Raw genomic sequence first — 226,527 nt, forward strand, 5'->3', positions numbered from 1 at the left:
CCAATAGACTCGCGGCAACCTCGAGTCATCTTATAGCTACTACTAAACAATGTAGAACTGGGGAACAATAAAAATATTGTCGTAAGGAACAAAGAATTAAAGCAGGGATTTTCTTTATGGAGTGAAGGGGTATGTTCTCAATTCCCGAGACATGGTAGATCGCGTCTCACTGGCAATTGAGCAAATACCTAGTATAATCCTAACTAAATTCTCATCTAAGATAGATGTTAGAATTCTAGAGGAAGCGCTTAAAATACTAGAGGCCTCTAGTATGTATTAGGTGGGTTAGGTTAAGGGGTAGTCACAGGTCTCACAACTTAGGGTTAAATTCTTTGCGGAACAATGAGTTGCTTTCACGCATCCTAGGTCCTCATCGTGACAATAACCTATTCTTTTCAGGTACGAATAACCTGTAAGTCGTTATGATTTCAACCACCACCAGGTAAGCTATTTTTCAAGCTTAATTACCACACATAGATTACCCTCTAAAATTCCGGTCATTATCTAAGGTACATGGACTTCCACCAAACACCTATTCAATAGACGCCTCTGGATCACTCGTTTGATGATTGCGATTCGAATTTGAATCGCACAAGTTCGTTAAGCCGAGCACCCCATTTACCCTAAGCAATGCCCGCTCGCCACGATTTAGATTAGTTACTGGGTCACTTTCTTGACTCTCTAGCTCATATCTTGAGTTACTCCTGTAACTTGGTAACATTGACTGACTTGTAACCTCCCTGGTAGATGATGCAATTCCGGAGAACCCGATAATTTCAGATAAGTTCCTGATAAATGCTTTTGCCACTGGCAGGCACGCTGCAGCAAAACCAGCTACCAACTCAAGTAAGGTCCAAATGCCCGTAACCCATGTATAGTAAGTATCATCGGATTGACGTTGGAGTATAACAGCGTAAATTATGCAGACGATTGAAGATACACATGCACTAAGATCATCAGTAAGTAAGCATGATTAAAAATTAAATATTGTGAGACTCACAAAATAGCTATCAAGAAAATAATCGAAATTCCAGCTTTATCTTTCCAGGATCGGTTCAACCGCCAAATTATGACCTGCGGTAGGATCAAAATAATTATATCTGATGCCGTGTTTATGCTGGTTGACACGGTAATAAGAGCCTTTATATCAATACAACTGCCATTCGTAATTAACGGATCCCATGCTTTAGCAATTGGTTGGCAAGAAAAGATTTCTATGAATCTGCCGACGAAATAGTGGATGAAGTTGACCGTGATTATGAATATTGTAGTCCAATACAATGCCTTTGGCTTTTTCATAGGCATGAATATTTGTATGTATTGAATCAATATCGAAAACTTGACGAAAAACATACATATACCGTATAGCACAGATGCAACATGGAAATACTAGACATTTAAATGTTAGTTTTCGTGTGTTTAAAGTATCCCCTAACTAACATAAAGAAATGGCCCTAAATCTCTAAGTTGAACATTCCACTGGTGTACACCAGGTACATGTTTCACAGCGAGAAATGCACACACGACTTCCCCGATGAAGATAGTCTGATAGGGTCAGCAAAGAAATATATAGGTATATAAGAGTACAAGATAGTAATACCCATCCAAGAAAGAGAGAATCTATTCAAATAGTTAGTCACCGATTAACATTCTAAAGGAGATTACTGACAATCCGCAATATCCACCTGGCGAATGATCTTAGTTTTTGTATATAGACGTATAGCTACCAAAGTCGTAGACACTATCAGACAGACAGTGGGTATAACTATTGACGTGATCCTATGACCGGGTGGGTTGTATAACTGTGGGATGATCCCGGGGGGAGGGGCTAGTGCTGGCCCATTGAGCAGAGCTTCAAGTTGTTCGGGACTAAGATCGTTCATAGCTATTCAATAACGTGTTCAAACCGAAGTCTATAATCACGTCGATAGAGAAAGTCGAGATCGACGGGTAGTTTTATTCCGCTACTTTAACCCTTGGCTTCATTATAGTACCTATACATCATCATATACACATTGATACTGGTGCAGGCTGGCCGACCCCAAAACGTTATTTAATTTGCTGGTTGGTGTTACAAGGTATGCAGGCTACGGCTACTGGCTCAGCCCGCTTTGAATATAAAATAGACCTTATCTTCTACATGCTGACTATCGTGTTTTAATTTTTAATTTAGGCAAGTAGAAAATTGCGCATATCATGTTGTAGCCGATGAAGGGGGCTTGTTATTTTCTCCGGCCAGTGTAAGCCAGTCTAATTCAGTAATTAGATCACTACAGCTAGTTTTAAATTTAGGTATTTCAGGTAATAGAAAAAGCTAGAATAACTTATTGATAGGGGAATCATATAAGTCTAATTAGTGTGCTAGTTAGAGTAAAAAAGATGTTTATAATACCATATCTTCTAACCGCTAATAGGCAATATCATGTATACCTATCCATTACACAATAATCCACGAATACTACTTGATGCAAAGTAACATCTATGCACAAGCCTTAAATATCAGCCAATTGAGTTAATGGGGCTTGATGACTGCATATATTTACAGATTTTCGGCAAGTAAAATTCAATAATTCCATTTTATATGCAGCCAGCCCCTCGAAGTAATTGTAGATTGATATCGTTTCTACCATTGCAATTGAAATCAGATCTAACATGACAGCCTCTTTCAATCAGGTAGGTACCTAGGATTTATACATGTACTAACTCCCGAGGTGTCATTGCATTAGGTAGATAATATATATCATTAAATAACTTACCTTGGGGGATCTTACTGCTTTATCGGCTACTATAGTTGGAAATCTATAAAAAGCATATATTGGACCTTGGTCGAAACCGCAATTGACTAATCCGGACTGATACACTATCCGAAGCCACTCGGCTTTGGGCCATTTATTACATGTAGTGTACTATTCGTACTAGCATATGCCGGGGAAAGGAGTTTCGAAGATACCGGATCTAGTGTCATATATCCGTGTTTGGCCTGTTCGTTTCTCTTGCATTTCTGCGGCGTTGAAGATGGCTGCAGCTTTCGTGCAAACGTACGCTAACTGGAAACTACTCTGCTCCTAATCATCGTAACCCTTCGGGATGATAGTAGAGATCTTATGCTAAAACAGATAAATGGTAGTATTGCTGTTTTCTTATATTTGCTTTGGATCGATGGACCACCCGTAATATCCACACTAAGACATTCAATGCATGGCACAAGATAATGGATCTCGGGGACGAACGCCATGGATACCACAGAGCTATGGACGCAGCAGACGTATACTATTTGTATTACTAGTACTGGAGACAGTCCGTGACTTGTGAATAGTAGCACTTCTTATCTTCTCACTAACATCGTTTCTTTTTTCAGCTGATTTATGCGCTCTCGCAAAGGCGCACTTTAATCATGGGAGCTATAGAAGAAATCGTAGACAACTATTCCCAAGGCCAGATGATTGGCATCGGGGTAGCTTTCACGATGTTACCCATTATTGCCGTCGCCCTGCGATTGTGGGCCAAGTTCCTTGGCCAAAAAGGCATCAAATTAGATGATTATTTGGTTATCGCTGCAATGGTATGCTATGTCGAAACTGCACTTCTGTCGAGATATCTGATTATCTGATATAGACTGTTGCTATTGGTTGTGCCTCGGTGCAGCTTGTTGCCGCTGTTGATGGTCAGCTCGGCCAACATCAATCAACTACTCCCGACGGGCAGCCGATTCTTGATGACCCTCGATTTGTTATTTATGAGAAAGTATGTTAAGAGTCAGCTTCATAAATGATGGTTAAGGGCTGGTGCCAACGTTTTGTGTATCATAGTGCAAACTTGCAGTGAACATCCTCTCCACCGTCGGCCTTGGATTGGTAAAATCGTCCATCCTGGTCTTCTACATGAACATCTTCTTTGGCAGGCCGTTCGAAATCGCCTCAAAAGTAGTGCTGTGCTTAGTTATTGGCTGGACGGTCTCATTCTTTTTCGCCAATCTCTTCACTTGCTATCCGATAACCCCGTTCATCGAGTTCTTTTACCACAACGACTGCGTGGACGGACTCGCGCTGTGGTATGCTATGGCTATTTCAGATATTATCATAGATGTGATTATTCTCATCATGCCGATACCGATGGTTCTCAAATTACATTTGCCATGGACTCAGAAGTTGGGAGTGTTGGCTATGTTTTTGTTAGGTACCATGTGCGTTTTCCCTCCTACATCCCTCATTTATATGATAATATGGCACTAATTATGCCGTAGAGTATGTGCATTCAGCCTCACCCGTGCGCTTATCTACGTCCATGTGGGTGAGAGTCTGGAACATCATTATAATGATGAGACTTGTAAGATACCTTGTCTATGCAGCTCTAGATGCTTAATGGCTCTGGCGGCTAATTTCATGCAGACTACACCTCACCGGTCTTCTTTTGGGCTGTCATTGAGTTATCTACCGCGATCCTTAGCGCCTGTCTTCCAACTTACCGGCCAATCTGGCTTCTGCTTCGCGGCCGTCCGATTAGGCCGAGGAACCGGAGCTCATACTATGCACGTAATCATGGTAGCAGCGGTCTAGGCAGTAGTAAGCGGGAGTACCCTTTGGGGCCTGGCATGGACTTCAAGGATGACATTAGGCTCACCGATGGTTTACGCATGATGGACGTAGAAATAAATGCTCAGAGCAACCGTTCAGATGAGCAACTTCCTTCAAATCATGGAATTACCGTCGAGCGTAGTGTTCATATGGGCAGTCAACCCGTGGAGACGATATGAAAATAGTAATGTATAATGATATCAAATAATGTTTTGAAGAGTGTCTTATGGACAGAAAGAAATGAGAAGCTTGGTATTAAGGTTGACGTTCATCGCCGAGACTTGATCTATGTAACTGTAACATGAGGATGTAAGCTGGTGTTAGTCTAATCCTACGGTGCGGTTACGTTACTGCAGTAAATAAATTTAATTATTTTTGAAAATAATTGAAAGGTATGCAGGAAAGAGTTTATAGCTATGGATCACCTTGGCCCTGTTACGTACCATGAGCGGCTGCGCCTCGACGCGCAGCTTAGGGTTTACAAATGTTGGACGCCCGTAGAACCAGAAAGCCAGGAAACAATATGAGCGAAGCGCGAAACTAGCTCGGCCGAGACTTGACCCGAGTCGCAGCCGACGTCGTGCGCGGTTTCCCACTAAGATGAGTGGACGGCATATTGATTATAGATCTCGTTGTAGAACGCGGCGCTATACTGTGGCCGTAACAGTCGGCCGAGACACGCCAGAAGTTCTCCGAGTCTTCCTCCCGATGCCTAAGCGTGGTAGTTCTACTAGAGTATCTTACCCTAGAGGTAGTCAGCCCACCCCGCAGCTAATAGACTTGGGTCACATACCGCTGGAACCTAGCCGTGGCGTTTCTAGATCTTACTACCTCCTGGGTACCTATCTTCAAGCCGTAGTGATATAAACAGGAGCACGGTCGCATCGCCTGTAGTGGGGAGAAGAGAGAATAACACTTCAAATGTCCTATGCTTTTCTAGAGATCAAATACCTATATCAGATCCATTCTAGCGTAGAAAACAAAACATTTATGTATATCAGCCATGTATTCCGTATCTATTATGACATGATCGACGATCGGATCGTAGCCCGAATCCTTCGAAAGTGGGACATTTAAGATCATCCCGGATGAGAAATGGGTATACAGGGGTTTATCTACACAGGGCGGGTAGGATCGTGCCGGCACGAGAGTTTAGGGACCCTTGCAAGTAGTATCACGACGGGAACTGAGTACCTTTAGGTATGTAGTTGGAAGTGTACCTACCTATATGTTCAATTTCTTTTTTATAAAAGCCAATTTTAATTAGAAAATTAAACGACTCTCTGAGGATACAGATTGCAAATGAGTCGTAGTTTACATTGGTATCTCTGGCATTGCTTTAATGACTGGCTCACGCTTATATGGTTTGTGTTCTGGCATATGTTCTCCCCCGAATTGGCACTGTCGGCTTAAGCTTCTATCACACCAACTCTCATACCAACTCTCACACTAAATCCAATTGTGATAGTTATTAAAATACCGATGGCTATTTTCATATAATATGCATTTCAATATTATAGTCGATCGAACATATCGAAATGTGGTCAACGACATACCGAAAGCCATACTGGTGTCATAAATATTGATGCTCTCTTAGAAAACAATTTTATAGGCACACAAACGCGGAATTGACAGCGTACCTACCTATGTTTCTTTGAAACATTGATCTCTAACCCCTAAAAGAGCCGAGTTAACCGGACCATTAGAGGCAGTATTTTCTAATATTGTTATCTGCCCCCTAATATAAGTGAATCTCGACCCTCGCGCCCCTATGTCTATCGCTATTTTCCGGGTAGCATACATCTTTATCAACTACCCCCCGGGGTTTCCACCAGGGGCAGGCAATAAAGACGCAGATCCCTTCCTCGCAGTACTGAACGTGCAGCTTGTGAGTTAAGAAATGCGGCGCCCGCCATGTTAGAGCCCCAGCACCATAAGTCCCCATGGGGAGCTGAATACCAGCTGCATCAGGTACCTAGCTACGAAAACTGGGGTATTTCGCAATTACGCTTGAAGCGGTAGCGTAGCTTATGCGAGGCCTAATGACAAGACCGAGGTGAGCCATGGTCTTCTCTTTCATTGACGTCGGAACCAATTCACTTACTATGTCACTTGAAAGGTTCCCAAATAATGCTGATTCTGAATCATTAGTTTTGTGCCTTGGTAACTTTATAAATATTCCATTAGTTTTCGTTAAGGGAACGAGGTTATGATGGAGGGTAGTAGCATCAGGGATACAACGTCAGGCTATTCCAACAGACCCGATGGCGACTCAGTAATAGGAAACGAAGCAGCGATATATTGTACTACATACTTCGTACATAGTATACCGGAGAGGCCAAGGTGTTTTGCGCATCTGCAACAGTATATGGTTCTAGCCAGATCAAAATGCGATCTTATACACGAGTTCTTGGCCTCCTAGCCAGTATCAGCATCTGCAACGCCAGCATAAGTGCTGTTAGGTCAATCGATGATGACTTGAAGAAGCTACTCTCATCAGGCGCAACTATCTCCTACGATGCCTCCACAGTGCCACGCTGGAGCGAGTTTCATGCTCCGCAGCCTGGTACTATCGTATCGGTCGCAACCGAAGCTGACGTGGAGGTGACTGTTTGTTACGCTCTGTGTTATCTCTCCAAAGAGTGACGCTGATGTCTTACAGGCTCAACACTGCCTCGAGAATAATATCCCTTTCTTCGCTCAGAATGGAGGCCACGGCTGGAGTAGCTCGTGGCACCTAGGCGAAAACGGTCTTATGATCAACCTCCGTGGCCTCAACACCGTTGTCTTTAACGACAATAAAACACAAGCGCGTATTGGAGGAGGAGCGAGCATACAAGAAGTTATCGACGCAGCATATAATAATGATGCCCAAGTTTTTACGGGCAACTGTAACTGCGTTGGGTATCTCGGCGCGGGTCTTGGAGGGGGGTACGGTAACTTGATGGGCCTCTATGGCTTCAGTGTCGATAATTACCTCTCCATAAACGTCGTGTTAGCAAACGGGAGCCTCGTTACGGTGAACCCCGAGAATGAAGACCTTTGGTGGGCTCTCCGCGGTGCGGCCCCCAACTTCGGTGTTGTCACTTCTATCGTAAGTAAGACGACGCCCCTACCGCGGGAACAGAACATAGCTTGGCTAGGTGGATTATACTTCACTGAAGATAAAGTCGAGCAGATCGCGCAGTGTATCGAAGATCTGAAGCTGGAGGCATATATGAACATCTTCCTGTACTTCGTAACGACAGGGGCTCCGGACTATACGCCGACGGTGCTCGTAACGGTCTTCTACTATGGCACGGAGGCGGACGGCCGTGCAGCATTTAAACCAATTTTGGACATTGGGCCCTACAAGGATACGACGGCAGTGCTGCCGCAGAACCAGTGGAATGAGGGGGCAGATGGCTTCTGTGTCAAGGGAGCGCGAAAGCCTACGTACGCCGCCGGCTTTAGCCACATGGTCCCATCGACCTGGCGTCAGGTCTGGACCGCATTCACAGACTTTCTCAAAAATCCTGACACGGGCTCTACTTCCGTCGTCGTTGAGTGCTACTCGCTTGATAAGGCGCGGTCGATCGCTTCGGACTCGGCATCGTTTCCGAATCGCGACGTCCGCTTTAACGGCTTTGTCATCGCTTGGTACCCGGACCCGGCCCTCGATAATACGGCTGAGGCGTTCGGCTCTAGGCTACGTGACTTATGGCGGGCGGATAGTGAGCTACCGACCAACCGCACGTAAGCATTCCTCTTCAATCCTATATAACATCGATGTTCGCCATTGACACTTAGCCCTAGATACGTCAATTTCGCTTACGGAGATGAAACCAACGATATCGTTTACCATGATAGCACAACTAGACTTCGGCAGCTCAAAAAGCAATATGACCCCAACAACATATTTAATCAGTGGTTCGACCTGCAGTAATGGGCTCGTATCTTTGCGTGTCGAGGGCTTCGAGAAAGTATTCATCCGTACTGGGATTCGGTATATTTTGTAAATAACTTAATTAAGTATAGATTGATAATTGTGAATATGTATAAGTGGAGGGAGGGTGTATAACAACCCCATTATATTCGATGTCTTCCCAATAGTTCCGCAAGTCATGATCTTATTTTAGGTAGTCGTTCAGCAGATCGATTTCACATGGTTTTAATCAGAGATTTATCGTTCCGCGATCAAGCACAGGCAGCGATAATATCAGCGGCTCGTTCCACAACGCCGACAGCCCTAATTATGTTCTCAATTTCGCTGTCAGGGGACTCTAGCGTAAGTGGAGCGAACTTTGCGGTGGTAACTCGGACTCGATATAACTGTTAGTCTAGAGCACCACCTCATAGAGCAAGGCCTCCGAAAGTTGAGACGACATTGTGTTCCGGTTCTAGGCCAGCCTCAAGAACCAGGATGGAATTATTCGGCAGGAAACGTCTTAGACGCGAAGCTAGAGTATAGCCGCTGAGACCCCCGCCAATGATTATATTAGGTAGTGTATGGTTTGATTTTGTCATTATTTGTTTAGGAAACCTTACATACTTATTGTATAGAAAATGGGAGAAAAATAGTGACTGCAAGGATTTATTACTTGAAAGGAAGATGTACCTACCAGGTACCTAGGTAACCTAAGAGTGAGGTACCTGACAACGCTCCACCTAGTGCTGATAAGATGGATAACGATAACGATAACTTTAATTTTTGCTAGCCAGGTACATTATTTTTTAAATCTACAATTCGCATCCATCACCTTTCTATCCAACCCCTCGTCGCCCATATTTTATAATTTGCTTCAAGATGGGCAAGAGAAAGGTCGCAGCCCTCGAGAAGATAGAGGCAGACCTTGCCGGTCTTCAATATAAAATTCGCAAGGATCCAGAGTATGCATCCCAATATTTTCCGCTTCGATAATGTCATGTCTAACTCGTTCGTTTATAGAGCATATGAGAAGGAGTTCATTGAGAATTGGCAACAGTTCGATGCTGCGCATGAAAAATTTCTGGCTGCTCCCGTGGGCGCTGACTCTAACTCACTCATAACTTTTCGCGAGCAGATAGATCTAAGTATGTGGATCTCTACCTACCTATTTCGTATCCTTAAGCTCATAGTGTTGATAGTTGCCCATTGCGCCGAGCTATATCCTCAGATAGCTGCGACATTCCCTGACGACCTCAAAGATGTACTTACGAAGCATCACGCTGTATTGGAGCCTACCCTACGAGAGAAGATAGTATCTAGCCTTACACTACTGCGACGGAAAGATGTTATCGACAGCAACTATCTCCTCACTGCCCTATTTCCTATTCTCATCAGTACTCCGTCCAAATCCTTAAGAATGATCCTCTACCAGAAGATATTGAGCGATATACGGAACACAAATACCAAGACAAAAAATCACCGAGTAAATCGGACTATGCAAACCGTCCTCTATAACCTCGTTACTTCAGATCGCTCTTCTCCGAAAGCTTTATGGGCCGTCAAGTTGGTACGGGAATTATGGCGGCGTCAAATCTGGAATGACGCCAAAACCGTGGATATTATGCGCCAAGCTTGCCTGGCAGAGAATGAGAAGGTGATTTCGGGAGGTGTGAGATTTTTCCTTGGGGGAGATAAGGAACGTGAAGAGTATGAGGACGAAAGTAGCGACGAGGAGACGATTGATATTAAAAAGGTTAAACACTCAATCGAGATCAACAAGAAAACAAAGAAATCGAAAAAGGCTCTCGACAGGGCTGTCGAAAAAGTCAAGAGGCAGGACCGCAAGAAGAATTCACCACATCCACTCAACTTTTCAGCACTACATCTACTACAGGATCCTCAAGGCTTCAGTGAGAATTTATTCGAGAAGCACCTCCAGAATTCTAAGTCTAGGCTTTCTCTCGAGAGTAAGCTTCTTGTCTTGCAGCTCGTCACCCGTCTAGTTGGACTGCACAAGTTGACTGTTATCTCTCTTTACTCCTGGTTCATCAAGTATCTATCTCCTAGACAGCAGTCAGCATCGTCTTTCCTAGCGTCGCTCGCGCAAGGAACTCACAATCTAGTGCCCCCAGATGCAATTGAGCCGTTGATACAAAAGATCGCAAACGAATTTGTATCTGAAGCATCAGCATCGGAAGTCTGCTCTGCAGGTCTCAACGCAATCCGCGAGATATGTGCTCGACAGCCGCTAGCAATGAATGAAACATTGTTACAGGACTTAGTCGAATACAGGAAGAGCAAGGACAAGGGAGTCATGATGGCTGCGAAGGGTCTGCTTTCATTGTACCGCGAAAAGGGCGCGGATATGCTGAGGAAGAAAGATCGTGGCAAGGATGCAACCATGGGTCTCAGGAGCGGGGGGTTGAAGCAGCCGAAGTTCGGTGAAGAGCAAGTTGGAGAAATTGAAGGCCTCGAACTTCTAGCGAAGTGGAAAGAAGAGCAGAAGAAACAGAAACGAGCCGAAGGAGCTGAAAAGGGCGAAGACGAAGAGAACGGTTGGGATTCGGACGATTGGGAAGTTGCATCGACAGATAGCAGCGACTCTGGGGAATGGATTAGAGTAAGCGATTCAGAAGATGAAGCAGAACCCGAACCAGATGCCAAGAGGCAAAAGGTCAATCCAGATGACCCCGAAGAGGATGATAAAGAGAACGCAGAGAGCGAGGCTATTGATTTTATAAAATTAGCTACGACTCAGATTCTTACACCCGCCGACTTGGCTAAACTTCGCGAATTACGATTGCAAGCCAATATCGATAAAGCCATGGGCAGTAGCAAGCGCAAGAAGGAGCTGGAAGGCCGACATGTCGACGAAGGATTAACGGCAGAGCAGATTGAAGCGCCTTCAAGGCTACGCAAGAGTACCAAGGAAGAACGAATAGCATTAGCGAAAGAAGGCAAGCCAGATCGTGAGGAGCACAAGTCTACACAAGCTATACGAAAATCTAAGAAGGAAGCGGAGGGTAAATCTTCAACTAATAAGGAGAAGGCACGCAAGAAGAACTTCATGATGACGCTAGGAAAGGCGAAATCAAAGCAGAAACGAAGTCTTGTTACCACGAGGAATATCTTAAAGAATCATATCGATAGAAGCAAATCCGGTGGCAGGAGAAGGAATGGTGTATCACGATAATCAGTCAAATAGATTAATACTTGGGCTAAGCGAGACTCGTTCACTTTTCCTGTTGTTGATGGAAGTAATTCATTCAATTAATTTTCTGAGCATAAAATATTCAGTAGAGGGTATACCTTTAATTACCTTGCTTATGTCGAATGACAGGAGATGGCGCAATCCGGCCCTCATGCAAATTACACCGCTTTTAGTCTTGGATATCACAAATGCACATCTATAAGAGGGACCTATTTAACACCACGCCATGTCATATATAATATTTGACCTATATGCTTGTGACAAACCATTTGCATAAGAGTTAGAGTTGGCGGGTTTGGCACCCCCCCTAAACGAGATACTTGGTACAAACTGCTACCCCTTTTCACATCGTTATGTCTAGGTAGGTAGGTAGGTAGGTACTAATGTAGACCTTATATTCGAAGCTATTTTTTCGAGATTCATCTTGTAATGTTCCCCAGTAATACTTCATGAACACAGAATAGCGATAAAAGAAGAAAGCGACTGTTCCCATAATTTGGGTCTGATTTTCATGGTTTCTTTTTCATTAGGAGGCATGTACCAGGATAATCATCATAAGAATCATCTATAAGACATCGGCTAATATATCCGCGAAGAGTTCTATATATACTGATTTAACCTACCCAGTTTTCCTTATGCCAATCACCCTTTTAACATAACGCTATCAAATCCAAAAACGCAAGGCACCCACACACCGATTACTTCTAGCAGATCGAGTGTGTCTTGCCGTGCTTGCCCTGGATCGAATGTTTTTCTTTCTATTACCTCAGGGGTTAATATAGAATCGCGAGAAGATAAAGTGTTATAGGAATGAAAAAGGGAGGAAAGGAGGGAAAAAATGCTTACGCGGAATCGAGGATGGTTGTGTTTGGCTTGCCCGCTGTTCATGGAGTGCTTGCGGATGAATTCTTCTTGCTTGGCGATGGACTCCTTATCTAGCTGTTCAAGTAGTTGCTGGCAGTATCTAATATCTGAGATAAGGGAGTCGCATCGGTTCTTGGTGAAGTCCTCGCGGACGACCACCCGAAGCATCTTAAGGTCGTCGGTGTGTGGCGCCATGGTATACGCTGGCACTACCCAGCCCCTGGCGCGTAACCTATGCGCCAGCGCGAACTCATCGTAGTTACGCTCTGTTGTAGTATCCGGCAACCGGAAGGCAACTAGCGGCAGACCTTCGCCTGACTTCTTGCTCATAATTACGAAGCCTAGCGCTGCAAGGGATTCGGATAGATAATCGGCCGTGCGTGTTAGGTTCGACATGATGGCCCGGTATCCCTTCTTTCCTAGCCGGATGAGCTGGTAGTACTGCCCGATGACCTGGCTAGCACCCTTGGAGAAGTTAAGCGTGAACGACGATTGGTCGGCGCCAAGGTAGTTTATGTTAAAGACGAGTTCCTGGGGCAAGTACTTCGCATCCCGCCACACGACCCAGCCAACACCGGGGTAAACTAAACCATACTTGTGGCCTGAGACATTTATAGAGACGACCTTTTCAAGCCTAAAGTCCCATTCTAAATCCGGAACCACGAAAGGGGCAACGAACCCACCGCTGGCGGCATCGACGTGAATGGGGATATCGAGGTCCCTTTCTACCAGTAGGTCGTTGACGCTCTTAACGTCCTCGTACTCACCGGTATAGGTGGTACCCAAGATAGTACAGATGCCGATGGTGTTCTCGTCGACGAGGTCGACTGTCTCCTTAGGGTCAATAACGTAACGGTCTGGCGTGCAGTAGACCAGCTTCTCTTCGACCTCGAAGTAACGCGTCGCCTTCTCCCAGCACACTTGTACGGCTGAAGACATGACAAGGTTGGGCCTGTCGGTAGATTTGCCCTCGGCTATGCGCTTGTTCTTCCATCGCTTCTTCATAGCTAGAACAGCTAGCATGATAGCCTCGGACGAACCTACGCATGAGGTACCAACAGCACCACCGCCCTCTTCATGTTCCGTAGGCGCATTGAAGAGCCGGCCGATCATGGACACACATCTGTTTTGGATATCGGCCGACTGTGGATATTCCTCGTAATCGATGAAGTTCTTAGAAAAGCTCTCGGCCATGAGCTTTTCAGCCTCTTCCTCCTAGTCCATAGGGTCAGCAGATTTCCATGCGATGTAACGTCGCCATAAGTGCCGAGAGCCAGGTTGGGCTTCAACAGGGCACGTACCATGTAAGTAGTAACGAATGAGGCAAGACTATTGGAGAAAACGAATTGTCAGCTCGTCTGCCCACGTTCGCCTCGTTTTCCAGAAAATTCCGAGGCGCCACATCAGATCACGATCAGGAGATATATATATATATATACGCCTCAACTTACTTCAGCATTGGGTTGCCGTCTAAGCTCAGCTCGTCTTTGATCATGCGGTAGGCAATCTCCTTGGGCATCTCACCCTCAGGCATCTCATGCTTAGGGAGGTCTTCCGCGGCAAACCTAGAGCCATAGACGCTTGTTGTGTAGCTATCATCGTCGTTACTTAGCTGCAGGTTGATCTTCTTGACGGCCTCCGGCAGGTTAGATATTTCCCCGTTGGCGGGTATCTTAGCAAGATGTACCATTTTGCGTAAGGACGAGTTTCGAAACGAAATGATAAAGTGCTGGGTCTTGTGTTAGGCGAGTAGAGGAGAAGAGACTCAGAACGAAGTTAAAAGAACGAGGAAGCGGTAAGCCGGTCGTATATCTTTATATACCTCCTTGATATACAGGCGCGGGAGCTCTCCAATTGCACGACCCCACGTTCCAGCGCAGCGTTTCTCTACAGGTTACATAGGTAGTACCAGCTGCTGCAGTCTACGCGGCAGGGAAGCAAGGAAGAGATGAAATAGGATGTATCATGCGGGGTAGCCTATAGCAAGGCATTTCATAACAGCGCAGGTCAGGTTAGTTGAGATTAGGTACTGACTGTAGGTAGGTAGCCAACACATATGTATATACGATACGTAGTACGTCGTAAAGCTAGTGGAGTTCTACCCTTGACTTAAACATAAGTCTACTCTTTAACAGCCATAAATGACGTGCCTGTACAGTAGTTACCTATCTAGGTAGTTAATGAGGCGTAGCGGTGAATACGATCGATCCAATGGGTCTTTCGGCGTCATCCATTTTGTATCTTTACGCTACCTAACGTAATAAGCAGGCGGTGAACATGAGCAGATTGATGGTGGATGAGTAACAGAAGCGTAAGATTTAAGATTAAACAAGTTTTCTAACAGGTCGTAACTTATATGCTTACAATATCAGTATAATTTTGTGCTATCATTTCAGGGGAATACTTAGGAAACTAAATGAACAAACAAAGAGGAAATAGGATGATGATGGGATCTTCGGGTTCCGTTATGTACCTTAGCGTCTTGCTATGGGTTGACATAACTGTATATATTCGGCTCAATTATCCTAATCTGTACATATACTGTTTATTACAATATACCGCTCAGATTTATTACCTATCCATATTTTTACCATTCATTAGTTGAATAGTTTTGGTACGGCTCCCCCGCCGCACGTGCCAATATTTTGAAACGTATATGGGATAGAGCCATATTTTTACCGTTCAATTGAATAAGCGGTATAAATATCGTTCAATCAGAATGAGCCGTTCAATTTTTTGAACCGTTCAGGGATTTGAACCATTCAGGGATTTGAACTATCCAATCAAATAAGCCGTATACGTACAGCTCAATATATACACATACATGCCCAGGATATAATAGATTCAATTAATTGAATAGACTCAATCAAATAGATTTAATTGATTTAGTATGTGGCCTTGTATGTGGCCTTGTATGTGGCCTTATATGTGGTATGTGGTATGTGGTGTGTGCGCACCTGCCCTGTTAAATACATATATACCATACTAAGAATACCATGTACGTGCGCGCGTAACGTGACTACTGATATTGATTGGTCTATTTGAATGATGTCCGTAACTTGACCAATTGAAAAATTAGATCCTGTGACTTTGTGACTGTAATATTTACCTACCTAAGTAAAAAAAATAAATATGTGACATGTAAATAATAAAAAGTACAGCCTCATATAATTAGTATGGCAGCACCATACAATTAGTATGAGGCTGTACCTCCCTTTTGTTACATATGCCTATACACCATATGAACCGCTCGAAATTTTGAACCGTTCAGATTTTGAGCGGTTCACCTATAATGAGCCGTACTTATACCGTATAAACACGGCTCATTATATAAGCGGCTCATTTTGGTTTAGCGTTCCTTTTTTAAAACGTTTATAATTTTTTGAACTACTCAATTAGGTTTAACGGTTCGAAATTCCAACTGCAACTTTTCCATATAAGTATTAGTGCGGTTCAATTTTTTGAATAGTATATATACAGTATATATACCGTTTGGTAGACCATCCTATAGACGCTAAGGTATGTAATAAGGTACGTACATAGTATGTACATTAGCTGATTAGTTTAAAACAAGCCCCAACTTCAGGTCGCCAAGGGTTGGCAAAAAAGCTTGGTAAAAATTAGACAGGTCAACTCGTTTCGGTTAGTAAGGACCAAACAGGGATCAACAGGGATCAACAGGGATCAACAGGTACGTAGAATCCGCTCGTAATAATATTCTCCTAACTCTTACATGCATCATATACATAGTTACATCATATACATACATAATAGGCCTCCAACTCCAAGTGATTTACAACTTGGTTCAGACAACGACATAACCAATTCGTCTTCCATAGATTACCCAACACGATATAATGTCCTGTTAAAAAATGTAGTGCTAGAGTGTACAGCAAACAATCTTCTCTTATGCAGACCCGGTGTACCCAATGAGTAACACCGAGATCTCCAGATCTTGGGATCGACACGAGCCATAGGTATCCATGCTGTTCAAACCCGCCACGATACAGGTCTTTTTCGTACCCAGGTGATGATCCTAACTGCGATACAAGATACTAAAAAGCTTGAATTATCAGCTGTTATATTTGGTAGTGTCCTACCCAGACTTGACAGTCCGCGTCATCCAGAGTCCTTGGAGGTTTCCTACTCGAGACATTCTTCAGCTTTCCACAACATTTCCAACGCATCATCTTACCCAAATAACATATTTGGAATTATTTAGTACTGGTGATTCCAATTACCTAATATCAATTAACATTGTCGCCAGACAGACTCCTTGGGCAGAATGTGTCTACGTTACCCGAACTCGGCTTACGATGCGTGGCGATTCGATCCCGGTATGTGTTCCATTCTCTTTGACTCGTACATATGGCCGTGCCTCCCTGATTTAGGCTTCGTTTAAAAACCACATGCAAGGCCAGCAAACCAAAGTGAAACTCTAGTTGTTAAGGCTTCAGCCCCCTAAGTTAACGTCTAGGTACTCCTTTATATAATCGAGAGGCCAAGCATGCTAGGTATCATTATCATCCTGGTAACTAATAACATTTGAGATGAATTGAATTAGTAGCTACAATCTTAATAGCATTATCTCGCATACCAGTCACTATAAAGATCGAACATAAAACATAAGAGTAGAAGGTAGACATATATACGTAGGTACATATCTAAAATAGCAAACACCCTTAACCTTTTACGATTAACTTCACCATCTGAATAGTTAAACCTTATCTTTCCCTCATAAGCCACCATGAGGTAACTTAGAGAGGCTCTTGCATCTTATATATTCCGCTACTTTCCTTAGGTACTATTAAGACTATCTCTCATTTCCTCTTACCTCCCCAAAGTTACTCTTCTTCGTCTCTGTGACTGTATCACAATCGTCATATATTATTCTCCTACCATCTTATAACTTATCAGCTAACTATACCCATCCTCCCTCTTACTTATAGATAACAGTTTATTATACACCCCCGACTCAAGCGGAATGCATGGGGCGCATATTAATTTATATACCACTAGTCCTCGTCGCCCATAGCAAACCGTTCCTCTTAGTAGCATGAACTACAATCGCTACTATCTTCACTTTCAAAATCCAAACCGTATCGAGAGCTCTACCCTTTCTAGTTCAGAATGAAGTCTTCACAATTAACCTCAAATGGCAACTGCCAATCTCACTCTCCCAACCGCAAATCGACAAGCGCCGAGGGGAAACATGGGAACACCCAAAGAGCATCGTTAGCGACGACTGCACAGCTTGACTATGATGGCAGAATGTTCTATGATGCATTATTAACACCGCGAATAACGTTTCTAAAGAGCGATGAATCACGAAAAGGGGGATTGGCAAATGGTGTTAGCCATGGTTCTCATACTAACGGCCAGCAACCCCAAATGCCCACGGGATTAAATGAATCACAGTTTGATATGAAAAAAGAAAGGCAGGGTCAAAAGATGATGGCGTCGAATATAAATGAATATACCGAATCTAATTTGGACTCAAGTCTGAACGAGCGAAATGCAGCAAGGAGCTCTAGCTCAAACAGCTTGACAGATATACAAGTAGCCTCTCTCAAAGAATCACCCGAGTTGCGAACAACTCAGCTTAGCGAGACTAATGATATGCCGGAATTCACATCATTGAAACAGCCTAGCTGCGAGGCGATGGCTGCCAACAAGCCTGGGGAGCTTGGGGAGCGAAATGGCAATGAAGAGGTAGACGAACCCTCAAATAAGAGTTGCTTAAGTACATCGGATCAAGATACGCCACAAAATGGATCTCTCGACAATGGCTGCTCGTTACCAAATATACAAGTGGCAAATCGCAATGACGAAAGTTTAAGTATCCCAACCGAAGTAGCAGACAACTTGGAAGCGATGAAAGTATCAGAAGAAAAGAAAGAAGATTTGCTTCTTGATGGTACCAAAACTAATATTCAGAGCTTGCCGGGAGCTATGGATATGATATCACCTTCAAGTACAGAAGGTACGAAGACGACCACAAAGACAATTTCCGAACAACATCCCAAAGCTACACAAGACAGCGCACCAAGGGGGCCAAATAAAGATGAGACACAACCAACTAGCTCTACACGAGAGAACGTCGAATCCGTTGTCTCAAAATATATGTCTAGCACTATGAATGGTTTATCCCAAGCGAATAGCCTCTACGAGCTAACATCAACGCGTGAGACTAGTCCATTCAGTAACAGTACTCAGGACCATTCAGGAGCCGATCGGTCCAAGAAGGGCATGCTGCGAGGGCCAGAACAAGATGTAAAGATAGATGAGTCCGTCGGGGGGGAGGGTGCACCTCTGAACAAACGTAGTAAGAAAAACAAAAATCTAAAGGACAAGACCAGGGAAGAGGAAGAAGCGATTGCAGCTCAAGAGAGTAAAAAGAAAGAGAGGAACTCCAAGAAAAAAGAAAAAGAAAAGAAAAGGGCTAGGGAACAATGGGAGAATAAGAAAAAGATGGAACAAGCTAAGCAAGAGCTTAAGGAAGCGAGGAGGAAAGAGCAAGAGAATTTAGAGCGGAAGAAGTTAGAGGAGACGAAAAAGGTGCAAATCCGCGAACCAAAGTAGAGCGAGGTGGACGCGGAAGTTGAACAACCAGGTACTGTTCAGAAACTGGAAGACGAGGTACACATGGCCGAGCAACCGGGGGAAAATAAGACTCAAGAGAGCGAAGATGTTCAGGAACATGATTACCATGTGACCCAAAGAGAACAAGAGAAGGTTAGCTGTGATGGGGCTGGCCATAGTGAGATTTACGTTCGAAGGAAAGATGAGAAATCCGAAGGCATTAGGCAATGGCGACAAAATGCCAGAGATGAGCAAGAGATTGAGCAAGAGATTGAGCCTTTAGAGAGCTACCAAAATGACAACGAAACAAACTCATCTCCAGTCCAAAATGTCGACCAAGGGACCAAACCACCGGACGAGGAAGACGAGGCTAGACCTGCCTCAACTACCTACGTTACGGACGAGAGCAAGCCAGGAGATCCAGAAGATGTAGTAGAGGCTATTATACTAGAAATTCCAAAATCTACAAAGGATGTGGACGATGCTAAGAACTCATCCCGCGACGCACACAACCAACTAGAGTATCAGCAAATATCCGACTCTCAATCCCTGTCATCACCGATACACTTTGAACTTAGAAAGCAGTCACCGTCTCCTGGATCTCTACGGAAACTTGATAAGCGACCTGAATCAACTCCACCTCTTACCGTGCTTCAGTACAATGACCAACCTCAGCAGCAAATACTTACAATAAGCTCTTCCCAAATCAAGCCTTCTCAGCCATCGCTTATCTCCCAACAGCCAACCCAGTATCAAACATCTGAAACACCTCTAGGATCTCACTTTCAAATATCTCGACCACCGGGAACGTCTCAAACGTCTACAGCTTTACTGAGCCTCCTTAGAGGATCAATTTCCAAAGGAGAAGTGGAGCAAGCGTCGTTGACAACCACAACTGATCGACCGTTCGAGGCTGATACTCAGTGGCAATCTTTCAAAGTACAGTATCATCAACCTTCACAGCCCCAGCACTATAATGGACCCATGCAGATGACTGGAAATGGCGGGAACGCCTAGTTTGGCCCGCCAGTTGATTCATTTGCGCCCACACCTCCATTGTTATCAAATCCGCTGGGTTATAATATAGATAGAACGGACATATATCATAGACAATATGTCCCGTTAGAATCATTATCGAGAGAAGCGAGACAATTGAGCTCACAGCTGCTACAAAGTCCTTACTACAACCAGCAGAACATGACTAACGGGTATAACCAGCGCTACCCAGCCGGGCAGACACGGCAGCCGTTAGCACGATCTTCGTATTACCCCACATCGGGAGATAAGGATCAAGAAACGTCTCAATCCCCGGGTTCAACAAGTTGCCAACTTTGGAGTAGTGAAGCGGAACCATCTACCAGTACTAGATCGGATCTGGAATCGATGCTAAGATATCGTCACAAAATCACGAGAGGACAGGGACAAGCGAACGGACGGGCTGATAGGCAACCGAATGAAAGGCCGAATGGGAGGCCAAATGGGAGGCCAAATGGAGAGGGGAACGGAGAAGCGTGCAATAGGCAGGCCAGTGGGCACGAGAGTCGGCACAATAACGGGCAAGTGAATGGATGGACACAGGCACACCAGTCTGGGCACAGTAGCCTACAGAGGGATTATGCTGACCAAGATTCCTCGATTGATAACCAAGGAAGTAGAGACATGGCTAGATGTGGATGTACTCGCAGATGTACTGCCAGATGCCCTCGCGGTCGAACCAGCCTTCCAACCTCTCGAAATACAACCCGTGAGTATGATAGGCGGGGCAGGCAGGGCAGACAAGACAGGCAAGATGAATCTAATACTGAGTTAACACAACCTGAGATTGAAGACATGGCTTGGGAGTTGAGTGTTATCAGTCGACGAGTGCAAAGAATCGGAACTCAGTTGCCTCGGTTGCGACCTAGTCCGACAAGAGGGACTTATAATTCGGGGTATGAGTAAGTTATGAGGGTTGCTAGAAAGTTGAATTATAGCGGTTGTTAGTATTACTAAGGTTCTACAAGTATATCAGCGTAGGAATGATAAAAACCTTTTTTCAAGACACAAGATATTTGGGAACAAGTGCATTAGTAGTGTTTGTTGAAAGGAAAAGGGGGAATACTTCCCCCCTTTTTTTTAGTTAGTTATACTTCTAAAGGAGGATTGAGTACCTAAGTACCTAAAATTGTCACAGACGGAGCAGTCCCGGCTAATCATCGGGATTAAGGGAAGAGAAACGCGATGCAAGTACCTAATAATAAGGAAATATGGAGACGAGTAAATGGAATGACAGAAGGTACCTTAGTAACCAACTGTACCAACACCAACATGTTAGGTAACAAAAGCAAAGACGACAAGATGGAATTCACAATAATACGTACCTCCGAACGCACCTACCTACATGCAATATAATAATATTAAATGCCAGACATACAAACATACCACCTGCATTGTCTCCATACATAAGTCTCCATATCACCTGCCTAGATACTTTAGGTAGATATACATATATCCTTACCTGGTGACATTCCCGACTTGGACCAATGTTGCATAAATCATAACCCATACTTGAACTCATAACCCATAAAAACATATTTCGTATCATCACGGATACATCATCACCTTCGCTTTTTTTTTGAAATTTGAATTTCTACCTAACCTTACCAACTTACGACTCCATGTCTGAGCGTTAACAAGAAACATAAAATAAGGTGCAGTGCATAAGCTAAGAAAGACAAGGTCGACAGACAAATCATCGAGCTCGACCATGATTCCTAGGAAGTCAACATGGATCCCGAGTCAAATGCGCCCCTGGAGCGATCGACGTCACAACTCTCTGCAGCCTCAACCTCGGCAAAGATGTCCCGAAGCCACTCGACACGCGCAAAGTCGAAGCCAAGGAAGTTGATCTCACAACCTTCTAGTTCAGCATCATCCATCGCTGCCTCTGACAAGTCTCTTACCTCCTTCCCCTCATTTTCTCCTCAATCCCCGCGCGACGAACCATCATTCACCACCTTCGAGTCGAATACTTCTACCGTAAATGTCGACAGGAAGCCCCTCGTGGCTCCTATTAGGACATCCATGGTTGAAAGTTTGACTTCAGCCGAAGCCCAGAAGACGGCGCGCGATGCGCTATTCGATGATGCTCCTATAACAGCATATAAGATACCCGGTGCTCTTCATCATGCTAGTGATGATCATATACAATATCTTATCGCGAAACACGGGGCTATTAACCTTGTGCGCCAGGTTGCCGAAGACCTTGCACATCGCGATATGGAAATTTCCCGACTAAGAAGGAGAGCTGATGAAAGAGAAAGAGCACTTAGGAAAATAATACGTGGATGTGGATTATCAAGCTTAGATCTCGAGACAAAGCTCCGGTCGGTAGAGACAGAGCTTCAGGCCCAGGAAAAGATTAAATATGCTACAAATGGAGATGTTTCTGGCATGATGAACGATGCGATACACGATTCAATGTCCTACAAAGCTCTAGGGATAACGGATATAGACGACAGTACAGTTAGAGCCAACGCTTTATCTGCTCCGAGGGACAGCAACACGGTTAGTAAAGGCACGATGAAAGCATGGAAGGAATATCTATGGGGCGGCGGAAGTAGAAAGGCTAGCAGAGCAGCTAGTATTAACGAAGAGGGCGTAAAGACCGCCATTCGTGCATCAACACCAGGAGACCGCCGCCCTCCTATCCAGGAAGACCTCTTCACCCCGCCGGATGTCGAGTCTGCGCAAAGCTCAAGCCGTGCTTCAAGCATCTACTCTGCGTATACGAATAGAAAGCCTTCATCATCTTTTGCTAGCATGGCTTTACAATTAGTGGTTGGGAAAGGCTCTTCGATCCGCGATTCTGAATCTACTAGAGGAAGATCAAATTCGGCGGGCCAGGGCGGCTCTATGAGATCATCATCAAACGCTAGTACCAGGACAGGTGCCTCTAACAGAGCTGCGTCTACGCAAGGGGGCCCCAAAGCACTCATGTCGATGCGACGAGCAACTCCTAAACCTGGAAATCTGCAGTTTTCCAGGCCACGTGAAAGGTGGGAAAGCATAGGCGCAAACCCGGAAAGTCCGTCTGCAACGAGGTCAGATAACAATGGTCCGGTTGAGATGGATACTATATTTTCCCCTGAAGGCCAACCGCCGGCTTTATCGCAACTCTATAATAACTACAATAGCGGCGAGTACTTGATTGATCGCTTCGGCTTTATTTATGATCAACGTCGAAAGAAAAGACAGCGCGAAGCCGCCAAGGTCGCTTCACGCATGAAGAATGGACATGAGATGCTTTCTAGCGGAAGGTCTAACCTCTCACCTAACCTCCTTGATGATGACGCAAGTTCTAGCGGAGATGCTAAGAGTGATGATCGTCCAGAGAGTCCGACTTCTATTGAGGGCCTTATTGACCAAAGCAAGGCGAAACGATGGCAGGATTATCTTAAGATTGCTACCTTCCCTACGGAACTTTTATCGCATACTCCATCTATAACAGCTCCGAACATAGAAGTGCTTGAAGGAAGTGGATCCAAATCTCCAGGACTAATCAACACAGATGACCGCGGATTTGTCCCAACCGCGACCACCACCACTGCGGCTCTTGATAGGGAAACAAGCCCAGCAAAATCAGACGAAGAATCAGCTACGGCTACGCTAGTTCATGAGGATGTTGAGCCAGTGAAACTTCTACTAAAGCAGTTGAGTGACGTTCACGATACCTTGCAGAGAGAAAAGTCTGTGCGTTGGAATGAATTTTTAAGAAAAGTACGCGCTGAGCGCCGACGTGAGGGCGAGGCTGCGGCTGCTACTGCGGCTGCCGCAGCTGAAGCTCGTTTTCAGACAGCTCCCGTCATGATTCCAGAAGCTAAGCTTACTGATGGTGAGACTATTGGTATCGCGGATCTTGGGGTAAAGGGAAAAGTTGGGCGCGCTAAATGGAATGAGTTCAGGAACCTGGTGCTTGGCGGTATCCCCGTGGCAAACCGCCCCAAGATCTGGGCAGAATGCTCTGGTGCCATCTCTAAACGAACCCCTGGCTACTACAGGGATCTTATCTCGCGACCTAGTTCGCTTGATGATGATGTTGTCATCTCGCAAATCGAAATGGACATCAACCGTACGCTTACCGACAACATATTCTTCCGTAAGGGGCCCGGTGTCACCAAGCTCAACGAAGTTCTCCGGGCATATGCTAGGCACAACCCCGAAGTAGGATATTGCCAAGGCATGAACCTAATCGCTGCGAACTTGTTGTTAATCATGCCATCTACCGAAGATGCCTTCTGGGTATTCGTATCGATTATTGAACGTATCTTACCCCAGGGATATTATGACCATAGCTTAATGGCTTCGCGTGCGGACCAGCACGTACTACGCCAGTATGTAAGCCAAGTTCTGCCAAAGCTGTCTCAGCACCTCGATGCGCTAAGCATCGAGCTGGAGGCTTTGACGTTCCAATGGTTCCTAAGTGTCTTCACGGACTGCCTATCAGCCGAAGCGCTGTTCCGCGTATGGGATGTAGTACTATGTATCAACGATGGTAGCACGTTTCTGTTCCAAGTCGCGTTGGCATTACTAAAACTCAATGAGCGCCAGTTACTACAGTGTGATGCGCCTGCTGCAGTCTACACGTATATCAACCACCAGATGACCAACCACGCCATCAGCATTGACGGCCTAATCCAGGCCTCTGAGGGCTTGCGCCGCGTCGTTCGCCGCGAGGATGTCGAGGAACGTCGGAATAAGGCTATCGAGGCCGATAAGCAGATGGTACGGGAACGTGAGGAGCGTAACGCGAAACGTCGTGCTGAGCAGAATTCACAAAAGAGCACGTCAGTACCTACGCTCATGGCCGAGTCTAGTGCCTCTGCAGTCCCGAGTCTCACCTTGCAGGCTGAGAGCGAGAGCAGCAGTGTGACTGGGTTAAATATCTTGGACGCAGTCGGGGAAGAGGCGGAAGAAGAAGGCACCGGGCCGGCGCGGACACCGGCAGAGGAGGAAACTTCATTCGGGCTAGGATAAAGAGCACCGGGGATTGTAATACTGGAATATGATTGAGAAAGTACAAGTACAAGCCCGTAAAAGAATAAGGCCAAAGAAGTGTCTTTTTCGGTGCAGAATAAGTGGTAGGTAACTGGTTGGCTGGTGGACATACGAGCATTATTACCCTAAACGGTTGGCGGCTTCTTGCGTTTGCTTCTTTTTTTTCTTCTTATTTCTTTTGTTGTTCTCCCCGTTTTAGAGATTGGACCATGCTTGCATGCCATGATACCCCCTCTCGGTCGCACAAAGTTTTATTTTTTGTTTCTTCCCTTTTCCTGTTATGAGCAGTTTAGTCAGGAGGATGGGACAGCCGGGCGATATCACTCAGCCGGATGTGGAAAGGGGGATGAATGAGAGGCCTGGCTACACGAAGGTAGGCAGATACCTAGTGGACGGGATATGATACCTTACATACTATCCCTGCTGTCATGCGACAAGGTTATATGAAGCGGAAGAAGGCGATGATGCGCGTGTAGGTGAAGAGGACTATATCCGAGTGCGATTGAATGCCGGAGCTATCGGTACCGAACCGGAATTCAAGGACAATTCATACTTACCGGTAGTCATTTTTCTCTCGGGGTGCTCGCGTTTTCCTTGATTCCGTGAGACCGTGTACATGTAAGACGTAAAAATTAATTTATATCTAATAACTAAAGAGTCCTGCCCCTGATGCCACCAAAATCAGAGGTGCCTATCAGAAGAAAATGATTCGGAGAAAAAAAAAAGTCTATGAATATCCGAGGAACAAATGGAATATTTGCAAAAGTAAACTCCGAATCGGGGAATCGAACCCCGGGCTTGACGGTACTTCAGGGTCAGAAACCTTGAGAGCGTCAAATGTTAGCCACTACACCAATTCGGATTTATTGGATGACAGTTTTGTCTGCTAATTTACCCTATGTATATACTATGCATAGGTGCATGCTTAGCGCCTCTTGTATATGCTACGTAAAAGTTGGACGCATTACTAAACACATGTAACGCAGTTTTTGTATGCCTATGAATGACGGATGTTTTTACCTTCAATTTATTTGAGGGAAAAAATATGTTCTTTTCAACATTATCTAATTACAGAAATTGCATTGGTGTAAATCATAGCCCTTCGTAGTGTTAAGCTAAAAAGTCATCAACTTCTTCACATAAGATATAAGTACGAAGCAGAAATAAGGGTGAATTCTCATGCATCATTATGTCTCTTCAGCTAGAATGCAACTCGATTCTCTTAGTCTTTTTTTTTTCTTTTTTACAAAGTGCTGGCGCTCCGCAAATAGTCGTGGCAATAGCAAGCGATGCTCATATCTACACGTTAAGAATTCATTAAGAACTTCGCGGCCTCCTTCTCCCACCGCTCCTTATGTCAATCCTAGGCTCTGCTCCGTTCAACTCATCAATCACATCTCAACCAGACTACTTACTATCTATCCTAGGCATAGTGCTAAGAGGAATAGGTCTGGAGCAATCCTATGCTTACTGGGCACAAACGCCGCGCCCCCCGATTATTCTGAAGTTTTGTAAACTTGTTTTATACACGAGTCTTCCTAATCAGACTCAGATGTAACCCCTTGCCATGCATGCATTAACCAGCTTCTCCAATGTTGTAGATGCGTCTTGTGTAATAGTCAAGAGCATCGCGATGAATTCGTCCGTCTAGAGTGAGATGTTCGTTCTGCCGAAGAGTAGCTCCACCAACTCCTTAACCGAGTGGCATGTTATTACCAAAATTTCCCCTTGCATATTCCCTGTGAACACCTTTAAGTAGTACGCGTTACCGCGCAAAAACTTTGACGACTCCATCTCCCCCGCCACTTACAACCCATCGACCGTCTTGGCTCCATACGACGGCGCATACGCCCTCTCCTCTCATAATTCGGTGGCTGGTAATCTCTTGGGTACAGGTTCGTTTTTCTAGAGACCAGAATCGAAGGCTTGCATCGTGGCCAGCAGATACGAGCTCGCGGCCATCAGGGCTGAGAGATAGGGACGATATTGACGCCGGGTGGGCGAGCATGTTATATGTACATTGACCTTCAAAGAATTAGCGATATGCATACTTATAGTATCTCCTCTAGAAACTCACCGCTATTGGCATCAAAGAACCTTATAAAGCGGTCTTCATGCCCTGATATAATAACGCCCTCGACTCCGCTACCAGCTGTGCCTGTACCACCAGTTGGACCACTGGCATCATCGTCGCCCAGGCCTGATCCAGAACTTTGATCAAGGCCTGCTGTGGTCGCGACGACGGCATTGACACTCGTACCAATCGTGTTGTCGTACGTTTCAAGGCTAGCCATGGAGCCAATTTCCTCACCAGTTCTTGTATCGAACACGATAATAGCAGCGTCCGAATAACTAACTACAAATGCCTCCCCGCTAGCTGATAACGGAGTAATGCACGTCGGTGACGCACGGGATCCGTTAGAGCGGCGGATGTCGTGTATTAGTGTATAGTGGAACGGTGAACTCGAAGCCATGTTTGGTTGAGGTGAGCTTGGGAACTGAGATCCGGAGCTCATAGAGTTACCTCTAACTCGACCGCTTCCGGTGCTCCGTCTTGGCGGTCCCGGTTGAGGTGAAGTGAGTTGTGGCGGTGCACTAACGGCCCAGATCTTCACAGCGCCATCGGCTGCTCCAGAGGCGACCAGGATGCGATCCGGGGTACCGTAAGGGTTTGATTGGCCAAAGACAGCGCCGAGTGTCGCAGGAAGTACGCATATGGCCCAGACAGCGTCGCTGTGCCCGTCGAGCGTTGCCTTCGGATCTACCCTACCCCGTTCCCATACTCTGATGGTTGCATCTTGCCCACCAGAGAAAATCCATCCATCACCTTGTGCACGGCCGCCAGTCGAAAAATTAGGAGAAGGAGACCAAGACGTCAATGATAACACGGCGCCAGTATGTCCACGATGAGTGAAATCAGCTGGCACATCGAGATCAGATGACATAGTCCCGATATGGCTTGGATTCTCACGCGGAATGTGGAATCGCTTGATCAGTCCGTCGTCGCCTGCTGTGCAGATTTCTGGCTCTCCAGGACTTCCACCACCGGAAAATATTACGGTTCGGACGGTATTAAGATGGCCACGCAATCCATATCGCAACTTAAAACTGCCACTCTCTGATTTCTGCGCAACGCCATTCAGAGAGAGCTCCTGCTCCGCGCTTTTCCTGCGAGACATGGACGTCTTCCGCCTATGAGAATTAGGGCCACGATTAGGAGACTGGGGTACATTTTCAGCGTTGGGAAATGCGTCCGTGTCTGGACGGTGCGTAAGAGGTTGTAATTGCTGCGCCGCAGCTGGATCGGGAAATGTCCCTTCGCCAAAATCCCAACCATCCCCATCAACTGGCGCTCGCTTCTCCAATGGACTTTCACCAAAATCAGAGCGCGGAGGCTCATTAAGATGATTTGGTTTTGCGTTTGGGTCTTCTTGCATACGAGCACCCGGTTGGTTGGAGGCCGGCCACTCACCGGGCTGCGAGTACATCGGGGCGGCACCCTCTCCTGACCGAATCATAGGGGCAGATTGTAAATTCGGGTTCTCTGAGGTTGGCAAATTGACGTTATGCGGCATTCTCTGACCATGATGATTATTCGTATTTACAGCACCCTGACGGGGCGCCGAGTCCCTCGCATGGTTCTGACTAAGTCTCAACGCCTGGAAAGCTGTCTCGAGCGGTTGTTGAGAGAGAGGTAGCCCAAAGTCTCCTTCTCTCAAGTCATCCATCATAGGCAAGGGCGGAGATTCTCGAGGAGGCATAGGATTCGCGGGTGAGACCATTAGGTAGGTGAATTCGGCTTGGCATTGGTCTAAGAAGACCCTAAGGTTGTCGCGCTCCTCGTCCTCCTGTACACGCTCGCCAACAAGACCCTCCAAGCCGGGCACCGACTCTTTCGGTCTCTCGTCCGATGCTAAAAATGAAGTCAATACTACACACTCATGTAGCTTTTCGTCTTGATACGTACATTTGAGCTTCTCCTGTACCAAGGCAGCCCTATCAATCTTCTGGGGTTGCTTCACGGAGTGATCCGTGGCAGAAACGGCAGAAGAAACCTTCAGCTTCGCAGCCTGGTCTTTAACCTTCTTCTCCAGGATAGTGACATATCTTTTTAATGCCTTTTGTGTAGCGTCTGCTCTCCTAGCGGAACCTTCGAGGGCGGCTATTCTACCCTTCATCTCCTGACGTTCTATCTCCCAGGCGTTTCTATCTCGCTCGTGTCGATGCCACTCGGTTTGAAGGAAGCGCATAACACCTATTCGTCGAGCGCATGTGAGTTAGCCAAGAAACATCTAAAATACAGATCGGATAGGTCAGATATACCTTGTAATGTGTACTCGGTAGCATGCGGTTGATTTGACGGATTGCCGGGCAATCCTCCGCCAGATAACTCCTGGCCGCCGCCGAGACCACCGGCGCCCGACATACCGGATCCATTCCCACCGTTTCCCATAGCGGAGACCTGTTGCCAACTCATCGAGAGTTAAGTTTCCGGCTTCCTAGATTGACGGTGTTCAGCCCTTACAACCGTCTTCACCGTTTAGTTTGAGGTCGACTTCTCAACATGCGCATCTGCGTTGCAAGTGCCCTCTACGAAATACGACTTTATGTCGGAGAGGGAGAAGATGCGACGGTGGGGAAATCAATTGGCCCAACGTCTCATGAGTAGAATGGGGCAGATCGTTGGCGTGATATGTTCGGTACGTTTCTCGTTCTCGAAATATTGAATATTCGAATAATGTCGCGGTTGCAGGTAAGAAAGGAGCTCTCGTTCGTGGAGGATTAGAAGAGAAGAAAAAAAAAGAATTAAACAGGGCCAGTAATGAGCGAAGAGAATCGAGATAATACAAATTGTTTGACCCGAAATAAATGCGTCGCAGTGTATTATAACGAACTACTCGGCAATGCGATTTCGTTTCGTGTCGTAACGCGTGATGGGAATATCCCGACGTTATGTTATCGTCAGTCTAAATTGCAGAAGTTGAGAATTCCGAGACGTGATGGATTTGGAAAGCTGTCAAGGTCGATTTGCTGGCCTGCGAAGAGGACAGTACGTACTTCTGGCATAAACTCTTGGTACGTATTCCCCCCAAACTTGTGCTAGATTAGGTCATTGCCGCCCCGAACCACTTCTAACCCGGCCAATCAAGTAACTGCCACACAAGGCGAAGTCAAAACTTCCCCTGAAAGCTGTGTTAGCAACTGTGTTTATCTGTGATATGTAAGCTCGGACCACCATGGCACCTAACCCCCCTGTTGTGGAATGGGATATTATGTAAGCCGCCACAACTAAATGCGAACAAGCTCAGATGTTACAGCTAGCTGTATCATCCCGCATAGCTGCATCATCCCGCATATCACCTCAGTTACCTAAACGCCTCAATACCTTATCCATATCCACAATTTTTGTATCCAGCAGTCCTTCGACGAACTCGAGGTTCGCCTCAGTAAATCGTACCTTTAAGTTACTTAAGCAATATGCAACACTAAGAAGATTAACCTCAATTCACCAGTCCATCCTCCAGGTAGGGGGGGACTACTAGCTAACTCACTCATTTTCTCTATTTTCCTCTATGGTTCCCCCACATTGTTAACGGTTTAATATCGTTCCCAATTACAACCCTAATGTCAGTATCGCCTTAGTATTACATCCCCTAGCTCGTATGACCGTACGGCGAGCGTAGCCTTGTCTACGTTATAGGCGCTCTGGCGTTTTAGTTGTGTAGTAGCTCGGGCAAGACTGACTCTATCGGATTCCTAGCAGGTATAGTATGAGCCCAATACCATATACCGCTTCCTTTCTTGCCACTCGAAACGCACCTTTTGAGGTCTCTCGTTTTCTGGTGACTTTAGATTTTCGCATATGCAATCTGACCTACATTTAGCTCATGACTATTATTTCCCGCCACGCTTGCTATGCAGGGCGATATATCCTGAGAAAGCAGGCATACTTAGCCGATTGCCACTCGGGTAGTAAGAACAGCAAAAAGCGCACCGAAATTATTTTGAAAATACGGGTGAGTCAAAAAGTGATCTGTTATTGCATCCTTTAAACATTAATGCTGTCCGGATACATAAGCAGGGTAACGAGAAATATCCTGGCAATGCTTCGTTCCGTTCTAACAGACGACAGCATAGATATATTTAGATATTATAACAATTGATATATCATGAGCTTACCTAAAAATTCAAGCAAATTCCGTGTTGACGTTTCATTGACTACTAAGATCCTGTAAGCGAGCCAAATAATAAACCTATGTCAGCGGAGAATCTAGTTAGTATAAGTGATAGTAACATCTTACAACTACAATTTTAATAGAATGACTAACTAAATAGTTAACTAGTATTAAAAATAAGTTTGCAGCAAGTTATTATCACATATGTTTTATACACTTAGTTTGCTCCTCAATTGCGACGTAGTTTAATCACACCTTCAAGATGTTTCGGTTAGACTTCTAACCGTGGATCATCTATTTATTTTAACTAGTGCCAATCTTTTATTTACCTCCGAGCCGATAAACCTTTAGCTTATCAACACATATTTGGATGCGATCCTTTAGCGAACAACTCATCGCAAAGTTCACCTCACTTTCCATTTTGAATAATGTCTAGGTCTCCAAGTGGTAAAGATGCGCTGATGGGGTTGACCATCTTAGAGTACTTAAAGCCGCTTGTCGGTATCGAGAAGGTTGAGGCGTATTTGAAATTGGCCTCAGAATCCCAAGACCCGAATAATCATGTAAGCTCATCCCCGCAATCCTCATCCTCGGTGTCGATGCGTATTTATGAAATTTCTCGCATCTCCTATGCCGTGCTCTATGGTATTATTATCTAGGTAGTTATAATATTCTTATTTGACATAGAGTGTGTATTCGTGAGATAAGGTAGACGAATGAAAGTTCAAGGAGTTAACAACTTATGTTGGACATCCAAGTCTACTTACATTCATGTACTAACTGTACCTACTTTAGGAATGGATGACAACTATAGCGCCTTATTTATCTATTATTTCGTACTCATCCTCTCCGCCGCATCCCAGCATCACTTTCCGATTTACTGTGCAGCCTATTCATAGCAACGGTCTCGGTAATCTACACGGTGGATGCGCGTCAACCATTTTCGACGCATGTACTACGCTACCTCTTCACCTTATTTCGAAGCCCGGTTTTTGGCAGTATACGGGTGTCAGCCGCACGCTCAACGTTACGTACCTACGTCCAGTTCCAGTTGGTACTACCGTCGATATTAAGTGTGATATTTTACACGCCGGTCGCAAGTTATGTGCTCTGAGAGGAGAGATGAAAGCTGTAATAGACGATAGCAGAGAAGGGCCTCTATTAGTTGTCTGTGAACACGGAAAAGCTAGCACAGATCCACCTGTCGGGAAGCTATAGCTTGGTATCTACCTACGTATAACTACCTTCTATGTATCCAGATCTATGTACGGCCAATCTAGTGGAGTAGCTACAAGGCCTGGACAAGTGTTGAGTACATAATATTACAGCCATACAACGACCTACCACCTGTAGAAAGACACTGTGGATTACTCTTGAATTCCGAAGGGGGGGGGTAGGGTAGGGTTGGAGTACAAATTGCCTCTATCCTGGGTAATTCACCGTATATTTCTACTAGTAAAGCTAGGCCTGCCACTTGCTAGATGTTGGACACACCTGCTACCTAATAACAACCTTAACCGCGTGCGCAGACGAACTTCCTTCGTAGAGGCCATTGGGGAGAAATGGGTTGTATTTAAAGCTAATATTCAATCTTGACATCCTTATAGACTATTCCTATTTCTTAGCGATCAAAGTTTAGGCAGCGGATTTTCTTGGTAATTTTATATACGTAGTAAAGACTCCTAATGTACATTTCAGGGTAATGAATATTGTTCATGAAGCTTTGTGACATAGATACCTGTGTATGATAAGATCACGGCTGAACTCGGTATATCCCTTTGGTGGTCTCACTCCATTAACCCTTTAACATTCCGGGACAGTGCCGACGGTCCTACTTCATACATATAAGCGCCGCATAGAAGATTAGAAGAAACGGGACGGAGCGGGGCGGGGCGTTTCTTAGTGCTATAGCCAGACAAGCCATAGTAGGTGGCACCTATGTAGAATAACGCTGGGTGAATATGGGTGAGAGATCGAGGAGAGCGAATGATCTGAATCTTGGTGTCCGCGTGGCATGTAGCCTAGTTCCCGGATGCTACCACATGCGTAGGTGTAGAGTAGACTATTGAAACCGATAGGTACCTTATATGTACTTATATTACAGCTAATTTTAGAATATAGTAAAAAGTATCCCTAGGTACCCGATAAGTATGTCCAGTTTGGAGATATGAAAAGGATATCCTAAACGCGGTACACTGCAATCGCCACCTTCACTTGGTTCATGCGCGGTAATCTCGAAACGCTGTTAGTGTACCTAATACAGTATACTGAATAGTATACCGAGCATACCGTTGCCTACCTAGGTGCTCACAAATTGGTTATCACGTTGGTTCTCACGTTGGTTCGCACGTTGGTTCGCTAACAGATCGGAGCGGGAAGACGTCTAAAAAAGGGTATCATGTTTTGAGGTCTTATTTTATCGAATTATTCAAATACACTTGCCTTATTTAAATATAGTTGCCTTGTGAATTTAGTCCGCCATGGTCCGCCGTAGTTCTCCAAAAAAAAGAGGGTCTGTTGCGAGGATTCGATTGTGCATTTTACACCCAAAGATCCTACAAATATTCCCTTATATAAGGATCTTGTCTTCCCCCTAGCATTTGTTCTCACTAGAAATATGACAAACGAATCACTTATAAACGGAAAGCTTTTAGCCTTCTTCTCATATTATATTTTCATATTGTTCTACGCCCTCGTCTTGTCTCCAATTCTAAACGACTATGGATAAGTCATCCCAAGCAGCCTTCAACGGGTAAGTCCTGAGCATGCCGCTTTGCCCTTACCCATCATCATTCATAGCCCACGCTTCCCTCTTAGTTAAAGATCCTACTGTTCGGTCGGTGATTATGATTCGTCGTCATACTATCTTCCGTACGGCTCGGCGCCACTCTGCTGTAGAAAGCTTTCAAAGGCTTCTGACATCTCCTATGTTACTCTCAATCCATTCTCACCCTCGAACCTAAATTGGCCCGAACTAATGTCTCTCCTTGACCTAGCTCTGCCAAACCCGGGGAAGCCAATGTCCACTCTCATCTTGGTCAAGTCCAACACCCTACACAGAGCATCCTCGCATACATGACTGCTGTATCAAACGGAGATGCCCCAATCAATACTCTCCTCCAGCTACACAGTCCGGAAGCGGAAATAGCTGCTCGAAGGGCCAAAGTCAACCGCGAAGTCGAAGACGCCTTGGCAAAACTCAACAAGGGGTCGAACCAGTACGTTTTATTTTATTACTGTCCTATACCTCCACGCACAACATGTGTCACAAGTCGTGTCGCACGCCGTCGGGGTCCAATTTGCTGATGAACTATATGGTTGCGTACTGTTCCCTTATTGGTATAGCCCTTTGTCTGTTCCTCGAGGTAACAAGAGGTCTTGATATAAACTGCTCGAACCGAATTGGTCGGATGATAAAGTATTCCATAATAGATATATACTAACGTAGCAAATTTTTCGATCGGTCCAGTTCGAGCAATTTCTACCGAGAACTTCCGTCGCCTCTGAAGATAGACTAACTCAGGGAGGACTCAGCAAGTACGGTTGAGCCCGAGTTCGATTTCATTCTGATCAGAAATATATATACTTTCTCTTCCTTCGATAAGTAGGAAGCATGCTAATGCAATCATAGGTAATGTTATTGAGTTTGCTAAGTGGTAGGGTGAGATGCCATATAGCTCGGTACATGTTTATGATAATGGAAGCGAGGCGTCTGGCGTAGGATACCAAGAGTTGGAATTATGGTGAGCCACTTCTCATCGGGGGGAATGTACGTATGCATCGCAACGTTAGCCTGATGGAATATCACCTGAGAATGAAAACATTAAATTAGATATCAAAAAGTTCGTATACAAACCGTAATCCTAGCGTAACGCCGGTACTATGCAACTATCCATTTTCAATGCTTTCCCCCATATAATAGTACAGGCGCTAGGGTTTAGAATGACTCCCCGATTCTTAGTACATATGGTAGGTCACCGCGGTCCTCCCTTGTCGCAAGCCGGATAATAGAAGACTGGGAAGCCGACCTAAAACTTGCGCTTGATGTTCGACTGGCAGGATATGGTCGCCTTGTTTGCGCGAAACTTCCCCCGTTACTTGAGCTTGTAGACTGCGATGTCCTCCTACCGCCGAATTTACTCCTCGGCGTCGTCGGCGCGGTACGATATTGGTGCCAGGTATGGGTTGAAGAGTTGCGGTCCGGCAAGGTCGGCCTACGGGCACGCGAGCGCGTGCTGCTCCCGCTAAGGCTAAGGGAACTTGACCCGCTCCGCGCAGGTGTAGTCGGGTTGGTGTCCCGAGGGGCGTCATCGTCGATATGCCCATCGCTTTCAGAGTAAGCGTCGTTAGGACTGCGAGATTCGTATAAAGAGGCTGCATCCAGGGGTTGCATTGCACGTAGAAGCTCAGCGAAAAGATGCATCAGCTGCCGAAAGTGCGCATTAGACATGGGGCGAGTAGAGAAGCGGGCACGCTCATAACTATCAAGGAACTCAAATGCCTCTGGGGAGCTCAACAGCACGCCAACGCCAATGAGATGCGTGACGTAGTCCCTCATCGTCATATTAGAACGGCGCTGGAGGAGAGAAACAGAGTCCGCATCAAACATTGGGGGGTTCATAGCAGAGGTCGGATCCATTGGGGCCTGGGAGACTGCCTTAGCTTCAATCAGATTCGGTAACTCGGAGAGGACTGTGCTATATTGAACATTAGGTAAATCTGGTGAGCTTGGTGAACCCCAGCCGTCGTGCTCAATCTCGCCCCAAACAGGGCGCAGGGGAGGGAATGAGATACCCAGCTGTTCTTCTACTGTTGTAGGCGATTTCGGCTTAAATAACTGAAAAGATCTTCTAGGCTTCTTTATATTCCCCTCGGTTGGAACCCCTTCCTCTGCTACATCTTCCAGTGATGTCGCTCGGATTACCGGCGCTATGACCTTTGGATGCGCGCCTAATGCGATGGCAGCACTGCGGCCAATATCGGTAGCGATTACTTTGCGGACCTCCTTAGGGACATCTCCCTTCTCAATGGGTATCCAGGTTTTGGGTATCGAAGCCAGTACTGTCCGAGTAACATAAAGTCGCAAGATGTAAATGAACAGAACAATTAATACAGTAAGGACAAAGACGATGGCGAGGACGATTAAGTTGATGTATTGACCGGAGGAAAATAAATCCTGGCGGATAAAATCGCCGGGAACGACAAGAAATAAAGCGGCAAGAAGAAGACATAATAGAAGATAGATGGAATTGTAGACTATGCGAGTGACAAGGTTGGTGGCGCTCTTCATTATGACGCGCCAGGTATTAGGATCGAGTATTATAACATTCTTATGTCGCGCGGCACAGGGCGGCTGAGGCTCCGGCTATTAGGCGACGAGCGACCAAGTTGAAGGAGTGTAATCGAAGTTCATATTAAGAGACGAGTATTCATGACGATTCCTTAGGCCGTGCGATAGGATTAAGACTTGTCGATTATAAGATCCATAAAGGGCTGCGCAAAGACATCCTAGATGGATAAAGAAGGAAAGGAATAAGTAAGGGTGAAGTTGAGATAACCGTGTTTGTAACAGGAGATTAAATTGTATGTATGATGCTATTTGCAGGGGTTAATGCCGCTCGGGATTTTAGTTTCCCCACTTCCCTTCAAGTGATGTTTGATTGGGCGCCTTGTGTACCTTCCGTTTCAGCTCTAGGTACGTATATATTTAGTTGCATTAACCTTATATTATTCAAAATATTATTCAAAAAGGCACTGACTTAGCAAGCGTTTGTCTTGATTTTAAGCTTAAACAATATTAGATCCCGGGCTTAACTAGACGTGATTACGAGATTATTAAAGTGAATATATCTATGAGCTGCACAAAATAAGAGAATATAATTTCATTGTACTCACTAAACAAGTCTTTATGACAACTATGCCAATCATATTATACTTTTGGCAAGATTCCTAACCCTTTCCCAATATCCTACAAATAACCCCTTCTTTCCCTTCCCCTTGGCCTGCAGAGCCCAAGACCGCACGACAACAATAATTTCCTTATCCCCCGACTTCTCCGCATCTTCAACAATTTCCTCCGGCTTAACCCCCGGACCAAACCGTCTATGATTTAAAAACAGTTCAACGACATCCACCCGACCCCGCCATATAGCCTCACTAACATTCCGCCTACTAACCGCACCAGTCCTCTCCAATATCCTCTTCACAATCTCAAGCGACTGCCCACCAATCACCACCGCATACAACGCGCCTCCACCGGCGCCCCACCCATCATGCACGTCGGCGCCGTAGTCTAGTAACACGTGCAGCACCGGTCCGATCTCCTCCGCCGGCCGGGCACACGCATCCGTCAGAAAGCACCGCATGCCGTAGTCGACAGAGAAGTTAACAAAGTTACGTTCGTGATCGCAGAGAACTTGTAATATTTCTGGATTGGGGTGCTCGAGGACCGTGCGGACGATCCCGTGCTCCTGCATGAGTGAGAACGAGGGGTACATCTGAAGAATAAACTTTACGATGGCAACTTGTTTCGCTGCTACAGCTCGCTCGAGCAATTTGCTGGTAGGGGGAATTTGGAGCCCCATAGTTGTAGTTAATACTTCTTGGGGGCTACCTGGGTCAATCAATTTTGGATAGACTGGTTTACTACCGGGTTGAATGCCGTGATCAGTGAAAAGCTGTTGTAAAGTCGAAGTATCTCCGGAAGAACAGGCATTGAGCATGTATGACTCTGGGCCGCCTTGGTATGCCATGATGTAAAAATCAGGGTTTGCTGGACGATAGAGAGAAAATGTAGTAGCTGAGACGATCACTGTCTAGATTCTAGATCACCTTATGAGGTACCTATGTAGGATTTTTGTAGCACTGCCACACTGTAAATACAACCTACTCATAAGATTCTTACTAAAACCTTGATGAAAAAGAGATGTCTTTAAGACGAACACCAATTTCATAGCCAAATAAATGTAACAAACACAATACTTCTTTTTTCATCTTCATTGACCAATTTTATCATAAAGTTGCACCCATAGCTACTATTACACTTAATGTAACCCGGTCAATTTGCCCTGGAGACTCGATGCGAGCAGCTGCTGCCACTAGCGTATTTGCTGCATCTGCGGTTGAGCCTCTACCGTACGGGCTGCTACGGCCCGTTTCGGTGCCCCCACTACCTCCACTACCACCGCTTCCACCTGCTTCTTCTCCGCGGCTTCCCTCGCTAACCTCATGTCTACTCGGGTGAGCCTCAAATCGCTGCTGTACTGCCCAAATGCTGTGATGAGCTCGTTTAGTCCGTCCTTCAACGCTTCCAGGAGTTCGTCTACCTCGGGACACACCCGATTCCTTCTAAGATCTGTCCAGTGCATCGGAAATCCGTCCCTGAATCTCTCCAACTTTCTGATCACTGCCGTGAACGTCCGTATGATAGCCGGTACATCTCTTTGGACGTTACCATACTGGTCCTCTGTTAAACTGGACACTGCTAGCTTTGATAGAGCATAGGCAGCGTTTACGTATATGCTAAGTTCGCCATACGGCCGGCCAAGCACGGCAGTTGCTAACCGGCGACTAAACAGTTGCTGAAATAATATGCCGAATGTGGGTAGACCCAAAATTCGTAACGCTATAGTTTGGGCAAGGGAGTTAATACCTTCGGGCGAGAGTGCTTCCTTTTGCTCTTTCGTGAGTAAGTGGTCAGTAGCCTCCAACGCTTTCTTCTTCGCCTCTGGTAAGTATACATCGGCGGGTGTCTTTCCGGGCGACGTGGCAACGCTAGTAACGAACTTGCCTAACGAGTCGCGCAAACCTCTCGAACTCGGTGCTGGTGCCCAAACATCGTCTGTCTTCGGGGGTTGGACAACTCGGGCCTGTGCTTGAGGAGGTGCGGCGGCATTGGGTTGTGCGGGAGGTGGAGCCGGTGGTTTTCCATACTCATCAATTCTTTGCTCTAGCGACTTAATCGTACTTAGACATGTAGCGTAGATCTGCGACCACATTGGGCCATCCTTACGATCGATATCCTCGAATATGCTTCTCCTTCTGATATCGAAGTCCCTTGTGATTAAGGCCAATTCCCATATGGCAAATGCCTACATCGTTAGCGCCATGTTTTAATAGAAAGGCAAAAGAAACAACATACCGAGATACGTGGTTTCTTGCACTGTAACCCATTCAATAAGCTCCCATTGGGGTCCTTCGACTCAGCACTAAGTGGCTGGCCGTTTTTCAGAGGCGCTCTTCCAAGCTGTAACCTAAAGACCATGTCGCCAAAATACCACAAAAGGCACAACAAAAATCCTGCCCACATCGATCGTGCCAGCATCCAGATACTCCATGGCGCCTGGGAAGGTGGAATATTAGATTTTGGAAGACTATAGAATAGCCGGAAAAAGGACAAGGCCCAGCCCCAGGCGGAGCGTCGGAGAAAATGGTAGAGTATAATGTAGTTGGCTAAAGACACGGTTATCGAGAGCATCCCAGCGCGAACGACGATTACGGGTACCCATTCGGTTAATCGTACCCAACTGCTTGTCGTTTGAGTATTCGCCTCTCCTTCGCGTTTCGGCTTCACGGTCCCTAGAAGCATTCGGTCGTAATCCGCGGACACATGTAGAATACCCTGGGCAATCCCTAAAATGATAATATTCACGGTATAGAATAGTGCCCTCTCGTTTAGCCGCGCGCGATCCCCGCTATAGTAGGTGATCCAACCGATGTTTGCACTAGTTGGAGTTGATAGCATGTATGTTTGGCTGAATAGCCATGCGGAGATAGCGAATGTGATTATTGTTTCTATCGTCGCGAAAGACAGGGCATAGCGGCTGAAAGTATCAAAGGGTGAATGAGATGTTCGAATGCCGATGTGAGAATGGGCAATTCGCAATATTATAATGGGGAGGATACAGCCGAATATAGCTAGGGTGCGAATACTCGCAGGCCCAACTGGAAACCATGGCCACAGCACTGGTGATATGTTAGGTATATACGTGATATAATTAGAAGATGATAATGTACGTCACTTACGATTGCTCCAGTTAGCTAAGAAGAGGTTCTCAATATAGGCTAGACCTAATAGAACTCCGGTGGTTGAGGCGAATCGTCTCTGGAGGGCGGGTTGGAGGAAGTCCTTGTAAGGCGCTCGGCGCGCAATTGCGGGAGGCATCTTCGCAACTGTAACGAAAAGAAATATTTAGATTAGTGCATGGTTCGGGTTTGGGAAGTAGAAAATGTAATCTGTATGAGGTAGATATTCTTGTGTGAATCTAAGCTTGGAAGAAAGGAATGTTGGCTCTGAGCACCGTTGGTTGCTCTGGGGAAGGTTCGTTACCTATCAGACAGGTGAATGTAAATAAAAAAAACTTACAGAGCTTCTTGAAATCCACTGAGAACGTTGTTACTTTAGGAGCTAAGCGTCATCCGCCTTATTGCATTAGCTTAATGCACCAGCCACAGTACATAGGTATGTACAAATGTATTTATGGGATACATGTAGGTACAGTCCATGAACCGGGTACCTGCCGCGATTTGTATGTACAAGTACATCATATCCATGGATGACTTACCAGCGCTAGTGTAGTGTAGCAGTACTTGTGTTGACTGACGTAAGCAGACGCATGTGTAACTCCAATCTTGAATCCCCAATTCGGTTGCCTTGCTGTGACCTGCACTTGTACCTGCGCAATCCGTCGCAGGTGATCCTGACTGACATCAACCTTTTTCATCTTATCCGTGCCCATAGTAGGTACCATCAAATACTCGATCCTTTCAGGACCAATCTCTCTTTAATTCATCAAGATTTCCTTTATTAAATCTCGTCGTTCTCTCCAATCCAGAATCGTCCAGCCATGTCTTTTGATCAGTTATCGTCAATAGAATCCGGCAGCGGGGCTGGTCGTCGCCAAAATAATGGCGCCTATGCGGATGACCCGGAGTTCACTCGATTATCGCAAGGCCTTATGAACAAACTCTTTCACCTGCAGGGTAATATTTCAAAGCTTAAGTCGGATATCGGTCTCCTCGGTACTCGACGGGACAATCCTAGATTGCGCGAGCGGGTCCACGTTGTAATTGAGGAGTCTACGGAGCAATTCAAGGAGGTTGGTGAAGGTATCAAGAAGATTCAGACATGGGAAGAGCCTACTGTAAGTAAATCGAATTATGCGGTTGACCATGTCTATCTAATGTGACATATGTCTAACTTTTGTTTGCCTCATAGCCCACCCAGAAATATTCGCAACAGAAGCTGTCGCGCGAATTCAAGGCCGCCCTTAGCGAATTCCAAAACCTTCAGCGCACCGCCCTCGAGAAACAACGAGCCTCGGTTAGCGCGGCCAAGGCAGCACTCGACCATGATCCGTCTGGTGAGGGCGCCCCATCTGACGCCACCGGCGAGCAACTACAGCTCCAGCAGCAGGAACAAGTCCACCTGGCTCCCCAGGATGAAGTTGACTTCCAAGAGGCCTTAATTACCGAACGAGAGGAGGAAATCCGCCAGATTGAGGAAGGTGTTGGTGATCTCAATGTGCTTTTCCAACAAGTGGCACAGATCGTCAGCGAGCAGGGTGAGGTGCTAGAGACGATTGAGAGCAATGCCGTTAATATTCGCGACGATACCCGCGGTGCCGACTACGAGTTGAGAAGTGCTGCAAGATATCAAAAAAATGCCCGGAGCAAGGCATGTTGCTTGCTATTAATCCTAGCCGTGATTATGGCCATCGTCCTCTTGGCTGTATTCTTGGGATGAATCAAATCTCCTAGCAATTTGATGGTGTATGAGCGACATCTCGGGCGTTTTGGAGTTAGCGTGAGCAAGTTCGAACTTCTCATTAAATGTATCAGGGTTGTGTTAGCGATGGTCAATAAGAATTGGCCGTCCCTTGGGGTAACTTAGAGATATATGTTCCCTCCTTTGCGGTTTATGGGTAGCAGGTAACTATACCTCTATGAAGATGGCTTTGGTATTTATAGCCAGTTATATTTGGAGTTTAATCAATATTTGTACTGCCAACCCGCGAGGCTATTCACATAGGTGTAAGTACGTAGGTAATTATAAATGCATTGCCAAAAAGGCAAATTTTATGAATTAGTGACTTTTCCAATAAATTGCCGTGCACGTTGTTACGAGTCCTATTCCAAACTGATGGCTTCAAAATCCATGTTTGCCTAATTTATAGCTTTTACTACTTCCTCAATTCGTTTTGGTCGTATAACATCGGCTTCATAACCTACACACCTTTGAACAATATTCGTGTCAATTGGCATGAATTTGGATAATGCCTTGCTCGTAACTGTGTGTGTAGCGCTCGTCGACAGCCAGTAAAGATGAAGCGCTGCCGGAAGGTCTGCAGTCATAGGTCCTATGAGAGCACTTAAGACGATGAGCACTCGACGGAGTCTACGTTGCCTTGTCATTCCCGGGGTCTCGACTACAACTTTATCCCCTAGGTTGACTCCAACTAACTGTCGCAACCCGGCCTCGGATTTGGGGAGCATATTCCAGACTAGCAAAGCAGACAGTGCGAAGGGGAGAATGTGGTATGGGTCGGGAGCAGACAGGTCGGGAAACCATAGGCAGCCCTCTAATGTGATGCTTGGATCTGGTAGATTTTTGATATGCTCGGCCGTGGTAGCAGCCACGCTTGGATCTACTGCAGTTTCTACGTTGCCTTGGGTATTTGAAGCCGCAAAATCTTCAGTTCTACCCAGGAACAGCTGTCCGATAATTCCTCTCGGACCACCACAAATCCATCTGACGCTCTCGATGCCGATGAGCCAGAAGGGTAGGCCTAGGACGCTGGAATATAGTTTCCAGTCTTGTAAGCCGACGGTGCGGTATATCCTCGATGCTAGCTTCTTATGCCTCGCCAACAACTCCTTCGACACCCGCGACGATGGAATTCCTTCCCGCGTAATATCCCGTGAGATACGCGCAGTCCATCCCATAAGTACCGGGGTAAATCTAGCCCGGCGTTGGTTGATCCTATGTATATAGACGTTGAAGGGTAGCCGAAAAGCGAGACTGACTCCAACTGCCGCAAGAGGAATCGTCAGGAACCATGGTGTGTAAGTAAGATTATGGATAGCTAGTAAGGTATCCTGGGCTGTTTGTATAATAGTGGTGGCAGTTGGTGCAAAATGGAATGACCTGACACTGGGTTGATATCTAAAGTGATAGGATGAAACTCGATTAAGATGTAGTTGAGTCCTAGTTCTTGACACTAGGTTAAAGGGCCTAGTTGCCTGTATAGTATGAGTCCAGTGAGTCAAGCTCATCGTCGATTACCATAAGCCCTTGTTGGTTCATGAATGTAATAGTAAGAAGAGAGTTTATGAGTAAGTGAACATCATATGCAAAATGATTTTAAAGCCATTGAGTCTTTCATAAATGCATGGAATATAATACCATACTCCAAATAGCTTCAGAAATTCGGAAATAATCAACGTGTTGTCTGCAATGCTCTTTAGGTTACTTATGAGGTAGGTAGGTATATTATTGAATAAGGAATTTAGGTATGGTTATAGAATGTACTTTGTACTAGTTAAGGGGTACTTGATAAAATGTACCTAAATGATTATCGATAAAGAATATGCAGCAGCCCGCACTAGATTATGTGTGGAAGGAAGGAAGGTGGGATGGGATGCGCCAGTGCGTAATACCCACCTTCCAGTCCTAAGCTTAAGTGCTAGGTTAGGCTAGGTACCTGTCACTCGTATCAAATTGTAGGTAGTGTACCTAAGGTAGGTACTTCTTACAGCCGGCCGATTTGATCACACGCCAAATTAGAATTACCACAAACCAAGTCACATTTGATGTAACTAATAAATTCACGAGCGCGCAACTTGCAACAACTACAATACTTTACTTGGTCATATCAATGGGTCAACTGGACTGCTTCTGGCCCAGTCTGAAAAGGCCAGACCGGTATTGTCTTCCTGACACGTGTGCCTAGGCTCATAAACCACATACCTTTAACAATATTTCTTTACTTGTCTTTAGGCAAATGTCTGATTTCACCTCCAGCTCAAGCTGTTTCGTTCCCTCCAAAGACGTACCATATTCCTTCGGCATGGAGCCCAAGACTCTAGCCTTTACAGCGATTGCTATCGCCTGTACTCCCTTCGCCGCTTTAATAGTCTGGAACTTTATTCTTCCACTCTCATTCCGTATATTCGCCCTAACGTTCGGGTCATCCTTCGGTTGGTGTTTGAGGAAGGGTTCCGAAGGTCGCCGCTCCTTACTTGTCCGCACCACAGCCGAAAGCGAAGCCAGATTTAGAGAGGCCAAAGCTCAAAAAACTGATGGCAGCGCTAACAGCGACGATGACGAGAGCTGGGAGAATATTGATGGGTCTACAGCTGGAACGTCTGGCAACGGGGAGAAAGGTGACCGAGACTGGGATGGTATAGTCGGTTTCTTCCATCCCTTCTGCAATGCTGGAGGAGGTGGCGAACGAGTCCTATGGGCTGCGGTTCGAGCTACTCAGAAGAGATGGCCTAACGCCAAGATCGTTATATATACGGGCGACCACGATGTTTCAAAGGAGAGCATGCTCTCTCGTGTCAAGGTTTGGGGCTCCTATTATATAATGAACTTACAATCAAGATTGCTAATTGCACTATAGAACACTTTCAGTATCGACATGCACCCACCTACGATCCATTTCATCTACCTAACAACTCGACACTGGGTTTTGTCTTCTACGTGGCCGCATATGACTTTGCTAGGACAGTCAGTTGGTTCTATACTTATGGGAATGGATGCTTTCTCTCTCCTAGTACCTGACATCTTCGTGGACACTATGGGTTACGCTTTCGTACTTGGTCTAAGCAAGATCCTCTTCCCCGATATGCCAACTGCTGCATACGTACACTATCCTACCATTTCCACAGACATGCTCGACTCCCTCGACCCTAAGACACCAGTTGGAGGTCAGGGTGTCAATGCCGGGAAGGGCGTTGGTGTAAAAGGTATACTGAAAAAACACTACTGGAAGATCTTCGCCGCTATTTATTCGTGGATGGGCGCTTCCGTCGACGTTGTCATGACAAATTCCTCCTGGACGCAAGACCATATTAAGTCTATATGGGGGCCGCGCCGAAAGCAGAGAGGCAGGGAAAACTCTATTGCTGTTGTATACCCTCCGTGCGCCGTCAATGAGATTGAGCGAGCTGTCGAAATCTCTGAAGAGAGCGAGAAGAGACGCCAGAAGTACTTAGTATACATCGCCCAGTTTCGACCAGAGAAGAATCACCAACTCATCCTGCAATCCTTTGCGGAATTCGTCAAGACTGGTACTCCCTCAGCAAAAGAAGCCAAATTGATCCTCCTAGGTAGCGTTAGGGGCGACGACGACTCGAGGCGCGTGTACAAGCTTCGTCTATTAGTCAACGAATTACAAATCAAGGATCAGGTTATATTCCAGCTCGACGCCCCGTGGTCCGAGATCCTCCAATGGCTTGGCAAGGCCTTCGTAGGCGTTAATGGCATGTGGAACGAGCACTTCGGCATCGGCGTAGTCGAGTACCTCGCAGCAGGTCTGATATCAGTCGTACATAACAGCGGTGGCCCGAAGCTAGACATTGTCATTGATGTTGACGGTCAACCTACGGGTATGTTAACTACATTATTTCTTGCATTGTAGGTTTTTTTTTTTTTTTTTTTGCTAATAAATTCACTTAGGTTTCCACGCCTCGACCACGTCAGAGTTCGCTGAGGGTTTCGAGAAGGCGCTCTCGCATCCTGACCCCCTTTCCGTCAGACGCAGAGCGCGCTTATCATCTAAGCGCTTCACTGAGGAAGAGTTTGCCAGGAAATGGTTGGCCGAGTTGGAGAAGCTCGTCACCATGAAGCTATAAACGGTATTCGTTTCATTCATTACCACCACCCTAACCAATTCTCCTCTCAAAAAAATGGTACTATTATCACTACCAACATTCCTACTACCCAGATAGATATAGACTTACATCCGATACCCCCAGGATTACCACGGTGGGAGGCGGGCTCGGAGTTTGTATTGCCTTGTTTTTATATTGCGATGCGTTGTATTATCCCGTTTCATCGCGTTGAGTTGAGGGTGGATGCGGAAACAGAGGATACCATAAGTTAGGTTAAATAAAGCCGAGGCCGTATAACTATGGAATACATCCTTATTCACGTAATTCGAACCTTGACTTCATGAGTTTTATACCGACAATTTCGAAGACTTGAGTCCAGATTTGTCTAACAATGTAAGTTATAAATAGGTAGGTATATACATAACGTAACTCTATCAAAAACACACGGTAACATATATAGGGGTACCTAACCCGATGTCTGTAATAGGTACCTAAGGCAGTAGACAAGTATCTACAAAGTCAACCCAGCACTATTTCTCTGTCTCGTCTCGCCCGCAGCCTCAAACACGCCCTCTTCGTCGACACTAATGGCTTGGACGGCGCTATACCCTTCGCGCACCCACGTCACATTATGCCCCTTCTCCAACATGCTAGCCACAGTCGCATTGTCGAAGGTATACTCGAAGGCGACTTGGTTCGGCATCAACTGGTCGTGGAACCGCGGTGCGGCTACGGCGTGGTTTACAGAGACCCCGCGCTCTAACATGTGCCATAAGACTTGCGTCGTCGAGCTGATAATACGGGATCCGCCGGCAGCACCAACGACGGCGGCAAGGAGCGGAATGGCGGTTGATGCGGAAGCGTCGAGCCACTCGGCGATAACGGGGGTGATGGAGGAGAGTGGACGTTTCCCAGGACGGATATAGTTGGCTGGACTGGGTGCGTAGCCAAACTCGTTACGTACGCCAGGGATAGAGAAATCGTTCATCTCGTCATTGAGCACAACGCCTGTCTCGGGGACCATGAGCAAACTACCAAAAAGTAGGTTAACAGTAGTGGTAGACGAGACGGCGGTACCCGAGGAATCCGCCGTCGAGATGTGCGAGGTGCCATGGCTTTCGGGAACGTAGATGCGCGGCGGGTCGTAGTTTTCAATAGGTTGTGTTTTATCGTCGCGGATGCGTCGGCGTATCGACTCGGCATGCGCATCGTCCAGCATAGCTTCTTCGAGCTGCGGCATACCGGTTACAAAGGCCGGGTCGCCAAGGGCTTGGTGCGCGCCGTACGCGAAACGCATCGATTCGTCAAAGCGATGAAGCGTGAGATTAGGGTCTGAAGCTACGTCTGAAGCGTCGTACCCCTCCATCGTCTTTAGTGTACTGAGACAGACGGCGCCGCTGCTAGGTACGCCCGACGAGAAAAGCTTGAAGCCGCGGTACGAGATGCTGATGGGCTCACGGATGATGGCCTCGTAGTTGGACATGTCTTCTAGGGTCATGGTTCCATTATACTTCTGGATATGCTTGATCGTCGCCTCGGCTTGGAAAAGATTAGAATACTTTGTATCGAGGGAGGGGGAACTTTTACGAACCCATTGAACCAGTATAGAATACATCAGCACCATGTTCAGCTATTTTCTCTAGGGTCCTAAATTAGAAGTTAGTAAATGTCGAGTGTTCAGTTATCTTCATAGTTAATCATCTTACTTTGCATAACGTTTTCTAGTCATGGTATCACCTAACTTTACCAAAGTCCCTATCAAAATAGTTAGTTAGCCATAATTGTTACGCAATGTCTTAGCTACTGAAAAACATATAAGCCGGTAGCTCTCACCATTCGGGGCGAAGTCTTGAGCCCACGAGGGATCTTCGACCAAGAAATTCCAGCCGGTCGTTTCGAGGCCGAACTCCATGTACCGTACCAAATCCTCGGAAACCGAGAATCCGCGGCGCGCAACGGAGGCGGCTGGTTGCACAACAGACTTCCAAGACAGTAAGCCGAACTTTTTATGCGCGTATTCGAGACCTCGCAGCTCGCCCGGTACACCCACGGAAAGCCCACCATGCACACTACCTTGTATATTACCTTGATACATATCCTCGGAAGCCGTACTAGGAGCGGATTCGCGATAATCGATGACAGTATAGTTGCCATTGCTGTCCCGGACGAGAGCAAATCCACCGCCACCGATTCCCGAATGATACATGCCAATAACACCGACACATAGCTGGGTTCCGATAAAAGCATCAATGGCATTTCCCTATTACAAGCATGAGCAATCTAATAATGGAAATTCTAGTTATCGGTACTACTCACACCTTGATTGAGGAGGTCAATGCCAATTTGACTACATATTTTACTCTCAGAAGCGACAGCACCTCGCTTCCCTGAAACGGATTGCTGGTGTAATACCGCTTGTCCAGCTGGCTGCCATTGGGGAGGGACTGCAGTTGAAGGGGCGACAGCTAGAAGTAATAGCAGAAGACTCTGCAGGAGTGTTGTAGGGGTTACTTGGGATCTATGTTAGTTACTGGATGGTAAGAAATTAAGTAAATGTAACTCAAATGTCTACTCACTCATCTCGCAAAGTCTTTACAAATGTTGTGATCGGAACTCGGAATGTTGCAATCGTCCTAATCCGTCGTCTGTGCTCTCTATCTAACACTAGGTACTCTCAGGGAACAGCATATCATACGACGGGCTTGCGTACTCTTAGATAGAGACACCGATACCCAGATTATAACCACCTCTATCAACGATAGCGTATTAGTATATGATAGAATGATAATGATAACGCAAAGAATGAGAACGAAAGAAATATAGATGATAATGATTAGAGAATGACACACCGACGACGTTAGGGTACCCGTCGGGTATCTTGAGGTAATCGCGGGTTAGTAGTTATCTTTTGTACCAAGGTTGCAAAGCTGGATTATAAAGCGAGATAAGGAGCCCGACAAGCTTCCATAATATTAATAGTAGTCTAATACTTTAAAGCCCCACCACACTACCGGTACGTAGCAAGCTTGTAGCTCAGACTTACATAAATGTCGTAATCTATTATACCCGGACGGGTTGAATACTAAACTTTTTTATCCATAGCTAGTTAATTTATATTCAACTAACTACATTATATAAGTTAAATGGGAATGTTGTCTCTTTGCTATATTTCTAAACCGCGATACATCAATGAAATACGCGGTCGAGTACAGCTTATGGTCAATAAGCCAATAAGAGCTAGGAATTCTAACTATGAATTTTTAGGGGCTCATCCCCTATCTATCGCGCCCCGGATTTGTAATTCTTACACAGGAAACCATCCGAAGTCACCGAGACACGCACTTTCAATTACTTTCTTAGTCTCAATATCGGGAAGCCAAATGAGTTTATCTAATACCCCCTAAACAGAAATGGATTCATGCAAGATTTAGTACTCAGGTCGTAAAGTTTTTATAAGATTACGATATTGTATTAGTGCGAGTAGCTCATACTTAAGAGCGACAACAGCTATCGCATATGATTTTTATAGCTACCTATTATAAGGTAACTAAGAATAAAACTATCAAATGACTTTCAGGTTAAACATAAAAAATTATATCACCTCGTATTCTCTTCATTATAAATCGCCAAGCTAGTTAAGCCTAGACATTCAGCGTTATAAATAACTATAATTATATATATATTTGAGTTAACTAACTATGGTATTCACTAACCTACTTTGTTTAAACATCTATGAGGACTGTACTTGATAGTGCTATTTCCTGGCAGAGGAGTCTATAGTTTATTCAAAACTGTAATTGCCGAGATGCTAGGTACTTCACCATATATACGCCAGAGCTCTTCTCACTACTGGCCAACAATTGAGTCGTATCTCGAATGTCAGGTTGTTATAGGAAGGAATAACGTATGATAGGGGGCAAGTATAGTTCTATCTCGAGGTTACTTTATCCAGACTCATAGAGATATTAAGCCGAGTAACTTGCAAGTATCTTCTGAGGAGGTTATAACGAGAAAGGCAAGGTGTGAAATAACGGCCAATGCCAGTTTTATAAGTACCTTATCCGCCTGATTGAAGTTTTAAAATGTAACCCGTTACGATAATACTGAAGCTGTCCTATCTCTTTGTCTGATGAGGGGTAATCATATCACTTGGCGACGTCCAGTGGCCGCTGTGAGATGAACTCCATGGTTATTCACGGCCGTTTAGGTTATGATTTAGACGTAGGAGGCGTATGTATAACCCTTGTAACGCCTCAACAATGGAACTGAGACATACATAGGTATCACAAGGTTGCGTGTCGACTAGGTACGTCATTGCTGTGGCGAGATGTCGAGACGAATAGAAGATTTTGTTATGACATAGCCAGCGTAAAGATCGATATAAACTTGTCGTCTCTCCCGAATGGTAATCGGGTTTAACTCTGCCATATAAAAAGGTTTATCTGTAAGAAAAGCAAATTATTGAACATCATGTGTTTCGGAGTGAGTAGATATGTATTCCTAGCATCACGAACATAATACATATACCCAACACACTCATAGCTATCATACAAACTATTTTTAAAGGAGAAGTCATGACTAACAAGGTTTCTATTGAGCAGTCGAGCAAAAGCCATCCAAGAGAAGAACCCGCAAGGCCTGTGAGACATGATCAAGCCCACCCACCGCACGGAACTGCTCATGGAAGAGCTGGGGATACCCACGGTGGAAGCCATGGCGGACACCACAAGACGCATGCCGGACATGACGAAGGGAATCACGACGCGATGCTAGTAGGGCAACAGGCACAAATGAATCCGGTGGTCCCAGGCATGATATAAATTAATTTCATATTGAGGCTTGGATTGATGAGTAATATTGAAGCAGAGCTGTATAAAATCTATAGTAATATTTATCAAGTTGTTATACAACTTAGATTAGGAGGTAGTTTTTTAGACTTGAAGAAATGTTACCAATGTGACTTATAAGTCCTTAAAAAGACATGGTGGGGTTGTATGTAAAATATTTAATCGCGATAAGCTTATGTACTGTAGTGCATAACGCTAACATAGCGCTACTTAGTACATGGTACAATATTCCATCCATCTTTCATCCAGTAAAAAATTGTCAATTTACAATTTCAAGTATTTTTTTTCTCAAGCCTTTCTATAGACGATAAATTGGGAAGGTTTGACTGAAGAAACTATTGAATCAATGATCAATGCGGCCCTGTATAACAATAACGCCGCGGTTATTTTTAAGACCTAAACTCGCAACCCATCCCATCTTTGGCTCGTCACAATTCCCAATTCAGTCCCTTGCCTTCACCAATTGTCACACTCACTTATCTGAAGTTGGAAGAAGGTATATACGTCTTTATCATCAATTTGCTAAGAAAGCTAAGTCTCAACGGGATACTACCAATACTCTAAGCGCTGCCGAGGTGATACATATGATTAAATCGCCAAACTCTCAAAGAATGGCTTCATCAGACGGACAGGTGAAAATGGGTGACCAGCATCAAGAGTCAAAACCCAATCGTGGGAAAAGACCGTTCCATCATGAAAAATCTAAGCTAGGAATGAAGAGGGAAAACAAGAAGAAGCAGAAAAAGGCGAAGAAAAGCGATACAGATATGATGACTGGCTCAGCGGAGGAGGTTTTAGCTTTTGATGTGCGGAATCTAATCGAGTCTCTCAAACAAGATAATGACAGAGCGGTAGAAGAAGGGAATAACGCGTCAGAGCCAGAAACTGAGAGCTTGCCGGAGGAAGGCTCCGAGATCGAAGTTGAAGTTGTCGAACTTGCCTCAACAGGAGAAGGCCTAGCTTTACATAAAGACTCTAAGCGCGTATACGTCGTGCCATTCTCAGTACCAGGCGACACTGTCAAGGTGAAGGTGTACCGCCACCTAAAGGAAGAGGGCTATACCGTGGCGGATTATCTCTCTGTTGTGACGCCGTCAGCCTCCCGCGACGACAGCCGGATCCAGTGCAAATACTTCGCCACTTGCTCAGGGTGCCAATTTCAGATGCTAGATTATGCCGAGCAGTTAAAGCACAAGAAGAACATCGTCGAGAAGGCCTTCCGCCACTTCTCCCAGCTACCCCCAGAGCTTATCCCCGCTATTCAAGACACCATTGGCAGCCCGCTTCAATATGGCTACCGAACTAAGCTGACACCACACTTTGATGGCCCCCAGGGCTGGCGCAAAACTAAGGAGCCCTTTAAGAGCTGCCCCCCTATTGGCTTTATGCCTAAGGGCAAGCGAAATACTTTAGATATTGAGGACTGCCCTATTGGAACCGACGCTGTACGACTTGGTATGAAAAACGAACGTGCACGCATGACCGTTGAGTACGGAAAATACGTACGGGGCGCTACGATTCTTTTGCGCGAAAGCACCAAGCGTATCCCGAAAAAACAGAGCGAAGCCGAGGGAGCATCTTCATCGAAAGAAGTGATGGCAAAATCACCATCGCCCCCGCATCCCGAGGACTCTGTTGTTAGAGTCGAGACAGACTCATACACAGACCTAAAGACCTGCGTGACAGACAACAACGGCACATCAACCGAGTACGTCGGGCCCTACGTCTTCCACAACCCAGCCGGCTCTTTTTTCCAGAACAACAACTCCATCCTCCCCGTCTTCACAGACTACATCCGGGAGCACATCCTTCCCCCTTCCTCCCCTCTTTCCTCCGAAATCAAATTCCTCATCGACGCCTACTCTGGCTCCGGGCTCTTCACCATAACCCTATCCTCCTTATTCAGCGGCGGCAGCGTCGGCATCGACATTAGCGAAGCCTCGATCAAATATGCATCCCGCAACGCCGCGGCAAATAACCTCCCCCCTTCGCGTGCGAAATTCATCGCTGCTGATGCCAAGGACTTGTTTACGTCCGCCGTACGCAAGGCATACCCCGGCGACCAGACCGTCGTCGTGCTTGACCCCCCGCGGAAGGGCTGCGATCAGGATTTCCTAAACCAGTTGTTGCGCTTCGCGCCCCGGCGCGTCGTCTACGTGAGTTGCAATGTGCACACGCAAGCGCGCGATATCGGTATACTGGTTCGTGGGCTTGAGGGTGCGGGTGGCGCAGAGACGGGGACAGAGATGGAGACTGATGCTGGAGAGAGCAAGGGACGAGGGACGAGATATGCAATTGAAAGTTTGCGCGGCTTCGACTTCTTCCCGCAGACGGGACATGTTGAGGGCGTTGCTATTTTGAACCGGGTGGACGGCTAGGTGTTCTGATATCAGGTAGCCATCTACCTATTTACTGAGGACGTTTTAGATGGAAAATGCGAGGTCAAACTAGGTACCTAAGGTATTCATGCTGGGGAACTACTATATCATAGAATAACTTCATTTATAGAGGACGTTTACGCGGCGTAACGTTTAATAGGGTAATACTTATTCGATAACTAACATTAGACAAGGTGCCAAAACCAGGACGTTCCAAGTATTAGATACCTGGCGACCCAATCAAAAAGTCCAAACTGAATACTTTGTTCCTCAAAAATTATATTCAATATTTCTTTCAACGCACACACATCTTGCAGCGCATAACAATTTGCGAGACTCCCCCTTTCTGCTACCCTTAATCCTGTTGCTCAAGTAAAACTTTTAGAGCCTGAACCGTGACCTCGACAACTTCGGCTCTCCGACTACTCTTCGTACACTCCTTCAAAACCTCAATTCCGTTCTTCCCCCTGATCTTCTTCCGTGCCGCCTTACCTGCTTCTCCTTCGCACGCAACCATGTTATACACAACAAACGCCCCTCGATGCCGCAGATCTTCGCTCTTCTCACTGCATAAGCCCAGGACTACTTCGACCCCACGTGTCCTTTTGAGAATACCGGTTACAACGGCGTCGTATGCCGTGAGAGAGGCCAAAGCACCACCGGCGGCGCTCCTCGTTCCTTCATCTTCTGCGTCTGCAAGTGCGAGTAGAATGTGTAACCGATTAGCGGCTTGCGGGCTATCGTCCGCATACTGAGCAATACCCTCAACGGACTGCACTAGGTTGCATATTAATTCCATAGCAGCTTTAGAAACTCGATTGTTGGATGATAACATCAACTCCTCGATCTCTGGCCATGCGTTACGGATAATTGTCACTCGTGTATCGTCGTCCGTAGATGCTAAATTGGTAAGCGCCATCAATGCCTCGAACGTCGGTAATAGATCTCGAGTTTCGGTTGTAGGATCAGGAGTGAGTATATAAATGAGTGGCCGGATTGCCGAGTTTTGTGGACGAGCGCGCGTGCCGCCGAATACGAGAGCAGGGTTTGTGCTGATTAGTATACGAGCGAGTGCTTGGGCTGCTGTTCGTTTGGCTTGCGATTCAGAATCTGGTAGAGCCGAGGCGGCGGCAATAAGAAGGTTAACAGCTCCTTGTTGTGATAATTGGCCCCGTAAAGTGGTTGTAACTGACAATGCAGAGATAATCGACACGATGAGGTTAAGCGAGGCAACCGAACCGTGCCTACTATGTGTTACTAGAACGGGCACAATGCCGGCTTCGAAAACCTGTATACACCGCTTTGTGACGTGGTTGTCGTCGTTCAGTGGGTTTGGTGCTCCCAACTTTCCAGCAGCATTGGCGTAGGCCTTCAGCTGAGTCATTTTCTTCTCCTCCTCAGATTGTACTGGTTGATAACGAGTTAAATTCACAAATATGCTCAAAGCTCCGTAAGTAAGTGGTGATTTTGCAGGAGCATCACCCAAAATTTTGACTAAAGCCTTCAAAAGCTCCGTGTTATGTGCGACCTCTTCCTTGATTCCAGGTTGAATTGTTGCGTAAGCTAAGCCCTCCACCGAGTGCCTCTTGTCACTCTCCGGGTCCTTCAGTATCATCGTACTGAACATCTTAGATAGGTCCTCAATACTGGTGTTCGCTTGCTGTATTCTACTATCGGATCCTTCTGCCGTTTGTTGCGCCGACGATGGCACTGCCTGAAGCCCCCAGGTCAGCCCAACTCCAATTCCTCACCGGGTTGATCACCGCCACTGAAGATGCTCATATGCAGGCGGTGACGCGAGCGGAAGCTTTAGGGTGCCTACCCTTAATTTCGCCAAGATAACCGCGGCCAAGTTTTGAACTGCTACGGAGTGTCTCCTCATGGCAATCGAACCTTCTGAGACTTGAATCTGAGGATCTGTCGTATAGATGCCCCTAGCTACTTGATTCGGATCTTGGTCAACAACCTCTTCCAGCCAGTCAGTGCAGTACTTAGTAATGGCTTCACGACACGACGAATTCATAGAAGCAGCGTTAAGCATTTCCAGGCATGCCGTCTCGACCTTTCTACTTTTCCATTTTCGTCGCATCAAGGGGTCCAAGGTGGGTAAAAAGCCTTCGCTGAGGAATATGTCAGCCGTTACGTCTGAGGCGATGGGGAATATAGCGGCGGCGACACAAAAGGCGACGATATAGTCGTCGTAAGTCCCTCTTTGGACTCGATCGAAAAAGAACTTGCGAAGAGCCTCGTTTCCCTTTTCCCCGGCCGCTTTGAGATACGCTGAAGCGCTCAAGACGGCGTGGCCACGGACCGAATCAGCTTGTCTCATGTCTAGATAACCAAGTATGGTATCGACACATACATCATCGATGACATCGCAGATAGATTGATTTTTGTTTTTAGCTTTAGTATCGTCGTTCAGCATCTTGGTAAGGCGATCAAGTTCGCGACAAGTATCGTCATCTTCCTGACCACCTTCCATTAATCGGGCTAAGACAAGTTGTGTCTGCTCTATGTTGCTCAGCTTATCCATCTCCTCACGGTTAGAAGTGAGGTCGATAGGTAATTCGTCCATTGTATTTCACGAGTTGATGATGGGCGTCGCTAAAACTTTTTTGATGGAGAGTGTTAGGAGTAGATGTTATAGGTCAAATGATAAGTCTTGATGATTAGAGGACTTGAAAACTTGAGAAGGCTTGAGAGGACTTTTATACAGGTGTGTCTTTGACGGAATAACGGAGTTAAAATGAAATATGGTGGCTTGTTGAGGGGCTTATACCTCTTCAACAGTAGAATGCTTAGTTTCTGGGGTGGTATTCTTGGGTAGTAGCTAACGTTGAAAGGCTGACTGAACTTTGGTGCCTGCGCTTTGGTACAAGATTGAGAGAAGTGTAAATGGGTAAGGTCATAGTGTTGTGGTGTTGTGATGTTGCGGTCTAAGTTTTAAATAAGAATAGTTTCTCGTCGGCTATGGACGCTTTATCATAGGCTTGGTGATAAATGCGAGTGATGGGTCTGATGTTGGACTCGTGACGAATATGAAAGCAGCTAACCTAGGATACAAAGAAAACACAGATTACACACACACCTTTTCTCACCTATGTAAGCTTGTGATCAGACTGGTCAAGTCTTGGCCCCAATTTGCTGCAAGTATAGCCGCGAAATTTTCTTGGCTTAGCTTGAAATTCCAGCCTAGAAGAACTTGAAGCTTGAAGCTACTAGGAGCTGTTTCAAGGTTTTTGAAGCAAACGGTTCGTTGGTGAAATTTACTCACATAAACTAAATTGATGGGGTGTCAGTCGCTGCAACCTAATATAAATATAGGTAGCATATGTATATAAGGCAAAGCGTAGAACCGATGGGGAGGAAGCGAAGTTGGCTGGACTGGTCTGTTTGGGGTATGCAACATGCCGCAAGGAGCATATCTATAGATTTCTTAGAAAAGACATGGTGCAATAAACAACTTACATGTGTTTATCTGGTATTGTCACTACTTTTGAAGGACCTGAGGTTGTTCAGCATATGCGAATCGAGTACCAGATAGATGAGATGTCTCAGAGTTAACACATAAAGGATACAACTTCGCCGTAAAAGGTTAGGTTGGAGTATTTGGAGGTTGATGATATTCCAGTGAGAAAAAAAAAAGTATGGATATGGGATGGGACGGAATGGGAAGTTTTGGCTTCAATATGGCTCGTCGACTCGTTCAAGGGAATATTCACTGAAATACCCCGCTAAGGTTTGTAGACGCCAATAAGGTTATCAAGGACCCTCTTGCGCCTGATAAAGTGGCTGCAAGGGTTTCCGTAAGATCTGCTCAACAATGACGTCTGCCTATTACATGTACCTAGGTAGGTACCTAAAGAGGTAGCTATTAATGTATCTATGTATTATTAGTCATGTGAGCTAGCGTCTTTATTCTCTTCCCCGGCTTGGCACGGCATTGAAACGCAGGCGCGTCCACCGTCCACTGCTGTGATACAGCTTTTGGGTGGGTCTTTCCGGTGAGCTCGGTGAAGATAGGTACCCTGTACTTTAGGTATGTACCAATTCCGCAGTCAGCTCTTATCAATTCGTTATCAATCTCTTCATACCAGTCCGGAAATCCAATATCCAATGCTTATCCTATTGTTAATAATTACATCTTTTCCATAGCATTGCCAATTAGAGTATGTATTGAGCAACAGCATCACCTGTGAACTCCCCTTCTACTTATACTACTGAAATTGGGACTGCAAAATCTTAAGCAAGAAGAAAAACTAATTCTACAAAGGAGGTGGCCTCTGAGCCCTTTCTCTGTTTCTCATGTCATAAACACTCCCCTGACGAGTTGAAACAAATAAAAATACGGCACGATGAACCGCATCGACGCCTCAGATCATTACACAGAACCCGTCTCTAGCATTAGCCAAATACCCTCGCTCCTTACTATCGTGGTCGATACCAACCCGCGCGCTTGGGCCGCCCTCACCGACCTCCTCCCCATTTCCAAGGCCCTAGCCAACCTGCTCGTCTTCGTTAACGCCCATCTCTCTTTCGGCAATGACAATCATGTCGCTATACTCGCCGCACACCCCAACCGCGCCGTCTGGCTTTACCCCAAGTCCCCCAACCCCGATTTCCGGGCCGCGTCTTCGCGATCTAACGGTGATATCGAAATGACCGACGTTGACGGGCGACAGGACGGTGCCTCAGCAGCAACAGAACTAGGTGGCTCTGCCAACAAATTCCCCTTGTTCGCCCAAATCGAGTCCTCTATCTTGACCTCCTTGCGCTCCCTCATCGACAGTACCACACCCTCAGACCTCAACCCCACGACCCTAGTATCAGGAGCTCTCACGCTAGCACTATCTTACATCCACAAGATGTCGCATGCCCTAGAGCCAGCCAAGACGTCCTCGGACCCTGCGAACCCGTCTACGGCGACTAGCTCCTCGCCTACTGAGTCTACTGTCGCGACGCTACACTCGCGCATTCTAGTCTTATCTGTTTCGGACTCGGAGCCTGCGCAGTATATTCCTACCATGAACGCTGTCTTCGCAGCCTCTCACGCACGCATCCCAGTAGACACCTTATCTCTATACGGAACGCCAACATTCCTACAACAAGCAGCCTTTATAACAGGAGGTACTTTTCTTTCCGCAGCCTCGAACCCACGCGGCCTGCTCTCATATTTAATGTTCGGTTTCCTCGCGGACGCCGAAGCACGGCGATCTCTCGTGACTCCTACCCAAGACTCAGTAGACTTCCGTGCGGCTTGTTTCTGCCACCGCAATGTCATTGACACAGGCTTTGTTTGCAGTATTTGCCTTAGCATCTTTTGCTCTGTGCCCGACAACGCCGAATGTCTGACCTGCGGTACTAAATTAGCCCTCGGCAGTTACGGCGCCAAACCTGCCGTTGCCCCTCGTAAAAAGAAGAAGAAGAAAATACGCGCCAACGGCGTTGGGGCCAGGGAGGACACGGGTAGTGCTACGGGGACGCCTGCGCCTACGTAGTTGAGGGGCAAGCGTATGAGTCTTCTTTATTGTACTAATACTCAAATCATATTACATGGAAGCGGTCTGGTTGTATCGCAACGGGTTGGAGTTTGCATACGCGGAGTTGCGTCTGGCATGGGACAAAATATTACGAATTAAAAGCATAGGCGTAGTGATAAGACAGTCAATTTAGGCGTGCTTTAAATTTTCATAACTAGGTACCTTGTATAGACTATCTATACTGTCCGAGTGATCCTACTGCCACTATTACCCACGTAATTCTTTTGATCCAAGGGTTCACGCTTAGTTTTTTCAGTCTTGGTTCCGCTACAATTTGAGGATTACTGCCTTTAGAATACAAGAATCCCTCCGAGACCAAGACCACAGTAATTGCGGTTGATATGAACGTAGCCATTCAGGGGTATTTCGAAAGCGCCGATTTTAATGCACCACAATCCATCTAGAGCTTAGGTGTGAGCGAGTGATAAGGATAGTGTGAAGGTTGAGGTATATGAAGATCGAGGATAGGTGAGCGGGTGGGTATGAAGTGAAGAGAAACCGGTAAGCTTTGCAAAAAGTCCCGGTTTGATATAACGAGTCCTATAGATCGAATATCAATGTGTGATACAACCAGCTCATATGTGGATTTTACGACCTCCTTGGGCAATGCGAGCGAGACCAGAACTTCCTTCCCTGATGCGCGACATGACACAAGCTGGCTGAACGTCGTTAGAACCCATCGAGGCTACGGCAAAAGAGTCGGTGTTATGCGCGAAGTATAAATAATATCCTAATGGCCCCTTCTTTACCGCCATGACGCCAATGGCTCCAGCTGAGGAAGAATATTTGACGCCTGGATGTTCCTGGAAGTCATTAGCAATGAAGCCTTGGAGAATCGCGTTCTCATCATCCTCGGCTACATCTTTTCCGCCCGGTCCACGGCGCGTCCCTTGATATATCCGCTCGGCACATTTTTGCGACGCCATCGTAGTAGCCATATGTTCGCCGGTGCCACTTGTTACAGCGGCAACGGCGATGCCGTCTTGGTCATTTTCGTCGTTTGGAACGACAGCTGTCCCGATTCCGACTAAGGCGGCCGGACCAATTCGTCCTCGATGCTTCATGCCAATACCACCAGAAGATGACCCAGCGGCAATTTTTCCTGACATGTCGATTGCAATTGCACCTACTGTATCAGTAATTTTATCGGCATCTTTATTGTCCTCCTTATGATGGTCGACAGTCCTAAATGGTGGCGACTTGTCAAGATATGCAGTAGCCATAGTGGTGGGAGCCTGTCCGACTTTGGATATGGGAGGGTCTACAGGGACGTTTGAACTAGCCCCATCATGAAGAGTTGTCCTAGCTACACCCTTAGATATCGACGTACTAGAATTCGACTTCAGTGATTCATTACTTGGGCCTAGGCTGAATCGTGGACGCTTCGAAGTAGAAGACGGTATCTCTCCAGCCGCAGTTTTTGAACCTGTAAGTGATCCTAAGAAGCTAAGCGGGCTGCGCTCAACGTGGGTCTTGGGTGAAACTTGAGTAGAACTAAGTTTTAGTAGCATGGAAGACCCATTATCCCATGGCGAAGAAGGCAAAGCTGGAGAGTCTGGCTGACCTTCATTCCATGTTCCAGTCAGTATAGCAGTTGTGTGGTCCGGGTGTGCGTTCTGGCGGATTGCACTGCCATGATCGTCAAGAGCTCGGTCGTATGTGCTGGGCGCTAGAGATAGAGATGTTTTGCCCTCCGCCCGCCTCATATCTTCCTGCCATCTAACATAACGGTCTCTAGCATTTCTCGACACGAGAAATTGATTGGGAACCAATAGCATTCCTGATTCTCGTGCAAATTCCTTGGCGCCTTCTCCAATAAGCAGATTCGGAGGAACACGTCGTAAAGAAAGGGGCTTGCTACTAGACAGGAGAATAATCTTAGCCAAAGAGATTGGATTCTTGACATCTATAAACCAGACTTGTAAGCAAATACAACTCATGTTTGAAGGTACTGCTAACCAACTTACTAGGAACTGCACCACAGGCTCCACTGCGACCAAAATGATCGACTAAGGTAGCGTCACACTCTACCGTCCCATCAATTGCCAAGTTACTTCCGTAGCCAGCATTGGTGATCTCCTTGTCCTCGAGGGATTTGATGGCAGCCTCGACAGCATCCACAGCCGAATGGCCTGACCGCAGGAGTTTTATGCTCAGACGTGCAGCTCTACTTGATGTCAGAATGGGTTGCCAAAAACACTAGAATTATAATGAAAATGTCAAAGTGCTTACTCGTTGCAGGCTTCCAGGTGCAGGCTCTCATTTGCAACGCTGTGGTATCCGGCCCCAGCATGAATAAATATGGCTGCTACCGGGAATTTCTTACGTTTTCCCCAGCGATCTATAGCTCCATCCATAGAAACGATGTTACCATCTTCCAATGGTGAGGGAGGTCTTAGGTGCTCGGTGGTCCAGGGCAGACCGTCAATGACATCGTCCTGTTCGATATAATCACCATGCCAGGTAGAGATAGCGTTGTCTTGAGAATCTCCCGAATCCATACTCAGTATAAGGTATGGAAATAGGGGAATATACCGGATTCGGTTGTGAAATTGAACTTCTGTCTTCTGACTCTCTTATACAAAAATGGGCAAATTCGTATTATTATTTTTCGAATTTGAACTAAGAATCCTAGCGGATATGTTCTGTCTGTTGATTCGACTAAGACGAGTACGGGATCGAATAGATTCCTGTCAATTTAGGGGCAGCGCTTCTGGAGCTAGAATTCCACCAAAATTATTCGGTATTAGGGAGGTATTGGAAGCTGCCGGAACTTCCTAGCTCGTGATACGAAGTAAAACGGCGAGGTATTTAAATACTCAGGATACCGATAAAGCAATGTAGCTATTTAGGACGATTCCTTTTGTGTGAGGCAATGTTGGCGAGAGCGAAGCTATAAGCTGAGCTACAAGTAATAGAGGCAAGGGATCAAGAACTTGGGTGGTAAGATACCATGCTAATCGTTAAGGTGGGCGAAGCTGAAGAACCAGCACCGGGTAATTAATGCCGACAAGCTCTGGACGAGCCACATACGTGGTATGAAGGCGATACAGCGTTGATGGAGCGATAAAAGTAAGATAGGTAGGGAGATTTAAAGGAAATGGAGTGAGGACTGGATGAAAGATGGCGAGACTTAGGAGCAGATTCCTCTATAATAATTTACTACTTAAGTAGCGAAGGAGATGTTTGGCAATATCGAAATAGTTATTTGATGTTGGAAGCTAGAACCTTCAATGATATGTAGTAAAGCCGAGCCAGAGAAATAAGAGCAACCCCTTGAACTATGTTAGGTAGAATAGTGAGAAATAAGCACATGAGAAAATGTATGTAGGTAGGTACGTATGTCTAAAGAGCTCTTACCTCTAAAGTTGAAAATATGAGTGACTGTGTAAGGGTCGTACCTACTTCAACTTATACCATTGCCTTCCTTAACTCTTAACTTTGATATATCTTTCTAAATTCCCAATTGAATTTGGGGCTTTAAGAAAAGAAAAAAACAATTTTAAAAAAAGATGTTATGTAAAGAATAGTGCTGCATAGCATGTCATTCACATTGAAAACGAAAAGAAGTTGACGTGGATAGAATATTGTCTTAGAAGTTATATGGTCCAAGTCAATTCAATATACCTTCAACAATGTACTGTGAGCCCCGGAGATTTATAGAGTTTGACTTAGTGCAAGTAGCAGACAGCTAAGGTTCTCAGCTACCTTGAGTTAGGTACATGTACTCAGCCGCATTCATAGCTGGGTACGTACATTTAGGTCCCCACCCCTCCAGCTGGGTCGGCGCACAGCCACACTATACCTAGCAACCTAACCTCACGATAGGCACGTAATTTCAACTTTCCAGCCTACATCATCACCAACCAATTTCAACAGCTGCCCCGTGGGTTGTTTCACCACCATAACGACGCTTCTTTCCCTTACTCGGCGCTGAGCTTTGATTTGGATCTCTCCCTAGCTTGCGTAGCTCCTATCCTTTCAAAATGGCGAACCAAACCCCTGCCGTTGTCATGGACAAGTATGTATTCATGACCCCGCAATCAATAGCTCATTTGATGCCTCCTAAACATCTCAGAATACGGAAGAAAGTAATTCTAACTTGATTTTCGAACATAGCGGCACGGGATTCTCAAAGCTTGGTAAGCTGGCTTCTTACGTTGGCTCAATACACCGCCATATAACCCTATCAACTACAATCCTCTAACCCACCGCTTCTTTACGATAATAGGTTTTGCCGGTAACGATTCTCCCTCGTTCGTTTTCCCAACCGCGATAGCTACGAAAGGAGGAGCAGGCGGTAGCGGCGGAACCGGGTCTGGCCGGCCGGCCGTGGCAAACAAGCCATCTTTCCTTACAGGGGGTGCTGGTCCCGGAGGCCATTTATCGACAAAACGGGGTACCGAAGACTTGGATTTCTTCATCGGCGATGAGGCAATCGCTGCTGCGAACGGGCCAGGTCAGTCTGATCGGTAGTCATTTTATGTGACTCAGGTATTGATATTGGGATAGGTTACGGGCTACACTACCCGATCCGACACGGTCAAATAGAGAACTGGGTATAAGTCCCGGACCTACCATCATCGAGTCCAATACTGACATATCATATTAGGATCACATGGAAAGATTCTGGTCTAACTCCATCTTCAAATATCTTCGTGTCGAACCTGAAGATCACTATTTTCTCTTAACCGAACCCGTACGAAGCCACCGTTGATTCTACCACCGCGAATGCCCGCTAACGTACTGTAGCCTTTGAACCCTCCCGAAAACCGAGAGAACACGGCCGAAATCTTCTTCGAATCCTTCAATTGTGCCGGCCTCTATATTGCTGTCCAAGCTGTCCTTGCCCTTGCCGCATCTTGGACATCAGCAAAAGTATCAGACCGTTCTCTTACGGGTACTGTTATCGACTCGGGTGACGGTGTTACGCACGTCATTCCTGTTGCTGAAGGTTATGTAATTGGGTCATCGATTAAGTCCATTCCGATTGCCGGCCGAGACATCACCTACTTTGTTCAATCCCTTCTGCGTGATCGAGGAGAGCCTGACAGCTCGCTGAAGACGGCCCAGGAGATTAAGGAAGAGTACTGTTACGTATGTCCCGATATTGTCAAAGAGTTTTCGAAGTTCGATCGAGATCGTAGTCGGTTTGCCAAACACGTGGTCTCTCAACCAGGTGGTCGCCAGGTCACCGTCGACGTAGGATACGAGCGGTTTCTTGCCCCTGAAATATTCTTTAATCCAGAAATCTATTCTTCCGACTTCTTAACGCCACTACCTGTTGTGGTTGATGGTGTCATTCAATCTAGTCCGATCGACGTTCGACGAGGATTGTACAAGAACATCGTGTTATCAGGAGGTAGCACGCTATATAAGGACTTTGGGCGAAGATTACAACGTGACATCAAACATTTAGTTGATGCCCGAATTCGAGCTAGCGAGGTTCGCAGCGGAGGAGCGAAGAGCGGTGGCTTGGAGGTGCAGGTCATCACACATAAGCGACAGCGACACGGTCCATGGTTTGGTGGTAGCTTGTTAGGACAGACCCCTGAGTTCCGATCGTACTGCCACACTAAAGCCGAGGTAAGTCTTCCCTAGTTTAAACTAACAGGTTACTGATAATTAACTTGGTACAGTATCAAGAATACGGGCCGGGAATCGTACGAAGATTTGCTCTACTTGGTGGACCTGGTGGTTCGTAGAGTGAAGCTGACATTTAATTGCGATACCAGATAGAGGACAAGAAGGTGTAAAGGGTGGATGTGTATTCAAAAGAGTAGCAAACTGATTATTAAAATTATGAATGACCACCAAAATTTATTTGATACTTGCCTTTTTGATGTCTCGGTCGAAAGAAATCCAAAGTTGCTTCCCGTGTCAGGTCTAGATATTAGACATTATTACTATCCTATCTCTGCCTTGTTTCGTTTCAATACATAATACCTAGGATCTTAATACCCAAATAAAAAACTAAAGGTAGAAATTTTACTTTCTATACCCTACATTCCTTATAGTTCTACTTAGAGCAACCAACTACCTAATATAAGACTAGTAAAAGCTACTATTCAAGAAATATTTAACAAGTATTATAAATCATCTACAAAATATACTTAGTAGCACTAAATACTATCACCCCAAGAAGCGAGATTAACCTACTTATGTGCTACAGTATAAAGCTACCACAGAAGATCATAAGTTTATTATGGAAAGAGCCAAACGGCGACTAACCGCAGCTTCAAATTGACTCCTCGCGCTCATAATTGTCAGTATGATCGAGGTCTGTTCTAGGTCTCCCGCCTAGTTGTTATCATTTATAATAGCGGCGCACCCAGGCTTCCGAAACTTATATCGTCTGTGCCAATCCTATGATTTGTATAGATGATCATTCATGATAACAATGGAAATGCCGATTTCTAATGAATAAGAGACGACATGACATGTATGTATAACCTACTATCGCCATTGGTCCAAGTGGCACTAAATCGGTAGGTCTGCTGAGGGCAAAACACCCGCAACTATAGGCGGAAGTGTATCATCGGAGGTCATCCCTCAATTCTTATTGATTGTTGATGAAGCGTTTAAAATTTTGGTTCCTCCAATGTTCGCGCCGCTCATCGTGGGGCACGGGAGTCATTGGCTGGAAGATTGGGATACCAATAACTACCTACCTAACCCAACCTACTTGACACGTCTCCATTATTTCTATTAAGCGCCCCGTTCTTGGAACAGCGAATAGATCAGTGTTCCGATGGAACTAGAATTGTGAAAAGAAAGGATTTAGATGCATGAATGGATTCGTGGAGGAAAAAGGGGGGCGGTGTGGAAGACTGCACGCTTGGACCCAAGAATAAATAAACCTGGGGAATCAAAAACATTATATTAACGTCTACTCTTATGCCCTCGCCCTTTATCTTTCCCATAACTTTCTTCTATTATAGCTTCTCTTTTTATTCCTTTTTATTTTGTTCCGGGGTATATTTTCAACGATATCCGCTTGCCTATGTCGACTTAGAAACGTCCCCCTTCGCCCGCCTTACTAACACATCTAGTTGGGATTCCTTTTTCTTAAGATTGTCTATGAGATCTCCGTCTGACATGATATTGCCTTGAACAAGCCTATCCGTTGTTGTACTGGGGCGACTGGCGAGATAGTATTTCATCATCTCGGAAGATGCTCGCCGGCTTCTATCGCGTCGCTATGTTAGAGATGGGATTTTGCTATCAAGGCAGTCTGCTACTTACTGGTCGCTGGATAGTTGGCTTGACGAGATTGTGGCTTGAGACATAGTGAACCCTGGACTTATCCACTGTCTTGGGGAAAAGCTTGGCAGGATGCGAAAGGGGTTTGCTGTGAGAAGGTAACAGTGTAACTTCGATCCTCAGTATGATCGGCTAAGGCAAAAATATCTACGAAGAGGTTCTTCAGGTCTTAATTGCTCTAATGATTCTAGTTTGGATTTGTCTACGGAGACTCATTATACTGGCCTGGCTTCCGCTTTCATTTTATGGACGGCCACTATACCGCGCGCTGAAGCGCGATAACGATGTTAAGATTCTGCTCAAAACTACCTACATCGCTTCGGAGCTATAAATTGTCTCAAGGAGGGATATCGGCCTAGCTACGTTCCGCGCGACTTTGTCGTCCTCTGGGTAATGCACGGGTCAGGACTTCGCGATATTGGGGCCTTAGGTGTCAGGTACGCGAAGGCGTATTGCACACAATGCCGGCAAGTCCTATCGTGTTGCGCTCCCGAGGGTATTCTACGCAATCAGCATCGAGCACGTCAGCATGCGTGATTGGTAGATTGTCAGCTTGCGCATATCTCCACCTCGTTTTGCGCCGTTGCGCAAAACCGGTAGAGTATAAGTATTGGGTATTTTGGTCGGGGAGATGAACGAAATATAGCGATTTTACTTCGTATATATTAACTCTCCCTATTTGAACAGAAATTGATATTTCAAAATACCAGGGACACGATTAAAGTCATTATACTACTATCATTACTACTTCTTTTAACTTGGCCCTTTAATTGTCAATAAATGCTGCCTATAAGCGACTGTTCTATCGTCACCTGCGTGATGACTCCACATTATATTTAGGAGAGATGCTTCAAAGACCTCGTGATATACTGACTGCTCACAACCTTCACCCAGAGAGCTCTGTTACTCACTGTCACCTTTATCAATATCGCCACCGTCAGTTGCACGAATCTCTTCATACTTACAACTTGGCTATTGGGCGGGTAAAATCGAACCGCCACCTCCAAACCAACTGTTTTAATTCCTTTGAGCACACTTGGGACGCGACTAGGACGAAGCTCGTGGCCCAGTGGGAGCGGATCACCTCCCGTCGTGAACATCGCCTCAAGCGAAGCATGGTCAAGAAGTTGGCCTTATCCAGGAGTGACTTTACTAAGCCGCAGATACCAGAACCGACAAGCGCCGGTGACTCGGTAAGGCTCCCATAAGAGTCGAAATGAAACTATTCTTACCGTCACTTTAGCAGAGTAGGATAGCTTGTCCCGACTATACTCTAGCTGGGGACTCGCTCATCGTTAACAATACTAGATTTGTCAATCTAGACCCCGAGAAATGTCTGGGCGAGCTTAGTGTATACAGGAAAGAATTCAGTATACAGCACGAAGGATATAATCCTGGGGAATCATCACAGAAGCGACATAGAGTAGCCGGTCTTATGGAGGGCGAAAAGCAGACACGCGCTGCTCGAGAACTCAGCCATTGCCAACTCAACCACGGAAGTGAGAGAGGACTGACACCTGATCAGTACGTGGCCATCAAGAGACAAGAGGGTGTCGAGCTTGTAATGGCTAAGTTCAATCGGTGGCTTGATAAGAGACTCGCAATTATCTCCTGGTTAGTATGAAAGTTTTCCTCCGTGGCAACTTGGTTTCCTCTCTGAGCTATATTAGATAGGGGCTGACTATCGTGTATAGTATGTCACAACGCATTTTCTTTGCTCGTTAACCCCTCACTTTCCTATGAAGGTAACGCTCTGAATTTGAACGAGTAATTAACATCAATAAGATGCATGTGAGGCATCTGAAGCGTCGGGTAGCTCCGCTGGTAGCTCTAAAGGTACAGAGTCTGGAAGTGGCAGTTCTGAGCAAGGCCAATCAGGTCGTTCAACTAGAACAAAACGTCGATTAGGTGGAGACGACCAGGATAATTCTTCAGCCGGGGGTGATGAAGGTGATCCGGATAGAGGTGGCAGTAAGCGTGCGAAGAAAGATACGGAATCGGAGCGAAAGTTCGCTTGCCCTTTCTACAAAAATGACCCAAAAGCGCATAACAAACACCGAAGTTGTGCTGGCCCAGGCTGGACTTCCCTGCATCGCTTGAAGTAAGTCTTCCAAAGAAATGATGTGCCTATTACCATACTAAAAATTCGTGTAAGGGAGCATCTTTATCGCGCTCACCGATTGCCGAAACACGTTTGTCCTAGATGCACTGATCCCTTCGATGATGCTAAGGATCTAGCTGAACATATTCGGGCTGACGTGCCTTGTGAGAAGTTAGATGTGGTTCCAGTGCTGCAAGGCATCGATGAGGCCACCGAAGCAAAGTTAAAAGTGCGAAGGAAGAACTGTCCCGGCATGACTGATGAGCAGAGATGGGGAGAGATTTACAAGATCCTGTTCCCAAGTGCTAACTTTAATGCTATGCCAACACCATGTAAGCCAATCCAAGATTTAGCAGCGTAAAAAGTGTTAACCATCCGATAGATTATGACGGCAACGATTCCCTGGGATTCTCTAAACGTGCTGAATGGAAAAAGGTAGAGAAGCGGCTCAGAAAAGAGTTGCCTAAGTTTGTTCAGAAGAAGGTCGAGAGGTCATTCGAGAAAGTTCAGGCAGATATGCTGGTCGGCCTCCCTGACATCATTCGCGATGGTCTATTCGAGTTCTTCAAGGATCTCCCACATAATGATTTGTCGGCATCGGCAACTCCTGCTGCAACTCCAAGGGCTCGTACGCCTAGTTCTCCTGTCGCAAGGGAACAGCCTGCTCCGACGAGTGAGGAAGACAAGGACGCTTTGCTGGACGTGTCGTATTTTCTGGACCCTACGATCGATGAGTTTGACATGAGCCCGTTTGACTTTGGCAATCCTAACGACTGCCACTTTTTCGACAAGTACTCGGACTCTGGTTATGCTTCTACTAGCACGGGGAGGGACGGTACCGTCGAGACGGATATTTGAGGATTTTGGGAAACAGATATCCGGCTACTCATGTGTGATTTGACATAGCACACTTTTACACTCTTTAATAACTATTTCTTATGTATTCAATGGTATGCTCGTAAGTGTTGGGATGCGATATACTCAAAATACAAGGTCGGGAGTGTGTTCATTACCTACCTGTTCCCGTACGAGCTGGCCTCGTCTTAACATGATTCATCTGACGTTGTAATTTTGCAAACTAATCGGCTAAAAATAATACAACTAGCAAAAAGTAAATCTTTAAATAAGAATTGAGAGTTATAAGGTTGAGTTAAACTCCAGGATTCGTAAAATAGACTGCGTTTTTAGTATGAGATTGCTACCCAGGTATTATATACACCAAGGGTAATTCATCGTCTTAAATGGTAGAGTATCTTGTTGACGATTAGATGCATAGTAAGTAGGGTAGGATGGCTACCTTTCTACTAAAAGAACCAAAATCATAAAGCGACGAGTTTTTGTAATTGGTACACTGATGTAAGATAACATGGGACTATATGCAATGAGCCTTACGTATAGCATATCTCCTGTGTACCTGTCGGTACCTATGCATAAATCCTGGTAAAGCTTATCGGTCACATCCAAAAGTTAATTGCTCTTGGATAGGTATTTTATTTATATTCCTGAAAGGGGTGTTGTGGGGAACTAGAGGCAATTTGATTCTCCTAACCCTGCTGCCCGAGGTGTAACTGGCATAGCAGCATCAAGCTTCTAGGCATATCCTGTATAACATATGATGATATGGTGCTAAAGAATAATATTTCCCTCGAGGCAAAGGAGATATAATGATGCCAAGGCCATAGTATTTCTCACCTGTGGTACTGGGAATTATGTTGACGTGATAGAACACGGGGGCTAAAGCTTGTATTTAGGTAATACTATGTACAAAGGCCGCGCCGCCCTGGGAGACAGCTCGAATCGAGTTGTGCGATGGAGTGTTGACCATAGCTGAGGGTTGACTATGATTTATGACATGGCAAGAATTGAGGTAATACGCATAAAGGGGATTCGGCCCTTCAGCTCTTGGGCAACTCTAGTATAACAACACAGAGTAAGGAGAATAATTAATACAGATGTGATTGTACTATAATGGGAAGAGTGAAATATATGAATCATGTTCAACTCTTTTTTACCGGACTGAAATGCTTTAAGACATTCCGAACCAAATAAAACCTTGAGTTAAGATATCTCGGGATGATATGGCCGAGATGAAATCTATAAATGGGGTCTGTTTGGGTGTGCTGGTGCACGGCGAAATGTTCTGTGGAAGGTGTCCGACCCAAAGTTAAAAGATTGTTAAGTGGACATAAAGCCGGCTTTGCTTCACATGTTTAACATGTCTGACCTGGAAATGTTATGCTCCGGCGGTGTTGTCATTATTATGCAAAAGTTAGACGTGTCAGAAAGGGGGCGAAATAGTGAAAAATAATGTAAATAATGTAAATAATGTGAGATGTAGTATTAGATGAAAATATGGTAGGATATATGATAGGATGACAAGACTCGGGTAGGAAATTTGAATGCGCCGTTGTTAATTCTCCATGTGGTTGCCAAGTCTGAAAATATGTAGCTCTAAATGAAGTTCGCGTGTAGGAGTGGTACCGCAGGTGTCCGGTACATATCGAGGTGACCTTGTGATTTTCAGTTGTTAATAACTTCCAAGGTTAATAACAATTTGTTATTAGTTGGGGGGAGGGGGGGGAAGTTGATAGACGACGATCCCCCTCCCGTGGCGCCGTCAGTTTAATGTGCTATGTGGGCATTGACCCGCTCTAAATTGTTGTGCCTTAGGTACCTATGTAAAAGTAAATTTAAAAGGGGAGACAGGGCAGAATAAGGGTAGAACAGGCAATACCTATCGTAATAAGTGTAGTCGCGTATCTAGTGTAATGTAAATTCAATTGCGACAAGCTTTATGTCGCTAGTTCCATACAACGGCGTAACGTCGAACTTCTAAGCTAATCTACTAAGGTACAAGTAGTTTGAGTAGTAGCATTTTGCCCAACTATCCAGGTTATTTCGGCAGGATCTAGTTGCTCCATTGCCCAATTGGATGGTCTCCCAAATCTCAGAGCTGCTTCCCCAGTGGCTCGATTCTTCTGCATTGTGCCTGCAAGCCATGTCTTTTCTGTTTGTCTGTACCTATCTGTACTTAACGTAGGTACGTGCAGAGTTAGGCCCAGGGGTTGAACGGACTACACTAATTATTTTTTTATTTTCTCTTTAATAACCCCTGTCTTTCCCAATCGCAACCTCTCGTTGGCCCGTCCTATCGCAATTTTGCAGGTACCATCAAATGTATACTATGTTAACGAGATGGTGAAGCTTGTAAGCTTGCAACTCGAATTGAAGGCTTCCCCCCCCTTGTCAAAACTTTGTTCTTTTATTCAGTATCAAAGTTCTTCACTGCCTATACGAGAGGTAAACCCCGGTACCCTATTGTGTGAATACCCTCTTTTTTTTAACCTTCTAACCTTCTGCTGGCCTTCGTCTTAACTGCAAGCTTCGACTATCCGAACAATTACTCTCTTTCGTCAACGGCAATTTCATTTGTTTGATTTTTGATACCCCCCATCCTCTTCTATCATCTTTTTGATCTGTTACAATCTTCTAATGTTTCCCTAACTTGAACTTCTCTCGGGCCCTTAGTACCAAGCCCATACAACCAGCCACATCACGATTTGCGACGACCGATCTAAATTCAAAATCAAAAATAACAGTAGACCAACCGTCTCATGAAACGAACTATCCAACCATCGTCGTCACTTCTCCATTCCTAAGTCTATTTGCGATAAACTACCATTTGGCTACCATTTGGTCACCTGGTCATCTGTCGCCCGCTGTTTCGCAAGTGAATGAATTTCCCTTGTTCCACTCGCTACCGACCGTACGTACCCGCGTAAGAAGCTAAGATCGGATCCTACATCCTTCGCTGCCGCCTCATGCGGTTGACCGATCCGCAGCTACGGTGCGACCAACCGCCTCAATGCCCTGGCAACCTTTGCCTCGTATTGCCTTCGCCGTTGCGACCTATCCTTTTGAAACCAAGAACGAGAACGAACTTCCTCTAGAGATTGGCGATGATCTATATATTATCGAAGAGACCGCAGACGGCCAATGGCTACGGGGGTATCTGTTGGCGCCTCCATCGCTTCTGGCTGGCCTAACTTCCGTCAGGGGTCAACCTCTTGAAGCTCGTGTCTTTTCCGGCATTTTCCCACGCACATGCGTTGAGATACGCGAGGTGTTAGATAACGGAGACGAGAATTCGGAAAATAGTAGTAACTACCAGGGAGATGATGATGCGCCGCCTATCGGGAGCGACTCTGGCAAGAGTGGAGTGGCCTCGAGCACGAGGAAGTCCTATTTCAGAGACCTAGAGAACGGGAGTAGACTGCATAGACCGAATGGTACTATGTTAGGTGGTGCAATCGCCCGTGCTTCTGAGTTGAGAATACGCGAACCTGGCGCACCTAGGCCAGCCGCGCCGGTACCAATGCTCAGATTGGGGGACGAAACGCCTACCTCTACTATGGAACCTCTGGTAGACGAGATCGCGTCATGTCTACGTGAATGGCACTCGACTAATTTTCACGAACTCTTGCTTACAAGGCAATATACTAAACTTGACAAAGTATCCCAGCTAATACAAGCCCTGGACCTATCGAGGAGACAATTTCTACATAACCTTCTTACAACTCGTGAATATGATGCATTGCGAGAGAGGACTGTCTGGGATCTGGTTAGGGGAAATAAACTGTGTGGTGGAGAGGTCATCGTGCGAGATCCCAATGAAAGAGGAAGAGTTTTAACTGGTGACGATTCGGTTGTGGAAATCACCAAGTTGCAGTCGGTTATGAGCTTATTAGACGAACCACCGCAGCCGCAAGCCGAATTGTCCGCATTGCATCATCTGATGGTTGATATCAGGAGCTTTGCTGGTTCCTCCAACGAGCCCACAACGTTGGTACTGTACCTCGTTAGTAAATCAATCGGAGGAACCCTGACGAGGCTTTCGGAAAGCTACATAATTGAGGTACCATCGGGTGGTACGATGGGTTATTTGACCAGAAATCCGCAGATGCGTACCTTATTTACTGATTTGACTTCCGCTGATATCGGCGATGGACCATCTGCCGACTCAGAACTATACCTGATTGTCAAGGTACGCTCCCCACAGCAGGTAATATCAAATAAACCCGTCTCGAGGTCAGGTTCGTTTGGTCAGCCTAATACGCCATTTTCGAACAACAAACCGTCCTCCTCCGGTGGTAAGCCTTCTAGGAGGAGCTTTATGTGGGGAACTACGAGATCTGCGTTTTCTAGAGGTGGAACAAAGCTCGATGCCTTATCTGAACAGCCGGAGGACAGGCCTCGAACGGATAATCTTGAGAGTAGAGATGGTACGATGCCTCCGAGTACTGCCGGCTCAAGAGTAGGACGCCCATCCTTTGACGGACCACAGCCAACGCAGATGCTAGCGGAGAGAATGGTGGGCATGGGTGTACTGAGTCTGAACTCGATCATGAAACAGGATGAAGAGTCAGAGCATGTGGTTACCGTTTGGTCACCATCCGCGAGGTTTACTACTGAAAAGTATGACAGCGCTGACGGATGGGACGGGCTGGTTCGTGACCTTCTAGAAAGCAAATCAGGCCACTACGAAAAGTCTAGAAGGGCAGAGCGATTACAAATCCACCTGAAGTCTTTCAACAGCCCCGATGCAGATGCTCTTATCAAAGCGACCCCTACTTTGCTTGCTGGCATTAGTAAAACTAGCAAGATGGGATTCTCTGGCGCCCCGACGAAACCTCGGTCTGACATCTACGTGACAGTCACGGAAGCTCTTCTAGCTCGTCAGAACCTAATCTCGCGTTTTGGAGCCGGTGCGACGAATATATCTAGCAACGTACACGGCAATAATCTTATTGTTTCCTTAGAAGTTCGGCGGCAATCAGGAGAGCGAATTGAGGATTGTATATACGCGTCTTCAAATTCGGAGCCAATGACTACATGGCGCTCATTTGCTGTAGAACGTGGCGAACACTGGGATCAAACTCTTCGACTCTCACTCTTGCCCGCTGATGTTAGTACATCAAATGTCGTGTTCACAGTTTCCGATCTGCCTAATACGCCTTTTGCAATTGCGTACATGCCCCTATGGGATCAACAGGCGTTCCTAGGTGACGGCCCGCACTCTCTACTCCTCTATAAGTTGGATGAGTACACGCAAACTGCACAGGCTGGGCCGACAGGTAGGGGTGGGTATCTATCTCTCCCCTGGAGCGCTCGTACCGACCAGAGTGATGTTACCGGCCCACTTGCAACTCTTCGAATTGGGACGTATCTCTGTAGCACTAGATTCTCGCAGGATCGAATAGTCCTTGGGTTATTGAAATGGAAAGAGGGTCCCAGAGACGAAATTCCAACGCTGTTGAAACAACTCGTGTTTGTGCCTGAGATTGAGGTTGTAAAGTTGTTAAGCGATGTCCTGGATGCTCTCTTCGGTATTCTGGTCGAGTATCAAGGCAACGATGAGTACGAAGACCTCGTCTTTACTGCCCTCGTTCGAGTTTTGGGTATAGTCCACGACCGTCGGTTTAATTTGGGGCCTTTGGTGGATCACTATGCTGAGACCAAGTTCAACTATCCCTTCGCCACGCCCTGCCTTGTTAGGTCTTTCACACGGCTCCTTACAAAACCAACCGAGTCGGAGACTGCCCGGAAGCTGAGGGCTACCCTTAAGGTTGTACGCCATATCCTTAAATTCATTACGCATGCGAGAGGCCAGCAGAAGGTTAAAGAAGCTGGTATTGGCATTACCGGCAGCACGGCCGGCTTTACTCGACACTTGCAAAGTATATTCAAGGCTCTTGATTCAATGATGCGAAGCACCGCGCCAGTTCTGGTCGGAAGTCAGACATTGGCCGTACAACACTTTCACACCTGGTTACCTGAACTTACCGGATTATTAACTACTGAAGAGATTCTTCACATAGCCATTGACTTTATGGATTCATGTGCCCTGGTTAAGGGCAAGCTGGTGCTATATAAACTAGTTCTGATCATCAACTACTCTAAATTAGACCTATTTGCTGGTCCGGAGCAACGATCAGCTCTCTGTGCAAACACAGTAAGATGGATTGCACCACATTGGGGTCGGACGGACGACGTCACAGAGCAATGGAAGGAACAAGTTCGCCTTTGTTGCTCAGTCCTGGCTAGCCAGGTCGATCATCTTAATTCTGAGATCCCTGACTACATACCGAAGATCGTCGGCTCTTACCTATCTATCCAAGCTACGGAGCTGAAACCCAAAACCCGGTTTTCAATTTTGTTTCCAATAACATACCCCTTCCCGAGCAAACAAATACCTGGCGATGCTGTTCAGTTTGACGAGGCTTTAATCGAATTGTCAGCAATTTTGTCCGCTCTTTCTAACTCACCCAATGGAATGCAACTTGAATTGGCCGCAGAAGACCTCACTAGCCTCTTGAAGGATACACTCCACGTGCATACAAGTATATTGCAGGGGGAGGCTTTCCCATCAAGTTGGCTAAGTGTTTACATCTATCACCACAAGTCAACTATGAGAACACTACAATATCTTGCAAGCATTCTCCTGGAATCCTTTTTGCCTCACCCTGACGATGCCGAAGACTTCGATACGGAATTGTGGCGGATGTTCTTCTCTACATTGCTAAAACTAGTCGGTAGCGGACACTTGGCACTCGAGACCTTCTCGGAACAAAAGCGAAGAGCAGTTTGGAAGATCGCCGGTGACGTTAGGGAACACGGTGCCGAGTTGTTAAGGCGTACCTGGGAAGCTATTGGCTGGGAGACAAGCCTTGATGAGAGATCTCGATATGGGCTGACTAAGATGGGCGGCTATCAAGTCCAATATGTCCCTACATTGGTTGGTCCTATAGTTGAACTTTGTCTAAGCGTTCACGAAGGACTGAGGAGAATGGCCGTCGAAGTTCTCCAAACTATGATCGTCAGCGAATGGACGCTGAGTGAAGACTTGTCAGTTATCCAGACAGAGATGATCGATTGCCTGGATGGATTCTTCAAAGATAAGACCATGACTGAGAGTATCTTGCAAAAGCTCTTTATCAGTGAGCTTCTTGACCGATTTGAGCCATTGTCGCTAGTTGGAGGCGATCCACTATACTCTGCTTTAAGAGGCTTGATCGATACAATTGCCGAGTTTCTGGACCTTCTTGTCGCCGTTCATAGCGGAGATATCACGAGCGAAGCTTCTCATTTAATCAACCGCCTTCAGCTCATGGAGTTTCTCAGAGACATGCAGAAGGAGGAGATATTTATCCGATACGTCCACCAACTAGCGACTTTGCAATTCGATGCCAAGAATCATACGGAAGCCGGACTAGCCCTTCGCCTTCATGCTGAATTATACGATTGGGACCCTTCAAGGCTAACGCCTGCCTTACAAGACCCAGATCTTCCAGAACAGTCTCATTTTGAACGAAAGGAGCGAATTTACTTCGATATGATTAAGCACTTCGAAGAAGGAGAAGCTTGGAGTAGTGCGCTCGCAGCCTACAAGGAACTTCAGGCCCAATACGAGAATAATGTCTTTGACTTCGCTAAACTTGCTAGAACAGAGAGAGCTATTGCGACTATTTATGAAAAGCTAGCAAAGAGTGATAAGTTGGTACCAAAATACTTCAAGGTTATATATAAGGGTCTCGGATTTCCTTCAAATCTGCGCGACAAGGCGTTTGTGTACGAGGGCTCGCCCACTGAGCGGACGTCAGCCTTTACAGACCGTATGCAAGAGCAGTACCCGGCTGCCCAGATCCTTACGTCCAGTGATGTCGACAGTGAAGTTGAAGGGCAATACTTAGTCATTTCAGCCCTCAGCCCTCATCGCGATCTAAGTCACCAAGTATTTCAGCGCGCTAGAGTCCCACAGCCTATTCGCGATTATCTCCTTTCGGCTCATGCACAGATGTTCTCAGTATCGTCTAAGCGCAGCACCAACGGACCCGTTGACACTCACTATGCTGAAAAGACAGTCTATACTACGGCCGAGCCCTTTCCTACTATCCTACGGCGTAGCGAGGTTGTGGACATCCACACTATACGGTTGGGTGCTAAGGAGACAGCCCTTGAACGGATTGTGCGGAAGACGCAAGAAATGACAGCCGTCGAGAAGAAACTGGCCGAAGAAGAAGACGAAGAAGTTGCTCAACTAATGGTAGATGCCATTAGCATCTCGGTAAATCCTGAATCGGATAGTAGTGTTGCCTGCTATCGTCAGCTTCTTCCTATCCCACAGTCCGATGATGATGATGAGCCAGAGCTAGACCAACAAGAGAACGCAATCAAGATGGCGCTTGTAGATCACGCAATCATGATTAAGAGATGTCTGGCCAGTTTTGCTCGTAGCACAAACCCTGTCCTCCTGAAGGGGTATGAGGACTCGTACAAGCGTAAGTGATTGATGCAGGTTTCGTTTGATTTGACTAACACGCTCTAGATTTCTTGTCTACATTCGCACCGGAGATTGCGATTTTCGCACCTGCTCAACCGCCTCGCGACAACGCCTCAGCTGCATCGTCACCAGCTTGGCAACGGTCATCTCCTACTACAGAGAACCTGTCTCCGGAAGCCAAAGCTGGCGTATTGGCAGTAAACGCTGCCGGTGTAGTGGAGGAAGCATCAGCCGCTCAACCAATTTCTATGAAGCAACGTGGGACAAGACTTAGCTTCTTAGGTGGAAAAAAGAAGGAATCCCAGCAACCTCAACAGTCTAACGGCGACACATTGAGTTTGAAGCAAACCAAAGGTGACAGCAGCGATTCTAACAGTCAAGTAAGCAGAGGAAAGGATAATTCAAATCGAAGGAGTATATTCCGCACCCAGTCGAGCGACACTAATCTCAGCTCAAATCCGTATGCTCAACCCTACTCCAATGGTATCGTCGTTGACGCAACCACACCCGATTGGACAGTCGACCGGTCACGCAAAAGCAAGGAGATAGTAGATGTCTTTGAGAGGGACTTTGATAGACCCAATGATGGTGGGATAGGGTTTAATTCAGTCAAGAAAAGGCTGAGCTTGTTGAAGTTGGGAAAGAAACCAAGCAAACCCAATGGTTTTTTCATGGGTGGGGTGAGTGAGGAATAATACTAGACATATCCAAAGATGCTGGTTTGTGATGCTGGAAATACACAATGGCAGTGGGTACTGTACATGAAGGAATACCAAATTTGATGGAGCAGGATAATGAAAAAGCTTGAGGAACAAACCCGGCGTTCTGGACTATTATCTTGACGGGGCGAAGTGGCACCGGAACTCAACTACTGTATCGAATGACATTTACCCGCTACTGGCGGACTGTTTACTTAGGTGTCGTTTCCCTTGAAACTTTTCTTTGTCCTTTTTTTTTTTCGATAACAGTTATCGATGAAGATTCTGTCTCTTCTCTCAGCCCATGGAAAATTAGTAGAGTTACACATTTCTGGCAATGAGACCTTGATTCTGTAGTCAAGGAGTATTCGCCGATAGATAATCAATGTTACAATCGATCACAGGCGACTGATTTACTTAGGTATCTGCCTCCTAATCATAAAAACTTAGAATATTCAGCACTTTATTCCGCACTTCTTTCTATCGCGGTACGTTGGTTCCTTGAGCTTACTTACCTACCTTAGGAGGTAGGTATTTAGCTTAATGGCCTAAATATACCAAATTCCGACTTTGATCTACGAGACCTAAAATGTAGTCAACCGATTAAGAGAGAATCGCGGGTGATCTACACCTATCTTTATACCTTTATAGGAGCGGAGTCGAAATTGCCCATGCGCACCGGATAAATAGGAGGAATATTAACTCGCGAGATGTATAGACCGAGGATTCCATAGTGATTTCGGAGCTGTTTGCGTGATAAGTAATTCAATCGTATTGCTAACACTCCGCAAAGTGAGGATCGGTCGGGCTGTGTCGAAAATCGATGCCAGAGAATCGACAGTTACCCTTGCCCCTCCACCGGAGTGCGCATCAGCTTAAATATACACGTGTTGAATATCCCTTCGAGGCCCCTTATTTCAAGTAAGCTTCTTGTTCCTGCAGATAATAACTCGATTCCTTGGCAATTATTAGTCTTGTTTTTACGTGGGCTAAGATTCATGGCTGAGAAGAAACGAAATTCTTACAAAACAGGATATGGGTTCGATATCAACGTCCTAATTCAGCCTTTTTGGTGGGGTTACTTCAGTAGAAAATGCGATTGGCGCGTTACAGCTGGGGTGGGATACGTGATTAGACGGTCTCGGACGAGCAGCGAGGCAGTTGATCCTGGCTCACTCTAGCGAATAATGGTTTCGAATTGAACATCTCCCGGCTTGGCAAGGTTTGGGGACGATGATCCCTCATTGAACAACTCTATGTACCGAAGATAGGATGAATATTTTGAAGAGGATGGGTGTGGTACACATGGCCGTAGCTGTCCTTTCTAGCTACCAGATATTGTTGGCCTTTTCTACTTCTGCACTCTCTTCTTCTTCTTGTTTATTCATGTGGTATTCCCTTCCCCCCTGATTGCTTTATCCTGTGTTTCTTTAATTGAAACAAACCTGCTCATCTACCGGTCGGACTTCCAGGTTCTTATATTGCTTGCGTCTCACTTTTCATATTAGCATCGAGACACGCGGCCACGAGCCACGATTCAGCGAGCTCCGGTAGAAGAGCTCCTGAGTATATCCAGACCAATATGCGTAACGGAGTCTTTATGGTGCGGAGATAGTAACGCTGACGATGATGCGAACGGTATCGAACAGGGCCTTGCCGCTTGCTGCCCGCTATGGCTCTGTTCTGTTAGCCGCCTTCCTCGTCTACTATGTCATTCGCGAGCCTTTAACTATAGCTGTCAGTAATATATCATTTCCAAGAAAGGGTGGTCTTTATGCTTCTGCGCCAGGGGGCGATCAGGATGGCCTTCCCGTTATCGGTGGCAAAGAAGGCACCAATGGGGAGGAAGCCAACAAGGGCCCTGCTAATGTAGCTCAAGCGATCCATGAAAAGAACGTGGAGAAGCCAATGAGCGGAGGAGAGGATGTTATAAAATACGTCAAAAAGTACAAGCCAGAATCAATTCCGTTCACCCCTATTGGAGACCATTTCCCTTGGCTCACACATTCCAACTCTCCACCACCGGTACTCGAAAACAACCTACCTCCCCATCCGCACGTCGAGGAAGCGACGCCACTATTTATCGGCTTCACACGAAATTGGCCGTTGTTGTTACAATGTGTGAGTAGCTATATTGCGGCAGGATGGCCGGCGGAAGATATCTATGTGGTTGAGAATACAGGCACATTCCACGCGAATCGGCAACATGAGCTGGAACTACAAAACCCCTTCTTCCTCAACTATACGGCACTGGATATCCTTGGTGTGAAAATCCTGGAGACGCCAACTCTACTTAGCTTTGCCCAGCTACAGAACTTTTTCCTACACACGGCGCTGGAGCGTGAATGGCCTTTTTTCTGGTGGAGTCATATGGACGTGCTGGTATTCAGCGACGAGGATGTCAAGAAGAACGATCGCGATCACGACTGGGACCATGACCCGTACGCGACTATTTACGAGCGCTGTATTGGATTACTGCGATACCTAAACGGCCCGGATATGCCGCCGTGGGCTACTCATTTCTTCGAGTACGACCACCTCGCCCTGGTGAATCGCGATGCCTACCTCGAGGTCGGCGCTTGGGATACTCATATCCCTTACTACGCCTCCGATTGCGACATGTACCTGCGCTTGCACTGGGAGGGGTACTGGCAGCCGCAAAGCGAAGCAGGTCTTGTGTTTGATGTCTCCACAGTGCTCGACGATATCATGGCTCTATTTCGTGTTCCAGGCGCACATGCTACATTCAAGGGAGACCCTGTGTACGCGACAGGTGGAGAAGATACCTCCGAATCCGAGAAAGCTCACCGGGAAGCGGAGCTGAAGCGCGAGCAGGATATGTGGCCGTGGGTAGACAAGGAGGGAGAGACCTTTGCCCACCTAGTCGAGGTGGCGAATCGCATGCAGGATCTCAAGTGGGTAGACGAAGGAGTGCAGCGCAACTCATGGCAGACACGGCAGGCAGGCGGGCAGGCGGATCCCTTCTATCGCGACCCGGAAGGATTCGCGGCGGGGCTTGAGACACTCGTTGATGCCGGACGTCGGGTCTTTGCTGATAAATGGGGACATCGCGGGTGCGACTTGCTAGCCATGGATATTGAGGGTAAAGATGAGTGGCGCCTCGAGCGCGACTGGGATATCAAGGAGAGCCCTGGAAGCGAGGGAGGGAACTGGGGGAAGAATTGGATGCCGGGAAGTGAGGATTTGAATAAGTTATAAGCAGTTGAGAAAGAACATCGAAAAGGGGTGGTGTGTGAATGGGGGCTACGTATATAGAGTAGAGGGAGTCTTGCGTCTTGGGTGATAAACGGTGACGATTTTGGATTTTATGGATATATTGTTAAGGCGTTTCTGGATGGATAGGATGGAGTAGAATATAATCTAGGCGTTATTAAGGTCATCGTGAATAAAAAATACTTGCACATATACATATAAGATTCTATAGCAATTATACAATAATAGTTGCGAAACATGCTCTACTGTATGTTACTAGTTATGTTAATTAATTAAAGTCATTATTTTATACATAGGGGCGTGCATCATGAAGAGCATATGAGAAACTACCTTGATATGAGCCATCCAGTCATAAAGTCCTATTAAACTCATAGGCTGACTTCAAGACTCCAATAGTTAACACATTAAAAGACTCATTTAATCAATTATGTGTACCTAATTTTTCGAATATTCTAATTGATTGATTTATATATGAATAGGTAGTAAAGTATGAAAAATAGGTAGGCCGAAGCTGTGACATTGATAGAGATATCTAGGTAACTGAGATATCCAAAACGATGCCTTCTCTAATTACGCATATATGGTAACCGAAATAATCCAGCTTCCGGAGCCTGCGCCTATTGATTATAACAAAATCTAGGTCTATGTCTAGGTACGTATAAATTAAATAGTTAAGCATAATATGTGATGCCTATTTGCCGTGACGGATGTCGTCAGCAATCTTCTCGGCGAGGGCATCTGTTTATCAGCAGTTAGCAATAGTACAATAATAATATTAGGTATGTCGAGATTCTAGGGATACGTACAGATGGTAGACATGGGGTGACCTGGAGGTAAGATTGGTAAACTTGAAGCATCTACCACGCGGAGGCCGGTGACACCACGGACCTTGGCATTGGCGTCAAGCACGGACATCTTATCGCTTGCTGGTCCCATCTTACAGGTACAGGCAGGGTGGAATATTGTGGAAAAGTTCTCCTGGATGTAATGCCAGATTTCCTCGTCGGTCGAGACGTTCTTGCCAGGGTAGTATTCTTCGCCTACTAGTACGGGACGCATAGCCGGCGCCGTCCATATCTCACGCGTACGTTTAAAGCCGGCGATGGCTACTTCTTTATCGGCCGGGTGGCTGAGCCAGTTGGGATTGATAATGGGTAAGTCAGCTGTGTCGTTGGACCGAATGGTTACGTTACCCCTCGACAACGTGGCCACTAAGCCGGCAATTACTGTTGCGTACTGGAATCCATCATTGGGTGCGATTATGTGAGGTCTACTCCAATTGCCGAAGAAGGCTCCGTCGGGGAGATACTCGAGCTCCGGCCAGTCAGATGAAAAAGAGGAGTCGAGTGCCGAAGCGGTGGCGTTGCTGAGGAGGTGACGGGGGAGATGTTCCCAACCTACTCCAGTGGTCAGTAACAAGTTATCAGTCTGGGTTAAATATAGGTTCGAATATCTGCATGGGGGCTTACGTACCAAGAAGGTCGACGCCGTTGCTTGTCATGGGGCCATTGCCCTGTGAATATTGCTTCTCGAATAGGGCAGCCTGCTCTGGGTCCCCAAAGGCAGCGGCAGTGCGGACATTTACCCTGTATGAAGTACCAAGAAGAACGTGGTCTCTCATGTTTTGTCCAACTCCAGGGCTGTCCTGAAGGACCTCGATTCCATGCTTCTCTAAGGTGTCCTTGGGACCGATACCAGACACCATTAGTATCTGTGGGCTCTGGAAGGCTCCGGCTGAGACGATAACTTCCTTACGAGCACGGATGGTGTATTGGAGACCTAGTGTATCAACTAACACACCAGTAGCACGCTTCTGTCCGTCGAACACCACTCGCTTAGCTAGTGTCGATATGAACGTGATAAGGTTGGGGTTATGTCCGCTAAGATGGGGTCGTAAGTAGGCTGTCTCTGAAGACTCACGCGTGTTCTCCTCACGCTGGATTGCGGCGAGCGCGTAGGAGTAACCTCCTGAAAGTTTACCGCTCTCGAAGCCGCGCTGTGACTTGAGGCCGATGGCTTCTAGTCCCTTGCGTGCCCAGGTACTAAACGGCTGTGCGTACTTAGGGTAGAGGACTGACACGGGACCCTTAGTACCGAGCTTGGATGGATCATACTCAGGCGTCGAGTTGGCGAAGCGGTCATAGGTGTCACCTACAGGAGGCGTGAATCGTTGAGTTTTAGTAAAGTACGGGAAAAACTTGTCAAATGAATAATCCTCCGAGCCGGCCTCTTTGGCTAATTGGTCATAGGATCCTTTCGTGGCGAGGTGATAGGCCATAAAGTTGCGGGCAGAGCATCCACCTAGTGTTCGACCCCTAGGATAGTGAGCGATGGCGTTATTGAGGGCTTGTTGTGGTTCCGTGATGAATCCCCAGTCAATAGCAGGTTGCCAATCATCAGTGGCTTTGCCTGCAAACCAGCCTGCATCTGAGGGGATTTCACTGAGGTTACCATTGGTAAGCTCATAGAAGCCGCCGGCTTCAATCACGCCTATGGTTAGGGAGCTATCTTCGGCGAGACGAGCTGCTACTGCGAGACCAGCCTGGCCACCGCCCACCACGACATAATCAAACTCATAGTCTTGGCCAGGAATACCAAAACTAGTACCCAGGAGGCCGGTGATTGAGGAATCCCCCGGTTTGGGTGTAGGGGCAGCTCTCGCCGAAAGAACGGATAGTGAGGCGGCTGCTAGAGCCGAGAGTCGTAGAGTATGCATTATAGTCATAAGAGAAGGGGGAAGGATGTGTGATAGTAGATCTAACACTTGTTGGCTCTGAAGGGTTGGGATGGTCGGCTGAATGAGATGGATCCTATTTCTCTGAGTTACGCCTACTTCTTCTTATATATACGAGATGGAGGGAGTCGCCATCGCATCATCTTGCTGCTTATACTCCCTTTCCATTTTCCGGGAACTGTGCCTCTCAGCAACGAAGAACATATGGCTGACATTGCCCTACACCACTCCTGTAGCGACTTATGAAAACGCCCGAGTCAGTACCTTGCACTATCAGCTGACACTATTCCGACTATGTTTTGCTTTTCCTGTATGTATGGTGTATCTCGATATTGTAATGCTTTTCTTTTCGAGAGCCGCCATTAGAAAAATGTGTATCTATTTGTCAAACGATGCGAGGTCTACCCCAGTACATCTATATTAGGGGTGTTACACATAAGTACGCCTCTGTTCATAACTGGCCAAGTTGGTAGTCCTCTACATAAATATGCCGTGTACCGGCTCGGCATTGTAGTAGCACCAGAAAGGTATCAGATCTATAGACTGTGGCGCGACGCCTTGCGAATGTCGTCCTATCCACCTGTCTCGGTAGTCCTTGAGATGACATCATGAAAGACCGTCCACCTAAGCCTGGGAGGCTCGGCTTGTTGGCCAGTCAGATGCAATGGTAAAAGGTCAGCCGTGCAGTGAGCTGGTAAGAAACTAGCCAATTGTATGCATAATCCAGCTTGAACGCTTAAGATTTATTGGTTCTTCATTCTATGGGATGATGTTCCCGGCCGTCTGGGTAGGCTTTGGTGAGCCAAAAGCTCGGCAGGACCCGACTGAAAGGAAAGAGTGGTTCAGGGATCGCATTATATTGTATTTTCTTGGGGCGTGATAAGGCTGTGAAGTGTATGAGTCACCTGATATTGTCAGCTACTGTAAGCAAGACTGAGACTATTAACACGGTGAAATCCGTGGTGATCTTTTCCTCTAGAGCCCTTGTGTCAGATATGTCTATCAGCTGTCTGTTAATACACTCTTGGCTGGATACGTTCTAACATTTGGCTTTCGTCACAGAAGGCACAGTATAAAGGTTAGAAATCATAATCACTTCAAAACGCATTATAATCGGATTTTATGGCACAGCAAGCTAGGATTCATCTTGCTAAGCAAGCTTGACTCCAAAAAGGCATAAATTTAATACAATAACTCAACTTAGTTATCGAGAATTTCACAAGAAACATTAGTTTGAAGTTGTTTTTGGAATTATAGTAAATGTTCGTCTATAGACTAAGCTTACTATACTAAGAAAATACGGTATAGAATCGTAATGATTTGCCAACCAACAGTTGTACATCAGAAGGTGAATCGAAACGGAGTTGACTAAATTTCTTCGGCTCACGGTAACTTATGTTAAAGCATTGTTAACATAGGCCGTTATTATTAGACACTTTCTATCTTAATATGAGGATGGACTGTATCTGGACCACATTAATCTGACGTTCGTTGATAAGCGATAGCTAAAGACCTGAGATGCTAACCTAGTAAATATAAGATAGCCATAAGCAAGCTTTGTCAAAGCCTAGGATTTGCGAGAGTTTCGGGAATAGAAGGTAGGGATAAAATTGTTATTGCTAATTGTGCTTATTATATCTTGACTTATTTTAGAGGAAAACTATAAAATTAATTTCACTTAGTTATATATTATATAGTTACCTGTTAGCTATAACTTTGTTGTTTAGTATCTGGAGTTAATAAATATGTCTTACGGAATTAACTGTTATTTTAAGTCATCGGATTCCGATATCGTGGTGTAAGATATTTCCGACATACTTATAAGATCGCATAACATTTTCAACCCACTATTAATGCTCAGAAATAGAATAGTAGCCATAATTTGAAAGTCAAGCCACTCGGGTGAGATACCTTTTACTGAAACTTGTTAGTTGCACAAACAGGTATGGGTAACAAATTCCAATTCGGGACTATTAGTCCCGTAATTTTGGTTCCGTCCCCGCCGGAGATAGCAACCAATCCAGAGAGCGCCCCCCGAAACTAGCGGGTTCAGAGCCGAATCACTTAAAGAAATACCGGCTTTTACGGTCGCGGACTTATCGCGTCTTTGAGGCTCAGTCTCGCCGGACTATAACGCAATGATATGTTACTATACACAGGGCATCTCTTGTTGTTAAAAGCACAACGTTGGACGATGTATTTTTCTCGGTTCAAGTCGGATCATATTCTCTGCTAATGAAGAAAGTCTTGTCTAAATTCTTACGCCGTTTCGGACCGGATCATTCTCACTCTGCTTTATCAACTTCTGTATCACCATTCAGGGATCATCCACGTGCTATCGTTTCTCACCCTCACGTCAGCGCATCCACCATGGCCTCTAACCCCTCCACTGCCCTTCGCGGCAAGGTTGCTCTTATCACTGGTGCTTCTAAAGGCATCGGCAAGGCCTCAGCTATCGCACTCGCACGTCTTGGCGCCACAGTGGTCATCAACTATTCTTCGGATGAGCAAGCTGCACAAGACACTCTCGCCGAAGTGCAAAAGCTAGGTGTAGGTGAAGCACGCCTTGTACGCGCTGACGCTAGCTCCGTGGAAGGCGTGCAGTCACTTGTCAAGCAGACCGTCGACACCTATTCTAAGATCGATGTACTTGTACCGAACGCTGGTGTCCTACCTATGAAAGACCTCGAGCATACCACTGAGGCTGATTTCGACCGTACTTTTGCTATCAATGTCAAGGGCCCCTATTTTCTCGCCCAGGTAAGCATTTCAAATCCTCACCGATGGACTAATCATCCGCAAACTACCCGTGACCTAGGTGTGGCACAGCTGCTGACCACTCACCTTACAGGCTGCCGCACCGCACATGTCTCCTGGCTCGCACATCATCTTCTTATCAACCACGTTGACCACAGCATCTACTGTCATGCCGGGCTACTTGCTGTACAACAGTACCAAAGGTGCTATCGAGCAGATGACTCGCGTGATGAGCAAGGATCTCGGACGCAAGGGTATCCTCGTCAACGCTGTGGCGCCCGGTCCTACGGGGACCGAGCTGTTCTTTCGCGGCAAGAGTGACGAGTTGCTTAAGACCATCGCAAATTTTAGTCCCCAGGGCCGCATTGGTACTCCTGAGGAGATTGCCGAAGTTATCGTCTTCCTAGCCCACTCAACCTGGGTTTCGGGCCAGGTGCTCCGCGCTAATGGGGGCATGGCTTAACAGGATCTAGGAAGACAAATAGACAATGTTTATATAAAAGAACAGTGAAACATAGCTTTAAAATAAGAATAAGATTGTCACTCTAAGCACTATGACTATGCATATTGCCAATGCATGAATGATAGTGACCGTGTAGCATGTTCCCCTTTTTTGTGTACCCCTTCTAAAATTAGAGAAATAAGATCAGTTAGTTAATAAACAAAAGATAAATCAACGTAAAAGGGGTGCATATAAAGATATTTTCTGCATGGTTTCTCATGCTAAGGTTTGTATTTGTCTCTTTAGAAATCCATGCGAGCTGAATATCTGAAATCTTTTACACCGGATAACTAGAATTTTCATACTCGGAGAGACCAAGTTCTCTATCACTTGCTAGAGCTAATGCGTTCGGTAAACGGTCTTATGATTATCTTAGCAATCTCGATGCACTTCCTAGATTACACAACCGTAAAGGAAAATGATTTCTCGCCAGTTCGGAAATATGTTTTGCTATCCTATCACTTCATAGATGAGTTAGCCACTATCCAGTACCTTTTGAATAAACCTCGATGTTATCACTATCTTACTCGTATTCCGATGTAGAGAATCTACAAGTGTGGTTATCCTAGCACTGAGGATTAGATCTAGGTACCTGTGGTCAATTGTGGCTTTATCATCAGCATTAATAATTACATGTAGAAGTATAGGTGTGAGTGCCATAAATGCCTGTCACTATAGCACCACTATTAACGGAAAGGACACTCATTCTTCTTGATTGTAAAATTTGAATCCAAGACTATAAAGTTCTTTTTTTTTTTTTCAATATATCTGCTTTAAACATGTGTTTATGGTGATGATGGTTCCGTTAGCTATATGATACCCCTTTCAACGTTGCATCTTCTATACTTTGAGGATATTCATAGTATTGGAAAAAATCACAACTAGAGTTTCTAAGCGGAGACTTAGTGGGGGAATATTCCTGAACAAGTCACTGGTAATATATGTATAGTTGAGAGTTTCGACGAAATTGCGTCAAGTTGGAATAAATTTCTCACTTTATCTAGACCTGGGTTATATACCTAAAGTTTAACAGGTACTTAACTATGAAAATATTCTTCTTTAGTTGAGCATTGATAACAAACAGATTTAGGTATGTTAATATAATTATGCGTGTTTATTGTAATATCCAGCCTTGTTTGTAACTTAGAAGGGCCTCCAAGGCAAGGATCATCTGTCGATGTGTTTCTTACATATCATATAAGCACCTGAGAGGTACTTAATATATAAAATCATTTCATAAGTCGACTGGTAGAAATTAGTAAGGGACTGTCTAATAGATGCCACTTCTGTACTTCCCGCATATGTTTTAAAACTACCACGGATAACCGTCATCAAGGTATAATATCGTGTTAGGTATAATATCTACTTGGATTGAAAAGACTAAGTGGAAAATACGATACCTTTAAGACGGCTACTGTTACCTAATAGACTTATGACTGAAATTTAGGTCAAGTTCCGTCATTCTAAGTCATAATAGCTTTATTTTCACAACCAAACCTGAAATCCTAGTTATGGTTAGAGCTTCGCGATTTGGTCATATATCACCGATGTAATGGCTTCTTAGATAGGCTTGCACCCACTTGATCGTAACAAGTCGAGATACTACCTACAACAGTAAAAACGGACCAGACCTAAGATGGTAGGCCGCTTTCAATGTGGCAAAGTGTGATGCGCATTCAAGAAATTCACTCAAACCTATAGAAAGATTACCAGAACCTCAACGTCATGATATGCTTTTCAATCGCGATGAGGACTCCCAGCGTATCAGGTTTATCTAGATCGGAGGGTCGATTCGACTCGTGCCATCGGGATGAAATTATCGAATAGCTACCCAAGGTAGCTCCAAGGTAGCTCGGAGGCAACAAGGTTCTCGAAGTGAGATACTTAGCCTCAGAAGAAGCTTTTCGTTAAGTTCAACTTCCGTATTTGGATTGGGAGAGAACCGAAACCGAATCTTGACTGGGCATGATAACCTAAAAGATAGCAACTTGTAAGCCTATACTAACGAGGCTTACTATGATTTGGTGTTTAGCGACAACACTAGGTATTTAAGGGTAAGCAGTGTAGTATAAGTGTGAGTGCAGTGAGCGATAGACCCACGAACCATAGTAAAGTATAGTGATCAAGATCCGTCCGACCGGTAGAGAAGACCGGATCGTTGGGGTTTTCGCTTCGGCATGTGAATGAGCTAGAGAGTTGCAAGGAGGGTCAAAATTGAAACATCAAGGGTCTTAAGGTCTGGACTTTTTATTTTATTTTACAACGGATGACATGATATCATTAGGCGCGATATGTAGAAGGAAAAAAATTAAGGGCATCCTTGTAGAACCAGATAAGGTTGATTGGGGTTGCAAGCTGCGGAGTCAAGGCATTGCAGGGAACTAGCCCCCCCCCTGAGCTGTACCGACGGACCAATCATGCACGGACTACCAGAGGCAAAGGTACCGATCATGTTCCCGTATCGGATGATGTTCAAGATCCGAATCTGATCGGTTGCTTTTCGGTTACCATACCTTAGCTTAGATAAGTTAGGTATCTAAAGTATAGAGAGAAATTTCAGTAGACTTTGAGAAATTAATAAAGTAATGAAACTGAAGATATATATATGGATAGTTATAATTAGATTGACAATTTTATTCAACTGTTTATGTTATTACCACTTAAGGAACCTACCTATGTACCTAACATTTTAGGAATTTAAGACAAAAAAAATTGCACTTATATGATGGGTACAAGCAGGGGCTAGAATCCTAAACAAATCGTCCCGAAGGATTAGCCCGATTGCATATAACTATTATCACTAGCCGACCGAGATATATCTGCTAGAATTATTCGAGAAGTTATATAATCCGGATGCGATTCAGGGATAACTAGCCCATCTAGAATTGATAAGAGTATCCTGGCGCATTCGGGATGTTACCAGTACTAAACTACCGACGAATAGTAGGAACCTGCGAATTTTACTCATCTAATAGTATAATTGAGAGGCTTTAGATGTGGTGACTTACTAGCCAGCTCTCAGGTGGTAGCATTGAAGGCGATGCCAAGCCTTTTCCCTTCCCAACGCCTACTAATCTCATACCTCCTATGTTGGTTTCTATCGCGTAACAAGTCCAATTTCTTGTCATTTGAATCAAGCGTCAGGCGTATCCAGTAGCATTGCTTTGCATCACATTTCCCTTTATGGCGCTATCCGAAAGGGTGTGGATTTTGAGCATTCGTGACTTGATGGCGAATGAGCTACGCCCAGTCTTAGAGACGGATAAGATAATGCATGCCAAGTTCTCGCGGCTGAAGATTCAGCAATTCGTGATGGCAATATGTAGTAAGTAAATGATCATAAAGAGGGTCAACCTGTTAGTAGTCGATGCAAAGACATGGGTACCCTATTTGGTGTAAGCCAATAAGGATGAATCTCGTAACACATCGGAGACAAAATTTAAATGCTACCTGCCAAAGCTGTCCCTCAGCCTCGGTATTGGATAACCTGGGTAGGTGTTAGCACAGAAACCCTGTTGTTACCTAACGCCCCCCCTTTACCCATCCAGAACTGGCCAAATTTCAATGTAGCCTATGGGCATAGCCGCATGCCTCTAACGTCTTTACATAACCGCGTGGTGAGGATTAAGCGAAATAAGTCGAGAATATCGGTCTATCTATAGGCTAGAAGCAAGGATGAGTCTGCCCATAATCTTTAAGAGGTTATATTTCCACATTACAGCTCGTTTTAAACTATTATTTAATATGTTATCTTTGTACTAACACAGATGCTTATTACATTAGGGGCGAATCCAGCAGTAGATGCAGTGGACTTGTAGTATGTATTTTCAATATGAATTCTACGGTTCATTATTGTAGTAAGTTGTAGTAGTTCCAATGGGTTGTGGTGTCTGGATTCGTCCTGGGAGTCAGGTGACACACCCCTAATAGGGCTGGGCGTGTTGTTTGTCCTAGTAAACCACCACGCAGATTTACACCCGGTTCTTAACAATATGCCGATGTGGCGTGCAGATATCCACAGATATCCTCTGTTGTGGAAGACGTTCCTGAATCTAGGGATCTCTAGCCCCACAACAATAGTAACGACGAGCCACCTTTACATCCTTTCCAATACATGGTGCCAACGGCCATATGATGTTTCGACTGTGGATTCCCGGGTCAGATTTGAGGCAACACAGACTAAGATCAACATGGGGAACTTCCAAATCTAGTAGTTCGTCAAGCAAGCAAGATACCACAGTTTGCTAACTCGGTTGACTCCATCATCATTGGAACTATGGGGATGCACACTACGTTCGTCTGGACCGGAGGTCCTGCCACGTAAGACTAAGTTATCGAAGATCTTGCGATATCGAAGAATCAGCATCGTTCGATGTATTCAAGAATGAGTAAACCGGGTCTTGGCAGACTAGTATCTAGTCGCTCTTACACCAGGCCGAATGTCTTTCGCCTTCATCGAGTACTTATATCCCTAGCCGTCGCCCCGATCTTGCAGTTAGATTGTAGGATTCCCCGTGCCAACCAATCCGCAAGACCAACAACTAAAACTTCAGAGAAAGACATCGCCTCTTTTCAACATGACGATCAACAACTCTGAAAAGGGACAGGCGGATGCCTTCCGCTCAGGGGATCTGACACCGATTACGATCGCTGGACCCTTATCATCGGCGGGACCATCCACGGGGACAACCACTCCCTCCGTGCACTCCGGCAAAGGCAACGATGAGAAACAAATTGAGACAATTACCGAGCGTGCGGTTCTCCCCGATCAACTCGGATCCGAGTTGAGTCAACAAGTCCGCTGTAAGTGTAAATGTCTTATACGATTTATATGAAACATAGAGCTAATATTTATACTAGACAAATATGCCTCCTCATATAGAAAAATATTTGGGACAATCTTTACGATCAACTTGTCTGTCTTCGTCGCCCTGCTAGCAGTAGCAAAAGGCAAACCCAGTTCTCGAGATGTAGGTAGTGCCGCATCAGCCAATCTCATGGTCAGCATTCTCTTCCGCCAAGAGGAATTTGTCAACTTTTGGTATGAGGTCTTCACATGTGTCCCTCACTCGTGGCCCCTTTACATCCGAAAGCGCCTTGCGAAGGTCTTCCACTACGGTGGTGGTCACAGTGGCGCGGGTACTGCTGCGGTCGTATGGTATATTCTCTATACGATATTAGCTACCAAGGAGTGGATCGATGAGCCAGTGACTGATGAGCTAGTCAACATGATTACTAGCTGGATTTTGGTTTCGATGTTCGTCGTTATCTTAACGTCAGCCCACCCCGATCTACGACGAAAGTTCCACGACTACTTTGAGGCTTTCCATCGGTTTGCTGGTTGGACAGCCTTGACGACTTTCTGGATCCACAACATCTTCTCAGCCAGAGTCACTGCCAGGCAATGGGATGCCTCTCTTGGTTATGTCCTTATCCGCTCGCCTAACTTCTGGTTCATTTGCATCTCGACTTCTTGCACCCTTGCTTCATGGCTTCGTCTACGTCACCCAACAGTCTACCCGGAGAAGCTGAGCAACCACGCTACGCGTTTACACTTCAAGTACAGGGGTATGGCACCATTCTACGGTTTAAAGATTAGCGACAAGCCCTTAACTGAGTGGCACGCCTTTGCTACTATTCCCGATGTTGACCCCGAGTCTGGCAAGATTAATGGCTTCAGCGTCGTTGTCAGCAACGCAGGCGACTGGACCAAGAAGCAGATCAACAAGCCTAACGAGCGAAAACTCTGGGTTCGTGGCGCGCCTCTTCACGGTCTTCTTTACACATCGAAGCTGTTCAGACGAATTGTTGTGGTTGCTACTGGATCTGGAATCGGCCCTTGCTTGTCACTTCTCTTTGCTGATATCACACCTCGCCGTGTATTCTGGAGTACCCGAGAACCTCATGAGACATACGGCCCTCAAGTTGTGGCAGAGGTCAAACGAGCCGACCCCAACGCAGTTATCTGGAACACCCACGAGAGGGGATACCCAGACATTGTTCGAGAAGTATATCAGCTTGTCCATGAGTCGGATGCGGAAGCCGTTTTCATCATTTCTAACCCCAAGGTAACGGAGAAGGTTGTATATGGTATGACTACGCGTGGAATCCCCGCGTATGGTGCCATTTTCGACTCGTAAACAACGGACATAACTTACCGGCATTGACACACCTGTACATCGCTAATACTTGCAAAGCTGGCAAGCTTGCTGGGGTCGGTGGGGTGAGAAGAGGATGATGGAGTTGGCGAAGCATAAAGCGGGAGTCCATCGTGGGATCTCAGCCCGAGGAGCAGTATTGTCGACGGAAAGCTACACTTGGAATTTTAACGGAGAGCAGATCTGCTCTTGTAACTTTTCAATTCACGACATTCATTTTCTCCTTATTCTCTTTATTTCTCCTTTACGCTCTGCAGGATATGGTTGGACTATACGACGACACTGTAAATAGATTCCTAAATTCGCGAAATGCTGCTTCTCAGGTTGGAAAGGGATACCAAATAGGTATCAAAAACTTAGATTAGATTTAGATCCCACTATGTGATGAACCATCTACCAATTCAATCTTTACCTGTTGGTATACTTTCTCTTTTGGTACTAGTAGTGATTTTACGCTTCTGGAGTCTTTGAAGTTGGCACTTATACAATTCTTAATTTTCTACAGGTAAAACCCACCGAACAGACATGCTTCTTGAAGCCTTCTAAATTATATCAACTTTGATCATCGAAATCATATGTTCTATCTATTAGTCAAGCATAATCGAAACCCCTATCTGACACCAAGGAATCATCTTAAGACGAACTAAGAAGGTTGGTACCCAATATAAGAAGACGTCAGCATTTTCGGACAGGCTTCGCATAATTTTTTGCCACCCTATATGTCCAGTATATGAAATGTGTAAGTTGGTGACTGAAGTATAACTATACCTACCTAGGTAGACTACATCATGGAACGGGATCCACTGACGAAAATGGAAGGTCAGATATAAAACTTCCATGCATCATCCAAATGCTGAAGAATACAGATTCATGCATGTATGGAAGTCCGATACTACGACGGCTACATGCAGAAATAACGACACTCGATCTTAAATTTCCTAACCTAGATGCTTCTCTCTGGAAGTAGGGTTGCATTGAAATACATCACTAGGTGCACTTCACACTAATATGACGCGTTTGTCTCCTAGCATAGCCACCCAAGTACCTTAGGTACCTCATATTTACGTAGTTATAGAATATAAAATCTTCGTTTTAGTAAGTCAAGGGTAATGACTCTTCTCTTGGTGACACTAAATAGTGAGAGGAAATTTCCTCATGAGTTCGGTGGTATTGCCTATCAGAATTGGGTACATATATTATATTTGGATAGCCTTATTGGTGAAGGACACATTACCGTATGCGCAAGTCCTCCCGGAGAGGTAAAAGAATATAGGGGGTCTGAATTCCATAGTAGACATATTCCGGATTTCGTATACCTAGCAACTATGTATAGATCGTGGTATCTATATGTCTCTGCGAACTTGAGTTACGTTAATGTATCTATGGTACTCATGGGGCTTGTTGACAAATTACTACATGTACATTAATATTATATCAGCTTTCTCTAAACGTCTCAAGCTTCGCCCTTCCGGTCGTTACCGTCCATACCCACGCAGCATTAACAACTAAAACGTCGATAAAACTAAACACTAAGCTTCCGCCGAAAACCAGTCTATGGTAGGTCCAAGCATTGCTCACATCTAGATCCTTTACCTGGCAGACTATAGCCCATGGTAAAACGTAGAGGAGGTTGCTAACCAAGCTCTGGTAGAGGTACCATTTAGGCTGTGTGGCCAGGAGAATCGTAGCAAGCTGGGTCGACATGGCATAAAATATGTAGCACCAGTCAGTAGTCCGCCACATATATGCTGTGATGTCTGCAACTTCATCCGGTTGGCCTAGGTATCGAGCGAACGATCTAGCACCCCATATGGATAGAAAGATGGCAAGAGGGATCTCAACTAAGAGAGCGATAACGAAGGAAACGAGAGCCGGTCTCATAATTCGGATGATAGTTTTGAAAGCGACACGACCAGGCCTACGCGTCGTCTTACCAATTGAACGGCGCCAAGATCCCCAATGGTGGCCGATAAACGCAAGGCTCGTCGCCTCTAATGACTGAACAGGAACCATAACCAATCCCCAGCGGATAGTAGTGAATATTGTCCAGGCAGTCGCATACGTTGAGCCAAGCGCTACAATGGTACTGACTAGCCAGAGGTAAAGGGAATTTCGTATGGCCGACTCAGCGAGGGTTAGGATCCCAGGTCGTAATAGGACAGCCAAGGCACGGAAACTCAAACGGATTTTAGTATCAGTTCCTATACGTATCCGAGGAACATCCCCATCGTCATTGTCAGAAAGTTCCAGCTGATGATTTCGATGCTCCGAGTTCGTTGCCCAAAGAAAGTAGGCAAGTCCTACGAAAGCAGCCGTCATGTTGCAAGCAAGCTGGATGCCAGCTTGGATATTAATTGTCGGTTGGATATTGCCAACGTGGAATCGTGAGATGATAAGCAGATCTAAAATGATATTTATAGCAAATTTGGTCAAGCTGATAACCAGTGGAATATCGGGCTTGTCAAGAGCTCTCGTGGCCGCCGCCACAGTAGTTTCAATTGCTGAGCTTAGGGCCGAGAAAGCGCTAATCCGGATGTAAGTCAAACTTGCGGCGCGAACCTCGACAGGGACGAACCCTTCAGCAAATGTGGCGGCGCCGGCAATAAATGCAATACTCATAATTAGTCCAAGGATAGACTGGAATAGAATGAGCGTGTAGGCTAAGCTGAGGCGCTGTGTTAATGAGCGCAAGTCTTTGTCGGCAATGATGACCCAGGAGGCGCGGGGGAGGCCCTCATTTAGAACCTCAACCACCACTCCGATGTAGGTGTATACATCGGTCGTAACAACAAGCGACGAGTCAATCTCCGCAACCCATAATTTAGATAGAGTACTGTATAGAGCTGGGAGGACGAAAGCGCCCAAGTTGAAGAGTAATGCTCCCACATAATGGTTACGATGGAACCATATTCTGTTCTTTAATGCACCAATAGGGTGATTGTTACGGTTTTCATTCCAGGACGATTGTGGCTCATCGACCGTGTTGTCAGCTTCGGGTAGCATTGTATAGCGATGGTGAAGCTTTTGTAATATGAAAGCCGCAAACCTCTTCATTATATGAAGCTTCATTTCAGAGACATCTATTGTAAATAACGCTGTTCTTATGTGTGTAAAGTTAAATAATACATTCAGCTGCATAAAATGTGGTGCGCCACGTGCATCTTGTAATGTGATAGCTCATTATTCTTATTATGTTTGTAATCATTTTTGCCAATTGTTATCTTGCTTTTATATGCGTTAAAAGATAGCTTAAAATCATTATTATGCCGCCTACCCCCCGCCGTCTTGAAACATTAACGCATCCCTTACTTTTACTATCACTCATCACCATATACTAATCGTCGTAATGCAAAGATGAATACTGAGGCGTGAGTTAACGTACAAGTTTGGTATTCGAGTGTTAGTTACTATGCACCGGCTACAGGACTGTTGGTGGTGTGCACATTCAGGGTAGCAGAAAGGACAAGGGCATAATTGCCTGGTCTATGGCTACTTAGGGCCCATTCAAGGTCTTCATTTTCATGCGACGTCGAAGTAAGATGTTTACCATCTGCTGTACTCCATATTGAAGCGCTTTGTCCGTACCCAGCCCCTCGAAGCCAACCTCTTGCCAATCCCACTGTTAGGCAGAAACTGCCAAATACCTGCAGGTCCAGTTGGTGTGCTGCTTGAGAAATTTCACAACTCTGAACGCTAGCACCAGTGTTCTGGGGGCTGCTACAATTATGCCTTAATATACCACGTTCATAGGACTAAAAATTTGTGGCTTGTAATTTTAATCGCTAGTCGGAGGTTGTGGTATTGAGCTGAATTGTTATTTATGTTCAAAAGCTGAGACTCAGCTAGATATAATTAAATAGGTAGCTAAGTTATAAAGTTTCTATTAGAAAGTAATATTATAAGCCTCAGACAACTCTATATTGCATGAGCTATGCAGGAATGAGTAGCCTCATTAAAGAGTACCCAGATGTTTCCGGTGAACTTATTGTATTGTTCAAAATTAGCAACTTCTTTGAGATGATACTACGTGAGAAACTCCGCCAGTGATACCCACGCCCTGTGCCTCAACGCGGATTAAAGAAACTTGGCCGGGTATAGTTGCTACTGTTTCGAACCCGGTCTTATCTACCTGTGATATTAGAGTGAGACTAGAGTTGCTATCTCCTGCAAATATCCCCCAAGACTTGTGTTCTGTGGCACCAAGCCAGCTCATATATACTGCAGTACTGTTACTAGCTTCATTCCTGCAAGCCAAGACACTCGGAGATGACTTGGGGAGACCAATCCACGGGAAACGATAGGCACGATAAGAAAAGATGAGACCATCCCCAGGGCCAAACTGCGCAGTCATCAAGGTAGTACCATCGGGGCTAAACTCTCTTATCTTAGGTGTCGACCCATATCCCATGATAACATTCCCGTCTTCTAACTGCTGTAGATTTCCTTGGGAAAAGGCGTATATTGCGTCCTGTGCGTCAACATATTCTTGGTTGAGCGTAGCCTTCATTGTTTCCGTATTCAATGTAAGGAATATGCCTTTAGTTTGATTTATGCCAGACACAATCTCAGAGTTTGCGTTATCAAATAGGCTAATTTGAACTACATTCCCTAAATCTTGTCGAATACGAGCATCGTGCTGATAACAGAAGGAAAGTTGACCGTCAAGCTGAAAATCTCCGCCGGTTTGGCCCTACATTATGTTAGCTACTAGTTATAAATGAGACATCCCGAGAAGCTTGGTTAAAATTTACCTGTAGTGTCCATTCAACTGTGCCATTTTTGGAAATCTTGAAAATTGAGCAGTAGTATCTCGAAGAGATTAAGTATGATCCGTCTTCAAATTTGTCTACTGAATTGATGTGGAAATAACCGTATGGAATAGATTGGTTATTACCAAAATCCGCAACAGGATAAAACTGCTGGACATCGGCAATAGGAATCTGGTCGACATGGTCTAAGGCGCTCCACTTGAAAAGTATTTCGTTGGTCTTGATATCGAGCTCGTAGAACAAACTATCAGTTACCCAACCATTTTGCGGTCCACCAACAGAGCTCAGATCGTATTTGGTAACGTTGTATAATGTTACAAGGATGGTATCTTGAGCTGTGATCTGGGACTCGTGCATATCGAGATAGGATGTGATCTGGTTAGGATCAAGCTCCGGTATAGTCAAAAAGTTCCCTTCATCTGCTGCTAGTGAAACATTGTAAATACTTGTATAAGAATTATCAAGAATTTGAATAATTCCATGGCCCCATCCGTAAGGTTCCGCTAGTGAGACTCCATTGAAGAAAGTTAATACCGGTTTGCCCTCAAATGTTTGGGTCCTGAAAGCACTGTAGTCGCCATATCCGCTTTGCCAGATAAGTTCATCGTCATCGGACATGATGAAAAGGCTATAGTTATGCGCATACTCCCCATTCTGGTTGAAAAATAGGTATCCAGGAGACGTAGGACCGGATTTAGTGATATTCAGTAATGGACTAAATGATATCTAGTAAGTACCCGTTTAATATGTCAACCTTGTGATGAATTCCTTTATAAGATCTTCCCACTCCGGAAATACTCAATGAAGTATTTATTAGAGATAGTAGGGTATATTAGAAGGTAAAAAAGATCAATATTTACTTACGGCTCCGCTGAGCTAGATTTATAGGTTTGCCATGGCCACGTGTAATTCTGCGCAGAGACAGGAAAAGCTTGCAGAGAGAATATCAAAACAGATATGGCAAAGAGCGGAAGAGACATTTTGGTTTTCTCTGCTAATTAAATGGTGTCAATGCAGGATCGTGAAGTTTTCTAAATATTTATATGCAAACATGACTACCTTACGTTAGGTATAGTTATATACTCTCTTTTCTAGCTTTCAAGGTGGGTAACTCTGGACAAGATCCATGCTACAACGGTGGTATTGGTACATACCTAACCTAGGTAGGTAGGCATTGGGTACGTAGGTCCCAACACATCCACCATACACTAGACAAGGGTTCCAAATGCACAAATCGTTTTCTTATAGTCTTCATGACAAGTCCTGTAGCCTTCACACAATGCTACTTAGGGTATAAGATCACCCCTACCTAATAGTTGAAGCTACATCAATAATACAAAGGCTGCGTCAATGGGTTCATTGGACTACACATGTTTAAAGGCAATATTTTAATATATAATTTGGGTAGGTACCTACCTTAGGTAACCTTTGAAAATAGAATCCTGCAATAAAATCAACATACTATATTGAGCGATTTCGGGATGATCATCATAGCTGAATTGGTCTAGGCGACGACTATGGTACGGTATATATACGGTTCGACCTATTCAGGTCAAGCGCCCGAGACAATGTAAACTAAGAAAACTTTTTGTCCTCTTAAAACTTTTTTCTAATGTAGGTTGAGGGGATAAAGTCGGAGATGTGGGGTCTTGAGGATCTAATCAGCGGATCTGATAAGATTAATCAAGATCAGTATCCAATTAGCGCCTTAGTTCAAGCCGACCCCGGTATTAGAAAGGGGTAATATCATTCGAGGGTTACGACGCTTCTTCCCATCTTACCAAACAGAGGTTAACATTTCTAAGATTTTGAATACAATTACGTCAATAATTAAATATAATGGAAATAGGTTAACTAATATGCAATGTGAATGATTTTAATGTTGCTAGGTTAAAAGACGTATAATCATACGGCACCAGGATCGAAGTCTACTAATGCGCCCAGTAGGTAGTGGAAGATCGTAAAACAATTTAGCTAGGTACCTCAGTATGCTATTCGAAGGGATACATTTCGAACTATCATCGATAAAGTCTTTCAGCTGATGTTTAAACTTGCATATAAGACTGGACTTATAGATTGGCAAAAGAGATATTTAAGTTGTATATAGGGTTGGTTAACAAAGTGCGAGTCGGTCATAACGTACCTCTGTTCTTACACCAATAACAACAATACAATACATACGAGGCCATTCGTAGTATGGATATAGGCTACCCCTCCAAATGAACTCAATGATAAAGGAATAACAACATGATTTTTAACGACTGTGATATTATACAACTTACCTCATAGAATAGGTACCAAACTGCTGTTAGGTGATAAGTCTCTTTCAAAGATTTCCGGGATCAAAGTCTTATTTAGGTCCATTTTCAAGGGCGTAGGCTTACTGGCTCTACAATAGTACTCTGATCTTCCCATGGGCTACGAATATGCGGCTGGTCCGAATGTATCAAAGAATGAAACTAGGTAAGTAGAAAACGCTCAAACGTTCCCCTTAGATGTGAAAAATTATATCATTATAACACATGTCATATTTGACGATGATTTATATTATTAGGTTAGGTATATTATCATATCACTACCTACCTAGGTAGCTTATATGCTAGGTAGATCCCTAGAGCGCTTAAACACCTTAAACAAAGGCTCCTTGTTATACTCTCATATTTCATTTACATCGTCATATCTAATATCTTGCTCTTACCACCATTACTAAAACCGAAGGGTTCATTGAATACGAAGCAGTGAGATGGTCCGTGTAATATCAAGAACTGGTTTGCATAGCAAAACAGGGTAAATGCTATGGCGGATACGGCGGTGGGAGTTGTTGAGGCGAAGGATATTAGTTGCCTAACAGAAAGTATTATTTCCGTGGGGGGATTTGAAGAGAAGACCCAAAGTACATGTCCTAGGGCCGAAATACTTTCTACAATTTCATAGTGTTTTATTTTAATAATATTTCTTGTAGCCTAATGACCTAACGGTACTAAATCTTGTATAAGGCTTTCGGGATTTTGAATTGGAATGATAGCAAAAATATTTATCGTCACCATTTTGCTATTATGTACATTCTTCATTTTTAGGGTAGGAATAACTATAACCTAGTGCTTGACAGATATTGGTAGAGGACATCAAATTTGATTCAAATACATTGCTACATCTTACGAACCTAGATTCTTATAAGAGCAATCAACTAAGAATAAATACGTAGGTAGTTATATTATTAATCCCTAAATAGGTACCAAATATAATAATATTATGACGTCTTAATAAAATAGAACGGTAGCCATAAATGGCAATAAAGTGGTATCATTTCATTCCCTATCTTGAATCTAGATATCGCTTGGTACCTAGCGTTAGCCTCTATTCCGTATTCCCTTTCCTGTAATTACAGTAGTTTCTTTCATAGACTCCCTTAGTGACCCAACAAATATTACATGACTACCTAGAAATCGCGATGGTAGCCCTTGGCAAGCTGTATAAAAAAGTACAGCTCACCATCCAATAATGTCTTCTATCTTAATTCACATCCTCTAGCCAAATCTATAGACGCCAGAGGCTGGCTTGTATCGGCTGCCGCTATCGTTGCTCCATTCGACCCCAAGTCAGGCTGTATTTGCCCTTTTGCATCGTAAAAGCTCGCCCCATATTCTTCGTTGGCATGAACGTCTTCGTCAGGTATTATAGTCGTTACGGGGGCTGCCTCGGTTGGCTTTTTTTGAAACCTCTTCGGGACGAATGTCTTATATATTGCTTTTCGAAATGTTCGTGTTGTCCCAAAAACGACGAATACCTAGTAGTCTTAGAGTTAGAGTACAACTACTTAACTAGAGAAGCCAACTAAAGCCCGGACTTTGACGTTGAGGTGTATAGAAAGCGGATAATATGGATGACTGGGAAATTAAGTGTAACTTTGTGGTCGACCTACAAGTAAACTTGTTGATACACCCGGCATAAATAGCAGGAAATCATTTTTAGCCCTCTCCTTCGATAGATTCGCGGATTCGCCTAGTTTCTCCATTGTGTGGTTCGACAATTGTGACACCTCTAAGAGAATTGTGACCAACTGAAAGACCCCTAAGACTGCAAACGCGATAGAGAATCGTAATACTAGCCAGCGATCGTATATGCTCTGACGACCATCTCCCTGATCCAGAACGTTAATAATTTCTCCGCCCGGCTCTTGTGACCGCCTTGAAAATAAGTATTGGGCGTTCCACGAAACAAGTCGACGTCGAGTGTAAATATATTTAATAAGGATTGCTATTAACAGAATACTGCCAATAGATAGGCTGATCATTACTAATGTCGTGTTATCTTAACTAGTTCTCTACTAGTAGCGATGACGAATACAACAGGGGCGCATACTATTGAAATTGGCAAGTATTAAGAATCCCATATGAGAACTTTGGACACTATTCAACCGTAGGAGGCACAATAGAATTCCGGGGAAGATGACTGCCACGACTTTGGCCAGTTGACTCGTTCTATATTTGATACGTCTAAAGGTCATCAAATTTGTAAATTTGAAGACGGTTCGCGTAAGCGCGATGGCCCAGAAAAGCGTGAATATTGCTTCTGCATTATATGTATAGTATTCTTGCTCTGCAATTAGCGATACCTTGGTCATCATTTCGGGGGACTGGTACTCACGTATATAGAAGAGGACAAGGTCCAGCCCAACGGACGGTCCTGCGATAGCAATCTCAGGGCTGCCGAGATGCGCAACGGCGTATTTGTACTGTTCAACTTTGACATCCCTCCACCATATGAATGTATGGAATTGCTGAATAATGCTAGCAATAGTTCCTAAGAGCGTAAAATATGAAAGTAGTGCGACATCTATACGTAATACCAGTCAATTATTCTTCATCCTGAAGCTAACTTTAGATCATGCGCAACGTACAGCTATCCCTCTCGTGATGTGCCCATACCAGCCATATCATGATAGAACTAGCTGCTAAACAAAGGAGGGAGTATAGAAGAACCACGATAGCAGTACCAACTACCTCATGGAGTAGTTGGACTACCATGTCGAGCTGGTAAGTTGTAGTTGAGGCATTGAAGTCGTCGGAATAAAACACCAAACAGCTGTAAAAAGAAACAAGCTTTGCTACCTAAGACCTTCCAGTCTGTTATTCATTAAATCAATGCGACGGCTCAGTATTGCCGCCAGTTCTAGACGCCAAGATGCCGGTACTATCACTGTTACAACCCTTATCGGGTATGTTACCGAGATAATCCATGTTAAGTTGCCCGCCCTAGATCTGCGTGGGGGTACCATAACTACCCCGGAGGTCAAAGCCCATGGAGCAGAGGAGGACCAATACGAATTGGAGGTTCTGAGAGAGAAGTGTTCGCATGACCAATGACATGAGCGAAGCTCTATGCCGGCAGCATTGGGATCATCTACCGAGAACTCGACGATGATGAAACCTAACCCCACGCCGTGAATTGTGATTGACTTTTTAAGACCTAATCTTGATGGAGGATGATAATATCTTTAATTATTCCTCCTCTATATATATAAGCAAATAATAAAATGAAAACTATCGCTACGCTAAGGTAATAATCGTGATAGTGCAGCAATGGCTTACTACAGCCAAAGCTGCTGCTTAGAATTTCGTTACATTTGTATCATGAATGAAAGGCAATAATCTACTAGGGTTAGTGACCAGGTTTTCGTGACCAGCTGCAGTGATCACCGAAAGGATTAGCCCTCTCGTGCAAGATCTAGTCGAATGGACACCTTGGAAATGATCAGATCAAATTGTCGTAGCTTCTTATCCGCGTGAAGGCATTTGTATGAATAAGGTCGCGACATATAAGATTGTAAGACGATGAGATGGTAGGTATTGCTGAGTCACATTTTAACGCAATATTCGTGAAACTGTTTACTGTATAGACTTTGAAATATAAATATTTAATGGTAGGTACCTCTTATTATACTAGTATTATTAGTTCAAACCAAAAGCCTAGTATCTTCTCTCAAAGGAGCCTCAGGAGAGGGTGTGAGCGTAAATAGGACTTTTACTAAGCTAATTCATACATTCGGTATATTTGTACTTGGCGCTACCGCCCTCACCTAAAGACCTATTAAAAAAGTCACGATGCATGTAGCATGTATATTAATTCAGTTACATATAGGTTTCAACATGCTGCATGATGTGAATAACGGGTCTATCTCCAGACCGCGAACCACTTTCCATTTCTGGTTGTAAGGCATTATTCCCCGTAAATATAATACCTATACTAATAAATGAGAATTAAAGAAGTATATATCGCATTATGTACGCCTATTTTGGGCCTTCATAACATACCTTTGAAAGCTCGTAAACACTTTCATGCGGTAGTATTTGTTACGCAGTGTGACATCGGGAGGCTTGGTACCTACTTCTTATAGTGGATCTCTCCTCAATCAGACACTATCAACTCAGTATAGTCCAAATGACACAATAGCAAGAGAGTGAGTGCCTTAAGTTCTTGTAACTCTTATTTCAGATAAATAACTATGATGTGGAGAGTTGATTCATGTTACGTACGTACGTACCTACCTGACGTATTAAAAGTTGTCACTCAACTGGCCATTCAGATGGTTGATATCAAAGTTGAACCAGACAATATGTATACAATAACCATTAGATAGAAAGGCCTGTGACGCTTTAGGAATTAGAACTAAAATCTAACTTTAATTGAGATCATACTTCATCAAAAAACTTGATATATGTTCTATTTGCGCGGTGGTATTGTGTCTACTCCGGGGTATAGAGATGAAAGACAATTTTCTTAACACCTTCCTCTTCCGGATGCCGATATCGAAGGGTGCGTAGCTAACCCTCATCCCGATTGAGGATGACGACGTCCGCAAGCCTAATCCACTATACGGCCCGTCACATTCCGCAGCCGCCTTGCATGAGCACAACGGCTAACAGGTCAGAATATAGCTCTAAGGATATCACGTATTTCCCTTTAACACTGAGATATGTATAATAGAGAATGGCCGGGCCGATAACAAGCTGTACCCTTCAATATGCATGACACGCGCCAGAGTTCCAAAAAGGAGTCTTTACTTCAAAGCGTGGTGGGATGAATCAGCAATTAGATAAGATGCGAATTAATACCAAATTTCGAGGAATTAGCTTGGGCTGTGAGCTGGCAACAAGGAAGTTCATATATGAATTAGAGAATTCTTGTATCTTAATAGCGTGCCTCGTTACAACATAGAACTCAAACGCCTGTTATGATGAACTATTTTCCTGGTACACGTATAATGGTACGCAATAATTCTATAGGTTAGGTACGTAATCTATGAGTTAATCTTTCAAGAACATCTCTGTGTAAAAATTCCTAAGAGTTTTGACCATGAAAATTTAGAAATACAACAGATATCATGATTCCTCCCATGTCGCTCAAGTCTAGACATCATTCTGCCGTCTTGGCAATTTTGACAACGTTGGCCCACTCCTGTGGTCTGTAGCGACCACCTTCGTAAGCATCATTCACGTACGTCTCAGCCTCCTTTGCCCAAGCCAAAAGCTGCTCTTCCGCACCCCACTCTCCCATCGCCATGAGGCCGACCGGTAGCTTGCCTTCACCTTGCTCAGGGTCAACGTAACCAACGGGTGCAGTAACCGCGGGGCAGCCTGTCGAGTTCGCTAGCCAGATATACATCATGTTACGGATTGTTATATTGCCGTCGCTAAATCCATACGCCTGGTCGGCAGGGTGGATCAACCATCCAGCTTCAGGTGCCGTCGGCGTGACTATCAACATACCCGGATGCTTCTTCCATAAAAACGCGAGATGCTCCATGAGTAGCCCTCTCAATTGACCATATTTGATCATATCAGTGCCTGACGTACACGAGCCGACGGCCATTAGAAGCTGGTTACAGTTATTGAGACCCGTGAGCGGACGCGTTGGATCCATAGCGTGTGAATTATGATGGTCAATGCCTTCAGTGAGCGCCCACGCGCTGTGAGCATACTGGGCCTCTTGTACATAGGGGATACTAATATCAACAACTTCGTAACCCAGTTTATCCGTAAAATATGCAATTGCTTTCCTAGTGACGTTAAGGACACCAGGGGAAGCTTGGTCGAACCAATCACGATAAATGCCGATTGTTTTCTTCGCAGAAGGACTCGGCGGAATTGACAACGCGAAAGAGCCCTGTATTGGATCTTCAGAGTTAGGCGCCGTCACTAATACACTCACGGTCAGTATATGGGTTTCTTAGGCTTTGAGATATCGATTCCTAGTGCGATAGATATTTGCTATGGGAGGCAGTCTACAGTAACTGAGGAATGGGCGGAGTATACTCACTAATACGGTACGCGATAGCTAGATCATTTGCTGTCGCTGCCAAGGGGCCTATGACACAGATAGAGGACTTCATCGTGTAAGCACGATGTAAGGTAGGTTTCAATCCGTACGCGCCGTTAAACGAGGCCGGAATGCGGACACTCCCTCCTGCATCAGTGCCAATAGAGATAGGGACCAACCCGGAGGAGATAGCCGACCCTCCGCCCGATGACGAGCCGCCTGGATAGTATAATGGGTTGTTCCAATTTATGGGCGTCCCCCATCGTGGATTACACCCACTAATATCTGAACCGAGCTCATGCATCACCTGCTTGCCAATGACGATAGCACCGGCAGCTTCTAGTTGTGCGACCGGCCAAATTGTACTAGTTGCCGGTTTAAAGAAGGGATCGGATGGATCGAAGGGCCGTCCCATATGGGATATATATCCCTCTACATCCGTGTCATCTTTGACTCCTATCGGCACTCCATCGAGAACACTTAGAGGCTGGCCGATAGCATAACGTTCCGTCGACTTCTTAGCTGCTGCCAGTACAAGATCTTCTTTCGTAACAGACCAGGCCGATTCATACTTAGCTGGGGGATCCTGGCCTCTGGTTATGAGCGGGAGTAGGGTTTCTGCTACTTGTAGCGGTGTTAATTTCTTGGATTTGAAGAGCTCATGATAATCAGCAGCAGAATAAAAACGGCCGGCTAGATCATCCGGCTGTCGTTCATAAAGATCAGACGTGATCTCGGCCTTACTCTGAACGACGCCATCGGCTATAAGTGGTGTGACAATGGGCTGCTCAGCTTATCAATTACTTGACATCTGAATCAGAATATACGGTGGTTGCATACTTGAAGGCGCCAGTCGTACTCATTTAGACCTGGTATATCTTTGACGCAGCCAAACTTGGCATTTCCCCATGTAGCCTTAGCTACGGACGGAAAATATGTGACGCTGATTGTTATATGAGCAATTGATCGTATATGAATAGGACAGATAATACTGCTTACAGTTTGGCCGCAATAATCAAAGACCAGCCTCTAAGGGGAGGATTTTTATCCTGTGCTGGCACGTATGCTGTTTTAGGGCCTTCTTTAGCAAGTGGGTATCCTGAGAATCGCTGTGTTGATGCCATTTCGATAATAAATCAATCTAGCCTTTCCTACTAGACACGTTGTATGTTATTAAGTTAGTACCCTATGTGGCTTCGAGGTAAGGTGGCTTAAGGTGAATAGATGGCACCTCGGCACCGGTAAAATGTCGCTAAATATTGCACGGACTTAAAGTGGAAGAGTGGTTGTACCTCATACCTCATTCTAGTGTAGATATTGAATTAGGTAAGTAATCTAAAGTGTTCGGTCCGCTTAATCAGAAAGCCACATCTGAAGCCACAACGACCCCCTGTCGACTACCAGGTACATCCCCGGAGGCCATTCCAAAACGTACATGTACTCGGGGAAAAATCCAAACTTATTCTACCCTAAGTGTTATAGTTGGAAATGACATATGAAACCATTCCTCGAGGGGCATATTGCTAGTGGAAAACAAGCCAGAATTATTCAGTCCTATATCCACTTCTCTATTCCATCCATACAGACATGATTTACCTCCATCCTAAGATTAACAATGCCGGGCGGAATTCTGGTAGGCGCCTCCATTGTTGGAGGATCCAAGGATGATCTGGGGTGATAGGAGTAGTTGCCGGAAATGATGCTATAGATTCTTCCTCGGTGTATCCAGCTTGCAATAGACGTTCGTGATATCGACATATTTCTTCTAGTATGATCTTATCTAGGCTCGACCTAAGAATAAGTTCAACATCTTGACGTCGAGGAAAGACCGGTGACATTTCTTGAAAACGTGCCCATGCCTTATAGCCATCTATTTTTCTCTGATCCTCATCGCTGCATAAGTCAAGGACTGTCCCCTTGCCTTTATCTTGTTCCGTCATATCCGGTCGAAATTTGGGCCAATACGCGGTCTCAATCTGTTCGACAATGAGATATATCATCTTGACGCTATGAAACCGTCGACCTTCGATGAGATCTTTGATAATAATTTTGATCTCGCCCTCAAAGTCTCCAGCGTTGATTGTCAATCTCTCTGCTGCAGAAAAGAAAGGCTCTGGGTTCGACAAAGGGTAAGGATAGCCACTGTGAAGCTCAAGTATATCACGAGACCCTATAAACCAAGTAGTTGTGTGTTTATCTTCTGCAGTTGGGAAACCACGCACAACTGAGTGGTTCACAGCAACTTCTCGTGACTCTTGGCAAACATGGGCAACTACAGGCGGTAGAAGACGCCAGTTCTCCCAAGGTACATTCTTGGCAAAGAGTTGGATGCGGCCTCTGGGCAGAGCATGAACCCAGATCAGGCGCCTTATCTCTGTAGGTAGTCGAGGAAATTGTGGGAAGGATTGGTAGTTTGACATTTGCTGTACTCGTCTTAGGGTCTTGCTGATTCAGTTTAGGGGCTAGGTAGTTGGTAGGCTAAAAGCTGGGCACTTCGAGTAAGCTTTTTCGACCCAAACTGAATATCCGTGCTACTCTCGTCATAAAATTCGGTATAGTTGTTACAGATTCGAGGTTCAACCATGACTGCCAAGAGGCACGACTTCTTAGATTAGTATTTTATAGTTTCCGACATCCAGAGAGCAAGAGTTAATACCGGAGTTAAGCAAGATAGTATATACCAGGTGGACGGGGGTTTGTGCACCTGGAAATCCATTAGGGGGCCCCGAATCTCGATATATAAACATATATAATACAACATGCGAGAGTTGGGGCAGCATTAGACTGTCGTGATTGTACGACGATGGTTTCCATTGCGTAAGGCTGTCTGGCCAAACTGGGACGGATTGAAATTTGTGGATCCAGTGAAGGGCATTGGAGTTGACGTGATTAGTTGGGCTGATCGCATCATTCTCTCATTACTGGTGGTTCTCCAATGTTTGATGCCGCAATTCCACACAACTTGATGATATCTTCACCTAGCTTGGCACTATGATAGCCTGTGGATGTTCAACCATAATTCCTACGAGAACCAGTGTTTTTATGGTGATCAATTTATCTAGCAGTATCTTGCCATCGCTAATAATGATCCCCTCCGCTTAAACGATATTTATTCGCGTCATTCGGCATCTACTTAATTCTATTGAGCAGACTTCATCTCTAAGTTGTTGCTGTCATAGTCGCTTTGTTTCCCCCTAGAACCAGTCCGATACCCGAGATAAAATGCGTATAAGAAAAACATCGCGCTAACTTGGAGCTGACGGTATAAAACTCGTGACATTCGCAGGTATCATGATATGTCCTTCGGGAAGCAATATATTGCCCTTATGTGCTGGCGTATGAGTGCCCCTACAATATTTGTTCATGCATGACGACAAAGGGTATCAAATGACCGATGTAAAAGAGTCGGCCTATATAATTCCCATGGGAGGAGATATTCTTCCGATTGCCCACTCGTTTTCATGGCCGGCCTTCCTCGGCCTTCTTGACTTTCCGCTCGGCCCATTTCAATGCTTCACCGGTACCAAAATATAACACCGTCCAGAAGATACCTGCTCTAAGCAAAGCCTTCTTCACAACTTGAGGCGGTGTGTTCAAGAATCTCCTCTCAACGACTGAATGCCATGATGATTCTAAGATAAAGCCCGCAGAACATATGCGACCAAGTTTATCCTTGCCGGTGGTATTGTGGATGCGTTCAGCTAGTTGAAGCGAATATGGTTTGGATGATGAAGCCATTTTTATCTTTTTTCCTATCGATGCGCTAGACGTGATGCGTAATCGGCATAGCGCTACTGGAGGAGAAATTTTGTATAAGTTTCTGGGTACATGTGCACGGACCAGAAGCGTGTCTGTGATAAATGCGTGACGCTAATAAAAGTGGGTATATTCCGCAAGTTATGTACCTAGACCATACGCCATTACATAAACACCGCCGCACTTCATAGCCCCTTTTTAAATTCATTTTTAAACTATATCTGACTATGTTTTCGTTTGGTAAATTTATGAGTTTTAGTCCCTTGATTTTTCCGGAGCAGGACCTCACATGAGCAACTTTTAAGCTCTAGTTAGTAGATAAGAGGAAACTACCTCTTAAATCTCCTCAACTAATACAGATAATAGAGATATTTATTATAAAGATATCATCAAGTTGACAAGCTCATGGCCTATCTCACCCCAATTTTATACCCGTAGATTCTTACACGATGCTTGTAATAGTCTAAATAAAGTTAATTATTTAGCCACTAGATAAAGACAATATTAAATACGGAATGGGGTAGTAATATCATGGTGTCTATATCGTATCAGAAAGTCTAGGTCTAAACTTACTCTTTTGTATTATATGAAAACTTATGTTAACAGTGGTTGCTGCTCAGCATCATCCTCAAACACAGGACGATCGCCTTCCCTGAACCTATATCTCTTGTTAGAACTGATAGGCCAGTACCTTTAACTTTCATGAACTCACATTGTGTATCCGACAAACGAAACGAGCCAAAAGGAACCGAGATAGGTCAGGCACCATTCAAGTATGCCCGAGGACTTAAAATAACCACCATACATGAGAATTACGAATGCTAGTCCGCAACCAAACTGACAGGTCACTAGAATTGTGTTGAAGATGCACCTTTGGCCGTGTTAACGTCACAGCTCTCTCAAATTCAAGATCTTTTTTTTTTCCAATGAGACATACCATTTCCTCAAGCCCACAAACACCATAGGACCCCAAATTTGATCCCACCACACAGCAGTAGTAGTTACCGCACTCGCGAAAAGGCCTCCAAATGTACCCATAAGAAGGTGTCGATGTCGTACATGCGCGTCGTCTGTATCAAAGATACTAAGGTTTATTAAGCTAACAGCAGCAGTAATGCCAGCAATCTGCGCAATTAAACTCATGGTCTGTCGCCACGGGGCGTCGTCTGTCAGTCCGTAGAAATTAGGTGAATAGCGTACATGATGTACCGAGAACATGGTTCCAAGAAACGTAACTCCGGTAGCTGCACACCCAATTATGAAAACGGGCTTAAACTGATGGGCAGCAATGTCGCTAATAAACGGGACATATGGATTCACCTGTCCGGGATATTGGGGACGGCCGATAGCAAGCCATCTCACCAGTAAAATAGTGAGCGTCAAAAACCAAGATAAACCAGCAAGAAGAGGAAACAGCCAGAGACGCCGAGTGGAAAAGAAATCTCGGAATGTGCGATACCAAATTCTAGCCATATTGAATTCATGGAGTAAAATAAAATAAGCAGCTCTCTGGTTTACGGATGAATGCTTCCAATCGCCGGCTCATAGTGCTTAGAAAGAACCTAATGAGACTAAGATTAAGACTACGATTTCTATCTTGAGATAAAAGCTACGCGCCTCGAAAGCACATACGTCATAAATCTCGGGCTGTCCCGAAGTGGGGATGATAGAAGCGGGGATGATAAGAGTACGCTAGGTACTGAGTTTATTATCATTAGGTACCTCTTTAGTTAGGTAGATTTCTAGCTTTTTAGGTACCTAATGTACCTCCTAATGTACGAAGCTGTTCTTAACATTCAAAGTGCCTTTAATAAACCTTCATGCTTAACAATCCAAGTTCCATCCTTGGGAAAACCCGGAGCATCCTCCGTGGATCCATTCCAACCGGCAACCATATACGCGACTAAATTATTATTCGTTAATAACCCTAACGACTTCGACGAGATTATCAAGAGTGCTCACCTGCATAAAGGAATCCTGCGTTACCTGGTATGAATGGAGGAGGGGTGCCACCTATATACAACTGTTAGAATGATAGGATGGAATCTCGTTTATTGTAGATGAAGCTTACCATCACCTCCTCTCACAGCAAATCCTGCGTCGTCGAATATCCAATAGTCATATGCTGTCATATGATAGATAGCACGCTCTGGATTGCCAATTCTAGCAGAGTTGATCGCCAGTACGGGTCGGCCCCACCCGCGGATCTTGTCATCGGTCCATACTTCCCAGATCTTATCCGCCGTCTTAAGTGCAACGTCAGGGTCAACTGCTGGCGTGTCAGGGAGAATACCCTGAAGCATAATGAGGCTTCGAGGATCTCCGTTAAGTTTAGGATTTTCCCACCAGGAACTATTTAGACCCTCATAAACAGCGTATAAGCCACCAACTTGAGGTGGGTGGGCCAGATTCTCCGCGACGGTTATCCATTTTTCAGGAATACGTTGACCTAATCTCCTTTTCCATTCACGCGCAACGTCTAGTCCATATCTCCAATATGCAATCTAGGTATTAAATATGAGCTGCACTGTGTACGATTCCAGGAGAGCCGGGAAGTACGCCACTTACTTCATAAGCTAAGTTCAGCGTTTCGGTTGGAGGTGTGTTCTCTGTTACTCCATAACTAGGCGGACCAAGGTCATAGTGCCCCGAGCTCTCATTTTTCCAAGCATAAGAAGCCATGTAATCGGCAGCGGCACTTACAATGGAATCCCATCTTTTCAAAGTCTCTCGTCTAGGAGAAGCTTGGTACGCTAGTTCTGCCATGTACATGGAATGAGGCTGTAAAGGAGGGTTGTGTCAGTTGAGATGCTACTAAAATAATAACTTTAACGTACCTGTTGCCATAAAAGTAGACCATTGATGCCACCCGGCGAGCTAACTCCGGTGTCAACTTCGGTCATCTTTGGCCACCTAGTTAGCTTCCTGTTAGTTGTCGATCGTATGTATCCAGGGGTTTTCGGAACCGAATCACCTAGCTCCCTCCCATCCCATTAACTTTGCTCTCACCATCGACGAAGGTAACAGAGTCTCGTACAATCCAGGGAAGATATTATCAAAATACTTCTGTCGACCCCACGTCGACCAATGAGCATTATGCCAAACAACCATTTCCATATGAAACTTCCCTACATAAATTTAGTTCCATGACAAGTACGTTATAATGAGCACCAAGAGGTTACACATACCATACCACCCGTTATTCATCAATCCACTTTCTTGTGGTGACTGGCCTGTCGCTGCGCTATTCACTCGAACGTGATATTGGGATAAGATAATACGTCGCTGGAGCTCGTCCGCTTTCGTATTCGAAGAAGATGTCAAATCAACAAAACCGCCCTCCTCCCAATACTGGTTCCACTCTCTGGAGTTTCTTTTTTGGATACTTGATGGAAGTGCAGCTGTCTGTTTATCTGGAGAAAAATGCGCAGTAAATTCTATGGTATTCGATCGATAGCGAGTCTTGGATGCTGCTGACAGAGTATAGCGGTGGGCAGTGAGAGTATCTGATCCAGGCGGTTCGACTCTCGAGATGTTAAGTAGACTTCCGACGGACCAGCGTAAATTTACAAAATAACTCGTCTCTTGTAGCTCATGATAGATATGTGCCTCGTCCACTTTGTAGCTTTTAATAATAGAAGTAGTATGGTTAAGAGGAAATTTATATACACCAGCGAAAACTTCATACTTATACTTCGTAGTGTGTATTGGCGGATAAGGGAAGTCAAGTTCAATGTCTAGGTCACCCGAGGCTAGAAGCTGTGATTCAACACGGAAAACTACCGCATCAGACCCGAAGTCTCCCTAGGTAATAACCTTGACGCTCCTCCCGGAAATATCAAACGTAGAAGTTATAACTCCGTTCCATAAGTCGAGCTCCTGGACCTCGTTCGTGATCTGTGAAGCTGCTAATGTAGCTCCCTGGTACCTGAGGCCAATACGACCTAGGTTAATTCGATTAGGATTAGAAATGAGCCACTGAGAAACTTCCGGGAGATTAGAGTCGGGGATATCATAAGAGACATTTCTACCATGCGTGATCATTTCTACGCCGTGGTAGTCGCTAATTAATTCACTGTATAGTTACACATTAGAAAACCATGATAGAAAAAGGGTTAAGTGGGTAACATACTTGTCTGTCGGTACAGAATCATTATGCCACGCCCAGCTAGACAGTGTGTTAAAAGGTAAGATAGTCTTAGTACTATTATCAGCATTGCATCCTTAGCGATTACCCGGAGAATTTCGTTACCTGCATCCCCGTATTGTCAACATTGAATGCGAAATTACCATTTCCCACTTGTAAAGGGGTGGTATTATTATCGATTAGCTTCTCCCTCTTAACATTGTACTTGCTAACAATATCCTGCCTTTATTGGAGGTGAAATTAGATCAAATAAACTTATAATATTATACTACTCCTCCACTCAAGCTATACATACCTATTGATTTTTCCAAAGGCTAGATCTGATAGCAATATGAGACCAAGGAACAAAAAGGCCATGATTCTCCACGGAACAGAAGACAAGTTAATTGTAATACAACGACGTTAACTAATGCGAGGCGCAACACCTGAATTTATTCTAATGTACATTGTTTAATCTAACGAAAGGCCGGGGTAAATGTCCCCGAACTTCACCATTTCTTAAGAGGGAGCTCTTTTGAGAATGGGGACCGGGGAAATACATTTGGAGACGAACTTGGAGAAATTCGCTGGCCTCTCCACAATCTGTCAAAGACAGGATTCTACCCCTGGTTTACCCCATAGGGCCAGATTTATCGATGGATGCCATACTTCGCTTATCCACTTGCATATTTGATGGGTCAGCTCGAAGAGCCTTATAAATTAGTTCACTTCATTAAATGTGCATGGGATGACTAATGGAGATAGATACGAGAGACTGAATAGGAACGACATCTCTGATATTTATCAAGCTACGGAGTAATAATAACTACGAACTTGTTAAAAGATAAATATATACTATCTACGCCCTACCTAAGAGATACTTAAAATGACCATCCAGAGATCACTAGTTAAGAGGCCCCCTTCGTCAAGCTTATCGCTAGGTAGGTAAATTATATTAAAGCGAGTTTCATGGGCAAGGTACTGGTACCAAACCTTTCAATCTAAAAGTTTTATTTGGGCTCAGTAAAAAGAGCAATTATAGTAAAATTTAAACATTGGTCCTTAAGCAGCTATGTTTGAGATAACTGTACAGTTATTTACTAATCTTTCAGAGGTGGTAAATAAAGCTTATTCATATGGCGTTTCAGGAGTTAGCTGGAGCTTGATATCCTATATAATCAATCAATATTGCTATTACATCCAAGGGTACCAAGGCCTAATTTCGTAATATGAGGAAGGGGAGTATATTATAGCAACTCTACCAGTTACCAGTGAGCCCCCATATCACCGCTAGCAATCCCCTATAGGGCCACAGTGGATGGGAATAAATATTTATCTGCTGATGTTAGTCAGTCGTACAAGCAATACAGGTAAATAATTTTTAATTTCGTTAATTTTGTTTATTATGTACATTTACGAGGGATAACATATTACAATGAGTTACTAAATTCATATAGCATGTCTCCGGCCTAGAACATTAGTGAGATACCCACGGAAGTTTAGGTTGATTACTACCATATACAACCTCAACCTCATGAGGTCAACCTTGATTTAGTTTGCATATCTAGTTCCAAGAATCCGGTATTACGTTACACTAATTAGATATATCTCGTGCAGCTCGCCGATAGAACTTAGAGAGTTTATCTTTTCAACCAATCCAAGATTTATCGGTTATCTCAAATATCTATCTCAGTTCCGAATTCGAAGCAACCACTAGCAAAGGAAGATTTCAAGAAACTTTATTTGATAATAGTAGATTGAAGAGATGTATGCGGGTATCACAATTACGTGTTATGATTCCCCTTTACCAAAGCACACATATTCCGACGTAATGTACGTACCTAGTTAGCGATACCGCTTGATGCTTATAGATCTCGATATTGAAGGGTTTTTAACACTTACTTCATCTTCGAATACCTCTTATAAGTAATCATACTTTTTAATTAGGCTATATAAACGTAACTTGAGCGGAAGCAAACTATTAACAAGTCACGACTATAATACAAAATGAGCTTCTTAATTATTATAGGCGGAATACTTACCGTCACCCTCATCCCACTATTGGCGAGAAGATTTCTCTATCCGCACCCTCTACCCGGGATACCATACGACAAGGATGCGGTCAAGAGGATTACAGGAGACTCCCCGAGAATTTCAGCTACGTATAAGGAGCTGACAGAGTGGCTTTACCCCATAGTTCGCCGCCAGTCGCTTCAGCTTCAATCACCGGTTTCCCAGCTCTTCATGAACCCATTTTCCAAGCCTCTCGTTATAGTCGATGATCCACGAGAGTTGGCTGATTTGATTCGAAGGAGAACGAAGGAATTCGATAGAGATATAACTGAAGGAGTTTTCGGAACATTGGTCCCATATTCTACTATTGCGCAAGCAACAACTCCCGAATGGAAGAAACAGAGAAGAATCTGGCATGATACCATGCATCCCAACTTTCTCCATCGCGTAGTCGCAAAGAATACTTATAGCGCCGTCAAGGACCTAATAAAGCTCTGGGATATGCGGTGTGCACATTCAGATGATCAGCCAATTGATGTTCGGATGGATTTCTCCTTTGCGACACTTGACACCCTTTGGGTAGCGACGTTCGGGGAATCGCTTGACTTAGTCGACTCCCAGATCCAGATGCTCAAAACGGGGAAACAAGTTGAGACAAAAGGTTCATATGCACATACCACGGCTCAATACATCAATGAGTTTGGCGAAACACTAACAGGATTCTGGCCAGCATTGACTCGATGGTGGATTCAAAGAAGTTCCAAGTATCGTAAGTATATGGCGGATAAAGACCGAGAGCTCGGCCGAATCCTTTTCGACGCCTTTTCACGTTTTAAAATAGCACATAATGGCTCGAGGGATAGCGAGGAACACGATACGTGTGCTATGGATCTTGTAATTAGGAGAAGCATATATGACGCCCAAAAGGCTGGGAAACCCATTCCAGATCCGACTAAAGACGCGAAGATGAAGGACGAGCTCTTGCTGTTCATATATGCTGTGAGTTCACTACTCTTCAACAAGATTAGGGTACCATTAAGCTAACAAGCACACAGGGTCATGACACCACAAGTACAACATGTAAGATCCAAATATATCCTATTATTTTATATCTATCATGTCTTCCTTATGATACCTAGGTTAGGCTAGATACATTGGCTAACTTACTACAGTACAATGGTTCGTAAAGCACATAACCAACAACGAAGGAGCGCAAGCGAAGCTTCGGGAAGCATTAAGAATAGCTTTCCCTGGTGATTCACTACCAAGCATCACAGACCTCCTCGCCAAGAACATACCGTATCTAGACGCAGTAATCGAGGAAAGCCTTCGGTGCGGGGCCACTGCACCTCGAGTTATGCGTATTGCAACAGTGGATACCGAGATCTTCGGCCATAGAATACCCGCTGGTACAAGAGTCTGGGGTCTCACATCAGCGAACTGGCATCCGATACCCGTACCTGAAGAGAGACGTAGTTTATCAAGTCAGGCTGCGCTCGAAAAGAGCGGCGGGGTAGATTGGACACAGACCCCTAGTGCTCAAGATTTCGATAAATATATCCCAGAGCGATGGCTTAAGATAAACAAGGACGGGAAGGAAATCTTTGATCCAACTGCTGTCATTCATAACCCTTTCGGGGGCGGAGTTAGAGGTTGCTTTGGTAAGTTCTTGATAAGAGCCTATGCTCTTACTGGCATGCTTATGTATGTTTCGTGAGGGCCGACTTGACTGAATACATACAGGGAAACGCTTAGCCATGATGGAGATACGTATCATGGTTGTGTCGATTGTGATGAGCTTCAAGTTTCTACCCGTACCTCCAGAGTTCAACAGTTTCCAGGTCACTCAGAAGTTGCTTCGATCGCCTCGACAGTGTTTCGTGAAGCTTAAGACTGTATGAAATTTTATAACGAACTGAGTCGAAACTGGCATTTTCAAAGGATTGTATTAATATCTCAGTAGATGGAGCGCAAAGAAACACACAATGTCAATATTCGATATAATAAGATGAATTTCATGCCAGAGTACTTTTATTCTCAACCCCAAGAATAGCCAAATTAGAAACCCAGTAGCCGTTTGTGCGACAGATTTGCGTATACTCAACTTAGTATCCCAACATTGAATCCTTCATTTCCTTAAGACGTTCGATTAGCTGAGGCATCATATTCATTATGCTTATCAGTTTCTCAACTACAAACCCAGCCCAGACCCGGTTCGCAGCTTTCAAAAAATCGTATTTTGACGTAGGGTTAGAATCCGAGTCATCCTCATCCGCGTCGTCGTCGCCATAGTCATTTGGTGAGCCCCATATATTCTCAATAGGGTTAAGTCTTCGCCGATCGAGAGTATTAGATCTCAGGGCGGTAAGAATGGCACTGATGATGCCTCCGCCTTGGACAATACCGCCTACAGTGGCAACTCCATAACCGCCCATTCCAGCGCTCTAATTGTCAAATGATATTTAGCCATCTCTGAAATGGGGTTCTTCGGAATTTATGGGCAGGTCTTAGAGTTCGGAAGATCTCAAAATACTAACCTGAAGTATAGCGAACAGACTTCCAGCTGCTACATTCGCAGTTTGGGCGCCGGCCGCTACAGAGCCTAATAAAAAATACAGGTCAGTTACCTAGGCACGTTTCTCTTCCAATTAAACTAAAAGGTGAGAATAATTATTGAAAATATACCTGCTGCAATGCCGGTTGCTCCAAATCCCAAAGCACCTAAAATCGGGCCGGCGATAACCATCGGTGCTGCGACCGCAACGCCAGCGACTACGTAGGCAGTGGTTTGCTTCGGGTTCTGCCGCATCCAGTTCCGATATCTTTCCACAGAGTCGGCCATTCTATCCATTATCAATGTCCTCTATTTATTACTCGTAAGTGTGATGCCTCTGTAGATATTCGTAATCTCGGATTGAGTGTAAAGTCTGAGTGTTTGTAATAGTGAAATGCGGGGAGATTGGTATAAGTTGCGAAATAAAAATAGAGGTCTGTTCTTATATGCAACTCTATGTTGGCTTATATCCGGTTCCTTAGAGACGGTCCTAGTAAAAGGAATCAGAGATAATGGAGCAAGGGGGAGAATCAAGTTTTTATTTACAGGCTGCGACGGCCAGGTTGTGAGGCCCAAGAAAGATCAGGTCATACAGCAATTACAGCCTGCAGTAAGCCGTGTCTGTGTATTTCAGCATGTTGACATTATTGGTCAATTTCTTACACTGTGAGGATCGGATCGAAAAGAAAGTTCTCCGTTTGCAACTGTCGTAGGATTGGATTCCTGACGTGTCAAGCTTGAATGGAAAACTCTTTGATTGATAGACAGCTGTGATCGAGTAAGTTCTAACTCATCTAACAATTTATTCTCGAAAAGGGTTTTTTTTTGAAAAATTAATGTGTCGCACTGAAACTTGTATTTATCAAATTAGAATGGAAACGCGACTCAAGTAGAAGAATATCATAGCAATTTTAAGTTCCATGACTGTATCTAGTTTCCCCCCCCTCTCCTTGCCCACTGTTGAACCCATACCGAAGTGTCTAAGTCAAGTGCCCAGGGAAAATATGATTAATCATTTACGCATAAACGCATAATTAATGTTTATCCTCTCAGGCTCGTGATAACTTCCTCTGCTCCTCTCTGTCCTGAACGAATAGCACCATCCATGTATCCTTTCCATACTATAGAAGTCTCTGTACCGACGAAGTGGATATTTCCGACGGGCGCCCGCAGTACGTCCGAGCCAAGTGATGTTAGCACCCCGGGGCCCATTACGGGAGATGGAGCACCAAGAAAGTACGGCTCCTCAGACCAGATCCGCTCGTGAACAGCAATAGGCTTGGGGACAACTGTCGCTGTGGAAAAGACAGAGTTAAACTGCTCAAGGACTGCATTTCGGCGCTCTGCCTCCGGGTATTTATTCCAAGCGCGTCCCGTGTCGCCTACGATAAAGCAGGTTATTGACCATTGATCGTCTTCTGGTACGCTGGTATCTCGGGTGAAGGATACAGGCCCTTTATAAGAGGTCATCACACCTGATAGACCTGCTGTATGCCACCATGGTTCCTCAAAGACTAACGCAACTTTGCTGAAGTGTCCGAGGGCGGTGCTCTGACCTAGCTTTTGCTTATTCTCCGGCAGCGGCGGCGTAAATTGGATGGTATGATATAAGCTGGTTGGTACAGACACCACTATACGCTTGGCTTTGAAAATCTTGGGCACAGTGGAATGGATCTCATAAAGCCCATCATCTTTTTCCTGGATGGACTTTACCGCTGTACTCAAGTGAAGAGAGCCTTGGGACAATTCACTGGCAAGGCCTTCTGATATAGCTTGCATACCTATAACATAATTAATTATCAATGTCAGCTCTCGCTCGTAGTACCTGTAAGACGTGGTGTATTTTCATACCGCGTCGGGCTCTGATGTACTGCGCCCCATCTTTCTCATCTGATGTAATTACCCGTATACCATATCCACTCTTGATATAGTTAACCATAAATAAAGCGCTGACCTCGTGGGCCTCAACACCAAGTAGAGCAGCAGTAGCTACTGAAGCAATTCCAGTGCCTATATTAGGACCAGCTTCCTGACAGAACTCGGCGAATGTCATGGTATCAAGCCTTTGAGCACTGGCACTAATCTCAGGATGCTCGAGATCCGACGTCTCAACGGCTTCATGAATTGCTCCGTATATACGACGCATTTCATTAGCTCGAGCATCATCTCTACCCTTCGTAGATAATGTAGCGTTAGCTTCGCTATTTTAACTCTAATGTTTCGTCTTGGGTAAGCTGTTCAACTTACTGATGATTCCTTATGATAAGGGCGTGAGATCGTACTGCCATCCTCGGCTTGTTGAAAGCTCGTGCCGGTAGCTCTTTGGATAACCGCGCCAGCATTATACTTCTCAAATAGTTTCCATATTTCGGACTGGTTACTATCATTCACCCACGTAGCTCCGGCATCATTTATACCGGCTTGTTTGGAGCTGGACTTGATGCTTAATGTCTTGCCACCAACCCTGTCGGTAGCCTCTAGAACTAAGCATGTAAAACCAGCTGTCTGTATATTCACAGCTGCCTGGAGGCCACTGAGGCCAGCCCCAATAATTACTACATCCGCCGTAATACAATTCATCTTAGGAGGGACGGTTGTATCGAAGGTCATCGTGGTGGCTAGGGCTAGGGTCTATAGATTTTTCGAAAATAGTTGGTATCAGGTAGCCAATTCAAGTTTAAGGCTATGGTTCCAAGTATACATCTATCACTTTGATATGTTGTAATAAGGGCGAATAAATAGTCTCTCATCACGGATACAATACGGAATCCTCGGAGGCCGCCGGTGGGGTCGGACTCCGTTGAAGCAGAGAACACCACAACTTCATTACTTGTTATTTGGAGTAATCAAGCTTTTTTCTTCAGGAATTACTTATGGCTCGATGCCATGGACTCATTGCTACCTGGTTCAAGTTCTTATATAATTCTTACACCCTATTGTAGAGATATCTTCTACTAGTCGACCTTGGGTACCTAGTCCTCATCTTAAATTGTAACATTCATTCATAATTCTTAGTCTTTCTGACTTGATATAAAATTATTGCATACCTAAATTTAGTATGTTATATTTTGACTCAGGTCCAATATTACAATTTCTTATTCATTACATATATTTTCCTCTCCTCCTCGCTTCAACTTTCATACGATTTTTCATCTTTCTTTAGCATTAGTAAATGAGAGATGAGAAATATATTGATACTTCATAATGGATCACACATGTTTAGGATTAAGGAGTTGTTTTGGCAATGAACACAATACGTGTTATGGCACTAAGACTCATATTTAAAGTCATAGTTACGGTAGATATAATATAATACTTAAATAAAGTTCGATGAATAAACACATTTATAGGTAGGAAAGTTTATATGACTTTTATCGTTCGTATACGGAATTATTCCTTTTTTCCTTAAGGCTACCTACCTATCGAGTTGCACTGCTAGTAGCACTGTAATAATATAATTAGGGATATCACTACACTTGAATTATCTAAACAGATACAACTTTAGGTGCCATTTATTTACCTACACGTGTATAAACATAAGTAAAAGTCGCATTGCAAGTGTAGACGGTTGGACGCCGACATCCTTCTCAAACTCGTCAAAGAGCTGCTCGGCTTTCCAAGTAGGCTCCGTTGAGTTAAGGAACAGAAGATACTGCAGGTGTAAGTGCTGCGTATCCATGTACACTTTACTATTTCTTTCGTGCAAATCTAATTCCAAATCCATATTACTGGGTTTACAGTAGCCACTAGGCGTGTAGTTTACCGAGAATGATACTAAGCGCTAGTGTAGAGAAAGAAATTAAACTTGGTAAAATAGATGAAAGGTAGTAGATATTGGAATATTGCGTTCTTTATACCGAGCGTTCCTGCATTCGCTTTTATATTTGTCCACCTGTAGAACATTCGAAGACAATTTCTTTCAATTGGTTTTAATCATAGTGACTTGTAAACTCTTGTTACTTAAATGATGGATTACCATATCAAATTAATAAATTACCTTCTTTAAGATGTAATCATAATAAAAGTACGTACAATAAGGGGGCTGGATTAAGACAGGTAAACTTTTGAAGCCGGACACCTCCTATATTTCTTACTAGCAGGTTTATCTAGAATGTAAACTGCCTAGGTAGTTACCAACTTTATATTCATAAGATAAAGTTAGATATTTTAAAATAGCAAAAATGTGTTGAGTAATCCAGTTGGATCTTGAGAGACCGAGAAAAAAAAGTTTCATTGCAACGACGCAGGCCTGATTCGAACAGACGCTCCCGAAAGAACAAGATTTCTCTGGAAAATGTTAGAAAATTACTGGACAGTTTACACGAAAGGGAAGAAGACTAACAGTCTTGCGCGTTAGACCACTCCGCCACTGCGCCATTTGATGATGGTAATGCTGGTGATAGTATCGTGAGTTACACTGTGCTATAGGTATTTTTGAAATTTTGTCGTTGCACTATATGACTTAGTGTGGAGAGTGGACTTGGTGGCCAAGTTCCACATTCGCTAGCATGAGAGAATATGAAAAAAAAATGCTGATAATAGCAATGCATAACAATGATAGCGGAAGGCTATAGAGATGAAGGAACTAGCTATTACGAAAAAGCCTATATATCTAAAGGTAGTTAGGATGTAGATATGCCTTGACGTGTTTGTCTTTGCTCAGTGTCAGTCAGCAATGACGACCCCTTTTTTTCATTCCCATTGTTGTGGGATTAATCAAACGATAACGACTTTACAAGTACATGTTACGCCGGCATCAACTTTCCATTATAGGAAATTTTTTCACGTAGTGAGACTTTACGTAAACAATCTAATTGAAAAAGAAAAGACTCGATAAGAAATAATACCTATGGGTTGATTTGAGCTATTAATGGCAATTTCAACTTCATTTACACTAAGGTACCCTAAGTAGCTTAATGCCGCTTTAACTAATAACGCATCCATACCGTAAATTAAAGGGTGATGATCGAGTTGATGAAAGAAGATTTAAGACAGTTGAAAATATAAGCATCTAGTTGGTATTGTTGTGTATCTACCTACCTAGGTACCTGTTAAATTTGAATAAATAAAAGAAAAGTATAATTGAAATATGCAATAACTACGCCAGAAGATGTGTTGGAAGTTGGTCGAATGTCTTGCTGGGTTTACTGGGCCCCGCATGCTTACGATATTTATTGATAAGATAAGAGGTTTAATAAGAGGATGTAAGTGGCGGGGCTTGGCGGACCCTTTTTTTCTGTTTGTTGACTGGTATTAATGTACTATGATGAAAGATGCTCCGCAATTGACTTCAACATAGCTTCAAGATTAACATAAAAATATGGATGTGGACATCCTTCATTCGCGAAGCTTACAGCTGGCGTCTATAATATCTCAATCTTAGAAGACATGTCATAATTCATTGGTAAAATGTTGAATATTATTTGCTTGGTTGCACCGAGAAGTATGCGGGTTACCCCACCTTGACTTCCCGGGCAGCTCCTGAGGATTGGAGGGGTAAAATCGTCGAAGCTTGCCGACAGGTATTACGTAGATGTATTCTGAGAAAGAGCTGTACCTAAGACGGTGTCCATTGCTCCGCGAAGTACTCGGGACGGCAAATGCGCCACTAGTAGAAAGCCAAAGAAGTTAAAGAAGCCACCTAAAAATATGGAAGCTTTGGCCAGAATGTTTCAGGGCATGATACAAGTTTACTTCACGAAATAACTCGGGTAGTTGCTCTCCATAATAAATCTCGGCCGTCTGCGTCACCGTGGATCAAGTCTGGCCGAAAAAAGACCCCTCCATAGCCCTTCAGCCCTTATAGCCCCCCTCTTCTTCTTTCTTCAACCTTTTGTCGTCACTGTTTTAATTCCCTCAGACTTTTTACCAAATTCACAACAGGTACTAATACCTTCGTCAACACTTTTATCTCGTCGTAGCGCACCTCATTACCTATACCTTCCTTCCCAATTATCATTTATCACCGTCGCAGTCGCCTTAGATTCACAATGGGTTTGATTGAAAAGTTGAATCTTAAGCCTGGTGTCATCTACGGCCAGGATGTCTACAAGGTAACTAAACTAATTTGTGATACTTGCTTCATGTAGCTAACTTATGCTTCCATTAGTTGTTCCAGTATGCCAAAGAGAACGAGTTCGCTCTCCCCGCCGTCAACGTGACCTCGTCCTCTACTGTCATTGCTGTCCTAGAGGCCGCTAAGGAGTCGAAATCACCTGTTGTTATTCAGGTTTCCAATGGAGGTGCAGCTTTCTTCGCTGGCAAGTCCATCTCAAACACAAACCAAGAAGCCTCCGTTGCTGGTGCCATTGCTGCCGCCCACTTTGTCCGCGCAATTGCTCCTGTTTACGGTGTCCCCGTTGTCCTACACAGTGACCACTGTGCCAAGAAGCTACTACCATGGCTGGATGGCATGATTGATGCCGATGAGGCATGGTTTAAGGAGCACGGTACACCTCTGTTCAGCAGCCACATGATCGATCTATCGGAAGAAGATGTCAAGTACAACATTGAGACAACAGCTAAATACTTAAAGCGATCTCAACCCTTGAGCCTGTGGTTGGAAATGGAAGTCGGCTTAACGGGTGGTGAGGAAGACGGTGTCAACAACGAAGATGTCGACAACAACTCCCTCTACACGCAACCCGAGGATATCCTTGCCATTTACGAGGCACTTAGCCCCATCTCTAACCTATTCAGCATTGCTGCTGGCTTTGGCAATGTCCACGGTGTCTACCAGCCGGGCAACGTAAAGCTCCACCCCGAACTCCTCGGCAAGCACCAGGCCCATGTTGCCCAGAAGCTCGGCGACGGCCAGGCGAAGCCAGTCTTCTTCGTATTCCACGGCGGCTCTGGCTCGAGCAAGGCAGAGTTCCTCGAGGCTATCTCTCACGGTGTTGTCAAGGTCAACCTCGACACCGATCTCCAGTGGGCCTACCTCGTCGGCCACCGAGACTACATCCTAAACAACATCGACTACTTAAGAACTCAGGTCGGCAACCCCGAGGGTCCCCACAAGCCGAACAAGAAGAAGTACGACCCCCGTGTGTGGGTAAGGGAAGGTGAAAAGACAATGAAGGCCCGTGTTATCGAGGCACTTGAGGATTTCCGCACAGCCGGCAAGCTATAAATTAATTAATCAAATAGGGGCGTTGTCAGACGAGGTTACCATGAAGAGGGTTCTAAAATAGTCAAAATTTGATATAACCTGTCTTGGACTTTTTTTCCATCACAGTTTTAAGGATTGGTTTGATTACTACTACCTAGTTGCACAGTGAATTTGATAGAGTTGATTTATTTCATAAACTGTACCTGCTTCCCGCTTGTCCTTGCCGTCGGTAACGTGAAATACCCAGTATTTCAGACGCGAATAACCGAGGCCCGGAATCATCCACAGACGATAGCCAAGGATCGGGATCGGATGAGAAATCCCGTCAATCAATCACATCAGAATGGGAATATTAGGTGATTGTATCCGCTCATAACAGACTAACCTAGGACATTCATTATAGGCTCTGCTCTACCTTTTTATCGTGTGGCCAAATATCCAATACGACTCACTCAGGAATATAGGACTTGATATCTGTCCTATCAGCTTTGGAAGAGTGTCGGTACTGCATCACAATATCATATACACGATTCAATGCATAAATCCTTTAGCTACATGCATTACAATAGTGTCTCAACTATCCTACGTAATGTCGAGTGCGGGGTTTCCACGTACCAAAATAGTGCATTCGGCTTCATCGTCGCAGTATACGGGTCGTATCTTCAAAAATCGCTAGTATTGTCACTAAGATGTTTTCGTAATAGTTATCACCTATGATACAAGTACATTGTGAGTCGCAATCAACCATTTTATGTGCTTGTTGAGTAGTTAGTTCCAATTGTTGACGCGGCTGTGAGCCGGGGTCAGGGTTAGTGAAGTGAAAGGTGTTCTAGGGGTGAATTGCATCCTTTTCACATAAATACCCTACCCATAATGCGCTCCTTCCCAAGATTTCTTTTTTTGAAGCTCACGTCATTGGCTAATAGAGTTTAAAGGTACCTAAGGTAAGCATGTGTTATTATGTTAGTTAAGGTTAGTTAGTTTCGGCGATTAGACGTTACATGCGCCTTAGCCGTGCCTGTCTGCCGTACAGGGTTTGATTTCTGGAAGGTGTTATGATCAACCAGTTCAACCTACAACTCAGCGCTCTTTGGTGCCCCTGCGATCCACAACCTGTAGTTACCGTACATAATCCGGACTACACCCGTCTCTAGCAGTGACTTTGTAGAACCCGAGTCTGACAACCGATGATGCCTATAGGTATTATTTGAGGGGTGTCACCAAGGTCAGATCTCCGCATTACACCTTTGGAATATACTACAGGGCTAATGCTAACTAGCCGTTAAGATTCCTATAAGGAGTGTGAAGAAGAACTGGTGTAATTGAAAGAGGAATTTGACTCTCGCGTTTTCAACACATTTTCAACATCGAGTTGCCTTTACGCTATAGACCGCCAATATGTCAATCATCGATCAGATCCCATTGCCTTGGGCATTGGCCCTTGGATGTCTTGCTGTTGTAGCCTATTATGTCCGCTCATACCTAGCGACGAACGGTCACCTTCGAGGTATTCCTACGCCTTTCCCAGCCCAATTCACCAATCTGTGGCTCCTCTACGCATGTAGGCGGGGAAGGCGTTATCTCGCCGTGGATAAGGTCCATAAGAAATTGGGTCCGATCGTTCGTATCCAGCCAAACCATGTGAGCGTTGCCGACGACGAGGCTATCCAGGTCATCTACGGCCACGGAAACGGGTTCCTCAAGTCAGAGTTCTACGATGCCTTCGTGTCTATCCGGCGCGGTCTATTCAATACTCGAGACCGCGCCGAGCATACTCGCAAGAGGAAGCTAGTCTCAAGCACATTCGCTCCGAAGGCCATATCTCAGTTTGAGCCGTACATTTATGAGAATCTCGAGATGTTTGTGAAGAGATGGGATGAGCTTATCGAAAGCTCACCAAAGGGAGATAAAACAGCCTATGTAGATTGTCTAAAATGGTTCAACTACGTTGCCTTCGACACCATTGGGGATCTGGCATTTGGCGCCCCGTTCGGTATGCTAAAAGCAGGAGCAGATATTGCCGAAGTTCGCACAGCTGTTGACTCGCCGCCCATCTATGCGCCAGCGGTTGAAATACTTAACCGCCGCGGCGAGGTGTCTGCTACGCTCGGCTGTTTCCCTCAGCTCAAGCCCTACGCCAAATGGCTCCCCGATTCGTTCTTTAGCAAGGGTCTCGCAGCTGTAGAGAATTTGGCCGGCATAGCTATTGCGCGTGTAAAAGATCGTCTCGAGAACCCACCAGACATCAACCGCAGAGATCTTCTTGCCCTACTGCAAGAAGGACGCGACGAGAAAGGCGAGCCATTAGGCTTCGAGGAACTAACAGCAGAAGCCTTAACGCAGCTAATTGCTGGGTCAGACACGACCTCTAATTCGTCTTGTGCTCTTCTTTATCACGTCGCACGGACTCCTGGTGTCTTACAAAAGTTGCAGGCGGAGCTCGATGCAGCAATCCCAAGTGATGACGTCACCGTGCCCTCATACGACGCGATCAGAAATTTACCATACCTCCAGATGGTCATCAACGAAACGTTGCGTATTCACTGCACATCTGGTATCGGCCTACCACGAGAGATCCCGCCCGATTCTGAGGGAGTACACATCCGTGGATACTACTTCCCCCCCGGCACGGTGCTTAGCGTGCCAACATATACCATGCACCACTCGCGGGAGATATGGGGCGATGATGCAGATGAGTTTCGCCCTGAGAGATGGGAAGACACGACGACGCGCCAGAAGAACGCATTTATACCGTTCAGCACGGGTCCCAGAGCCTGTGTTGGCCGAAACGTGGCCGAGATGGAAATGAAGATGATCGTGGCGACCTGGGCGCGGCGATACAACGTATTTCTTTGTCAGGGAGAGATGGAGACTCGAGAGGGATTCTTAAGGAAGCCGCTAGCATTAGATATTGGACTGAAGCGAAGAGTTTAGTGTAAGATAACATTTACCTAATTACCTAAGTTTTATCAAACAAAGCAACGGCAAATAAGATTAACTCTCTATCGTCTACTCTTTCTATAAGCTGTTGAGCGGATTTCGTAGTGTAAGAGTGAAAGCTTACTTCATCGACTCACCCAAACCTCTGTCAAGTTACCTACCTAGGAAGTAGGTATGTACTTATAACTCGTGATTACGTTTTGCAAAATAGAATAAGAATCATTATAATCTTTACTTGTGGCTTGAATGTTTCTCTCTCTATATATACATCTAAGCTTGGAATTTTACTGAAGGATAAGAGCACCTGAGACCTTTGGTGAAGGAATGGTAGGTACGCATCAAGATATTATAGAAAATGCAATACAAGTTCATAATACAATCGAGAGACATAATTCATAACTCTCATTGAGAAATAACCTCATATTTGTGATTCAATTGGATAGCACCCTCAACCTGCTTTATCCACGGTGGTCGTCTCTCAACATAGACCTCAAGGGCAGGGGGGTTATTCAGAAGGCTTTGATCATCCAATACACCAGCGCGAATACCTATATTATCTTTATTTATCTCCGCTCCGCCGCTTCGAAACAGAGCCGTGCCACATGTTGCGCAGAAATGGGTTATAATTTCCTATATCGGGCGGCTGGATTAGATCATGGACTCCGGAGACATCTGGTCTTAGACTCACATTTCCGTGATCTGACACCTTCGTATACGTCTTTGGCTCGCCCTTAGTCACCGAGAAGTTCGTTTTTAACACCTGGAAAACCTGTCCGTTTGCCATTTTCCGGCAATCGTGACAATAACATATTGCCTTTTACTATCAGTATATACCGGATATGTAGTACCTTCAAGGCAGCTCACCCGGTATACCGGATCACCTTCGTAGGCGATCTTAATTTCTCCGCATAGACAGCTACCTGTTTGCATAGTGACAGAAGACTAGGTTAGGCAGTGTAGATAAGAAGATGGTAGGAGTGTTAAGTCAGGTTGGGAAAATGTACCTAAGGTATTATATACAAGCCTTTTATATGTACTCCCAGAGTGGATAATCATACTACCACCGTTAGATACGGCTTATACTAAATTCTGACAACGCATTCAAAAATAAGGACTCAATGAGGGATTTTGTGGATCCGGCGGTGTGCAAGAAGCTGCATATCTACCCCCGAATCTTACATCCGTACGTTTAAGTTTCTGGATCCAGGTATTCTACAAAACGGTTGAGGTGGGTTAGGTAACTAACATAATGCCCGATCTTGACTGTGCAGCTCAACTTTCTTGTTGAAGCCGTGACCGGAGTGTTCTAAGACATTCTACCAACTCTTCCGTGTTATTCGCGAGAGCGAATGTGTATAAATCGGGGCGAACAATAACAAATTTTGTACCTGGGCCCAGCCGACGTAGATAGTTGGATGGGCTATATCCTGGTTTGACCGAGATGTCTAAATCGACGAGGCGACGAGTAGGTGTAGGAAAATATACCTCAACACCATCGGTATCAGATGGGGTATCGAGAGAGAAAACCCGGAGAGATATTTCCGACAAGACTGATGGGTTCAGGTCAACTGCTCTGAGAACTTCTTGCGCCTCCGTAACTATATCTTTATACTGGCCTGTTGCTATGACCAGTAACGTCATCACCGTCTTAGTATTCCTTATCAACTCATCCGATAGCATGGGAGATTGGTGACTTGATTCCACATAAATCTGAGCTAGGCGCTTGCCGCCATGAAATTTCTTCAAAATGAAGCCATCGTCAACATACTGATATCCATTGGTCTCTGAAGCAGCTATAGGATCCGGCATGCTAAAGATAGTCGAAATGCTTCTCAAGAGCCAAACTATCGTGCGTATCAGCCAGAAATAAAAATCATCGCCTTTATTGCATAACCTGCCATTTAGGCTTGTGATTTTTGTAGCGTCGTCGACACCATAGCGGCGTTCCCGTGCCCAACCTTCTAGAAGGTTATCGCGGAGCGATCTGTCGCTCTTAGGTAGAAGCTGATGTAATGAGATGCGCCAGGCAAGCTGGTGGGCATCGCGAAACCCGCTTGCAATACCCTGGCCCCCGAATGGCGGGAACACATGTGCCGCGTCGCCAATCAAAATAATGCGGTCGTGATACCATTTATTGACGACCTTGTGGGTAAATAAATATGGGCGGCACCGTATAATGCTGATACAATCGCGCGGGTATGTGACATCGCCACAGGGGAACCGCTTGTTTGACGTATCCTTCGTACGTGTAATCATAGGCTTGATATTCGCCCATAAGAGCTTCTCAGCATCCATGGAATCGTCCCAGTCATTCTGCTCAAGCTCATGGCGCCACAACCGCTCCATGTGAGGGCCAAATCTCCCCGCGGCAGTCGCTCTTCCCGGTGGGCTACAGAAATGCCAACCTTTCGGCCAGAAAAGGTCGTATACTGCTTCAGGGTTGAATCCAAGTTCCCAAAGGGGGAAGTCGGGATGTGTCTCTGGAGTTGGTACCGTGAGCTTTAAGTTCGCCGCGATCCACGTTCCATCATAGCGGTACGAGCCCTCAACTTGCTTAATTCCAGCTAACTCCTCGAGGAAGTTTTTTCTCACAATACCTTTCTTTCCGTCGGCTCCAACGACGAAGGAGCCCAAAATCTTACGGCGAGCTCTTTTCTCGTTTTCGTATTCAATAACAGGACGGCCGCCCTCTTGTTTCATATCTACTACTTCGCACTGACATCGCAGATTGCAGTACGGCGACTCGGCAACCTTTCGTCGCATTGCACTCTCTTTTATCACATATGTTAGATCGTTCGTCTCTACGTGAAAGGTAGTTTAGTAATCTTACCTAGTTTTGGTTGAGTGTGAAGCACAGCGTTGGGAAGTACTTGCCAGAACCCGTCACTACCGATATCCATCACGTAGAAGGGGTCATTTGCAAATGAAGTCTGATGGAAGTTGATGATGGATAGCTCTTGAGGATATCATCAGCCATATAATTTTAACAGCCTTGTAACATAAGAACATACCGTGTCCAATCTCCTCTAGGATGTCGTCGAGGCCAAGATTCCACAAGATGCGAACCGCATCATTAGTGAGATAAACGCCTCTTGGATCTTGTGTAATCTCAGATTCCTTCTCTAAAATGACAGACTATCAAGATTATCAACAATGGTCATTCTATTATCCGATGAGAAATACTAAGACTCACATGAACATTGAATTTAGCCAATGAGAGTGCTAAAGCTAGACCGGATGGGCCAGCACCCACGATGATGACCTCTGTTTGTTCCATGTTCGAGTGTAGGTGTTATATAAAATGAAAATAAAACCAAAGTAGGGATTTTGCACCATTTATAGCCAAAGTATATTTCGTTGTCGGGTCGGCGAATCCTAAGTGACGAGTCGCTCAGTACTTCAACTTACTTATAGGCGCCAAAAATAAGTAGAATATGCGAAATTCGCTATTCCGGGGATCCTTCACTAAAATATTTCATTAGAAAATCATACTACATGGCCTAATACTCGCCCTTAAGTTGGTACGGCAGTAGTTCAGTTCCTCCGACCCAAAGTTGGAGTTCCTCCGCGGAGGAACTTCACCACACCGCTTAGGTTGGGGTATAACCTTCCAAGGTACGCTTCAATAGTTAATTAATGTCTTCGTAAATATGTAATAAGGTGATAAATTGACGGTATTATATATATATAATTTGGGTACCTATACATTTTCAATTCAAGTACATTAAACCGGTAACTCTACATCAAAAGGTATAATGAATACAGGTAGTTAACTATAGTTAGACTGAACTATCGAAGCGTTTAATGAATTACTAATTATACATATCATCACGTTTCTCATTAATCTTCACGTTAGAGTTGCTTGAATGAGCTAATACTGAATGTTAGATTGTTAGAATTAGGGACTGGCATAGAAAAAGGGGGTGAATAGGGGGGAATTTCATGAGACTATGTTCAAGCCACATCTAATTAGCCACATTATCTTAGCCACAAGAAATGAGAAGCGAGATCGCGACGGCACGGAAGAGTTCGATATCCTCAACCTCAACGGAAACATCAATTTATTCATAAGTTTAGAAAAGCAAATGATTTCCCGTAAACCCATGTATTTATATTGACGACGGTTAGAATCGATGCAAATACATGTTTAATATGCCTGCTCATAGTCGTGTCTGCGACCGATGCATCAAGTTTGTTGCTACTGTAATTGATTGTCGCAATAAGGACAAGGGGTGCTAACATTATCTTAGGAAAAAAGTCAAGTGTGAAGCGGACAATTCATAACATGATTCCTGCTTATATGCTGACACTATAAGTTTTAGGTGACTTACAACGTCCCCATTGCTCTCGTTGTTTAGAATCTGGCTATTCATGTACATATTCGACACGAAAGCGAAAGCCAGGTCCTCCAAGAGGATTTCGGCCGAGGACTCGCAATAGTTTAGTATCGAATCCGGTGGCCATCAACCCACTAAATCAACAAGCGAACAACGATGAATCAACACCTATGACGTATTTACAGCGTTATGATCAATTTGAAACCCCAATATTCAACGATAATGTTTCAGTACATTTCGCACCATGCATTGATCGTGTCGGTCCGAGCTTCTTACCGTATGTGTCTATGGCTGTACCTGCATTAGGCTTGCCTAGCTTCCCAGGCTATTACTTGGACTCTTCGCAGGAAAAAGACATGTTAGTTTCACCCCCTATATAGCCCATCAACCCCCTTTTAACACCCTAGGAAGTCTACTGCGGTTTTTCGACGATGTACATCCCGCTATCCCACTGTTTCAGAAAAGCAGATTTCTTAAGTCGTACGATGAAGGCGTAGCTTGTTATGGTCTAGTCGTAATAATTAACGCAATCACAACCAAACTCTTAGGACCAGTTGAGTTTTGGTGTTCTGAGGATGTGGACTCGTGTATAAACTCACTACTTGGGACGACGGCTTATGAAAATGATTCGTTAGGCTCTCAGACTAGTCTGGATCACCTCAGGCAAGAATGCCTACTCGCCTATTACAACTTTCATCAGTTTCCTGGGCCATCAGCCGGGATGAGAATAAGCCGATTAACGCGTAAGGCTTATACCTTGGGGCTCAATCAAATAGAGAATCCAGACTTGTGCTCAGCCTTTAATCACGGGTTAGTGACAGAAGATGAAATTGAAGATTGGAGATACGTATGGTGGTGTGTCTACCGTCTCGATTCATATTCAAATATTGCTTTGGGTACCCCTTATATGGTCGATGTGGAAAGCATCAACAGCGCTCTCATTAGGAGGTCATTATCTGATGAGGTGGTTTCAAACTCGCCAAAACTATTCCTAACTGATGATATAGACCAACTCTGGAGAACTTTGCAAGATGTTGTGTTAAACTATTGTGGGCGGGAGTTGAACATTCATATTCTTACCACTGCAATGTTGCGCCATGCGGGAAGCGTCTTAACACTTAGGGCCACGAGAAAATGTGTCGACTCTAAAACAGCTGTTCTAGGAGATGCTCTTACTTCAGTTCTCCTCGCACTTCCGCCCGGATATCTTAATCCAAAGCGCAATGTATTAGCGGCAGAATCTGATGTTCACCATTGCATCCGAGTTACTAATATATTGCATCTGCACATGACGCGCCTTGTCGCCTCCCTACCCTCAAACCTTTATACCAACGAGGCCCAATGGCTAGACTGCTGGCAACGGAGTCTTGACACCTGCCAGGATATCGTCTCGGTTGTCGATGAATGGAATAACCAGTTCTGGTCTCGTGTTGATCCCGCACTATGTCTCATCATATTCAAGGCTCTCTGGGTCACGAACCTGCACCGCAGATGTATTACCGATGTAGGGTCGTCGTTAATATCCTGTCTGGCTCATTCCGAGAGTACTCTCATACTATTCTTAGAGAAATTCTCGAAAATATGGATGCTACCCAAAGTTTTGCTTCGTAAGTATGAGGAGCTTTTGAGTTTCCAGTAATTTTGACTAATATTAAACAGGGCTATTTAAACACTCATCAAGCAATGATCTACTAACGTATGCCGATGTAGACCGATTGATGAATCGGTTCAAAATGCCCCTTCATCCAAAAACACGATTGCGGGCGTACCCGCTAGAACCTAAAGAAGCAGAGATATCTAGAGGAGTTAATATGACTGCTGCCTTTACGAGCATATAGGTAACCTTTCGTTTTGGCAGAAGGCCTAGGGATTCGGGGGGTTCATGAGATCACATGAAGTTTATGTACCTAAATTATGCAATGTTTTTTGTGGCTATTTGAGAGTGATATCTATTTCAGTTACGAGGTATCTCTCTATCACTTTGCTTCGCACGAAATTGTAACACGCCGCATGTTTTGACGTTCGCGGTAGAATTTCTCCCAGTGCGATATGTTTAAAGAACAATAAGAAGTACCAATAAGTGGCTTTAAATTCAGGTATCAAGTTGTGGCCTTTCCTACTCTAACCAACATTGCTGAACTGTGATGTTTTGACATGTGTTTCATGTTTGCTTTAAGGAGAGACTTGTTTACCAATTGAATTTTGGTGGCCATTTCGTCGCAATAGAAAAAAGTAGGAATTGTTGATTAATGTTTGGTGGGTGAACGTGTTCATATACCAACTTAAATAAAGGTTGAATGTAGGTGCCTAACCTGGGTACGAACTACACAATAACATAAAAAATAGACTGAACACTAATATTCAAAATATAATGTTTAACTTACCCTCCTCAACCTTAAACTCCCTAATTGTATCGAGTATCGTGTTTATCATGTATGGGTAGATACTTGTTAGGTTGGTCCAACCGCTACTGACGTCGGCTCACGATCTTTAACATAAAATGAGACGACTGTAATAATAAATTCAAGCGACAATATTATCATACGGCTCGCAGCTTCAGAAATTTACATTACTCATAACGAGCACGCAGGCTATCTACCTATGACCAAAAATATATCTTTTAAATCAAAGCGTGGGTATCTTATAAATAAATCGCTGACTTTTGACAAGAATTCATCCTTGAAGCTCAGCAGGGTGCTGTCTAGGGGCATTGCCTGTGTATGCGCCGGGAGCTAATATATCCTTTTGTCCTCCGTCTAGCTCAGCACTTCTACCTACTCCTTCCATCTCACTTGGGCCCGTCGGCTTATAATAGCCATGAAGTTCGGCGTCGGCAGCACCGTGGTAGGGTTGTGGCGTCGGGGGGAATGTTTGCGGGGATTGAGAATAGGGCTCCATGCTGTCAGCCGCTTGCGTTCTATCGTTCTTTGACCGTCTGAAGAACAATATTCCTAAAACGAGAGCAATGATACCCACACCTCCAACTCCTACTCCTACACCAACACCGATCTTACCGCTGTCTGATAGGCCGGAAGACTGATTCTCAGATGTGCTCTCGGGGGTCTGAGATGTCACCGAGGAGCTCGTCGCTATTATTTCGGTATTGATTAGTTAAATCTGAAGTAAACCAGGGGGAAAATTTGTAACTAACAGGTAGAGGTCGTAACAGGTGCGGAGGCGGATGTTGATATATGGGATATAGTTGACGATAAAGTGGTAGTTTGTAGACCATCGATCCAAAAAGCCGCGCTCAAAAATCCACCTCCTTGTTGCTCTTCAGTTGTGCCAGACGCATCGACCACGCGAAATGCGTATATCTCCGAAGAATTCGTTGAGTCAGTTGACACTTTCCATTCGTACCATGTCTGTCCTACGTTGGCTATGTATTGTTTAGTTAATCTCATAGGGCTGAAAGTAATATTGTTAGATTATGCGGCTTACATGCAAGTTGTACAGGCGAGTTGAAGCTCCAGCCAACAATCAACCAAAGATTCGAAGTTTCGTAGGTTGTATCCCAACTAACGTTCATCGTTGCTCCAAATCTATATGTTGATTGGGATCCTCTCGGCTCTGTGAACGCGCCATCAGTGTACTCGAACGCCGGCTCGCCTGGCCCGGGGAGATCTTGTGCAAGAATGGCGGAGCTCAAGAATATGAGCGATATGAACGCAGAGAGCGATCCAAACCCCATGGCCGCCTTTAGGAAATACCCAAAGATTACTAGAATATATAAAACAACGCAGCAATAGCAAGGAAAATGAGAAATGCACCAGAAAAACGTGAGGGAGTTATGGTCACTCGTATAATTTAGTGGTCAAAGCCAGGAACTTACACCACTGGGCTTACCGTTTGGCTTTTGGTATTCATACTTTCAAGGATTGTAAATTAGTATGTTTAGCTTATTTCATCCTGGCCTGTAATAAGCAGCCCTATGGAGTTCCAAGGACTCAGCCGCAAGTTCGCTAAAGATATCCGAGTGAATAACGTACATAAATGTATGTGTCGCGACCATGAGAATTTCGCTGGTAGGTATCATGATCCTGGGGAGGAGTTGCATTGAACCCTAGTCCTATATGTATAATACATATATAATAATACACATAATACACATAATAATACACCGTATCAGAAGGGCGTCAAAAAAGGTGGCGCTTCCTACCAAAATATACCAAAAACACTCTAACTTCTAACGGCTATAATTCAGCCAATTTAAGACTAGATTGGTTATGGAATATACTATTCGATAGCCCTAATAATGGCCTATTTTACTATATTTTTTATTTAGTCTAAGATTGGGAAATAAGCCTTTAAATAGAGGTGGTTTTATATTAATATTTAATACTTTTACAATAATAATATAACTTATAATTACGTACCAATTTAGGTTAATATAAATAATAAAAAAATCATCTGATTATAATTTAATAGCTTAATTTTATTATAATAATTTCTTTTTATTTTTAAAGGTAGGTTTGGGTATAGAATAACTTTTTGAAATATAATACTTTTGTATGCGTTGGTAGTGGGTGCGCCACCTTTTTTGACGCCTTTCTGCGTATCTAAGTGTCTTTATAAGCGCTCTGTTATTACTTATTACTCCCTTGCATTAGTTCCAAGGCGAAGCACGGGCTAAGCCAACTAAACCTCAGATAGCGTTGGTGGCTAATACCGCCAAGGCCAAGTCGTTATGGTACAACTTGTCTATGGATCCGTACCAATCCCACTTAATAGACATGGATGTCTAGGCTGGCAGGATTGGTCTTTCGATTATTTTGCTTAATGATCTACAGAGTACATTACTTTTCTTTAGAGATACATACATGCATAACTACATCATACATACACTACCTAACGTAGGGCTTGCTTTGTTTTAGGGAGACTTCCTTTTTATTTTAGAACCATCGAAAATTCCGAACGTGGTTTGTTGGCATGTCCTTGGGTTGAATGGAGCTAGCTCTGTTATTTCTAACTCAGTCCTTTTGGTATTATTTTTCCTTCAACTATACAACATCTTAGTTTGTATGATGTTTTCTATTTTCCCGTCATCCTTTACACGCTCAGGATATCGAGTGCTTGCGGCGATTTTGGTTTTTCTAATACTCCAGCAGTATCTTTCTTTTCGCAAGCCGGTTTCCGTAAGCCAAAAATATCCTGACGAAGAAGACGTTCCCTCAACATGCGACTCGCTTGAAGCACTCGATGATCTCTTCGTAATTCTCAGGACAGGGGCTTCCGAGGCCCCTAAAAAACTTCCAGTTCATTTTTCGACTACCCTACGCTGCGCTCCTCACTACGCCATCTATTCCGATTACGAGGAGGATATTGAAGGACATCATGTCTACAATGCTTTAGACGAGATCAACCCAGATATCATATCCACGCATGCCGATTTCGAATATTACCGCCGTCTACAAGAGAAGGGTAGAGAGGCCTTTTCATCAGAAGAATTAGAGCAATGGAGTTCAGCTAAAAATACAAATGGTGGACGGGATAGTCCTGGTTGGAGGTTGGATAAGTGGAAGTTTCTCCCGTTAGCAGAAAAGGCCCTTCGCCAGCAACCCGATGCGAAGTGGTATATCTTCATCGAGTCCGATACTTATATGCTCTGGCAAACCCTACTAGAATGGCTTGCCCATTTTGATCCTTCTAAGCCACATTATCTAGGCATGCAGATGCAAATTGGTGACGTCGTCTTCGCTTATGGTGGTGGGGGTTTCGCAATTTCTAACCCGGCGTTGAAGATGGTTGTGGCACACCGCAGAGAAAAGCTCAAGTTCTACGACGACCTGACTGGCGCTCACTGGGCTGGTGACTGTATCTTAGGCAAAGCCCTAGCCGATTCGGGTGTAAATTTGCTATGGTCCTTCCCGACTCTGACTGGTGACCAGCCCTCTGATATGAATTTCAACTCATCGTTTGGTGGATCGAATAAGACACCCTGGTGTTACTACGCTGCAAGCTATCACCATCTTCCACCTGCGGAATATCATAAATTAGCCAAGTTCGAACAGACTTGGAATCGGGAAGTAAGCTTAAACTTTGTTAATTCTTAGATCGGCTCATGCTAACATTAGAGTTCCCGGTAGAACGTGTCTCGCCTACGTCACGGAGACGTATTTAAACATTATATCTTACCTCGTCTCTCGTCAAACCTTAGTGATTGGGATAATTTATCAGATGTTGACCAGGGTTCGGTTACTTCTTTCGACGAATGTCGCAACACCTGTGAGAAGCAACTCGATTGCGTACAATTCTCATTTACAGATCAGTCCTGTAAAACGTCAACGGCCCTTATTCTTGGACATCAGATCTCTAAAGACGCTACCCCCCGAGTGATGTCAGGGTGGGTAATGGAGAGAGTTAAGGACTACATTGAACGGATGGATACATATTGTGACAATCAAAGTTGGATATTACCCTGAAGACGATTCAGGATAACGCGTCGTTGGGATACTAACTTTCGTCGCGGCATAGCATCAAAACCTCGTATATAACCACGTTGGTCGATTAGGCCATCTTGCGAGATCTTAGCCTAACATATTAGAGTGTGCGATCCTTATGAGGGCTCGTCACGTCGATTATCCATAACTCTATAAACGCTTGCCACTCGGAATGTGTAAGGCAAGTAGTTACCATACGAACCCTTAGATTAGTGGTTTATTTAGAGGTATATTTGCTGTAAATAAGACGGCATATAGGGTTTCCAGCAGTATATACTACATGGATATTTACATAGCGAAGTAGTCATATCCAAATCTAACCTGAAAGATCTGATAAATACAATTCTGAAATGCATATGAAAATGGGGTACATTTAGCTGTACTATTGATAACAAGACGTTCTCATACTACGACTATTTTTAGTGGTATAAGGAGACCTCGGACTGGCCATTTCTCAAATTAATGACTCAAGCCGATCAGGCGGCAGTCTACTATAAACTATTCCACACAGACATACCTTTAGTCTGGCACGTTGATCATTCTGCTAGAAGCAAGCGCCAAGATAGATACATGTGTAGCACGTCTTCCCCTTTAGAATACTCTCCTTATTTATAGCTCTTCAAGAGGTGATCTTTGACACAAGACTAGCGACTGATGTCGTCCAGCTCCCTTCCGATGTATATGTCGACACTTTCAAAGACCCTTCTGGCGCTCCAATGTAGGTGTATCGTAAAGAGTCTAAAGCCGCCCCGGATACATCTACAATCTTCTCTTCACCTGGGACGAGATCGAACCCATTATCGCTTAGTTTTACGTCTCGGGTCTCTTCAAAGACAAATCCCTTTACTGGGCGAATAGAGAGTATGGCGACTTTGTTGGTAGATAAAGCATTGAATCTTATGTTTCGGTCGGAGAAGTCCAGGTACTTCAGTGGCTGCGGCCATGCGGTATCGGTCGCAATCACCTGGCCATCCTCTTTGACGATTGCATGTATTATATAAGGGTCGTATTTCGCTAGGTCGAATGGTCGCGTAGTATCAGCTAACTGAGATTCTACCACAGGGGTAGCATGATCTTGAAAGATTTCTGTTGTGCTGTTTGGCTGCGCCGATATAGTATCGAGTTTTAAAGGGGATTGAATATCCTGGCCTGTCCGAACTGAGATGAATCGGAGGGTTATTTCGAGCTGGACTGCTTCTTGTCGATTGCTTACGACCCAAAGATCAAATTTCGTGTCTCGAGAAGGCAAAGTGGGATCGGCGTGACCTGTTGTCCATTCGTGATACGTTCGAGACACACCTACAGCTAGTGGCTTCAGGGCGTTCGCAATTGCGTAAAATGCTGGCTTTTTGACGAGATAATAGTCAACCACAGCCCAGCTCATTGTCGGCCAGCAGTCGTTCAATTGCCATACCAGCACACCCCCACACTTACGCGCTCCAGGTTTGCCCCATTCTCGGCGCCATGTTTTGTAGGCGAAATGCATAGTTTCCGCTTGAACAATTTGCGTGAGGTGGGTATATGAAGGAAGGTCATATTTCACCAAGAAATTCTCTGCAACATACGTTATCATACGGCGCTCATGGTCAATAGCTTTATTACGAAAGTCCATCATCATCGATCCCGGGTACTGTTGCTGTGGGTCTTTAATCATGTCACGAATTGTTTCGAGATGCGGGTAAGCCTCCATTCCAAACTCGCTGATAAATCGACCAGAAAGTAGATAAGTCTCCTGATATCTATTCATCGCACCATGCCATACTTCATATTGTTAGCGCAGGAGAAAATTATACTGATTGAATATACATGACTTACTATTCCACTGATGAATGTCTCCTACTGTCTTATCGGTAGTGTGCTTTCCATCTCCCCATGGGCTACTTGGGTGATAGATCATGAATGGATCCTCTTCCTTAACGATCTTAGGCAGTAGGTACTCGTATGTGTACCTAGCCGGGAAACTGGACTTCAACCATGATTGAGGATCTTTGTCCCCTTCGTAATCGTAATCAAGATGGTAACGCTCCTGGACCTGGTAGTCCTCGTTATTTCCGGCCCATATCACTAAGGAGGGATGAAACCTCAGCCGACGAAGATTTTGTCTTGCTTCTTGTTCAACAGATTCCAAGTAGGAGGGATACGTTGGATAACTGGCGCATGCGAATTGAAAGTCGTGCCATACAAGGACTCCAAGCTCGTCGCAAGCGTCAAAAAGGGTGTCGTCCTCATAAACCCCCCCTATAATCGCTAGTCAGTGACTATACGCCAGATGAAATATTCTAATATTATATCTTACCGCCCCATATTCTAAGCATATGCTGGTTCCCATCTACCATGAGCTTCATCCAGTCACGGTATCGTTGTGCCGGGATTTGTGAGAGGAAACTGTCGGCGGGGATCCAACACGATCCACCACCGAACACGTCGATTCCGTTTATGCGAAAGTAAAAGGATTTGCCAAACTCGTCCTTGTCCTGAACCAATTCACTTCGCCGGAAGCCGATAAGTTTGGTCTTTTCATTGCCTGCAATAGTTGCCTTCAGCTCGTAACGGGCTTGTTGACCGTAGCCAAATGGGTACCATAACTCTGGGTTGTCGATCTGGAACTCCGTCTCAGCAAGCCCATCAGAGTTAACGACGCATTCTTTTTCCCAAATAGTCGTCCCTCGGAAGGATACTGAAAGTACGATTGACTCTTGACTTGTACCCGCAACTTTGGCAAAGATGCGGCCTGAACATCTTTTCAAGTCTTCACTAACTTCGTAATGGGTCCAAACATCATCAATTCTTGAGACGTATTGTTCTAGGTAAATTGGCCGCCAGGGCCCAGCCGTCATTAATATCGGTCCCCAATCCCAGCCCCAGTTATATTGAGCCTTTCTCACAGGAACACGACCGACTTCTGTTTGCCGTACGTAGAACGTGTGTTCATGGCTGTGCTCTTCTACCAGCTGCCGGCCCCGTAGCAAAGCCGAGTCAAATTTGATTTCGAGAATATTGACATCCTTAAGAAGGTTGGAGATCTCTATTCGATGAGACAAGAACATATTATCCGACTTTAAAATATCACTTCCATTCAATAGTACTGTTGCAAAGGTATCAAGACCTTCAAAGACAACATCCGTGATGAGCGATCCATCAACTACAGGACGTGAGGGTCTCTGAAATTGGACCTTGTATGTCCAGTCCTTCTCAGCAATCCACTGTACTGCTAGTTCGTTGAGATCGCTGAATGGGTCTGGGATCCTACCAATGGATTAGTATTTTCTATCATACTAAGAGTAATGACACTGTGAAGAGAAGACAATTATCCTTACTTGTTATTGGCTAGTAGATCTATATGAACTTGACTTGGGACTTTTTGCACTGGGAGCCAGTCGTCCGAGGAAATGTTGCTTTGCTGGAAAGTCCATCCCTGATCAAGAATGTGTTTGGTAGAAGCCATGGTGGGTGGAAGTATAATCGAATTGCCTAGATGACACCTAGAATGCTAAAGCCCGTTTTCAAATCGAAATAGATTATGTCAGGTTTATAGAAGGTCCTTTTTTTGAATGAAGTTGTACGGATACCCGATGAGTCCAGAGTATAAGTGTCCAGAATACAAACGAGGTTCCTGAAGGTTCTTGTTTATGATCATCCCTGTCATGTTGCAAGACGGCATTAGAACTCTCCTGAGTGGACAATTCAAATATCCGTATCGGGATATAGAGACCGAGACATATCAAGGCTTAAATTGATAGTTCGTAACTTAGGTACCAATTAGATGGGTAATAGATAGGTGCCTATAAAGGTAACTACCTCCTGAGGTTAGGTACCTAAGGTAAGTGTACCTAGGTAGGTATCTTAGAAGGTTGATAGTGGGAATGCTGTTTCTAGTATACGGAAATTCAATTCTTCGTGCGGGGCGACTGGGGAAGTTTATCGGTTTGTAGCGATACCTCTGTTGTTACAACATAAATCTTCATCTAAGCAAATATATTAAATTAAAAGCTTGTCTTATGCAAGGGCTTTCACAATACTCCACATCGTTAATCCAGTTCCTCTGGGGAATTTCACCTGATCACACCAAGTCCCCTTCGATGAAGCCCCTTTTCAATGAATGAGTGGTCACAAATACGTGACTATGTCCCATTGCGTTGATGTTCCACAATTTCAGCAGCCATCAGAAAACGAGCCCATCACCACCAGCACCAGCTCGCCTTAATAAGTCGTGCTCGGAATGCACGAGGTACGTGACGCTAAGGATCCCCCTTTTGACTCGGTTGCTAAGACTTGACTGGCTATACTAGGCGGAAGGTTAAGTGTGATGGTGGCCACCCATGTAGGCAAGTAGCCGTATCGCATTAGGTATCTCACGGATTGTATATTGATACGTATCATAGCTCTTGTACGTATTACAAGGTCTCACATCTATGTAACTATCGGCAGCGGAACAAAAGGAATGCTGTTAGTAGAAGGTACCTAACCATTTCAATATACCTACTCTAAACCAAGTATCCCTTATTTTTTTCATCCTCTAAATTCTATATATACCTAACTTACACGGCTGGACCTAGTACCCTTGAGGAGGTGTCAGAGCGATTAAGGTCACGAACAGAGGTCCTCGAACAGCTATTTCCTGACGCGTCCGTGGATGAGCTCATTGGCAAGAGTCGTGATGAGTTGCTAGAAATCCTTCGCGTAAACTCAGTATCTAAAGGGCCATCGGTGGAATTAGTTAGCCGGCCTGCTGAATATGCCGAAGCGGCTGATGATTCCGCCCAAGTATCTGAAAACGGCGAGCCTGCGACCGATCGGCAATGGGACGAGTCAAGTCACCAGCCGCCTGTACTGCAGGCTGCCGATGATATCAACGCTATCAATCTCGCAACCGACAAACACCGTCGCTCTTATCTAGGAGTGACTTCAATCAGCGCCATTCTCCGAGCAGTTTTCCGATTTTGTCCCTCGGCAAAGCATCGCGTTGCTGAGCAAGCCAAGAAATGGTCTGAGAATCCTATTCAACCCCAATCTCAAACTGTACCATTTATGAGCGGGGACTTGAGTACCCATCTCCTCAAAGAGCAACGATGTATCGATTTCTATTTCGAGCATATTCATCCAATCGTTCCCATGCTAGATGAAGAAGACTTCCGGAATTCCTACTCCTTAAGACATCGCAGAGATCCTGGTTGGCTCGGTCTACTGAACATGGTGATAACTCTTGGCTCTATAGCCTCTGGGAGCGATACCCTTCATGAACAATACTACGAACAGGCTCGCAACTTTTTAGATCTCGATAGCTTCGGTGCCGGCAATCTAGAAAGCTTACAAGCTCTCTGCTTGCTTGGGGGACTCTATTTGCATTATCGAAATGCCCCGAATATGGCCTATGCTGTCCTTGGTGCTGCACACCGCGTCGCCATCGCTCTAGGTTTACATAGAGAGTCTAGGCATCGAAATACCACTAATAGTAAAATTCAAGAGGAAACGAAGCTAAGCCGCACCGAAACTAAACGTAGGACGTGGTGGAGTTTATTCTGTCTTGATACTTGGGCAAGTATGACACTGGGCCGTCCAACCTGTGGTAGATGGGAGGGCACCACGATGGACACTTTATTTCCCAGTCTTTTAACTGAAAATGATCATATGGCAATGTCATTATCTGCTAGTCTCCAGTTTTGCCTATCATGCAACCGCATACAGAATCGCTTTGCACGGTTCAGTCGTCTTACGATCGCCGAGGCAGTGTCTTATGATGAAGAGTTGCAAACGTGGTACGCTTCCATACCTCTAGTCCTTAGGTCACCGACAAACTCGCCATCACGTCTCACAATTGCACGCGAATTCAGTATGTAGCATTCAAAGTTTCCTTCGTCCCTTTTTTATCCCATATCGGGGGACAAAGCTGCTTGATGGTGTCGATAGGGGGTTGTTACTAATATTAAAACTGTTAAAAGAAATATCTACTGACTTCTACACTGTTAGTGCGCAACCGCTACCTTAATATACGTTTAATTCTGATGCGATCTCTAATATTATATCTTGCCCATAGCCGCATTCAAAAGGCTCAGCTTAGCGCAGAAGAACTTCAAATTATTGATACTTGCCGAACCGTCGCGGGTGAAGCTATTGATTCGATAGCACTGTACTGGACGCCAAACAGAATTCACGTCTGGAACTCAGCTTGGTACCTTTTTCAAGCCTGTATGATTCCTCTACTTTCCATCGTGATTGAGCAATCGCGCCCCAATCCGAATGCCGAGTCATTGACCTCGGCTCGCGCAAGCTTGGTCAAAGCTCTCGAAACTTTCTCAGAAATGAAGCCGTGGATGCGGGCTTCCGATAGGGGACCAGACATAGTCGCAGCGATATATGAAGCAATTACTGGTGAAGCGGAAGTTGCTGGCCGAACCCCATCTCAGGATGGAGATTCAAATTTCTTCGGCTGGTATGATGAACAGCTTACCGCCGAGTTGGACTGGGGCTCGTTCCTAATGGACGATGATCTCCAGGGAGCTTTCTTCGTAGCTCAATGAAACGATATCTAAAGACGAATAAACATGTATATACTATACTCGATCAGGTGATTCATCGACCTACTGGATATTCAATGACAATTTAAGGAGTTTTAAGATCTTATTATGTTCATGCCTTATTTAATGGTATGCGTACCTATCCATTAACCCATTTTACTAATCCTAGCAACATTTTCACAATTTAGACTGGAGTTTCCTTTCAATTTCCTCGAGACCTGAAGACCCATCAAACAGCCTCGATTTTAACGCACTTGTATTAATCTATTATATGGTTAGTCAAAATAGTTGGAACGTATAGGTACGATATGACTTACGTGCTGCAGACTAAGCTCCGATACATTCTTCACACCAAGTAACCTCATCGCCGTTTGGGTCTCGTCAGCTAGAACTATACCATATGTCAGCCATGGATATCATCTACGCACTCCCTAACTTAAGTACTTACTCTTGAGCACTCTCTCCACACCCTTTTCTCCTCCAACTGAGAGCCCGTAGAGGGCGGCCCGGCCGATCCCAACACCCTTCGCTCCTAACGCCAGGGCCTTCACAACATCTGTACCTCGCTTGACACCCCCATCGACGAGTACATCAATGCAGTCTAAAACCTGCGGGCAGAATTTTCGAATTTCTAATAGAACTTGAATTGGTGGAGGTGCAGTATCAAGCGCCCTACCGCCATGATTCGAAATGATAATAGCTTTAACAGCAGGGAACAGCGTTGCGGCGTATGCATCCTCATGTGTCTGGACTCCTTTGAGGACTATCGGCAAGCTTGTATGTTTACCTAGCCATTCCAATGTCTTTCTCCATGTCAACGCCGACTCTGTCCCCCAAGCCTGCGGTGGCGCCCCGCCAGCTACCTCTGCCATTTTGAAGCGCTCATCTGCTTCACGTTTTCCAGGAAACGGTGCGTCTAGCGTTAGGACGATGAACTTAATCTGGGGGATTTTGCGGATTTGTGCTAGAGTCCTTTCAGTTGCTGCGAGGTCCTTGAGCACATATAGTTGCCACGCGAAGACTGCATCAGGCCCAGCACTCACAATTGCTGGCGGTGACATCGAGGCATTCTTACTGATGATCTGAAGCGCGTTGTATTTTGAGCATGCGCGGGCTATTCCAGCTTCGCCACTCGGATGGGCCAGACGAGCCATGGCAGCTGGGGAGACATATATTGGTAGGCCTACCCTATTCCCCAATATCGATGTTTCTAGCGAGCACTCTGTGCAGTCTACAAAGACCCGCGGTCGCAGGAGGATAGACCGGTATATCTGACCATTCGCTTCCTTTGTGAGTTGGTCATCAGTTGCAGAGACATAATATGATATCGCTTTGGGTGATAGACGTTTCATCGCGTGCGATTCAATCTCAGATACACTCAACATCGACGTAAGGGGCGGCAATGTGATCGACGAGGTTTCCTTTAATCCTATATGCGAATCATGTTTAGCTTTCCGTTCCATCTTGTCCTCGGCAGCGTCGCCTGGTTCAATTGTTCCTATTACTTGGTCTGGCGTTAAATACTCATCCAGTATCTCAACTGGGTGGACCGAATCGAATGCCGCCGACGCGTCTTGCCCTGCATTCTTCAGCAGAATACTTCTCCCTCCAGGATGTTTTGGGACGAACGAAGTGATCTACTCAAGTCGAGTTAGCTCAACGCCCATTCAATACAGATCCTCTCTATACTTTGATAACCTACATCATATACCTTCCCATGTAAGACCATCCAGCAACTCTCTTGAGCTCTATGCTCACTCACTGCGAAATATTAGCAAGCCTCTAAATAACCTTCCGGTATCTATCAATTACATTCTGCCAATTTCCACATTTGACCCATAATCGCCTAGTTTTGCAAAATCAGAACCGCCGTAATTTGATAGATACTCGTACCTTAGCAGTGCCAATGTAAGATCGCTCAACCGACTGACCCCTGACTTACACTATTATAATTTGACTATCTCGTACACAAAACACTCATATTGAAATTCATTTGCTAAATGATATTTCCCCCTAGTAATAGCTCTCAGGGGTTAAAGCCACAAACCTCGAATTATTCAAGACCCAGAACACCTCAAGCTGCAGCCAACTCTATTGATGATAGTGGCCTTACCGCTTGGTGGCGGTCGGTGGTTTGTTTAACCGCATTCTATTTCAGGAAGGGGGATTTATATAAGACCGCAATTCTAAATTAGAACGCTACCCCCACCAAAGAAGCCTCTACCTTAGGGCCTCTAGGGCCTAGATGCCTGGGGAATTAAATTCCCGAAGGCCAATCACATCTGATTTGGAGTCGCAACATGACCCTAGATCGAATGGTATCCTTTGGCTCCCCACTTCCTAGAAACAACCCGTGGGAAATTTACAGGCCCCATGGGGAACCCGTGTTCCTGGGGCTTACCAGGGGAATAGAGAGCCGGGGTTGATAGGTTTTCTTCGGGTTTCTCGCGTCGTGTGAAGTACTCGTATAAGACGATGATCTCGTGCTGATTCGTTTTAGTCTTAACTCTTAATTGTTCTTGTTTTAGCCAAGAGAGCAAACTTTGCTATTCGTCACCATCTTAACCATGGCGGACCAAGTTAGAAATATGCAAGCTTCTAAAGCGTCGAATATTCGTTTAAGTCATGATTCAATGGATAAACAAGGACAGCATATTCATCTCAACGACGTCGACGGGATCGAGCCCAGTCCGGAAACATATGCAGCCATCATGGCGACAAACAAGCCGAATCCTCGAGGCCCTGGCTATATTCAGCTTTACCTTCTAGCTGGAATGGTTTTTCTTTGCTCTACTATGAACGGTTAGTATGTCTCGCATATCTTACCCATTTCAGGGCCAATATTGATTGCCCTAGGATTCGACAGCTCATTAATGAGCTCTATTAATGTAAGCAGTATCTACTTATCAAAGCTGTTAATTAAAAGCAATGAATGGAGTTTCATATACAATTTCGAGTAAGTTACATTAACACTGCTAGCAGGCTCTTCCAAATTATACCAGATATTTTGGGCTTCCGGTTAAAGGAAATGCTTCAACTGGCATTGTGTTTGCTATATTCCAAGTAAGTGCTTCAAACAGTAACTACTATGACAGGGGCTAACCTCCGTAGGTAGGTCAAATGTGCGGTGCTCTTTTTGTCTGGATGACAGACTGGTACGGGCGAACGTGGCATATCTTCTTTGGCTGCCTTGGTGTTTGTATTGGCACCATTATTACGGCTCTATCCACCAACCTACCTATGTTCATTGGAGGACGTTTTCTTCTGTCGTTCTTCGCTACCTGCGCGCACACAGCAGCTCCTCTTTACCTTGTCGAGATCTCCCCAGCCGCATACCGAGGAACTATTGCTGGAGCGTACAACACCTTTTATAATGTTGGCTCTATCCTGGCTACTTCTTCTGTCTACGCATGTCATCTTCATCTTGCAGATCGTGGCGACCTAGACTGGCGTATTCCTTTATGGCTACAGATGGTGTGTCCTGGAGTAGTTTGCCTTATCATCAAGTTTTTCCCCGAATCACCGCGGTACTTAATTGCAAATGACCGACATGAAAAAGCTAGAGATATAATCACTAGATATCACACTAACGGTGATCCTGACCACCCCCTTGTGACTCTACAGATGAAAGAGATGCTGGGGACAGTTCAAGGCACGTCTAAAGCGACCTGGAAGGATCTTCTTGACCTCAGAGTTCTCGTTGAAACACGTTCAAGTAGGTATAGGCTCATGCTGAACGTGGCATTCTCCTGGTTTGGACAGTTCAGTGGAAATAAGTACGCCACCAGAGAACCAAGGAGCAAAACTTAACGCTGACATATAGCTTTAGTATTATTAGTTATTATCTTCCTACCATGCTAGATGGGATTGGTATTACTGACACCAATACGAAATTAGTGGGTGATAATAGACCTACTATGCAATACCTTTCTAAACACTGACTCTTTATAATAGATTCTTAACATCATATATTCTGTCATTGGGTGGGTGTTCTCGGTCTGCGGAGCTCGTCTTCATGATATCGTAGGACGCCGAAAAATGTTACTGGGTAGCACTCTAGGAATGACCATTTGTCTTGCTCTCGTCGCTGCCGGAGCCGCCGGTAAAGTCGAATATGACAACAGTGCTGCTGCTACAATGTCAATTGTGTTCATCTTTCTCTTTGGAGCTATCTTCGCAACCGGTGAGTACTACTGTTCGTCTTGATAACAAAGATTGCTCATATCTACCTAGGTTACACTCCAATGCAACCAATTTATCCGGCTGAGGTGGTTTCAAACAAGATGCGGGCCAAGGCAATGGGGACGTTTAAACTAACTGCTGGGGCGGCCGGCTTCTTGAACACGTTCGTCGGCCCCATCGCCCTTAGCTCAATTGGATATTGGTTCTACGTGTTCTTCGTATTCTGGGATAGCTTCGAGATGGCGTTTATGTATTTCTTTTTCGTTGAGACTAAGGGGATGACTCTCGAAGAATTGGACGTGATTTTCGAAGCGGAGAATCCACGGAAGGCTAGTGTTGAGGCAAAGAATATGCAAAGGAGAATCATCAAAGAAGAACGGGTGAATGTCATAGAAGATGTACAGATAGCATAAAGCAGTTTTAGAAAAAGAAAACCCGCATTGTATTAATGAAGCTATTGTAGACATAAAGTGCAGGATCCTTTGGTCTAAGCCATATTGCATTAGGTTAAGTCATTACTGATTACGGCTATCATACATATATTCTGACCTACTTCTTTTGGTCATAGAATTCCTGCACCCATTCTGCCATGTTGGCAACCTGCTCATCGGCAATAGCTTTAGCACCGGGGTTGACAGCCCAGTTCTGGCCATACAAATCAGAGCAATGTGTACCCTGCTCTACAACTCGAATAGGAAATTCGGGGGTGCTTTCCTTGGGACCGCCAGGGCGGAACTTGGAACTGAGCGTTGAATCACGCCATGGATCCCACTGACCGTTGGTCATCATCAAGCGGGTCACGTTGCTCTCGGACCAACCGCCAGTATATTTATTCACATCCTTAGCAGACTTGCCCTTGGCAATACCGTACTCTAACTCAGGGAACCAAAGCGGGCATTGCGAGCGCCAGTAAGCTTTATTAACAAGGCGTGAGACGATGCTAGGACGACCGATAGGGGCACCATCTTGCCAATATTCGAAAGGCTCATTACATAGCATCCAATTCCATTGACGGTTCCCAGCATTGCCTGGTGAAAGGTCGTGGTAGATGGGGTTGGAAGCATTCAGCGACTGGAAACAGTCCGTATTGTTTTCGCCTTTGAAATACCCGTAGCTTTCGCAAGTTCCCGGTAACTCGACTTCTGTGAACCATTTTGCGTAACCGTCTAGGGCCTTAGCCAAGCCAACCCCCTTAGGACCAGGCACAGGATTAGTAGAAGTAGGCCAAACATTCTCAATATAATCGCAGAATCGGTAATAAGGGTTATATCCCAAAGTCGTCGTCGAGTAAAACTGTCCTGACTGCCACGTCCATGGGCCATTCTCAAGAGCAGCGGCAAAATCAGCATCCTTCAAGTTGCCTAGCTTGAATTTGCTCTTTAACTTAGCCTTCTCCTTAGGGCTACCACTCAGGAGAACAAAGTCGACGTAATCGATAACAGTAGTTAAATCGGAGCTGCAATTCCTAGGTGTCGCCTCTTGGATAGGGACGAAATATTGCCAGAAATCGCCTATAGCTTCCACCACCCCACTGGTACCGTAATACGCCCAGAACGTACCAGGGTCTTTAGCAGCAATCCATCCGGCCAATGCACCAGGATAAGATCCACCAGTGAAGATCCAAGGCGCATCCTTTGCACTGCTTTTCTTAGTCTTGTCAAAAGGTGTGTCGAAGTTATTGGCGAAATAAGTATTATCCTTAATAGAGTTCTCAAGTGTAAGATATTGGAGATTCTTAGTGGTCAAACTCTCGAAGGGAGACGATTCACCCCAGTATCTGTGCTCAAGGATGACAACTGCACCGCCGAGCTTCTCCGCTAGAAGTCCCGTGAGACGTTGGCTCGTAGTATAGGAAACATTGAAGTTATCAGCTGCCTGTTCGCCGGGATTGACAAAAATAATTGGCGATCCAGGTCCTTTCCAGTACTTCGTTCCATACCAATATCTCTGCTCGAAAGTGCCGAGATCAGGATTAGAATGGTCAAGCAGCTGAGGAAAAGTACCCCAACCAGCGGTGCCGTTGCTAGCTGCTAGGATGCTGAATTCGTCAATTGGACCGATTTGCATTCCAGCTTTATTTTTCATAAAGCCAGCGGAGGCCCCAGCTGCCAGCAATAACTGGACTACATACACAGGAGACTTCATCTTGACAATGTGAATGTGGTTCCAGGCACCTACGGAGGTGAACTGTAAAGATCTCTTCTTTCTTCTCTCTCCAAGGAATGCGGAAGTAACTCACATTTTATATTACCTCGTCCCTAGTTAGCTACCTCATGATCCACCTACCCACTGCAGCTTATCTTCTACATACTATGTACCTAGCAAGCCGGCACCATCGCGTGCTCGATCATCCTAACGACCTTCCCTTTTTCGTTAGCGATGCGCCTGCAGAGTACCACCAACAAGGATGTTAGCTATCCTTCCGCTTTAGGGAAAGGGGAATGCCGTACTTCGTACCTGAACTAATACGAGAACATGGGATTGATGGAGCGCAATAAGCTTTTATTGGAGGTGATAAGATAGTTTTATGATAGTTCTATCTAGGTAGGTTAGATATTCTACTGTAACAATCAACACGATAATAATAATAATAAAAAACAAACAAAAAAAATCAAACAATATCCCCGCAATGTTCCATACCCTCGGGACTCTACTATTCTACTATGTACCTTGGTACTTTAAATTATTCAATTTTAGGATATAATATCAAGTTATCCATAATAGTGTAATAACCTACAAAAAACAATCCATTATTTCTTAACATTACATAGTTATACAACTCCATTGAACATCATATCATAGGTAAGGTAATATTATGGATATATAGAGGCATTACTATTTGAAAGTTATTCCCGCTTAGCCATTTGTAGTTTTACCATAACATTTACAGCGTTGATCAAGATGGCGATCACAACCCAACAATCAAAACCAGCCGCACCAATAGCCCCCAGGCCTAACGAGAAGTTCACGAAATGCATAGTACATAGGTGCCTACAGCAAATAAGCGACGGGAACTATTTATGTCCATACCACGCAGCTAAGGTGGCTGGGACTCAAATGGAAAATTATTATAAACGAAAAGCTACGGGCATTTGTGCTAAATGTTCAAATCCAGCCGTGGAAGGACTCGTATATTGTATTGACCATCGTTTAAAAACTTTAATGTACAATCATATCCGCCGTGGTTTAATCATGGGCATTTGTGCTAAATGTCCGAACCCAGCTGAGGAAGAGTATACACTATGTGTTGAGCATCTTTCAAAAACAACAAATAGTGTCAGCCAACATTATAAGAACCAAAAAGCCCTAGGTATTTGTATTAGATGTTTGAACCCAGCCGCGGAGGGGCGTAAACTATGTGTTGAGCATCTTTCAATAGCAACAAATGGTGTCACCAAACATAATAAGAACCGAAAAGCCCTAGGTATCTGTATTAAATGTTTGAACCCAGCCGCGGAAGGGCGTACACTATGTGCTGAACATCTTTTAAAAACAGCAAGTCGTAAAAGCCAATATTATAAGAAGCACAAAGCCCTAGGTATCTGTATTAAATGTTTGAACCCAGCCGCGGAAGGACGTACACTATGTGTTAAGCACCTTTCAAAAGCAAGAAATAGTGTCACCCAATATAATAAGAACCGAAAAGCCCTAGGTATTTGTATGAGATGTTCGAACCCAACTGCAGAAGGGCGTGTAAGATGTGATGAGCATCTAGCCCATCAGCGAAAACTAAGAAAGCTCAATCAGGAGGCGAAACATAAACTTAAATTGGAGCAAGTATTAGATCGGAAAGTATTACATTCCAAGAGCAAGGAAGTCGAAAGAGTGGATTCTACAACAAATAACATATTGCCGCATATTGAAGTAGAGATGATAGGCACTCCTATCTCTCAAAATATTGAGAATTTTCCAGTTTCTAATGAGTTACCAGGACCACCCATACCGGAAATCACCCTTGAAGAGAAGGAAGCAGCGCAAATTCTCATGTCCATATATAGTCAATTTAACAATTAGACTCATGTTTAGGGCTATAGTTGTCTCCGTCATCATGAGATCAAGATTGTTCCCCTTTTTAGTCAGCCCAGTAATTAAGAATACAGTTCAGCATAGTTAATAGTATAGTAATATTCAAGAAATCAATTCGTCAAATACACCGAACTACTAAAAGTCTAAGAAGTTTTAGCTTATCATGCTCACGTATGATTTTACAAAGTCGCTTTCTCTATCGCAAAGCGCGAGTTAAAGTTCAGTTGAAGTTAAAGCAATAGAATAAGGAGCCCAAATTCAGATGAAAACATCGCGTCTGAGAGCCAGTTTTGCTGGAATAGAATTATTAAGCCAGTATGTCATTAGATCGCACAGGGATCTTCACCGTATTCCGCTAGTAAAAATCCTCTGAGCTCGAGATTGAGTGCTAGACGAGCAAAGGAAGCCTGTGAACGCCACGATCCAAAACGGTACTCAAGTCGACTGATAGGACCCTCAAACCCAGACACCGTGCCGTGATCGATTATATCGTCGATGTCGTACACGAACTTGCTTGAGAAAAACCCATCCAAGTAGTCTCGATTAACGACCTGTGGATCTCCAGAAATTAGAAGTACACGGCTAGCATAGCTGGGAGCATCCTCTTCTCCAACCCTGTTCCTGTTCCATTGCACTCTAGGGAGCCTGCCATCAAATATGATTCTTCCTTGCTGTATTGCATTGAAAAGCACCTCGGCATCTCCCCGTTTGAAGAAGCTAATGGATGCCGCGGCGGTACTGCTGATTTCGTTGGGACCGTTGATTACAGTCGAACGAACCCTGCCCGTCTTGATGATTGCAGCAAGAAGCTTAGTGACAGTAATTGGCCCAGGTAGTCCAGTAATCCACAAACAGGTGTTCTTTTCTTCGGGAACATCAGTGCCTTTATTTGTGGACAAATTGCGATCTCCTCGGTAGTTTCCGTTAAATCTATTCGTCGTTCGGGAGGTGTTAGTAGCGCCTGTCAACTGCTCAGACGGCTCGAAGTATCGGTGCTCCAACTACAAAAACATTATTAAAATATTTTCTTCGAGGCGTTCCATAGAATATACATTGCAACCCTTATTGGTATAAAGACTAACAAAAGGGCAGTAACGCAGCTAAAGAAATAGGTATACGTACAGTAGGGATTGGCGTAGCCATTTTATCAAGTGTGATGGTGTTCGGGAAAATATCTTACACAAATTGATGCCTTTAATTTATAGGAGCGCCCTTCAAGCGAAATGGCACCCAAATTATTGCGCAAACCTAGAAATGGTTATGTTTGACGAGATATGCTTTGGCTGCTCATCGAGCTATTATCTGATTTTAGCCCCTTTCTAATTGGCCGCGAAGGAATAAATGTGTAGTTAAATGTATAGTAAAGAAAATTAGGAGAAAGATCGGTTAGTTATATAGGTATTCTATTGGGTGTCTTAATGAAGAAAGGTGAATAGCTATCTTGAGCAAGATGGGAAAGTCACCTAGCAACAAGATATGTAGGTAGTCACCAGAACAATTAAGGGGTCATGCGGATATGGTATCGCAAATATAATTTTAATGTATTGAATAGCAATATTCATCCGATATTCTTCAAATTTCCCTAGCCTGGTGTTGCAATATCCTACTAAATATACCGAGTTGGTACTTTCATCTATTCTTATAGCCAATGCTAAGTGACAAACTACTAATTTTGTATGAAATAGGGATAAGTTGTACAATTTTCCGGACAAAAATAAAATGAAGCGGGAGTCACGTCGGATTTAGCTTCTTCGCTCATATTACATACCTACTAGAAGTCTCAATCCATTTATATTCGTATTGCCTCACAGCATAGGATTTATCCCTGTAGCATTCCTATAACGAAACTATCTGCTCTATTCAATACATCAATGCTTGCATAGTAAAGTACTAGGATCATAATATTTACGCCTCAATCGAGCCAAAACGCTCCTATATAAAGTCTAAGTAGTATGTCAACTTATTTACAACTAAGCACCCCGACAATACTCTATATTACTAGCTGTACTTATAAGCCAGCTCCATCATATGAAATAGCCCTGCAGCATCGGCCTATGATACAAGATATTACCAGACGTAGGTCTCTACAATATAGGAATAACACTACGTCCTATTCTGTACCACCATTGTTTTTATAGCTGGGCAGCAATAACCCTTCGAAGGATATTAATCAAATCTCGTTTATTTTTAGAATTAACGTCATGAGTCACGAAAATTACAAGTTTTATTTTTTAATGCTATGACACTGCAGCAAGAACAGCTGGCAACGAGTGTATCATTTTTTCCTTATGAAAAGAGTACGAGACCTAGAAACTAACACTGTCATGACCTTTTTTCGTCCCAATCATCCGAGGTAACAACTTAGCACAAAAAGATACATGACTCCCACAACATCGATAACGTTGCTATCACAGTTACCATGCCATAGAAGAAATTCCAGATCATGGCCTTTTACTTACCATTAATGAGTATAACATATTACGTCATCTATTCCAACACAAACAATGTTTGGGTGACGATACAATATCTGAGGGGAACCACGCCTATTATTTACTATTCTTTACAAATTCTCAACCTACCTTAGTTACCCTAGGTATTCTAGGACAACCTTTCAAGACATCGGATTCATCATTACACCTAGTTCGAACCTAGGGGCTTTCTATTACTCTCTTTAAGTAGTTAACCATTCTACCCCAGCGTGAGAAATATCTCATACATGCCAATTTGAATTTGGCTACATTTTACCTAAAGAAAGTTCCTGAGAAGAGATCTTTGACGAGATCTTCGACATTTCCATTGCACAAGATCGCCCATGTTAAAAGGGGATATATACCTTATTGATTATTTTATTTTACGCATCCTTTATATCCTAGCAACAATCACACTCTGTTAATTACAATGGAGCTTCAGCACGACCATGATCGCATATTTAAAGTCCCTGTCAACACTCGGCTTCAAGAACCCTGGAGCAATACGATATATCGCATTGCTCCATTCCTTCAGTGCGTTGAAGAGTGCAATTCCAATTCTCAATATCACCCAGAACATCGCGCCAGCATTCAAGATTATGCGGGAGTTCACCTCAAACCTGAAGTGATGGACTATGTTAGAAAAACATTCCTTTCCTGGAGACAAATCCTAGTATCTCAGGTAACTTTGAACATCCGATATTACAATACCCAAATACAAGTATTAACCTTTCTATAGAGTCTTAAACAGAGAGGACTGTTCACGAATAAATACAGATCACCTACCAAAGTCGTCCACAGAAAACAAAACCACGGGGCTACTCAAATGCCAAGGAAAAAGACACTGGAGCTTCTTGACTTGCCGTGCGAAATTTTTGAGGAAATTTTCGAATATGTTGTAGGCTCTTATGAGTTAAGAGGACACCTCCTTAGGCTCTGTCGCCACACCTACAACATCCGCTATCGTCAAAATCTCTCAACACAGTTAATCCTCTATAAGCCCCGGGCCTGGGCCGAGTTGAAGGTTCTCCAAGTTTGTCGAGCGTTCCGGAATTTGGCCATATCGTACTACGGTTTTCCCCAGGAAAATAGCTTTCCTTTCAGTCCAATGTTAGATACCCTAGTCATTCAAGGCGAAGGCTTGGATTGCTTTGGTGAGGAAAGGACTTTCTCCGGTGTTTCCTGTTTTGCAAATCTCTCATTGCAGAATTGGACGAACGATAACCATTGGCTTTATTACGATGGGGTCTATAGATTCAACGAGAACATGTGTGATGTGAGACCGTGGAGCAAGGTCACAAAGATATCAAACGAATGTCTACGCAGACCGACCGAGATCACAATAGATGTTCACGACGGCAGCACATATAAATCGGACTGGAAAAATATCTGGCATTTCCTCGGCCGCATGTTCACCAATACAACGTGCCTGAGATTCAATATTAGCCGAGTAGATTGCTGCGCCCGTAGGGAGTCAATAGAGGCACAGGACCTGGGTATGGAGAAGAAGAAAAAGTACTATTTGGTTCATGACATAGGAATTGTTCATGAATTAGGCTTGGCAATAGAAGAATCTCCTCCAAACCGGCTTTTCCCCGAGTTGAAGACTCTAAAGCTAGTAAGGGTCGCGGACTATTGCACAGGCATATGGTCACCGAAAAACCGAAGAACTAGGCACCTGCTTGGGATAAATATGTCGTATGAAGACTAGCTGCGGTCGAGGACCGGTTAGGTTGATGAACACAGAATGGGAAAAAGAATGTAGTAATATAGTGGTCATAGTGGTCATAGTGGTTAATACAGCAATAGAGATAATTCAGATCTATCTTTACTAAATCAATTTCAATATATGAATGTGTATAAGCTTGAATAGGTAGTTTCGGTTAGATTTTGGTTAGAATACAGTGATATATGTAGAAAAGGGGCAATAACCTGATCCATAAAACATTAATTTATTTATGCATATTATGTATATGTCGGGCTGTGTATGTATATATAAGAGATATATGTATTTATGGGGTATCTGGACTAGGTATCTTTGATGCATAGGTACCTACCTGAACCTTAGGTACCTACCTAATTTATCTAGGTAGGTACTTCGTACTTCGTACCTAAACATCGCATTGCCTGGAATTCTGTATCCTTTTTCGCGTCGACCTTCCAACTACGTAACCAAGACTACCAAAAAAAAAAAATTTTCCATCATAAAATCCCACAAACATTTTCCAATCTCAATGGCAGACGAATCTACCTCTCCTCGCGCCCCACGAGGTGATTCACCCCCCTCTCGCAAACAGAGTAGAAGCGACGATCGAAGCCAATCACCACGTAGCCACCGCGACAGATTAGACAGAGATAACTACAGAAGAAGCGACAATTATCGATCGCGGGATGATGATAGGAATCGGGGTATAAGACATGAGCCTGGAAGAAACCGGAATGATGAGAACAAAGACGATCCCGACCGGTTAGGGCGAGACTTAGAAAGACGACGTGACAATCGCGGGGAGAGAGACTCGGATCGGAGAGATATAGATAGGAGTGAGGGCAGAGATCGAGACCGACCTAGACCAAAGAAGAGTTCTGGGGGTTTTAAGTTTAAGGATAAGCGTCGCGATGAGTTTGAAGACAGAGACGATGACCGACGTGGTGGCTCATTTAGAGGTTACCGAAACCGCTCACCATCCCCACGTCGCCGAGATCGAAATCGGGACCACGATCGTGAACGTGATACGGGGACATCTTCGTCTACGAAAAAGTCCAAGTCGAAATCTACCGGCGGAGACACCTCCCAGCCTCCTGTTCGAGCACCCGCAGCTCCCTCCGGCGGTGGTGAAGAAATGATCATCGTCCATATAAACGACCGACTGGGTACTAAGGCAGCTATCCCATGCTTTGCTTCGGATCGCATTAAGGAGTTCAAAATCATGGTCGCCGCGCGCATCGGTCGAGAGCCCCACGAGATTTTGCTCAAGAGACAAGGGCAGCGGCCTTTCAAAGACATGCTTACACTTGCCGACTATGAAATTAGCAACGGAGTCCAGCTCGATCTGGAAGTCGACACTGGTGATTAAGCAGGAGGATAAGGAGAAAGCTATACTACCTGTTACGGGTTTATAATAGGTCGTCGAGTGCAAGCACGGATACGTTTATGTTATCAACCCGCGATGTAATTAATGAGAGCTTGATACCTCAACACCTAGCAACCCAGATATCTACGAAGTACATAGGGTCCGTGCAGTATGAGGCCTTGCCTTTATTGCTACTATATTCTATAGTATCATAATCCAAGATCAAGTATGAGGTATATGTCCAAACCATGCTATCACGATTCTTAATTCCAACAAGATTCTCATATTTAACAGATGATTACACCATACTTTACCGTTAATGTCTACCCGCGCATCGGGATATTTCTCTTAAATTATGTAGGCGAGAATCCCCAGGAACTACTTCTCTCATACAAGATTAGGATTAATTCCTCTGGCCGCTCTGTAACCTCCAAAGTTGATCATGCTGCTCTCGGAGACGCCTATCCTGCTCTTGGATAAAGTGTTCCTTCTCGCTGAGCCTTTGAGTCAGTCCCCTCTTCTCATCACACCATTCTGCCCTTACGCACATCTCGACATCCTCTTTCCAATCTACAGAGGTGTTAGAATATTACTGTCTAGGCACATCTCACTGTCTACATCTCAGGGGGGCAACTTACGGTCGTAACATTTGTTCTCCAAGCACGCCTTGGCTTCGACTTTACAGTCGCACCGTGAGCAAGCATCTGGTAAAAATAGCCAGTCAGTGATATAGTCACGTTCAGCAGACAAATCCTTCTTACGAGTGTCGCAAAATATCCCCGTACAATTAACGCAATCTGGGCAACCCTCACTCCGGCAGGAATCTGGCCGGATAATTAGTTATGGTAGTACATAGAATGACTGAAGGAAGTAGAGGGGATACTTACGGAGCGGACAATAGTGTTCTCCTGACTTCGCATATTCACATTCCTCTTCCCATTCGCATCGATCTAGTAACAATTCCTGTCAATCTCTCATTTCCCCGCGAAGCAAAACAGACATATGCTTACGATCATCACAATAGTCATGTTCTCCGGACGAAATATTACACCCCCTTTCGCGACATGCATGTTCCATACAGTGAAATGAACCTTCTACCTTCTGCAGTACACATCCAGGAGTCTGACATTGAAGGTCTAATCCCTGTAAGCATTGCCACAAGGAAGAAGTCATGATGAGGTGGTTTGCTTACGCTCTCTACAATATTTCCTGTTCCTTTCTTTGGGCCGGTTGCAGATCGGCGGCCCCCATTCACATCTATTGTCTAGACAATCGAGTTAATCAAGAACCTTAGTTTCATACAGAAACACAAGACCTACGTGCTAGGCAAAATGGAAATGGGGGAGCAGCTATATGCATGCAATCCCGAATCTGACACTTATCTATCCAACAGGTTAAGAGCTGAGGTTCGTTTAATTAGGTATATCATATATCTCACTTACGCCCTCGGCAACATGTAGTGCCTTCCAGAGTCTGGTTAGGACAATCAGCCGCACGACAGTTATCTTTAAATCTGCTTTAGCATGTCTTGTGAATCTTATTGAGGGTTACAGCTCACGATCATCACAGAACGGGCGGTATTGGTTTGGTGCCAGCATAGGGGCGCGCTGGTTAGGACACTCCGTTGCAGTACACTTGTCTATTAACAATCAGCATCAACGACTTCTTTATAATCTTTATAAAGAGTCTTACGATCGAAGCAGTACTTCCGACGCTTGTATTGTGGTGTCCCAGCTCGGCCTCGATCGTAGTACTGCATCCTCCCATTCATACAACCTACTGTTATACATTCTATGTCTATATACCAGTCAGATATGTATTTACCATCGAGGGGCATATTTCACTCACGTTGAGAACAGACCGAATCTTCCGGCTGCTTGTAATTCTGGCAGCGCTCTGCGTCGAACAGTGGCTCCCAGAAGTGTTCGCATGTGTCTTGAATCATCGTAAGTCAATAGAACTTTTTGACATATCCTTCATTAAATATGACATAAAGGCTACTTACGTTTTTTGCAATGCTTGGAGGAGACTTGGTCCCTTCGCTCCACTTCTGCCTTGCAACATGGTGCATCGCATACCTTTTTTGCATGGCACGTAGTTGTTGATCTTATAAAACAAGGCATCGACTTACATGGCGTCGATTTAGAAGGAGTCGGTTTAGCATGACACCCTGACGGTTTACATCCCGCCGGCTTCGTACGGCATCCCAGCATGTCGAAACACAACTGGTGCTTATCAAACAAACAGAGGACCTAAGAGCGGTATCTTATTATCTTTCTAATTTCTGAGCCCCTTTAAGGAAGGCCCTTTTTTTAGAATACATCGCTATCTTATCTATCTGCTCGATAATTTCGGTGAAGATTTACTTGCATCTTGGGGTACTCCATACTCACGTCGATGGCGGTGAAAAGTGCATGTTTTGCTGACGTGTTTAAGCAGCTACTTCTTATAAAGCGGAGGAGGCTGAGTTGATATTGGGTTTATAATGTAGCACCACAGCTGCATTACATGCATGCTTTTGCATAGGCCATCGGTTGTGGTCCCTCCTATCACCATTCCCGCTGCCGCTGGCCCCCGATTCGCCGTTCACAAGTCTTCTACCATCTCGATTATTATAAGCAATACAACTTGAAAATAGCATTAATAAACGTATGAGTAATATTACTACGCTGCGCACATAGAGCCTTCGAGTTCAAACATGATAATTCGTTCAGTCGCTTTCCAATTCTCGGCAGAAGTATTTGTTTAAATACCGAGGTTACCACTGCTTTTGGAGTCTCAACATATATATATATATATCTTGTGGTATGTACTCGCCAGATAACGTCTTACTCAAGCCACAAATATCACCTCATACCAAATATGGGTTCTTGCAGTTTGCCCATTCTTATTACCTTAAAAGGTTCCCCAAACCGCGCTATTTAAACATATTTACACGCCGAAGATCCGGGGTGGTTATGCGCGTCCGGAAATTAACATAAGGTTGGGTATATCTTCTTCGGAGTAAGCATCCAAAGTAAGGAGGTCCAGTAGTAGAGCAATGTGGTTATAGGCTTAGTTCAAACCCCAAGGCAGCCCATACGCCCGTGGTGTCAATACTTCAGCCACTCCAGCCTTTCAGCTCTCAGCAAAAGCCTCCCTCTTACAGGGTATGGATCAGCTATAGCTGTAGCAGTCGCTGCGGTTGGTTAACACCCCAAACGATATAACCACTAGCACTATCTGATATCATGAATATAATGTCCATTGTTACCCTAGCCCTGTTTCCTATGGCATAAGCTCGTAATTAGACCAATGAGCCACTCAGGCTCAGGCTAAATCAACAGAAGCCTAGATGTCCACCTCCAACAAATAACCCTTTATACTGCGCTCGTACGCAAGAATTCAATTTAAGCATTTAACAAACCAAATCAACTCACAAAGTAAAACAAGTACTAACAAGGCCACCAGAGACTCTCAAAAACGATCAAAGACAATGATAAAATCCACTGTCGTAACTCGGAGAGTTGTATTAAAATAGGAATACATTCGGTACGTTATTGTTCTACATAGGGCGTATTTTTGAAGTTACGGTGGAATCTAAACAATAGAATTTGTCAATATAGATAAACAGGGGTTTTAAACTCTTCTTTTTAGAGACGTATTTAAAATTATAAACGACTAGCTCTACTAGTTCTTAAAGTGATGTATAAGTACCTACAAACACTTATTTGGAAATTCAATGTCTACCTAAGTAGATATATCCCGCATAGCTGAGCCGATTACTATATTAGGTAGGGTGAAGTCGGTTAGTAACCATATTCAATCCTCCCAACAGTGATCAGCAACAAGTTCAAGACGTATCCCGCCTATATTGCGTCTTCTATACATATATATGTACCTTAGGTTGGTACTAATGATAGAGTTAACCTCCGGCTCTAAGCTTAGATTAAACGAACATATACTTATCATTAAGTTGTTTTCCTGGGTACCTAGATAGGTAACTATTTCTACAATACCAACATTAGTAATTAGTAACTTTCTCATATTAAGTATTCAAACGCCCTAAACTGCGTTACTGTTTGCTATTGTTTCTATTCGGGTATAAATCATCCCTTTGTTGTTTAAATTCTTTTCATGTTCAGCGATTCGTGTACTCATATTGTTTTTCTTTTTGAAAGCATATGTACCTGAACAGTTCCTGTAACTTGATAAACATCATGATCCTTTAATTCAATACCAAGTATAATATAATATGCTTCCCAACTTCCACTAGACATACGTAACTTCAATCTAATCTTTTAGGGAAGCCATCCGTTATATTCTAATTCTCCAACATAGGATATAATTAATCACCCATTCTATAGCACGATGTCCCCTAGTTCCCCCGAATATTCTCCCAGCCGTCCTACCAGATCACCTACGCTTTCGGGTGATGTTATTTTCCGTATAGTCAGGAACAACTTTTACGAAACGAAGATTATAAGTAGCTTATCAAAAACATGTCGCCTTTATTGTGGGGCTCTGGATTCATTGCTCTATAGAGCTGACGTACTTATGGTTCGAAAAAGAGTCCTTGGTATTAGGGATTGGACCAGTGATAGGCTCTCTAGCCCTATCTCTATAGAAGCTACCAAACGTTGTGACTCGCATATGTCAGCTCTTCACTGGGCTGTCAAAGCCAATGGCAGTGTTGGTATGATGGTAGCTCAGAAGTCCATCAAGGCAGCGTTGGCATATTGGCCAGAGTACCTCCACATTCACAATTGGAGAGTGGAAAAAATGACACCGCTTCAATTAGCAGCTAGATGTGGTGTGGACGAGATTGTTCAGGAACTGGTACAGGCCTGTACTCTGGTTGATAAGCCGATCATGTTTCATGCTTACGAAGGCCCCTACAGAGACCTTCAATTATCTGAATTTTTGCCATGTGACTATTTTATGGTTACTTCACTCCATATCGCTATGCTATATGGACATGTGCATATCGCCGAAACCCTAGCTCGTACGCAAAATCTTGACGCTCCCGAGGAGACTCCGGGTACGTGTACGTTATCGCTACTAAATTTGGCTGCCGTATGCAAAATGCCATCTGTCATTAAAATACTGCAAACTCGAGGTTACCAAGTTCCGAGAGACTTACGTGGCATGAGAGATACACCCATGCATTTTGCTGCCAGTAACGAGGGCAACGAAGAGACACTTGGGTTATTGCTTAGTACTGGTTATAGCGTCAATGATGTCGACAATAATAATCGTTGTCCTATTAGGATCGCAATTGAGTTTCGTTGCCTGTCTAACGCTTTATTCCTAACCAAGGATTTCTCCGCCGAAGAAAAACTGAATATTGCTGACATGTATTTTAATAAACTGATACAGACAGATGTTTTTCTACCACTCGTTAAATTCCTATTGGAGCATACTAGCATCAGGCGAAAACAGGCTCGTCGCTACAAATACCTTATATTAAAGCACTCCAATAACCCAGGACGACGTAGAAATATGCCAAAGATGCTTGATTTCTTAATCCATCATCCAAATATTAACTTCTCGAAGAATACGCACGCGGATCTTGTCGCCAAGATAGCCGAAACTAGGAAAGAACTTGCTGTTCAACAAGAGAGGTACTCCCGTTTTATGGAACAGCGAATCCAACGAGCCAAGTCAAATCAAATAACCGTATATATTGCCAGATTATATGATTATAGAAGATATGGTTATTTCTAGGTAGCCCCCACATACAAATCAATCAACAGTATAACAACAGACATCACGATAGCCTCATTTTGGATTGTGATTGTTGTTGACGGCGTACGGTGTACACCACCATTTAATGATGACCTTGTCATCCCAACAATATTTGGCCTGATTAATTCAAGTTAAATATGTTGTAAATCGAGGCTTACCTAGCTATATCATAGATTTAACCTAAAGCACTTATAGTCTTCGACCACCAAAAATATCATCGTGGTTTCAAAAACACGATTGTCGCCAGGTTTAGTATATATAAGATTAAGATGTTACGCGTAGTAACGTAATAGATGCATTTTTTATCGTCGGTATTAAATTACGTGTTTATTAGGTATTACGCGTTATTTTATTTATATTAAATCGTATTATTTTAACGTTATTATAATTATGCGCTACTACCTACCTAGGTTAACTACCTAATCTTATCGAATCAGGGACATCTATAACCCCTAAGGAGTCTAATCATCATGTGACTTGGCGTCGCGTCTTTATAATGTCATAATGTCAGACGAGGGGCAGACGCGCCCTTTTAGTGACATCGCGTAATGAGTCACTTTCTAGTAGGCGTACCTTACAGTAAATATCTTAGCATCCTAAATTTTAATAAATTGAAACTGGTACTATAAATTAAATAGTATCCTCGACTACTACTACTACTACTATCTTCAAACCCAATCTACTGACAATATCAACGATTGAGAAAGTATTATGGCCGTGGGCGTAAAGCGGAAGCGCACTGGCGAAACTGTAGACGCCACTATATTTCTACCGCAAAAGATAGCGAAGCCTATCTCTAATAACGTTGCGCTTAAAGAATCTACTTCTGTCCCCGAAGATATGGAGCCCCAATTACGACGAATTACAGAATCAGACCGTACGCCCTTCGAGAAGAAAGTGGTGAGTCTTTGGGATATCCTAGGCCAATATCTTCTCTTCTCTTCTCTTCGTTTTGTCCTTCAAGCGTTATATTATATAGACTACCTACCTATGTTAAGAGAGCTGAGATATGATATGAAATACGAAAGCTCGCTAACATCTATACTCTCTAATGTAGTGGAGCCTTCTATGTCAAATACCCCGTGGTCATGTATCAACGTATGCCCTGCTCGCGGCACATCTGGGGTCGTCCCCACGAGCCGTAGGGAACGCGCTGCGGCGGAACCCATTTGCACCCGAAGTGCCATGCCACCGAGTAGTGGCGACGGGAGGTGCCTTAGGTGGGTTTAAGGGAAAGTGGCCTAAGGATGGCGAAGGCATCACTCTCGACGAGAAGCGGAAGCTTCTTCGTGGGGAGGGTATAAAACTAGACGACAAGGGCAAGGTACTCGGCACGCCATGGGCAGCATTTAATTAAGTAAATAAAGAACATATATGGGGGACTTTTAAGCGACTAGTATAGCGAAGATGCTGGAAGTGTGCGACCCAACTATTACCACGTGGTCTTAGATCGGATGAAAGCAGCTTTATGAATGGTGACATAAACTGTTTGGTGGATGATAAGATATATCCAATGTAACTAAGACGTGAGCAGATTTTTATACAACGGAATATTTTTGTGTGTTCTAAGTGAATCTCCTTTTCTCTCTCATCTTCCGATGTGTTGCGGTAGAATGCTGTGAAAAATGTTTCCTACAGGCTTAAAATATATTGTTATCCCGCGAATACCAGTGATGGGAAATATTTTCAATCCACTCGCAAAAAAGTTTATTGAGGAAGTAACTACAAGATTCATTACGAAAGTCTTTGAACAACTTCCGCCAATACCTTTCTTAGCAATGCGTTCATACAGAAACAATAGATACATGATGCCAAACCTCAATACTACAAACACCCCACGTCGCCAGCAGTTGATACGAAGGTCGCGTAGTGTCGGCTCAGCACCTCTACAGCCCGAATCTGAATTCGAAGCGAATACAACAAACGCCTCCGATGAAAAGGAAGAGGACGCATATACCCGAGAGCCTAATACGCCGCCGATTATAATGCGAGGAGTCACTAGCTATAGGAACGTGAACATCATGCCTCAAAGTATTGTGCAAGGAGTTGGGTACAATGTGCTCTACCAGGAAGGCTCGTCACCTAGCATCCTAAGTCTTGTATTTGTTGGTTCCATTCTGTCTGCGCTTGGCTTCCTCTTATTCAAACTGCTGGAATCACGAGGATGCTCCTAAGTCATCACGGAGGATACCAGTACGCACGTAAAGCTGGGTTGAGGCAGGAGATGGAGAGGAATTATGAATGCAGTTGTGTACCTGCCTATGCATTGAGCCTACAATTTTCTGCGTTTGTGTTAAAACCGACTATACTATGGCAAACCAAAACGGAAGCGATAAAAAGAAATTCGGGGATGGAATAGCAAGGCATTAGGACTGATAGGAAGGACCTTGATACTAGATAGGAATGGGTACCTAAAAGGTGATTATGAAGTTAGTTCGGATTAGTGCAAAATTACGATGATTTAAGAGTCCCTTCATGTGTTTCTCCAGATTCAAGAACTCGTAGAATGTAAGCTCCCTAAGGTATATTGACGATAGGGATACAGAATTCCTGACTTACGAGTCTACTAAGGTTAGTGATCTGAATATATTTCGTAGCGAGTAAGACTTTCTAGAGAAATCTTTATTAGGTGCTCAAGGAAATTGAGCTTGTATTAATACCACGTAGTTAGAAGTAACGAAACAGCGACTATTAGCACATGAAGAAGTAAAACACGTAATGCAAATGGTTCGTATTAGAAATCATCGCAGGTTTCATGGAGCAATATTTCACAGCCACAAGCGAGCGCCACCGGACGCCTACATCAAGAGTGCTGCCGCACTGACCTCCCTGACCTCCCTGGCCCCCCTCCTCTCCTCAATCCCTCAATCAGAGGGGGTTGTCATCCGTGAAACCTAATAATTATACACGGGAATAGCTGCGCGTCTCGTGCGCGTCAACTTAAAATCATCAACTAATTAGGTTTCTTTTCCCTCCGTGACGCCATCCTCGTAAAAAGAAATGCCGAAAACTTATAGTCCTCGTTAGAAAAAAAGAAAAAAAAGGTTGTTTCATATGCACCTGGGCATGTTTGATCTTGCATCATTAATGCTCCTTGGAAATAGAAGTTTGGTATCGGGGTTGACTCTAAGCAATGCGGAAAAACTATGTGTCGTAAACGTGAAGGACAACTCCGAAAGCAGAAAGTAGAATGCTATGTGCATATAGAAAGACGAACTCGGCGAAGGCGACGAGTTTTGATTAGAATCTATGCATCGGCCAGCCACGCCGGGAAAATGCCGTAAGAGATGAGTCTAGAAAAAAGAGGGTTTCGTAAGAACGCGGTATTCGACATAGTCTTCGCCGTCGATATTGATGATAGTTCCTTGGCTGACAAGCCTGTCTTTGAATGGTCCGTTCTGTTTTCGTTCATACTTGATGCCTTGGTGCATCATGACATCTCCATTACCGTGGCGACTAGCCGGTCTCATTCTCATATTCTCTTGAGCCTCCCAAACTTGGTTCATCTTGAGAATATTCTCGTCGAAGTCGCGCCGGTTATCATGCGCGTTCATCAAGGCTCCGGGATTTACCACAGAGTTGCGGTTGGCCTGGTGGCGATCGGTACGCATCTGCACCGCTTCCATTCTCGCAACTTCGCGGTTAGCATAACCCTGAACGCGCTCAATAGGATCATTACTAGTATTACGACTAGCCTGTCTAATCTCCACTTCCGGGTGAGAATGTCGCATTGTTTGGGCTGACTCGATGTTTCGGGACGCAACTTCACGTCGGGGCTGTCTCGATTCGTGACCGTCACGAACATCCTCACGGCTGAGACCGGACGAAGGGCTAGGCCCTGCATGTCCCTGATTAGGCGCACGGATAGGACTGGCTGCTGAAATCGCTGCTGCTCGTAGTTGAGCCTCATGAACTGCTTTAGTCTCATTCGCAACTTGCTCCTCCCTTTTTTCCCCGGCATCAATCTGAGCCTGGCGAATGCGGACATATTCCTTGACCTCCGGTCTGGTAAGTTGCTTTAGATGACTGACAAAAAGGACCTCGTCGTATGAAATCCATAACGCGCCTGCTCCACTAGGGAAGTTGTCGTCTGTATAACGACCATCCATTGTCTCGCGGACGAGTTTCACACGGAACATATCATTGGCACCCAAGATACCATAGACCGCAAGCTTATCCTCATCTTTCTGCGCAGTTGACTTGGCCCAGCAACCAACAAGTATGCGGGTTGGTTTTCGGGGCGATTGGGGAATATCCGGTTGATTGTGAGGAATAATAGGAAGACGTTCGGAACGCTCAACAAGTTCGACATTATCGGCCTGCTCAGCTTGTTCGATACGATCGGCGCGCTCGGCGATAGTGCCAACACTACTACCATAACGACGGCGCTTTGTCTCAGGGCGAGAAACCTGTGTTTGCTCGGGTACATCTAAGCCCCATGCTATAGAAGGAGGTTGGGGGGTCTCAGGCGGGGGGTTGAGTTCTAGGCGGCGCAGGGCTTCTGCTATTGCGGCCTGATCGGCTTCCTTGGAGCGGTCGTGAAGCGTCTCAGCTCGGACTTTGACATACTCCTTGATCACGTTATGATCTCTTCCGATAAGATGGTCCAAGAATACGGTGCCTGGAAAAGTAATCCAGCTACCACCAGGACCAGAAGGGATAGGGAATATTCGAAGGTTAATAAGGTCACCGTTTAGCGCCTTGGGCCTGATCCGTGTTCGTAGGCGATCGCGCACATCGATAAACCCGACCACCATATGCTTTCCTTCTATTTGAGGGACTGGGGAAGAACGCCAATAACCAACAGGTACGTGCTTGCTGTCCTCGTCAAATTTTTGTCGTGGTTTCCCTTTAGCTAAACCCTCATCGACATCATCTGCATCTTTGACCTGGCTATTTTCTAATTCTTCGTCGCCAAGGTTGTTGTAAAGTGATGCGCGTTTGCGCTTCGGGTAATGTGGAACAGGCTCATCGTCCTCCTCGACGTCAGGCATATCGATGTCTCCTCGCTCGGAAGCGACTCGACGTACAGGTGATTTGTTCCCGTTAGCGCGTGTACCAACAACAATCTCGTCGCCTAGCATATCGGGGTTAACACTAGATACTGAGCTGCTCTCAGGAGGCGAGCTTAGTTCAGCGTCATGAACTGCAGCTTCAGTCGCATCGGCGGCAGGGACAGTTTCTTCCGAAGGTGCAGGCTGCTTAGGATGGACAGGAACAGCACGTCTTCGGGATATGTTAGCATATACTTGTCCAGGAAGTGGACTGAGAAAGAATATGTATGGTTGATAAATTAATATCGTGACAGGATGAGGTGGGTGGGGCAAGGGTTACCAGTCAAAGTATTCGAATGCGGCTCAACTTGGGTTACGACTGATAAGTTGCGGCGAAGGGAAGCCACGATGCAGCTAATATAGGTACTAAACCCGTGAAAAGAGCGAACAAGCTTTTTCGAAGAGATTGACTCGAGTTGCGAAGAGGGATGTAACGATGCGAATATTAAGGGAATACTAAGGGGATAAGGTAGAACGTCGTGATAATAGATATTGAAAGTCAAGTAAAAGAAGGTAAATAAATATGTAGACACAAGATAGAAATTGCATACTTACTTTTCGTCAACAGTAGGTTCTACTGTCTCTCTCTCTTTCTCCTCGGTACGAGTAGGGGATATCGATCTCTTATTCTCCTCTTCCATGGTTGACGAATCTTGTAAATTTAAAAGTGCTATGATGAAAACTAGCAATGGTGCAGCTGACAATGACGGCGATTGTAAATAAATAAATATCTACAATATTGTTAATGAATAATCCAGCTGGAAGGGACTCGGTCATTGTCACGAGTATAATTGTAAGCACAGTACAAGAAAGACCCAATTTTGCTTGGGAAGAAATTTTTACAGAAATGGCATGACACAGTATGTCGCTTCAGTTGGCAGTCAGTCACAGTCCTGCTCTTATTCATTGAGCAGGAAACCACTTGACAATGACAAAGTACTTGATTGCTTATAATCGAGGCCCACTGTGTTATTCCAAGTGTTGGAAACAAGAAAAAGCGGGACTCACTAGGTATGCGCAAGTATCTCCAAAAGAGGAGAGTAAAGACTCAAGGAAGCCTTATGCTCGAAACAAAACTCGTTGACTAATTCGTTGCCTATTCCCCACCTGGCGGGCGAGTTTGTGGAGATTGTAGCTAAACTACTTTGTGTATAAGCTGTGCGGGATAAGATAGCCTTGAAGTCAAAGAGCGGAGGTAGCAGAGACTAATCTAATCCTAGGCATAGAGTTAGTAAAATAAAAAATAAAAAGACCAGCGTGGTGTGTTTCTAGATAAGGTCCAAGTGCGACCAACAGACTAATGAGGGACTTCGAGTGGAAAATAGAAATATGTTGAAGCCTAACAACCTTTTTTTTTTTTTTTAACTGTCACGTAGCAACAAATCTGAAATAAAATTAATTGACGACACTTGTCGAGTTGCCGAGACCGTACGGTCCAATTGGCGCGCGAATTATGATGGACGGAAAAGGGCATACGCGGCGGAGAAAAGAGAACGAGTAGTTTTGCAGGACTTACCGAAACAAGGTTTTGGAATATGGCGAGTTGCGGAAATGAGAGTTGGCAATACCGGGGAGAGAAGAAAATTAGGCACCTAGTTATTCAACCCAAAGAGAAGGGGGAAAGATAATAACAAGCCTGCGTGGATTGGGTCGTCTCTCCGGCACAAGGTAAAATTAGTTAAGAAAGAAAAAAAAAAGTTGAGGGTGGAAAAAGGTTAAAGGTGGGAATGGATATCGTGTGAGAAGTATCCGGCAAAAGTAAGCGTTTGTAAATCAAAGTTGTCTGACCCAAGGGAAACCCGAGCAGGGGGGGTTAATATTGTGCAATACAGGCTCTCTTAAACTAAGGCCCGACTAGGGGTAGAACAAGTCAGAGATTTGATTAAGCTGATTGGTGATGTGCTAATACAGCCCACTTGCCAACCTTAGCTAATTAATAGTGCGCTATCGATAGAAGTTAGAAGTCCAATAAATGTCGTGCTCGTACAGAGCCACGTACAAGATTTTTTTTTTAAAAAAATTAAAAATTAAAAAAATACTAACCTAAGTTAATCAGTTAATATATACGAAATAAGTACATTTATTCAAGACTACCTAATGCTTGATACCTGCTTGCGACGCCCCAAGAGCCCCAAGAGGAAGAATATACGAGCTGACACTATTATTACTATTCACTATACATGACTGCTATCACTCAAGCTGTGTGACCTGGGCATTTATATAATGCTACGCACAAATGCATCGCCTATCTAGATTGTAACCTAACCTCTTTCCTCTTTACCTGTTCTGTTAAATATGTTGTCAGCTAAAGGCAGGCTTCTATGGTCGTATACCAAAGGAGCGTGTGGCTGGCTGGATTAGAGTCGCTTCGCATTGTGTAACATGCACTTTGTATGAGTAGAATTATCAATCCTACCTCTCAATCCTCCTTCACCGACAAATTTAAATCCATCGTATCGGGAATAAGCAAAGAAAGTTGATAAAACTATCAAGTTTCTATTTGATTCTCATTCGAGATCGTTCATGTAAATAAACTTGCTACTTATTCGTTTTAGGTGAATGAGTTGATGATATGAGGTAGGGAGGGATAGAATTGGGTAAGAGTATTAGATAAGGCTTAACAACAACTAACGACTTTACATGCGCAGGAGTGCGAAGTTCGCGTTTGTTTATCTATATCGCAAGTTAAAAAGCGTTAAACGGGAAGGACGTTATTCTTGGCTACGACATATCTTCCTTCAAAGATGGATTAGAAGGTAGATATGCAGGTACCTATTAAAGCCTCTAAGTACAAGAGACATAGGTAGAAACATTGGCTACATTGGCTACATTGTGACGTTGACATTTTGAATAGCATACTGTGGCGCTAGGGAATCCTATTAATAACTCTTAGCCATCACTAAAGATGATATTTAACAGTTGCTATTTACCGCATGTATTCTAATTGAATGCTAGGTGCGGACTAAAGGGTCAATCTGTCTTGTACTTGTATACTAAATAGCCTAGCCCGTGGATATAGGTAATTACTGATCATTGGAGACAAGAATAGGTAGGCAGGTTAAGATGCCATGCCGCGCTTATCTTCCAACATGGCATGCCTGCGCGAAAAAAAAAAAAAAAAAAAAAAGAAAAAAAAGGTAACATGGGTCAGCACCAACCAGCTTCGAGCAATAGTAGTAGACATTTCTAATAATTATAGCGTTGCTATCCATTTAGCCCCAACCGGAACTATTAGCATTGATATTGAGCAGTATGCAATCGGCCCCATGATGCTGCTGCTATGATACATACCTAACATAGGTAAATATATATGATACCTACCTCATGATACTACTAAGTTAAGTAGATACTAGATATAACAATTTCGATCGCCGGGTTGCGCATCTACCCGATCATCAATTTCCCAGTCTCGAGTTAAACACTGGTGGGGATGCCATAGAAAGTTTGAAATTCGGCGCATGATACTCTCAATACGCATGGAGGCCAGGATGCAACGTGGACACAGTTATGTATCGTACCTACTGTAGGTAGGTAAGGTATTAATGCTGCATGTCTAAACTAGATTATATATCTCTCAGTAATCGACGGACCTGATAGGGTATGATGATGCACCAATCTTACGCCATCATGTCATCACTTAATCCTCTGCTGATAAACATTACGTGCCCGTGCGACAAGACTGGTTGATTCGACTCGAGTGAATAAGTCAATCGAGCGGCGTAATAGAAATGACTCTATGTCGGTCTGACCGAAGGGGGAACACAAGGTGCCTCCAGCAGGTAATAATAAAACTCAATACCCCTCTCAAACTGCCTAAAAAGCTATTCCGCAATTCTAATTGTCATGTTTATGCTTTATCCTTTATGCTTTACGCTCGCTCGCCAGACTCAGACTTTGAAGTTTCACACTAGTAACTCAGAGATGACAACAATAACACGATGAACATAATTCAGATACCAAGGTGTTAGGTTCGATTATGGTTGAATCATGAACGTCAACTCATTTATTATGTATGAGAAGTGTTGCACTGGGTTGATTGGGGTGTAGAAAGGCAATTCAATAGAAGCAGGGGCCAAGACTTTCTCTTTACGAGTACCTAACCCCTGCCTGTAAGTCCCGGGTGAACTCGATAAGGTACATGTATTTTATTTCCGCAATCATGTGATAATGCTATATAAATCTGACAACTCTTCTAACTGTTACGTCACGTGTATCTATCTATCTATCTATCTATCTTATTATTACACTTGTGATAAATAGTGACGAAGACAAAAGTGACAAGTTACCTATTTAGGGTTATAGCCAAACAAATCCATTTACATATTAACGGGATAAAACAAACAAACAAACAAACAAACGACGAAGAAGAGCGACATAAAAAATATTTTTTTAAAAGAAGAAAAATTTCCAATCTTAATTCTGTCGATACCATCGTAACACAAAGACTCTATTGTGGAACTTTCGTCGCCTCGTGTTCCAACTGGTAAGACAGAATATGTACATATCTGCCGACACCAACTGTATTACAACAAGCCAACCCATAAACTTGCAACAATCTGATTATCCAGTTTCTTATAAGTAGTTTCGCATCATGTGGCCATAATCAATACATATTAGTGATACGATTGCAGCTGTGTTACAGTGCGACTAGAAGAACATGCTTTAAGAGTCCGAGGTCGTTTTCTCTTTAGATGCACCACATTTCCCCCCCTCCCACCGTAAGAATATCACACACGGATCTAAAGTTCATTTCGGGTAGGTAGTTAAGTACATAGGTCCAATTATATGACTATCGCACTACTGATGGCTAGTGTTGGTTTGGTAACATCATATCGAGATGATAGACAAGGATGTTATTCAGGGCCGTTCATTCTTTAGAAAATGAATATTTTCATGGCATCTGGCATCTGATAGTAGTAGTGATATATTAGGCTAGGTAGATAGGTTTTGCTAGCTGATCATTATCACCATACACAACAGGTCCAGATACGAGAAGTGGAAATTACATATCATCATATATTCAAGGTGACTAATCGTTAAACACCAAGAAATTCGACGCAAACAAATACAAATGATGATTTACATTCTCATAATATTAAAAAATTGTGTATCTATTTACCTTGTTGATTGAATGGGATACTTACATGCTCATCCAATCAATTCAACAAGTGAGATGATGTCAATGTCGCGTCCCAGGTATCGGCGAGAACATCACTTCTCGACGGCCAGTAATCATACCTTCAAGAAGTTTAATCACCTATAACTAACCTTAGACATAAACTCATCCACCTCGTCCTCTCCCCCTCCCACTACCTCGTCCACCTCTCCCGCCTCTGCCGCCTCTCTTCCCCTTAGCCCCCCTGCCCCCACCAACTTTTTCGTACAACTTTTCCTCTCCGAACGCCATCTCGCCAAACCGGACGTAGCTAATGAGCCCGCGATCCACGACCGCAATAATCGCATTGCGCCACGCGTGCTTAAGACGGCGATACATGGCCCCCGCTCCTACTCCATCCTTGCCGTCTTTCAGCTCGGGCGGATCCCACGGTGTGCAGTGCTCGAGTAGTGCCGTAAGTTGCCCGAGGGTTGGTATGGACGAGCTGCGCGCTTCTGCGACTGCGATTCGGAAGTCGGGGGATGGGGGCTTGGTTTTGGGGAACGCGGTGCTACTCTTCCACACATGGAAGTGGATCCGGAACGGCTCTTCTGGCGCTGGGGTGGAAGCTCGGAGACTGGGGGTAGGTGTGTGTCGCGGGAGGAGGGCGAGCTGTGTGAAGATCGGATTGTAGGAACGGTAGAGACCTGGCTTGACGAGTGGTCCGTAGGATGGTGTGTGCGTTTGCGATGATACGGGGAATAAAGAGAATAACCACCGCCATAGAGCCTGGGATGAGGATTTAGCGGAGACTGGCGGTGGTAACGATATTGCAGTTGCTCTCATGATTTTATATCCGGTTCTCCGGAGGTTAGCGTAGACCTGGTACTTCTCGAGGCTAACCTTGCCTCGCTCTCCATCCTGACCGATAAGGAGTGCGTATGCTGCCTGGAAACTAAGTGGTATTCCGAGCTCGTAGTCTTCAAGTTGTTTATCAAGTTCATCGTCGTTCTCAATCGTTCCGTCATGCTTTACTGGGAGGATATCTTCGATACCTCGTGCCGGCCACCAGAGATCCAACGAACCACGTTCGACTAGATATAAAGCCTCCTCCGGTAATAACCACGTCTTAAGCCACCCCGGCGTCTGCTTATACCCTTCGAGACCGGTGACAACTCGACCAGTGTTCTGGCCAAGGGGTCCCTTTATCTCATTCTCCACGACCACCACACGCTCCCTAGCAAACAACCCCGCGCCCTTCTCGCCCTCCGTTTCCTCCGCGGGAGGCACATCAACCCATTTATCCGGGAAGTACCAGGCGCGAGTGTGGTCCTTGGGCTTGTGAGAGCGGGTGTAGCTCAAAACCTCGTGCATAGCACCGCGGCTGGCATCCAAGGCGCCCTGTTGCGCACGAGTGCCATGCGACTCGAAATCCTTCTCGCCGCGACGTAACGTCTTACCTCCGGCCTGCTTCTTATCGAAGAGCGAGGCGAATAGCCGGAAATCTTGCATCTCATCCGCAAGGGCATCTTCAAGCGACGGCGCCTCATCTGCTCCTTGATCCCCGGTAGTGGCTGGTAAAGCCGACAGGGTGGGATCTTCGTCGTCAAATGCCATTATGCTTGAGATTTGGGGGGAAGTGGGAAGTGGGAGGTGGAAAGTGGTGACTCGGACCCCGGTAGAGTTAGAATCTTTATGATAGTACAATACAATCAGTGAAGGTTATCACATGTAAAGCTTAGAATATTATTGCTTAAATAAATTTCCTTCTCTTGAAAAGAATTGTTTCCGGTAAAAAAAGAGTAAATGCTGCATGACTCTCATTAAATGTATTCAATATGCCATTAAAACCGAGGAATGTTAATATATTCTTCTTTTATCTGAGCTAGATGTTTACCTTGTGCCTGCGTAGAAGAATCTTAGCTTAATATTATCTTCCTAGCTTAGGACCCACTAAGCCCAAGCCAGTTTACTTAGGCTGTCCAATCAGCTTAAGTTTTTCTCTTTCACCACTGTGAAATTTTTGACGGTGAGGTACTTTGCGATATATACTAAAGCACCAGCCTAATCCTTCAACAAATGGGAGTTTGGCCGAGTGGTTAAGGCGTCGTGTTTAGGTCTTCCACAAGAAAACCGTATAACCCGCGATGGGAAACCGCGCAGGTTCGAATCCTGCAGCTCTCAAAACAATTTACTTTTTGCCGAATTCTCAACTCATTTATTAACGAAGTTCTGTTCTTTTTCTTCTGTCCCTTTCTTTAGAAATTAATGTCATTTATTAGTCTCTGTAAGGTGTTCATGCATTTTTATATTTTTTACACTTTGACTAGCTTGGAGGGGGCGGGGTAAAAGACATATCGTCGTCATCCAGGATTGCTCCATGTCAAGCCTTTCCGGCAGAAACATCCCTTACTCCATGAGGTAGACGAATAATATAAATAATTATTTAAAAATCGGCCTAATTCGTGAGTTACCTATATGCCAAAGTACCCAAGTAGGCTTTATAAGACATCCTACCCTATGCGATATTTAAATAAAATAGTGCCGAGGATATAGGCCAAACTTCTTTCATGCTGGAATTCCTTTCCACGCCAACTTATACTCATTCCTATCCAAGTTGGATATCGTAAAGTTGCGGCGTATGTATGTGTAGATGCAATTCCAACAATCCAACTTCTACAATATCAATTCCTTAGACAGACGCCTCGGCGGCAACACGTAATAGGTTCCATAATGCATTTCTCCTTTATCCTGCCGTATCCTTAGGCTGGTTAGCCTATTAACGAATAACACATGATGATATTTCTGTGCTTGTAATTAAAGGAAGGGAAAAAATAAAGTTGAGGCCATCCAAATAACCATATTTCCCATGAACGCCCGGAATTCGATGCGCTGGTATCCTATTCTCCGATCTTGCACCGCCCTTTGGGAATATATCATGACCGTAACGCCGCAAAATCTGACACGACAGTAGGCGTGTCCGTTAAACGCAAAGCTGTTACAATCAAACCACGCGTCCTCTAAACTCCAACCCCGTTTTCGCATCCCACTCTGAAATCTCCCTAGACGAATATGATTAATGAATCATGCCTATGCTTTATTTGTCCGTCTGCATAGACCGTCTAAGGGGTTGACGGTAAATCTTGCTGTAACCCTAGCCAGAAGAGTTAAGGGGCTACAAGAGCCTCCTAAGCCCCCCAATCTCCTCAGCGGGTATGTATAATATGAGCAACCAGTTCCATTGCATTATGCGTTGGCCTGGCACTCTACTACTGTGATAGTAGTTTTACTCTTCTCCCACACCAGTTCGGGCCAGTATTGATAATGAAGAACTAATAGCCCTTCGGATGCACGGAAATTCTTGGGCGAGACAAATTTTCGAACGTCTAAACCTATGAAAAGCACGCGCCCGTTCGTTAAACTCGGTGAGCCACAATTCTCGGGTATAGTATCACGCGAAATTGAAGATAGACACCTTAGCCTCGTCGAATTCGTGTTATGCCATTCTCATTCGATCAATGGTTTCTTCTGACCTCCTACTAAGCAATATCCTAGAGACGCTAAAGCATTCGGGTCGTCGGCTAAAACGATGGTTCTCGCTGGCAGCATCGGATTATTTTGGTCAACTGCGGAGGCATCTTTCGCTGCCTGCTCGATGGCATCCATTTCTTCCTTGCATGCTTGATGATCTAGTGGACATATAACGATAGGCTGTCGAAGGGTGATATCACGGGCCGATGCCAATTGAGCCTGTGTTAAACCAAGTGTCAGCAATAATCTGCAAACAAAAAACCCTTCACAACTTTCACCACTCTCATATCTAGCATACCTTAATAGTAAGAAAGAACTCGATCTTGTAGAGTGTAGATGTTGTCGTGAATGATGTGACTTCGTAGTTTGGGAAAGCCGGTTGCCCCCTTCGAATAATTCCATTCGCATCCCTTAGATCCTTATGCGGAAAGATAATGCCCATATTAGTAACGTAACCTTCTTCCGGTAATTTGGCTCCTATCGTCTGTGTATGTTTCTGTAGCCTATTCACTTTCCTAGTCGGCTCATCTCCTTCGGGATTGTACGTAATCTCCTCCTCTATCGCGAGTGTGATCTTCTGTATGGTCACCTTCCTCGCCTTGGCTAGCCAGTCGAGATTAGGGGCCAACTTAATATATACCGTAATAGGGTCCATAGGTCCGTAACTCCATCTTGGAAGCGAAATGCCAAGGGTGACTATGTTATCCGAGGTCACGGCCTTGTGTTCGGGCCGGTTATACATTCCAAATGTCGATAATGTATCGTATCGTTGCAAGGGGACTGGAAATGCATATTTATTCTGAATACTCTGTCCTTGCTGCACCGTAACCACTAGTTCGTAATATGTCTCTGCGGTCCTGCTTGGGAGTTGTAACGAAGCCGGCGGTATCCTTCTATTCGTTTCTTCACCGCCTCGTCCAAACGGGATAAACAAGACGAATGGCAGGTCCATCGTCATGACATTCTCTGCTTCCCTGCCTGTTGCGCAACGGTATAGTAAAAGTTCCTTTCCAACAACGTCGGTGGTATCGCGTCGAGGTGTCCCGAGGTGGCGCTTGGCTACATTTTCGGCCGCTGGATGGATTGTTTCTCTTCTTTGTAGACATATTCGTACTAGAGAGATAGCGACGGGGGCGGAATATCCTGATGCAGGCCTAATCTCGACCTTACCCTCAATGCGCGGCTACAGACATGCGTTAGTCAAGTTAGGTTAGGTAGTTAGAGAGGCATCGAGTCATCCTTGAATTCGGGTTATCCAAGCCGCGAACCCCACGTCGAGGAAGTAGAAGCGGAAGCGGAAGCTAAGGTCGAGATAAATGGGATTGATGCGCAAACTCACCAACGTCGCCGAAATACCAGGATATCCAACTAGAAAACTACTATTTGGAGGACCGGAAACCCGAACCAAGGCTTGCACTCGTTCTGCCATCCTCCTTACGCGCTGTGTCCGGTAAGTGGAAGAAAAGGCAAATGTTTAGCGTCGGCCGGGCGCATCTATTCCTCGCGGACGGCTGTAAGCCGACACCCTCTTGCGAAATGCGATCTCTGCACAGTCCGGGATATGTCGTGGAAAGGCGCATTACATGTCAAATATTAGTCGTCGCAGTAATGTCGTCGAGGTTCGAATATAAGTGTGATCGGTAAGCGAAGTTATTATCGTCGAGAGTGATGTCGCTTAGTGTTACCTGTCAAGGGAATTGAGGGTGGAGAGTCGCAAAAAGGCGGGACGCAGCAATTGGTAAATACGTAGGTTAGGTACCTGGGTTAGAGGTACAGAAAGCTTGGTTACTTGGTTGCTCGGTAGCTGATGGAGACGGGTGGCTGAGATAGGGACGCGAAATCGACGGGCTGTAAACTAGACTATTGACCGGTGATCAACTGGCGGGTAAGTGTGTAAAGTCACAGCCCGGTCGGTTTCCACAAAGATCGATAGGCGAATTGATAAAAAAAAAAAAACGAGCGGAGTGGGATATCCCCTAAAAGTTACTGTTCTTGATTTCCAGATGTTGATGAAGCTGGCAGGTTTGTAGCTCCGTAGCTCGGCTGCTAGGACTTGGCTTGTATTGCTACGAGTATGCTACGTAACGAAGCCGGTTTACGACAAGATAGCGGGCAGCTAAAAGGTTCACCGCGGAGAGGGAGGGGGGATAAGGTTCTGGAAGACCAGTTTACATTGAATTGGACCTTTTTTTTTTCCCTCCCCCGGAATATGCTAGGTAGAAGTAAGCGATTGTATTGCACCCGTGTGCCAGTGGAATTAATTGCTTTAACCCCACAAGTCCTATGGGGGGTGGGAAGAAAGCCAGGGATTCTTCCTATATATTGCTATGTGTGGGTAATAAAATGCGTGGTAAAAAGGTAAAAGGCGTCTCTTAAGACTTGGATGTTTAGGGATGTTTAAGGATGTTTAAGGATGTTTTAGGGAGTTTAGCATAGTATGGTCATAGTATGATACTGTCTAGTAAGTGGTGAAAGATGGGAAAATGTGATAGATACCACCTGCCCGAAAGTTTAAAGCTGAAAGGGGAAATTGGCAAGCTGTAGGAGCACGAGGATTTGGAGAGACTTCCACCATCTTTGAATTAAAACCAATAGACGGCCGTTCCGATTCGGGCGGTTAGGCGTAGTGGAGGTAGTACCTATCTGACATATCCATATCAGGTACATACAAAGACAAGCCCCAAGTATAAAATATCAGGTACCAGCAACTCACCTTGTCGTACCAATGTTACCCCCCGACAACTTATATATACATAGTAAGTACTTCTCTAGGTATTTCTCTATGTACCCAAACCATATATTAATATAATTAATTGACTTCACTTATAAATCTTATGTCTTGCGCAACTATGTTGTGATAGTTAGGTTAATTAAGTCGCTAATGACGATAGAAGTAAGCTACATCAATCATTAACTGTTAATGTTAGTTAAACACATTGAGATCGCAGATATGATATACTATTAGAACTGTCATAGAGATGATTTATCATTATAATAAAATGAGTAACTAACCCAGTAAATTGTATACTTGTCTTTTCTATTTACATAGAAACTCGCGTACATATCAATACTATATTTCTTCCAGGATGTAGACATCCCGCCCCCTCGCGACATCGAACATTTCTATTTCAACAATTATAACTTAGTAACACAGAAAAATGGACGAGTAATTGGTACCATAATGTGCATGACCACACGTGGGAGCGTAACTTCGGGCGAGTGAAACAAATCGCCATTTGCATAGAAGCCTATTCCGACGCAGACGTGTACCTTCACGAAAGCCTAGGTATGTATGTACAGAAGGGTTCTTAGCTTGGGGGCCATGTAGGAGCCTGAACCTGGCCAACTGGATGAGGCTGATGACCCTGAAGGCTACCCCTGCCTAGGCTGCTAGGTATCGATACCATGCAATATATATTACACAAGTGTTATTTTTGCTTTCATTAAGTTGTCTTATTACCTTTATACGTGTAGATATTTACTAGACTAGCAAGTTAGGCCTTAATCACTGAGAAAATCTCTAATAATAATAATAATAGGTTTCTAGGTAGTCCTAACAATTCGCTCATAGAAGAGAATAGAGCTATCGATTAATACTTGTTAGAACCCTTCAACCTCAGCCCTCAGCTATGCTTAGCGCTTACAACCCACAACCCACAATCCACAATCCACAACCCATAACCAGTTCTATGTAAAGTCCTACATATGTATGCACGGTACCACACCAATGTGAAGCCGCATAGGTACGCACGCCTGGCACGGCGCCTTTGCCGCCCAGCAGCAATGTAACCCCCCAGTGCGCCATCAATTTTACGACGGGAACCCTATGCTTCCAGGAAATCGTGGGATGATTCGCAGGTATTGCTCCCACGTGTCCCCGCGTTTTTAATCCGTAATTTTTAATCCGTAGTAAAGGTATATAGGTAAACAAAAGAGACTATAGATAAAAATGATGACGGGATAAGATGATAGACCGCAAATGTGACCTGCATGTTTAAGTCCACTATGTACGTACACGTACTACTACCTACCAGCCCTAACAGGTAGCCCCTGTCCAATCAATTTAGGGCGTATTAGCCCCGCATCGGCCCCTAGATTTGGATGTTTTAGCCTCCTCCACTCCGCGACCCCCACAACTCTTTCTCGCTAAATCGTAACCTTTTTTTGAACTTCCGACTTCACGTCATTCGTCATTCGTCATTCGTTGTTTCATTAGGTACGATCCCGTAGCACTGAATAAAGCTGTGCTAAGTGGTCTTAGGGCCTCGATCGCGTAGTCCCAGTTTCCCGGATATGCTGCCTGTCTTAAGAGTTCTTCGACACAATGTCCGTCACCCTACACACCACTCAGGGTGATCTTAAAATTGAGGTCTTCTGTGAAAGCGTGCCCAAGACCGCTGAGGTACGTATACCTATACAACTTAAGTATTCACTTCAATATCATTAACCAACTTACATTCATATAGAACTTCTTAGCACTATGTGCATCAAACTACTATCACCAATCACCAATTCATCGACTGATCCCTGGGTTCATGGTTCAAACAGGTGGTCCAGCAAACCCTACGCCAGATAACCCAAAAGGCGGCCGGTCAATATGGGGCGGGACATTTGAGGACGAGATCCGGCCAGCCCTTAAGCACAATGCCCGTGGAATTGTATCAATGGCAAATAAAGGACCTGGGACCAACGGCTCACAGTTTTTTATTATTTTCGATAAGGCGCCTCATCTAGATGGTTTAAATACTGTGTTTGGAAAGCTTATTGGGGATGATAGTCTCGCTACTTTAGCTAAACTAGAAGCACTCGAGGTGGACAAGAAAAGTCGACCAAAGGAGAAGGTGTTGGTCGAGAAGGTGACTATCCACGCTAATCCGTTGGCAGCGTGAGTATCATATCATATCATACATAATCTTACCATATGAAGGCCCGCGGCCAAGGTCCATCTAAGCGAGTATATATTTAAAGCTTCTACGTCTTGGACTTCTATGCAAGTTATGACTAATAGACACTCGACTATTAAGCCTTTGCGGTCTTATTCATCCAGCGGCAAGTGGTGTAGAAGAGAATATTAGTTCCAAAATTAGGGGCAAGTTTTATAGATGAGTCTGGTTCTCCGACGATAGAATTTACCAGGTATATCTAGACTCGTTTGAACTTGACAGATGCGTAAACTCATAGTTGCCGTCGACGAAGTACAATAGAATTGCAAATCGTAGATAGGGTGAAAAAGAAAGAAGTTCATTACAACTTAGCCATTGACTTCTTTCATGCAATTTAATAGGCAACTACCTATGTCAGGTACCTACCTAGGTAAGCAACTTAGTCTTCTTAAACCCATAAGCCAACAAAGTGCAAGAACAACTTGAGCAGGTACCTACGTGCCTGTGGTTCTTCACAGGTCCAAAATTAAGTAGGTGCATGTACCTACCTTAGGCACACAATCTTTATGAGGTAGGTACCCAACCTTTTACCTGCCTGCTTGTAGACGTCAATTTAAATATTTTCTTCGAGGTTATTTTCTTATCTCTGTTAATTTCAACCACACAACCTCCCACTCCTCACAGGATAGCATCACGCGGATCAACTCCTCTAGGTCAACCTTCCTTGTATTTTCAAACTCGATTCCTGGATTGCATCAACATATCATACCCCGTAAGCTGGGTAGGCTTCGTTCCTGCCTCGACTATACTCTGTGCTGTGAACAACTCTTTTACGCACCCAACATCTCCATCATGGCCATCCTTGAAGCCGTTCCTGGTGTAAAGGTCACCGTGCGCATCAACGGCGTAGACTGTCCGGAATATGATGATCCTAATGTTCCTGAGCAGCAGCCCAGCCATCCGACATTGTCGAAATACATTGAGTCACCCGATAACATCGAGTTCACTCTCTGCGCAAGCGTAAATAAAGATTACGACTGGGGTGACAGGAGCGACTGTCTTTGTTTCCAGGTCTGGGTCGATTCTACTTGGATTAAAGGTCCAATAATCTATAAAACAAACCTCACGAATGGGCAGTATGAGAGCGTGGTCAAAGGCAAATACATATTCTGCGATCACACTAAATCATGGTTCAACCATGCACTTAAATTCTCTACAGTAAAGATCGGTAAGTTAGGATGAATAGGTGGAAATTTATGATACAGATTTTAGGTACTAACTTAGATGGTTCAAGTCGAGAGCATGACGAAAGAACGCATCAAGAAAGACCAACAAGTAGCCAAAAATCTCGGGCTAATCGAGGTTAAAGTTGAACGTAAAATCCATCTTGACGAGAACCGCAACCATCACGGGGACACTGGTTGGGGGCTTTCTTCTTTTGAACTTGCCGAGAAGTCCCTAAAGGGCAAATCAATTTCCCATGGAACTATGTGAGATAACAATCTCTATGAGCTCTGCGTAATATCCTAATTTACTGCTCTAGTTTATCTACTGGTACAAATGTTTCACGCCCGAGGTTTATGCGAACCAAACGTCTCCCGGATGATAATGGCCCTATTGCAATCTTCCAATTTCGATACAGATCAAAAAGTAAGGTCTCTTTGCAGGAACTATTCACTTCTCTTGCTTATCACTAGAATTAGAGGCTCTCCAGCAAGAGTTGATAATCCCACAGACTCCACCCAGATCACCAAGTCTAGATGGGCTTTCTACGGCCGAAATAACCCGACTAGCAAAGGAGAGACTTGAGGAAATAAATGTGAGTTTTGCCTGTTTGTTGTCAAATAGCACAACTAACTATTATCTCTAGGCAAAAAAGCAGCTCGTCAAAGAAGAACCGAAATCTATCAAACGTGAGGTTGATGAGGTTTATGATCTAACTGAAGATGGTACATCAACTCGCCCTGCTAAGACTCGACGTCTTCCACCCGAAGTCATAGACCTTACTGATGACTAAGTTCAAGTTATGGGGTATCATGAGGTACTTTACGGTTCATTAAAGTTAGCTAGCAGTGCTGCGTTGATTTATAAGGCGGCTACTTGCCTACTATGCCAAAAGCTAGGTAAATACCTATAGTGAAGCTTGGCTTGCTTTCTGAGCTACTATAATACTAAAGGGGGAAAGGTTCGCGTGAAGATAGGACTACTATTATTGCAATCCAAGATTTCAATGACAAGTTTATGAAATGTCTACAAATTACCCCCTAGATAAAAATCTAAGAGTGAAGATTGTCTAAAAGAGAAAAGAAACACGTTGAATTTACATGAGCGTCTAGTCATCTAACCGTAACCCGTAAACTTTATGCCGAGTTAGTATTGGAAGACCGGTTCCTGTAATATGGTAATATGGTAATATGTATAAAATATATTATATCGACACCTTAAAGAGGTATTTTATTGAGATGAGATGGGTCATTTTATTAATATTAAATTAGGACTTAGCTATCATGATTATATGGGCATGATAGGGTATGTAATGTAGGTGATATAGATGCTAATTAATCTTGGGAGCTAGTAGTCATTTCAAAGTCCTAATTCGGACACTCGCTATGCAATGGGGTCCAAAGGGTCAATATATATTTATATTTATCTTCACTATAACTGTCTGCTATGGTCCATGAGCTATCTAGATAAATAACATAACTACCGATATATACCTACTTATTAGATGTTTTCTTGATGGAAAAGTCGCATGTCGGCTTAAGGAGAGTATATTATCAACTTCCTCATCTAGTTCTTGGGAGACGAAGACTTCCTACATGTATAAATGCAGACGAATAACAGATTACTAGGCGGCTTGTGACTCAACTATAAACCCTTTTATATCATGACCATCAGACAGACCTTCGTTCACTGATAACTATATTTAAAGTGACCTATAGGGCGTAGCGTTGAAACGTTATAGAATATCTACGACAAAGGTATTATCTCGGTCTATGTACCTAGTTATGTGCTCCCAAATTCTTCAACACCTCATTCCATACTAATATCTAGACTTTCATTTATGATATAGACTATAGAATAGTGACATTATAATGTTATCCCGTATGCTTATTAGACTATATACACTTTGAGCTCCAAATGTGATGGTGACATCAATGATCTGAAATGAACTTTAGCTAAAAATAGAAGATATATACATTCGAAGCACCAGTGACAAGTCCAGATGCCGATTTAGAGGATGATCAATACTGTTAGATCAAGTCCTCTTACGTAAATCCATTCTTGTACTAACTTTGCCACAACAAAGCTAATATATACACTATGCTATTTTATTAACCATCAACTTCCTAAACATCTGTGTGTTTTCCGCTATGGGCTCAAGCATAGAACGGTTTAACCGTAGAAGACCTTAAACTTCCACACTCTTGACTCACCGAACCCTGGCGCTATGAAGATATGATTCAACGGATTCGATCTAACTACCAAAGAGCTGAACTTTCATGGCAGTATATCGGTGCGCTTTGACAATGCCACCAAACTATATGGATCCGGCGTCTATGGCCATATTTTAGCATACTTTGGCTGATCGAGTGTTCGGATCCTGTGAGCATGGCACGGCCACTCTTTGAGATGCTAAACTCTATTGCTCGACAGAATCCGAGGTCTATATAAAGTAGCCAACCCCCGACTGAACTTGAAGAGGAGCAGGTAAATGAGATTTGTTCCATGTTTCTTCCCAATCCAACCATTTATTCAAGCACGCGAAACGACAAGATGTCTAGCCGAATATTCAGGATGAGGGATATCATTGTCCTTCAAGAAGGGTATGCTCTTCTCGACCGTAATTGCTTCTTGACTGTAACTGACAAACAGAAGTCCCATTACGGATTTCTCGCCACTAGCTGCCATGAAATCGCCTGCTGTCTCCCTCCTATATGTTGGCATTTTCATCTACTCCTGTCTCTGCATAGCTATAGGGTTCAAGATAGCCAACGCGAGATGGAGAGACAAGAATATCATGAAAATACCGCCGCAGATAACCTTTATCTTTGCCGGCGTCTGCTTTACGCTCTTATTCGTCGTGTTCATCGTACCATTCTTCATCTTGTGTCTCATATACACAGTAGCCGATAACCACGCGCTCAAGAGCCACCGGCGCAGGGGAGAGACAACAACCTTGCCTCCGCGTCGTAATCGATTACGGTATCTCAATCTTTGGGATCTTAGTTCCAACCTAAGCTCCAGTAGTAGTAGCTCCAACGATAGCTTCAGTGATAATGCCAGTGTAATCACGGCCTCTTCTCGCGAGGCGCCCCCACCACACTATAGCCAATACCAGAGAGATACTTGGGTTGATCCCTTGACGGAGGGTCCACAGCCCGAAACACCTCCACCGGTGTATTTCCCTCCGGATCGTATTTCGGAGGATATGCTTACGGACGGATCTAATCAAGGGTCGATAGTGTGAGTAACGGTTTCCATCTGATCGAGGTCCACTTCACCAACTAATACTTAACAGGACTTACACTTTACAAGAATCAGAACTGCTACAATTACCTAGGTAGATGATGATATACTTAAGGTAGTCGTGGTATATACAGTGATGAGATTTAGGATTTGGATTATAAGAGTTAGCTAAGCGGCCTACCCGGCCACTTATTACGCATGTGCAAAAGGGGGGTTCCTCTAAAATGTCTTGTATATTTAAAGAGAGGTTGGAAAATACTTTCCGGCAAGATTGTCTTGGTTGTCTTTGGGAATGCATCAAAGGGGTCTATCTTTCATGGGTATTCCTAAGGGGGAGGAGGATAGTATAGCGGTTTACTAGAATAAATAAATACTTCAGCATTTAATCATCACTAAGTTAAGCCATTTAGATAAATCTATATGAATTGTCACAAGTAGAAGATTTGCGAGAGCATAGACTAGATGTCGATTTACAAGAAATCAAAATATAAGGGGGAGTATAATATTATTAAATGCCGGAAAGAATTATATACAAGAAGACTAAAGAAGAACGGGCATTCCATATCATCACAGGGGCAGGTAAGCGAACACAACCACCGGCATCGCAGATGTATATATCGTAGCATATCTCATGGCAAGCGTCACACGTACTGAATTAAGTCCAGCTGTGTCGTAACCCCCTGTCTCACCCTTAGTCCCGGCTGGGCTACGCCACTCGGAGGTGACTGGCGCCTAAGCCGGGAATGACCTCGTACAGTACGGGCACGATTTCGACAGCCAGCCAGCCGATTCCTAGGGCACTTAGTTAATAGATACCCAAGATATGTTCCGGATAATGATAAGATGTAGATTATTGCGAGGAAAAGTGAACACATATAGTACAGGTAAAAAAAGATTCAAGAAAAGGGGAATACTTACCACAGTACACAACCAACTTCGTAACAACCTCAACATCATACCGCACCCGCGGCTTTACTAGTCTAGAGAAGACCTCATTCTCACCTAGCTCATCATGTTGCCCCACTACTAAATCCGGCTCCCCACCTGTCTCGGCCGGCGAGACCACCACCGTGCCCTCTCCCATTAGTTTCTCGTAGTCGCTCGGCTTATTATGAGCGCCGTTGATATTGTTAACGGCCGAGCTACGCGCATTATCAATTTCTTCTTGCTGGCGGATATCCTGTACGCTGGCTCTATTACGCAACGCGCCGTTACTAGTATTGCTACCAGTAGCAACATTATTTTCTGCATTTCCAGCCCCCACGCTGACGCTTTCCCTGCGCCTGCGCTCACGGTACGCCAGCGTCTCGTATGCGTCGGCTGCACTCTGGGGGCCAACACTGACAGAACGGCCGCGACCGGGATGTCGTACAGCTGTGATTAAGTTCGGTAGATCGCTCACGTTAGGCATAACGTTGTCGACGCGGAGACGTAGAGGAATGTTCTTATACTCGGAGGCGGGCATGAAAAAGCGGCGTGGCAAAATGAGGCCCCAGATTTCGATGAGCCGAAACAGATGCGGTAAGCCCTTCAGTAGCGACGGCTTAGCTACCTCGCGCCATGCAAATATGACCAACACGCCGAACAGGATGCGCAACGCGACAGCCACCCACCCTAGCGCCACAGCGTCAAACGGAATGTCAGCCCACGAGGACCGTGCAAAGCGCCATGTACCAATCTCAAGTCCCATCATGACACCTGCAAAGGCCACGCTGTCGTCGAAACAAGGGCAGTCATCCGCGGGTTCAGGGTGTATACGAATCAAGATGATAATAAGTAGTAATAAACCGCAGAGGTTTGGCCAGCTCTCCTCGAGATAAAGGTCGAGGACAGGACCACCGTAAAACTCGACAAGAGATATGATGGCGCCCATGAGGGAGCCGATAATGACGTCGACGAAGCCGTGCATGCCGCAGTAGAGGCGGCCGAAGACGATGCTAATGGCGTAGAAGTAGGCGAGCGCCTCGAGGGCGGAGCGTGTGGCGGGCTGGAATGGATTGTCGGGGTCGTGGAGGCATAGAATAGCGTAGACGGCGACAGAGACGGCGTTGGCAGAATGGGTCGAAGGAAAACCATACTCAAGCGCTGCAGATCCAGACATGGTAATACGTTGGAGGGGCGGAGAGAGTGGTCGCGGTAGTGAGAAGAAATCTTTAACAAAGCCGGTGAAGAAGACACCCGTCGCAAGGATGTGTACGATGCTGGTGGTCCATGTCAGTAGCTGCTCGCATTCCTACTTCATCTGGTTTCTCGTAATTAGGATAGATAACCGTACCCTTTCCCAAAGGAAGCATTTCCACACCAGAACATTATCGGTAGACCGATCATGAAAAAGGTATGGGTGCCGAGGTTAGCCGTGATGGCAAAGTAACTGTCGAGCGCAGGAGATCGCAATCTATCTTGTAGCCAGGCTAAATAAGGTGTCTCCCATCTGACGAGAGGGAGAGCTCGTTGTCGCAATTCGTACCGCCATTTCGGAAGAGCGCGCTTGTCTATAGTAATACAAACATAGATCAGTATATCAGTATGTAGTGTGTATACTCTTAAGGTTGTATTGTATAAGATTTCCCTCTTCGTATGTGAGACCTTCACGTTTGAGAGCGAACAATGTCTCATACTCGCAATCATTATGTTGTTCCTTTCCACCTCTTTTACTAGTATAATAATAATAATAATGACGACGATGATGATGATGATAGTGATGATGATGGCACATACAATGATCTAAACTCCGTAACCCGGCATCGATCACGGGAGGCTTCTCTTCGACTTCTTCTACACTCTTCATAAGCCCAGCACCGCCATTGGCGTGGGCATATTTAGATATATTCATCGGATCCTAGGGTCTGTCCTCCTCAATCTGGACGCTAGCATGAACGATCGGAAGGCAACGGGTGATGCTCCCGTCCCGGTCGGGGTCGGAGTCAGGGTCGAATCAATTCTTGGAGTTGTGAATCGTGGGAGATGTCGACGATTGCGCATCGAAATCGATCCAATCTCGGCGGTTATTTTTAGACTGCGAATGTCTAGGAATATTAATTTACCTAAGGTAGTAATATTATAGAGGAAGAGAATGCGACTAAAAAGGAATATAGGGATGTAAGTAATAAGGTAGTTAAAAGATAATCAAGAATAAATGTGAGTAGGATTCAGTTGATCAACCGTCCCAAGCCACCAGGATCACCGCATATGTATAATATGGTTTTCCTTCTTCCTCTCCTTCTTCTTCTTTTTTCCCAAGTAATTCTTTAATTTTTTATAATTTTACCTATAATTTTCCCAATATTTCGCATAGATCTAGGAGTCAAGTTTATGTGGGTTTAGATTTTATCCTTTTTTCTTAGGTATCTTGGCTGTAGTTGTTTTCTTTTGAATTGTTTAGATTAGGTATCCCCGTCCCGTCCCCGTCATTGCAAAATGGTAAAGTTTGTAGAGTTGGCATCATCTCAACTCTAATTGTGTTTTCCTTCAAGCCCAATCTTATCTCCCCCCCACATTTGTATCGTCAGTCCTTCGTCTAGGTATGGACCCCTGGAAACCGATTGGAAGTGGTCATCTTTCAGGGGAAAAGTTGCATGTACATACGTACCTAAGTAACTTGCAGAAAGCCACACTAAATTCGAGAGCTTGGCGATTAGGTACTAAGTTACTTTTTCCGAATGTTCGTATCTTGTACGAATTAAATGTCACTTAATTGAATCAGTACTATGTACATGTACATGAGCATGGGCATTGACTAAAGCTTACTTTACCCACGTGACCAACCTTTTTTAGATACATATCTCCGTATTGAGAATTAAATATGACTATAGGTAGAGATATGAATTTGGATATAGAGGCATCGCTGCTTGTACAAGTAATAGCGAAATACCAATAAAGAAAAATGATATACATGTCTCTCCATATACACATGCACAGATGATATTCTCCCACATAACTGAATAGAAGAAATGCAGTCCCTGGCAGGAAAGCATTGCTTCATCTCGGGCGGCAGCCGGGGCATAGGATTAGCCATTGCCAGACTCTTCGCCGCCCAAGGAGCAGGGTGCACTCTTATCGGACGTGATGAAGACACTCTCCTCAGTGCTGCGAATTCTCTACACCGACAGGAAGGTTCTTCACAGCAGCATTATACAACCGCCTTCGACGTTTCAACTCAAAATGGCTGGGAAAAACTGATATCCGATTCCAAATTAGTATGCATTCTCTTGCTAGGTTTCCGTACACAACACTGATGTAGATATGATATCATAGCAAACCTGTGATATTCTCGTCAACGCTGCTGGCGTTTCCCAAAACTCTTTCTTATTCAACACTAGCAGATTAGACGTGACTGAGATCATTGCCACTAACCTCACTGGTACCATATGGGGTTGTAAACACTTCATACCCAAGATGATGAAGCAGAGAAAGGGCAAGTTGATTACACGTCAACGTATTCTTACCTTACAATTAACACTTGCACTTTATTATTATAGGTTGTATTATTAACGTGGCTAGTCTGCTAGCTACTCACGGGGGACGGGGGGCAAGCGTTTATGCCGCGTCAAAAGCCGGCGTCGTTGGTACGCACTCGGTCATTTCTTTAAGCTCGTAAGCTAACTAAACACGCATATTCTAGGTCTAACGCGATCTCTGGCCTGGGAAGTAGGCCGGTTTGGCATTCGTGCCAATGTCCTCCTGCCCGGATATATCCAGACCGATATGACGAAAGGTGACATCTCATCCTTTCTGATTTTTTTTCTCTTCCCCCCGCCTGCTCAACCTTGTTCCCCTAACCGATCCTCTTACAAAGTACACGATTATTAATATACAGGCTCGGCAGGCATGGATCGGAAAAATGAGCTATCTGCTCTCATCCCTCTTGGACGACTCGGTTTGGTCGAAGAGGTGGCAACTGCTGCATTATTCCTAGCCCAAAATTCCTACGCACACAACTGCGTGCTCAATATCGACGGAGGCTTAAGTGCAACATAAATTTCGTCGAGTTCTCATTTGCCAAAAGCGACGAACACTCAATCGATGATTTCTATCGCGCCGGTACCAGCGTCATCGTCAATAATGACCACGTCATCGTCATTCTTCACCTTCTTGGCTGCTGGAGATGCTCCATCTTCCGTTATTAAACGCTTCTTGGGGTCCTTAGGCTCTCCATCGGCAGCACGCTTGCCATTAGTCTGGCTAATCCCGTTGCTTTGAATAGTAAGCACCTTCTTCGGTCGACGAGGGATGCTAGGTGTTTGGTCGACTTGGAGACCTTCAATGGGTTTATCCGCAAGCTTGCTACAAAGGAAAGTTAGTTATTAGTATAGTGAGGATGGTTTGCTACGACATACGCTTCCTGAATATTAATGACCACGTTGATGAAGGTATCGTCATCATCCTCATCTACGATGGTGACAAAGCTATTTTGCTTGACACCTATAAATTATTAGATATGTCAATAAAAATGTGGACGTTGGAACCGACCGAGTTCGTTAAGATTTTTATCAAGATTATCCGTCTCGTCAGGATCATATAGCAAGCCAGCATCACTATTAACGGCAAATTCCTTTTCGCCGTAACCTAGTTGTTGTTTAATAAATTCTACTAGATTGTTAAGCGTCGCTTTTGATAGATCAACATTAATATTAGCGTTGTAGGCGCCGCAAACTGGGCATTCTGGGTTTGGTAGTCGAGGACGATCTGTCCCTAGTAACCTCTGAGGCGCAAAAGGTGTCAAGAATACCTAAAATGTCAGCAATATATACAAATCTATTGAGCTTCACCACGCACCTCTCGTGCCTTGTCATATTCCCCTCGAAGAACTTTGAATGACTCAAGGACGGAAAGGCCAGCAACGATCGCATTTGTGGTCGCGATAGCGGGAATAATGTTGCCAGCCATCTGTTTTATATCGAAACGTGACTTAGCTTCTATTCCGAAGATATGCGATCGAATGTTCGCGCTAGCAGCAACGAAATCGAGTGTGTCCTGATCATCTTTATCAAAAGTGATAGTAGGCTTTGGAGAGTCCTCACTACGTATCGCCAGTAGCTCTAGCATTCGCTTACTTAAGCGGTCTAAGCTATCGTTGAAGACTATCAAATTTTCCTCCAAAGTCCATATGCGCTGATCATCCTTGAGGATCTGGTCTTTCGATGAGAGGGCCTCGGCTGCTTGGCTCATCAACGTCTTGTATTCTAGAGGCTTGGGTGGTTCTCTCGACTTCCACATATCCTTCATAGAGCGTAAGCGAACAATGTCCGCATTGAAAACCTTGTCGAATAACATTTCCGCAAACTGCTCCGTGCCAACCGATTCTCTTATCTTCCTTAATGCTTCTGCCTCTTTTTTGAGCTCTGCGATTTCCGATGCGTTATCTTCGTTCTCGCCGAGATCGAGGGAAGCTTGGTCCTCGCTTGTACCGTAGATTTCGTTGAGTAAGTAACTCTTACCCCAAACTATACAGTGGATAGGTTGACTCGGCGTGCTTCGAATCGTGCAAACGGGGAAGGTCTTAGGCGCTTCCTTTGTGGTGCAGTCATAACAAGCTGTAGCACCTTTTTTGATGACTTGAACTTGACCATTAAAACCTGTCGTTCCGCTCTCGATTAGAGGGACGTCAGCCGCTAAACACATTCGATTCACATGACGTCGCGCCTCGAGGTTGTCCAACGCATTAAACACTACTTTAAACCCTCTAAACCATTCGACGTGAAATTGTACGTCCTTAATATTGGCGTGGTGCGCGACAATCTTGACGTTCGGGTTGAATACTGCTGCCGCCTCCTTGGCTACCTAACCGTGTGGTCAGTACGTCATTATATATACCATCCGATCCGATCTATCATTTGCTCGTACCAGTGCTTTGGATTTCCCGATATGTTCGTGTCGGAAAAGGAACTGTCGGTTCAGATTACTCAAGTCGATTGTGTCGAGGTCGACGATGTGAATTTCGCCGAAGCCGGTGAGAGCGAGATTTTTTAACAGTTCACAGCCGATTCCGCCTGCGCCAACCATGAGAACTCGGGCCTGTGAATCTAGGGTCAGCGTGAATTTAGACTCCAAAGCCGAATATAAATCCATCTTGTAGTCTAATAGGTTTTAATACACAATAAAGTAGGCGCTCGTGTAGGCTACAGGTTGGAAACGTGAACGAGATATTGTCGCGCAAGGTTGTTAAGGCTGTGGTGATAAATCGCAAACAGCCCATATGACCTAGGATCGATCGTTCACGATGCGCGCAGCGGTAGGAAAGATGCAGGGCGCAAACGAGATGATGCCGTGCAGGATGCAGTTTGGCGACTTACCTCCTTGACATGCGCGTTCAGCGAGGGGCCAAGAGATCGGCGGTTGAAGGTATCTCGTGCCACTGCCATTTCGAACAACTAGCTACCCAAATCACTATCTGGGAAGATCTCTTCGTCGATGCATATGATAATGTAATTTGTAATAGTGTGTGATATGCGTACTAGATGGGAAATAAGGAATACGGTCGAGAATTAGTAGGGAATAGGAAAGAGAGAAAGGGGGATAGGAGAGTAAAAGAATAGAGTAACTAGACGGAGTAAAAAGGTAAAAGGGTAAAGAGAAGCTTGGTGTGAAAGATGACGAGACGATAGGTAGAAAGCAAGTACTAAAAAGAAGGCACCGCCAGCCTTGGAGAATGCTCGAACAGTAGTGGCTCAATTGGAGCCGGAAGCAAGTTGTGACGCTCCTGCCTTTGCTAGTATGACTTCGCAACTCGGGGCAATCGGGGGACTACCTGGTAGTGTCTTAACCATAAGCTTTTAAGGTTAGCAACTCCCAGTTGAATGCAGTTGAATGCAGGCAAGCATTTAGAAGCAGCCAAGCAGCCAAGGCAGGTCGCAAGCTTCTGTACAGGTACCATGCTACAGCTGCTACCGGGAATTCACGCTATTGGGCCGATGTGCTATAATACCCACTAATTTCCAAACACAGTATGCAGATTGCACATCATTTGGTGGTCTGCACTTTCAACGTGGAGCCCCCTCCTGAGATTGCCAAGCCTTATTGAAGTATACTATGTACTTCTATGTAGCTCAAAGCTAAAAGAATTGACCTAGTACAAGTACCTAACCGATAAGAATAGGAGGTACCTAGTGTACATACATACATTTACCTGAGCTGAAGCTACCAGTGATTCGTTTTTTAAAAGAGAGATGACTCTTTTACTTTTATTTGTATGATATACAAATCATAGTTACATTAGATTGTTTTGGAGTTTCATTGAAACAGTTCCTCCGCATAAAGTCCTGGATAAATATTTTGATAAATATTTTTCAAGTCAGGTTCAAATTTCACAACAATCTAATCTAGGTATTCTTTTTTTATAGGTACGGTACTCTACCTAATGTTTGTAAATCCCCGTTCCCCACTACATATCCTTAACATTTCAGCTTAAGAACCAAACAATTGCATCATCTTTTACTACACATTTACATACTGATTACTGTTCAGACCTGGTCCCATTCCAGTTTGCTATAATGTCGGATGACGAGGCGGATCCAGAGCTTCTAGCTCTTTTAAGGCAACATTTCCAAGGGAAGCTAAACTTGGATGAAGAACCAGAGACTGGTGTCTTGGAGGGCGCCGAATATGTCTGCGACAACTCGATCGATGTAGCTTTAAACATGAGAGCTTCCAAAAATGCTGCAGCTTTGATTTACGAGCAGATGCAGCAAAAGGAGTTCTCGACCGCGAGTTGGTCCGAACATGAATTACATCCCAAGACAAAGGACGAATCCACAGTTGCCTTCATTTTTACCATGGACCTGCTCAATTTCTCATTCTGGTCCCTACACCCGGAAGAGGAACGTTTTGCCATCTCATACCGAGACAAGACCTGGACTGGATACTGGAGTCTAGTAGCTTCATTGCAGAGGGCACTGGAAGAAGGTAGGTTTAATATATTATCAAACACTTAGTCGCTTCGGTATTCGGAGTTTTCTTTGGTGTCAAGATAGCGTGTCTTCCAAGATGAGCATTCTCAGTTAATCAATACAAAGATATCCCCATAACCGATCCGCACTACTGGCAGAACGAAGAGGAGTGCAACCTTGAGTCCCTCAGATACGTTTTTAGGTCGTGCACCGAGGAAGAGATCCCCCTGCTGGAAGCAAGGCTTTCTTGCCTAAGGGAAGCAGGACAAGTTCTATATGAAGTAGGTAACCCAACCAGAACTACAGCATGGAGATAACGCATCGCCAACGCGCTTCGGCCCCTTGTAGAAATACAGCTGCAGCTTTACGAAATGCGTAGAAGCTGCCAATAAGTCGGCCGCGGGGTTAGTTAACCTACTTGCGAAAGACTTCAACTGTTTCAGAGACGAGTCTCGGTTTGAAGGTCGACGCAAACCTGTCCGGTTTCTCAAGCGCGCCCAGATCCTAGTGGCGGATATTTGGGCCTGCTTCAACGGTGAGGGCTACGGTGAGTTTAGGGACATCGACAAGATCACCATGTTTGCAGACTACCGTGTCCCGCAGATATTGGCTACGTTGGGTTGCATAGGATATAGTCCGCCTCTATTTGCAATGATAGCCAGGGGCGATATTCTAGAGAACGGAAGCGATTATGAAATACAGCTCAGGGGTAAGTATCAATGTTTCTAGCATCACTCCTGTGTCCGGACACTGCTAACAGAGTCAATTAGCATGTAGTATCTGGTGTGTGGAACTTCTCAAGCGCGAGATCAAACGTCAACACCCTGACGCGAAGATAAACGCTATCCTAATAGATTTTTTCCTGTACGACACCATGAAACTATTAGAGGCGCAAGGGAAAGAGACCATTCCACATCATCGAACGAGGAGTATTTGGTACTAAGCAGTTTGGATAAATAGGTTGCGATTGTAGTAATCTGTACATAGGCAACTATAATACCTAGGTAGTCCTAGTTGGCTACCAGCTAAAAGATGATTGATATCACGCAGTATATCAAACCCAAGCACTGATTATTTTCGGCAACTCTGGCCAAGCAAATATCAGAATTCCCCAACGCCATCGCGTAAACCATCATAAATATCACAAAGACCAAGGTCTTCGATCTCCTCATCGCCCGTAAATCGTACACACATCTATCTCTAAGACCTCAAGTATCATCGTTCTGACTATATACCTATAGCTCAGACTGCGGCGACAGTGGTTGAATTGAGAATCTCATCCATGTGCGCTTTCTCGATGCCCAGGGTGCCTTTAGACTCCTCCTTCTGCAGTACAGCGAGGACTTCCAGCGGCGGGTTTAGACCCAGCTTTTCAGCACGCTTCCACCGCTTCATGCGAGTAATTCCGATATAAGGCTGTTAGGGGTCATTAGAAACTGTAGAGAAACATAGAATAGAGGGACAAAACCACTTACTCCGTACTGGGAGCTGACATCCCAATATCGTAGCACTTTCTCCGCCAGCGTTAGACCCTCCTGATGCACCCTCTTAGCAATACGCTCGCGCTCTAGCTGTCTCCAATACTGGTCAATTTGACGATCGGTAACCTTGGTCGCGCGTAGTTCTGATTCCGACTTCTCGGGTTGGATATGAGGCTGTTTGACCAAAGGCTCTTCGTCTTCAAGTTCATCCTTGATCTCCTCCTCCTCTTCCTCCTTAGATTCCGGTTGAGCGGAAGAGATATGCTTCCCCAGCGGACTCTGCTTTACTGGTTGAGAGACCAAGTCCTTGGCGGGTTTAGGCACGGACTTGGTAACCCTGTGATTGAAGGATAAGGTCGACTGCTTGCCAGTGGTGCGGTTGCCGCCGCTAGAACGTCTCGTATTGGTCATTTTGTGGTGATTATCAAGAACTAATACAGTAACTTTACTACAATGACTATAATTGATAATGGTGTTTTAACTATGATCATAGGATATACAATCCAAGGAATATATTGAGATGTGTTTGATGTTTGTGCGATGTTGTAGATCTTAGATCGGCTCAATTGTGGAATGACGTGGGGGATTTTCAGACAACAGCTTCCTTGACTGTTTGATCATTGGCGGGGCAACACGAAATCCGAGCGCTGTCACGTGGCATTAAGTACCTAACCTTAGGGATGCGAAAAATATAATATCACTAGCGTATAATACCGTATAATATTATATAATACCGCATAATTGATCAATTATGCGCATAATCGGAAAGTGGCCTTTTTTTATCCGATACACTAGTACTAAATCGGAATAACGCCAGTAATGAAGCATCGTGTCTAAGGCTATTTTACGTTAGATTTGATCAAATTAACTGATTTAATTCCATTTTGGTTTTTATTTTAATTTTAATTTATTGCTTAAGCCTAAATTTTGGTTCTATTTTAAATTGAATTGTTAATTTTATAAGTTAAAATAGATGTTGTTATTATTGTGTAAAATTACTTAATATAAATAAAGGCCAAAAAATTTTATATTATAATTACATAATTATTTAATTATATAATGCGTATTATACGCATACTACGTATTATATGTATAATATCGCATAATTGGTCAATTATGCGCATAATTCGCATCCCTACCTAACCTACCTAGATTCCCTTAATTCGATATCGTATAATTGCATAGATCCATAAACGCTCCCCCCCTTATTCATAGCAGGACCCCTGAAGATCCCCTTTTGCTAAATCAGCACTATGCCAGCAGTAAGTGGTCAGTTCTATGCGAGTGAATAGGCCTGCAATTCTGGTTATATTGGATATAACTCTAGTAATTTTCTAATGAATCATTCAACTATTTATAGGAAAGTGAAAATATTAGAATGGCCCTGATAGCACATCATCGTGAACCCAATACAATATCCTCTTTTTTCTCTCTGTTTATTAACTAAGACTTAAAATGGTTGATTTGATTTTTTTTTTTTTGTATTGAATACGTCAGAAAGAAAGGAAATTAGAATTAGAACGGAAAAGCTAGGTGCCTAATTTGGTGAACACCAAATCCGTATGAAAACGTCACTATATGAATAGACCTGCCTGCTCGTCGAGTCATGAATTATCTAACGTAGGGCTTCCTTCTCTGAACGGCATATTACTGTCTTATTAGTATGACGTATTGATGTTTTCCAGTAAGCTAAATATCTCGTGCTGCCATGACATCGCCCTAGGGCCTGCTATCATCCTTTACTCCATCCCGTTTCTCTCATCCCAGGATTGTCTCAGAAGATATGCTTTCCATCTCCATTTTGCTATCTGCGTAGCTGCTTTGCAACGACTTGTCGCCCTTCAGAGTGTGCTGGCTCACACTTCTAGCCTCGGCCATTGCCTTTGCTCGAGCTGCCGCGGCTGTCACTTCTGCAGCCTGGTGCATCTCGATCTCTGAGGAGAATTTAGTCAGTCAGTCAGTCAGGCGTAATGTCGTCTCCCGTCTGTGTTAACTTACCAGCGTCGAGTTCAGCTTGGCAAACCTCTACTGTCTTATTAACCATGGTTGCGAGTACGTCGATAGGTTGGTTGTTCAGCTTTCCTGCTATGGCATGCGTGATGGGATCTAGATTAGGTAGCCAGGTCAGTAAATCATATAGCTAGCTCTTCTCTTCAAGCTAGTACATACGGTCAACGATGAATTCATAGAGTCCCTTTGCCGAGGTGTCTTTTTGGTACAGTTGATACAGCTGATCAAAATCAGCAGGCGTGATGCGGTATTTGCCTGATAGCGCTGAAATATGTTCTTTGGCGAGGTTGATGATATCTCGGATCCGTTGTCTAGTCGACATGATGGCTAAAGGATGCCAAGGTCTGAAGGCAGCTTGTTGTAGGACAGTTAAATTATATTAACATTCTTAGCATGATTTGGACTTATGTTGTGACTGCGAATTTCGTGCATGATCTGTGTCCTTGTAGTTCACAGATGTGTATGGACTGCGCGGGTCTTCGTCGCCTTCTGAACAACGTTAGACGGTATCACAAATTTCAGTCGTCCTGTTGTACGTTGCCTGGCGGGTTACTACATTAACGTAATGATTAGGGATTCACGCCGCCATCCACACAATGAGTCCTTAAATCCAAAGAGCCTGGATTTATACCACTACTCTGTCTTCCACCTAAAGCCTCCAGATCGTTAGTAGTTTACCTGTCAGCTGTTACATTCACTAGGGTACATTTCCCCGAAGCGAGCCTGGTAGCTGTAAACTCGAGAATTTGTACCCAATAAGAGAGGTCATAAATACTGATTGAAGAATTTTGTTTTGGTTTAATGGCCATCTATTTTTAACGAAGGTATATCATATTGAGCAACAATGATGTGACATACTGCACAGAGAAGCTAGAGGCGGTTAGTATGAAATGTATTACTTCGATATTTATTCGATCAAGTCCGTTATTATCTTTAACCTTTGAATTCACGCTCTCAATAGACTACTATTTGATTGTCCCCAATTGCTATTTTATTTTTGTAGAGAATGACGGCTTGTAGGCTTTACGTACTCGTGAACCAAAGACCATAACACGGCTGGCCCAGCACTACATCACACAATAGTAATGAAGTGACCAGAGAAGCTCATTTCTAAGTCTAAATTTGTGTTGTTGCTTTAATAGCTATTGGCCGAGGGATTGTATTTCGGAATATGAATCACGTAACTTCAACGACTTGAGTTAGTTTTCATAGAAATAATAAAATTATATAAACCGACAAATACTCCAAGCCTCGGAAATGTTGGACAGTTTGTGCCATGGTGTAGAGCTAGAAAGCATTGGAAGTAGCTTCGTTAATAACCTGTAGCTATACATACCATGGATATGCTTTGTTTAAGGCGTCTCATCTAAAATCCTAATGGTTTAACTAACGATCATTAATAACCAAGTAAGATTTTCTCACGCGGTCCCCAAATATATAAACGGCAATAAGGCGTTAATATATTATAATGCCACAAGTAGGAAAGCCCTCTTTCCTGGTTTGGTTCTTAAGTTACCGACATCTTCAAAATGCTTCTTCATTTTTTATCAAGGCAAGTGCTTCAAATGGGAGCAGGAGAGTTTTTAATATGATGAAGAAGAAAATATCATGGCGTGAGATGGTAGTTCATATTCCCTGCTTAGCACTGCATTTACTCAACCTATTCCATAAAAGTTATTAGGTCTCCGGACTATACTGAGACATGGGGTAAGACATTTTTAACTATATCAGTATCAGTAATCTGGTCTTAATTAGGTTCATAGTTCCTTATAATTTAACAGAGTTTTATTGTCACCCTTGCTGATGTCCTCTCCTACTGGATATGCGCCTAGTTACATAGCCTTGTAGACTAGTAGTTGCTATTGCTTTAAGAACTTGTATTGAAGTATGTTTACCCCTGAGATTGCCGGTTCTAACCCGTTAGGTGTGGCTTTTAAATAATTAACTTGTTTGACAAATTCGGTTGATATCTATATAGGAAGTTATATCATGCGGCTCTGGTGAATGTGAGGTTGGCAAAGAGGAATCGACATCGTATTCTATTAACTTCTCCTTCGCAGAGGATGTACCTCCTGGATTGGAGTGGATTAACGGTAGTTTTGAGGTGTCTAAATCTTGGATATTAGGGACTACTTATTCATGCTCTGGTGAACCTGGGGAGAAGGTTTGTGTGTGGTATAATGCCGCCTACACATCTGTAAGTACCTATCGAATTTAAAATGCGCCATTTCGATATTATTGCATTCATTATGAAATAACGGCTAATTGATGCTTGCCATAAAAATACTCAGTCCAAAAAGTACTTCATGGTAATTGCGGCGCAGGAACTACATGCAGCGACCCCATTGTTATAAACAGTCCAAAAACGAATAATAATGGCGGTGGCTTCTATTGCGCATTCGGCAGCAGTTGTCGGTCTAGGAATGATGAGTATTGGGAACAGCGACCGAAATATTAGAGATTGCTGTTATATGTACTGAGCAATGATTGTCATGACGTAGAGATTTCCTTGTCTGTTTGATATTCCTCATTTTCTGTTACCAATTCGAGGATAATTCGTAGGAATAAATGATCTCTTGCTGGAGGCTAAAATGCTTAACTGTATAGCTCTTATCCTTTACAAAGGTACCTAAGGTTGGCATAATCTTCTAACCTAGTAATACACGAGCTAGGACCACTGCCATTCTTGAACAAATCACGATTCAAACAAAAATACACAATCATTAAGAATAATGCCAAATCTGACCTCTATGTATGTACTGCACAAAAGTGCACATGTAACCTAAAATACAACGAAGCCCTCGATCCTGGTGTCCTACGACTGAAAACAGCAATTACAAGAGGGGGAATAAAACGTCAAAAACACTGTCATAACCCACGGCTACTCTCTGGGTGCAACGCCAAACATTCATTATCCAGTGACTATTCAACTGATCGCCTAGAACAGCGTGAACCCGGCTGTGAAAGACAGAGCGATCATCGCCGGGATGGCGATGGCGGCGGCGGAGAGGGGGCCCTGAGGCGCCAAAGTAGGGGCAGCATTGCCGGACTCAGACGAGCCGGATCCGGTAGAGGAGCCACTACTGGGGGTGTTGATTTCGTCACCCGAAAGTGGCTTGACAGCGAGATTCGAAAGAGTCTTTCCATCGACGTCTGTAACCTTGTGGCTGACGGAGTAGTCGGTGATGTCAACAATCTTGCCGGATGGCTTGGGCGAAACACCGTTGTCAATGATCTTTTGAGCTCCAGGGGGAGGGGCGGGAATGGTGAAGTTGTTGTTGAATCCCTTCTCCTTGATCAAGCTGGCCTTGCATTCAGGAGGCGTCACCTTCTTACTAGTAGCCTTGACGCTCTGAACCTTGTTGAAGTCAACCTTGCTGTACTGATCGTGAAGAGTGTGGTAGTCAGCCAAGAGTGTAACAGTTCCGTCGTCGTTGCATTCAGCTAGACCATAGTTATTGTCCTCCTGGGCCCATTCGTAGACAACACCACCAGCGAAAGTACCCATCATCTGCGGTCCGTAGATGGTGCCAATCTCAGTGAAAACACGAGGAGAAGGCGTGTTGCAACCGAATTCGGAGTAGAAGACAGGAACGGAGGAATCCTTGAATAGAGTAACAAGGGTGTCATATCCAGACTTCTGGAAAGAGCTGTCGCCACACCACGAGTAACTGTTCAGAGCGAACATATCGGCTCGGGACATGTCGTTCTCGTCACCATCGATAGCACACTGGAAGTAGTTCCAGGTATCCTCAAGGACATCACGGACATCGGCAGCTGAGTAGCCAACGGGAATCGCACGGTCGGCGTGGTTCTTGATGTAGTTCTTGAGGTCACGAGTGACAGCACGGACGTAAGGGGGTACGGTAGCACCAGTCTTGACGTTATCAATGACTTCGTTACCGGAGAAGAACCCAAGGGTGTTAGGGTAAGACTTGAATGCCTCAACTATGGCGAAGGTCCTGTTAAGGTATGCGGCATAGTACGACTCCCAAGGCGCACCGCTGTTCAGAGACTCGCCTGCCAAGGGCGAGTTCACATCAATGATCATGTACATACCCGCCTGTCGCCAACGGTCAGTCTAGAGTCGCATGTCACTTAATATACTGAAACTTACAGCATTGAAAACGCTGGCACATTCGTCGTGGTTTAGATTAGGGTCCAAGTTGTACACTCGAATCGTGTTGACACCCAGAGCCTGCATCAAAGCGGCGTCTCGCTTGCAGATGTCACCGTTAGAGAGAGGATCCTTCCCATGCTTTGGGTCGTAACCAGCACTTCCGCCGATCTGATAAGCCATCCCCACAATCTGAAAAGCGTTACCACTCTTGGAGTTGACGAACTGCTGACCCTGAACCTCGAGAGGAGTGACAGCAGCCGCTAGGGTTGCGCCGCCTAGGGCGACGATCGCAGATTGAAGTAACATGATTAATTTTATTGTCCAAAGGTGTTTTTTTCCAATGGGCGTAGTTGATGCGAGGTTCGTTTCTCCAGGTAATAGAATCTCGAAAAGGGTTTTTGATGTTTAATTAGTATTTGCGGGATGTCGATTTCATAACCTTTATAGGTGCGAACAGTCAACACAAAGTAGCTTTGTTAAATAGAGTTCTTGAGAGAGTGACGAGAATAGGCCTATGGCCAAGAAAAAAACGATTGTGTGAGTAAGTCTAAGTGAATTAGTGAAAGAGGATGGTAGAAAGAGAAAAGTTGAGTTAAAGTAAGCGACAAGATGGAAAGAAGTTACGAAGAGGCAAAAGAGGTTGGGTGCGAAGGAGGGAAGAAGGTAGATAGATAATTGGCAGATTCAGGTTTGCAGGTGCAACCAGGAGCGAATGAGCGAATGTTACATAGGTACACATACATACCTAACCTAAGGTAATGAGTGTACTATGGTAATGTACCTAACATCCATTTACACGATGCCAATCAGTGACTGCCCACCTATATTAACTCGATTTTACGATTTTACGAGGGGTTTTACTAGCTGACTAGGGCGTCTTGGGCTTTCTTGGGCGTCTCTATTGCAACAATCAACAGCTTGTCGGGGGGTTGTGACTGGTTGAGTGGGTAGAGATCCATCCAAACAAGGAAAGCCCCATAAAGTGGAGCTGGAGTATAACCCGACCAGGATTGGTTCATCTGACAGTTCCCTAGTTCAATTTCCTAGTTCACTCTCCTAGTTCAGTTCTACCTACCCACTCTAGTTAGGGTATGTATTGTTTTTTGATATTCGCACTGTAATTTCTCACCCATTTAGAGTGCTTAACTACCGTGTTAGCATGATGACACCATCGGACCGTACTGTATTATGCAATGATATATGCCTGTTCAAGATTGGTCCTCTACTAATTTTATAGTTTCACCGACCTTTTTCTAATGGGTCAAACGTTTTATTACACGTATTACATATCTGTCATACACTATGTATTAACACCATTAGCACTGGCATTTTGTAATGATGGTATGCTGTTTGCTTTAGGTACCTAAGTTATATTTTTATTAATTAACTATCAGATTTAATCTAGGGCAACTACATCTGTAAACTATGTTGTTGCTCCCAGGGAACTCTTCTCATGGCTTAATGTTCTAGCCTATCCTCCATCGAAGATCCAAGTTTAATACGAGGCTAATACGATGTTGCTTCGTGATGGATTGGGCAAGTCTTTTGCTATATAGGCTATTATTTGCTTAGCTTCTTGTCAGATGTACGAGCTTCCTTTCAGGTTATGGTAGCATCCTGAACTCGCCGAATATTCTATTGACAGATGCCAAGCTTTCTTTCTGTACTGGCTCGAGGGATAGGGTTAGGCCATCGTGTGGCTGATTCTTTAAACACTTTCTGCTTCTTCTGTGTCTTCTACAATGCTACATATTGATCCCTCGATGTCTTAGTTTCGGAATGTTCTACAACGACTAGAACGACGTCACAGCTGTTGTACAAGTGTAGGGTTGAGGAAATGATGAAACATGGACCGTTTTCTGTGCGCGTGGGTACTAGTGAAAATCACAATTCGAACATTTAAGATTCCCCTGAAGATCCATTCATGTTGCGAGAAGACAATAGAAAAATTCCGGGGCGTAGTGACGCTTTTTAAGGGTACCCCTGTCTCAGGGGTTGGCTACCGTTTTCCTGTGGTGTAACAATAAGGTTGAATAGAGCTTAGCTTCAAGACGGCGCCAAATGACAGATGGGATGAGGTCTAATGCGAAACTTTCAACTGAAAACACTAGCCTCACTCACCAGCCACGAAAATCTATAACACCAGCCTCAAATCTTTTTTTCGGTCGGACCCTAAAGTTAAGGTAACAACCTAAGCCTGAGCCCTTGAAATTCTGCCGGTTTCACTGCCTCTGCCTTCGGACTGCGCCGGCCGATTTCTGCAGTGTGACTTCAAGGAACAAAAAAAAAGTGGCGGTCCATCATCAATTGACCGAACATTAGGTACTTTTGCTAGCTGACCCGAGCAGCTTCACATGTACTGTCAAACGGTGTCATCTCTGCGTAGATTCAGTACATTAAATAATCCAATCTTCTTTTCCCCCGCCTCTCGTTTCTGCGCATCGTCGGTAGCCCAATTCGTCATCCACAACCCTCGCAGCGCCGATAAGATGGCTTCCAGTACGTGTTTCTATTTCTCTCCTCGCTCGTCGGGGTCGCAGTCGTCCCGGGATCCCACTTGAACGATTTCGAACCGAACCAAGGCAAAAAGCCTCGCTAACTAAATCCCTTTCGCCCCCGCAACAGCGCTGCCTCAAGACCGCCGCCCCGTCGTCATCTCCGGCCCCTCGGGCGTAGGCAAGGGCACACTCTTTAAGCGTCTGTTCGACGCGCACAAGGACTGTTTTGCTCTATCTGTATCGCATACGACGCGCAAGCCACGCGCTGGCGAGGCCCACGGTGTTGATTATTATTATGTGCCAGCCGAGGAATTCGAAGCCTTAGTCCAGGCCGATGGCTTTGTCGAGCACGCCAAGTTCGGTTCCAACCGCTACGGTACCTCTAAGCAAACCATTGCTGACCAGACCGCCAAGGGTCGTGTCGTCGTACTTGATATTGAGATGGAGGTGAGTTCCTCGAACCCTACAGATCATTGTCAAAAAGGATATTGCTAAAGGGAGATAAAAACAGGGTGTCAAGCAGATTAAGAATAGCGGCATAGAAGCGCGCTATGTCTTTATTAAGCCGCCTAGCTTCGAGGAGCTCGAAAAGCGCCTGCGAGGTCGAGGTACCGAGGACGAGGACTCCATCGTCAAGAGGCTAAATCAGGCCAAACTCGAGCTCGAATACGCCGATACGCCTGGTGTTCACGATATTATCATTGTCAATGACGACGTCGAGAAGGCATTTAAGGAGTTAGAAGACTTTATCTACAAGCCATTAGCATAGATCGCAAAGTTAGGAATAATGTCGGTTGCACATTAGAATCCAATGGTAGATAAGAGCATAATCCCGGGGAATATAAGCCAACCAACAGGATAAGACCCCGATAAATCACAAATTTAAAGCAGAGGTGTTTGGGGCATAAGTCTCGTATTTATTCCATCAGGTATCAGAGCGGGCTCTATTAGAGTACAGTAGAGGCTTGACCACGGATTAATCTTAGCAGCTTTAGAGAAGATGAACAGAGCTTTGGGGGAATACTAAAAAGGAAATAATAAGAACGTCGCGTCGCCAGACTGTAGATGGAAATACTGCTTGCTTGGCCGACAAACACATAACAAGCTCGAACAACCCAGACAGGTCAACATATCTGACCTTAGCTTCAAATACGCCTCCTCACGTAACCTCAAATGTTTTCCTACGCGGACACAGTTTTGGGTATCCCATCCTAAGGAAATTTTTGGGACCCTCGGGCTCGGGGTAATTTTTGAAATGAGTCGCCCCCTCCCATGTTGCATCCTAGTCATCGGAGCCGCTCATAGTAATAGTCGTAAAGGGTAATTAAAGATCTTTCGCAAGGATGGGAAAGCCTGAATCCGAGGAACGCCTCGTAGAAAGCATACAAAGAAAATCAGATGATGACTTAGTAACCGTTCATAGTCATCCGTTGAGAGCTCCTGCTCATTTCGCGATCTGCGGCAGGGCTGATCGGTCTGCTGCCGTGGCCTTGTGCGCTGCTCTCCTTGAGCGCCAACAATTGCTTGGCACGGAAGGTCTCGTAGTGAATCTGCGAAGTAGTCTCGATGAGATCCTGTAGATGAGTTCGGAGTAGGAAGTTCCTCAGGTAGACGAATTCGCAGTGGTTCTCATCTTCAACATTGATTACACCCCATCGGTTTTGACGTCCACGAACTTGCTTGCCGTTGACAATGATCGACTTCTCGGAACCGACAACAGCAAAGGGAATAAGGCTCTGCATGATTCGTTAGCATAAGAAAGGTAGGGTACACATGACATGTAAAATACCTTGATCTGAGTGTTAATCGAGCGCTCCTCCTCATCAAGCTCATCGTTGTCGTAAGGGTACATCTTGAGGTTGTGGAAAGCAAACTCCTCCTTGATTCGCTCTTTGAACTCTTGTCTCTCTTCTAGAGTCAGAGTGTCTGCCTTGGCGATAACCGGCACAACGTTAACAACATCAGAAAGCTTCTTCAATACTACGATATCGATTGGCTTTAGAGAATGTCCCGAGGGCTGAATGAAGAACAAGCAGCAGTGAATACGGGTATCCGGAATGTAACGCTCTCGCTGTGCTGTGAGCTCCTTTCGCAGGTACGCGGAGTGCTGATCCTTGATGTACTTGACGATGGGGTCCCAGCAGCGGTCGTTGTTGACCAGGTCACCATAGCCCGGTGTGTCAACAATGTTGAGCTTTAGGCGGACACCATTCTCCTCGATAACGTGCGATACGGGGTGGATCTCGGTGGTGGAGCGAATCTGCTCATCAGGTACCATTCTACCTTTTGAGTCGATAAGGTGGGATGCAAAGATGGTATTGATCAGAGTCGACTTTCCCAAGCCAGTTTGACCTATTGCATGACACGAGACACGTCAGTTACACAAACTAGGGGAACGTGCCGCAGCGGGTTAAACGGTAGCTATTTGATAGCTAGAACTTAAAGGGGAATAGATAGCTTACCAACGCAAATGACATTGAACTGGAAACCTCTCTTCAAGAGCTTGCGCTCGATCTGAGAGGTAATGCTGTCGAAACCGACATGGCTGTTAGGGTAGATGGTTTGCGATGCCATTGCTTCTGACTTGATGGATCAATGAATAGATTAAAATGTCGACACCTATTCCAAGAAATAGCCTAGTGGCAATTGGAAAAACGAACGAATGACGAGGAGTGGTGACGTGAGCTCTGATGCGAGACAGAGTTGAAGTTGATGGTTGATGGGGAAAAGAAGGTTGAGGTTCGTTGGCGTTTGGGAATTTTTTTGACGTGAAGGGGATGGATCCTCTCTAGATTGCTCCCTGCGATTTCCTTGCCAAACAATAATTTCCGTTAAGAAGGTGCAAGTTGGGCATGGGCTAGGAACCACAAGAAAGGGGGAAGGGGGCTGGCAGGTGCTGATAGGCCAATGAACATCCGTGCGTAGAAGTATTAGTGGATCGGAGCTGGGGTTGAAAGTCGTACGTGCCTGCGTCGTTTGGTGCCGGCTGATAAACAGATGCCCGGAACTCTTGACCAATCAATCTCCATTTTTGCGCTAGAAACTTTTTAGACAACGGCAAGCTCTTTCTATCAATATCAATAGCTGTACATACTATACTTTTTTTTATTTTATTTTTTAACCGGCGTGCGCAATAATTGCCAATATTTTTTTCTTGCGCATGGCAATTCTCCTACAAAGGAACCAAGAAAGAAAGACAATTTATTACTACGACGCTCCGAAAGGCAACGGTTACTCCGCCTGTTAAAGTCATAAACCATGGCCGCCCTCCAGCAGCTGCGAATAGCCTCATTCTTCCCCTCCCTCTTCCCGAGGATAGCATCAACAAACTTCCAGTCCTCTTTCCGATCAACCGTATTATATACACAATATGCGCGGGAGTCGCGACTACCGTCAGTAACCGAGCTTGCTATCGCCATCCCTGCTGCTATTTCAAATATACCGTCTCTACTGGGTGATATATGGGAAGGTATACTTCGAGCAGTGCCTAAGAAAAAGACATCACATATGAAGAAGAGACATCGACAGATGGCAGGAAAGGCTCTGAAGGATGTTACATCATTAAATAAGTGCCCAGCCTGCGGGGGAGTAAAAAAGATGCATACTTTATGCTCTGATTGCATGGGCCGTTAGTTGTATCTCTCCATAGTTTTGGCAATATACTAATAAGTGTATGGTTAGGTCTCGGCGGCATGCTTGAACGGGATTTCAAGCAAAAGGTATAATACAGATCAGTCATGAAACTAGAATTCATGTATATCACTGGCGTTCTGGTATAACTAAGGGTAAGGAATTCTATAATAAATTCCTAGGTACCTATTGACGGTGAAAGATATGTACAATGAATCCACGAGTCTATGAAGTTACCTATGTCTTACCTGTCTATTAAGTGTATGTCTATAATTAGTAGCGCTGTTGGACTTAAGTTCACTTTTGCCAATGTAATTATGAGGTCAAATGCTACCTAAGTGAAGCTGCTGTAAATTCAGGTGTATACAATCATGCGTCAGGATAGAACACCTACCTCCAGATACATGTCTTAGAAAAGGTAGCCAGCCTATACGTACCTAGGTATGCACAGTATACCTATTATATACTTTGTGCTAGACTTAATAAATAGACAAGATACATGTACCTAGGAACGTCGAAAAAAGAAGGAACGAAGGGAGAGATATGTGATGTAATAATATTTGAGATTTGGGACGTAGTTTACCTATTAGATAGAAGAAGCCTCTGCCTAAGTCTCCAATTTTTAGTTAACCCCACCAGAGCTAAGACAACTTGCAGATACCGTCTGTACATTAGCGTCAGTATATAGGATCCTAAGACCGTATTGATACCGTATATTTATAGTCTAATTGTCTGAATAGTTACACCTTTCGGGACTAAAGAACGACGGTAGCCACATCTACCAACGGTATTGGTATCAAATGGTATTTTCGCGATAGAACGTTTGGTGTATCGAATGGTTTTTCCCTTGCGAATGGTTTTTTTTGACCAACGGTTTTTTTTGGGACCAACGGTCTTTTTACGGTCAAGGAAGGGGCAAGAGGTAAAAGAAAAAATATACCTTATTACCTACCTACCTACCTACCCACTTATTTATATACATATATTATATATTTTTACACAGGTATTAATAGGCATTCTTTTACTTTCGAACAGGCTACGGCTACAGCTACGGGGTTACTATTTAAATAGACTATTAGATATTACATACACAAGCGCGTATAGCCTGTAATTGTTTGGGTATATAAGGTGGCATTCGCAGCTTCCTTACTTGAATATATTACACCTTCCTAGACCGTAAAAAAACCGTTGGTCCCAAAAAAAACCATTCGTAGAAAAAAAACCATTCATAAAAGAAAAACCATTCCTAAGCATATAAACGACTCAAATACCCAACCAAATATATACCATTCAAATAAATACCGGTTGAAATATCAAAACATTTAGATGTTCAAATAGTATCAGAGCCTCAAACGGTAAATGTACGGTCTATTGCTTGATTACTGTAAATGTTCGGTACCTGGGTCTTATATCCTGACGCTAATGTAGCATTTAACATTCCTAACATCATCAAACCCCACCATACTTTCTACCCAGCAGCTTCGCGACAAGTCCACATGGATCGATAGCTACACCATGGTAGGTATAGAAAATAGAAATGACATTATGTGTTGTAATATCAGCTTGCTAATGAATTTATAGTCGAAGCAATACCTAACGACACATACTATCGACAATGGTGAGTATTGTTCTTTTCTAAAACCCAACCCCCAAACTAACCTCGGACACAAAGCTTCGAGCTTTTAAGCTTCAGCCAAGCTTATGCTAATACATATCTATTAGCACACATAACCGACATCTTCTCTCTTGCAGCCACGCCTACGGCACTCCTTTCCGCTAGCGGCTCTTCAACTATACATATACATGCCACTTCACAACCCTCCATCCCTCTTGCCCAGTCTCTAGCTGGTGCGCATAAACTCGGCTGCCACCATATTGCCGTCTCTCGCAATGGTAAAGTCGCAGCTTCAGCTGGTTTTGGTGGGGAAGTAAAAATATGGAAGTTGGCCGAATCAGATACAGCCGAGTGGCAACCCTTTGGAGAGCTAGATCCTACCAAAGGCTCAGGAAAGAGTGCTGGAGAGGTATGGGCCATTGCGCTTAGTGAAGACGGCCAATACCTGGCTTCTACTACCTACGATGGACGAGTCAATGTATGGGACCTTCTTGGAGACAGATCCGAGAAATTGCGCGAGTACGAAACTGGAAATCCAGGCTCTGGTTCTTTCGGGCTTTGTGTAGATCTGAGTCGCGATGGGAAATACACAGCAAGCGGTCACCAAAGTGGCGCTGTCTACGTATTTAACAACGACACGGGCCGACTACAATACTCACTTCCAGGTACGTTTTGCTTCTCAACCATCCCTGCGCACATCTTTCCATATATGTTTTTTGTGGACTAATTGGCCGATAGGTCTGGTCAAACCAATCAGAACAGTAGCATTCTCGCCAGCTAGCACACGTCTAGCTGCTGCCGGTGACGCAGGTATCATCGCCATTTATGACACAAAACATGGCGAACATGTGGGTAACCTAAAGGGCCATACAGCTTGGATCACCTCTATCGACTGGAATGACACGGGCGAGTACTTACTCAGTGGTGCTTTCGACGGCAAAGTAAAGGTTTGGTCTATCGACAAAGGTGTCTGTGTTGCAACTCACAGCGAGACGGACAAGGCGCTCTGGGCTGTTAAGTGGTTACCCAAGACAGGACGAAACGAGATGTTTTGCACGGCCGGTGCAAATAGGAGCCTGACTTTCTACCGCGAAGCTACAGGCGCATAAACTGTTTCACTGAGGACTTAACTTGATATTTGCCCTGCCGGCGTTTAGGGAAAGGAAAATACAAAGGGGTCTCGGTATATGCGACAGGGCATTGTGATATATACGTGCTTGGCCAAACCTGGCTACATACCTAATGTAACCAAATAAAGATCCATACGAAGAACTGAATCCACGCTGCAGTAACCAGAGATATGTATGTTCTCCGGACTATGCACTACACACCTTAAGTCCCCATACATGTATCTAAGCTTACTTCCTACTAGTGAGCGTAGTTTATTTTATTATTCAGTCGCAGTTGATAATTAATACTATAAAGAATTATCTAGGTGTGAATATATTTCCAAATAGAATATCAGATGTGGTATAGCTAATATAACGTCATCAAGCATATGCTAATTAAGATACATCACATACATAGCATGCGTATAATAACTGGCCCCAATACCTATTACTAGCTCAGCTACCTAAGATACGGTGATATTTTTTTGCCGGTTCATTTATTACCTATACTACAGCAAATATGAAGTGCTATACTTATAAACATGGAAGGAACCTTGTTCCCGAAGTCGGTATAGAGTGTGACTCAAAATCAAATACCCCTGAACATCCTTTGAACATCATCCCCTCTCATCTACCTACATAGAACATAGCACAATTCCTCCCCTAAGCTTGCTTGTATATTTCGTGAATCGTGATGAACTCGATTGAGATGATTTACAATCAGATTATTTATTGTACAAGAAACACCAGGTCCCCAGAGAATAAAAACTACTAAATATATATAACTACCTATATAAAAGAGCCAAGGTCAAATAATTACTACAATTTCTCTTCGAGTCTCTACAACTTTTAATAGTCCCTTAACAATAGCAATGGCTGACACCCCAATAACGACGGAAACGACACTGTTTCCTACGGAATTATCAAGCATACCACCTACTACCGCACAGAAGCCGAGCGAGCCAGCGGTACTCCCGGAGGTAACTATAGGCATTTCTGAGCGATACATCCAAGGCCTTGCAAGCGCCGTATCACGGGCCTCAGCCACAGACCCCCTAACAGTCATGTTCCAAGGGGAGAAACTACCTCCAGGCCAGACAACCAAGGATGTCGACCTTGCCATCATGCAGCGCATCGTGTACGATTCAGCTATTACACGGCTCGCTGCCAAGTTAGCCATGGGCGGGTTTGTCGTAGAGGCTGGTGGCTTTGCAGCAGTAGCGTGCTGGGAGCCGGCGCGAGTGGGTGACCCGCACCGCATAGATGTGTCGACGGCGACAACGTCAGGGAAGAGACCGCTATTTAAAGCGTTTGTGGACGGGGTCGCGGAGCTAATGCATGAGCACTTGTATCCTATTGCGGAGCGTGTGAGTGCTGGCCGGTATTGGAAGTTGAGCCTTATGGCGAGGGATCCGGCGGTAGAATATGTACCAGGTGCTGGTAAGTGACCTCTGCTCGTATACCCCCTAACCCCTTTTCCAATTGATGTGATATGATCTAGAGGCCAGGCTTTTTCTTTAGTCTTGTATGGAGGCTATTGTCTATGAACTAGGTACCATTTCTCTGATTGTCACCGTTGCATGACCTACGATGTCTAGGTGCTGAGTATAAAATATACGGAAGTAAACCTATGCTCCTAGCTTTGTAATATAGCACATAAAGACTATACCCGCAAGCTTCCCACAAGTCACAGCCTACCTATCATCCTCCTATTGCAACATGGATGAGAGCTGGCTGGATGCTAGATTCTATTTAGTATTTTCTAGCCTATATACCAGACCTCTCATTTTGACCCAACCGATAGGGCCCTGTTTTGTCCGAATCAAATACTAACTTTTATTACCCTAGTTCGGGCGGTGCTGGTCCCCTTTATGGAGAAGTTCACCTCAGACCAAAACGAAGGCGGCGCTATGCCTGTGTGGCTAGATGCTGGCAGCGAACGGGCTCGTGATATCTATGCCCACTTTGGCTTCCGTGAGGTTGGTGAGATAGTCACAGGAGGAGTTAAGACTTGGGGCATGATATACACGGGAAAAATTAATATCAAGAAGATAGATACTAAGACCAGCTGAGCACTGTGTAGGGAGGTAAAATAACATTCTCTTCATTCTGTTCTTATTATGGTCTGTAATATTGAAAGATGTTTTTTGTCCTTAGATCTTGATTTGGCTACCTATTTAGGTACGATATATTTTATAGTACAATAACCTAATATTGTCGTAAACCTTGAATGTATTAGAGAAGAGATTGGATTTCTGGGAGAATATTTGCAATTTATTCAAGCGCTAAGAACAAATTTACCCCTGAGTTCAGGTACCTAACAATTTAGATCCTTCTTAGTTCGAGGTTCTTTATGTACTTGTAGATAGAAGGCTCCTAGGCGAAAGTGATTAGAAAGGCCACCTTCCTTTCAGGTGTCTGATATTAGGCGCCACATATCATGTATGCCTGAAGCTGAAGTACATCTACTTCGAGTGTCACTTGATGTGGGAAGTGACCTTGTTACTATCATTATGGAATAATAGGATAAATCCAAACCACTGTAATGAGTGAGTCACAGACCTGTTACACTGGTACAATTTATTGGCGAACATTGTAAGGATGTCGTAAAACGAGGCTAGAAGTGGCAATAGCGACATTACCGACAATTGGTGTATGTACCTCTTAGAATAGATACCTGGTATAGCGCATATCTCCTAAGGAATACGTGCATCTGTTGTAGTGTAGGACGGTAGGCGCGATCCGTTTCGTTGTTGCCCCGGTAGAGTTGGTCCATGTTACTGTCGTGTAATCAGTTGTCGCCTAACCATCTGCCAGATTTTTCTTTTCGCCGCCTTAAGCTTTTATTCACACCGCCTAAGATTTTATATTTAACAACAGCTAGGTTGCCCACTTTCTCCTTCTCTTTACACACCATTTCTTTACAACTCACAATATTCTAAACGCCCAGGTACCCTTTTAACCCCTATTTGTCTATCCCTAATAAGATATAATTAACCTAAGTCTTTGCATCGTTTTTATTTACTACAACATCAGAAACGCGTCAAAGTCTGGTTAAGACCCAGAGAGTCTCGATGAATTTGAGAATATCAAAAAGACTATTGCATATTATTTTAACTATCAACCCCTAGCCTTTCGCATTCTGTCAGTACCTATATACCCAGGATATGGTAAAACAATCAGGCCGTGCCGTCTACAATATTCTTAAGCTTCGAGATATTTAGACGCGTCTAAATTATTAGTAAGTCCTTCAGATGCTTCTATCATATCAGCAAGTGCACTTCTTTCAACATTTCGAACTGTTGGGCATTGAGAATCATACATCTCATTTCATCTCTATACCCCGGTGTTATTGATCAGCCTCTTCCGTTACACTATCATATTTTATCGACGCATTTTACATGTGATCACCTAGTACTTCTCTCCCCTCAACCCACCCGGGCTTCCTTACTTTCTATTTACCTCAACCCATTGTCCCCAGAAACAATTATTGTGCTATTCAACTTACTCCCTAGGTTGTCCTTGTTATTAATCTAGGCGCTAACGTTTATTTAAATAGTTCCCATATCCCACTTAGCGCAAAAGGCTCTAATAACTACTTAACATAATTTATCCTCAAAGTCTGGTAAATAACATAAGGCATCCTTTCTTAAATGGTACTCTTTTCTTCCTTCTGCTTGAATAATTTCTCCTTCAACCTTATCACTCTAACAATTATACTGATAAATGATTGCAGCTAATGTATCTGAGCAATGAGAACGTGGCTTATATGCAACTTTAATTATCCACTAGAGAAATTACTTCTCAACACGGTCGGCATCCTAAAGTCTGTCAGTTACACTTCAAGGAGACAATTTATAATGGCCTATATTCTAGACATATCACCGGCCGGCACAGCTGGGTATAATCCCTTTATTTATTTACTATGGCAAGGCACATAAACTAATACTGTATTTTTTAGCCATTCAAGGGCGTGGTAATGCGTACGAAAAATAAATATAATGGGCATTACCTATCTTATAGGACCCAGTGGCGAAGAAATGATCCCGTTCAAAGTAAGTTTTACCCTGAATTTCCCGATTCCGCAGCTACTATCACAGTAACCCAATCCTCTGCTATACCCAGAATCGGCATTAACTCACCTAATTAGTCTAACACGATCGGCCACGATTTGCAGACTTCTGACCTATGCAATCAACTTCCTCAAGAAGAAGCCGACACGTAGCACTATCACAAAGAAGAAGCAACATACTACAACTACACACAACCCTAAGTTTCTCGGAAAAGATGCAGTAACCAGGCCGCTTAAGCTTAGGTACCTGACTACCACAGAATCGCATAACGACATCAACGAAGCTATTCAGCATTCTTACACAAGGAGGACTATCAGTTATCCTTACCTTGATCGAGTCTCTGTCAAGATCTTGACTACTAGACCATCTACGTCAACAATGTGGGAACGGAGTCCTAAAGGAAATAAAATCCTAGGATGTTGGGTGGGCAGAGAATGATAGAAACCTAAAGCCTAAAATTTTCTCGCTGGTTACGGAATTCTAGCAAACGATACCAGCGACAATTCTAGCACCGATCCGAGTGACGATCCGAGTGACAATGCCTACAGACTACAGATGCCTTAGCCAAGCACTAAACTATGGACTCACAATAATCGGGCCCCTGAAGGCTAGTAATGAGGCTCGTGCTAGGTCTTCTTCGCCCTCTGTGGGCATAATAAGCCTAATATGCCACTCAAAAGTACAACTGTGGTGCGGCTACTAACTTGTATTATGCAACCTTTGGAATATGCTAAGGCTTTATCAAAACAAAGCTACCTAATGGAAACTTGGAAGAATGGATGCGTCTCAAAATGTGAGCTAGCAATGTAAGCTTGGTGGTGCCAGTGTCTGGTGGCCTTAGGAAAGTACTACATAGTCTACGAGGAAGCTGGCTTAAGGGTTGGCCTGAAGGCGGGATGGTTATTTGGCTAGTTCAAGATAGTAAAAGATAGATTCTTCGACTATGAAGAGTAAGCCTTCAGATGGCCAACTTGCGGCCCCGGAAGACCTTATGTCTATTAGGGAGCATTCAACTATAGACTAACATCAATAAGTAACAAAATAATTGATCGCTCAAACTACTGGCCCTTGATCAGAGACAGCGAGCACTTGGTGGAAACTAGACGATATAATAATCATTATAACTTCTACGTGAGTATCGTAGTACCTGTAGGAATTGCATATCTAAGTCTAGTTCTATATACCGGAATGCGCTCTACCTTCGGCATATAACATGCCACTTTCTTTCGGTGGCAACATCTACGTCTAGACAACCAGAGAGCTCAACGCAAGGAAGATTCCACTAGCCCCAGTCGTCAATTTATTCAAGACCTTCAATATGCATGCAGGCTTCCGAGCCTCAACTTAATAGGGCATTCTATCCGAATCCCTTGGATGTCACGCTGTTATCCCATGTGGCTACACGAGACATATGGTGGCTTTGGTAGCGAGCCGACGCGGTGTCATGATGTGCATACATTAGATACCTCTTATATATATATTATATATCCTCGACGCTCCGTAATCCGCATCCCTCCCAAGGTCCATCCGGTCCACAAATGTGCCACGGAAACTACTTCCGTAGAAAAAAAAAAGGAAACCGAAAAAAAAAAAAAAGTAAATTCAAATACTAACGGTGCGCCTACGCACGTACATTCGCTTGATTGGCCAATTGCGGTATACATGTATTATATTCGTCATGTATGTTCCAAATGTAACGTTGATTACATAGATATCATATGTGAAAAACGCAATGCAGTAACCTAGCAGCAGGCAGCGGTTCTTGTGGCGCGGGCACAGACCTTTCCGGAGATGCAAAATCTTGTGCGACCTCGGGTTTTCCCTCTCTCACACATTTTTTTTTTCAGGGGGTAGAGATAATAAGATAATAGGTCAGGTTAGGAGTTTTATGATTCGGTTGAGATTCGGCTGCAGCAGATTAGAAATAAATAACGAAATCGGATTGGTCCCCACAGTTCTAGAGTTGGCCGCAGGTACGTTCGATGTCGATATCGATTTCCAGAAATGGGCGTCCCCGGTCCGATTCATTTTCGGAGCCGATTCGGATGGGCGAACCGGCGCTCCCCGTTCGGTCCCCGCACTTTCCTTTTCCTCTGTTCCCACAAACGCCAACGTACCCAAGGGAACGAAAAGGTGACCACAAACCCACCCCATTCTCCTCCCCCCCCCTCCTTTCAGATTGAAGGAATGCGGAGTCTTGGCTGCCGAAGGCGAGATGACGGGTTCGATTCGTTTGTATGTATGTTTAATAGTGTATTTTTACCACCCCCCCGCTTCTCAGTTCTCGACTAATCTTTCCCTTTTTCTCTCGATTTGGCCCCTGGTAGCCGTAGGCCCTGGTTACCTATCTACCTAGGTACGGAAAGGCGGTTGAGGTTTTTTCACCGAACTGCCCGTCCGTGAAAAAGGACATTCTTATTCTCCCGAGCTCGTACAAGATAACGGCCGCGCCACGAATCAGGGAGGGGTTAGCCGAGCAAATTATATGCACGAGTGCGGGGGGAGGGACTCGCACTTCACTGATGAGATGCGGGTGTGAAAGAAAAAAAAAAAAAAAAGAGGTCACGATTCCTTGCTAAGACCTTTTACATCATGGTCCAATAGTAACGACTTTACAGCACATTGGCGCCGCGTTCCTGACGTACGAGGCATACTTACAACTTTCTTTCCACTGTGCGTCGTTTTCTAATTTCTCCCACCGGCACCTCTAGCTCGCTACCGCAGTAAAGCAGAGTACATTGAGCTCTGATCGCCGGGGCTTCCGCAGCAATTGGTTTCAGTGCCGCGCAGGAGATTTCTGCGAAAGGATTCGGTATCGTGCTTCTCTGGGTCACCTTGGTCGCCTTCCTGCAGAACCTTGGGACCGCCGCCGTATTTGTCAAGCCCGAATACCGAATTTCAGAAATCAGAATCATCGTCCTGGATCTCATTACCGCTGCACCCCACGAAATTGAAACGGCACTTGAACTCACCTCAACTCTGCCGATTGATGTCTGGTTAACAACGCAGGTAGTTATCCCAGCGTGCAGTCGACCACCCGATCTTGTCCGAGTGCGCGACTGCAGGTTTGAATCGTTGGTCCAGTCTGCATGGCTTGTTTAATGGCGCACGCATTACGAATTTCGCTTCTTCAGTTATCCGACAGGAGGCTTCCTTTGACGTTGAACGTAAGCTCAGCTTGCTCCTATGGATATACCTAAAATGGCGATGTCTCAGGTTACAGAGCATTCATCATCACACTAACCACAGCCATCATTCGAGAAATACCCACTACAAGTCGATCACCTAGAGTTATTGTACCTTATGGCATACAGGCGTAAACTGATAATCCAAGACGATGCCCGAATTCATCGGGCGCACATAAACATGAAAAGCAAAGTCAGATCAGGCGTTGAAGGCAGTAAAAAAACGGATGACAACTAGAATATAAGCCATGATGATACTGTGGTGCGGCTATCCGCTAATGAATATTCTACTTGTGCTTATTGTGATTGTTGCGTAGTGAATAAGTAAAAAGAAAAAAAAGGATATGGTGATTATAGCTAGTAGAATTGGGACAGAAATGGATATCTACAACAATAACCGTCACAATTTACAACCAATCTGTACATGTATATAATTCAACAGATGGCATTCATTGCCATCCACATATTATTGATTACATCTCTAGTTCTGTGAACTATGTGCCATGTGGGCGGGGCAGCCGAATAAGCTATAGGTATATGTTTTAAAAGGAGGGAAATGTCTAGGACTTGAAGACGTGATGTTGAATGGCCAGTATTTGCCTCAATTGTACAGCTATTAGCTAGTTACTAATCCCTTAGGTAAGGTATTGCTCTCATTGTGATATGCTTAGGAGCATAATGCTCGGGTATCGTCAATCTTCATCATAATTCCCGTTCTTCAAAGAACGTAGAGTGACCAACCACTCATAAATTCGAGCGGTACTGAAGAGCGACTAAATCGCTCCAATATCTGTACAAGTCTTGCAGGCAATATTCGCAAGATGTGGATGAAGTAAGGTGTGAAAATTGAATGGGGGGACAACGTTTGCCCCATACTTGTCATATCTTCCAATTGAGGTGACGTAGGCATATTGAGGAGCAACTGATCCGTGGTCGTCACAGCTGCCCTTCGTTGCCAATTGAAACCATCATCGTGACAAGAAAACACCTCCCCACACCAATTTGATATATCTGCCTCCAGAAAGATGCGCATTGTCATTTATTGGGTCCACTGTTTTCAAGTGTAGCTTCAACAGCACCCATTCATATATAAGGTGCCCTAAACGACCAAAACGGCCATGATGCCACGAGGTGTCGAAAAGGGCGGGATGGTAAATTGGTAGATTCGTTATCATTTGGAATAACGATCAAAGCTCAGGTGGGTCGTGCTGTACCAGAACGGATCTCACTTAATTGCCCCATTTCTGAGCAGTGGGTGACATCCAAGGATTGTAGCCGTGCACCGAGAAATTCTCATTGGAAAGAGGCGACGATACGTCAACCATCGAGCCTCGTAAAGCAGGATCCACCATGTCTTGCTCTAGGCCTGGACTATGAAGATAGGGACTCCATTCCGGAGGTAGACTGACCGGGTCTGGGAAATTGTGTATTTCCTGGAAATGATCAAATCCGGGATAGTGCTGGCCTGTATAGTAGAAGAGAGTTAGCAATGCGATAAAGAATTAAAGAATTAGCTACACGAGGGCAGTCTGTTAAAATTGGTGTTACTCAATTCGGCTGAGTAACTTAGATGAGTTGAGTGGAACAACGGGAGATTTTTCAACTAACCATTGGGGTAGAATTCTTGGCTGGTGATTAACTGGTAGGGCTGGGTGACAGCCTGGTTGTGAATAGCTAAACCATGATTCGGATTCGAATACTGTTGTTGATGCTGCTGCTGCTGCTGAATATTGTGGTTCATATTCATATCCGGAATAGATGCGGCAGAAGAAATAGGGTCCTCGGAAGGAGGATCCTCTTCGGCCGCGGCCAACTGATGATTGTCTTCCGACGGCGGGCCATCAGGCGACCTTGGCGACAAAGTCTCATGTGTAATACGTTGATGGCGGGTCAAGAGATCTCGACGAGAATAGGCTGACCCACAATGACAGACATATGGTTTTTCCTTTGTGTCTATAAGTTGGGAAATTAGCATTCATTTTAGATTTTCTAGAAGACCATATAGATACGATTTAAAAGGCACGATAAGGGTATATAGAAGGGGGAAAAAAAAAAGGTGTGAGGTTTGGTGGAGCAAGGTTGTGCAGATCGAGGAACGTCGAATTTGGGGTTGGGGTAACCAACGGGTTCTAACGTGGCGCTCCAAGTGCTCAGACCTCTTGAAGCTTCGTCCACAATGCGTACACAAACGCTGTTGTACACCTGAAGATCCATCTCGTCGTCGTCGACGAGCTTGGGACTGATCCATCTGTTTTTCAGCCATTTGAAACTAAGAGGATGGAAATATTAAGTTAGGACGAAGAATGCGAAAGTTGGAGAAAGACAAGAACCTTTCATCGTCAAAATTGTGGGGGCAAAAAGGCTCACAAGGGGGCTCCATATTCTCCTTCCAAGGGCTATCCAAGGCCTATCCAAGGGGAAAGCCAGAATGGGAGGCGGGGGTGAGCAGACAAGAAGGCGGGGGAAAGAGGGCCACGGGGTCAAGTACGAGAGCCACCCAAAGGTCCTTCTAAAAGAGCCACCTGATTTTGGCTACTGTAGGTAGTTAGTCAATTACCTAGGTACATGCCCATTACATTGACATTACATGACATATAGTACCTTCTATACCTTCTTGTTTACCTGTTCCCCACCATTGCACCTGCGCACACTGCATCTCGCAGCGCTCTAGTGCATCTTTTTCAGGGATTCCCGCAGCGAGACAGGGGTCATTTCGGAGGGGAAGGTTTAGGTGGTTTGGGTGGTTTGTGGGGTAACCAACCCGCAACCAACCCGCATCCAACCCAATCTCCCTAATCTCACCAATCTCTCGCTCCCGGCAGTACCGTAGTAGGCCGTAGTTACCGACCCTCCTTTTGAGCCAAGGTACTTAAGTTAAGGTACTTTATTTATTATTCAAGGTTACTCCCTCGTGCTACACTCAGCCGCCCTCTCCCTTTAATCGCCAATGGGGAACGCCAATGGGAACACCTAGTACCCGCATCGTCTTCGTCAACCTACTTGCTTGTTTCGACGATCCGAAGGTTTAGGCGAGCTCCATTAGCGAGTCTTGCCGGCACGTTTCATTTATACCCTCTATATTTTAAATATATACCAAATACTTTTGAATCTACTGTCTATCATCTAACATTCTCTCTCTCTCTTTTTTCTTTTGGTTTTTTTTTTTTCGCTTAACTATCCGAGAAAACACCAGACCGGTAACATTCTAAACTCGCTTGGATAGGCGAGGAGGTACGCGGACGTGGCTGTCAACCCTAGCCGAAGCCTTAGGGGTCACGAGGAATCAGATTATATTATCTAAGCAGCTTGAGCGGAGGGTATCTCAAAGCAGTGATGGTGCTTACGTCTTGATTACCTACTTACATATACGTACCTCATACATGTCACGCCGTATATTATTTGACGAATGTGAGGACACGTAGGTATTACTCTTGGTTACACACGCACTTAAACCTACTCTTAAAACACCCCTCGCAGTTCTTTATTATACTAATCAGGTTAAAGAATAGGCGGTGTATAGACTTACTTAAAGTTATAGATGTAATTAATAGCAAACATGAAACATTATTTATATCATTGACGTAAGTGTAATATAGCTTGATCAAGTAAGCATATACCCAAACTCGTCAGTCATGGGTTCATTAAAAAGCTGTTCCTTAAAGGCTTATAAAATACGAATAATTCCAATATGACAGACAACCTTAAATACTTCTATATTAAAACCTATATGAAAATACTACCTAGATGATTATTACGGGTATAGTCAAGTTGAATCATGCATACCTATCTTTTATAAAAGACCGAAATACATATTAAGAGCCGACCTTAACATTCCCAAGTTAAGCTCTTGAATGCCGTTAATTTCAAATTAGAACCACAGTCACATTATTGACTTGTCAACCAAAAGTCTACGGACATTTTAATCTGATTAAATATACCCGTTCCTTTTATACAGAGACGTGGGTCTTCTCTTTGATTATGCCTGATGTGATAGGTCCTTTACATCACTTATACACTAACTACGGGCTCCTACAGCTCAATCTTATTCCATATTAGCCAAAATGACTACAAATGCTCCGGAAATTATATGTTTCCGTAATTATATACGTAACAATGCACTTGACGAATTTAAATTACATGTATTCGGTGGTATGTATAAACAATAGTGCATAGGTAGTTAATAATAGTACTTGCAGACTATTACCACGTCCCTTTTCGAGACTTACGTTTTAAGACAACATATCGACTTGACACCAAAGATGAGTAAAAAAAATAATCTGCGATGTACATTCATTGGTGGTTTATTATTTTATTATTCTCTGGCTATTTAACAAGACTCAAGCGTATCGAAGATAGTTCTGCAAAGATAGCTCATGTATACGCAAATATAAGAACCATATAAAATTTTTATATAAGACGATCAAGGGCGCTCTCTTTTGATACTAATTCCAACATAAATATACCTTATTTAATATACTAGCGAAATTTGTTTCTTCTTTTCTTAACTCTCTTCGCAAATTAGGTGATCTATCTAGTTCTCTTCGGTAAAGGTAGCCCTTCCCTTGATAATATTATCACCTTTAAACTCTAACTGAGAACTCCAGGGAGCATTTTCCCACCTAGGAATCTCGCAAACGTAGTGTCTTTAGCATAGCATGCATTATTAAACTTCGTTCCCAACTTAAAAGCTGGAATATTTCTCAATTTAGCTGCTGACTTACACTCGCTTCCTATTCGGGTCGGTTTAGTCAAATATATACTTCATATTCCGATTACAATGTAATGCTCTTCCTTTATTTA

The 226,527-nt window shown here is 44.5% G+C and overlaps 60 protein-coding genes across 66 annotated transcripts; 30 read left to right on the plus strand and 30 right to left on the minus strand.

The window, feature by feature from the left end:
* Nucleotides 1-3,394: 3,394 nt before the first annotated feature.
* Nucleotides 3,395-4,753, plus strand: GL218_00423 (MFS transporter, FHS family, L-fucose permease; the record flags this gene model as incomplete). The annotated part of the gene is made up of 5 exons (XM_033576841.1): nucleotides 3,395-3,562; nucleotides 3,616-3,744; nucleotides 3,810-4,183; nucleotides 4,244-4,326; nucleotides 4,389-4,753. The coding sequence occupies 5 exons, from the start codon at nucleotides 3,395-3,397 to the stop codon at nucleotides 4,751-4,753; spliced, it is 1,119 nt and encodes a 372-aa protein (XP_033442177.1).
* Nucleotides 4,754-6,962: 2,209 nt separating this feature from the next.
* Nucleotides 6,963-8,499, plus strand: GL218_00424 (6-hydroxy-D-nicotine oxidase; the record flags this gene model as incomplete). The annotated part of the gene is made up of 3 exons (XM_033576842.1): nucleotides 6,963-7,184; nucleotides 7,237-8,309; nucleotides 8,370-8,499. 3 exons carry the CDS (start codon nucleotides 6,963-6,965, stop codon nucleotides 8,497-8,499), a joined length of 1,425 nt encoding a protein of 474 aa, XP_033442300.1.
* An 861-nt stretch (nucleotides 8,500-9,360) lies between these two features.
* Nucleotides 9,361-11,674, plus strand: GL218_00425 (Protein sda1; the record flags this gene model as incomplete). The annotated part of the gene is made up of 3 exons (XM_033576843.1): nucleotides 9,361-9,443; nucleotides 9,502-9,626; nucleotides 9,681-11,674. 3 exons carry the CDS (start codon nucleotides 9,361-9,363, stop codon nucleotides 11,672-11,674), a joined length of 2,202 nt encoding a protein of 733 aa, XP_033442301.1.
* Nucleotides 11,675-12,396: 722 nt separating this feature from the next.
* On the minus strand, nucleotides 12,397-14,246 carry GL218_00426 (Glutamate decarboxylase 1; the record flags this gene model as incomplete). The annotated part of the gene is made up of 4 exons (XM_033576844.1): nucleotides 12,397-12,450; nucleotides 12,539-13,771; nucleotides 13,858-13,885; nucleotides 14,008-14,246. 4 exons carry the CDS (start codon nucleotides 14,244-14,246, stop codon nucleotides 12,397-12,399), a joined length of 1,554 nt encoding a protein of 517 aa, XP_033442299.1.
* Nucleotides 14,247-21,904: 7,658 nt separating this feature from the next.
* On the plus strand, nucleotides 21,905-25,153 carry GL218_00427 (TBC domain-containing protein C4G8.04; the record flags this gene model as incomplete). Its single annotated transcript, XM_033576845.1, has 1 exon — nucleotides 21,905-25,153. One exon carries the CDS (start codon nucleotides 21,905-21,907, stop codon nucleotides 25,151-25,153), a length of 3,249 nt encoding a protein of 1,082 aa, XP_033441862.1.
* Nucleotides 25,154-26,939: 1,786 nt separating this feature from the next.
* Nucleotides 26,940-29,651, minus strand: GL218_00428 (Striatin Pro11; the record flags this gene model as incomplete). Its single annotated transcript, XM_033576846.1, has 4 exons — nucleotides 26,940-27,199; nucleotides 27,252-29,087; nucleotides 29,142-29,429; nucleotides 29,498-29,651. The coding sequence occupies 4 exons, from the start codon at nucleotides 29,649-29,651 to the stop codon at nucleotides 26,940-26,942; spliced, it is 2,538 nt and encodes an 845-aa protein (XP_033442297.1).
* A 2,127-nt stretch (nucleotides 29,652-31,778) lies between these two features.
* Nucleotides 31,779-32,568, plus strand: GL218_00429 (putative thioesterase superfamily protein; the record flags this gene model as incomplete). The annotated part of the gene is made up of 2 exons (XM_033576847.1): nucleotides 31,779-31,913; nucleotides 32,146-32,568. The coding sequence occupies 2 exons, from the start codon at nucleotides 31,779-31,781 to the stop codon at nucleotides 32,566-32,568; spliced, it is 558 nt and encodes a 185-aa protein (XP_033441851.1).
* A 2,719-nt stretch (nucleotides 32,569-35,287) lies between these two features.
* GL218_00430 (uncharacterized protein) lies at nucleotides 35,288-36,640 on the minus strand (the record flags this gene model as incomplete). Its single annotated transcript, XM_033576848.1, has 1 exon — nucleotides 35,288-36,640. One exon carries the CDS (start codon nucleotides 36,638-36,640, stop codon nucleotides 35,288-35,290), a length of 1,353 nt encoding a protein of 450 aa, XP_033441814.1.
* Nucleotides 36,641-37,274: 634 nt separating this feature from the next.
* Nucleotides 37,275-38,102, minus strand: GL218_00431 (uncharacterized protein; the record flags this gene model as incomplete). Its single annotated transcript, XM_033576849.1, has 1 exon — nucleotides 37,275-38,102. One exon carries the CDS (start codon nucleotides 38,100-38,102, stop codon nucleotides 37,275-37,277), a length of 828 nt encoding a protein of 275 aa, XP_033441813.1.
* Nucleotides 38,103-38,447: 345 nt separating this feature from the next.
* GL218_00432 (Nuclear envelope protein ndc1) lies at nucleotides 38,448-40,513 on the minus strand (the record flags this gene model as incomplete). The annotated part of the gene is made up of 3 exons (XM_033576850.1): nucleotides 38,448-39,440; nucleotides 39,491-40,314; nucleotides 40,375-40,513. 3 exons carry the CDS (start codon nucleotides 40,511-40,513, stop codon nucleotides 38,448-38,450), a joined length of 1,956 nt encoding a protein of 651 aa, XP_033441816.1.
* Nucleotides 40,514-41,195: 682 nt separating this feature from the next.
* GL218_00433 (Syntaxin-22) lies at nucleotides 41,196-42,094 on the plus strand (the record flags this gene model as incomplete). Its single annotated transcript, XM_033576851.1, has 2 exons — nucleotides 41,196-41,492; nucleotides 41,567-42,094. The coding sequence occupies 2 exons, from the start codon at nucleotides 41,196-41,198 to the stop codon at nucleotides 42,092-42,094; spliced, it is 825 nt and encodes a 274-aa protein (XP_033441815.1).
* A 2,257-nt stretch (nucleotides 42,095-44,351) lies between these two features.
* GL218_00434 (GDP-Man:Man(3)GlcNAc(2)-PP-Dol alpha-1,2-mannosyltransferase) lies at nucleotides 44,352-46,206 on the plus strand (the record flags this gene model as incomplete). The annotated part of the gene is made up of 3 exons (XM_033576852.1): nucleotides 44,352-44,915; nucleotides 44,973-45,960; nucleotides 46,031-46,206. The coding sequence occupies 3 exons, from the start codon at nucleotides 44,352-44,354 to the stop codon at nucleotides 46,204-46,206; spliced, it is 1,728 nt and encodes a 575-aa protein (XP_033441818.1).
* A 490-nt stretch (nucleotides 46,207-46,696) lies between these two features.
* GL218_00435 (Gamma-glutamyltranspeptidase 1) lies at nucleotides 46,697-48,765 on the minus strand (the record flags this gene model as incomplete). Its single annotated transcript, XM_033576853.1, has 6 exons — nucleotides 46,697-47,724; nucleotides 47,777-47,832; nucleotides 47,892-47,940; nucleotides 48,019-48,445; nucleotides 48,502-48,695; nucleotides 48,762-48,765. The coding sequence occupies 6 exons, from the start codon at nucleotides 48,763-48,765 to the stop codon at nucleotides 46,697-46,699; spliced, it is 1,758 nt and encodes a 585-aa protein (XP_033441817.1).
* Nucleotides 48,766-51,670: 2,905 nt separating this feature from the next.
* Nucleotides 51,671-53,410, plus strand: GL218_00436 (tRNA (uracil(54)-C(5))-methyltransferase; the record flags this gene model as incomplete). Its single annotated transcript, XM_033576854.1, has 1 exon — nucleotides 51,671-53,410. One exon carries the CDS (start codon nucleotides 51,671-51,673, stop codon nucleotides 53,408-53,410), a length of 1,740 nt encoding a protein of 579 aa, XP_033441820.1.
* A 355-nt stretch (nucleotides 53,411-53,765) lies between these two features.
* On the minus strand, nucleotides 53,766-55,985 carry GL218_00437 (Ring assembly protein 3; the record flags this gene model as incomplete). The annotated part of the gene is made up of 2 exons (XM_033576855.1): nucleotides 53,766-55,124; nucleotides 55,233-55,985. The coding sequence occupies 2 exons, from the start codon at nucleotides 55,983-55,985 to the stop codon at nucleotides 53,766-53,768; spliced, it is 2,112 nt and encodes a 703-aa protein (XP_033441819.1).
* Nucleotides 55,986-57,765: 1,780 nt separating this feature from the next.
* GL218_00438 (RNA polymerase II transcription factor B subunit 4) lies at nucleotides 57,766-58,908 on the plus strand (the record flags this gene model as incomplete). Its single annotated transcript, XM_033576856.1, has 1 exon — nucleotides 57,766-58,908. One exon carries the CDS (start codon nucleotides 57,766-57,768, stop codon nucleotides 58,906-58,908), a length of 1,143 nt encoding a protein of 380 aa, XP_033441812.1.
* Nucleotides 58,909-59,525: 617 nt separating this feature from the next.
* On the minus strand, nucleotides 59,526-61,451 carry GL218_00439 (Threonine aspartase 1; the record flags this gene model as incomplete). The annotated part of the gene is made up of 3 exons (XM_033576857.1): nucleotides 59,526-60,856; nucleotides 60,918-61,117; nucleotides 61,183-61,451. 3 exons carry the CDS (start codon nucleotides 61,449-61,451, stop codon nucleotides 59,526-59,528), a joined length of 1,800 nt encoding a protein of 599 aa, XP_033441811.1.
* Nucleotides 61,452-62,936: 1,485 nt separating this feature from the next.
* On the plus strand, nucleotides 62,937-64,655 carry GL218_00440 (Actin-related protein 3; the record flags this gene model as incomplete). Its single annotated transcript, XM_033576858.1, has 7 exons — nucleotides 62,937-62,971; nucleotides 63,070-63,092; nucleotides 63,182-63,409; nucleotides 63,463-63,509; nucleotides 63,563-63,649; nucleotides 63,703-64,536; nucleotides 64,590-64,655. 7 exons carry the CDS (start codon nucleotides 62,937-62,939, stop codon nucleotides 64,653-64,655), a joined length of 1,320 nt encoding a protein of 439 aa, XP_033441399.1.
* A 2,993-nt stretch (nucleotides 64,656-67,648) lies between these two features.
* Nucleotides 67,649-69,172, plus strand: GL218_00441 (putative udp-glucoronosyl and udp-glucosyl transferase family protein; the record flags this gene model as incomplete). Of its 2 annotated transcripts, none has more annotated exons than XM_033576859.1 (5): nucleotides 67,649-67,827; nucleotides 67,908-67,933; nucleotides 67,999-68,314; nucleotides 68,369-68,646; nucleotides 68,697-69,172. In XM_033576859.1, 5 exons carry the CDS (start codon nucleotides 67,649-67,651, stop codon nucleotides 69,170-69,172), a joined length of 1,275 nt encoding a protein of 424 aa, XP_033441480.1. The 2 variants fall into 2 exon arrangements, with proteins under 2 accessions (XP_033441480.1, XP_033441481.1); XM_033576860.1 differs by having other exon boundaries at nucleotides 68,417-68,646.
* A 3,007-nt stretch (nucleotides 69,173-72,179) lies between these two features.
* Nucleotides 72,180-78,349, plus strand: GL218_00442 (Dedicator of cytokinesis protein 1; the record flags this gene model as incomplete). Its single annotated transcript, XM_033576861.1, has 2 exons — nucleotides 72,180-77,652; nucleotides 77,700-78,349. 2 exons carry the CDS (start codon nucleotides 72,180-72,182, stop codon nucleotides 78,347-78,349), a joined length of 6,123 nt encoding a protein of 2,040 aa, XP_033441482.1.
* Nucleotides 78,350-79,981: 1,632 nt separating this feature from the next.
* Nucleotides 79,982-81,571, plus strand: GL218_00443 (uncharacterized protein; the record flags this gene model as incomplete). Its single annotated transcript, XM_033576862.1, has 1 exon — nucleotides 79,982-81,571. One exon carries the CDS (start codon nucleotides 79,982-79,984, stop codon nucleotides 81,569-81,571), a length of 1,590 nt encoding a protein of 529 aa, XP_033441483.1.
* A 706-nt stretch (nucleotides 81,572-82,277) lies between these two features.
* Nucleotides 82,278-84,302, minus strand: GL218_00444 (Versicolorin B synthase; the record flags this gene model as incomplete). Its single annotated transcript, XM_033576863.1, has 3 exons — nucleotides 82,278-82,324; nucleotides 82,393-82,983; nucleotides 83,060-84,302. 3 exons carry the CDS (start codon nucleotides 84,300-84,302, stop codon nucleotides 82,278-82,280), a joined length of 1,881 nt encoding a protein of 626 aa, XP_033441395.1.
* A 2,388-nt stretch (nucleotides 84,303-86,690) lies between these two features.
* On the plus strand, nucleotides 86,691-87,540 carry GL218_00445 (Versicolorin reductase 1; the record flags this gene model as incomplete). The annotated part of the gene is made up of 2 exons (XM_033576864.1): nucleotides 86,691-87,080; nucleotides 87,172-87,540. The coding sequence occupies 2 exons, from the start codon at nucleotides 86,691-86,693 to the stop codon at nucleotides 87,538-87,540; spliced, it is 759 nt and encodes a 252-aa protein (XP_033441396.1).
* A 4,616-nt stretch (nucleotides 87,541-92,156) lies between these two features.
* Nucleotides 92,157-93,719, plus strand: GL218_00446 (uncharacterized protein; the record flags this gene model as incomplete). Its single annotated transcript, XM_033576865.1, has 2 exons — nucleotides 92,157-92,382; nucleotides 92,440-93,719. The coding sequence occupies 2 exons, from the start codon at nucleotides 92,157-92,159 to the stop codon at nucleotides 93,717-93,719; spliced, it is 1,506 nt and encodes a 501-aa protein (XP_033441397.1).
* Nucleotides 93,720-95,171: 1,452 nt separating this feature from the next.
* On the minus strand, nucleotides 95,172-96,740 carry GL218_00447 (uncharacterized protein; the record flags this gene model as incomplete). Its single annotated transcript, XM_033576866.1, has 1 exon — nucleotides 95,172-96,740. The coding sequence occupies one exon, from the start codon at nucleotides 96,738-96,740 to the stop codon at nucleotides 95,172-95,174; it is 1,569 nt and encodes a 522-aa protein (XP_033441478.1).
* Nucleotides 96,741-97,737: 997 nt separating this feature from the next.
* On the minus strand, nucleotides 97,738-99,486 carry GL218_00448 (uncharacterized protein; the record flags this gene model as incomplete). The annotated part of the gene is made up of 3 exons (XM_033576867.1): nucleotides 97,738-98,427; nucleotides 98,489-99,221; nucleotides 99,371-99,486. The coding sequence occupies 3 exons, from the start codon at nucleotides 99,484-99,486 to the stop codon at nucleotides 97,738-97,740; spliced, it is 1,539 nt and encodes a 512-aa protein (XP_033441392.1).
* A 2,528-nt stretch (nucleotides 99,487-102,014) lies between these two features.
* On the minus strand, nucleotides 102,015-103,533 carry GL218_00449 (the record flags this gene model as incomplete). 2 transcript variants are annotated; one of them, XM_033576868.1, is made up of 4 exons in its annotated part: nucleotides 102,015-102,293; nucleotides 102,429-102,647; nucleotides 103,122-103,342; nucleotides 103,407-103,533. In XM_033576868.1, the coding sequence occupies 4 exons, from the start codon at nucleotides 103,531-103,533 to the stop codon at nucleotides 102,015-102,017; spliced, it is 846 nt and encodes a 281-aa protein (XP_033441393.1). The 2 variants fall into 2 exon arrangements, with proteins under 2 accessions (XP_033441393.1, XP_033441394.1); XM_033576869.1 differs by having other exon boundaries at nucleotides 102,429-102,802; nucleotides 102,869-103,342.
* Nucleotides 103,534-105,922: 2,389 nt separating this feature from the next.
* GL218_00450 (Fatty acid amide hydrolase) lies at nucleotides 105,923-107,949 on the minus strand (the record flags this gene model as incomplete). Its single annotated transcript, XM_033576870.1, has 4 exons — nucleotides 105,923-106,704; nucleotides 106,826-107,609; nucleotides 107,666-107,768; nucleotides 107,825-107,949. The coding sequence occupies 4 exons, from the start codon at nucleotides 107,947-107,949 to the stop codon at nucleotides 105,923-105,925; spliced, it is 1,794 nt and encodes a 597-aa protein (XP_033442339.1).
* A 3,226-nt stretch (nucleotides 107,950-111,175) lies between these two features.
* GL218_00451 (uncharacterized protein) lies at nucleotides 111,176-112,054 on the minus strand (the record flags this gene model as incomplete). The annotated part of the gene is made up of 3 exons (XM_033576871.1): nucleotides 111,176-111,239; nucleotides 111,294-111,452; nucleotides 111,519-112,054. The coding sequence occupies 3 exons, from the start codon at nucleotides 112,052-112,054 to the stop codon at nucleotides 111,176-111,178; spliced, it is 759 nt and encodes a 252-aa protein (XP_033442338.1).
* A 323-nt stretch (nucleotides 112,055-112,377) lies between these two features.
* On the minus strand, nucleotides 112,378-113,788 carry GL218_00452 (uncharacterized protein; the record flags this gene model as incomplete). Its single annotated transcript, XM_033576872.1, has 7 exons — nucleotides 112,378-112,484; nucleotides 112,544-112,594; nucleotides 112,653-113,085; nucleotides 113,150-113,362; nucleotides 113,419-113,494; nucleotides 113,556-113,709; nucleotides 113,770-113,788. 7 exons carry the CDS (start codon nucleotides 113,786-113,788, stop codon nucleotides 112,378-112,380), a joined length of 1,053 nt encoding a protein of 350 aa, XP_033442337.1.
* A 2,926-nt stretch (nucleotides 113,789-116,714) lies between these two features.
* On the plus strand, nucleotides 116,715-118,621 carry GL218_00453 (Cytochrome P450 3A24; the record flags this gene model as incomplete). The annotated part of the gene is made up of 4 exons (XM_033576873.1): nucleotides 116,715-117,719; nucleotides 117,776-117,800; nucleotides 117,893-118,381; nucleotides 118,464-118,621. The coding sequence occupies 4 exons, from the start codon at nucleotides 116,715-116,717 to the stop codon at nucleotides 118,619-118,621; spliced, it is 1,677 nt and encodes a 558-aa protein (XP_033442336.1).
* A 204-nt stretch (nucleotides 118,622-118,825) lies between these two features.
* GL218_00454 (uncharacterized protein) lies at nucleotides 118,826-119,571 on the minus strand (the record flags this gene model as incomplete). Its single annotated transcript, XM_033576874.1, has 3 exons — nucleotides 118,826-119,164; nucleotides 119,258-119,322; nucleotides 119,406-119,571. 3 exons carry the CDS (start codon nucleotides 119,569-119,571, stop codon nucleotides 118,826-118,828), a joined length of 570 nt encoding a protein of 189 aa, XP_033442343.1.
* A 744-nt stretch (nucleotides 119,572-120,315) lies between these two features.
* Nucleotides 120,316-121,884, minus strand: GL218_00455 (putative flavin-containing monoamine oxidase A; the record flags this gene model as incomplete). Its single annotated transcript, XM_033576875.1, has 3 exons — nucleotides 120,316-121,055; nucleotides 121,126-121,447; nucleotides 121,522-121,884. 3 exons carry the CDS (start codon nucleotides 121,882-121,884, stop codon nucleotides 120,316-120,318), a joined length of 1,425 nt encoding a protein of 474 aa, XP_033442342.1.
* Nucleotides 121,885-125,264: 3,380 nt separating this feature from the next.
* Nucleotides 125,265-126,403, plus strand: GL218_00456 (Fructose-bisphosphate aldolase; the record flags this gene model as incomplete). The annotated part of the gene is made up of 2 exons (XM_033576876.1): nucleotides 125,265-125,327; nucleotides 125,384-126,403. The coding sequence occupies 2 exons, from the start codon at nucleotides 125,265-125,267 to the stop codon at nucleotides 126,401-126,403; spliced, it is 1,083 nt and encodes a 360-aa protein (XP_033442341.1).
* Nucleotides 126,404-127,780: 1,377 nt separating this feature from the next.
* GL218_00457 (Benzoate 4-monooxygenase) lies at nucleotides 127,781-129,316 on the plus strand (the record flags this gene model as incomplete). Its single annotated transcript, XM_033576877.1, has 1 exon — nucleotides 127,781-129,316. One exon carries the CDS (start codon nucleotides 127,781-127,783, stop codon nucleotides 129,314-129,316), a length of 1,536 nt encoding a protein of 511 aa, XP_033442340.1.
* Nucleotides 129,317-130,594: 1,278 nt separating this feature from the next.
* GL218_00458 (3-(3-hydroxy-phenyl)propionate/3-hydroxycinnamic acid hydroxylase 2) lies at nucleotides 130,595-132,599 on the minus strand (the record flags this gene model as incomplete). Its single annotated transcript, XM_033576878.1, has 4 exons — nucleotides 130,595-132,093; nucleotides 132,153-132,278; nucleotides 132,334-132,457; nucleotides 132,516-132,599. 4 exons carry the CDS (start codon nucleotides 132,597-132,599, stop codon nucleotides 130,595-130,597), a joined length of 1,833 nt encoding a protein of 610 aa, XP_033441897.1.
* Nucleotides 132,600-138,680: 6,081 nt separating this feature from the next.
* On the plus strand, nucleotides 138,681-140,081 carry GL218_00459 (uncharacterized protein; the record flags this gene model as incomplete). Of its 2 annotated transcripts, XM_033576879.1 has the most annotated exons (2): nucleotides 138,681-139,685; nucleotides 139,746-140,081. In XM_033576879.1, 2 exons carry the CDS (start codon nucleotides 138,681-138,683, stop codon nucleotides 140,079-140,081), a joined length of 1,341 nt encoding a protein of 446 aa, XP_033441896.1. The 2 variants fall into 2 exon arrangements, with proteins under 2 accessions (XP_033441896.1, XP_033441895.1); XM_033576880.1 differs by lacking the exon at nucleotides 139,746-140,081 and having other exon boundaries at nucleotides 138,681-139,712.
* Nucleotides 140,082-140,718: 637 nt separating this feature from the next.
* On the minus strand, nucleotides 140,719-143,544 carry GL218_00460 (Beta-mannosidase B; the record flags this gene model as incomplete). The annotated part of the gene is made up of 4 exons (XM_033576881.1): nucleotides 140,719-141,860; nucleotides 141,915-142,337; nucleotides 142,396-143,345; nucleotides 143,417-143,544. The coding sequence occupies 4 exons, from the start codon at nucleotides 143,542-143,544 to the stop codon at nucleotides 140,719-140,721; spliced, it is 2,643 nt and encodes an 880-aa protein (XP_033442351.1).
* Nucleotides 143,545-144,540: 996 nt separating this feature from the next.
* GL218_00461 (Lactose regulatory protein LAC9) lies at nucleotides 144,541-146,617 on the plus strand (the record flags this gene model as incomplete). Its single annotated transcript, XM_033576882.1, has 3 exons — nucleotides 144,541-144,545; nucleotides 144,656-145,929; nucleotides 146,067-146,617. 3 exons carry the CDS (start codon nucleotides 144,541-144,543, stop codon nucleotides 146,615-146,617), a joined length of 1,830 nt encoding a protein of 609 aa, XP_033442352.1.
* A 174-nt stretch (nucleotides 146,618-146,791) lies between these two features.
* On the minus strand, nucleotides 146,792-147,768 carry GL218_00462 (Cytochrome b2, mitochondrial; the record flags this gene model as incomplete). 2 transcript variants are annotated; one of them, XM_033576884.1, is made up of 3 exons in its annotated part: nucleotides 146,792-146,878; nucleotides 146,932-147,005; nucleotides 147,063-147,768. In XM_033576884.1, 3 exons carry the CDS (start codon nucleotides 147,766-147,768, stop codon nucleotides 146,792-146,794), a joined length of 867 nt encoding a protein of 288 aa, XP_033442349.1. The 2 variants fall into 2 exon arrangements, with proteins under 2 accessions (XP_033442349.1, XP_033442348.1); XM_033576883.1 differs by having other exon boundaries at nucleotides 147,063-147,486.
* A 1,413-nt stretch (nucleotides 147,769-149,181) lies between these two features.
* Nucleotides 149,182-151,209, plus strand: GL218_00463 (Lactose permease; the record flags this gene model as incomplete). The annotated part of the gene is made up of 7 exons (XM_033576885.1): nucleotides 149,182-149,416; nucleotides 149,471-149,502; nucleotides 149,597-149,677; nucleotides 149,726-150,390; nucleotides 150,444-150,510; nucleotides 150,569-150,797; nucleotides 150,848-151,209. 7 exons carry the CDS (start codon nucleotides 149,182-149,184, stop codon nucleotides 151,207-151,209), a joined length of 1,671 nt encoding a protein of 556 aa, XP_033442350.1.
* A 136-nt stretch (nucleotides 151,210-151,345) lies between these two features.
* Nucleotides 151,346-152,941, minus strand: GL218_00464 (putative serine protease K12H4.7; the record flags this gene model as incomplete). Its single annotated transcript, XM_033576886.1, has 1 exon — nucleotides 151,346-152,941. The coding sequence occupies one exon, from the start codon at nucleotides 152,939-152,941 to the stop codon at nucleotides 151,346-151,348; it is 1,596 nt and encodes a 531-aa protein (XP_033442084.1).
* Nucleotides 152,942-155,145: 2,204 nt separating this feature from the next.
* Nucleotides 155,146-155,965, minus strand: GL218_00465 (uncharacterized protein; the record flags this gene model as incomplete). The annotated part of the gene is made up of 2 exons (XM_033576887.1): nucleotides 155,146-155,823; nucleotides 155,945-155,965. The coding sequence occupies 2 exons, from the start codon at nucleotides 155,963-155,965 to the stop codon at nucleotides 155,146-155,148; spliced, it is 699 nt and encodes a 232-aa protein (XP_033442347.1).
* A 3,559-nt stretch (nucleotides 155,966-159,524) lies between these two features.
* GL218_00466 (Ubiquitin-like modifier hub1) lies at nucleotides 159,525-160,364 on the plus strand (the record flags this gene model as incomplete). Its single annotated transcript, XM_033576888.1, has 1 exon — nucleotides 159,525-160,364. The coding sequence occupies one exon, from the start codon at nucleotides 159,525-159,527 to the stop codon at nucleotides 160,362-160,364; it is 840 nt and encodes a 279-aa protein (XP_033442345.1).
* Nucleotides 160,365-166,799: 6,435 nt separating this feature from the next.
* GL218_00467 (Methylated-DNA-protein-cysteine methyltransferase) lies at nucleotides 166,800-167,445 on the plus strand (the record flags this gene model as incomplete). Its single annotated transcript, XM_033576889.1, has 2 exons — nucleotides 166,800-166,988; nucleotides 167,146-167,445. The coding sequence occupies 2 exons, from the start codon at nucleotides 166,800-166,802 to the stop codon at nucleotides 167,443-167,445; spliced, it is 489 nt and encodes a 162-aa protein (XP_033442346.1).
* A 1,936-nt stretch (nucleotides 167,446-169,381) lies between these two features.
* Nucleotides 169,382-177,854, minus strand: GL218_00468 (putative tRNA-splicing endonuclease subunit tsp-5; the record flags this gene model as incomplete). The annotated part of the gene is made up of 2 exons (XM_033576890.1): nucleotides 169,382-171,314; nucleotides 176,527-177,854. The coding sequence occupies 2 exons, from the start codon at nucleotides 177,852-177,854 to the stop codon at nucleotides 169,382-169,384; spliced, it is 3,261 nt and encodes a 1,086-aa protein (XP_033442353.1).
* Nucleotides 177,855-179,744: 1,890 nt separating this feature from the next.
* GL218_00469 (Arrestin family protein 1) lies at nucleotides 179,745-181,197 on the minus strand (the record flags this gene model as incomplete). Its single annotated transcript, XM_033576891.1, has 3 exons — nucleotides 179,745-179,987; nucleotides 180,067-180,951; nucleotides 181,108-181,197. 3 exons carry the CDS (start codon nucleotides 181,195-181,197, stop codon nucleotides 179,745-179,747), a joined length of 1,218 nt encoding a protein of 405 aa, XP_033442354.1.
* Nucleotides 181,198-184,092: 2,895 nt separating this feature from the next.
* GL218_00470 (Peptidyl-prolyl cis-trans isomerase-like 3) lies at nucleotides 184,093-184,657 on the plus strand (the record flags this gene model as incomplete). Its single annotated transcript, XM_033576892.1, has 2 exons — nucleotides 184,093-184,170; nucleotides 184,235-184,657. 2 exons carry the CDS (start codon nucleotides 184,093-184,095, stop codon nucleotides 184,655-184,657), a joined length of 501 nt encoding a protein of 166 aa, XP_033442156.1.
* An 846-nt stretch (nucleotides 184,658-185,503) lies between these two features.
* GL218_00471 (uncharacterized protein) lies at nucleotides 185,504-186,668 on the plus strand (the record flags this gene model as incomplete). Its single annotated transcript, XM_033576893.1, has 5 exons — nucleotides 185,504-185,879; nucleotides 185,946-186,141; nucleotides 186,195-186,301; nucleotides 186,355-186,470; nucleotides 186,522-186,668. 5 exons carry the CDS (start codon nucleotides 185,504-185,506, stop codon nucleotides 186,666-186,668), a joined length of 942 nt encoding a protein of 313 aa, XP_033441638.1.
* A 3,159-nt stretch (nucleotides 186,669-189,827) lies between these two features.
* GL218_00472 (uncharacterized protein) lies at nucleotides 189,828-191,954 on the minus strand (the record flags this gene model as incomplete). The annotated part of the gene is made up of 4 exons (XM_033576894.1): nucleotides 189,828-189,913; nucleotides 190,040-191,322; nucleotides 191,397-191,613; nucleotides 191,840-191,954. 4 exons carry the CDS (start codon nucleotides 191,952-191,954, stop codon nucleotides 189,828-189,830), a joined length of 1,701 nt encoding a protein of 566 aa, XP_033441640.1.
* A 1,117-nt stretch (nucleotides 191,955-193,071) lies between these two features.
* GL218_00473 (3-oxoacyl-[acyl-carrier-protein] reductase FabG) lies at nucleotides 193,072-194,098 on the plus strand (the record flags this gene model as incomplete). Its single annotated transcript, XM_033576895.1, has 5 exons — nucleotides 193,072-193,317; nucleotides 193,376-193,550; nucleotides 193,600-193,686; nucleotides 193,743-193,835; nucleotides 193,938-194,098. 5 exons carry the CDS (start codon nucleotides 193,072-193,074, stop codon nucleotides 194,096-194,098), a joined length of 762 nt encoding a protein of 253 aa, XP_033441639.1.
* A 38-nt stretch (nucleotides 194,099-194,136) lies between these two features.
* Nucleotides 194,137-196,482, minus strand: GL218_00474 (Ubiquitin-activating enzyme E1-like; the record flags this gene model as incomplete). 2 transcript variants are annotated; one of them, XM_033576897.1, is made up of 6 exons in its annotated part: nucleotides 194,137-194,404; nucleotides 194,458-194,542; nucleotides 194,591-194,849; nucleotides 194,897-195,901; nucleotides 195,965-196,135; nucleotides 196,414-196,482. In XM_033576897.1, the coding sequence occupies 6 exons, from the start codon at nucleotides 196,480-196,482 to the stop codon at nucleotides 194,137-194,139; spliced, it is 1,857 nt and encodes a 618-aa protein (XP_033442153.1). The 2 variants fall into 2 exon arrangements, with proteins under 2 accessions (XP_033442153.1, XP_033442152.1); XM_033576896.1 differs by lacking the exon at nucleotides 196,414-196,482 and having other exon boundaries at nucleotides 195,965-196,189.
* Nucleotides 196,483-197,610: 1,128 nt separating this feature from the next.
* Nucleotides 197,611-198,949, plus strand: GL218_00475 (uncharacterized protein; the record flags this gene model as incomplete). 2 transcript variants are annotated; one of them, XM_033576899.1, is made up of 4 exons in its annotated part: nucleotides 197,611-198,022; nucleotides 198,133-198,287; nucleotides 198,355-198,715; nucleotides 198,777-198,949. In XM_033576899.1, 4 exons carry the CDS (start codon nucleotides 197,611-197,613, stop codon nucleotides 198,947-198,949), a joined length of 1,101 nt encoding a protein of 366 aa, XP_033442151.1. The 2 variants fall into 2 exon arrangements, with proteins under 2 accessions (XP_033442151.1, XP_033442150.1); XM_033576898.1 differs by lacking the exon at nucleotides 198,133-198,287 and having other exon boundaries at nucleotides 198,386-198,715.
* Nucleotides 198,950-199,248: 299 nt separating this feature from the next.
* GL218_00476 (DNA polymerase delta subunit 4) lies at nucleotides 199,249-199,898 on the minus strand (the record flags this gene model as incomplete). Its single annotated transcript, XM_033576900.1, has 2 exons — nucleotides 199,249-199,422; nucleotides 199,482-199,898. 2 exons carry the CDS (start codon nucleotides 199,896-199,898, stop codon nucleotides 199,249-199,251), a joined length of 591 nt encoding a protein of 196 aa, XP_033442155.1.
* A 1,347-nt stretch (nucleotides 199,899-201,245) lies between these two features.
* GL218_00477 (uncharacterized protein) lies at nucleotides 201,246-201,819 on the minus strand (the record flags this gene model as incomplete). Its single annotated transcript, XM_033576901.1, has 3 exons — nucleotides 201,246-201,421; nucleotides 201,486-201,593; nucleotides 201,657-201,819. 3 exons carry the CDS (start codon nucleotides 201,817-201,819, stop codon nucleotides 201,246-201,248), a joined length of 447 nt encoding a protein of 148 aa, XP_033442154.1.
* A 2,616-nt stretch (nucleotides 201,820-204,435) lies between these two features.
* Nucleotides 204,436-205,923, minus strand: GL218_00478 (1,3-beta-glucanosyltransferase gel2; the record flags this gene model as incomplete). The annotated part of the gene is made up of 2 exons (XM_033576902.1): nucleotides 204,436-205,560; nucleotides 205,615-205,923. 2 exons carry the CDS (start codon nucleotides 205,921-205,923, stop codon nucleotides 204,436-204,438), a joined length of 1,434 nt encoding a protein of 477 aa, XP_033441869.1.
* Nucleotides 205,924-208,106: 2,183 nt separating this feature from the next.
* GL218_00479 (Guanylate kinase) lies at nucleotides 208,107-208,884 on the plus strand (the record flags this gene model as incomplete). Its single annotated transcript, XM_033576903.1, has 3 exons — nucleotides 208,107-208,116; nucleotides 208,243-208,562; nucleotides 208,627-208,884. The coding sequence occupies 3 exons, from the start codon at nucleotides 208,107-208,109 to the stop codon at nucleotides 208,882-208,884; spliced, it is 588 nt and encodes a 195-aa protein (XP_033441868.1).
* A 637-nt stretch (nucleotides 208,885-209,521) lies between these two features.
* On the minus strand, nucleotides 209,522-210,689 carry GL218_00480 (Septin like protein spn2; the record flags this gene model as incomplete). Its single annotated transcript, XM_033576904.1, has 3 exons — nucleotides 209,522-209,851; nucleotides 209,905-210,467; nucleotides 210,578-210,689. The coding sequence occupies 3 exons, from the start codon at nucleotides 210,687-210,689 to the stop codon at nucleotides 209,522-209,524; spliced, it is 1,005 nt and encodes a 334-aa protein (XP_033441507.1).
* A 2,571-nt stretch (nucleotides 210,690-213,260) lies between these two features.
* Nucleotides 213,261-214,469, plus strand: GL218_00481 (Meiotic recombination protein rec14; the record flags this gene model as incomplete). Its single annotated transcript, XM_033576905.1, has 4 exons — nucleotides 213,261-213,263; nucleotides 213,327-213,363; nucleotides 213,468-214,025; nucleotides 214,099-214,469. 4 exons carry the CDS (start codon nucleotides 213,261-213,263, stop codon nucleotides 214,467-214,469), a joined length of 969 nt encoding a protein of 322 aa, XP_033441508.1.
* Nucleotides 214,470-215,533: 1,064 nt separating this feature from the next.
* On the plus strand, nucleotides 215,534-216,541 carry GL218_00482 (uncharacterized protein; the record flags this gene model as incomplete). Its single annotated transcript, XM_033576906.1, has 2 exons — nucleotides 215,534-215,909; nucleotides 216,318-216,541. The coding sequence occupies 2 exons, from the start codon at nucleotides 215,534-215,536 to the stop codon at nucleotides 216,539-216,541; spliced, it is 600 nt and encodes a 199-aa protein (XP_033441509.1).
* Between the last annotated feature and the right edge of the window lie 9,986 nt (nucleotides 216,542-226,527).

Source organism: Daldinia childiae (genome assembly GCF_008694065.1).
Source record: "Daldinia childiae strain JS-1345 chromosome Unknown Scaffold1, whole genome shotgun sequence".
NCBI classification, from domain to species: Eukaryota; Fungi; Ascomycota; class Sordariomycetes; order Xylariales; family Hypoxylaceae; genus Daldinia; species Daldinia childiae.